The 288358-nt window shown below is 38.4% G+C and overlaps 3 protein-coding genes across 4 annotated transcripts; 1 reads left to right on the forward strand and 2 right to left on the reverse strand.

Annotated features, from left to right (window-relative positions):
- Positions 1–47304: 47304 nt before the first annotated feature.
- LOC146387652 (uncharacterized) lies at positions 47305–48826 on the forward strand. Its single transcript, XM_084929421.1, has 2 exons — positions 47305–47547; positions 48441–48826. The coding sequence occupies exons 1-2, from the start codon at positions 47414–47416 to the stop codon at positions 48697–48699; spliced, it is 393 nt and encodes a 130-aa protein (XP_084785547.1). The 5' UTR covers positions 47305–47413; the 3' UTR covers positions 48700–48826.
- A 9346-nt stretch (positions 48827–58172) lies between these two features.
- On the reverse strand, positions 58173–236217 carry cdh22 (cadherin 22). Of its 2 annotated transcripts, XM_084929423.1 has the most exons (14): positions 235973–236217; positions 192158–192281; positions 139783–140921; positions 115031–115325; positions 97638–97757; positions 94853–95020; positions 93119–93300; positions 92387–92643; positions 89995–90131; positions 82128–82249; positions 68713–68830; positions 65333–65482; positions 64958–65059; positions 58173–60062 (listed from the first exon to the last, which is right to left on the reverse strand). In XM_084929423.1, exons 3-14 carry the CDS (start codon positions 140014–140016, stop codon positions 59530–59532), a joined length of 2418 nt encoding a protein of 805 aa, XP_084785549.1. In that variant the 5' UTR covers positions 140017–140921; positions 192158–192281; positions 235973–236217; the 3' UTR covers positions 58173–59529. The 2 variants fall into 2 exon arrangements, with proteins under 2 accessions (XP_084785549.1, XP_084785551.1); XM_084929425.1 differs by lacking the exon at positions 192158–192281.
- Positions 155436–168678, reverse strand: LOC146387654 (uncharacterized). Its single transcript, XM_084929422.1, has 5 exons — positions 162426–168678; positions 161750–161853; positions 161404–161558; positions 159465–159557; positions 155436–159332 (listed from the first exon to the last, which is right to left on the reverse strand). The coding sequence occupies exons 3-5, from the start codon at positions 161419–161421 to the stop codon at positions 159018–159020; spliced, it is 426 nt and encodes a 141-aa protein (XP_084785548.1). The 5' UTR covers positions 161422–161558; positions 161750–161853; positions 162426–168678; the 3' UTR covers positions 155436–159017.
- Positions 236218–288358: the final 52141 nt, after the last annotated feature.

Below are 288358 nucleotides of genomic sequence, written 5' to 3' on the forward strand. Positions count from 1 at the left end.
GTTGTTTTGTTTTTTTATATTAAAGTGAAATTTTATAGATCCTATTTCCAACTAGTCTGATTATTCATCTCATAATGTATTATGGAAAAGTTACCTCAAATCTGTGATTAATGATCCAGTCATGTCTTGGCTGACACCATCCCCTCCCTCCTATAAGCATTACCCTTGATATAGCCGTGTGTGATACTGTGTTTTTTACTGAATATTTATGGGGCAGCATGAGGATAATTAGTCCAAACAATGGTCCAATTAGCTTCATGTTTTTATCATTTATATTTACCTACTTGCTCACAAAAGATCATTCCCGAGTTATTAGGCATTGCTGTTAAATATCGATCTGATCGATCTGGTCGATCCAGCTCTTGATATAGCTGTAAAGTTATGTCCACATAAGTCTTTTAAGAGATTACCTATACTTAGTTCCCCGTCAGCTAAAAGTGAGATTTGTGGCATGGCTAATTCCCTGTATTGCTAGGGAGAAAAACAGTCGTTGCAAATTGCACTGCATTGCCTCACATGATCAAAAGAACAAACAAAAGGACAGCTCTGTGGTGCCTGTTCCAATCTGTTCAAAACTGAACCATAATAAAACTGATCAACCCTAAAAAGCCGTTCTTTCTTCTAAAAAGTCCAACACTGACAAATCCCCCTCTGATGAGTTCATTTCACTTTGTTGTTGGTTATCATTGGCATGTCAGTAAAAGGTAATTGGATGAAGTGGATTGTAATGAATGTAACTGAACAAAACTGCTTCCTGGCATGCAGGTGACATTTTTCTAGATTAATACTATTATTACATTTGAGACACTCTGCAGTAGCAACAGCATATTAATTATTTGTTTTTCCTTGCTTGCAGAATTGGTAGCTATATTTCCAAATCATTATAAAGTACTGTATTTTAAATTTAAATATATATGTGTTTACTCCCCTCATTTATTTTTGTGTTTTTTCTCTGCTGTCAGCTGTTACACACAGTATTGTAGAGGGACAAAGCTGAAGTGAAACCTTTAGTGCTAAAAAATAAATAAAAGACAACTATCAAGACATTTTAATATATATCTTTGACTAAAGCAACATTAAACTGCAAAGGAAAACATGACTTATTTATTGTACTTGTTGTAAACAAGGCAAATGTCCAACTCTATGAGAAGTTTGTATTCAGTTTCTTATTCAAACCTACAAAAGACTGTGACACACACTGTGCTATGATGCTTGGTTACCACAGCTCAGCTATTTCTTGGACACTGTTTTCCATCTGATTCAGTGGTAAGAAGCATGTTTCTAAATCCCAACTCAGTCCACTAGTCACACTAATCAGACAAAAAACAGTAGTATTTCTTGCCTTGCTTAGGCTTTTGCCAGTTAGCAGCTGGAATGAAGATGACTGACCTGCTGAATGTCAGTAGTTATGTTTCTTCCTGTGCTCCAGTTTCCCACCTGCACCTATGTTGCTGATAATTCATTTTTATCGGGTTTGCCACAGAAGAAGAATGTGACAACAAGCATTTTTCTTTAGAAATAAATAAAGCAGTGCTTTTCACTTTTAAGAAGACAGGAGTTCGCTAATATCTTGATGTTTTTGTAACCTACATTAGTATCCTGTGTTTCTGTATCATAGTGCTGTTTGCCTATGATACAGAAAAAAACTTTGTCTCCTCAAGCTTATTCACCTATATCATATAGAAAGGTTATAGGCATTTCACTGGTACAAGTTGTGTGAGTCAAAGTTGTGTGAGTTGTGGTATATTTTAATATGCTTTTTTAAATAATGCAACTTTATTTTAAAGCATTTGGGCCTTGTTTGCCACAACTTGGAGACTAAAATGTATTTTTAGTCATTTCAGGTTTCAGTTTGGACTTTTTGGTTTTAGAAGTTACCTAGTAGCATCAACCATGAAAACTAAGACACAACCATCAATTTTAAGCACCATTTATCATTTTAGTTACCCAAAAGTAATATCTAATTATCATTATTCTGAAAACATTTTGGCTATAGACCAAAGTATTTAGAGGAAATTTTACTTAACTGTCTACCTATATATTAGGGCTAAAGATCATGTGATGTGACCACTGTGCCAGAATGAATTACTACCACATGTTACAGAAATACACCAAAACTAATGAGCCATGGTTGTTCTTCACACTGACCATGTTCAGTAAACACCCAGCTGTAGCCATTGCTTCTGCCACTGCTGGAGAGGAGGGCTAGATTATAATTTGCCATTTAAATACTGTGGGAAGAAGGAGGAAGTCCTAATTGCTTTGTGAGATTACTCTTCTGAAGCAGACCAGAAGAAGACAGATCGCTGGGCTGATAGGGACCAAAGGTGTAATGACAGGTGCTGTTGACTGAGTTAGGCAAGTTCCCCCTTCCATTCACATTATCAGCCCATCAAGATAGGAAAGCAATTTCCCAGCCTTTCATTTCATAAGCTATGCATATCAATGCCCCATTAATCAAATGATAAAATTCCCCAAATCCTTCCCTGAAACCTATCCTTCTTCTGTCCTATTAGGTACTGTATGCTATCAAGAGTATCTTAAGTAACTAACCTCTACTGGACTAAACTGATAATGTATATGTAACATGATTTAGCTTAATTGATAAAAATCAAATTGGGAGGTTTTTTTTTCCTTGATAAATTACTTCTTGATGTGGTAATGAATATAATTTTCTTCATCTTCATTTCACATGTCAGTGAATACTGATTTGGTTTGATCTGCATATGTATGTTTAGTAACAAAAGCTTGAGTAATCTGTAATTTTCAGCTCATTTTGAATGATCAATTACTTAAAAGTGCACAGTGAAGAAGCACAAAATGAAGACTGACAGATTATAAAATCACAATTTTTTAAAAAAAAACTTCATTGACCATATAAAAAATAGCTGAAAGAGGAGAAAAGGTGTTCTAGCTGAAAGAGAAAATGGAATGGTGTCCCTGGTTTATTTCACGGCTGGATAGTATGACAGATAACTAGTGAGTGGTATGATTGATTGCCACTTTGTTAAACAAAGCAATTAGGTAGGCGAGTTGAGGAGTTGCTGTTGTGGAACACAGAGTGACTTAAATAAAAGCATCAACTAGAAAGACCTAAAACAGACACTAATTAATATGGATGAACTTAAGATTTTCACACAGTTTAATATGAATATAAAAATCATACATAATATATTCATATAGTATTTGTTAATATTAAAAGATTTTCAGATGTTTCAACATTTCTAGAAAGTAAGGAAAGATTTTTTCTTTCTTTAGTAATTATGCGTTTATAGCAAAGAATATATATTTATGGAACAAAAGAATCCATTTATTTTACCTTCAGTGCCTCCTTATTTTCAACATTGTGCATTTTTGAGTGCCCTCTGTAATTTTCACTCTTTTCAACTTAAGAAATAGAAATGATGCCAAATAATTGGACCATGGCACACGAGGGGTACACAAAAGAAAGAAAGTGAAAGAAAGCTTATAGAAGATTGGTGAGCATCAACAGTAAGAAAGCGATAAGTGGTTTTTCTGAAGAGTACAAACATCACATTGTTTTATTGTTTCAACAACAAACACCGAAGTGGCCCGAGCGAGCCGCTGGCTCCAGGCCCCGATGAGCAGCCACCAAGGAGTGAGCCAGTGTGTACCTGGGCGCCCATCCCCGGACACAAAGAACCACCAACGCACCGATGTCTGAGGGCGTCTGCCACCGGCAGGGGAAGTGGTGGGGGAGATAGGCCTCCATACCTTAGAGGGCCTGAGATGTCCCCAGAGAGGTGGCGTCTGATACCCAACCTGACATATAGACACAGACATACAGGCACACACAGATACAAACATCCATTCCCACCCTCATGCTCTCATATGCAATTACTCAACACTCAACCAACGTGGAGACAGACATAGAGAGACACTGTACACACAATCACACTCCCCAGCTCTACCCAGAGGCAGTCCTGAAGGAGCTCCTCAAGCTATCTCCAAGGGAGATATTACTAACAGAGGCGTGATTCTACCAAATTTGAAACATTGTATTACTTATAGCTTGAAATTCTGTCTATTGCTTGTATTGATATAATTATAAATAGAATCAGTGACAAAGGTTAACAGTGGAAGAGTTTAATTTCAACTTAGAACAAGTGTGATTTACTGCTGACAATGGAAACCAACCTCTCACTGCAGGTGGGAAGAACCTCCCAACTTTGAGAGTACACAAATTTTGTGGACTTTGACAATGTCCTTTGGTACAAGAACTTCTCCAAGTCCTCATTGGGCAAACTCACATACCCTTGCACAACCTCGAGAAGATAACGAGATGCTCCAGTGTTGAGTGACCAGGATGAAAACCTAGATTCAAGGTTGGTGTCATGGCTGTGTGTGGGCAGGCTGGAAAAAGGACCCAATATGCAGACTCATGGTCGCAGAATTTAAACTCAAAGTCCACTGCTTTATTGCAGGCATAAGTCAAGAAACTGAACAAAACTAGGAGGGCTGGAGACTGAACTGGAAACAAAAACACACAGGCCAGAATGAGGGTATGATGCGATGCTGAACCAAAGAAAACACAGACAATAAATACCAGAGGAAAACGAGGGAATGAGGACCAGATGAGGAACACAGCTCATACAAATTAACAGGCAGATGAAAACTAGAAATATTGACATAAGACACAGACTTTCAAAATAAAACAGGAAATCCATAGACCAAAACTCAAAGGCACTGAACTAAACTTATGTTAAACACTAGAAATAACAAATTATAAAAACAATGCACAAAACACTGGGTCACTGACCCAGGACTGTGACGGTGGGCTAATGGAATTCTCCTCTCCAGCAAACTGGTAATAGACCTTCATGGAGAAGCTGAGGAGTGTGATTCCCCTAAAGATGGAGGACACCCCCCATTCCCTTCATGAAAAGGGGGACCACCACAGTCTTCCAGTCCAGATGTATGGTCTTCAACTTGCTGTACATGCATGTCAACCAGGACATCCCTATCACATTAAATAACTTGTTTAATCTATTTTTCTTTTTCTATTTTTTTTAAATTGCAGGGTTATTGTTGTTTGTCTATGGTCCGTGGTCCAGCAAAAGAGCCATTTAAAAAAAAAAATCCTATTTAAGCCTTAAAATGAAGGTGAAGCATCCTTTTAAATTAGCCTATTAACATCATGAACTGGTGTATTAAAAATTATGACAAATTATCATGCTGCAATAGGTTACTTTAAAATATCATTTTCATTACATTAATATCTCTAGTTTTTTTGTTTTTGTGGGTTTACAGAAGTTAAAAAAGAGGGTGGGGGGGATTTGTCATTTAATTACAATTACCAACAAAATCAAGCAACTGTGAAGTGTTTGATTAAAATTTTTTAATATACGCCAGTTTAAGTACATTTTGTCTAAAATTAAACACTGGCAGTAAACTGTCACACAAATCTGTTTTTACTCTGTTAATTCTCTGCTTTTCTCATTGACTTTCTTTAAATACATTTGGGCTCCATAGCACGGAAGATTCAGAACTAACCATTTATGTGATTACATTTATACTGGTTATCGCTACTGAGGTTCAGCAAAATTAAGAGAATAATGCACCGGGTAATAGATGTGAACAATGATGCACAAATTAAAACTTGTATAGGCTATAAGCCACAGATAGAGTGAGATCAGCAACTCATAGGATTTTCTTTTTTTTGTTTTGTTTTTTAAATCAATGCTTGTGAAAAACATGCTTTGCTCCATAACTGACACCTTCAGTTTTACCATGAAATATTAAGTGCAAAGGCAGTTTGGTTTGTGATCCATGTCTGTTTTAAAAGTGTATTACTGTCCAATTCCAAGAAAGACTTATCTTCCATAAAGCGCACCATCATCTATTTTAATTGTCACTGATGATTAAACTAATTAACAAAATTGAATAGCTTCAAGAGAGTTTGTTTTTTTTTTTAACTGTGGGAAGTTTTAAGCAGATTAAGTCTTCACTTTACACTCCAGACCAACTTACAGAGAAAAGGAGAGTACTACTCTATTAGACATGTGATAGGGTAACTGTTAGAACCTCCACGTTTGTCCCCTGACATTACTTAGAAGCAGAGCACAACCCTAGATAGACCTTGTTAGCTCCCGCTGCCTGGAAGTATTGATTTGATTTTACCTCTGGGGCCCTACCCCTCGACTGAACACAACTTGGTGGAGAAAGCAACCAGCTACCCTAATGCTGAAGGAGCCCTTGTAGTAAGTGATGTAGAAATTGCGTAATGGAGACTTTAATGAAGGCTCCCAGTTGGGTTCTAAGGCTAACGTTACTTAATTAAACAGACAGTGTTAGAGTGTCCACTGAGACAAATGAAATGCAGGCAGATAAAAATGACACTGAAAGAGCTTCATAGGAAGGTGATTTGGTTGGATTTTGACAGATCTTTTTAAGGTGTGGCTATTAAGATTGCACTTCAGTATAACTTTGCCATGTTGTATTCCATTCTGTTGGCAATACACGACAGGAAGCATCGTTTTTGAGAACAAATTTGATGCAGAAATAGTTTGGATTTTTTGGAAATCCCCATGTCCTTCTCAGTCACACATACATTTTTTTCTTTCTTTTTTTAATAGTATGTACCAGACAGGTAAGTGTTGTTTATAGTTTATAGTTGTAATTGGTCTTTTATATTGACTTTTGTGAAGTTGTGGGAGGCAGAGATTACAGGCTTAGCAAGGTCTCAAACCTTTCCAGGAGGGCAGGGATTATGTAGCAAAGATTCTGTCTTGTCTGAAATTTAAAAAAAAAACACACACACATCCTTTCGTCCTATTTTTACATCAGCAGGATAGACTTGGCTGACTTTTTAGAACAGCTTTGCTTTATTTAATGAATGCACGTACCACTGAGTGCATGAAATGTGAAAATTCCTTTTGAAAACATAACTCAAGTGTCAAAATAAATTGCAATGTGTCAAAAAATATTTTTACCTCAAGAGTATGTATTAAATATAAATATATATAAATATGACCGATATGTCAAATTTTTATAGTACACCACTATCTTATTTGAGCTTCTGTTTTGTGCAACAGTACGCACGTTTCGTTTTAAATCATTATTCATTTGCAAACAAATAATACACATATAACTGTGTACAAAGTACAGACGTCCTCAGTTTAATGTATTGCATTATTATTTTTAGACATATTTAACACTTTTAAAACATTATAGAGATTTGATTTTTTGGAAAGGCTTTTCCTACTATATGGCCTTTCCAAGCCAGTGCAACAAAGGGTGAACCACTGACTAAAATGTAGGACCCAAGGGAAGTTGTTGTTGTTGTATTCACATAAAATAACCTTGGGCCTACTGATAAACAGGTTAAGCTACCACCGGGAAATGTTGCTGTGAAATTTTTTGGAATGCTTTGGATCAGATATTGTTAAGTAGCTATGCAAGTAGTACTCTGTAAATATTTGGCAATACTGGAATGACAAATTTAGTGAGCCTTATTTCTTTTTTGTCTGTCAACTCAAACTCCAGCTTTTTAAGTTTGTTTTTTTTCCTGTGTGTTTCTACTGCTACATTGCTAATCTCCTTTGACCTATGAAAGCCAGTGGACTACAATAGGAGGAGAAGTGATAGTTGTATTATTCCCAAACGTTTGTGAAGTTTCCACAGAAGGTGCTTCTTCATCCCTAAATGGTACAATAGACTTCAATTGGTAATCAGGTGAAAATTAATGGTACACTAGACATAATGAAAGACCCCTCAGCCACCAGGAGAGCACCGCTTTTAAACCTGGTTTCATTTTTTCCCATGTCATCAGAAATGTAATGTTAAGGACAATAAATCATCTTCTTAAAAAATTCAACTCCTCCCAAGAAGGTATAGTTCGAAATGTACTAAGTTGCCATTTTCACAACTGCTGGCAGACCCACCAAACAATCACCAAACTGAAGATCTTCAGAAATTTGCCATTTAGTGGTGAAGAAAAATCGGCTAAGCCTCAAATTAAGCTACATCCCCCAGGCTAATCCGCCATTATACAATCCCCTTTAACTTTAGACTACCCTGAGGAGAGTGAAAGAGGGGGAACTGGGATGATATGGTAAAAATTTCTAGAATTTGAACTTAATCAGTTTAATTATGTCACCATCATGTCATCTGTGCAGGTCAGACATTAATGCTTCAGTGATCTCATCTGTGGACTATAAAGCTACAAAACAATATAATACTCAGTGCTGCACATTTCAACACAAACTATGTCAGTGCACAAATCACTTAGATTCCCCCAAATAATATGCTCTGGGGGGGAAAATACACTGCTCTGAGAAATCCAGTCATTTTCAATAAAAAATGAGAACATAGTAAGGGCTAGTCACTTTAAATCAAAATATGAAACTCATTAAATGTAGTTGCTTATAGTTTTGCAGAGCCAAGTGAGGGGAGCAAATGTCAAGAAGAGATTCATGTTAAAAAGAAAGCCTTTTGTATAATATATCTCTAACATAACCTTCTACTGCTCACCACCCACAGCCTGAAGCCCAAAGCAAGTGATTCAGACTTGGCTATTTCATCAGTCACCATGTCCAAAAGCAACATTGTAAGGGGGCCCACACTGTCACAGGAAATATTGTGTGAAAGGAGAACAGAAGGAGAGGGCAGGAATACCATTGTGCCCTTAATGCATTTCTTTGATAAGAAGAAAAAAAAAAGTATACAAGAGAAGAAGGGGAAAAAAACCTCCACAATCGCATCTTTGTCCCTGTAGGAAATGCTTAAAAAATATAAAAAAGAGAAGGAAAATAAGTTGAAAAAGGGTGACTAGGAAGAAAATGCATAACCCAGGGTCACAGACAGAAGACAAAGGTTTGTCCTCAAAGTCATTAATTGCCTGTGTGAAAGGCTGCAGCCTTCAAACACACACCTCCCTTTCTTTCTCTACTTATCTCTCTTGTTCTCACCCCTACTTCCCTGATCACAGTTAGCCAAAGGTTTAGCTGGAATCTAAAACCATTACAGCTGTGCAGCCTTAGTGAGTAGCCAGACTAAAGAGAAGTGACAACACTGTCTCAGGGGAAGGTTGACAACAAAGGACAAACGGAGTTAGAGAGCCCAGTGGAAAAAAAGGGAGGGAAAGAGGAGAGCAAGAAAGCAGATGGAATATAATAAAAGGAAAAATAAATAAATATATATATATATATATATATATATATATATATATATATATATATATATATATATATTTATTTATTTATTTACAGTCATTTATACATAGACCTTGAGTGAGAAATGAGTACATTATCACATTTTTGGAAGAGTATTGGAGGCTAATCTTTTATAATCCCCAGATTCATAAATATACACATTTAAGGTCAATACTTTTTAGATTAAAACTCAAAAAGTCACAAACAGTGAATCCTTTAAAAGACCGGTATCCAGGAATAAAAAGTGGTAAATCAGTAATTCAGTTCAGTTCAATCCATAAATACTTAAAGGCTTAGAGAGTAATTAAATTAATAAATTTGACTTGAACATTTAGATTTGATGCCATTGTGACACAGTTGTTTTAAGGAGAAATGCATATGCAGTACTAGAAAACTCTTGACGTAGTCTAGACACTAATGGTAGGGGTGAAGAGGGGAAGTGCAATGCTTAAAGATGCTGATGGATATTATTTGGGGCAGGACTTATGATGTGCTTAGTGGAAGAACTGATGGATGCTGATTCAGGGAAAATCTAGAGGTGAATAAAGGTTACATTAATCTCACAGTGAAAGTGACAATAAATAGCAGCAGATAAAGCAACTGACTTAAATTTTGATGTAATCGTGGAATGAATGACAAAGTCTAAATTTTTTAACTGAGTCACACCAGAGATAGGGAAAAGGCAAAATTGTGAAAATATAAATAAAATAAATTTACCAGAGGAAAATAAATAAATAAGTAATATGTCTACTATCAGTCTTGGTAGCCGGGGATCAGTCTGCCAGGGTCTCCACTCCAGGCCGCCGCCCGGCATACAATGAACCCGGCCCCTACGGCGCCTCCTGTGGGTGGTGGGCCTGCAGGAGGATGGGCCCAAGTCCCCTTTTTGAGCTGTGCCCAGCCGGGCCCCATGGACCAAGGCCCGGCCACCAGACGCTCGCCCTCAGGCACCCTGCCCGGGCCCGGCTCCAGGGCGGAGCCCCAGTAACCCTATCCCGTGCAGGATGAACTGTTCCCCCGATGGTTTTCTCATAAGGGTACTCTGAATTGCTCTTTGTCTGGTCCCTCACCCAGGACCAATTTGCCATGGGAGACCCTACCAGGGGCCAGAAGCCCCCGGACAACGTAGCCCCTGGGACACACACACACCTCCACCATAAGGTAGTGATTCGGGGGGTGGGTGGGGACAAGTTCCTGCCCCAAGTGGAAGAGTTTAAGTATCTCATGGGTCTTGTTCACGGGTGACAGGAGAAGGGAACTTGATAGGGGATTGACAGATGGATTGGTGCTGCGGCTGCAGTGATGCGGACGCTGTACCAGTCCGTCATGGTGAAGAGAGGGCTGAGCGTAAAAGCAAAGCTCTCACTTTTTATCTCTCGGCTGGCCTGGGAAACGCCTTGGTGTTCGCCGGACAAGCTGGAGGAGGTGGCTGGAGAGCGGAAGATAAGCGGAAGAAGATGGATGGATGGATGGATGGATGGATGTCTTCTATCAAAGAAGAGTTTATGATATCCCCTTTTTAGTTCTGATTTATTTGAGCTAAGGTTTCAATATAAAAATGTTTTATTTTTCTCTGAACCAGTAATAATTGCCTTAAATACATGTCATGTTGGGTGTGTTCAAAACTGGAAGAGCTTGATTACTTGCTGGAATACTTACAGAATGTACAACTCAGGATTCATATTATGGTATATGCTACTGCTACTACTGACAGTAATAATAATGATAATAATAATAGCAATAATACTGAAATATTAGTGCATTTTCTAATTGTTTTTTGCATGCAACATTACAGGCATTCAACACCCTGCTTTAAAAGCTAAATGCCCAAATGAGTAGTAAGTTAGAGTAGTTATTAGGTCACAATAAAACAAGCACACAACAATTTTTTTTAGCTGATGGGGTATTGTCATCACCCTGCTGAGCGGGCAGCAGTTGGCTTGGACACCCAAAGTTCTACATGGATACCATAGGTGAACTTACTAAAAAACCCTCAAGAGCAGTGCTCTTGGAATATGATTGGGCTTAGTTTAGTGGTTTGGAAAACTAGGCCCAAGATTCTGTTAATGTTAGAGGTTGGAGTAAACTTTAAGAGCTATTTGTACTAATGTTGCTTTGCTTTTAGCAGGACCAAAGCAAAAGCAGAATAAATAACAAATAAAAAAATGATAAATATACTTGAATTATACACATAATAATTAACCCTGAGCTTATTCTGATTTTGTTCTGATCTTCTAGAGGAAAGAGATTAGAGAGAATGAGAGCACCTTGGTCGCTGACAAGCTTACTTCTTCCGTTTAGGCATAACCCAATAGAATAGAAACCAAGTTCAGTAGGAAACAATGAAAATTCAAATCCTTTTGAATTTATACTGTATGTGATAACTCAAGAACAGAGGGAAGTAGGAGTTTCAAATGTATACCACTTGTTGTGTATCCACTAAAACTCTCCAATGAGCTCGAATCTCGGTGACCTAACCCTCAAAGTCAAAGTCAGAGGTCAAGTTTTCTGATCTTGTGAATGTGATAGCCTGAGAAGGAAGTCACCTAGGATTTTAGGTTTTGAAATTGATACCACTGGTGCTTCAACTAAAACTCTTGGATGAGTTCGAATCTCACTGACATTGACCTCAAGATCAGGGGTCAGAGGTCAAGTTTTCTGAAAATCTTGTGAATGTGTGAACTAGAACAAGTTGACGTAGGATTTTCAAATTGATACCACAGGTGTATCTACTAGGACGCTGAGGGGTACCACTGGCCGCTGTCAGTATTTTTTTATTTACTATCTCTAGTTACTCTCTGAATAAATAGTAACTTATTCTTAACAAGCCCTCCGTTATACCTTAGCTATTCCTACAACTCTCCTCTTCTAGACAGAGATCTCAGATGTTGTTCCTGGAATCTGCCACTTGCTCCAGTCACTGGGTCACTGCCTGAAGAATCCCTAATACCATAGGGATCACTGCTGGTTTCACCTTGCACATCTTCTTTAGCTCTTCTCTCAGCCCTTGGTATTTCTTGAGCTTCTGGTATTCCTTCTTACTGATCTTACTATCACTTGATATTGCTACATCTCTGATTGTCCACCGCTATTATGTTGGTTAGCCATCACCAGTCAGTTTGTCTGTGTCTAGAAGTCCAAGAGTATCTTAGTTTGGTCATTCTCAATCACCTTTGGGGGCAAATAGCATTTTGACCATATGACTTTCAGGCCACAGACGTTTTTATATACTATGCCAGTCAATTTGTTATGGTGTTCTCTCTGGTGTACACTATATTATCGATAGTATTTACTCATTTTCACATGCATATGAACGTGAGTGACATCCCATTCCTCTTGGTTTAATATGATGTTGTTGGCCCACCCTTGGCAGCTGTAACAGCTCCAACTCTGTCTTCTGGGAAGACTTTCCACAAGGTTTAGGAGTGTGTTTTATATCTATCTGTTTATATATATACACGTGTGTGAGAATTGTACTTGTACTGCTAACACTTCCACAGTTAGCGTAGCTCTGTTGGGCACTATAGCAAGAATTCATGCTGATATCTTCTTAGGACCAACAGCATAGCTCATCCAAAATAAAGCCCATCAACAATGCAAGATTGTTTTCTCATCAGTTATGAGGCATTGACACATTTACAGATAAAGCTGTACTCATTGTCCAATACACATATTCTGTCTACCAAATGCATTGCCATTAGGACTTGTATCATAGTCTATGAAGGACAGAACTCTGACAAAAACTTGTAATTTTAGTATGTACATGTATGTTCTGCTAAATTTTCACAACCTTGCAATGTGAGCAGTAATCGCTAGAAAGATTAATGTAGCCCACAAAAAGATATATAGTTTAGGATGGAGGACTTGAATCCTATCAATCACTCTTGAAAGCTGCATGAAGGAGGAAGAGGTGTGAGACTGGCAGACGGTTAACCATGAAATTCAGTTTCACTGACGTTTAGTAGGTTGCAATTTTCCAAAGGGATTGGTTTCAATCTTTTTGCACTTACGTGTCATACAGTATTTTTACTGTGTGTGCACATGTGCACGGCAAGAAAGAGGGCACAGAGTTTTTTCTAGTAATGCAAGTTTACAGTAGAAGTATTAATCGGGCACTGACATGGGCTCGAAGTAAGATCAATTTTTACAAAAATTACATTTTCTGTAATTTAAATCTGATTGCATCATACATGACATGACCAAAGTCACATAAAAATAGTTTCACATGTGAAGTTGACCAGTTTATGATTCTTAAAAGAAAACTTTTACCCATCTTGCCCAAAGCAGATTAAACTTCTGCACAACTACTGAGAGACAGAAATAAACTGTAGGTACTTATATACCTATCCAGCCAATGAGGCAACTGTCTCACTGGTCCCCAGCAGTATGTTGTCTTATTAACTTGTGAAAATCTTTAACATGATACTTGCTTTAACCTCTTTGATTCCTAATTAGGATATGTTTGTTAAAGCATCTTAATGATCTGACAACCTGCACTTAATTAAAGACCTTTTTGACTTTGCCAAGCAGTCAGGACAATTCCTGGTGAAATATGCTCATTTGCTTGATGCATTTATATGGATTTTTGTGGATGTTGACTGTCACCGCTCATTGTGTTCTAGTTCGTCAGACCAGTCAGTGGTCATACAGAAGGGTTACAGTCAATCACGATGTGCAAGTTAACAGGAAATTAAAACAAGGTGAAGGAATGTAAACTACCACGACAGGAGTGTATGCAGTCAGTTATGGAGATGGAGAGAGACAGGAAAAAAAGAGGGAAGCAGAAGGAGCGATGATGGCAATACTGTTCTCTCGCCCAATTGTGAATTCCCTGCAGCATGAATTAACATTTTATATTCAGAGCAGAATGTGATTCGCTCTGGCTCTGCTGAGGGCTCACTGGACTCTCATAAACTTGGCAAGGTCTGTAGGCTTCAACTTGGGCATTTATAATTAGCCATCCACATCCACATAATGCCTATGGGAGATCATGTAATAATAATAATAATAATAATAATAATACAGTACATATACATGCATCCATACATAAATAAATACAACATAGACATGCCAATACGTGGAAGTTATATTATTCAAATATTATAAGATGAGGTCATGTTATTCAGAATGATTTTGATGTAGGTGTTTATAGTGCAATTTCTGTTAACATGACTGTGTTTTGTTATTACAGTACTTGTTCTAACACCTACTTACTAATGCATATGCAACATATAAATATATATCACCTAAAATAAAATGTAACCAGTAAGTGTTTTCATAGAGCTAATTAGCTTAGTCAAATTTGTATTTTTTTAGGCTATACTAGAATAAAACTTATAATTTAAACACAGTTGAAAAGTCATTTCTTGTGTTTCATTTCTTTTGGTTTTTAAATTCATATTGTGGTTCAATTCCTCTCATTTCATACTGAAGGAAACCACATTTATAGAGAGACTGCCTTTTATACGTGTTTCTAGACTTCAGTGCCTTCCTCTGTTTGTTGAAGTGAATAAAGTTGAGTTTGCAAAGGTTTTATTCTGTTGTGGGCCAAAGAGCACTTAGAGCAGAAAGATACAGAAGCGATGAAAAGGTGGTCACCCTGATAACATCCTTGCAGGGAAGGACTTAATGACATACTCAGTACCTCAAACAATGTCGTTAGGGACAAACAAGTCCTGCATCATTGATGGGGAAGATAATTGTTGCCTAATTTGCATAAGAAATGTTGTCAACCCAATTGGGGTCTTGAGCAAATAAGCATGTACATAATACCACTGATGCGTAATTAAAGGTGAAGAGTTACTGATAATTAACCAATGACCTTCATAAATGTCAATCAAAATGTTATCTTCTGATCAGAGGCCACTGAAGTGAGTGGGAACAGAGCAATGACTGGAAAGGCATCTAACACTCTCCCTGTTCTTTCTAACTATCTTTAAACTATTCCCATATTTAATGATTTGTATTATAATTTCTGAGCAAGGAAATATATCAGGGTCTTTTCAGGGTCCAGTGACTTTTGAGTAATGGATTTATAATTTATAATGAGTAGAAATGGCAACCTTTGGAATGCATATTTTTGTGTCAACACAAAGTAATGCAATTGCCATCCATTATCGCCCCATTAGGTCTTGGGGTTTAAGAGTAAACACAAGTTTGATCAAATTACCCGTAAAAAAAGATCCCCCCTCCAGGTTTTAACTCTGTTCAATTTCATGAACTCACCTTAATTGATTCAGGACTGCCTCTCTCCAGCTGGCGTCAATCCATCACCAGCGTTGCCTGGGTGGAATGCAATACAGCCACCAGTTAAGCAGACTGCATACCTGCTCCTGTTTGCTCTCTTCCACTCTCCTCCCTTTGTCATTTCCTGTTTGAAAGACAGATTATATTGGCCCCCTCTCAACACACAAAGCCCACAAGTCTCAGCCATACCACGATAAGCTGTAAATGAACTCAAATGCTGCATCAACCTAAGACCAAACTGGCGATGGGTGTGAGCATGATACCGTTCTCCTATTCTGTCTTTTTTTTTTTTTTTTCCTCAGCCGTGGGCGAGTTGCTAGATTTACCGTTTTAATAAAACTACCATAACTCTTGCTCTTCTGTATTCACCAGTCACATATTTATGGTATCATGAATTATTCAACCAAACATTGTGTCAGTAAGGCTGGAGTTATGCGAACATCATCTCCCATCAGCAAAGATTTATCAGGGTGATGAAAAATGTTCACACCAAGTTTTGCCACTTGGATAAACTGTTAAACAGAGATCAGAAAGCTCCTTTTGCGTATTGCTGCACATATTACGGTAGACTCAGGCATCAGTCATGGCTACAGATTTTCCCTCCTCAGCAACCAGAGACAGTTATGGGTCTTTGATTACAACAAATGTCTGTAGTAGATATTTTCACAATACCTCTCTTCAAAAGCCAAATGTACACTGCTTCTCATTATACCAAAGAGGCCACTTAAATCAAAGCAAGTCAGGTAGAATAGAACTTTTTCTGATTAAGTTATTTTCTAGATACTAGGCATCCATTTAAAAAGGCATACCTCTATATAAAGGGAAATTGCAGAGCAATATGTGTTGTCTCTGTTATAGTAAAATCCCAGGCATGTAGATTTTTTTCTGAAATGAAGACAAGTGAGGGATCAGTGTGTTTATTTTAAACACAGACAAAAAATGTGAAAATTGTTAATGTATTGTTGTACAGGTGGATGAGAAATCAAAGGAAAATCAAGATAAAATTAATTAGTTATATCTCAAGCCCATTTCTGCACCGAACAACTTCATTGTCCCCTGGTACACTATGCTGGCCTTTTTGTATATATGTATATTTTTATATATATGCAATAATAAAAATGTTATAGCAAGATGTTTCCTCAACATGTGTAACAAAATCAGCTGAAAGTCACCTCAGCTTTGATCTCTGGAACTTGAGAATATTCTGTAAAACAAATGAGAAGTGTGTAGAGCACTGTCTGACATGCGGTCCAAGAGCTTCCAAAGATTTTTAATTGGGCTGAGATCTGGTGAGTGTAAAGGACATAGCATTTATTTTATTTTCATAACAAATCAACCATTCAGTGACCCCTAGCACCACTCCCTGAAATTCAAATTCAAATTATTTATCCGAAAATAAAGGTGATTACCTCTTTTTGCTAGGCCTCTCCATTTTAATAAGTATTTAGAAGTAAATACTTATGATGGCTTGAGATTTATTTTTTCTTCTTTTTAGTCCCCTCCTGATCCTTTTCTTTAATTAGAAATTATAATTTTTTAAGGTAAGAGACCATATGAAACACTCATGATTCAACTCATTTAGTTTCCCTACCCAGTTTAATAGCTGTGCTCTACTGTAGGATGGTGCTTAGTGCTGTCTCTTGACCTGTATACTGAGCATTTACCCCATTTTGGCTGTTTGTACACCACTTCAGCTGCTGAATGCTGAAGTGGCGTGGTTTTGAGAGATTTGCTCGGGTACTGAAAGCACTTACTGCTTGTCTCATGACAGCCTGTAGAAACTGTGCCCACATGGCTGTTTTTGTATTTTTCCAAACGTCTTTGTGTTTTATGATTTTTAAAATAACTCTAGAGTTATAAATTTGACTTACTGAAAAGACAAGTAGGTTGAAAGTGACTAAACTCTTACATTGTTTTTCTTGTTTTGGATACGCTTTGTAATTTTAGTATTTTACAAATTAGGGGTGTTTTTTTTGTTTTTATTACTTATAATTATCACACTGATGGATGATGAGGGAAATTCTCTATTTCATAAAGTACTGCCATGAATATAAACAAGTGGTGTGTTGCAGATAACACTATATGAACTGTGCACGATGTTTCGAATCTCCTCTTAAGTTGTTTGACATACAGATAATCTGTAGCTACATGACCAACAGTATGACCAGACAGCTGACGGATCACCATTCACCCTGTGTACCATTTCAGCCTCATCTTTCTTGGCTGTGGCATTTCCTCCAAGCTTTTGCTCCTAACCCACTCTATCATAATGCTAGACATGTCAATCAGAGTTCTGAGACAGAACACTCATCTCCCGAGGAGATTATGTTTCATCAGAGGATGGAGGAACTTGCAAATCCCCCTTTCTTTTCACTGCTCCTATTTAGGGCTTGAGGAGTAGCCTATCTCCTCCTGTGTGATTAAAGTGGAAGATTGACTGTGTTTGCGAAGCACACAGAGAGGCTCATTACAATGCACTAGCATGTTGTTGGAAATAGCTCTAGCCAGGAGCTGTAATCCAGAATGTGCTTAATGAGGGGCCACCCAGCCTCTTCATGAGCCTAAGGAGTCAGTCAGACCTGGAGAGGCACAAGACAAGGAGAGGGAGAGGGAGAAATAGCTTTCTCCACTAACATATCAATCTTCACAGTGATTGAAAAATTATAATAATAGAGCTCACGGCTGATTTTTCAGCCTCTCTGTCCTGTGCAGCTTTGCTTCTGTGAGATTTGTGTCACGTAGTTGGTCAAGGAAGCAAATTAGAAAAATTGGTGAATGCTACAGGAGCAAGCCAGATACTTCTAAACAAAGACTTTGCAGCAAAAGGCCTGATGAAATATTAAGGTGATTAAATGAAAACAAAACTAGATGCCATTCCATGTCCATGTAAAAAGCCATATAGTTTATGAGTTTGTCTGCATCATAAACACACATTTATTGCAACACTTTTAATTTAAAATAGCACTGTAGATTTGAAAGAAAAATAAGTACTTTTTTTGTGTACCTAGTAGAGATGGCATGATACCACTTTTTTATGTCCGACACCGATACCGATATCATAAATTTGGATATCTGCCAATACCGATATGAATCCGATATAGTGTGTTTTTTAATCAATAAAACTGTTTTTTTTAATATCTTTCTGCTTTTTGTATAAGTTCATACTCAAGTTTAAATAAACAACAACACTAAAGCTATTCTGTTATACCTGTATGTAAAAAAAAAACAAAAAAACACTGCACCCAAAATATGTCATAGATCAGCAACACTGATCAATCTAATAAACTTAAACCTGCTCCATCCTCCCTATTCTGGTATTTTAAAAAGTACTTAACAGAAATATTAAGCAACCGAACTAATAGGGTTGCAAACTCCCAGCAAAAGAAAATAGGGAACCAGCCTCTTCCTCATGATGCTTAATCAATGTAATCAACTTTAATTTGATGCAGGGTGAAAAAAATTCACAGAAATAAATTATTTTTCAAGAATAATTAAATAGATTCAACATCTTTCTTCAACAGAATTGCAGAATTCACAGATGGTACTTTCCCAAAGGAAAAAGTACTACAGCTTACTAGGGTATATTAGACTTAACAGTTACTATATACAGTAATGGACTTCTATATATTTTACATCAGATTAAAACTTTGGGTGTAAGATTCAGATAATTATTAAATAATTAAAAGCTAGATATTTTAAATGAGAATAAGAAAGAAAAGTATGTCTTTGTGCCCCCTTTTCCCTGTTAATGCCCTATCGGCCTCCCTGGCTAAACTTTGCTAGATCCGCCCCTGCACAGTTACCAGCCGTCAGCTGTAGAAAAAGATCCTGGTGTAGAAAGTAATATTAAATAAATTCTAACAACAGCTTATCAAGCTTAATAGTGCTGCTGTTGTTCAGCCGCTGGTTTCCTCTTTCTGGTGCAAAGTGGGCCAAAAACAAAGAAGAGAGACGGACTCGCGACAGAAAAGCCGATCAGCTGATCATTAAGCAGTTTCACGATTGAAGTAGCAGCAGGAGAGAGAGAGAGAGAGAGGCAGTCGCTCCATATATCGGTTGTTAAGCTTAACGCTGGAATGCTTTACAAACATTCAGAGATGAACTTACACACTTGCTTTACTTCTCTCTGACATAACTTCCTCAGAGATGAAATGTTTGCTAGCAGGCTACAAATACACACAGCCGGTCTATCACGTGACCACACTGCTCCGACGTGCTACGGTTATGAGCCGAGTTACGCCGTGTCGCAAGTTTTGTGAGGTGCTTTTTTGATATTTAATGGATCGGATTACATTTTTTATTTCTCTCCGATATCCGATCCAGTAATTTAGGTCAGTATCGGACCGATACCGATACGTAATATCGGATCGGTCCATCTCTAGTACCTAGCACTCATGGCTTCACTACAAACCAGATTTTTCAATCCTCCAAAATAGTCACAGCCAGAGTAAAGTAAAGCCTAAAAACAAATAACAGCTGACAAGGACTGACATTCATAAAATGAAGTTACGTGTGAATGCCAACCTAGCAATCCTAATGGGGGAAACAGCCACCATAAGGTGCCAACAGCCACCATAAGGTGCCTAATTTTTTAATTTGAATATCATTTATTTATGTTTGGGGGGCCAAAAGGCATGCGTTTAAACCTTGAGACAGTCTTTCTAACTTAATCAGCTAGTCACACTTACTTGGCTTCATAGTTTTTGTGAGTGATTCCTTTTGTGCCATGATGATGAGAGTCTCGCCCAGAATGTGTTCCAACCAATTAGGCATGCTGTATCACTAAATGGAATAATATGAATAATATGTGAGTTACATGCTAGGGCCCTCATCGTCACCAGAGTTCAACCAAGAAGAACATGCACATGACAGTTTAGACCAACTTTTTAGACAACGGTCTAGGTATTGCTGCTCCCTCATTCATAAGGGGTCACCACACACTGTTCCAAAAAATAGTAATGTTAAAGTATCTTATTGTATATTTTACAGTTTTGTACTGTCTTTCTAGAATATCATTAAATGTACATAAGTAGACTCTGATTTTACATGTCAAAGGTAAAACAACATAACATCACCGTAAATATAGTAAAACACAATTTACTTGTTTTTTAAATATATTTTTTTGTACATATGCATATTTAGATTGTTAAAATACATTCAGAAATGTATCATAATTTCACGAATATTTGTCTGTTATGTGAGAGAATGATCTGTTAAATTCAAATGTAATACTATGGAAAAATATATAAAATGATCGAAAATTAATAAGAATAATCAATAATTAAAGGAGTATTTGAATTATAATTTTGCTGACAATGTCATGTCATCTAGGTCTGATTCAATAATTCAGAGGTAACAAGTGAAAATATAATTAATAGGAATAAAAACAAAAAAAAACCATATAAAACATTGCACGGCCACGCTGTGCTAATTATATATTTTGAAAAATAAATGTAGAGGTAGGAATTGCAATTAATATAAATCTCAAAGTATTCACAACATTCCTGAACAGAAAGAGGCCTCTCAACCTGGGGTGAGGGTGTGGCCATGAAAACAATGTGACATGCCATTGGATGTTGGGACACATAATAACATGACGCTAAGCATCGGCCAATGAATGTGAACTAACAACCACAAGGTTGCGGGTATGGCTGCACTGTAGGAAAAAATCCTAATATAAAAGTATTTTACTGTGCATTTTACAGTTTTGTTCTGTTCTTCTAGAATATCATTAAAGTTACGTAAATAGACTGTGATTTCACATTTCAAATGTAAATTAACGTTACATCACTGTAATGTAATAAAACATAATTTTCATGATTATTAAATGTATCTGTCTGTACATATGCATATTTAGATTGTTAAAATACATTTACAAATGTATCATGGTTTCACAAATATCTGTCCGTTATTTGAAAGATTGAACTGTTGAATTCAAATGTAATGCTATGGAAAAGTATATAACATGATTCCTATAAGCTTGTGTTACATCACATAAGTATTATTATCATTGCTATTTAGGGCGATCGTGGCTCAAGAGTTGGCAGTTCTCCTTGTGATCAGAAGGTTGCCGGTTCGAGCCCCGGCTCGGACACTCTCGGTCATTGTGTCCGTGGTTAAGACTCTTCGCCTACTGGTGATGGCCAGAGGGACCGATGGTGCGATATGGCAGCCTCGCCTCTGTCAGTCTGTCCCAGGTCATGCAATCCATTATTATTTAAACCAACTGTTTAATCACATTAACATGTTCCTAATTTAATGTTTAGCGGCACTTGAAAAGGCGAGATCCCATGTCAAATTAGCGCAACTAATTGTATTTTCATTACTGGAAATAACCGTATTTTTATGCTGTTGTTTTACAGTCGTATTTTGGCGCCCCAGCTGCCGGAATATTACCATTTTTTGAAGATGTTTTTTTTAACAGTGCAGCAGGTAGCTCCACATTTGATTTGGCAGATTTTTTTACGCTGGATGCCCTTCCTGATGCAACCCCAAAGGGATGTGTGTCTCATCCCAGGATCAAACCAAGCAGCTTTTGTGTTTTGGGCAAATGTGTAAACCCCAACATTGTAATAAAAGTGAAATTAATTACCTATTTATCTAATTATTTGTTTACTATAACATATAAATAATTAATTAGATTGTATAAACCTGGTATTTTAGTTGGATTTATTCAGATGGTATGCCAATAATAGATCTAACTATTTAAACGATCACACCACTATATTCCAGATGGGTAGAAAAATCAATGATGATTTCACATCTTAACAAAATTAATCTGTCTTTAATTAAAGATATTTATGTCTGGATATTACTATATCAACTAATTGGAAAGTGTTTTTCCAGGATATCTGCAACTGATAAACAAGAGAAAATATGAAGATATTCCACATAGAAAGGAGTCCCAAGCATCTAATGTTATATCAAATTGTCAGTGGAACAATAGCCTGACACATAATTGAGAGCAAATGAGTTTTTCTTCCTTGTTTTCATGATACATTTCCCCACGGGGGGTCAGCACATATCTCTCTATTCCCCATTTTTGGGGGATCGTTTCAATTAATTTACTTAATATATTTTCATCCCCTTGCTTCTCTCTAGTCAAAAGGAGCTGGCTCCTTGTTGCTGGGAGACCAGTTGTATTATCAGTCATTCATCCTTGCTGCACTCTCTTGGGTCAGTATGTGACTGGAGTACCATGAGCATAGCTTGTTGTGCAGTGACATCAGCTTGTCCTTTTCAAGTCCCAAATTAGACAAACAATTACTCCCACAACAGTCTGCTAGTGGAAGTGTATTGGAGTTTATATATATATACACAGATGTTGTCATATTAAAATCAATAGTTGGGTAATTATCAACAATATCATTTAGATACTGGCATTGTTTACTGGCCTCCATTCTAGGTTATATGGGGCTGGATTTTGTAGAGAACTCAAGTGCTTCTTTCTTTTTCTTTTTTTCTTTTTTTTTTCAACTTGGAGGGTGCCATACAAGAACATCTTACCTTAGAAGTCACATGAGGGACCACATTAGTACTAAACCCTGCAACCCTAGGAAAATGCTACACTGTGACATGGTATTTGACTTAACAGCCTGGGCATGGAACCACATAACGACCCTTTAGAGCTCCTTGCTGTGAATTGCAAAGAATGATGGGACTAAGCAAAGAACAACGTCCCTTAGACCAGAGACTGATCATTTCATTGACAAGTCCAAAATACATTTCACTTCAGGACAAAACATTCATCAAAGAAAAAACAACCCAAAACAAAACAGTGATCTTTTGCCTTTCCATTTCTGTTCTATAACTCTCTCACATAGTGAAACCACCATTCCTCCCTTTCACCTCCTGCTGTCCATTTCTTAAAATTCAGAGGCTTTTATAATAATATTTTATTCCTAAAATATTATTACTTTAGTTTGTATGCTTAATCATACAGACATATGACAAATACAACTAAAACGTGTTAAAATCCCAATTCATGTGTTTAGCATAATTATTTTATTTATGGATTAATGCACATCCACATGCTTTTTCTCCCAGTGATCTGTCTAAAGAGGGGACTTGAAACTGCCACCTTGGTTGGGAGGTAAACACACATTATTTACTGTAAATGCATTTTTGAATTTCCCTCAAGGCTTTTCCTAATTAAAAAGGTGTCACAGAACTTTAAAGATTCTCTTTTGTCAGAGAAATAAAGTTTCACATCTTGTCTCTGCATCTCCAAGCAACCTTAATCAGCTCTTCACTGCCACAGGCTGCTGCTGTTACTCTCCATCTCCATCTTCTGACTTCCTCACTCTGACACAACGGCCATTTAAAAGAACAGCAAATAAACATCAGACTTTCTGGCTGAATTTAGGAACAACAATAAGGTTATTCCAATGTGTTTGCGAATTTAGCACTTTTATTACCAGCTGCTTTCACTGATGACCACAAACAATTATACTTGGATGACAAGTATCCAATTATACTCGGATATACTTTTTTTCACTGCCAAATACAATCTGGCATTTATTCTTTCTCTCACAATAATTTCATCACCGTTTTATCATATAATTGTCTGTAAGTTGGATTTTTGTCCATTTGCAGTCACCAACAATCAGATGCATATAGATTTGAAACATGTATAAACAGCAATGTTTCAAATTTTGAGAGATTCATCTGGCCTGCACACATGGTGTATTTATCTCTGTACAAACTCATGCGATGCCATGTTGTTGCCAGCTGCTATGGATTGTAGAGGCTTTAAGACAATGAGCTCAAAGGACTAATGGTCTTATTTTGCCATAATTTCTAGCATACGGTGGGGGTTTGCTTTCTGTTTATATTAGTTATGGACTACAGAAAGTGCAACAAGTAATCTAAGAATGGCCCTGTATAGTTATGCATAGTTATGTACAGATTATCAACTGTGATGTATGAAACAGTGATTCAAGTCTCTATATTTGCTACTATATTTCCACGTCATTGAACTCATTTATTGTCATTTTTACATTAAAAGTAATAATTTTTAAATGACTGATGTCTGGTGGTGGAAGCATGGAGTTGCCATGGTTACCGTTTTTCTAGTTTCACATGCAAGTAGAAAGAAAGGCTACTGGAACATTTTCGATGGCAGCTATTGTGAAACTTTTGTTGTTTAGGTACAATTCTTAAATGGGTTTTTAATGATTTCATTCTAGATCAGTCTATAAGGGCATGCCTGTGCAGTGCCCATTCAGCAGCAAATCAATGTTATAGATGTTAGTTTTCAGTGTACAAACCATACTTAGCTGAATTCCATGTTATGTTGGAATTTTAAAAGCAGATCAGTATAATACTTGAACTAAATGCAAACCATTGATATTTACTTGATCTTGATTTGTTTTTATTTTTGTTTTTTGCTTATTTGCTACTTGATCCAGGCCTTACTTAATGACAGTATCTTGTTCCCACCTAAAATAAAATTTCATAACAAAATCAGGATTTGTCAACTGCATCTGATATTTCCCAGTTCATTAATTATTTCACTTTGGGAAGCAGCTTAATGTGAAATCTTGTTTGTTGACATATTATAAAATCAGAGTAAATCTCTCAAATGTTGTGACATAAAATAACAGCTCATCAACCAAAAAACTTCTTCTCTTATGACCTCTTTAGAGACCCATTTCACTGTGTAACAGAGTGCTTTTCAGAAATTGACTGAAATTAGCTCTGCGCCACAGAACCATAAAACCACAGAGGGAGGTAGGGATCGAAGGTGAGAGAGAGTAGCTGGTGGCTGGATGCCAGGTGAAGCTCTCCTGAGAGCACCATGGGCACTGTGGCAGAGCGATCCAGCCAAAGAGCTTTGTTGTGATAAATCAGATTCACAACCCTATTTTTACTCATCTATAAATCTCACTGAAAAAAAGAAGTGAAAGCAAAGAAGCCAAGCATCCACGGAAGCTTTGAATATGCTGGAAATGAGCAGGTTACTTCTCTTTGCTGCGTTGGTTAAACACACTATAATGACCATTATTTATTTCTGCTGTCATCCTGGTCCCAGATTCTAATCTGAAGCATATCTGTCTACCAAAATGAGTAGATCATTAGGAAAGGGGCAGAGGGGAAGAAAAAAAAACATAGGGAGTGAGGGAGGAGAGACGAGAGGCAATTAGCATGCTTAGTTAATTGCTCTTATTTGCAGTTATCAGGGCAATTACAGGTCCCAGTGAATACAAATACAGCAACAGTGCTATTAAATAAAGGAGATAAATTTCTGCATTGCCCTTGTGGTAAAATATGGAGTTAGATGGATTTTATATACTAGTTGTTGCAATACAATTATTCATAAGATTTAATCTTGGATATACCTTAGCTGTCACACTGTAATGAATTCCTGCTCAGCAGCAGATGATCCATCAGGATGCCATAAAAAATCCATTTACATTATAAAGCAACAGCTTCTCCTACAGTTTGAGAACAGCAGTAAACTAGTGATGCACGACCAGTATGAAAGTGGTCAATTGCCTGCATAGACAATGATCAAATGAAATACACGCACAGTGTCAAGCCAGAAATCATAAGATTTGTTAGCAGACTTTATAACATATGTTAAAAGACCCACAAATGATTGTGGTCATCTGGGTGTGATAGGCTAGAGCGAATTTGATTTTCAGTGCTACAGTGTGAAATAGTCTGCAGTCAAAAAAACCAATAAAATCAAAAAGTGATTTTTATTATCAGCTGTTGCTCCTGTGACAAAAGAGATGCCACTGGAGGGGACAACATCAGAGTGCCACCATGCACCAAAATGCTATTTCAATACAGAAACTATACACAAGAAAGAAAAATGAAAACGATTCAGAACAACAGATTGCCGTATTATTCCTCCTTGGCATCAGTGTCAAACATGCCTGATCATCTGCATCAGCATAAACTATGAAGGTGAGATCTGAAACTTGTTATTTCACCTTGCTGACCTGCAGTCTTGTACTAAGGCTGTTATCTGTTGCATCCTTCTAAAAAGCCTTGACATGAAGGACAGATTGTTGTCTTTGGAACTGATGCCGCAGCTGCTATGATGGGTTAATACAGCATACAGTGGAATAGCCACTCCTACCTGAAAAGATCAGTCTTAACCTGACTCTCATGTTATGTATGAATCACAAGCTAGAACTTACAGTCCACAAGGCTATAAAACAAGGGTTACCTCCTTCTCTATTCAGAGATTTGCAGAGATATAGGTAAAATAGGGACAATATAGACAGTGTTGGGAAGGTTACTTTTAAAATGCATTCCACTACAGATTACAGAACACATGCCCCAAAATGTATTTTGTAACGTATTCCGTTACGTTACTCAATGAGAGTAACGTATTCTGAATACTTTGGATTACTTAATATATTATCGTGCTTTTTACAACTACATGAATGTACTATTGCTGTGTGATTTATTACTATTACTGAAGGTCCGCGGCTCCGAACCGTAGTAAAGGGACCTCTGACTAATGCGGTTCCGTGTCGGGCTACCGAAAAATAGCTTTACTTTGTTGTGTGGGTCAACTCTGCTTGCGAGAGACAGAGAGTGGCGTTGAAAGGCTGCTCCAACGGAACTTATTGTTTCGGAGGAAAACACGAACACGGTGTACAGTCGAGTTTTAATAGCTTACTTACAACTGGGCTCGTCAGGCACTCTTCTTGGCTGCAGTGGTTATTATTATATTTACATGCTTCCAGCTCCCGTTTCTGCTCGATGACAACTCTACTTTTCCACTTTCCTTTTTCTCCCTCCTCGCGCTCTCAGACACATAACGGGTATGGCAGTCCATTCTCCCTGCAGCACGGACTACACTGCCCATGAGGCTACATTCTTTAGAGCTATACCTGTAGCATTCAGCCTATTAGCTTAGCACAACAACAACAACAACAAAAAGGCGCTCTCTCACCCAGGAAACACGCAGAGAGAGAGCGTCACCCTGTAATCATGGCAACTGTAACGCTGCCGCCTGGAACAACAGAACATAGCTGTCAAACAAAACCCAAACAGTCCTCACCCGCGACAACATGAAACAGGAAAATATCCATTTATTTCAGCAAAGTAACTGTATTCTGAATACCACCTTTTTAAACAGCAACTGTAACGGAATACAGTTACTCATATTTTGTATTTTAAATACGTAACGGCGGTACATGTATTCCGTTACTCCCCAACACTGAATATACAACAGCTGAATAATCCAGAGGCAAGCCAAAAAAGTCCATTATTTTTCAGCTAAGCAAACTGTAGTATCCTGTATAAACTTTACCAAATATGGGAAGATGTTTACACATTTTAACTTGCCTTACTGAAGTACTGTACTATTCGTTATGCTGCTGCTTTTTAAAAAAAAAAAAAAAAAAAAAAAACGACTTTACATTAAATATTGATACTCGACTGAATGGCACTCTGTGAAAACAGGGTTTATTTCTGTTACTCTAAAATAACATTTTCCCTTCTGCATTGTTGTGTCTGATTGCATTCCCTGTGTCTGCAAGAGGGAAAGACAAATATTACACCGAGAATTCTGAATGAATGGATTATTATGTAAAGTCATTACTTTTAAGTTATTAAATTATTATACATTATTAAGTTATTAAATAATCCGTTGAAATTTCATAATTATTCTATGAATGCTACTAATATGTCTCCAAGTCAAGGCATACATACATACATACATAAGCACACACTGGATACATGCACTGGTCAGGGGCTTTGAAATTAATGAAATGATATGGAGAAAACTGGCTAATGTACCATGCAGTTAATGGTAATGATTGGTACTTAACCATAATTTAACCAGCCCTTCCGCTTTGACAAGCACATTATTGATTGATTGGCTCTGCTGAGTCAAAGGGGCCCACTCTGTGTGAGTCTGGGTCATTTTCCAAATGTTCACAGTTCAGTATTATATTCAAAGTACAGCCTTACGTGACAAAACACTGAGTAGAGTTAATATTTTTATTTATATCGACATGCAAGTATATGTTTTTCTAAGCTAATGATCTGTTTATCAGTTTTGCCAGTGAATGGAGAGAATCACTGCACTCACATTTGCTTCTGGTATTAATAAAAATTAATGATGTACAAACACTGATAATTAATTGTGTTGGCCATAGCTGCTTTCCTGCTCAGCTTACTCAGCAAAGTGCAAATGCTGCATGTTAGCTGTGTGTGTATAAAGACTAAGTTCCAGTCGCAAAGGTGAGTCTGATGCATTACAAGGACTAGATTACAGATTAAAAGTAACCAGAAACGTTATGGACTTTATGAATTATAAATTGAAGCCAGTTAAAATCCTTCCCTGATGACATGTAGTTTCCACAGCTTAAATAAAGTCTTAAATAACTGTACTCATTTTTGAATTTGTATTTACATTTATTATATCCATATTACACAATGGTGTAGAAAGTTCAGAAATGTTGTTGTATGTCTATGGCTCAGCTAGCTTTATCTAAAACCTTTAAGACATACTGGAATCACTGGAGTTCACTGAAGCTCTAAAGCTTCTTTTTTTTTTTTTTTTTTTTTTTGTGTCCCGTTTGGATCTTTAGCCATCAGAATTGTTGTCTTAAGGCCAAGAAAGATGCCAAGCGGATTTATTTTACCAAGTGGATCATCATGGCCTTGCCATATTGGTCCATTTGATTGACCTTTATTATAATTATGTATTTATTTTATTTTCGGTTGCTACAAACGGGACAGACGTGACTGGGGGATAGGACAGGGAGAAAGAATGAAAGAAAGAGAGGGAGAGAAAGAAAACCAAAGGGGAGAAGAGACGGTGAGAAGGGGGGGAAGAAAGGAAAAAACAAACAAACAAACAAACAAAACGCCTGGATCACCTGTATGGAGAAAAAAAACAGAAGAGAAAGCAAACAACAAAGAGCAACATAATAAAAACAGCACCATCACAATAAACTAGCTAGCAGTAGATGACAGTAGATACTAAATAATAAACGATATTGTGCAGCACGCAAGATAGACAGCGCACAATGTGCTTTGAGGCAGCAGCCAAGAAAGGTGTAGTCCGCGTCTGTGAACACCCGTGTGTACACCTGTGTGCATACCTGTGTGGATCAGCATGCTTGTATTCCAAAGGTTTCTCCATGTAACGATCTGCTAGGGAGTGTGGGGAGCCATAGCCCCGTCCACCAGGGTATGAAGCAGGTATGGAGGAGATCCAGGCCCCAGATATCCAGAGGCCCCAGAGTACAAGGACCCGAGGAGGACCACCAAAGGGGGGGGGAACCGTGCCACCCTCCTGGGAAGAGCTGAGTAGAGCCCCAAACGAGAGGTCACCCCGCAGCTACGGAGCAGAGGCCAGAGGGGGTTGCAGTGGCGTGCCCGCGGGCTCTGCCGGCAGCCAGCTGTGCCAGAGAGGACCGAGCTTCAGGCCCAGAGGCCAGAGGCCTGAGGGCATCCCACCCCCCGGAAGGAGCCCAACCGGGCCACAGGCGCCCGGCCTCGCCAATCGGCCACCAGGAGTGAGCCGGTACATGCATGAGCGCCCAGCCCCAGACGACAAGGACCACCAACACACCAACGTCTGAGGGCATCAGCCACCGGCAGGGAGTGTGGTGAGGGGAGATAGGCCTCCGTACTTTAGAGGGCCTGACATGTACCCAGAGAGGTTGAGACTAAGACCCAACCTGACATATAGACACAGACAAACAGGCACACGCGGACACAGACGTGCATTCCCACCCCCATATGCACAACCAAATACTCGGCACTCACCCAACGTGTAGACAGACACAAATAGACACTGCACAGACAGTCGCACTCCCCAAACATACTCTATATCCCAGGTCCAGGTACCCCCGCCCCCAGAGGGGCAAGCCGCACCTAGACCCAGGAGATGTAACCCTTCTCTCTGGGGTGGAGGCAAGCGGACCACCTCCTTATCTGCAGTAGCAGGGAGGCCCCGCATCCCAGACCCCAGTCTGACGGCCAGCACCTCCTCCCAGCCCCCCAGCCCTGACGGCTAACAGAACCGGGGTGAGTGAAGACCTCAAACCTCCCTACGACCGCTCATATGTAATGTTGTTGTGTGCTGTTCTAAAGTGCATTTAAAACTCAGGAGAGCATGGTACTAGCTTCCTCTCAGAGAGCAGCACGGCTCCTCCCGAAAACCCTCAGTGTCTAAATGCATTTAAAATTGAGGGTAGGGCACCAGCGCCAGAGGTGGGTTGGAGTACAACGACCATCCTCTGGATGCTGTAAAACGTGCCCACCCCCAAGGCCCTATATGTATGTGTTATGTGAGAGTGTGAGTAATGTGGATGTCTAGGTTGCAGAATAAAATTGAGGCACAGGCGGCCAGAAGGGGACAGAGGGGGAGTGCCTCCCCTGCACCCTGGTGACATACCTGCACCCCAAGCCCTGCGTGTGTGGGTGGGTGTGGTAGAGCGGGAATGGGGAGGCAGCTGAGGATGGGGAGGGAAGAAAGGGAGGGGCAAGCGGCCCCTCCCTGGGGCCAGCTCCCCCGCTGACCCCAGTAGGCACCCCCACGCTCTGGAACCCACCAGGGCAAGGAGGCCCAGGCCCATCCGGACCGGGGCCCGCAGCAGCAGCACTGCCCAGCCCCACAGAGTCCGGGGCAGCCCACCCGACTCCACCCCAGAGAAAACTGCACCCACCCCATCATCCAATCATCTCCCAAACTACACAAGACAATAGACACCCAGGTTGAGTTCATTCTCCCCCTCTCCTATATCTCTCCCCCCACCTGCAGAGTGAGCTCCTGTAGTGAGGAGACCACCTGCAAAGATGTAACAACCTCCCCACCAGTTAGAGAGCCCCCTAGTTGGGCCGATGCACCAGAGGTCCCCTGCACTGGGGCTGAGCCCCCCTGCACCCACCCGCCCACTGCTCCGGCGACACAACAGCCAGGACCCAAGCCCCCAAGGCCCAAGGTTAGCTCTAAAGCTTCTTAACATCTGTAGTGTAAATAGTGGCAGTCCTCATCCAATCATTATAGAAGTGACAGAATACCAGTCATTATTTATTGAATTAGTAAATACATGATGGCATAGATAAGATAAGATAAGATAAGATAAGATAACCTGTATTAGTCCCACATGTGGGAAATTTGTTAGGGAACTGACATAACTTTTAGTTTTATGCAGTTATGCTCTGATGTGAAATCTGTTGATTTTGGTTATCTCCAGAAATAAAAGCAGTTTTTTAAAGGTAGTTCAGCGTTAGTACACTTCAATTTTCTGTTGATTGGCAGAACGGTTATATACAGTTAATTGAGGTTTCATTGACAAGGTGCAACATTAAAATGACTGAAAGGTGGGGTCAATAACATTGATTATCTCATTAAAATAGCACATGTCAATGGGTGGGATGGGCAGCAACTGAAATGTCAGTTGTTGAAGTTGATGTAATGAAAAAAGGTGAAAAAAGGCAAACATAATATTCTGAATAATCAAGGCTAATTATTGCTAGGACTGCAGGTCTGGTCCTGGATCTTGGACCCAGAGTTTTCACTTTCTTGAGAGTTCTTTTATAGCCTTTGAGTTTTCTCTTTACTATTGTTATTCCTCCAGTTTAGTCTTTTGTTCTTGCTAATTTTTTTGGTAAATCTGATGTTTGTTAGAATTTAGTGTTATTTATAATCACCAGTACCTTTTTGTATTTTGCCAAGTGTCTGTCTCTGTTAGTGTTTGCCGGTTAGTTACTTCCTGTTTTATTTTAGTATCTTTTACATTCTTTATCTTGTATTCAGTTTTACATCCTTTAGTCCTCTATTACACGTGGAATTCATGTAGGTGGTTATTTTGCTGCATTTTTGGACTGGACTGGATTCATCTAAGTCTTAGTTATTAATCTTAGTTGTGGTGAGGTAAGAGATGCATTCTATAGTCCACTTTCTCCACATTGTGGCTTTAACACAATAGATATCTGGCATTACGGAGGCGAAGGTCATTTGGATTCTCAGCCCTGTCTTTTCCTAAGACATTATCAATTTTCCTGCCCACTTTTCCTTGACCTCAATGACATCTTGACGTGTTATTTTATATTGGGGTCAAAATGACTCTGATTGGTTTCACATAAATACAACACAAATATTGCTTTCTTGTTATTAATGAAAACTAAGTGATGTCAAATCAAAAGATGGATGTTAATTCATCTATTTTCTTCTTTAGCTGATATAATCACATTACTAATAATGCTTTGTGAAGAAATTAGCTTTGCTACCACTATGTTACCATTATCTTTGTTATTACACTAAATTATTCTTGGGGTACACAGGGACCCCAGTCTATAATACATATAATGTTAATTATGTTGGTTAGGATGAGGGTTTTAAACTCATTTGTCCACTTTTCTTCATATGTAACCAATACTTTCCTCTGTTTTCTCACAGTCTCCATCTACAGCTGTGAAGCTTTATATAATACTATACTATATAATACTATAGTCTGTGATAATGTGATACACATCTTTTTGGTTTAAAGAAAAGCCACAAATACAAATTTCATGTACAAAAATAAACAGTTCATGCACTTCTTATGCAGTCTCATGCGGTTTCTGGACGTATGCATTTCTTTTTGTTTTTGCTTTTTCTAGTAATATTCAGATTTGTTGTTCTAGGTTGATTCAATGGTAATTTTGGAGGGTAGAGTGCACTTAGTTTTTACATTTGATAGAGACACCTTAGATGCGGAAAAGTAAATTTTATCCAATAAAATGTCAAATTTACTGTAAATGTGCACTTACCCTGTTTATATTAATCACCTACAATACATATCCTCCCACAGTCGTGACATTGACGTTAGGCTTTTTAGATGTATTTGCACTGATGTCCTCATTATTTTTCAAAAAAAAAAAAAGAAATATCAGAAAGTAGAGAATGGAGGGGGATTATAAGGACACAAGAGACTGAGTAATAACCTTGCCAGTGGCATTCATTGTATGCGTATGTGTTTTGAGTGTGTGTGTGCCTGTCTGTCTCTGTATTTGTGTGTGCCTGTGTTGGGCCAACCATGGCTTGGCATGGGCAGGAACTGAGCTGAGACAGCTTGTACACACCCAGTCATCTGTGCGGCCCCATACAGACACACTTTAAAACAAACACGCATCAAAGCATGTACATTTATTTGATGGTTCCAAATGGAGAGGAGCTTCAACCTTTCTCAACATGGGGTATGAACTATTACCTTGACATCACTTAGCCAAATGTTTGATAGTGACCTCTTTGGTGACAGTAATTAAATTTGTAAAGGGTGTCGGAGGAAAAGAGGAGCAATTTAAAAGAAACAGTACACATATCAGACTCAGTGAGCATGTGTGGCCTGCATTAAATACACATCAAAGCTTTTCTTTTTTTCACAAGTAACATTTTTTTAGAAGATACAAAGTAAACTTAAAGAAACGTCATATTAAAATGTATTTCATTTCTGTGTAGCTTTCTGAAGGTGTAATTATTTCACACTTCTTGTTTGCAAAATGTTAAAGGAGTACTTTAATTATTTCCACAGCACAATTTCCAAGACTTGAAGTAAGTAGAACCAACTATACTGCTATAAATATTAAATGAGCCAGGTCACTAAAAAAAGTAATTGGCTTCTTGAACTGCCTGGTACTGCTCTACTGTCTCTGCTGAGATTTATAATGTTGACTTACTGTACAAGACAGAGAGGGTAATCACTGAGACAGTTTATCCTGAAGCTCCATCTGTCTCTCACCCTCCGACAGTGGGCAAAGAGTGGAATTGTTTTAAGGAAAAATAGGTGTCAGCCTAAATCAGCTTGGACTGCTTCAAGGATAAAAAGGCCAAAAGGAAAAAAAAAGAGTTTTAATCTATTAAAATTAGATCCAAGGAAAATCTAATACTTCATTCTAAATGCATTTTGTTGTATATCCTTTTCATCTTTTTCTAATTCATCTTCCTCTCTTGCAGTCTCCCTCACTTGCTATCTCCAGGTTTTAGCTGAAATTAAATTGATTTGCATAATGAAAGGAGATCAAATTTTGCTGTACAGAAGTAAAATAGAAATAAAAAGGACTTTCCTCTGAGGGTGGATTGGTATGAGCCACATGAGAAAGGGGGAGGTGAAAGAAAGAAACAATAAAATGCAATTATACAGCTTCAATAAACCCATAATTCTAGCACGTACAAAAATACCCAGATAGGCGGTTCACATTATTTCATTTGACAAAGCTATAAAGACTCATTCAACGCTGCAGCAAGCCTTACAACACCACAAATTGTCTAATCACTGGTTTAAAAAAAAAAAGGAATTAGAATGTCGCCAACCCTAGTGACAGGCTCCACTTTTTAGGTGTTATTACTAATTACATTTCTATTATCATGCTGATGCTTGGCAACCTTCAACAGAAAATCTCATCTAATTGTTCTTTTAGTTGTTGTATCTCTGTTCTGGGTATCATTTTTGAGATGTGGAATTGCTTTTGATTTGTTCATTTGATGCATCCTCACCCAATATTTCCCAAAGATTAAACAGAGCAGAGACGGGTGAAATGGGAAACATTCATAAATACTCCACGGGAAAGTTAGACGAAGCTTATTTAGTTTATTCAAATTTGGTCCTGTGATTTTTTGTTTTTAATAAATATTTTCTTTACGTTATAAAACAAAACATTGCTTGTGTGGTCTGCATTTCCTCTTTGCCAAATGGATTTCTAATTGATTTTCTTTATGTATCATGCTATCCTTGAGTGCTTTCTTGAGTGAAATCAGCTTTAACTTCAGTCATGACAAGGCAACATGAGAGCACCTCTAAGGACTGATATTAGGAGATTGTGCTCCAGCAGACCCTTTCTTCTATGCTGACTTTTAGCTAATAGTGTATTGGGCTCAGTCTTCATGTCTGCTTCCTCTCTATGCTGGAAATACCAGGTGAGCAGAAAGGAGGTGTAAACAATACTTTTTCTTATATAAAAAAATACTGTTCACAACAGTCTGTCTCAAAACTTACACCTTACCGCTGTAGTAAGTTTAGCACCTTTTTAATGTCAAAAGACTTTGTAGACATAAATAAATATGGTATTCAATTAATAATATACAATTTTTATATACAATTATAAAAGGAGCGGTGAAAGCTCATAACTACATATAGTCACACCTGAAAACTTTGTTTCAGATGTTAAGAAGTAAAAAAAAAAAAGTCCAAGTTCAATCCTCAGATTTGATAATCAATGAGAAATAATATATCTAAATCCTGAATGATGCACTATAAGTTAGACCTCTAAAAAGATTTCTGTTAAACTCGTTCAGCAGTAATATGAAATGGTGTGTAAATGCTGGACATTGTTGATAACATGATTAAGACACCAAAAGTAATACAGTACACGTTTTCCCAATATTTTCTTATTTCAGTTCTATATCTATGGTCCTGGTCTAGGATTTCCTAAAAAAGTATGAAGGACCTTCCCTAATGGAATATACAGTCTTTGGTGTGCCTGAGACCCTTCTGTGCCATCTCAAAAAAAAAACTATTTTGTGGGTGAGTGTTTAATCTTTTTTCTCGTCATTCCACCTGCAAGAAATTGTTAGCTACTACTATTAGGAACAGCCACATACTAGGACTACAGCTAACAGTCATCAATGAGTTCTTGTTCTCTACTCTTATTGTGGACTCAGTGACTTTTAAGTCACTTTGAGACTGCTTATTTTTTATTTAAGGCTTTGTTTATGTACTTCTGCTAACATTGATGTTCAGATATTTTTAAACTATTATGCAAATGCAAACATAAATATGACAAATTCAAATAACAGTTGGACATTTTAGAAGTTACACTTATTTGCTTTTAGCCAATTGTTACATCATGTCTAATTACAAAAGTTTAATGCCAGCTGCGCTGTTTTGTCTCCATCAAGACCTGTACATTATTTATACATAACTCCTTGTAAAACTTCAGAGAGGCTGGAATGACAAACCATGTGCATGTTTTATAGATTCACTTTTTTTCCCATTAAACCTAACTGCTTCATATTCTAATTAAAAGAAGCAGTGCAGCCACAGGAATGACTGTACTTAGATTCCATTGTCTCTTATTAATGCAAGCACATGTGATCTAATCACTGATTGAGGCTAAGACAGCCGGCTGTCTTAAGTCTATTGTTGAAATACGCTCTTCAGAAACTCAAGCTCTTTTTTACTGAAATGACCTTATAACATCTTCTGCTCATGAATAGCAATGAATCATAACAGCATTAATAATGTTTCGGTTTACAAAGTCATGGAAATGTTTTATCGAACAGCGCTTATTCACGTGAGACACAAAGTGAATCACATACCCAGTACATATCTTTTTCTTTATTGTCGCAGCATCTGTTGTGCCAAAAGCTGTTCAATGGCCACGTTTTGCATATATGTGAAAACAAAATGCTGGTGAGTGTATCAAAATTGGCAGTACAAGTCTTTTTATTATTGTTCGGTACTATTTTTCTGTTATTGTGCACTGAATGCCACTTGAAATGATTAGCCATTGTTGTTTGTTAGTTCTCGTCAGGTCAGTATAAATGTCTGTATAATCCATCAAGAGGGGCAGAATAAAAAATTATATTTTGGAGTCAAACATAAAAACTAAATCATACACCAAAAACTGGGTTCAAAACAACAAAACCAGGTGATTTACAGAGCAGTTCAACAGAAAGCAAAGGCGTCACAGACACATTTTAAGAAGCACAATAGGACAGCTCTACCCTTGCCCTTGACAAGTTTCCTACTTTGTCAACCCTGAGTTGAATTACGATCTCTATTTAGAGGACGATTGATCCGACCAGGGCAAGAAATTTTAGAGTGCAGTGGGAGAACACTTCTGCATGCAGTGATATATGCTCCATATGTGTCTTCCTACTATTACACAGAGGCTAATACAGTTTAGCTTGAGGCATGAAAGAATGTCTACATCCCTGTGGGAAAAGAAGCTCTTGCTTGAAATAACTCCCAGTAGAGAAATAAAATAGCTGGACAACCATTAATTTATCCATAATTCTTACACTTGAACACTGATGAAGGACTACATGTTCAATAAGACAACTTTTGACAGGTAGGTATAGACCTCTACAGGATGCGCCTTTGTGAAGTGGTGGTTAAATGGCTGCATGGAATAATATTAATATGCAACTTGTGGGGACTCTGCTGCATGGGGCTTGAAGGGCAAAACAAATAAAATGTTTTAAATAAAGGTTAAAGGATGATGCCTCATGGGTGGGAGTTCCTACTCAGTCACAAGAGTGTAGTAAATGTGTTGATGTCAGCTATCTCTGTAGACATGGTTGCAGAGGTTGAGTTATCACCGAACAGCACTGGATGAGCCTTAGCAATCACAAGCCAAAGACATCATCATATACAAAGATCTATGGCAGCAGAAAGCCGGTCAGAGCGGGCACACTCCGTTTTGCAGAACTATTTTTAAGTCCTTGTAGGACAGGTAGGTATCCCCGACAGAATTTGTTTCCCCTGTGCTGGGAGCACGCAGGAAGTACTGATGTTTTCATTTTGTGAAAAAGGGAAAAATTAGTATCGTTACATTACCATTCAGTTTGAGGGTTACAACAGAAAATTATATATTTATTGCTCATGTGATAGATTGATTATTTGTTGAAGTTCATAATGGAGTAAAAAGTTGTGGTTAAAAGTTACCCAATGTATTATTCAATTTATTTCAAATATGTAAATGTATAAACAAGGGTAAAAGAAGTCCCATTAAGAGACGTAATGTAACACAGGCTAAAATAGTTAAAAGAGTTCATGACTATGTTCAACCGGATAATAATCCTTAATGTGACTACAACCTGTGTAAAATTCAATCGGTGATCTACTTGTCAAGCCTGGTGAATAATCCATGTGATTTAGTGATCATGATTGATTAGTTATGCCTGCCGTTGCCGGAAGGGGGAGCTCTGGCCACGATGCCTCATTCGCAATGAAGCTGCTGAAGGAGAAGCATCGTGTCTGAGCGTGGTCATTGACTTATCCCCTTTTCAGGTAATAATTGAGCAATTCTGCTTTTGGACTTTACAAATATGTATGCTTAGTTGTACTGACCGTGTTTCCAAATGTACCAAGAGGATACTAGGAATATTTAGATGATCTGTGTTAACTGTGTTGTTAGGATAAGCTATAAGCAGCTAGCTAAGCTAAGCGCTCTGTTGGTGGCTAGCATGAAGCATTATCGTGCCAGACTGTGTATGAAACATACAGCATTGTGTGCATTTTGCATTTGATCTGGGCGAAGAACATGTTTATTTTGTGTGAAGGGACAAATGCCTATTAGTATTTTTATATGAATATTTTGTTTATTTTCTGTACATTTCAATTTAATGATCTAAGTTTGTTTATTGATTCATCAGCTGTTTTTGTGGATTCTTACATTCGATTTGGTCTGTGACTTAAAGGAAAGGAAAGAAAACAGTCTTGAGATATATTGTCTTACAACTAACAGAGACTGTACATCGTTGTTAAGATGTTTAATACTTTTGTATGTATGTTTATATTTCTGAATCATTCGCAATGAAGCTGCTGAAGGAGAAGCATCGTGTCTGAGCGTCGTCATTGACTTATCCCCTTTTCAGCCCCTTTTCAGGGTGTAACATTTTGGAGGCACCGCTGGGATGAATGTGATGAGGGCCCGCTGTCCCAGATAGACGCCCCAGTCATCATTCAACCCCTCACATCAAATACCACGGTGGGAGATACAGTGTGCTGGTTTCGACAGTTACGCAGAGGGACCTGCATGCAACCTGAGGTTAACTACTGGTGCCAGGGAAGCTGCACTGACTCTTCTGCAAAGAGGTCCTACATCACACTAATCTTTTCCACAAGCCACAGACTGAAATGGAGTCTTCAGGGCTAGAGGACCTGAAGTTAGAAGTTGCTGGTACATTGTATACAGTGACAAGAGACATTTTGATCGAAGTTTGTGATTTCCTAAATATTGCTGGTTCAAAACTTGAAAGGGTATCGGGTAAAAGTCGTTCCTCTCTCATTTCCTATATAATACAGCACTTAGAAAGAGAGGAGCTGGGTGAGCTTGAAGATGAGGGAATGTCCGAGCTACTGATTTTGAAAGACAAAATTTTTGAGTTGCAACAGGCTGCTCAGAACGGTGCATCGGGACACAAAACCTCAGATACTAACCAGACAGATGAGGTGCAGGAACAGGTTGGTGAGGCCTCAGAAGAAGAACAACTGATAAAGGAAATAGAGACGCTTCAGTTGGCCCTTGCATTCTCACGACAGAACAAGGCGAAGCAACCTAGTACAGCCAAACTGTCGATGAGTGTGGGGGACAATAGTGCTAAACAAACCCCTCCACCTTTTCTGACACTACCGTGGGGCAGAGAATTCAAAATATCAGGTCAGATTGGTGAGCCCGGCCAAAAGGATAAACTAACTTTCTCCAGCCTAGCTCATCAGATTGAACAAGGCATCAGCAAAGGAGTCCCTGAAATAGAAATAGTTGATGCAGTAATCAGGGCAATAGCACCAGGCTTACAATTGCGTAGCTACCTAGAGGGAAAAACCAACCTTACGTTGCCTACTCTGAGGAGGATTCTAAGGTCCCACTACCAAGAACGAGGTGCAACAGAACTTTACAAACAACTCACGTCAGAGGTCCAAAGCATTAAAGAAACCCCACAAACTTTCTTAATCCGTGCCCTAGACTTAAGACAGAAAATTCTGTTTGCATCGCAAGAAGCTGAATCTGGCTTAAGATATGATCCTGTGCTTGTACAGAGCATGTTCCTTCATACAGTTCTGACAGGCCTGCAAAATGATAACATTAAGAGTGACCTCCAGCCCTACCTAGGGGAAACCACAACCAGTGATGAGCTCCTCCTTGAGAAACTCAATGTTGCCTGTGCAAATGAAGCAGAGAGACAAAATAAAAAGAAGTTACTCTCCCAGCAGCTACCAACCACTGTGCATTCACTTCAGTCTGACACCCCTGCAGATAAAAAAGGGAAAAACCTAAAACCTGAATCCATCAGCAAAGCTCAGCCTGACCTACTAAATGAACTTAAAGAAATCCGTTCTGACATGGCATTATTGAAAAATCTTGGTGCTGAAGTTGCACAAATCAAAGAAATAATTCAACAGCCTAGTCCGGCACAAACACAGTATTCTGCCTCACTTGCAGCACCAGAATGTGTTCCCTTTTCTCATCTTGAGCATCTGCCACAAAACTACTGGCCTCCTGTGGGACCTGGATGGAGAGGTGATACAGCTCAGTATCAACAGAGGTTTGCACCACAACGTCAGTATCCTGCTGTAAACAGAGCACGCCTAAGGAAATGCTTTGGCTGTCAGCAAAGTGGGACTGAGTACTGCAACCATTGCTATCGATGTGGTAGCAGTGAACACTTTCTCGCAGGTTGCAGGGCGAAACTAACTAGACCAGATAAAGATCAGCCTTTAAACGGACGGTGGTTGCCCCCACGGGACAGGGAGTAACCAATAATAGTGTAACGTCCCAACAGCTTTGCTCTTACTGTGGTGTTCTGGGAAAACTCAAAAGACTCAGGTGTGCATCTTGTAAAAAAAGCACTTATTGTTCTAAGATGTGCCAAGCTGAGCACTGGCCCAGACACAGAAAACAATGCAACAAACACTCTCAGCCTCAAGTAAATCAACACATGCACCCAAAGGCAAGTGTTATTCACCCCAAAAGGGTGGACAGCCAGTCCCATCTTGTTGCTCTTGTTGGGAAACAGTGTATAGTTGACTGTTATATACAAGGCCACCAAACTCAAGCCTTATGGGATACAGGCTCCCAAGTGTGTATTGTTGATGAAAAGTGGAAAAAGAAGTATTTACCACATGAGAAATTAAGAGATGTTTCTGAGTTACTTGATGCACCTGACGATTTAAAAATCTCAGCTGCTAATGGTCAAAACATCCCTTACAAGGGTTTCATTGAAGTCACTTTTGGTCTAGCTGCTGAGGGAGCAAACCCTAAAGAACTTGTAGTCCCCATGTTAGTGATGAAAGGCGGAAGTCTTTCGCAGCCCATTCTAGGCTTTAATGTCATTGAGCAAATACTGAAAACTAGTACTATAGAGCAAATGGATGCTGAAAGAACTGAGCAGTTGCACGAGGCATTAAGAGGGGCTTTCCCTTGTCTTAAAAGAGAAAATGTCACAACCTTTATTGATTTAGTGACTGCTAACCAATCACATGATTTTGTTGTGAGAACAACAAAAGAGAAAGTCATTGTACCCAAACACACTTCTGTTCAGATTGACTGTAAGGTGCAGACCCGCCCGCTGAAGAAAGACACTACACTTCTCTTTGAGCCTGACATAAACCCTCAGTGGGCTGAAGGCCTGGAGTTTTGTGAGACACTAGTAGAACTCAGAAGGGGGGTCCCCCCCTATATTGTTCTTGACGTGCAAAATCCCACTGATCACGATATTGAGCTGTCAGGAAAAACTGTTGTGGGCACCTTAGAGCAAATTCAAGCTGTGTACCCAGCGACGGTTTTAGAGAAATCTGACCAGTGCTCCCCATTATTGGTGAATCAAGTGAATGCAGAGAGTGAGCAAATTCCTGACACCTCATGGGACCCACCAATTGACCTTACGCACCTGAGTGAATCTGAAAGGGGGGTGGTGCAAAAGATGCTCCGTGAGGAATGCTCTTCCTTTTCCAAATCAGATGATGATATTGGATGTATCGACAAGTTGAAAATGAAGATATCATTGAAGGATATGGATCCTGTAGCACGCGCTTACCTGTCGGTACCAAAGCCGCTATACAAAGAGATGAAAGAGTATCTGCACAACCTTATTGCACAAGGATGGGTCAAGAAATCCAACTCATCTTATGCCTCACCAGTTGTCTGCGTGAGAAAGAAGGACGGCAGCTTACGTCTTTGTATAGATTACAGAGAACTAAACAAAAAGACTCATCCAGACAGACAACCAATCCCTCGAGTGCAGGACATTCTCGACAGTCTTGGCGGCAACTCATGGTTTTCATTGTTAGACCAAGGCAAGGCCTACCATCAGGGCTTTATGGATGAAGGCAGCCGACCTTTAACTGCTTTTGTGACACCATGGGGCCTGTACGAATGGATAAGGATTCCATTCGGGCTGATGAATGCACCTGCAGCCTTCCAACGCTGCATGGAAGAGTGTCTGGAAGAGGTGCGAGACAACATCTGTGTACCCTACCTTGATGACACCCTAGTGTACAGTCATTCATTTGATGATCATGTCAATCATGTCAGAAAAGTGCTTCAATTACTGAGGAAGTATGGGATCAAGCTTAAACCCAGTAAATGTGAATTATTCAAACACGAGGTTCGCTATCTAGGGAGAATTGTTTCAGCCGAAGGTAGCAAAATTGATCCAGCTGACACTAATGCAGTGAGAGCCTTGAAGGACAGGAGACCAAGCAATGTGGGAGAGCTGCGAACTGTCTTGGGCTTGTTAAGTTACTATAGGCAGTACATACGGGACTTCTCCCGTATTGCGGGTCCACTGTATAGCTTGTTGAAGGGCACAACGGAAGATAACAATGTATCCCAAAACCAGACAAACACAAAACAAGTCACAAGAAAGAGTAAAGGGGTTCCATCACACAAGTCAATTGTGTGGACTGAAGAACATCAGCGCATATTGGAACGACTAATAGACTGCCTAGTTGAGCCACCAGTCCTCGGGTTCCCAGACTTTTCTAAACCATTCATCCTCCATACCGATGCCTCAGCTCAAGGCCTCGGAGCAGTTCTATACCAACAACAAGATAATAAACTCTGTGTGATTGCTTATGGCTCCCGGACATTGACTGCAGCTGAACGAAACTATCATCTTCACTCAGGAAAACTGGAGTTTCTCGCACTGAAGTGGGCCGTCACAGAGAAATTCAGAGATTATCTTTATTATGCGCCTACTTTCACTGTGTTCACTGACAATAACCCCCTCACCTACATCCTTTCAAGTGCCAAGCTAAATGCAACTGGATGTAGATGGGTGGCAGAGCTTGCAGACTTCCATTTCACCATCCGATATCGCCCAGGTAGAGAGAATGTGGATGCTGACAGTCTTTCAAGAATGCCTGTTGAGATAGAGGAAATGATGGAACAGTGTACAGAGGAAGTGGGTTCAGATTGTGTGGCAGCAATAACCCAAGTTGTGGAGACTCCAGATTTCAACTCACCAATGGTCTGCCCCATACTCACCCGTCTCCAGTGTACATCAGTGAGTGAAGAACCACACAACCAGTTTTCGGTTACAGAGATCAAACAAGCACAGCAAGATGATGAAAATATTGGCCCAATAATGCAGTGCAAAATGAGGAATGAAAAGCCGACAAGGCATGAACTTAATACACTAAGTGCCCAAAGCAAGTGTCTCCTGCGTGAATGGGAAAGACTTCATATTGATGAAGATGGTATTCTTTGCAGAAAAACCACAACCAAGAGACAGCTTGTGTTGCCTGAAAAGTACAAAGAAACTGTACTGAGAGAATTGCATGATGAGATGGGTCATCAGGGCACTGATCGAACAACATCATTGATCAGAGATCGATTCTTTTGGCCTTACATGCAACGAGACATTGAACATTATGTGACAAAGACCTGCACTTGCCTGAAACAAAAGATACCATGTAAAGAAGCGAGGGCACCACTCACCAGTATTGTTACCACACAGCCGTTTGAACTGGTGTCAATAGATTTTCTCCACTTGGACAAGTGTAAGGGTGGTTACGAGTATATTTTGGTGATTGTTGACCACTTTACTCGTTTTGCACAGGCTTATGCCACCACCTCCAAGTCTGGCAAAACGGTTGCTGATCGCATCTTTAATGACTACGCCTTGAAGTTTGGACTGCCAGCACGGATACACCATGACCAAGGTGGCGAATTTGAGAACCAGCTCTTTGCCCAGCTGAAAAAGAACTGTGGCATATTGGGATCCCGAACTACACCATACCACCCTCAAGGGAATGGACAAGTTGAACGGTTCAACCGGACGTTACTACAAATGTTGAGAACACTTACTGATAGGCAGAAGACAAGTTGGAAAGAGTCCTTGAACAAGCTTATCTACGCCTATAACTGCACAAGAAGTGAGGTAACTGGGTTTTCTCCTTTCTACCTTCTCTTTGGAAGGTCCCCAAGGTTACCTATTGATCTGCTGTTTGGTCTCACCTCTGAGACAGGGAAAGCAGACCACCGAACCTACATGGAGAAATGGACACGAGAAATGCAAGAGGCATATGACATAGCACGGGAGAATGCAAAGAAGTCAGCAGACAGGAGCAAAAAACATTATGATGGGAAAGTGAGAAGCTCTGTGTTATGCCCTGGCGATCGTGTTCTTGTCCGAAATCTGACCCCTAGAGGAGGAACGGGGAAGCTTCGTAATCACTGGGAACAGAACATCCATGTTGTCATCCGTCAAGTTGCAGAAGGCCTTCCCGTGTATGAGGTGAAACCAGAGCAAGGGAGGGGAAGGTCAAGAATCATGCACCGCAACCTGCTGCTGCCATGTGATTACTTACCCCTGGAAAGGCCACCAGAAGTATCACCGAAGCAAAAGAAAAGAAGAGTGAGGGAAAAAGACGCAGAACAGGTGAACCAGGAAGTAGAAGATGACGAGGAGGAATGGGGGTACTATTATGGGCCCGTAACACAGACTCAAGTGCCCAGTACAGAGGGGGTCACAGAGCATGGTGATGACCAGGAGAAACCAGAGGTCGGTGGTAATGGACCACTGGGCGAAGAAAGGCTCATGTCATACACAGTGGAGCCTGAGACACAGGACGAAAACAGGCCACAGGAAGAAGACCATCAGGAGGAAGATGGACAAGTAGTTGGAGAGGTAATGGATGACACACTAGCATCTCCACGCCCATGCTTGCCTGAAAGCAACAGAGAAGGGACCTATAGTTTGCCAAGGAGGGAGAGACGAGCCCCTAAGGTTTTCACTTATGATCAGCTGGGTACTCCAACATGCTACAGTACAGTGTGTACAAACGAAATGCCCTACCAGTATCAACCCATACAACACAGACACATTCAACCAATAACCATGTGACCTAATTCATTCCAAATTTGTCAGCCACTATTCATGCAAGGATACTGAACAAAGAACAGACTTAAGACTCAGTACAAAAGAGGAAACTAAGATTAAAAACAACTGGATTTTGTGACATTTTGTTAAGTTTTAGTTCATAAGAGTTGTGATGTCGGGACGACATCTAATTTTGTGGGGGAGTGTGTGATAGATTGATTATTTGTTGAAGTTCATAATGGAGTAAAAAGTTGTGGTTAAAAGTTACCCAATGTATTATTCAATTTATTTCAAATATGTAAATGTATAAACAAGGGTAAAAGAAGTCCCATTAAGAGACGTAATGTAACACAGGCTAAAATAGTTAAAAGAGTTCATGACTATGTTCAACCGGATAATAATCCTTAATGTGACTACAACCTGTGTAAAATTCAATCGGTGATCTACTTGTCAAGCCTGGTGAATAATCCATGTGATTTAGTGATCATGATTGATTAGTTATGCCTGCCGTTGCCGGAAGGGGGAGCTCTGGCCACGATGCCTCATTCGCAATGAAGCTGCTGAAGGAGAAGCATCGTGTCTGAGCGTGGTCATTGACTTATCCCCTTTTCAGGTAATAATTGAGCAATTCTGCTTTTGGACTTTACAAATATGTATGCTTAGTTGTACTGACCGTGTTTCCAAATGTACCAAGAGGATACTAGGAATATTTAGATGATCTGTGTTAACTGTGTTGTTAGGATAAGCTATAAGCATCTAGCTAAGCTAAGCGCTCTGTTGGTGGCTAGCATGAAGCATTATCGTGCCAGACTGTGTATGAAACATACAGCATTGTGTGCATTTTGCATTTGATCTGGGCGAAGAACATGTTTATTTTGTGTGAAGGGACAAATGCCTATTAGTATTTTTATATGAATATTTTGTTTATTTTCTGTACATTTCAATTTAATGATCTAAGTTTGTTTATTGATTCATCAGCTGTTTTTGTGGATTCTTACATTCGATTTGGTCTGTGACTTAAAGGAAAGGAAAGAAAACAGTCTTGAGATATATTGTCTTACAACTAACAGAGACTGTACATCGTTGTTAAGATGTTTAATACTTTTGTATGTATGTTTATATTTCTGAATCATTCGCAATGAAGCTGCTGAAGGAGAAGCATCGTGTCTGAGCGTCGTCATTGACTTATCCCCTTTTCAGCCCCTTTTCAGGGTGTAACACTCACGGGTATCAGATGGGATTATTTTAACAAACCATTAACATTTTGGCTGATAACTATTTTTATATTTTTATTCTCTTATAACTTTACTGTATAAAGAACTAAATCCTCCAAAGTTTCAGGACTAATGCGTCATAATAAGAAGTGTTTGTGAACTAAAACTCACCAATGTGGGATACTGTTTGTTCGTGATTTACACAGGGGGAACAAATTGTGGCAGGATCAGCCTGATATTATTTGTATCCCACTATAACTTCGTTGTATAAAGAGCTAACATCTCAAAAATGTGAGGAGTAGTTAGTCATTATAAGAAGTGTTTGTAAACTAAAAATCAACAATGTGGGATACTGTTTGTCCGTGATTTGGACAGTCCAGCCTGTGCTCCCAACGCAGGGGAAACAAATTCTGTTGGGGATACCTAGTTTGGCACGACACCGGAACCGCGTAAGCTAGCGAAATAATTTTTTTTGCATATGAAACCGGAGGAGTTGTACTTACATCTTACGGTGTTTTCACACCGAACGCGATGGACGCGAACAAAACGCCCCAAACGCCCCTAATTTGACACGTGCACATTCGCGTCTCAAAGCGTGTCCAAGAAAAATCCATAGCGCGTCAAAATATCATATTTTGACGCGCGTGAACCGTGGAGAGCAGAGCAGCGGCATAAAAGACGTCCTCGCTGTACCTGGGTCCATCAGGTCCTCCAGAGGCGTGAGCAGTTTGGTGAGTTTCACCATTTGCTCCAGGAGCTGCGCCTGGATGACGGCCGATTCCAGAGATATCACCGGCCAGTTTGAGGACCTGCTTTCCCTCGTCGGTCCCAGCATCGCCCGCCTAGACACCAATTACAGGCGCTCAATCCCACCTGCAGAGCGCCTGTCCATCTGCCTGAGGTTAGTAAAAGTATTTAATACGGTAGTCCTTTATTGATACCTGTGCTAATATATGCTAAACCATCCATTTATACACTGCTAACATGGATGTGCTATGCTAACAGTGAATGCTCTCGGTGTTTACTGATAGCAAACTGTGGTACGGAGACGACTGTTTATAATATTTATAGTGATACTCAGAAGCTCTCATCAAGTCCCAATTTAATTCGATTTATGCTGTTATCAGTGTTTGCAATGATAGCATGGCTGTGGTGTCACATCAATGTATGTGCTCGGTGTTTGCTGATATCAAACTGTAGCATTAGGACCACTGAGTTAACCTTTGTAGTGATACTCACTCCTTTTTATTTAGACCTGGTTTAATTCTGGGATAGTTGAATATTTGTATATAATCCCTGCAGCTGTCAGACTCTAGAACAGGGGTCACCAGCCTTTATTAAAACAGAGTTAGATAAAACTGTGAACAGTTTGGTTCATCTTTAGTTACATGGTTCTATCTTGATAAGCTATGTCTTATCACAGATTAATTTTTCAAAAATATTAATGATTTAAGCAAGGAAAGGGCTACATGTCAACATACAACTCTTTATTTCTATTAATGTCCTACTTCATTCCTACCTGATTGACATGTTTAGGAATTATGGGTGATTGGCACACTGTAGTTGTGAAAGTTGCTACCAATCAAATTATGATATGTTAAAGTTAAAACACAACTGTTTTAGATATTATCTAATATACATTTTGTAATTATCCTTATAATTACAAAATGTTTCATGTAAGATTTAAGTTTTGTGATTTAAATCTGACATCACAAAAGTATTTTGGAATTTGAATAATGTTGTCATTTTGTAACTGCAGTACACATAATACTAATTTTGAACAATTTTGTCCAGGTTCCTTGTCACCGGGGACTCCTTCAGGACCAAGCGTTCAGTTTCAGAGTCGGTGTGTCAGATCATCCCCCAGGTAGCGACGGCCATCTGGGACTGTCTAGTGGACGACTTCATGGCTGTGCCTTCACCTGGAGACTGGCGGTCCATCGCAGAGGGATTCCAGGAGCGCTGGAACTTTCCTCTGTGCTGTGCAGCTCTGGATGGGAAGCACGTCCAGACAAAGGCACCCCATATATCATATAGGAGACACACACATTGATATACACTAAATATTTATTTCATTTCTTTTTTGTGGTGCCCAAATTTATGCACCTGCTTGATTTTGTTTAAACAATTATTGCACACTTTTTTGTAAATCCAGTAAACTTCTTTTCACTTCAAGTATCACTGTGTGTGTCTCCTGTATGATATATTTAACTGACATTTTTTATTGTAACAACCAACGATTTATACAGGAAAAATAATGTCTATTAACAAGGTTGCCCAAACTTTTGCATCCCACTGTATTAGTATATTTTGTCATTAGTATAATAATAAATTCTACATGTGTCAAGTCGTGTGCCAACATTTGCTGTGTAGTAGAACTGAGACATTAGTCATTGTAAAAATTTGAAATAATATTAAAATTCTCAAACAGAAAAACATTAAACATAAATATATAAAATATAAGAATTTACAGAGAGACAGGAATAAAAAGGACCAGCTGCTCTCCAGAGCAGGAACAAGGCTGAGGAGGAAATGCTCCATTGGAGACTGGTGTGGACTCTTCAGGGACACCAGGAGGGCCAGCTCCACCGCCGACGGACCGTCCTGGGACCCGTCCCTCATCTGCCTCGGAGCCGTCCTCCCCCGTGGGCCTGTAAAACAGCACAAAACACAAAGAAATGAGAAGGCTGCTACTAGATTTTAATTTCAACATTGAAAAAAAACAAAAACAGGATATAATCAGATTGGTTGTAGATATTTAGTAAAGGTGATCACAAGGCAATCCCACCGACTAAAAAGGTATCAGTGCTTGCTGTACATATCTGTGGGTGCAGGAGCTCAGGGACTGGGGAGCCAGGAGAAGCAACAGGGGATGCTCTGCTGCAGAATCAGTTGGCTCTATCAATACAGTATTAAATGTTAACAGGTTGAATATAATAATCATAGAGTAGACAGTGGTCCCTCATTTATTGCAGCAGGGGTTCTCAGAATAACTAGCCCCTGGTCACGCACTTTATACACTGTTTTCCCCACACACATGAACATTGGTCACAGTTCTCACAATTGATTCTCAAAGTGCAAACCTTTGTAGATTGCAAAACGTAAAAGTATTATTATGCCGCGGTTTGTCTTCATCTGTCTGCCACTTTCGTGCGCCTTTTTCCCTCGCGGTGCAGGTGTCTATTTCCGAATGAGGCTCATAGTTATGGGTATTTTTGTGCTGTTTTTTCTATTGGACGTGATGGTTATTAAACCAAACATGATAAATTTGGCAAGCGCAGGAGACACGACACGGAGGAGATTTGTCAATCAGGCTGCAGAATGCAATGCTGTACGGTGCAAAAAAAAGAAAAGAAAAAGAAAATCAGCGAAAAAGCGAAGCAGTGACGGATGAACAGCGGGACCACTGTGTGCTGTTTATTAATAAACAATAAAATATATTCCTATATGACAACATGCATAAAAGCAGAACGGTATTTGTACGTCAGTGGGAAAATAGCGGTGGCTTGCTAGCTTTTGTGCGGCTTCCCCGGGTCAGCGAAAACTTTAGAGAAAACTTAAGAGAAATGAATGAACTTACCAGGTTGCCCGATCTCTTTACATATCTTCCTCCAAGCTCGGTCCTTTATATTCCTGTCTCGGTACAGAAAGCAGCTGGTGTCGAACGGCTCCGGGTTGTTTGCTACAGCGTTGATTAGCCTTCCTTCCATTGAAGAATGAAGGGCTTTGGCTGGATCTGCCCCTTTGACCTAGGTAACAGCCACGTCACCAGGCTCCTGATTGGTTGTCGCGGCGCGCTTTGACGTTGGAGTTCAGATTTTCCCAACTCGAGCGGTAGACGCGTAACGCGCGTATGCACAAAATGCCGTAATACACAAAAACTCACACGCGTGGTTTTTTTCGCGAGTCAAACGCCAGAAACGCGCTACACTGACGGGCGTTTCAGGCGTTTTGGCGTTTTCGCGACGCAAATCTGCTTCCGAATTTTCGCGGGAGCCGCAATCGCGGGTCATCGCGCCTTTCCATTGACTTTACATGTAAACCTGATGCTCTGGCCGCCTCTATCGCGTTCGGTGTGAACACACCGTTATGCCATCAGCTTGTCCTCGGTCACGGTTTCCTTCCACATATAGCTTTGCAAATATTGCATAAAAAGCGCTTGCAGGAACAAAAACATAATATTCCAGAAACATGCTTTGCCGATCCGATCAGCTGTTCGTAACACTTCCCACATTGAAACAGACATCAGCGCAAACGATGGCATGTCCGCCATTTCCTGCCCGAAATCGGAAGTGACGTCATTTTCGCGGAAAATGTAGTTTTTTACTTGTAGGCCTTAAAAGCCTATACTGGTGTTTTTATAAGTCATGTTTGACTTTATGCTTTTCTGAATAGTTGCTGGGATGCTTAGAACTCAAATTGCACTGCTTAAAATAGTTTATTTTGATGCACATGCTGTTTTCTTTGCAAATTTGCATCATAGGATTGTTTTTCGTTTTTCCTGCAGTATATAAAAATTGGTGTATCTCAAAAATAAAACTATGACGACACTCAAAATAAATTTCCTGTTGTTGTAAACTATTTTTTTTAAAGTTTTGAGGGATAAACCTCTTAAATTTCTCCAAGTAGAAATATATGTAAAAAAAAACAAAAATGATTTTCAATTTTTTTGTAGTTTATTGCACTTTTTTGCAATTTATGTAGTTACTATGGACTTAATGCATACATATTATTAAAATATGGGCTATGACAGTTGTATTGATGTATAGCAACTTGAAATGCTCCCAAAAATGGCACTACAGCATGTAAAAATATAAAGTAAGCTCTGGCGGCCTTGGTTCTATGGTAGGTCTTAAAGGGTTAAGGCACCTTTAACCTGAGTAAACTTGGTAGTTGGTTTGTCTGGGTTGCCAGAAATAAGAAAGAATGAGCATGAAATTTCTGTATTGGAGAGATATATTATTATCTGACTAAACCATCCAGTTGACACATTTTACTTAAAATCACTGGTACACTGTACATCAATAATACAGTGACACACAATCCCAATAATTTGCACACAAGCAAAATGTTGAATTTATAAGGAAAACCAATTTCTTTTTAAAGCACCTTTTTAATTTTTTACATGCTTTGTAGTATAAAACATAATAAGCTACTAGATGATAATCACAAGAATCTTAAGCTTTGATTCTGATGGAGAGTTGGTGTAGGAGTGAGGTGAAATGAAAATGTTTAAAAAGTTTAGTAGAACTGTTGCTGTTAAATTCAGTACAACAGAAATCACAATTACTGGCATAATTACTCAGTTGAAGTTAAAAAAAGGACTTGAATTACACAGTCACTATCTGGTCAAAAATGACACAAAGATTAATGACTGAGGATTTAACGGAAATAGAACTGAAAAAACTCATCAGTTATCTAGATTTAATTACATTTAAAAAGTGTCCATTGCTTTTGAAATTTGTGTTGTTTTTTGAAGCTTAAATCATGTGATGATATAAATGCACAGCAGTAGAAAAACTATACTTTTAATAATCATTGCATGTGAAGGGGGAAGATGTTACCGACAGCACCAGAAAAAGTCCCACAGCTAAGATTCCCACAAGGGCACTGAAGTTCACGGTTTAATATGCAAGCATGATATATAAATGTGACAACATGAAGCATTTCCTTACATTATTAATGCAGTTGTTTGTAACTTGAGTCAGTTTTTAGAGTACAATTTATGGAAATTCAATCAAAACTTTTGTTATTGTATTTATGTGTTTATTTAAAGACTGTTTTGCAAATTGGTTGAAAGGTGGCATGTTTAAAATAAGCATGCACAGAGATATCAAAAACTACAAATCACGAGAAGAACACAGGAACGGATAAAACCAATGACTTTGTTTTTAAAAAAGCAGAATGTTTGTCTGCATGCTTGATTTAATATATAACTGAGATGGGAGGCGATTCCTCAGAGCCATTAACCCTGAATTGAAGACGATGGGAGAAGACAAAGAAGATTACATTGGCTCTGATGTGCTTGATCCTATTCAGAAATGCATTATTTCTAAATGATAGTGAACTTGGAGTTGTATTCCATAGAGTGGAATTCATCAATTTAGGTAATCGTTAATAGTTTGTATGATAAAATCAGCTTTGTGAAATTTGCAGAAAACCTTTGAACCAGAAATGTGGTGTGGGATTAAGTATTCATTTATTGACTATAAAAAAAACCCTATTTATTCATTTGTTTTTGCTTTTTTTTGACAGATGTTTTCTCTACACTTGAGAGCATTAGCATACAGTTTTTTTTAGCACTTAAATGTTAATTTCTTGTGCTTGAAAGCTCTGAAATAATAAATCCCATAACACGTTGTATGTAAAAAGTCTGTATAGTGCCAATCTTATCTATAGTTCACAGGGAGATGTCCTCCTTTATTTAAACTGACATAACATGTGGCGGAATACTTAAATCTAATAACACACAGACAACGTCGGATCAGCTGTCTGCCAATGTACAGTGACTCACAGAGGAGTCGTCATTGACCAGTAAATCAGATCTGCACTTTGACTCACTGCTGCAAAGACAATTGGCAGGTGCAGCTTTTAATACAATCTTAATCTGCAGTATCTTTGAAAAAAAATGCCTGTTGATGACTAGCTCATTTCCTGGCCATGAAGCACAGCTGTTTCTGTTAAAGCTGTGCCATGCGTTATTGCTGTGGTCGGTCCATCACGGGCACCAATGCCAATATATACACTGTATGTATCAGTCTGATGTTAGCACGTTGTAACAAAACAACAGTATTTGAATCAAATGAATAAGAATGTGTTAGACTCATATCCTCAGTTTTGAAATCTGTTTGTCTCATCACTTAACCCATAGGCTTTCATCCAATGACACTAACAAATGAAAAGATGACTTTGCTTAGGTAAAATATACTTTAGACACATCTTACCACGTAGTGTGACTAAATGGTCAGAGTTTTGTACAGTCTTTAGGTGCCTTGAATGATCGACTGGTTGCTGGCAATGGTTGCTAGAAGCTGCTGGCTCTTGCTGGGTTGCTGCACCAAAAAGCTAGTAAGTGCTTTGGTTGCTGGCAGGTTCCCATAGCATTTCATGTTTGTCTGCAAATACTTACTAAATACAAGCCAAGCAGTAGTAAAACTGGGAAAAATGTGCTTCAAACTGGAAGTTGAGAAGTGTTTTTTGCCTCCTTCCCTACCAGGTAGTTTCCAGGGGGTTGCTGACTGATAGGCTGGCCTGGGTGATTGGGGCATCAGCAATCATCTTCAGCCTGTATGGTAGTACCCACTCACAACCACTTGGATAATACTTATTTTTTCCCTTGCGACAGGTGGTTGACAGATGGTCGTTATTCACTTTAATCACCTGACCTTACATTTTTAGACATCCAAAATGGTGACCAAATGAATGTCACAGTGGTCATGTGTTTGCATAACCTTAATAGACTCCAGTCAAAATAGACACTACAGACAACAATAAATCTTTCAAAACCATTACTTGTGAAGTGTTTTTCAGTTTAACTTTCTGTATTAACCTCTCCCTGGATTTAGTGATTTTATTCTTATTTTGCTGTTTTCAAGATGTTTTAGAAGAGCAGTGTTGTGTGGGTGGGTGTTTAACCCACTATTAATTAATGTGCAGGAAGGACAGTGACAAGGGTACATTATTGACTCATCTCCTCAACTTCCACTCTCTGTTTGTTACGAATGTTTAAAGAGCTCTAAGTGTGTGTCTGACTGAGGCCAGGGCTGGCTGAGCCACATCAATGACTGTATAAATATATGTTTTCTACAGTCAGTGAGCTACACACACATGCAGAGCAAAGAAGCCACACCAGACAGGATGAAGGAGGTCTGAAAATATTAATTTGTGCTTTTGAATGTAACGGTCCTGAAACATTTGGAAAATAATGTTGATTTTTCTGTTTCAGTGCTTTGGTCTTGCTAATGCTCCTCACTCTTGTCATTCACTCTTGTTCAACCATAGCTCCCTCTCTCGCTTTTATTTAGCCAGAAAGGAGTGGTAGTGTTTAATATGTTTACCATCTGTCACTATAATTGCTGCATATCAAACATTTCTCTGAGAAAATACCTACACATGTATGCATATCTGAAAAATAAACCTTTCTATAGCAAAAAATATATATATATTAACAAGCGCTTTCGCCTAATTCACCTGACTAACATTTTAAAACGCTTTCACATCCTTGGACGTAAAACAATGTCATTCTGTTGATAATGCCGCTCTTGCACAAGGTCTATATGCACAAGGTGTCCTTTGGCAATGGTGCACAGCCAATATTAGACACAAGATATTATTAGACATTAGGCAGAGATAACATCTTTTAAAGAGCAATAAAACCCTTATTAGAAGGTCAGAGGGGGTAGAGGGGAAGTAAGCTGGAACTTTCAGAGCCAGGAGATCACAGTTTGTGTCCCTTTTGGGAGTTTTGTGTTTTGCACTGTACCTGGTTAGTTTCAGATACTGAAAGCTGCTTAGATTTACAAAAAGATCATAGCTTAGGTTAAAATATGCCCCTTGACAACAGTAACTCTGCATGTTGTAAAAAGAAACCCACCCGTTTCATTTAAATGTGACGAGATGGGAGCAAGACACCTGTTTCCCTATTGCCATAAAGAGACCTTCTGTGTATCTGTGAGACACCAGCAGCTTTGATAAAATGGCAGAAACAGATGAAAACATGAACGACTTGATTTATATGTAGCGGGATCATGACCGCCCAAAGAAATCAAAAACAAAGGAAGGAAAAAAACAGGCAGTAGAAACCTGCTAATTCTTTGAGGGATGCATTACATCTTGCTTGTTGGAAATTTTTAGGTAATAGTTATTTTGAATTAGACCACTATTAGATCTCTAATACAATGAAAATAAATAAATCATGGAATCATTGAATAAGGCACAAATAATCACTCCAGGCTTTACTGAGCTTTACTGCCTGCTCAGGACTCGCCGCTGGCTACTGCACACATTTATTTCTTCATGAGCCAGTGCACAACCTCTGATCCTCTAGCAGGGCTGTGTTTACTTATCTAAGACTTAAAATCAAAAGAAGGGGTAACTGGGATTTTTCCCATTAGGACCTTTGTATAAGATAGTGGACTCTGCCCAAGGACCTCAGGCAATGCCAGAATCAATATTATCTTAATGTTTTTTGAAAAAGTACACATTTTTATGTGATGGTGGCAGTGTTGCCTCAAACTGAAAATGAATTATTTGAGAATACTGTGCTTTTCACTGTGGAGTCTGTGTGTTATCCACTGTCCTGCTTGGGTTTCTTCCCACAGTCCAACGGCACGCAGGTAAGCTGAAGCAGATTTATTCATGGCCCCTTTTCTATATGATTTAGACCTGTGGCAAACCAGTCCAGATTGCAGCCTGCCTCACCCCAAATGTTTGCTGTCAATGATTTTTCTCTTTCAGAACCTGAAGTACAATAGAAAATGGATGTAATTAGATTTTTTTTATTATCATTTTTTATACTCATGATGTCTTGTGTGTTTTATATGACAAAGCTTTTAATTAATTTTAATTCTGAGCTTTGAATATGCTATACAAATAAATGGGAGCCTTGTTTTTGATTCAGATTTGTACTGAATGATTTCTTTGCAGACCCAGGTAATGCGCTGTCACACAACCGTGAGAGAAAAGTCATGGTCATTATCTAATCTTTGAATGAAACGCTTCTCTGCCCATGGAAAAGGTGTCATTTTGTGAAGAAAAAGACATACAATTTTCTATCCGAGTCCAGTTTTTGTAAAGAGTGAGTGGCCATCTATCTATTATACTCATCTCATTTTATTAATTCACCTTGTCAGAGTGCTGCATTTGTAGTCTGGTTTGCTTATGCAGTGTACATGCACTGCATTTTAGCTAAATGAATTTGTTTTTACACTGCTGAAGGTGAAAGCTTTGTTTTTAATGCCTGAGAAAAAAAAACACACAAAAAAGACTAATGCTATTCAGCTATTAGGCTATGTGTGATTGATATTTTCAGCAGCGCACATTCATATTTCCCCAATGTTTAATCAATTGTCATTACCCAGCCAAGAACAAAGAGAAGAGGATATTTAATTTGCACACAGCTATCCCCCTGGAGAACTGTCAATCACCAGCCATCTATCTACATAACTAATGACTGGCCTCATGCTGCCCTTGGAGTTGGGGGGATATTCTGATTTATGGCAATGCATTCATATGTTCACATGTTCAGGTCATCACTGCAGATTGACACTTTCCTAGACGGTGACGGAAGATGAATGAAAGGCTCATTTGCATTTGCATGGATGTACAGATGCAATTGGAGGATCTCATTTCCCCTAAATATGTGCTTACTCTTCAACCTCAGCTTTTACAACATTAGTCACATGACCTCTTTGACTGCAGATTTTGGCCACCTAGACAACATTGTGGTCTACATAGTTTGTTTAAAGGACATTTACATGCAACCCTTCCTTTATGATTGTGAGTAGGGAGCTCATGCTGACCTACATTTGTATAAATCCATCCAGCGTACGACATTTGCTTGTCAGTGAGCAAATGCTGTTAGGCTAAAAGCTATGATTAATAATGAATGGCCAACCACTCCTTGGCACAGATGCACAAATAAATACAAACACTGATGCAGTATGGATCAATACAGTATAATAGAGTACAATGCATATTGATGAAGCCAGGGATGTAAGATGTGATTTAAATTGTGAAATCAATTTGAGTTTCTTCTTTAACATAACTTAATTACTGGTGCACAATTTTTAAAGACTATCCATCCATATGCTAATTACAGAATTTTTGTTGATGCTGATTGAAATAACTACAGAAAAAAAAGAGTTGCAACTATTCTGCAACTGCAACAACGTGAAGTCAAGTTGTGCTGCTAATTGTTGCATCACTGCTATACTTGTAAAATAGCATGGCAGCATATATTTTGTCATGCTGCTGTTACTTTAGTTTTGTAGAATAAAAGTCTAGATATACCTTTTTTTTGTCGAGCAGTGATGGATGAGTTATGTTTGAAACATAGTTCAATGTCACTTCTTAGCAAACTATGAGTGGATACAGTAGCGCTACTGAAAAAAAACTGACATTTCTTTGAAACCCAGTTATGTGAATCCAAGCCACTGTCTGAAGGGCCATTTTAGCAGCAGGTCAGAAAGATAAAAGCAACTTCATATACTTCAGCATCCTCTGGTGACTACGACAATTACTGTAGTTTGGCAGAAGGCAGCCAGGAGGGATACACGCTGAGAGGAGAGTCTTTGTTTGGCTGTGGCCTGTCATATGGTCTGTTTGTTTCCATCTACAACTATTCTCTGAATCTACCCCTGGTGTAAACAAAACCTAGCTCCACAATTATTCATAATTCAGCAGACATCTTCAGCAAACAAGTGGCAACAATAATTAGTAACAGAGATGCTCTATTTACTTTATCTCCGTGATCTCATTTACAAAGCAATTCACTGAGTAATTTAGTTTATTGCACCAAGCGAGATGTAGTTTTTACCAAAAAATCAAATATTTATTTAGCTTTTTTTTTTCATTTTCCATACATTTGCAAGTTAAGGTCAACACTGAAAAGGCTGTGGATACCAGGTGGATGTGACCACTTCCTTAATCACATTATCCCATAAAACTCTTTCTTTAATTAGACATAACCGTTCTTCCCTTACCCCAAAGGAAATAAAATGTCAAAAGGAAAATTAAACATCTCAGGATATGAAATAAACTGAACATATTGTACACATTCACACACAAATCTGGAATAAAGATTGGCTCCCTGTAGGACAAGGCTGGGCATCAGCCAATTCCAGGAAAACAGTCATTTTGTTTCGTCTTAAATCACTGCTGCGGTTTGTGCCTTATTGCCTTAAAAATGGCTGTGGAAAGGATAAGAAATGATTAACACACATTTTTTTTCTCAGTTTGTCACCATAAACTCCCCTCCTTTTTTTTTTTTTATAAATCACTAAAATACAGCAAAAGTGCATCAGTCTTTGCCATTCAGACTAAACTGGCAGCTGTTTTCTTCGGCAGTTCTATTATTCAGTGTGTTGCCTCTGTTCTAGTTTCCTTTGCTTTTCGTATATCTGTTTGAAGTTGGTTATCATTTTACAAAAGTGGTCATAGAAAATAAATAGAAATATTTTCCAGAATGTAATTTTATATGACCCAGATGTCATCTCTTCACTGGTATTGTGTGGACTCCCCTGCTAATGCAGTTCTTCTTTCTTCCATGTTGTGTCGTTTGATTAATGATGTCCTTTTCCCCTCACTTTTTCATTAACACTTTAGCAGAGTTCACTCTTGTAGTTACCATAGTGAGCATGGTATAAATAAATAAATAAATACATAAAAACAAATAAATACATAAATATTTCGGCATCAAATAAATACATGACACTTTACCTTGGCATGGTTTAACCCCACCCATGTAATGCTGACAGTCCGTCTTTTAACTTAAAATAAATGTTCTTCTTTCCTGAGAGAAACAAACTCTCCCTTTGCACATGGTTAAATAGCAGTTTTAGATATCGCTCATTCTCTTCCTTATTTCATATGATCACCAGAGCTTTTGAATTTAAATCTTAAAACTCTCACACATACGAAAAAACAAACAAGTGTAAAAAAAAGAAAGCAAAAAAAAAAAAAAAACCTCTCAAAGTTTTCTCAAAGGAGTTCAAAGTCTGAGACTGGGAATTTTGCTAAAGAGATAAAGAGGTGGTACTCTGACTGTAATGAGTACATAGACTGGCTCTGATCTCAGTAGCCTGCCAGAGGGTGAGAAGGGGAGAGAGATAAGTAGGAGGAAGAAGAGGGTGTTTAAAAGTGTCTCTGCTGAGAAGAAGCTGTGCTAGGACCTTTCCTCCTCAGGGTTTCCTGGTGCGTAGTAGCCTGCCAGTTGCCTGAAGCGTGGTCCCCATTCGCTGAGATAGGAGAAATCCTGTTCTGAGGTGGTGGACAGTGTATGAATGGAACTTAGCGAAAGCGCCGGTGAACTGGTGCCCTCAAAGGCGTATGTCTGGAAGGAGTCATATGGTGGCACTGACAGGTCAGCATCAGCCTGCTCCACCTTCTTTCGAATGTAGCCTTTGAAAAGGGAAAAGTCTGTTGCTGCCGCAGCAGCTGCCTCTGCGCCACTGCCACCCACTCGTTTAGCTTGTATCCACTGTGGCAGTGAGCGGATGTCTGGGCCAGAGTCACAGCTCTTGGCCTCTGGAAAGTCATAGAGGTTCCTCAGAGCACTCATGTCATATGCCTGAGTGTCCTGCTCCCCTCCACCCTCATCGTTGTACTTGATGACGTTATCCCTCATGTCCTCCTCGTCCTCTGTCATCCTCTGGCCCTTCCTGTGGCGTTTCAGGGTTAGAATCAGCAAAACAAGAACTGATGGACAGAGAGAGAGAGAGAGAACAAGAAAGTGAAAAGAGACGATATTTGTAATTCTACATTAAAATAACATATTCAATTCAATTCAGTGAATAGATTTTAAGACAAACACAAAAACACATATATCCACAAACGTTCCCACACATGAATTCTCGTGCTTTGGTAAAACACAGATAAAAAGGTTCTCATTTACAGGTTTCTCATCACACAGAGGCTTAAACATATTGCATGCAAAAAGTGAATCCCCTTGTCATTTTGTGATGAAAAAACACATAAAATGCCTACAGGTTCGGGCCCTTTTTAAAAAAAAATGTCCTATCAGTCTGTTAATCTGACTGTCAAACTGTCTCTTTCGCATCTTCAACCCATCTGGATTGTCCACTTCATCTTAAACAGTCTTTTTCAGCCATCTGCTAACTCACCGCCGGTGGCTAGGGTCCTTGCAGTCTAGTCTACCTTCCCTTCATCTGGGGTTTCTATGATGTTGCTTTTCATCTGAGTAAAATGCTTCTATTTTGCATGCTCAGGTTTCTGCAATAAATTTCGCTCGTTACGTGTTCTCTTTCTCCTTACTGAGCTAAATGTGTAAGTCGAGCATACACTGCACATGATGGATTTGCAAGTGCTTTCCATAGGAAAGTTTCTAACTACACCCATAGTAACTTTGATTTCACCTCTCGGGGCAAAGGCACCGCAGGGGAAGATAATATATTATCAAGTTTTACATTTCAAATGCATGAGCATTGATTTTTCAACATCTTGACTGCCTCGCTCAGAAATATGATTCAAAAGGCTTAATGGAGACCAATCTGTATATCAATACTCATCCAAGTCAAGTGAAAGTAAGACTTTTTGTTTCTTCAGCTAAGAAATTGAGGAGACCACTCAGAAAGAGAGATAAATGCTTAAAAGTCTTGATTAGAAAGAATTGTGATAGATCCTGTTATGGACTAATGAGATGAGAGGAAAACAAAGGCTGTATGCACAGATAAATCAATCTGGCTTTAATTTCAGCTTAGTTATTTTAATTACTGCCTTCATTTGTGATTAGACAAGTCTCACTTAGCTCAGACACCCACCCTCTAACTTCGTCATCCCTCCTCAGGGCTGCACTTTTCCCTCTGAAACTTCCACCAGATTTGTCTCAGATTTGCAACAACATTAAATGTCATTTACAGTGATGGTAAAAACTTATTAGAGCCAGTTATTAATGAATGATGCACACTGGGGAGTGTGACAAAGATAATGAACAACTCAATTTTGAGTAGTGGGATAAACAGCAATCTAGCTGCTCTTTGATCAGGTTATTAGCAAAGAAGAATGTGCAAAGGGATTTTTCTACAGTGCATAGTAAATACTCTGAAAGACAAGGATAAAAGTACTTTATTCTGATGTGCCTGTCAATACGATTGTACTAACATTCATTTATTAAAATAAAAGGAGAAAAAAAATCTACTGTAGATCAAAAACTGAACTGTATAACAGCATCAAAACAGCTTCTGACTCACTTCCTTGGTATTTTGTTATCTTAATGCACATTCATTGTTGTTGTTGTTTATTTTTGTTCATGAAAAACGATGGTCTTTCGCTTCTGAGGGCCATATTTCACAAAAACCAGATTATAAATGGCAGCACTGTCCTGATTCACAAAACACTGCCAATTGCAAATTGCTGACAAATTGGCAAGTACTACAACACTCTTGCAGGCTCAGAATTGTTTCTGTCTCTAAAATGGAAAGCTAATTATTCTACTCTCCCGTTTTACAATATAATCTCAATAAGGGAAAAGAAGTTGCCTGGCATGTTCTCTAAAATGCTTTGTTGTACCTACAGTATTTTTTCCTTTTAGAAGGCACAATAAGCAACAGCTCTAAAGGGATGCCAGTGAAGGGACATTCAGATAGATCATTAAGCAGTATACATCATGCATCTTCTGGAACAGATAGCCTAAAACAGATGCCTACAAGCCCACAGAGATAAAAAGACTATCAATTCTAATGGTGCCTGTGCTGTCCTGGATGGCACATATTGTTTGATGTCCTGAACCCAAAATACCCATTCATACATTGTGAAAATGAGCTATAGTGACGTTGTTTCAGAGTCAAAATAGATGGATGTTAGAAATAGGTGCTGTGTACAGGAAATCCATACATGTTAAAGCATGTATATTAATATGCATAAGGGCATGGAAAATGTGACGCTGAAGGTCATATGATTATATTAATAAATATTTCACCTTTCTTCCCATCTCATTTCTTTGTACGCCCTACACAACATTAGAATATAATAGTGATGGGATCTATACAACGAGTTGTTGCTGTTCCTGGTAATTGTTTTTCAATTGCTATAAATGCCCTAAAATTCATTTGTAAAGTGAAACACCCAGTGGGTTCATTGCCTACAGAGCTGTGACACAGACTAAAAAGCTTTGCTGATCTTGAATTGGATTTTATTCATCATCTCTGACTGATATGTACAGTTGTTCTCTTCTTACATTGTTTGCTGGGCTCCACTGGGATACGGTGTCTGTAGCCATTGTGTTTATTCTTCTCCTGTATGAATTGGGTAAATTAATTGCCAGGCAGCTGAAGAAAGAGTCACGGTTTGTGGTAAACTGTGGCACACACAGCCATGCATACTAACCAAGCACTAAGACAGTTACTCTAAATTCACACTAATGTGAAGAATAATAGGAGGTAGGAAACTATGAACTCCTAGGTGCAGAACAGCCTCCCTTCAGTAAACTGTGTTAAAGAGTATGTGCTATTATGTGGCATTCTGAAGCGAAGATGATCTGATAGCCTCACTTTTCAGAAACCCTCCTAATGGAATTTACCTTTTAGGTATACAGATGCTTGAATTGAAAGCCACTGAAAACATATTTAACTAGGAGATTAGCACGTCTAAATTTCAATTCAACACCACGTACAGAGTTTACTCTTGCAGGAAGCATATGTACCTGCGCATAGCTGTCTCTTATACATACAAAGCTGGTCCCTATGTGTACAGATGTTGCGATAAGCGTTCCTGACAAGACGGTTAATTTACCCTTGGGCTGCGCTCGTTGCCCCCATGCGGGAGTTCATCACAAGCAGATGTGAGGTAATTGGAATAGATGCATGCAGATGCTGCAACGCAGTGAAATGGATTCATCACATCAGGCCTATAAATGAACTGATGGAGGGATTGTTTGTTCGTAAGGTAATTAGGCAGAAATTTGTTTTCATTTTTCTCATCACCCAACAATTGATATAATAGAGGTTGCCCAGTCTCTGGAGAGAGTGCTAGCTTGTTGGTTAGGCAGTCAGAGTGTATATCTGCATATGTGGGAGAGAGAAGATGATGTGCACACAATAACGTTGAATAGAGAGAATGAATTACATTGCAGTTACTAGGAGTGGAGTTATTAATTTAGGTTTGTAATTTGTATAGGTGTATAGCATGTTATATGGTATAGTATGAAAAAGGAAAAGAGGAAAGTGTGCAGCTGAAGTGATACGATTCCTGTCACATGTCCCACTCTAGTGTTGTTATTCACACTACATGATAGTTGTGAAAACAGTGTTTATCCCCCTGATCCTAACCCCTGCAGTCCTGAGATTTGACTGTCCACATGATGACTAGCAGAATGTAGGCGCTTTAACCTAGCATGTCCTTCAGCTTTTTATATGAGGCACATTTACAGGCAAGAGAATGGCACGGATTACTTACACCATCGGAATAAAGAAAAAAAACTGCATACTGCTTGTTTTTGTTCACTAAGCCACCCATTAAATAAAATATTTTGTGCAGTCTATTTTCATGCACAGAATCGAGATTTTTAGTAGTTTAAAGGCCATACCCAGGTTTTTCAGGGGGGATGCAATGTTGCTCAGTACCATAACCATAATACCAGAGAAACGTTTTTATAGCCAGCAGAGGTTGCCTTAGATTTGTACACAACATTTTGTTGAGGCTTTTAAAGCCATGATGAATAAATGATGCTCTGCTTTTGAAGTTCACTGCAGTAGATGTCTCAGTTAATGGAGACAGAGTTTTAACAACTCTCATTAGAAAAGCTCTTAAAAGAAATAGTTAGTGATGTTATTCACAGTTGAGTCTGCATAGTGTCACATCATCCATCACTCAATTCCTGTGCAATGTAAAGTGTGTCGAGGAACGAGCGAGGGAAACAAAACACTGTGACAGCGCTGTGGTCTCATGCTGTCACTGTGGAGTGGAGCACTAACATGTACAGAAGGGGAAAGTGGGAAGGAAACTCATGAAAATTTAAAAAATGGCAATATCAAACATCTCTTAGGGGGTTAGCATATGCATTTATGTGTGCTAGGAGGTGCACATGTGTATGTGACTCTCTATAAAAATCCAATAATTTCTGGAAAGCCTCTATTCCAAGTGCTGAGGCTGCTCTTTTACATGTTTGCTTTCTCAAGACGACTTCCACTTCACTCCCATTCATTCCATCACAGTCTGTGTTCCAGGGATCAAAGTAGCTTGATATCATTTACAAAACTAGATGTCATCTGTGCCTCTTTCTTCTAGTGAAAGCAGCAACAAAATGTGTTTTTAATCTGTTTTAATGTCTCTCATTTAAGTTTTTAACAAATATGCATTTTCAGTTTAATTACATATGGATTAAATATAAAACTGGCCAGTCCAATAAAAGGTAACATGACTGTAGGAATTAATGACAAACAGGGACTGAGCTTGAATTGATGTCTTTAGGCCCAGCTGTCAACTAGTTGATCCCACTGTGATTCCACTGAATCTCAAAGTAAACATCCCAAACTAAGCATTATGGCAAAAAAGCAAACTAATGAATCCATACAACAATTCAACATACAGCAATACATTCATCGTCCATGCATTTATAAGAACATTCACTTGCTTACCTATTAGTATAAGCATGCACACCAGTAATGCTATAAGTGCCCCAGGACTGAGAGCTGCACTCATTACATAGGCTGTGGCATTGCAGGACTGGATGGCTCCATCTGCATTATAAAACATAAAAGGAGCATTTACTTTGCAAATTCAACACAAGCAGTTTGTCAAAGCCTCATCTTGTAAAGAAAATGTCTTTTATCATGTATATATTATGATTTTAAGAGTGTGAAATCTCTGTAGAGGACCATTTTAATGCAAATTTATGCCCTTGTGTTATTTTGTTGTTTGGCATGTAGATGACCTTTTAGCACTCCCGCTTCTGCAGAAGGTGACAGTGATGATAATGTTAGTAATGGTGCAGCTCATACAGCAGCACTCACCTGTGTCACAGCCGCAAACACGAATGGTCAGGGTGCCTGTGGAGCTGAGGGAGGGAGGCCCACTGTCAACCACTAGAATAGGCAGGAAGTACACGTTCTGCTCATGGCGGTTAAAGCCTGACCGCTGAGTCCGGATGCCAGCTGTGTTGTCTGGGTCAGATATGGGTTGGGATCAGAGAGAAGGTAAAGCACAGAAACACATATTAGTGACTTTATGATAAATAATACCATCTATGTCTCCTTGATAGTGTCTAGCTTTTACTAGCCTTCCGTAAATTTCATGGAACTCAAATCAGTAAGTTTATTATCATTGTTGTGGTTTTTTGTCTACTCTGTACTTACATCTGCACTGATAAAAGCAGTAAAAGAACTACTTGTAGAAGTGTTGTTCACTCAAACTTAAATAAATAATTATAGTTTTCAAGACTTGAAAGTTGACAATAATTCCAAGTAGTAGAAGTAACTCAAGTAGAATAAATAATTTTAGTCGGTGCACAGTCCAAGGTTTCCAGACAAAGAATGTCAAGTTTAACCTGAGGTTAAACTTTTATGGGAAAATAAACTGCTTTTATGCCATTAACATTTATCATGTATCTTCTTTTTCAAAAGCAAACAACAAGAGGAGAGGAAATCACTGTGAAAGGCACTGTGTGAAATTAAACTTTACTTGTGTATGTACGAGCTCTCTGCCAGAGACAAAGATAAATGTAACTCAGAATACAGGATGAGGCTTTGACAAATAGAGTCAGAGTGGCTTCGTGGGTATACTTGCATAGAGGATAGCAAGTAATTCATCTCTTCAAACGTATATCACTGTTATTCGTGTTGTCTTGGAGCTCCTCTGACACATGTAGAACAATTTTCATATTACCGTTTAAGTACGGGAAGCCTACACCTCTATTTGTCCTTTTGACTTTAACACAGCATTCCATTCCACTGCAGCACTGAAAAGATTCTCCCTACATCCGCTACAGTCTGTATCCAACAGTAACAATGTAATTGATCACTTAATTTGTCAGTCCAAATGAACACAACAGTCTGAGACTGTATGCCTCTGAAAACTTTAAAACACCCCCACACCACGTATCGTTTAATTTCTGTATCCGGAAGGATAATTAGATTAGGATTCAGTTTTCAATTCTTTTTTTCCCTTATGGTATTATTTATAACAAAATGTGTATTTTTATTTTCCTTTTAAATTTGTCTTATGTATCTTTTTAGCATGCCACGGGGCATTTCACCCATAACATGAAGGCAGTTTGTCATGTAACAGCAAATTATATTTGTTGAGATAAGGTTTTGCTTTACAGACGACCAGCAACAACTTCAAAGAGTTTACCAACATGAAAAAAATGCCTTTTCATCATTGTGTGTCAAGACTTGGAGACAGAACGCAATGTGACGCCATGATAAGGAAAAGAAGTGACAGATTGAAAGTCACAAGCTGACAAATGTGTCCATGAAAAAAAGGCAGTGCCAAAAAGAGGGGTAGAAGAATCAAATGTCTGAGTGGTATTTTGTTTGCCTCACATCAAAATATATACATGTTCTGAGGTGTTGTTTGTGGGCTTGTAGGCTACATATATATATATTTATATATGAAAGTTGTGTATTTTTTCCAGGGAAATGGGGTGAAATTGTAACATTACATCTAAGAATATATGTATTGTGATTATTTACCAGTCTCCATAATCACCTACATAGAAGGCAGACATTGTAAGCAGACACTGATAACCTTTATGATTTTCCAATGTGTGTGTAAGTGTGCATTTTTTTGTGAAAAGGCAGAAAAACACTTGTGGTATACTTCTGCTGTCCCCAGTGTCTGTATCTTTATTATTGTGTTATATTTGTTGGATTCACATGTAAGTGAGCGGAACTGCAGCAGACCTTGCTGCCTCCTTTACAGTGACATTTCTGTGGCTCCGGCTGCTCCCCTGACATTTTCCTGGTGTCAGATCAATCTTGATTTAGCCAGTTGTCACATTCACTTAGGTACACATATCTAAACGACGGATCTGCAAGTGCATTTGCAAAAACACAGACAGGCATGGAGAAGCTCATCTTCCTGACAAAGCAAAGTCATCACTGGGGAACACTGATTTTAATGTTTCTTTACATTTTGCAGGTAGGTATAAATTTTATGTTCAACACAATGTTTGAAAAAAAAAAAAAAAAGTCATCATTTGAGGAATAGAGAAAAAATCCACTGTTAAAGTGCTCAAATGTGAAAGATATTGCAAAGCTTAAACATTTATATAAAAGGCTTTGAAAAAAATATAGTCACGGTACAACTCTGCAGTTTATGAGATATACCATAAAACCATAAAAATACTTTTTTAAAATGGAGAGAATCATCCACATACTGGCATGCAATATTTTCTAATGATATTTTTCCCAACTAACAGGAGCGTAACAGCTGGTGTTTATCCAAAAAATAATAATAGAAATATCTCCCTTTTATGAGACAAAGGTCTAATCACACAAAAAATACACAATTTTCCCTACACCGTAAAAAACATCTCAAACAACTTGTCTTCTGGCAGTTAACTTTATCGGTTATTTTATGTTAAAAACATCAACCATCTGGCACTGGATTAAAATAATGCAGAAACTGTAATTATGGATTTAAATTTATATTTTCACAAAGATTTTTGAGCAACAGTCTTTCAAGTAAACATTGTCTTAAGGTGTATTTTTAAAAATGGATTTCACCAAATTTCTATATAGTTCTTGCAGGGTCTATGTATGCAAGTGTCCTGCTGCCTGTCCTGCCTTAGGTGCAAGACTACTTAAAACCAGAACTCGAGTGCCAGAGAGCCTTTTTGGTTTGTAGCTAGAGAGCTGTGTGTGGTGGTTGCTTAGTCCTGCTCTGTGAAGAGGAGTGTCTGTTTTGGTGATTCAGCCTTTTTGATTTACTTTATAATTCAGTGACAAAACTCGGGTTTAGTGTTTCCTGTCTTTAAAAGGCGATAGTGGCTTGTCTGTCTCTTTCAATTTATTTAGTAAAAAAATTAATACAAACTTTTAAGTTAGCAATTGTGCCTCCTTGTCTCCTTTTTTTCAACCTGGATACTTTTTTGTTACTTTCCCTCATCACTTGGACCTTATAGGGGTCAATTATTAATAATATAATATTATTAATATTATCACTTCATTATGGTGATAAGTATCAGTTCATTATAGATATGTCGCACCTGTGCACATCCAAATCCTTAAACTCACTCATAACAAATATAACACCTGGTCATAGACTGGACTCCTGCTTTTACTGTCATTACCTAAAAATTCAATAATGCTGATAATCTTATCAGCATAGCTGCACAAATACTGACTGCTTATTCACACATAACTTTAATTTGGAATCTTTGCCCTCTTACCTTTCAAATCCAACAGGGAGAAGTATCGATTGCTGGAGGCTTCAGGGGCAAGATTGAAGTAGAAACGATGTCCAGTCTGTGGCTCGTCCCTATCCACCACACTGATGGTGTGAATTAACTTAGGAAAGCAAAGAAGAAAAAGTGAAATAAAGTAACAAGAAAGAAGGCACAGACGTTAAGACTTTTCTATGCATTTCAAATAAATGTATATATAAAAACACTTTGCATTTCAAATATTTCTTTTATAAACGAGAAACTGATGTGGAACGAGTGTACTTGGATGCAGCAGACTAAGAAAGCGTCCTATATAACAGATAACAGAGTAGTTTAAAGGGACTACAGTTGCAAAGAGATTGAAAAAAATCCTTTCTAGAAAGTTGACACAGCAAAATAATAAAAAAAAAAGTCTTAATGGTAGAAATGCAAAACTGCCATAAAATATCTCACTAAAAAGAGAAAAGAACTAAGAACAGAAAAAAAGAGTCAGAGTCAGAGACACTCTCTGATGTTGCCGTATTTGTGCTAAGAAGGAGTAAAGTCAAAATGGAAATGTGTAGGAGAACAGAAAGAAAGACAGACTAGGTGGGGGTGTAGTTCTCGTATCTAATGCAATAATAGTGATCCACATTCAAAGACAAAAATCAACTGTGATCCAATTTTGAGAACTCTGTGTGGATACAATAAGGTGAGATAGGATTCACTGTGAGCTGAACAGACATCAAACAGCCCCTGGAGATCCTTTCACCTTAACATGGGGCTCTCAGTGACAATTCATCTTCCTCTCATCCTATTACTCCACAGCCAGCATGAAACCACAAGCTGATAAATGATATTTTCACATCACATCCATCGGCTCTGTTTCTATGTTTCCTCTGCCAGTACACAACCTCTAAGACCATGTCATTACTATTTTGATTATCTTCATCTTTGTTTATTACAGAACAATCACTGGGTTTAGGTAAATAAAATAAACCAAAAAAGCTACAGACAAAACAGTACCTCTTCAAATTTGTTTGTTCAAAATAAATATCAAAATGATCTACATGACATGGATGTTACGATGGCACTAGATGAAAAATATTTGTGATGCATGTGTGATATAACTTAACTTATTTATTCACCCTTCTTTTTATATTAATGCATGTTATCTTAGCCATGTCTTCCAGCTGCCATTAACTAAATGATGTAAATATTTTCATAATAACTGATTTCATACAACCCACACTTAGTCAGATGAGTCACAGTTTGAACCACACTTATCTTAAAAAGTTTTTTTAAATCTCTTGAATCTCTCCTTTCTCTATTATGCCCATCCATGTAATTTCTGCACTTTAATATTAAATGAATATTAAAATTAATTGCACCTTCCTCGGTCTCTTGTTGGGACTGCTGTCCCTCCAGCAGTTCTCAATGGCCACTAAACTTTGTCCAACAAGGTGCATCCATTGGCAGATGCAAAGTATGCCTGATTACCAGTCCAACCCTATCACTACATCACAACAAAGGTTGCTTGAAGTTAAAGATCACACAATAATACAGAGAAATCCACAACAACCAGATGAGACCCTGTGAGCAAGCACTTGGTGACAGGGGGAAGAAAAAACTCCCTTTTAACAGGAAGAAGAAGGAAAAAATGAACATTTAACATTTGTGAGTATGTGGATGATTATATAAGCCTCATCACATCTTAATTGTTTGATTTGCAATCAACTTCAGTGGTTCTAATAAAATTACAAAAACAAACAAACAAAAAACTGTCACTGTCCAAATACTCATTTTTTTCAGTCGTCATCAGCAGCATTATTCTGATTGCAAACACAGTCACCTTCCCTCTGACCTAATCTACATTCTTTAAAGATTTAGTACTTATGCTCGACACTCTGCACTTAGTTGCAAAACACCGCATTATATGACAGAGATAAAGTGTCTAGGCAGAAAATCATTGCATAAAACAAATGATTAAAAATATACATATAAAGTGTAAATGGTTGAGAAAGGAATGTGGAACAGGCAATATCTCCCGAAGTCCACCACTGTTATAATTTTTGTAGAACCTTGTAAAAAGACCAGCAAATTCATTTTAGCCTTTATAGTGGGGTTATTTTTTGTAATATTGTTTTTGGTGTTAAGGCAGACAAGTTTTATCTTGTACTAGGTGACGGGTACATGTACACACACACACACACACACACACACACACACACACACACACACACACACAGTTCAAAATCAGTAGAGACACACACGACAAACAACCTCCAGAACTCTTAAGTGAGGCATTTTTCAGAATGATTAAAGCAGGTGTTCGACAGTTGTAATTCCTTTGTCTGGTTTCAGAAAAGCACGCAGGATCAGATAAGATCAAGAGAAATGTATCAAGCCATTACTCAGCTGTTATAGTCTCTTCTTTTAGATGCAGGATACAGGTGCAGAAAAATGTTAAAGAGTTTTTTTTTATTGAACTAAACCCTTCTGTCTTTTCTCTTCACCCGTATGCCTCTTTGGCCTGTTCTCACTGTTTGTCACGGTGATTACCTTTTTCTCTAATTGCTTGTCCTTTACATTTATCTTTTACAAAGTGTCTCCCTTTCATCCTTTTACAAAAATGTGTCCTTCATTCATCATCCGTAAATTGATTATTCAAACAATATTATTGTAGATGTAATCCATGTGGTTCACATATAAAGTCATCTGCTTCATTGTGTGATTTTAAGCTCAATTTGCCCGTCTGTGAGACAGCCTCATTTATGGCACTGCACAGAACTCTTTGAGCCTGAGTGATGGTTATGCATTACTGTGACTAAGCTACTGCTGAGCACACTTCCGGGTCACAATTGTGCCTTCACAATAAACAGCGTCTCAGGATTGACGTTGCATCACAAACACAGAACAGGCTTAGTCATACTAACAGCTCAGGGAGGCTGTTTTGGAAAATATGCCTTACTTTGTAATTACAAAATGCTACAGCATGATTTCAGACTAAATCACTGCTTCTTCCTCAGTGTGGTGCAAAATCTCCACTCACAAATTATAGAAACACATGGACTATGAAATAGTGGCTGTACTCATAAATGTGATTAAAAAAATGAAAGCATATTATGAGATGACTCAAATCCCACATTTTATATTCAACATTTTTTACACATGAGCCAGTGTCAAGAGAATCATATCAGGATATCGTCTGCAGTTCGCCTTTCTCACGTCCACCACACACCGTGAGCCTCTCCATATCAGATACGGTCACACTACTCGAAATACAGTTTGGTTGAGCAATGTGAGTGCTTGGTTACGGTCTGCAGTGCCCAGATAAAACTCCCAGAACAATTTACCTTTACTGTTTTTAACTCAGACACAATCAGACATAACACAGACTTTCTAGGGCACTGGCAAGTCTGTTTAATGTGAGATCATACTGAGTCACATGCAGCTTTGCAAGTTAATGTCAAGAAGCATTAAGAGCGGCATTACATGTGTGTGGTAGCTTAGACATGTAGAATGAGGTTCTATGCCCACAGGGCATGCTTTTTTTCTCAGTGTTATTGTATTGTCTTTTTGTTACAATATAAAGCGCCTTGAGCCGACTTAGCGCTTTATAAACAAAATTGAATTGAAAATTGAAAAATTTTTTGCACAGTATCAGAGGATACAAATCTTCTGTAGCTGTATTTGGTGAAAAAACACTAAAGTACACAGTGTTTTGTATTGTCAGTTTGAAAATAGAACAATTTTGGATATAGTTCAGCATGACAGCACTCATCAGTGTCACTTCTTTCTCCCTAACCAATCAAAACCAAGAAGAGGTGGGACCTACAATATCAATACTGTCCAGAGTGCCAGAAGAAGAAACTGATTCTAGCTGTCACTGACAAACTAGTAATTTACAATCTAACATCGAAGACCTAGCAACAATAAGTGCTTCAGAGAAGCGCTCTGAAAATGGGGTCATTCGTGGATCTAGAGTTAAGAAAAAAAGAAACAAACAAAAAACCCCTTAAGCTATAATGCCAGGATCCAACCTTATACATACTCTAAATGTAAATGATGTTTAATGTAATCCCAAGATATTTTGATATCTTCTTTTCCACAATGATGTGGAAAAATGAGCAATGCCATCTCATTTGCTTTCTTGATTGGAGCACCGTGACTAAAGTTTCCTACACCCTTTGAATGTCACACATTGCTAGTGTTGGTACAAACATCCATGCATGTTGTCTCCATCAGAGTTATATGACTGCTTTAATCATGAATTGCAAATTATTTCATGAAAATACTGTAAACCATGGCTCAAATGTTTGCACTGCTGTTTTAAATCTTTGATTTCTTCTATAATCACACTTCGATTCGTTTAATATGAGAATTTAAAGAAGAGCAAAGGCCAAGCAAAATTCAAAAAGGGACAAACATCCCCTTTTTTAAAGATATTTGTATTTCACAGAGTATTTTGACCGGCAATAAACATCTTTATGCGTGTGTGTCTTCTCACACAATAACATAGACACAATGACATAGAGCAAAAACTACCAGACATACACAGTGATCTATGAAAAATACAGTTCAGTGTTGTATGCCAAAACGGGATGATAGTTTCTTCTCATCATTCTCTGAAGCACTGTCAACTTTATTTCTCTCTGAAGGTAAAAGAATAATGAGCAAAGAGAAGACACTATAAGCAATAACTTTATAATCAACCGGGGGATGAATCTACTCCTCTATTTGAAGAATATGAACAACAGTGAAGATGTAGTAAATGAGCCATGATCTGCTTTCTGTGACTGTGCCCTCAGTAGGGGGGACTCTCTTGCAGCATCGCAGGGTGAGTGGAAACTAAGTGCCAAGGGAGAGAGTGTAAAGTGAGGGAGAGAAATGAGAGAGGAGTGTGTGGGAGTTTATCGAGCAGCTAGTGAAGCTCCCTCAAGCACAATCACCTAATTAGATTTCTATCTAGCAGTCCCCTTTCCTGACCCCCTTAAATCTCTTGCATCTCTGGAAAACTACAGGGGGAGACTTCCCAAAAGTACACCCCATCTACACTATAGGTGTCTGAAAGGTGAAGGTTGTGAGGCAGAGGAGGCTTTCTCATTCACAGTATAAATCAGCCATTTCATGATGGCAGTGGGGAGGGTAATGAAAAAAATAAATAAATAAACATTAAACTACTTAAAATGTGTAGTGCTGGGTTCATCTCTGAAGCCTGGAATTCACTGCAAGCATCAGCGGTGCGTTTTCAAATGCATCCATTATTCTGAGTGGTGAAAAGCATTCTCCTGTTGCCCAGCGTAGAATTAAACTGACTCAATGCATTGTGCAAAACTTAAGTCACATTGCATGGCCAGACTAGACTGTCAAAAGATACATGCGAAAAATAAAAAGTAATATTAACTGGCACCATAGAAAAATCGTGAACTGGTTCTTGTAGAAAACCGGTACCCAGCATCCAATTTTTTGAAATTGCTAGTCTGCTTGTTTATCCATCCGATTTCAGGTTGTGTGCCAGAGGAGGGAAATGGCATTGCAGTATACAGTGTGGATATGGACATAACTTTTATTTTTATTGCACAACACCACGATGGTAAAGTGGAGGAATTAATTTTTCTTGGTGTAATTAACATATTGCATTACTTTTAGGGAAACGCATTCAGTGTAATGTGTGTAATAATTACTTTTTCTGAGTAGAGATCCGAACACTGATCACAACAAACATGCAACAACATTGTATTAATGAAATGTCTTTTGTATGCAGCTTAGCAATGGTGGTCATTCTCAAAGTGAATCAATGAGGAATCGAATCAGTAAGTGATATCAATAATAGAATCAGAATTACTAAATTCTTATCCATTCCCATTCCTTGTTCACAGTACTCAAATGGACTCCACAGTCACCAGATCTCAATCCAGTAGAGCACCTTAGATGGGAAATGTGCATCATGGATATTCGCTGACAAATCTACTGCAACTGTGTAATGCTATCATGTCAAAGTCTAAGGAATGTTTCCAGCATCTTGCTAAAAATTAAGGCAGTTCTGAAGGCACAAAGCCCGATCTGTTACTAGCAAGGTGTGCCCTAATATAAGGGGGTTTAAAATATATTCACTTACCAGGTCTTGAGGTAAAAATCTGAATTGCCCTCAAAAGAAAAACTATAGTACTGACTGTCTGCCTTTTTTGAGTGTCTGATTTAAATGGTTTAACTCAATCATTATGACATTATGCTGACAAGTGTCCTCCTGTGTTCCTGCAAATAAAAGCTAAGCTCTCCAGAAAAATTACAGAAATTAAGTATGTTCATTTTATTCATTTAGCTACAAAAAAAGCTAATTTAACATTTTAGATGCAGTGACAAATATCATTTGACATCCAGACTTTCTGCCTGAAGAAAAGAAAGTTGTACTGAATGCACAAAGACCTTGATGCTGTAAACACTGACAAGGTTAATTTGGGGAAAAAAAGGAAACTGTGAATATTCAGTCTGTCAAGTCTGCTGGTTCATCTGATTCAACATTCACATTTGAAAGACAAAAGGAAGAGGCATTTGGTAAGTAGAATAGATGATTCATTCAGTCTCCTACTCGTGAAGCACTGGCAAAACTATGAGTCTGTCTGTATTTTCCTGTGATTTTTTTCTCATCTCTGCTGGTTTACGCCTTGTTTTACCAATTTCTCCTTTAAATCTGATGTGTGCTTGCATGTTTTTGTCTTAGTCCTTTATGCATATCCATAAGGTGAGTGAACAATGTGCTCATATGTGTGCTATGTGAGTGCAGGCTTAGCATTTAGCTATTTCAAACTGAGTCCTCGAGGGTTAGAGGTTGGCAATATTTTGGCCAAACCGAGGTGATCTGTCGCATTGACCCACTCAGCCAACTGTAAGACAGCATGCCAGAGCTGACAGGGCTCTGTTACCCCAGGCCACACTTAGTATTTGGCTTTCCAACCAGCCTTTTTTCTGCACACATTGCACTATATGATATCTGTCTCTTTGCATTTAATCAGATAAATACCACGAGGTGGGTGAGGGATGGCGCATGAACACAGTCATGTGCCATTTAGAGAGGTGCTGAACGCTGGGGAAAATTGCCAAATCAGGACACGGACCAGGAATAGCAAATGTTAAATGTAAATTAAATCCTGTAAAATCTTAATAAAATTAAGTTACGTATGTATTATTTTGTGTGATTCATGGCCCGAATGGCAATTGTAGTAAAAACGGATCACATCATAAGACCATTAAGACTCATTCATAATTTGGGTGTTGAATAGTGATCTGTACGCTACTAAATTGGCTTTGTTTATTTGCTATGATAATTTAACCTTTATATTTTATAGATTTGCATGGTTCTGTTATGCAAGTCTGTTTAACTCAGACTTTGAAAGCCTGTGACAGTTAAAAACAGTTTTACAATTTTTTTAATGTTTTCATTTGAATTCTGTAGACATTGTGCTTGCGCTGTAACTATGTAAAGACAATCTTTTGTCACATATTTTAGAGGCAAACAGTACCCCTTTTTTAAACTTGCTTGCTGTGAACAATATTAAGTGTTGTTTTTCTCAGGGTTAGGGAATATATTACCTCAAAAAAAAAATCTAATTTTTGTGTCTACATACAGTATGTGTGTCTCTGGTGAACAGCAGCAGTCTGAGAGAGTTTGAGGATGTAGGCAGAAAATTGCCAGCACTTCCTTCGTTAAATTTCTCTTAAGAGTCATTCTGAGACATGAACTCACTTTCAGTTAAATCCTAAATGCAAAGATGTGGGAACAAAATCATAATTAGAGGGTGTCATTAATCAACACTATAATTTAAAGAGAAAGGCAGTTTTTAAATCTCTAAATGACATCAGGATCTTTTACTATAGGAAATTCATTGAATTTCGCAATGTTTAACAAATAGTCACTGAGGGCTCATCAGTGTCCTGCATTGTTTGCATTTTATTGTATTATGTTTCCTCTGTCTACACTCATTGTGATTGTGGACTTTAATTCCTTATTTTGTCTTTTAGATGCATTCATATTTGAATAAACAATAAAACAGTGAAGGACACCTTAACAGCACCATTGAATTTATGTCAAACTAAGTACAATGTGTTTTGAAGCAACATTACGTGCTTATTTCTTTCTTACATCTTATTGTACATTACTGATAGCAGTGTGCCGACTTTTCCTCGTCAGGCAACATTTTCCCTTTTTAAAAATGTATACTCCACTAAAAAAGACTCTACACAACTATATTTACTGTGGAGATGTACCTGGAACTGATCCTCTGGAAACGGATTAAGGATGCATTTCTTTTTGGCAAGGTTGTGCACATGTGTTCTACATGATAGAACCGTAAATCCAACCTGTATTTTGTATGTGGTTGTTTTCCCTATATTTCTCTTTAATTCAGGCTTATGGAAAGTTTTTTTCTCTCTTTTAATCTCTGAACATCAACCTGCATAAGAAGGATGCAAAGGAAGGCTCTGTAAATGAAAGGTGAGAAGCGTTGTGTCACGGCCCTGGCGTGAACTGTCTCCAAGCAAAAGCTGCTTTGCCACTTTCACCCATTTTTTATTCCCTTCAAGCACACCGCACCCCACCACACACACACACACACACACACGCACGCACGCACACACTCACACACACACACACACACACACACAAATATGTTGTATTGCCAACTCTTAAATAGGATCAAACCCAACCGCAGTTAAAAGGCTTAGGTAAATCTGATTTTCTCTGTGGTTCCACCAAAAGCTAGACCTGAGCCAAGGAGCTGACACTCTGTGAACGAGACTGGGTGATAACAGAGCACACAACAGGAGACAATGAAACGCTCTTCATTAGCGCAGTAAACCGGGGGTTGATCTGACACATTAAGAGTGTGACAGTGCAGCCTGTGTACAGCATGTGTGTGGGTGTGTGTATGCATGCCTTTATTTTTCTTAGCATGTGTCTGTGCAGGGACAGGCAACCATAGTGGTATAATTCAAGGTAAACAGAGCAAATACTGTACATTTCATTGATAATAGGATTGATTGATGGCACAAGACCTGCTATCAATCACTCGATATAAAGTTTGCCACGCATGTGGGTTTAGCTGATTTGAAAAGACAACTTGAAACTGATAGAAAACTCCTCTGTGAAAAGTTTCAAATCTTGAGCCAAACTATTTGATGTTGATTTAGTTTCACGACAACAGGTGTTATGTGGGCTCTAATGAATTCTCCCTGTGAAGTGATGCTTTAAAAAACACAAACAAACAGTGTAGACACTGAACAAAACAACAGTAACCTGATCTAACCTCAGATTACCACTAAAAGACTCCAGATGAAGTGGATGAAGTGCACATTATCTGAATCTAGACGTTTATACATTAGGCAAAAGATGACACCACGACTGTGTTTGACATCTCTGTTTTCCATGAGAAAGTAATAAATGTTTAATTACTTCTCTTTCTGAAAGCTGCTGGCCTGTCCAAGTTTCTAAATTGATTAACAACATTCTCGGGAGCTGGAACAAAATCGAATTGCATTTTACACATCTGTCAAGTCATGCTTATACCTCTAGGCTCCTCCTTTGGCAGCTTATTTTGCTGAATAAATAAGTGCATCTTGGGAAGCAGCAGACATCAAAGTATTTCAAGCACATTAGGCAACAACACTTTGCTTCAATAGAACCCTACAATTTGGATTCTGTTTATTTATTTATTTTTTTGTCAAAATTACAGCAACTGTTGCTTTGGGGTTCTAGGGTTTAGTTGTGTTCCCTCTGTTTGGTGTCTTCCCTGCTTGTGTATCCCCTTAGTGTAGTAGGTCTCCGTGTTTAGTCCGCGTCTCTGAGTCTGTGTTAAGTTTGTGTGTTGTTTTAATAAAACGTGTATGTTTTATTGTGAAGGTCTGCGTCTTATGTGAGTGTTTTCAGTTTGCCTCCCTGCTCTCGTCATGTTAATCACTTCCAGCTGTGTCCCCTACCTGTGTGTAATCTCCCTGTGTTTCTCTGAGTGTATTTAAGTCGTGTCTTCTGTCTTAGTAGTTGCTGGTTCGTCTGTGTTGTTCCCCTCCATCTTCCTGTGTATCTCCCTCCGTTGTCTCTCCGTGTCTCCCTACATCTCTGGGTTTGGTTTTAGGTTTGTTTTGTTAGTTGTTCCAGTGTAAGTTTATTCTCACCTCGCCGTTTCTGTTTGTTTTTCATCCTCCTTACTAAATAAAGTTCACTCTCGTCACAAGCTGCATCTTGGGTCCTAATCTACAACTTCACACGTCAGCCACGTCGGACGTAACATAAGTAATTTAATGACACTTTGCAAAGCCATCCAGCAGCTGAATTGGACACGTTAACAGGTTGGTTGTGGACCAACTGTCTGTGTCTCCTTGACACTTCTGATCTAAAATGTGAAATGTCTGGACCCAACTTAATAATAAAAAACAATAACAAATAAACAAATTAAAAAAGCACTCATCTGTGAAAAAATACTTTAAATTTGAACTCGTATCATAAAACATCCAAAAACAAAATTGTTTGACCACTTGCTCTATGTTTTAATATGTAGGGACTCACAGTGTCTAGATGGAACCATTTTTATATTATCCATGGAAATTACAAAGGGGGTCAAATTGTTTCCTGCACGTCTCCCATTGGTTACCCTTGAGCATGAATGTGAGGCTGAAAATGCTTTAAACAATTAATTTCAATCCTTACAGCCTACTCAACGTCCCATAACAAAATTTAAAGAGACTCTGTAGAGAAAATACAAAAAATGAAAACGGAAGAAAAGGAACAGATGTTCCTGCCATTTGCCAACCTCACAGGATGATAGTAAAAATAAATAAATAAAATGTAATAAGAGATGGATGGATAGACAGCACAGTCTTGTGCATGTACTTTTAGTTTGTAATTACAATGTGAAATATTTCACTGCCTTTCTCTCTAATGAGAACATTAAAAAACCTTTTCTTTTACAATGCTGGGAGCCAGCAATGATCTTTTTAGCTGGAAGACTAATCATCTCTATGTGATTAGGAGCTGAAGGTTAATGTGGGCTCTCACAGATGGGAGACGGAGTGAGGTGGGAGTGAGGGAGATCAGACCAGACAACGTTCTAGAAAGGCACAGACTGGTGGTACTGCAGAGGCACAGGGGGGCTATAAGTGGTTAAGAGTCTGTGGATCAAGGGGAGGAGAGGCCTGAGCCTCATTACACATGTAAATGCAGCTTCCAGCATGGAGGCCCCACTTTAAAGCCTTGCTGTTTTAATTATTCCTTTGCTCTGCACACGATAATTGGTTCTAACTCAGCTCGGGGCCTGTTAGCTATGTAAGGTGAATATAACACCCTAATGACTTTGTCCATTTTTAATGGTAATCAGTGGAAAGACCTGGCCTTCTATTGGATTGGAAATAGCCACATCAGTGCCTTTGTCTTGATTTTCGCACAGACTCCCACTGTTTGATTGTTGGGTATTAATGTTTTATCGCAGGGCTTATATGTTTTCCATTTAGAAAATGAATGAATGAATGAATGGGTGAACTGACTGAAATTCTTTGAATTAAATTTTATTTAAACGGTGCCGTTTTAGCCCTGATTGGATTATAAGATGCTATTAAATCAAATATCAGAAACCACTTTCTTTCCCACAATGAAACAACTTTCAACAGACAGATCACGTCTTAATTAAATAAGAAGAAAAGAAACACCTGAAAAAGGCATAACTGAAGCATATCAGAATTATGGGCAAACAAGGTTTTGTCATGAAGGAAAGACGTACGTCTCTCTCATGAAGAGCCTGTTAAGTGACATTTAAAAGAAAAGACTTCTTGGCAGGCAGAACAATATGACTGAATCAATCCAATCAAATACATTTCTGGGATAGATATCCAGTATCAAAATCTGTAATTATTTTATAAAAATGTTTTAATTTATAGCAAATAAATAAATAAATAAATAAATACTTTGGAAAGCAATTTACTTTCTGACACAGGACCCGTGGGGGAATTTGTGCCTTTGCCCTAGAGCTGAGTCTAAAGTTGCCTTTGGTGTTAAGTGTCAAACAGATCATAGTGTGGAGCTGTGCAAAAATATGGAAATAATCAGGAATTACAAGACAATAAATAGAATAAATAGGCTGGTTTGTAATCTAGGTACAAAAACATTTTAATGCACACACACACACACACACACACACACACACACACACACACACACACACACACACACACACACACACAGAGCAGGAATGCATCTCACATAGACTTTGAGATGCATTCCTGCTAAGACCACGAGGGCTGTTCCACTGTCAAGTGCACGAGGGCAGTTTTTTAAAAACAATTTAATCACACTTTTGATAGGTCCAGTTTCTTCAGACTTTACCTCAGAGACTTACTCCCTGTTCTTCATATTGCCCACTGCACCACAGGGTTATCAGTAGAAAAGTGAAAGCAATAATACTAAGCAAAAACAATACTAAACAAAAAAATACAGAAGTCACTACCAAATGATACATTACATGGAATCAGAGGAATGCAAAAACCATTACCATCATTTATCAAACATTTGTTTGAATATTTGTGTAACGTTTCAATTTTGGTGACCATTTTTCATTCTATCTGCCGCTTCCAAAGACACTGTATACTCTTCATACATAATATTCAATATTGTGAATCATTACAATATATCCAAAATGGATGTTTCACATCCATGATCCTTTATGCTGCATGTGTCCCCTGACATCATTTATGATGTAAACTAACCAAAAGTGTGAAATAGAAAAAGCTTCTAATTTACAAATATGCCTGAAAGCAAGCTGACATTTGTGACTAAGTAATTTAGTCTAAATCAAACAAAACCACAGAATTAAATATGCTGGTATCATAATCAAATCTTCATAGATTTTGAGCCAAATACTTCCTCTACCTAAAAATACTTTGTCTTTGGTTACTTAGTGGAGTGAATGAGGACTAATAACTAAACACAACCCCCTCTAAAAAAGTTAAAAAAAAAAAATAATTAAAAACAGAAATGTCATGTATTTTTGGGTGTAACAACGGACCTAACTTCTCATTCAGTATTGTGACCATTCATGTCAAAAATGACTGTCAAAAGTGCCTTAAGTAGGTTGTGTGCTGTTTTGCAGTAATATTGATGTTTCAGATTAAAGAAACACAGATAATATTACATTGTGGCAATTTTGTTTCTATTCGGATGTTAATAAAATATGTGTGTGCTGTGGCACAGTGTTTTGGTACAGAGTTTTCAAAGGTCCTCACCTTTAACTTGTTATAGTGAAAACTACTTGACTAGCACTCTTTAGCTTCTTGCTCAACAAAGAACAATAGTATTTTTTAAGGGATTTTTTTTTTACATCAAAAATACAAAGATTACATTTCTGAGATCACAGTCTAAATGAAATTATTTGAGTCTGTGTTTTATGAAGAAAACATACCTGACCTGGCTTGGCATCTTCGCATATTGAGGCTTCATATGGTGTGGCCAGTTCAGGTGGATTGTCATTCACATCAAGTATCCGAATGCTCACTGATGTTTGGGATGCCATTGTGTGGTTATCTACAAAAGAATGATACAGAAAATAAAAGTTGTGTAAAGAGCTGTGGCAGAAATGTGCATTTGCATTATATTATCTCACTATAACTATAGTGTTTGGGGGAAGCCGACAACTGGCAGTGAAACGACAGGTTCTTAGACTGCTCCGACTGTATGTGTCTTTTTTTCCACAGGCATTTTTCTTTGCTTTATTTACCACATGAAAGAGATAAGGTAAAGTTTTAGTTTAACCAGAATATTCATAACGGCCCGGGTTGCACACATGTAACTGAAACCTAAAATTCAGGCTTATGTGTAACTACAGGGAATTTGTGTTGTGCCAATATGCTACTAAACACATAACAGTGTGTAGTATTCGGTGCTCCCTTCTGGATATTGACAGAGGACTGCAGCTGCTGCTAAAATCCTGCCAATGTGCTGATTTTTCCATAAGAGACTGGTGTTGATTTCCAAGAATCCATAGACAAAACACTTAATGCACCCTTGTTAGCCTTTAGCAGACAAGACAAAGACACATCTCCCAGTAGGAACCAGAAAGTAGTTTAGTAGCTATGTGCTGAAGGGTTTTGTTAACTTAAAATACATCCACTACCTGAAAAAACACTTTTGTATGCCAGTGAGTGACATAAAAATGGCTAGATGCTAGTTTTGTCTCTAGGTACTCACTATCTGATAATGAAGTAAAAGAGACACATCTCAGCAAATGAGAACTACAAAATTGCAAATGTAGTACTATCATTTTCTTTCTTAAGCCAGTGTCAGCTAGATACATCCAGAAATATAACACCACAACACATTCTCAAGACATTTTTCTTAATGGGCAAAAATATAAATGTGGGAGTTGAGAAGATTATATAATTAGTACAATCAAAACCCACTTCAAATTAGCTTGACTTCTCCTTGAATCTTAATTCCCATTCTTAATCATATGATAATGTCTGATGGAGTTTCCATTTTCTCATAAAACACTGTTTGCAGTACAGAAGGGAGCCTTAGGCCTCCCGTGTGCATGTGTGTGTGTGTGTATGAGAGCTTGAGTTAGTGGAAAAAAGAAAGAAAAGGAAAAGAAGAATGGTGTGTGTGTGTGTGTGTGTGTGTTGGGAGAATGGGTGGGGCGGGGGGTGCCCGGTTGCTGCAAGTGTTAGTCTGGATATGGTAGGTTAATTGTAGCGCACACTTGATGAATAAATCAGTATACACAGCTGTCACCACCTAGTTTATGCATCTGAGTGGCACCCTACAGAAAATGTAACAACATGCAGCTACTGACAATTACCCAGTGGTTGAATATACACATAAATCAGTTCCAAGTGTTCCACTGAATGAATTTAAATTGTTGTAATTATGTAAATCTGGAAGATAGTTAAGCACAATAAAGTGAACTCACTCATACAAATAAGTGCCTAGTAATTATTAATCCTTATACATAGTACGTAACAACCAAATTAACACAGTCAAGTGATCAAGATGAGAGCTTGCAGTTTTTTAATTGAATATTAGTGCTACTAACTATTTCTAATAGATAAATGCGGTCAAAATACAGAAGTTAAAGTTTTAGTGCAACCAATGATAAATATTTTCAAAAACCAAAATGGACCTGGAAACTGGACTGTAGTCCTTAAAAAGATGCCTACCTTCCTTAACATCCACGGTTTTATAGACTGTCATTATCTTCTCTTTTTTTAGGATGTGGTTTCATTGCAAGACATTAAGTCCTTAACACAGGCATGTCTGTAAATGTGTGTGCTTAAAATAAAAACTCTCCACCACTCTGTGGGGATTGGTTGTCCCACCACAACTTCACACTTGTTTTTTTTTTTTTTGCCCCAAGGTTATTATAGGGATAAACTGACACTTGAGGTTAAACTATGGGTAAACTTAAAGCTCTGTGTTTTCTTCTTCATGTCTGTGGGCAACCAGATGATGGAAAATTCCAGAGCTTACAAACACAATTATTGGGCCACACTCCAAGTAAAAGAAAAATGACAAGACAGATTTACTAAAGACAGCAAAGCAAACTAATGGTCATCAGACTATAGCAGATAAATTCTCCTGCTCTCTCTCACCACATAGTTCTGTCTAACAGTTGCACAGCAGCTAATGAGAATGCTGGTCTCAACTAATAGCATAATCCTCACATCAATGCAGGGTTTTAATTGACTGCTTTTTGCCAGAGCAGCAAGAGCATGAATGCAAAAAGAGCTCCACCAGTCCTAGATATCTCTTTTTCCTCTTCTAATTTCATCTTCACATTATTCTGTTGTCCCCGCTGTGCCAGAATGAAAACCAGCAATCACCAGATGTTACACATTTTACATTTCAATTCCCAGAACTGAAAAGAGATGAAATAATGTGAGAAAGCGCCTACCACCACAGACTCTCTTCATGGGGACAAAAAAATAAATAAAAAATAAAAAAAACAAAAAAGCGTATTCAGTGAGACAGGTTCATTCATGTGGACCAAGTGGTGCTGTTCTAAATCTGTCTTCAGCTAGTGTAGAAGAATAAAAAAGGATCTCAACAGATTATTGGCATGCTCTGCATCTGTGCTGCACATACCAGCTGTCGAGAATCTTACAGAAAGACTGTCTCTAAGGTGCTGAATTATACTGACATAACTTCAGGGAAGACAGATACAGTATGTGAGTGCTTGCTTGTCTCCTCACATGTGTGGATGGCTGCATGTGTGTAGGTGTGTGTCAGGACTGTTACAATGCTCGGGACCAAATGGTTTATTGTCTATGCTGGAGGAGACAGTTTGGTTTAAAATGTCACTTTTGTCAGGAGAGATAAATAAGGATACAAATGTACTCAGGAGCGTGTGCTTTTCGTCTCATTTCTGAGCCGGAGGCCTGTCCATACTGTCTGCAAAGATTTACAGTATTACAGTTTGTTTCTTTTCTCTTGTTGCATAGCTCCAATTTTACACTGACAACCCAGGCTATCAGAAATCTCTTCAGTATATCTTGATTTTGTGTGACTGAGAATTGCTAGTTATGAACAATCGCTTTTAAGCAAAAAAATTGAATGGGCCCTGAACATTGTCAATTACTTAAAACTTGTTACATTTTATCGGGGATGCTTAATAACCTTTTACATCTTTTCAAGAAGAACATTTTAAGAAGTCTCAAAGATGTGCTGGTTTTATATGCTTCTCCATTATTGTCCCGAAAGAACTGAAGAGGGTAAAAAATACAGGGAAAGTCTGTGGGAAAAAGTTTTTTGTCTTGATCTGTAAACACTTTCCCGTTGAGCTTATGGGCTCCCGTCTATCTTTTAATAGAAGATTACCTGTTATATGAAAGTCCACGCTCATTGGCTAATGACATGTCAATCACAAGTCACTAGCCAATGAGTTTTTGAATTCACAGTCAGACCTGCTTCCTCATCATGTCCATTTTTTTGCAACCATGATAACAATGGCACAACAGTTCTTCTCAAGGTTTCAAAGCAGGACATTAGAAACCAGCGGATGACATCACAGTAGCTAAGTCCATCTTCCATGAGGTGGTGAGCTGTACCAAGCTTAGCACAATCCAAAACATCAGAACATGCTTATTCGTGAATATTTAAAGCATCCTATTTACAGTTATTTTCCTTATGGAAGACTGTTGCAGTGTAATAATGTGATTACATTTATTGTCAGTGCTGAAAAGTGTGAACACTTTACATAGAAAGTTGACAATCCTTTCATACTTTGCTCTTTAGATTCATCTTACCTTCGCATTTTCTAACTTTGACTAAAAAGAGATACTGATCTCTCTTCAGCATCTTCCAACAAACGTGTGATTCATTTGGATTTGCAGAGAATAATGTTCTAACACCATAAAAAAATCAAAGATTGTGTGTTTTGTTTGCCAGACAGCAAGTGAGAAAAGTTATGCTGTAGAAAATGTTTCTTCTCTGCAACGGTGCAAGAGATAAAGACTTTCAGTTACTTCAGTATCTTTTTGCCCTCAGGGTGATGTTCTTTTTTCCCACCTACCTGTCTGGGGAAAAAAGCAGTTTTGCAAGGTGATATCATACTTGCTATCAGTTCTCGAAAATTATATGTCACTCTAACTTAACCTGATACGTTTCTGCGGAGAAGATTGTCAGGAAGTACGAGTACTGTGGCTAGTGACAGTACATTAAATGTTGTTCCTGTACTCGGGAGGTTCTGCGTTTTCTGGAGGGGAGACAAGCAGTGCATAGATGAGAGGCTGTATCTTTTTTTTCCAGTGATAGTGTCTGCAGGAGATGTTGCACCTTTTAATTGGGTGATTTCAAAGACATACTATGTGTGCATGTTTGTATTTGAAACTAAAACATCTTTACTCAGGCACATATGGAGTAATTGACATTTAGGTATTTTTCAGTTTTGCAACAGAGGTTAATCCTGGGGCATTTACGCCAAGCATTGTCAGGAAGCAGTTGTCACTTGTCCGATACTGATACACGGGCAGTACAACAGTTCAAAGGTCAGTAATGAACTGGGATAATTAAGGGTTGTGCCACAAAATTTCCAGTTTTAACAATGTCCTCAGACACACTGACCTTGTGGCTGTCTAGCTTTAATGAGCAGAAGGGCCTAAATAAAAAAGCGAACAAAATCATTATGGAGAAAATGAAGTCCCTTCTTAAAATACTTTAGCTCATAGCTTCACAAGTATATGCCTCTCACCCCCCCCCCCCATTTCCATCTCTCTTGTGGCCTTTCTGTGTCTACTTATTCTATCTCTTTCTGTCTGCTTTCTGTATGTGTACAGCTCTCAGGACTCCATGAACGGGTGATAAAGAAACATAGTGGATGGGAATTTTGATGGCATTGACCACTGACTCTGTCTGTGTGGATGTTTCCACCAATGGCAATGAGAGAGGCTTTATCTTTCAAGTGCAGGCATGTGTTTATGTCTGATATTGAAAGGTGTACGGTTGCTTTAAATGTTCAATTAACATTAAAACGTGTTTATGAGATAATGCCAAGCACAAAGAGGCAGACCACAAAAGGCTCCAAATTGCTCTGGGAGGACTCAGAAAGGCTAATTTTGTCTTAATGTTTGTGGTGGAAGAGACTGCTTACTATTCAGATTGGGCAGTATTGATTATTGGGGTAATCACAGTCTAGGGCAGACCTTCCCAAAGTGTGGGGCCCTTGCATTGCAGGGGGGGCGCAGTATGAAAAGGGGGGGGGGGGGGGGGGGGGACAAAACGCTTGGCCACTGCTAGCATGGGGTGCCCACAGAAACACAAAGCAGGAGGTGAAGCATAGCTGAATATGTTTCCAAACCAACTTATGGTGAAGCATATCTTCCCTTTGGTTTCACCTGCACAAGTGCCAAGGTAGGTCTCCCCTGCAGAATTGGTTTTCCCTGTGTCGGGAGCAGCGCTGGGCTCTTCAAATCACGGACTAACAGTGTCCCACAGTTGTTTGTGTTTTTAAACCCATTTTGCACAGAGAGGCATTTTTTGAAAAATGCATTGATAGCAATGTTGAATATTATTACACATGGAAAAAAAAAACAACTACAGTAAAATAATTACACCGTGATGCCTCTGCCTTTCTAAATGGAGGGACAGTAACTGCATGTGTATATGTAAGCATGTAAAACCTGAGGATAGTAAGATTAACAGTAACAGTATATATGCATTCGTCTCTATCTGCCATTCTGCATTTCATGTCATGTAAACGTGGCACACAGCGTGACGTGAAAAAAGGCACATACCTTTGACGTTGCGTGAGGAACTCTGTATTCCTCGTCCACACGTAAATGGAAAATCTCAGTTTTCAGTGATAGGAAACACCGTTTACGTGTGGACGAAACAGCTGCGTTTTCAAAAATACCCATGTAGGTGTGGACGTAGCCTAAAAGAGTTAGTAGTTTATTTTATTACTACCTGTAATTTATTGCAGATTACTTGTATTTGCTTAATTGTTTACTAAATGTTTGAGGTGTGAAAGAAACCGCAATGGAGCAAAATATGGGTGTGTGTGGTTGGAGGATGTGTGCGTGCGTGTGCGCGTGCGAGAAGGGGGGGGCGCGAACATTTTTCTTGTAAAACAAAGGGGGGCCTAGCAAAAAAAGATTGGGAACCACTGGTCTAGGGGAATATGATTGAGGAACAAATATGAAGACATTTTAAAATCAGCTTTGTTTTTGGTATTGTTTTTTTTCCGCTTCTATGTGTAGTGCTGGATACCAGTTATATGCAGAATGCAATCTCCCCTGCTTTCACTGCAACCCTCAAATCACTTCATCTGTAAAAGATTGAAAAAGTGAGGAACACCAGGCTTCCTCCTTTTTCAAGTTTGCTCCTAATGGTATAGTAATAACTTCCCCAGCTTCCTCAAGTTATTACATTCTTCATTTTCTTTGCTGTGACAAAAGAACCCAATGAGATGAAAAAAATGTAAGCTCTTCATTCATTTTCAGCAATGTATTCATCAACTCATCGACAAGCAAGAAAGCGATGACTATATTTTTCTCCTGGAAGAAAAACGAGAGTAGTGCATAGCTGCCTTTGATCTGCGACCAACAGTTTTTCTTGTTATGGTCAAAGAAAATAAACGATATATTCTGTCACTGTGTTCAAATGTAAAAAAGTAGAAGAAAGTGTGTCAAAACAGTAAAGTCTAGAAAGAAATGATTGAAAATAGTATTACTCTCAAAGAGAAAGTCTTTAAAGCTTATGAGATCTATCGCAAATTGTAAAATGTGTACAAATAAACCAAATCTTAAAAAGATGCCATAAAAGTTCTGCTCATATTACTGCTGTTTCTAGGTTAAACCACGAGTTATACTCATATTAAAAGACATAAAAGCCATTCAGTCATATACCAAAGAAGTAGTAATGGATGTGGCAGTATGTGTCACACAAATTATGGCCAGTAACACACACACACACAAATATATATATATATATATATATATATATATATATATATATATATATATATATATATATATATATGTATGTATACGTATGTGTGTATGACATTTCTGCCAAACAAAACTGGATTTTTTTCCCAAGTTTTTGTACAATATGGATGAAGGTGTCAACACAATTTTACTTCTGTTTGAGTGTACTCTTGCCATACACTTTTTTTCAAAGCTAAAAGCCACAACAGACAGCAGCTGAAAATGTGCCAAAATCTTTGGTGACTAATGATCACATTGGTTTGAGGTTGTCTGTCACCCCTTATAACCCCTGCTGGGAGTCAGCAAATGCTAGAAAGCCAATTTAACTTGTACAATCATTGGCAGGCACTGGGTGTAAACAAAGCTAGCCAATCATTTTGCTTTTTTGTTTTAAAAATTCGGCTGTAAATTGCTCAAACACATGTACATTTAGTTAATTTTAGTTGAAATGTCAGGCAAATTACATCTTTAATCTTTAAACAGTACAATCCAGTTTAAGGACACAACTTTTTCTTTCTTTGTTTTTTGGTAACTCGTTTGTAATCTGACTTCACCATTAGCTGATACTTTTCTAAAACTATTTTTTTGCTTCATTAGAAAGCACACAGCTGCTTTCACAAGTAACTTTGAAATATTCAAACATTAGGTTTTCTAATGTCACACATTAGGATAAACAAGTCAAAATAAACCAGTAAAATAACTCATTTTGTTGCTGATTGAAACTATAGAGTGTTCTCATAAACTGTCAGAAAGGTTGGCAAATTAGAATATTTGATGATAAAAAATATTACACTAGTATTAGGTTGTACAGAGTGTTAAACTCAGAGTTTGAAAGGGCTAGCAATGTACCTGCTTCTACAGCCTTCACAGTGATATTGTGCCAGCCTGCAGTCTCTCTGTCCAAAATCTTTCCCAGCGTGATGGCACCAGAGTCAGGATCAATATGAAAGATCATCTCCTGGTCTGTAGTCCGATCGATGGAGAACCTATTACAACAAACAATAAAATTAGGATGTAAATGTTAAAGTCAATACAAAAATGGATGAATAATTACAATGAATGATTTATTTATTCATTTCATTTTTTTAAGTAACTTAATTATGTTGTGTCTTTAAGATTGTCTTAAAGGCTAAAAAAAGACATCTGTAGATAACATTTTGCAGTAGTTATACATGGTTATGACAAGCGTTGAAACATTTTTTGAAAGCATTTACACGAGACTTGCCACAAGCTCTGTGACCCTAATAGAGCTATGCCCCTTCACTATATTTCCTTATATATTGACTCGTTCTTTTCTTATGCAGAGAAAAAAAAATGCATTAAATTTTCATTGTGCACTCTAGAAAAAAAACACAAATTCATCTTTCCTTCTTTGGGGTATGCGCCGCTCTCAAAAGACTGGTGAGTCAACAAAAATCTGCTGAAATATTTGATTGATTGATTGGTAATTTATTTCAACATGTGAACAATATACAAGTACATTTAGAAAAGAAAATAAGAAAGAAAAAAAAATACTATACAAATTACATACAAAAAAAAAAAACGTTCTGATTAATTTACATGTTGAAAGGGAGTGGGAAGAAGTAAACACTTAACATTTTGTTATTCTTAGTTCTTTTCTACACACACACACCATTCTTACTCAAGTCTACATAAACCACCTCCTGATAGCCTATTTGTCAAGGAAACCAGCCAGCAATACCTAGTAACATGGTTACATGTTACAGAAAGCATAGAAATTAATATAAGCAGGTTTTGATTTTACATGTTTTCAAAAAAACAAAACAAAACAAACAATGATAAATATTAGAATGTTCTGTTTATATTTCACTCATGCCATGTAATGTCACTAAAAACTAATTGTGATCATTCAGTATTAGAGCATTAACATATTTTTACTGTTTAAAAAGCTACGTTTTTAAAATACTGTGCTAACATGATATACTATTGCACAAAGAAACATAATACCTACAATATAGGTTCTGTATATATAGGTGTCATCATGTGCATAGCTCTGTTAAATCTTAGTGTAACTTAAGCATTAGATTTACAACGGAGAGTCTCCCAGTGCAGTCTCTCCCACCATGACAATCAAACCTCCTTTGCTTGGAACACAATGCAACTGCAATTTACAACAATCCAATCACTCCTGCTTCCCACACAGTTTTGAATAGTATTGGCCGTTATTACTTAATGTTGTAATTTGTCACTGTGTCACAAAATTTAGGTGCTTTTCACACTTCTAAGTAGTTTCACACAAAACTACAGTGTGAATTTTATGGATATGGTTTGTATACAGATATATGTTGTAGAATATATGTATGCATATATGCAGTGAAAGCATAAAGTACTATAATTTCCTTTTAAATTATACATAAGCACATGAACATAGCTACTGTCCACTGCCAGCTGCCACTTGTTTTCACCAAGTCAAAATAAATGTCTGTTCTACAAAACCTTTCTTGCCAATCAGTTCCACAGAGCGTGCATTTGATCATTTCCTGTGTATAATTATACATAGTTGATAGAGGATATGCTATCAGAGGACATGAGCTTGGTAACTCTATTCAGTAGGTAATTCCTCGCTAACATCTCCCATCTCCCTTTGTCTCAATAACTTACTCGCTTAGTGAAGACACATGCATAAACACAAAACCTACTTTTATATGTTCATAGACACACATATAATTCTGACTGCCGGCTGCCAAGACATTGGTGAATGACAGCGCTGCCATTGTGTTTTACTTTATTACACCTAGAACTCTGAGCCTCATGCATTTTTAATCAAGGTAATTTGCACAGGCCCTGTGTGTGTCGCCATATACTCTGCCAGTGAGACTATCTTAGACCTTATCTACATTCCCTTCTCACATTGCAATTGCTCCTCTGAGGATATATAAACCAAAGACCTTCAAACACAAGATTACTAGATTATATTGTTTTATCACACATGTTGATCTGAGAGAAAAATGTTCTGTACACTGTCATCAATTGTTAACGTAACAATGCCGTTTGGATTTTCATCTTCAAGAGAAATTGTTAAGGAAATTGTCTTTAAGCCCACCAGCTACATGTGTATCACCTAGTGAACTACAGTTTTTTAAAAGTCATTTTTTCTTTGAATAAATTTTTCAACTTCAAAAGTGTCTTCAGTGGTAAAAACGGTTGATGCAGAATGCTGTGATTAAGTGTGTTTTAGGTCTACGATAATATAGCACTACCTTTATTGATCTTGCCATACCTGACAGGTTTATTCTTCACATCTGGATCCCTTGCAGTAACAATTCCAACTAGGGCTCCTACTTTGGCGTCCTCCTGGACTTCCATGATAGTGCCATCGGCTGGGTAAAAGATGGGTGGCTCATCTGTGTCCGACACGCTCACCAGGACAATGGTCTGGTCACGGAAAGAGCCCAGGTCCACAAAACGAGGGTCCACATGCTTATTAACCGCCTCCACAACAACATTGTGTGTCCGTTTGTTCTCAAAGTCCAGCGGCTAGCATAAAAAGCAGAAAGACAAAGAAAGATTACAAAAGTACAGGTTTGCACAGACTGTTGATGTTCACAGATCCAGTGCTGTTTGAGAATATATCTTTGAAAAGGCTTAGTGAATTCCAGAGCAGTAATATACCCATAGCACAGGCTAACTGTTAAGTTATTGTCACTTCATATTAACATATTACGTTATCATGTTATTGAGATTCCAGCGAACCAAAGTATTGTTGCTAGCCGGATGTCTTCTTGTTGATTTTACCATTATGCACATGTTACAAAAGGATTTTTTCATTCATGAGAAACACTTTTATTATTTATTTCAAAGGAAAAAATAAATGTAGCAAATGTGGGAAATATACTCACTTTTTCCTTGACATAAAAGCATTTTCTTTAATTTTTTAATAGGACTGTATTTAAAAGTTTGTTTGTATGAACAATTGTATCACAAGAAATGTATTCTTAACATTTAAATCTACCTTCTTGATGGAGACAACAGCTTCCTGTGTCTCCATATCTGTAGTGACTTTGAAGAGCTCCCCTCCATCTGTGATCAGATAGCTCATGTCTGTGTTCTCTCCCATGTCTGCATCTGTGGCAATGACGCGTCCAACTGGTGTCCCGACAGCAGCCCCCTCTGACACGGAAAACTGGTACATTTCTGGTAAATAAAGTATGTGGCCCAAGGGTAGAAAATATAGAGGCAGTTAAACCAAGATCCAGATTTTTGGTGTACAAAACAACACAAAAGAAAGATGAGATCCAAAAGTAACACAGAAAAGAGAAAAACACTAGTGGAGGAAAGATAGGGAAAGATAGATGGATAGCCATAGGTAGAAAAGGGCTGAGAGAAGAAAATCGCTGAAGAGATGGACAGGAAATAGACAGAGAAAAGTGGGAAGAGGAAGTAGATGAGATATCAATAAAGATAAAGTAAAGCACTGTTAAAGAAGGGAAGAAATGGCTAACAGGGGTTAGAGTGCCAATGAGTTATGAGTTATAAAGGAAAGGACTGAAAAAGGTAGACTTCATGCACTTATTAGTGAGCATTCACATACATTAACATTATTATTCTCACATTTCCTATGAAAGCATAGCGCTATATTAACAGTTCCACTAGCCCTAGCCCTCTACCTATTAGAATTCACCCTAGTGTTACATCATATCATTTGACCAATATCATGTAATCTGCAATTTAAACCATCTTTAACTAAGAATAAAAACTTGTCGCCATACTCACATTGTCAGCTGTAACTCTAAAGACTAGACCAAAATGAATGAGATCTATCACAGATTATTGTAAAATACTGCAAGAATAAAATAAACAAAAAAATAAACGAAAAAGTTATTCGCCAAAATATATGTGTCACATATCTCATATACACATCATATCTCATCCTCCTTATTTATGAAGCTGCATTCAGATTCTATTTCTTCACTATATTGTAGAGTCGAGGAACTTTAATCCTACAGGGTTTATCCCTCTGACTGGGTAAATATGATTTACTGAGATGAAAAAAAAGATTTATACAGGAATAAGAAAAAGGTGTGTGGAGACATATCAAATACAATCAAACAGACTGTCAGATGCTGCACCTGTAGCTTTTACAAAAGTAATACTGTTGTGGGTTACAGCATTAGTTTAACTCCAAAGAAGCAGAATGAAGAAAGAGCTAAAAAAAAAAAAAAAAAGACAAGAAGGGAATGCACTACTTTACTCAGACATGCAATCATATGTCAGTTAGGACTGTTACAATATACCAATTTTTTGCACATTGGTACATTTATTTTAAAGAACAATGTATGCTATATGGACATTTTGGTTTGCTTTAAAGAAGACTATTACTCAACTGAATTAAATGTGTTTTTGTGTTTAAGAGAGAGAAAATATTTTTAGCCACATTAAACTTTACTTTTTAAATATATTTTAAATTGAGCATCAAAGACATTCAGCTGAAAAAGAACCCATCCATAACATTACAATGTACAGTCTATCAGTATATAGAGCTATTTTTAATGTATGGCAGGATGCAGGCCGTTCTACTGCATATTTTTAGTGGCTTTTAGGTTGTATACAATTTTCTTGTATGTTGTTGTAATTTGTGCCTTGGCTTTCATTTTCTTCACCCACATTACCAGTCATTAGCTTCTCTCTATCTCTGTCTCATTATCTTTTTTTTTCTAAAGTGGGAGAATGCACAGGATACACTCACTCTGTGGAAAGCGTGGTGGGTTGTCATTAACGTCCGTGATCACTATGGTCACTGTGGTGGAGCCAGAGAGACCACCCATTTGTCCTGCCATGTCTGTTGCCTTGACGACCAACTCGTAACGATCCTGTGTCTCACGATCCAAATCTGCCACTGCTGTCATGATGATTCCTAATGATTGAGAGATAGAAGTGAGTTTAAGGGAGAGTGGCAGAAAGAGGAAGAGTAGTTAGCAAGCGACACCATTGGAAGTGTTGCATTAGTGGTTAGCTCTTGTGCATTAAACCAATTATATTTCCTCTCAGTCTGAGGATCAACTTGTGATAAGTACTGCATTATGGAGGCAAAAGTACAATGCGTTCCATTTCTCTTCTACCAACAGAATGGATGGGAGAGACCATGTTGTACTGGTGATTCTTCACATACACCATTTTATGGCTTAGCTGTATTAAGATGAATAATATATAGAGGGACAATGAAGGCATGACACAGCTTCCCTGAACTGCACAGTTTCCAGTGCTTGGGAAACCATGTTTTGTAGCAGTAACAGCAGAAGTATTACATAAGTTAAAATTGCAAATTCTGGCTTACACCAGAAGAAAAACAACAAAGAAGTGACAAATATTTGTTTATAATTCATAACAAAAAAAGCCTAACCAGTGTTTATTAAATGGCTATTTTAGACAACAGCTAATAGTGACTGTGTGAATTTAATAATACGGTGTGAAAGACCCTGTTGAATAAATATGTATATATATATATATATATATATATATATATATATATATATATGTAACGAACACATGGTCTGTTTAAAAAGAGACACTCTCCTTATTGGCCCAGCATTAGCCATATCAGTAGCTCTCTGCTTTACTCTGCAGCAGTAATATAATTCCACGTTACCCCTTGGGATTTTTCGCATCAGAATCTATAGATATATTTCTCGGTCTTGGTGTGCTGTCTCACTCCCAAAGGTTTGCATTGTGTTGGGTATACAACTCACAGATTCCAGTCACATTTAGCCTTGGGCCCTGTTCTATGAGTAACCAAAATACAGTACATGCAGCAATAGAGTTAGGGCTGGAGACAGATGACATGCTCCTCTTTTATCCAACAAAGCCAGAGGGGATGCATCTAAATTAGGGCTGTCGAAAGTAAAGCCACAATCTCTAACAAGTATACAGCAGTGCTGCTCCAACTTCATGGTATAGAAACTATATATGCAGATGAATCTGCATGGTCTTTATTTATCAAAGATGTAAAAAAAACTCTATGCACTTCATACTCCAGAGCGTATCACCCCCCCCCAAGACTAAACACTGTAACTGGATGACCGGAATGTGCACACCAACTGTGAAATGGAGCTTCAGTGATTCGTTGCATTAACATAATAAATAAACAAACAAATAAATAAATAATATAATCAAGTCTCCCCACTTCATGGATTCTAAAAAAAGATGACTTATACCTGTCACCTCTTCATTCCTTCTGCTACTTTGTGGCTTTAAAAACTGATGATGCACACATAGTGCTGTTTTCACATTTTTACCACAGGTGCCATTGCACTCTACTTATTCACTTTTGGCAGTTGCATTCATAGACAGCACCTGTGTTGCTTTTATTTCCTTTTTATTTTGAGCCTTGAAAATAAAGAAGCCCCGTTTGAGAGAGTACAGATATAAGCTTGAATGACATCTAGAAGCACAAAGGCATACTCAGTGCCCAATGGCACTCTACATTTCACTTCATGTTGTGTTTAATTGATAGTTATGAACCATATGCATAATTAAGTAAAAACTTTTTTTTTCAGTATTGTTACAATTTAGTTAGCAGAAAATCTTATTTCATCATTTTCATAACTTATTGGGATTTATATTGCAGTTTTGGCTGATGTATACCATCGCAAGTTTACTGTTGTTATTGATGCTTGTTGGTAAAATTTAATAGCATAGAAAGATATAGAATTCTTAATGGGTGAGAAAATTTAGATATTTATTTTTTATAATATAATGATCCACTGTGCTTGTAAAGGGGAGATTAAATAGTATGGTTTAAACATTTTAAAACAGCTAAAAGGACAGTACTCGGATAATCAAAAAACATCTTCAAGCAATTTCAGCTTTGCCAAAGCAACAGGAAAAAAAACAGTGGCTTGTTATTGAGTTTGTTGTCAAGGTGAGTGAGAGTGATATTAATGAGGTAGATTTCACAGCTGTTTTGTCTCCTCTTTATTTTGACCTTCTCGACTCGCACCTATTAGGTTAGCCTGTTTGCCTACAAGATAGGGAGAGAGGTAGGTGGAATAGGGGTCATGAGGCAGAAGCTGGAATGAACCACCTAGTCTCCTGACTAGTCCCACCAAGGCAGAGCCATTTATCATCCAGGTGCCTGGGCTGACCAAATCAAATTGGTGGAGACCAAAAAGGAATCATTAAAACCTTAGTGCTTTTCCCTGGAGAGGAAATCCCTCCCAACAGGCTTTTTCCTGCAGTCCTGAAAGATTGTGGGGTAGGCCATACTGTTTCTATAGGCTCTACACCAGTAAGATCCTCCTTACTTAAATCTATATCCTATACACACACACACACACTTCTATGTATGTGTGTGTGTGTATATATATATATATATATATATATACATATATGTACATGTGTGTGTTTTGACATATTATAATTGATTTGGACATTATGGTCTCTTCAGATTTCCTAAAATATTGATGAAAGAAAATGGAGAAAGAAAAAAAGGGAAAAAAATGAAGGTTAATTGAGTGTTGTATGTGTCCTCTTACCTTTGTTTTTATCAACAGTGAAAAACTTTTCTCCATCCAGTACACTGTACACCACTCTGGCACTGCTGCCATATGTTGGGTCATCAGCATCAGATGCAGTAACCTTCATGACAGACGTCCCTTTTGAAAATAAAAAGCAGTTAAAGGAAAGAAATCAAACTTTTAAGGTTATATTACAATCCTAAAATGCAAATTTGAGCCTGACTCAAGGATGTCAGTGTTTTTTTTTATGAAACTGCTGCCTGTTCTGTCTTTGTGAGGACAAAATTAACAGCCTTAAATGATAATTAATGTAAGGGGTTTGTTATTATTTTGGCCAGTATGTTGTAGAACCACAGTAAAAAATACAAAATTTAGGACTGACAGACAAAGCAATCTGACAGCAATCTATGCTCTCAAAAGACAACACCAAACATTCATTAAGGAATGAGGAATAATAAATATATTTTTTATTTCTCATTAGGAATATACATTCAGAGGTATGTCAGTATTCTTATAATCATCTTTGTCTTCAGGTCTCAAACATGCCAACAGTACCACAAAATGTAACACATAAATATTTTCTAAAATTAAAAATAACAATGTAAGTAGGCTTAGTTTATGTGTGTTTGGGTGTCTTTTGATTAATGTTTACCCTGAGTGTGCCTGCTGGCAAACTCTTCTGAAAACTACACACCTTCAAGGGCTTTTTTCTATTTGCATTTGAGCTACCAATATACATGCTAATTGATGAAATAGTCATGTGGAGCTTAGGACATACAACTGCAACCACAACAACAATATTGATGATATTGTAATCAGAGCTGTTTGTTTGGTTTTAATCTGGGGGTTTAATGATTTTTTTTCCCAGGAGCCCAGCATGAGTAGAGGTCTCTTTTTTTCCTCTTGTACTTTCCCATTGTAGTGTACATTTCAGTGTTTTTTCTGTAACGCTACCGATCTCCGACCTGTATCCCCATGTGATGTCTGTGCTGTGTGTGTAAGGTCGGCGGGCGGGGGGGGCAACCTGCAGGGCAACTTGCACGTGGCGAATAAAGCCTTGATTGACTATGTGCACGTTAGCATATGCTACTTCCGGTGCGGAAACTCCTGTGGGGAGCTTTGTTTCCGGTGTCCTATTCGCGCCCTGTTTACGGTCCAAAACAAGTTAAGCAAATGAATGAATCAAGCGGCGATTTACATTTCTATAGATGTCTTGGGCATTTACCCAATATATCTGTAAATGATGTTCATTGACTTGTCGATATTTTTTCCCCGCGCCGAGAAAAGGGATTCAAATGTTATATTTCTCAGCTGTCCCTCGTGTTATGTTCTAAAAATAACCAGCGATAGGTGAAATCAAGTAGCCAATTTTATTTTTTGACGGTGCAAAATGTTTCGTGGACATCATGGACATACAGTACTGCACTTCAGAGTCACACTGCTAGCGATCGATGCAGCGATTCTGTACTGTACAGGAGAGACGGCATGGAGGAGATCGTCTGCAGCGATCAGGAGCAGGACACAATGTGATGTAAAAAAAAGCATGCAAACTTGCACTAAAAAATCCGCGAAACAGCGAGGTGAAAGGTGAACCGCGTTATAGCGAGGGACCGCTGTAATTTTGAAGGTAAGTCACAACATACCCTTCGTAAATACTAATGTATAGAAACCATTACCAGCAATCATTCATTTTTTGTGTGGCTTTTTTTCACGGTTTGTTAACATGCTGTGTAGGTGTGTACTTGACTAGCTGATATCGACATAACGGGGAAACATCCGGTTTTACTATTCTTCACCTGTAGTTTGAATGCTGAACATTTGCCTGTTTAAATCATAAGACCAGTCACTATACAGAGATGTGCTTCTGAATGTGGATGATGTGTGTTCTGCATGCAGTAATGCAGTTCTGCTTGTGTTGAGTGATGTAAACAACTGATCGATCTAAACTCTTTAAACGTCAAAATTGATCATTAGATTTTTTATGACACAACAGTGGTGAGTGTTCCCACCTTCTGCTCTTTGTAACTTAACGCGATCTTTCCGTTTTCGATGTTTGGACATGATTTTGGAGTATATCTTCGCAGTAGCGATTGACCGCAAAGTAAAGCTACCGGAAATGTACAACCCCACATCCGGTCTCAAACCAGGAAGTTAGCATTTTCTCGTGCACAGGGTCAATACATTGATTGAAATAATACTGGGGGCTGTGACTGACCCAAAGTGGGAGGAGGCAACTGCAATTTAATGTCTAAATTGCACTTTAATGACATTACACGATGTGTCGCACAGAAAGAGCAGTGGAGCAATTTCATTGTAGCTCTTCACACGCATAGTATCTGGTTTTTGCAGTCTTGCAATCTTGTTTCAGCTTCTTCATTTCTCACAATATGACTTTTTTTTCTATGTTGATGCCTGGGTAATATGTTGAGAGGAAATGTGAGGAAAAATTCCACTTTGATGAGTCAACATTGTATTTTATTGCCACTATTTCGTGGATGTAATAAAGCCTAAGTTGCGCTCCATGTTTTGTTACATTTTTAGAACTAACTACTGAATTACTACCTCTACACTGGAGTTATTTCTAATTCCAGTAACACTGGGGGTATAGTAGCTTGTTTGATTTTTTAAGGACCTTGTTATGAAAAAGTTAGGAACATATTTAAGGTTATCCTACCATTTTCTTAACCACTTGGGTCCTAGTCACAAAAGCCTATAGACATCTGAGGCTGGTTTACACTGCACTTTTTCAAGTTTGAGTACCACTTAGTAAGTAGGTAGTGAGTGTTTGTAGACATGCCAGTTATCTTTTGTGAAAACTATGGAAAACCATTTGAATTTGCTAGCAATCAAAGCAATCACAAGCAGGCTTTTAATGAAGTAGCCTTTTTGTGACTGCCAGCAACCACTCACCAACCAGATGGGGAATACACACTTTTCTCTAGCAACCAGATGTTATCAACCAGTCTGTGTGGCTGATGCTGAAGCAGTTAAGAAAATGGATGGGAAACCTTAACTGTGTTCCCAACTGTTAATGCCTGAGCTTCTATCCAATTTGGTGTAACAGGGTGCTGGGGGTGCAAGGTGCCATAGAGTGTTTGAAGGGCTAACTCAGACAAAAAAACGAAACATTCATACCTACAGCCAGTTTAGAGCGTGTACGTCATTGGATTGTGCTGAGAAGCCAGGGAATGTGGAGGGAAGCCCACGGAGGCACAGGGGAACATGCAAATTCCACAACGAAAGGCCCCAGCTGGATTTGAGCCCAGAACTTTCTTGCTGTGATTCGACAGTGCACCAGACTGCACCGCCGTTAATGTAGTTAAGGTTGTGAGCACAGCAATTCATCAGTGTGGGAGACTTAAAAGCATGTGTGTGTGAGTACCTGCAAACACCTGTGTCTGTGTTCATGCATACTTGTCTGCGATTATTTTTGGAAGAGGGGAGTTAATGCATTCAGATATTACAGCACCCACTAGCTGTTTCACCTCCATGCCCATAATTTTCCAAACAAATTTTTTGATGTTTCAAATTATCTTTTCACAACACCAAGGCTCAAAGTTGTTATTCATACAGAGGTTGCACACACAGATGAAAGGGAACATGAAGCTGTAGAATCAACATTGTATCATCAAAGCCTGTTAGAAGCTAAAGTAATCTACAACAAACAATTACATATGATTATGAGGCACTTAGACAGAGAATACAAAGAATAAAGTCATTTCCACATGAAATGTTAAATTTGGAATTTGTGGAGCAATGGTGTTTAAGTCATTATTTTCCACTGGGTGTAGTATACTTGTCAACAGTGTGCACAAACAAGCCTCTGGCAGCACAAACGCAGACGTAGCTCCACATTTAGTAGCACATTTTAGTTTAAAATCCACCTAAAGCCTACACAACTTTAGGCATCCTAATTTTTAGGTTAGGAAACAGCTGCATACTTGTCTCTAGGATGGGAGTACATTTTTTTTCTCTGTCTAAAAATATATTCACTTCCAGGCAAATGGAAGATAAAAAGAGATTCCTAGGCACCACAGGTCCTCATGGACAAGGAGTCAGTCTTTGTCTCCATCCCTCTGGAGAATGCTTTAGGTAATTACTGACAGCTGGTGTTGTCCACTAAAGGTCACCACTGTAGCCTTTCTCAGAGCCCTGTCATGCTACTGTCCAGCTACATAATGACCGTATGCTAATGATGCTAATGAGCGGGAAGTGTCAGAGCACTGTTTGTTTCCTGTCATCCAATAGAACTCCTAAGGGGAGAAGCAGGAGGGAGAGGCCAGATTACCATTAAAGCCACCCAGCCATTAAATCAGATGGCTCGGATCACTATTCTATCACTGTCACCTATGGTACTCCTGCCAGCTTGCATGCAAAACTACAGCTATCATATGAGGCATCACCCTCTCCTCTGCAAATGTAGTGAAACAAAGCTATTGCGTAGCCACTATGAAATATTTTAAGAAACAACTGGTGTAAGACAGGAATAAACAAGGACATTCAAATATGTGCAATGCCACAGAATCATGAATTCTGGTACTGTCAACATCCTTGTGAGGATATTAGTGAAATCCTGATATATTGCAGCTTCCAGTGAATTCAGTGTACTGCATATCAGCTAGGTTTGAATGAATTTTTAAATTCGTATTCTGAGTTGTATCATCCAGTTATTACCTGTCCCATATATGCAAAATAAGCACCAGTCTCAGAAGATCAAGATATGCTCTGTTCCAGTTGGGGGATGAGTGAGATACCATTCTTATCACATTAAAACATAAGACTTCACAGAGGCTAGGCATTTTCATTACTGGCAACAGGCAGGGGTTTGTTAATTTTTCCTACCTGGTTGGCTCCACTGCTGAAACTCCAACAAAACCATTTTTTTGTCCATAGGATTATTCCCTTATCTTAATATTCCCCAGGTAACAATCAGTTTGATGCTCAGCTGTTTCTGGATACTGCCTGGCAGCAACATCAGATGGTTTGGAAGAACTATATAAATGCAAATGCTTCTTTACTGTGTTTATATTAAAAAGAGAAGTGAAGCAGCAGGTTTGGCACTTGAGTTCTTGTTAAAGTTCTGACTTGCTTCAGTGTTTTCAGCGGGATGTCATTACCTACAGTATGTTGTCGTCATTGGTGACACTTAAGCAGATCTGAATGTTGATATACTTGTATGGAGTCAATAAAAATAATGAAATGTAATGCACATAACAATAACGGGAGAAGTATAGTATGTCTAATGGAGAAAGGTCACAATATTCAATGTCTAACGCCTTCTTCTGCCAATAAAGACATTATTAAATAAACTGCCAAAATATACAGGTCCATATATTTTTTGCAAAAAATTGTTTTTGTTTTTGCTGTGTTCAAAAAAATCTACCTCAAATTTTTAATATCTCTATACAATGTTACTAATGGTGATTCCAACTGGTTGAATGAAATGAAGTATTTTCCCAGTTTAAATAGCATCTTAGCATTTAAATACAAAACATTTAACTAGCACTGTTAAATTATGCTATATTCTTATACCATGGTATAGAAAATTTGGCTTTTACCCATTTCACCCTCATCACTGTCTGGTGTTATTATAAATAAAACAGCACTAACAGAGTTGATCAAGATTTCAGTGCCTACACTAAATAAATATGTAGGGCTACTTTTTTTCTCCCCTGCCTCCGAGTGATGCTGAAAAACCACTTCACACATTCATTACTTCTAACCTGGATGATTGAAATTCATTATTGTCAGGTTGTTCTAAAAGTTCCTGAAAAAGCCACCATTTAATCTAAAAGGCTGCAATGAGGCTACTAACGGGGACAAGAAAGAGAGATCATATGTTTTGAAATCCATCCTAAAAATCAGGCCACATCATGTCTTAAAGACATCATAGTACCATATTAAGCTAATAGAGCACTTCTCTCTCAGGCTGCAGGATTACACCAGTCAGCAATAAAATTATGACCAGCAGCCTAATATTGTATTGGTTCCCCTTTTGCTTTCAAAACAGACCTGACCCATCAAGACATGGACTCTACTAGACCCCTGACCCGTGCTGTGGTATGTGGTATGTACCAAGATGTTAGCAACAGATCCTTTAATCCTATAGGTTGCCAGGTGAAGCCTCACTGGCAACACCTCAAACTCATTGTTGTTATCCTCAAACCATTCCTCAACCTGAACCACTTTTCCTTTGTGGCAAAGTGCATTATCGTGCTGAAAGAGACCACAGCCATCAAGGAATACTGTTTCCATGAGAGGGTGTACATGTTCTGTAAAGCTTAGGTAGATAGTACATATCGAAGTAAAATCCACACGGATGGCAGGACTCCAGGCTTCCTAGCATAACATTGCCCAAAGTATCACAGTGCCTCTGCTGGCCTGCCTTCTTCCAATAATGTATGTTGATGCCAGGTGTTGTACAGATAAGCTACACAGACAGACCCAGATATGCATGTAATGTAAATAAACAAAAATTATTCATTAGACTAGGCTACCTTCTTCCACCATAGAAGAAACTGCTGGTGTGAATAGTAGAGTAGAAAAGTGATATATAACAACCTGTCCATTTACCATCTTATGGTCCAGTTCTGATGCTCACGTGACCATTGTTGGTGTTTTCAGCAGCAGACAGGGATCATCATGTCCACCCTAACTGGTCTGCGGACATGCAGCCCCATGGAACCACTGTTCGATCCACTGAACTACTTTTTGATACATACTGACCCTGCAGTCCCCTCACAAGACCTGCATTTTTGAAGATTCTCTGACCCAGTTGTCTATCCATCACATTGCTTGCCTATTTTTCCTGCTTGTACCACATCAACTTTGAGGACAAAATGTCCACTTGCTCCCTAATATATCCCACCCACTAACAGTACCATGATGAAGAGATAATTAGTCTTGTTCACTTGTGGTCATAACGTTCTGTCTGATTGGTGTACTTGTGGTTCCTAGAGGTTCTAAAAGTAGAATTGGAGCCAGAGGGTTCAGTTATCAGGCCTCTCTTCTGTGGAACTAGGTCCCAGTCTGGATTCGGGAGAGACACCCTCACTTTCTCTTGTCTCGAGGGTTCTGTCCTTTTCATTTCTTGTCTCTTTTCCCTCAACCCCAGTAGGTTTCTTCCTATGGAAAAATTCCGACCACTGAAAAATGCTTGCTTGCAGGGAGTCTCTTGATTGTTGGGGTTTTCTCCTGAGTACTGTAGATGAGATCACTATTTTTGTGATTTGCTACTATATAAATAAACCAGAATTCAACTAAAAAATAAGCTAAAATAACTGAAGTAACCTGAATTTGATTCAGCTGAACTGAACTGTAAGGACTAATTTGGTTATGGCTTAGCAAATTGTAAAGTTGCTGTTTTAATAATGTCCACATTCAACAATGTTTAACTATGATTTGCACTATGACTTGCCTGACCATGGAGAACTAGACAGGGCTACAACATTTCACTGCTGAGCAGCTAATGAGGATATAGCTTTGTTATTCATTTAAGCCTCTAGCAGAATGGGTAAGCAATTAGAGTTGGATGGCAGCCATTTATTACAAATTATTTCCCATCTTTATTCAAAAGTTAATAAATCTCTAATTCTATTGTTGTCTTTTTTAAAGTACTTAATGCCCCACAGGGTAGTAGGGATTAATAGCTAAGTCTATTAAGTTAACTGTTACAATATTTACTGTAACTAGTATTTTAGGAATGCATCCTCTCTATTTAAAAGGCCTTGAAAGGCTTCTGATGAAAAAAAAAAAGATTCAATCTGTATTGTAAATATTACTTTAGCGGTGAAAATTATTCATCATATATAATGTAAATAATATTCAGAGGAAAACTAACCCCCGACCGTGTGTTACTATCGACGAGGATTGTGGCACAGAGAATACAGTGGAGGGTGGGTGACGATAGCTATATTGTTAGATTTATGCATTAGTTTGGTTTAATGGTATCAACACAGCCTGTCGGAATTGCTTCCCACACCATTTCAGCACTCTGGGAGAGATGGTTCAATTACTGTGAGGGAAGTTGGCGAAGTGAGCCACGTGTGAGACACCAGACTGACAGCTATTTAAGAAGGGGCCTCATAAAAGAGATTTGTGCCTATCTCAGCTGGTGCTGTACTGGTGCGAGCTTCGGCGGAGTGGTCTAACGGCTGCAGCACTGAGCCTCTTTTCCACTCCTACCCACCTTAATCTGCAGGACTGAGTGCTCCCTGCCCGCATTATGGATCATTTAGTAAAGCCATAAAAGCTGAGGTGTTTTCACATGAAAAGTTATTTCTTCACTACTTCTACTGTGATTCATTCCTCTCTCATCCACATAAATGCCCTAGGAGAGAGGTAGGGAGAGAGTGAGGCAGAGAATGAAGTATAAGGGGAAGAAAAATCTGCCATGTCATAAAAACCAATGACCTGCTTACATTGATCCTCTTCAAGATCTCAACAAGGATTTAGGGATATTTTTCATCTCTTTTGACAGAGATTGTAAATCTAGTCTTTGTTAGACCTTGAACTTGTCTTTCATATTTTACGGGATCATATAATTATTTGTTTCCTGGACAAAACTGTAAGCCATTTTGATCTTAACCTCTCAATAGTTTCCAGCTTTTGTACTGAATTTTAAACAATTAAATAAATAAATATTTTAAAAAAAAAGAAAATAAACAATCAAACACAAAATGGCAACTTTGGATCTTACATTAAAAAAATACAAAAATACAGTGCTGACTAGCCTTCCCTTTAAAAGTGGAAAAAGAAAAGAAAATCCTTCAAAGGTATCAAACTGAAGTTAGGGATAATTCAGATACTTCCTGTATCCAAACTGAGTGGTGGGGTACATCCTAGTTAAGCAAATGGATGGACAGGTGTATCAGCATTAACACTTTCCTTGCACAAACTCAGTTCATTTAGGGAAACTAAAGACAGTTTTCAAGTAACTTTGCTTGATTTTATTTCTAATGAAAAAGTAACACGCTAGTCAATTTCACACTATGATGCCTCATAACATACTGAAACACACACTGTTGCCCTCCTCCCCCCACTCCCCCACTCCTGGCTTTACGCATTGCTTTATACAAATAATCACTCACACACACAACCACACACACACACACACTTAGATCAGCCAAAATCAATTGTTTCAAACACTGTGGTTAAGCGCATAATGTTGGATGTTACGAGTCATATACATAAAGGTGGCTGACAGATGATATTGATTGTAAGTTGCTCCTGCCTTATCTCATTGCTCTTGTGAAACTGGTGCTCTAAATGTCTCATCTACTGTTAGCATGACAGGCTCGGGAGTCCCTAATGGTAACTGCAGTAATTTGCAGCCTTCTGCACAGCCACTAGGGTGATTATTACTCTAATCCTCTTGTGTACTTGCATTACATACAAAGGGAGCAAAAGGAGTGGGAAATGTATCTCTAACACCCACTTTGCTGGTATTAAATTGAAACAGAGAGACTAAGGTCAAAAGATCAAGAAGAGAAAGAAAAAAAAAGAAAGACGAGAGGCAGAAGCTGTTGTCTTCCTCACAGAGATACTCCTACCTGCTTTATTTTGTTGTGTCATCACTTTTTTATATTATACCATAATCTTTATAAACCATTTTACTAAAACAACACTCAGTGTCACAGAAGAGTTTAAAAATGTATGTCAACCGAAATATAGAACTTTATTAACAAGTTTTTTCAGTTTTACTGTTTTATTATGTCCGGTGCTATTCTTTCCTTTATCCACTACAAATACTCTTTAAATGTCAGTCGCTCTCTTCATTGTGTACAGTCTAGAATAAGTGATCTATTTTTTGAAGTTGAGGTAGAGACCTTCAAGAAAGGGCCCAAAAAGTACATCTCAAAATGCTTTTTTTTCTTTCTCTACTTCTGACTTTAAATCAGTGTCAGTTTCTATATCTAAATTCAGGCATCTATTAAACAGTGTCTGACAGTAACAAATATGCCAATACAGATATATCACAGCATATTCTTTACTATGTAACAGTGATAATGTCCTCTATCTTTGCATGTTTTCATACTTGAAATCAAAACAGCTTCTTTTAAAGTAAAAACAGGTCACAAGAATAAAATATTCCAACAACAGCAACTGTTATATCAAAAATATATAAACATAAAATACAAAGGCCTTTAATAATTACACAGACAACATACTGTGAAGTGTGGAAATATTTACCAAAGCCTCAGATGATGGCAGTTTAAACTGCATAGCAGTGTCTTAAAGAAAATCTTTGTTGGCTAATGGAGTTTGTAGTTTGTCCATTTGTCCATATAAAGGCCCTTCCTTTATATTTTATCTTTAAAAGATACGATCAATTGGGGGTTAAGCAATTGATATGCTAATTTAAACTGAGGCTACGGTTGTTTGTATTTGGCACTGCATCAGTTTGGGTAATTAGAGGAAAAGATGAGGGCATTGGTCACTATCTCTGCTATTAGACTGTTATTTGCCTGCATGTTGTTCTTTTGACACTGCAACATGTCAGTCAGGGCTAGAAGGTTAGAAGCTACAACGATGATGTCATGTTGCGCCACATCTGTGCCACCCAGAGATACTGAGTTCCTCTCTAATGGAACCACATCAATCACAGGATTAGCTCTGTGGTAACTTTTCACCCTGTAGTGATTTCACTACTAAGATCTGACCCTCCTCGCCACGTTTCCAACTGACCTTTGTGTGGAAGGGAAAGATGACTATCTCAGTGGCTAAATGGTTTCGCCCCAAACAAACGGTGCTTCTTTGTTAGTCAGTTCACATAAAGACAGAAAGAAAAGGAGTGTTGGATGTCTTAGTATGCATGTTGTAACACGATGTAATACTGATTTCAAATTGGAAAAGGCCTGTCTTTATTACTTCAATATTAGCTGGGCGTGTGAAGCATAAGTATTAGCTTGGGGTGCCACAGCTAATAATGTCTCTGCAGTATATGTACTAGATCTAAAAGCTCAATCTATCAACTGCATAAGTGTAGAAGATACAAAACTATACAGCTATGTAGTATTGTCAAAGAGTTGCACCATATTAGTTTAACACTACTTAAGCCTCCATGTCTGTAAAACTTTTCAGTCTTAGCTCAAAGCTATGTACATAAATATTTAAACACTCTCAATGGCTGGGGAATGCAAAGAAAAAAGAGATGGATCCAATCCGGCTATTGATGAGGCTTCACAAAACACAAACATTAGCCGATCACACCATCATATGTAAACCACCTTCATAAGCATCATATTAAACTTGATGTATAAAGGTAAATTCCCAGTCCAAAATCCTATTATAACATTGATTACCAGAAGACAAACAATGCCTAAAGCAACACAAGTATTTTCCCACTTCTAACTTTCCAGACTGACACTGAGCCTCACTATGTGGGTTTTGCAATATTAATAACACCATTTCCGAGGTAGTTCTCACCTGTCTCAATAAGTTCTTATGTTTTTGTCTCGCTAGCTAGGATTGAAATTAAAATGTAGAAGAAAAACAAGACAAAAGAAAAAAACTTTAACAATAGATTCAACTGGCACCAAATAAAGAATAGAATAAAATAAAATAAAATAAATGAAAAATGGAAAAAAATATTATCATTACAAAAGTAAGTAATAATTTTCAAAAGACTATTGCTATGACAACAACATTACAAACATTGCAATGTTATATATTCTTTAGGCCAGAGTTCCCCAAAGTGGGGGGCGTAGAGCCATTGCAGGGGGGGTGCCACGGTATGAATAAAAAAAAAGAAAAAAGAAAAAAAAAAGAGCGCTTGGACACTGCTAGCATAATGGACAGGTTTTTGACGGGGCTCCCACACAAACGCAAAGCAGAAGATGAAGCATCACCAAATATGTTTCCAAACCAACTTCATTCCAAGCCAAATACTAGAAAATATGATGAAGCATATCTTGCCTTTGGCTTCACCTGCACAAGTGCTAAGGTAGGACTCTGCGACAGAATTAGTTTCCCCTGCATTGGGAGCACGCATTGGGCTGTCCAAATCACGGACAAACAGTATCCCACAGTTGTTTATGTTTCTGAACCCATTTTGTACAGAGAGGCATTATTTGAAAAATGTATTGATAGCAGTGTTGAATATTATTACACAGGAAAAAAAACAATAACACGTAAAATAATTACACCGTGATGCTTTTGCCTTTCTAAATGGAGGGACAGTAACTGCGTGTGTATATGTAAGTGTGTAAAACCTGCAGATAGTAAGATTAGCAGTATTTTGTCTATATCCGCCATTGTAGAAATTCATCTCATGTAAACAATAACGTGGCGCACAGCATCACATGAAAAAAGGTACATACCCTTGACGTCTCGTGACGAACTCAGTATTCCTCGTCCACACGTAAACGCAAAAACTACGTTTTCACAAAATCTCACAAAAAAACGCCGTTTGCGTGTGGATTATTATTATTATTGCACGCAGTCAGGCTAGCTAGTTCTAATCAATTCCCATGATTGTGCTAGGCTGAGGAACTTGACAAATAGCTCTAGTTTAACTCTGATCTTTCCTTAAAGCCATGCTGGATTGTCTTTCTAGCCAGATGCTACAGCTATAGGTCCAACCAACCTCTTTTGCAAAACCAAGTCCTAACCAACAGGGCATGAGAGTGGAGCCTCAGCAGAAAGTTACAGACAGTTTCTTTTCTGCTCTTCAGCAGTTGTTTGTATATTGCAGGTCTGCACTTTGGTGGCTAAGGGCGAGAGCACTTGTAAACTAGATGGACAGTACTCACCTCCAATCAAAGGTGACATCACCAGACAGCTGGTGTTCCATTTCAAGAATCCTCCTTCTCTGCCTCTTCTGTCTCTAGAAGACTGGATAAACCTATGCAGGCGGGACAAACTCACCTTTCTCAGGAGTAATTTCCTGGATTCTGCCTGCAGGGTAGAGTCCTGGAAATTAGCTTAAAGATTTAGCTTTCAGATTTATTGGGCCCTGTTTCCATGTTCTCCACGTTCCTGTTTCCAAGATGTCTGTCTCCATCTCTGCCTCCCAAAGTGTATGAAGATTCACTTAACATCCTTTGTATCAAGAGCCAAGGCTACTGAAGTCAGTGCATTGGTTCCCTCCTCCAGAATCAAAAAGGGGGCTGCCAGTGTCTGGAACTAGCCCTGAGGAACCACTCAGTAAAATTATGGACGTCTTTCTCATCTAAGACTTTAACTGATGTTATTGTTACAGCATGTAATAGTTATGCCATAACATGTTCTAAGAGTCCTCAAAAAACAAAGTCAAATGGAATCAACAAAGAGTTTTGTGAAAAAGAATCAACTCAAATCTCACATTTTTAGTTTACGACAAGATTTCACATCTTAAGTCTTGAGCAAGATCAGTGTCAATTATTTTGGTATTTTTGTAATATTTGTAACATTTTTCTTCAACCTTTATGATATGCTTTAGAAAACAACAAATCATAATACAAAATGATTTAAGGTTATATTTACCTCTTGATTAGTATCTTAACCTACTATTTTATTTTAAGTACACTCACTAAAAGTTGCTGGTACTTTTAGGAAGGCGCAGGGCTTTTTGCCAAAGATATAATGCATATAATTTTATAATGGAAGGATAGGTACTTAAAATGGACAGACCCGTACCTCCAATATTACCTTGCAAATGGACGTGAGGCAACATTAGCTTTTAACATTGCAGTTGATTTACATTTATTATAGCTCCACTTTGATTCAGAAAATACAGTGGAGGGTGAGCTATAAAGAGAATGATGACCTGTAAGTTTGTAAGTGAGAAGCCATTAATCAAACTGACCTATAATGTTTAGTTTTAATTTCAAAATACAATAAGTTCTTTGTCTGCTTTGGACTTAAAGAACTTAGAAAAAAGAAAAAAGTTATTTTTATGTACACTGTGAATATTACAGATCTGCATTACTGTAGGTGTGACAGTACGCAACTTTTCTACAAAACTGAGCTCAGATGAATGCAGCCCCAAACCAACTCTGCCACATATTCTGCAGTTAGACAGAGTTAATGGTGGTGAACAATCACTGCTAAATGATTTGAGAAATGCAGAATTTTAATATTATTTAATGCGACTCATTCTTGCGCATTTGTAAGGCAGAAAACAAAAAACAAAAAGACAAATGGAAGTTTGACTGTCCTCAACTTGCTAGTAATGCATGCAGCATGAAAAAACTAGACAGGTGGGATGCGACTAGTCGAACAAGCAACTACTCGAACACGTAACTACTCGAACATGGAGACTAGATTTCTAGTTGCAGCCCAGGGTCTTCTTGCTGTGTGGTACTGTTCCATTATTGTGGCAAAAATAATGGAATCAGTAAACATGTAAATAGAAAATGCATCGATATTATGGCAGTTAATATAATTACGAACCAAGAAGCATAGTTAGCTCAAGTACTCTTACTAGTTGTGCTGATTCAAATTGATCTTTCACAGTTTATCATCATGAATTGGAGCACACCTGTAGGTTTCCATGCTCCCTTTTCTGTTCCATCATAAACGTATGCATGATTCTATGAACAACATTCAATCGTCCGTACGCAACAAATCTGATTTAAGACAGCAATTTCATTAGACACACATTTTCCACAGGACAACGCAGAGCTCAGACCTTCATGCTTCATCATCAGCTTCAGTACTTCTAATTATTGCAGTTCTCCTTAACAAACACTGCTCACTGGGTGAAAAAGGGTTATTTTTAAGAAAGAAAATGCTGAGCATACTAAGTATATTAAGGATAGACAGATAGGCAACCAAATAGGATGCCCTAACAAAAGGGGCGAGGCGAGCATAGAGAGGCTTTAAGACTATGACAAAGACGAGTGCCGGGAGACATGACAGGGGTAAAGATGAATATGCCTCTGGCAGTTGAGTCCTGATTACTTTCTTACTGTTATGGCCTCACGTGTTCCAAGGCAATTTGGCTATATGGCTGAGCATAAAACAGCACAGTGAGCATATCACTGGTGTGGTTAATGCTTGCAACCTGCTTCCATCACAGCATATCAGAAGAGCTGTGTCCAAATTATTTGAAAGTGATGATTCTACTGAGGTTTTGTGCATGTACAATGGTTTTTTTTTCACAAAGAAAAAGACAAATCAAATTTACAGTAGATGTCAGCACATGTTGAACATGCTCATAGGGCATGACGACAAAATTCCTCTGGGAATTCATTAAACCAGCGGTCCCCAACCTTTTTTGCGCCACGGACCGGTTTATGCCCGACATTTTCACGGACCGGCTTTAAGGTGTCGCGGATAAATACAACAAAATAAAACTAGTACCGTTACCGAAAAAAAAGAAGATTTATTCATAACACGTGAAAAGACCCAGGAAACCCGAGTTAACGATAAAAACGATAACAAAATAATGCTGAAAACCGATAAAAACCCTGAAAACCATACATTTCACACCTGAGCCTCAACTCTCGCGGCCCGGTACCAAACGACTCACGGACCGGTACCGGTCCGAGGCCCGGGGGTTGGGGACCGCTGCATTAAACAACAGTAACAGTGCAGCAACAAAATAAGAGGATACCTATAAATTCTGAATGATTTTGAGACACATTAACAAACAAAATAAAAACTCAGCGTTTATAAGACAGGTCTTTTTTTTTTTCCTGGAAAGGCTAACGTCAATATTTTGTAAATCCCTCAATGTTAGTACCTTCTCAAACCTATTTTCTATATTGCTCTGCCCCACTGTCTTTTGCTCCCAAAACAAAAACAGGCCACAAAAAGCAATAAAAATAGCAGAAAACCAGTTTGTGTCATAAAGAAACATTTTCCTAAAACAGCTGGACACTGTAGGTTTTACCAGATTCTACTCAAACCGGTGTAAGATGTTGTTAGGAACTATTTTAAAATGCGGATTAGTAAATTTGTTGATCCAGTGGAAAGTAGGGTTCTACAGAATTATCCAAAATAAAAAGCACTGAAACTATTATAAGATATATCAATATAGCAAATGTTATACTTTTATAATACATTTATAAAAGTATATGTCCAAACTAAGTGACATTACCGTTGTTAAAACATGGAAATGTGCAGTAAAGGTGATGAGCTGGGAAATGATGAGTGCCAGTCAAACAGGTCAAAAGAAAAGACACATGGATGAACCATGAGAATGCCTGATTTAGTGGTGAATGTTATGTCATTAGTGGTAGCACACCATGAGAATATGAACTGTCTATTTATTTCTTATATAATCTAAGTGAGACGTGGCAGGGTCAAATAAGGGACAGAGGTAGAAGAGTTATGATCATTAAGATTACATAAACTATTATTAACCAAGCATGGCTTTTAAGGCTGCATCTCACTCTTTCTTGAGGACAGCTCCCCTGTGCTCCCCAGGGTTTTGCATCATTTTCTGAAATTGTGTTTATTCCTTTTCTCTTTATCATGCTCCTGTTTTTGCTAACTTTCACTTTCCTTTCTCTCACCAACTCACACACGCATGCATACACACGCCATTCAGTTTTAGAGAGCAATGTAGGCAGAAATGCCCATGCTTTGGATCATGCTGAGGAAGCAGGAATTAATTCCAATCAGGCTTGAACAGGAAAGAGCCATTCCATTTTGCACCACTCCTGGAGTCACTCAAACAAGAAGCACCCCTGCCTCTACTGCATATGCATAAACACACACACACAAACACACGGACGCATATACCCGTATCGCACAAACCCTTTGGAGCAAATATGGTGATATTGCTTAGCAGCTAAACAGAATTTTGTCTATTAAATATCAACTGTCTTTGACATTAATACCACGCTAATGAAGCCCTTGACACCCTCATTCATCTGTCTTTTCTATTTTGCAAATAGTTTGAAGCAGCCATGGATTGCTGCTAATATACTCGGTCACAATAAAAACATGTTAGGATTTAAAGTATTGTAGTGTCATTTTTACTGACAGTGTACTCTCTCCATTAACCGCACTCCTGGAGCACCGTTCCTATGTTGCTCTTTCCCTCTTGTTCTTCCTTTTATCATTTGCCTCAAACATCAGTGTTAGAACACAGCTTATCTGGGAGTAATGCAATTTGTTTGCCTCTACTTTCTTTATATGCCTGCACTGTTTCTTTCATTTTCTACTTCCTACTATCGAGAGTAAATTCAGTGACTCCAAATCCATTTTCATTTAACATAGCTATCTTACATGTCTGCTTTTTCATATATCCATCTCTCTTGTGGAGGAGAATTTTAACATATTGCTCTTCCTGGCACTTTACGCCTTCCCTTGAGCCCATAAAAAAAGCTCACACACCCTACTTATGTATCATGAAAATAGCTGCAGTAAAACTTGCAATTCCGTACATTACAGGCACCCTTGGGCTTTGCTATGTACAGAGCCTCAAACAGTGATCCAAATGGTTCCTGTCTGACTGCGCTAGACATTTTCCAGCTTACCTATGGGTGACAACTCTGCCACGCTGCCAATATAGGGTCCTTCCAAGAACTTGGGTTCACTGTCATTGATGTCCTGGACCTTGATGACAAACTCTGACTCTGGCTCAAGGGGATCATTAGAGAGCCGGTCCCGGGCCTGAGCCCTAAGAGTGTAAAAAGCCTTTTCCTCTCGGTCTAGTCTCTCTGTGGCATGTATGTCTCCTGTAAGCTCATCAATGATGAAGATGGATCCAGCTCCTTCTCCAGAGATAGTATATTTGATGTTGCCCTCACCATCATCAGAGTCTGTATGGATCTGTAAAAAAAAACAGAGCGGTTTTGAGAATGATGACTTCAATAAAACACACACACGCATTCCATCTTTTACGACTATGCAATGTGGTACGTACCGTAAAATTTCTAAAAAATGTTTTTGATGATGGTAAATGGCCTGTATTTGTATAGCGCTTAACTAGTCCCTAAGGACCCCAAAGCGCTTTACACAACCAGTCATCCATCCATTCACACACTGGTGATGGTAGCCACAGCCACCCTGGGGCGCACTGACAGAGGCGAGGCTGCCGGACACTGGCGCCACCGGGCCCTCTGACCACCACCAGTAGGCAACGGGTGAAGTGTCTTGCCCAAGGACACAACGACCGAGACTGTCCAAGCCGGGGCTCGAACCGGCAACCTTCCGATTACAAGGCGAACTCCCAACTATTGAGCCACAATTGACAATAATTCATTGAATCAATGTTTATTTTGTTTTCTCCATAACAACTAGTTATATTATCAAAAGTATAGTTTTCTATTAAGGTTCTATTAAGGTTTGGGCACTAATAGTCATTGTTAGTACCCAAACCTGAATGCTTTGGGTACCATTCAGTGTTAGCTGAATGCTTATAAAAGTCATAATTTGTTTAAAAGACAAAAACTGATTAACTTTTTAATATGTAAATATTACATATATTTATATATTAAAAACTCTGAGTTGAAAAGAAATCCACTTTAATGTAAAGAACTTGCTACTGCTGTTGTTTTCCTTTTATTAGCTATTACTTTACGAGTGTTGTATTAATTTATTCAGATTGCAATCAAGTACTGTTTTGTTGGAGTGCATTTGAACGCAGGCTAATTCAAACCTTTCTACTTTAACTGAACATTTTGATACAGACAACAAAGCTATCTGTGAACCTCAGGCAAAATCTGCTCACCCCGTCCTAGCAGTCTGACGATCGGGGACAACCAAATCAAATTGCAAAACTGTCCTTGAACCACGACAGGGATTACAGTCCTGTTTAACCACTTGTTATCACATGGCTGACACACCACACTCGATGACACCTCAAAGTATTAGAAACTGTTGAAAGTTTAGAAAAAATATCTGAAGTGATCCTTGTCCAAGTTGAGATTATTCTGTCACATATTTGCCAGGTATCTTATTTTTATGATTTTGTTTTAACTGCTGAGAAAAAGGTTAAAAATGGACAACCCCCAAATGATATTTGGTCATCAACCATGACCATAAGAAATATGTGTATTTTATTCATCCATTGACTTTTCTTCTCTTAGGGTGGTAAATCCAATTCAAGTCCTTCTAACTACTCCCTGCAGACTAGCCATCATCAGTGTGGTGAAAAAAAAAAAGACACCAGAGTTCCTGTGATGATTTACACCTTTTCTGCACATTGTGCCCTTCACAGGATGTGACGCCCAAATTAGGAGATCAAAGTCATTCAAAGACTCTTAAATGTAGAGACATGGAGGTGCTGTGGCTGAAAAGTGAACTTAAAAGAGCCCTTATAAATCAGAGCTATAGTTTCCCCTAATGTGATTAGAAGACATTCCAGGGGTAGCAATAAGAGATGCATTGGTCCCCCATCCTAAACTCCCCTTTGGCTCTTTAGTGAACATTAGACCTGCTTGCTCCTGCTCCCTCTCCCTCTCACTCACCTTCTATCTAAAATTATAATTCAGAGCTGTCTATGCAGTGTAACTGTGGTTCAATCTACTCAACAGACCAGAGGAGAGGGGAAATCTCCCTGGCCTCCCTGGTTAATTTTTTATAAAGGCTTAATTAAATACAGGCCTCTATCACCCTTGCAGGGATTTTCATTAAGTATTTGTCGTAAAACCGAGGAATAATGCAAGCCTGTGCCTTGATATTGCTTCCATCATCCATTTTCTCCTTCTTTTTTATCTGTCTGTTTTTGCCTTTTCTCCCCATTCTGAATCTTCCTGAAGACAAATACACGGACAGTCAGTGGAAATATACTGCTGGATACTTTGGCGGTATCAATATTTCAGTTATAATAAAAAAGAAAAAAAAGGAAAATAAAAGTTTCATTGGTCCAGACTGTGAAAGTTATCCAATAAAAGTGAGCACACGCTTCCACCACTTGATATGTTTCCTCCAGACTCAACCTCCTCCTGAATTTCTAAATGAGAATCTCAGGAGGGAAACGCATGTGTGAAGTGTTGCCATCTTGTGTTCATTCAGTTCCACAAATGTTGGCACAACAAGTCCTGCAATTGAAAAAAATAATCTTTTTTTTTTTTTGCTTTCCCTCTACCATCTAAAAAACAAACAAATCATGAAAGCATTTTTATAATGACCTATGTCAGAAATCCTGAAACCACAGAGCAGTGTTTCCTCTTTATAAAATGTGACAAATAGGAAAAAAAATGGTAAGAAGGTAACATGGCAACAGCACACTCTCCATCTCTTGACTAAATGGATCTCTCTTAGCTCCCTTAACTCTTAACCCCTTTCTTGGCTGTCACTTGGGAACTCAAAGCTTCAGCTCCCTCCACAGATTTTGTATAGGACTGAGTTCTGCAGACTGGCCAGGCCACTCCATGACCTTAAAACTTCTTCGTTGCACTTCTTCTTTTACCTCTCTTCCGTTGCCTGGCAGTATGCTTTGGGTCATTCTATTCTAGAAGACCAACTTTCATTGTTTTGTCTTAGGGAAGGAGATTCTCCTCCAAGATTTTACATTGCCCCATCCCCTAACCCCTCAATGCAGTGAAGTTGTCCGGTAGGCTCATTTTAAATGTTTCCACCTTGGTGGTTGAATGTGGTGATGATCTTCTGTGGGTCATACTTAGCGTTTTTCTTTCTTTAAATACACAAGGTCAAACTGATGGCAAAGAGCTTGATTTTGGCTTCATCTGACCACAACACTTTCTCCAAAATATCTTCTGAATCATTTAGATGCTCACTGGCAAACTTAAGACCGGCCTGTATATGTGCCTTCTTGAGCAGGGAGGAACTTGTGGGCGCTGCAAGATTTCAATCCGTCACCGATGGTGGTCTACTGATCGCTAAAAAGCTGTTTTTTTGGTCTAATCCACGACCTTTCTCATGATTGTCCTCACCCCATAAGTAAAGAGCTTGCATGGAGCTCCAGACTGAGGGTGACTGATGATCATTTTATATTTCTCCTATTTCCGAATTATCAAACCAACATTTGACACCTTATCACCAAGCTTCTGGTTAATGAACTTGTAACTCACTGCAGCGAGTTACAGCCTACACAAGGCTGCAGTGAGCCTTGTGTAGGCTGTAACACAAGCCTACACAGTCCCTGACTGCTTTGTCCCAGTCAGGGACAAAACATCAGGGACACTTTTTGTCCCTGATGTCCTTTGACAGCTCTCTGGTCCATAGTATTGCAGAAGTTGGAATGAAAAAAAAACAAACAAAAAAACAAGATTTATTTATTTATTGACTTTAACCTGTGTGGTGCATGGTTGATATTTTGTCTTTTTATACTAAAATTAAACTATCATAAATTTCATTTCTTTGCAAGTGAGGGAACTTACAAATTCAGCAGATGATCAAATAATTATTTCCCTCACTGTACCTGGGATTGTTAAGTACATTAGCTTAGAATGTTTCTTACAACAGGAGTTTGAAATGTCTACAAGTGGCTAATATCAGAGTACATTATTTTACATGTGGACACACTCTCAGAGTCTAGAATTAAAATCCAGTTTAAAATCAAACTTAGGCTTTACATTCTCTCAGTGTTCACTTCAGTTTAAATTCTCTGTCTGGTTAAGTTTAGGTAAAAATATTGCTTGGTTTGGTTTAGGTTTACTATGTCAAAAAGATTTTTAAAAGCATAATTTTTCTACATCAATTTGGTGCAGAGACTTATTTACATCACCAAGGTTGCTTAACCTCCTAAGACCCGAACTCTTCCACGGCATGCATTTTTAATTTCTCTTTGATATTTGGGCATATTGGGGCCAGATGAATGTAAAAACAAAGAATTATTGGATTTTTATTTATACCTGATTTTTGTTTCTAAGAAAAATAAGAGCCACATATGAGGACATTTGTTTAAAATTTCGATAGATCAGTGGCAGTATAATGTCCTCGTAAGTGGATATCAGGCCCTCATGTGGGCACACACACGCACACACACACACACACACACACACACACACACACACACACACACACACACACAGACACACACATACATGGATCATCATTCTGGAGGAATGATGCAATTTCTCTCCCCTCAGGCTGGCTATACCCATCCTTCTGTCAGTCTATCCTCACTGGAGTGATTCAAGTTGGCAGCTTGAAAAACACACACACAGACACACACACATGCACTACGCTTAGCTAAGTTGTTCTCTGCAAACTAAAGGTCAGAGTCAGGATGTCACTCACAAAAAATAACCGGGGGTGCAAAAGTGCACAACAAATTTCCAAGAAGAAGATGGGAAAGACACACATGCTGTACACCTGCTGAGCATGACATTATAGATGTTTTTTCCTAAAATCTTTAAACGATATTCCTGACACTTTTGGGGGGAAATAGATTCTCCACATTTGGACAAGGTGTGCTATTTCTTTTATTGGCTAGGTCACTGGTATAGACATTATCAAAAAATACTAATACACACCAAGAAAAACAACATATATTTCAAATCAGTACTAAAGGAACTCTACTCTATGATGTCATTGCTTCACTGTAGAAAGCTAATTATAAAACTTTGTAGCTTCCTTGTAGATTTTCACTAGTCCATACTAGCATATGGAAATCACACCGGTAGTCTAATTCCCTTCAATTAGTTAATATAAAGCTGATGAAGCTATGAGCATTTTGGACATACTGAGGACATAGCACAACAGAGAAGACTTTTATGCAGTGGAAAATGTAGGGTTTGTATTTTTTATTTTTTTTATTTTCCATGGGCAGTGCACTTCTTTTCCACATTTCAATTCAATTGAATTCAGTTTTATTTAAATAGCACCAAATCACAACAACTGTTGCCTCAAGGTACTTTATATTGTAAGGAAAAGACCGTGCAATAATCAGACATCTCTATAAACTAGCATGTGGGGACAGTGAGAAGAAAAAACTAAATTTTAACAGAAAGAAACCTCCATCAAAACCATGCTCAGGGAGGGACAGCCATCTGCCATGGCCAGTTGGGGTGAGGGGAGGATGACAGGACAAAAGACATACTGTGGAAGAGAGCAAGAAATTAATAATAACTAATGATTAAATTAATGATTGGTGCATAAACATGAGTGAATGAAAAAACATGAGCGAAGAAGACACTCATCATCGGAAGCCCCCATAACTAAGTGGGGACTCAGGATCACCTGATACAGCCATAACAATATGGTTTTTCAAAAAGGAATTAAGCTAATCTTAAAAGTAGAAAAGGTTACTCTCTCCTGAATCCAACCTGGGAGCTCGTTCCACAAAAGAGAGGCGCCTCTAAGCTAAACGCTCTCCCATTCTACTGGAAGAATGGAACCACAAGTAAGCCTGCAGTGTAGAGCAAAGTGCTCTATTGGGGCAATATGAGGTCTTCAAGACATGATCGGTCTGATTATTCAATTAATCAGGAAATTTACAGCCGTCAAATGTGGGATTGGAGGGTTTTTTTTTATTAATAACCCTTTGTTCATGTCAAAATATTAGGTTCCTTTAAAAAATGTAAAAGAAGGATTATTGGTCATTACACAATGACCAAATTTCCAAAGTAAATATAATGTAGGGATATAAACTACAATACCAATTATCTGAACCCTTTCTATAAACTTACTAAAAAATATATCATCCTATCACTGCAGCTAAACAGTATTAATTTGGTTTCTGGCTTTATGCTAAACTTGATGCTAGCAAGAGTCAGCCATGCTTTAGGGTTTACAGTGGAGGCCTGTGGGTTGACTAAGAGGACAGTGAGGTTGTTGATGTCTTGTCAGACTCACCTTTAGGTCATAACAAAGTGTCTAGCTGTCACTATAGGCTAACCTACTGAAGGGGATGACATATGACTCACATGCAGTGACTGAAAGTTTCCTTCACATTTAGTCAGCTATTTTAAGTTTTTATGAGGTTGGAGGGGCATCTGGTGTACAAATCTACCAGATCAAACATGTGAAGCTGGGGACTTCCGGATGGTGGGGAAGCTGGTTGCAGCATAATCTTCCAGCTCCCGGGCGGTCTGGTTACCCCTTGAAAACTGACATGTTATAACACAACTAAGAATATTCATAGTAGTATGCCAGGGGGTAACAAGAGAAAGACAAGAGGAATTCGGCAAGAAAGTGCGGAGGAAGGAGTTTTTTCACCAAAAGAAGTTGACGGTGGTAGCAAGCTAAAGCTACTCGGAGCTATGGAGGCAATTGAAGCTAACATTCTTGCTGAGCTTAAAAAAGTCCAGGATAATTTAAAAAGTGAAATAGCGGAAAAGACTGGACTTGTGAAAACAGAAATGTCGGAGTTTAGGAAAGAAGTGGGGCAACAGTTGTCACGGACATGAAAGAGGTAACAAGCAGGATCGAGGAGGTCGAACAGAGAGTAACCGGGGTGGAGGAGGTCACAGTCAACCTTAAAGACGTGCCATACTCTCCAGTTACAAGAAGACCTCCAGACACGTCTGTCCGACCTGGAAGCCCAGTCTCGCAGGAATAACATACGTGTTCATGGGATACCAGAGGGTGAAGAAGGGGACAACATGCTCGAATTCATGGAGAATTTTATAAAGAAGGAACTGTCCCTCCCCGACACCAATCTGGGCATACAGCGGTGCCACCGCTCACTCGGCCCCAAGCCACCTCCGGGCTCCAACCCCAGGTCCGTCGTGATTCATTTTTTGGAATACAAGACCAAGGACTTGGTGCTCCGGTCTGCGTGGACCAAAAAAGAAATACTGCTGAAGGGGAGACGTGTGTATTTCGACCAAGACTATCCTAGTGACATTTTAGCAAAACGCAAAGCATACAACACGATCAGGAGGATTTTAAAAGAGAAAGGGCTCCGCTTCCAAACACTGTATCCGTCGAGACTGCGCGTGTTTTATGAAAACGGGCCCGTGATTTACAACAACGCGCAAGACGCATCCGACGACCTGGAGAAGAGGAAGTTGATGGGAAAGAGCGAGCGGGGCGCCGCGGCGGATCCGGGAGGAACGGATGAATTACATCCAGGAAAAGCTCCAGAGATTCAAGTGCATGGATAGTAACACCTAAAAAAAAATTTCCGCACTTAAGACTGCAGTTTTCCTGTGTAAAATAAGAGTGATAGGTTTGACCGCAGTTTGGGATGCTACCAGCTTTCTCCAAGAGCGCTGCTATGATGAGCAGAGATCACCAAGCAGCACTACGAGGGGCTCTCTGGGACTTTAGGGACTCTCCTCTTTGTTTTGAAGTTGGACGTACACTTCATAATTGGAAGTCATATATGTTATTTGTTCAGGTACGTTGTTCCTTTGTTCTGCAGACCCCCGTTTTCTTTTCAGAGCACCTAGAGATTTACAGGTATTGTGTATTTTTCTTTTGCTGATGGAGATCAGACAACAATATAAGGTAATTACAGTTAATGTTAATGGTTTACATAACCCCATTAAAAGAAACAAAGCTCTTGCTAAAATGAAGCGAGAAAAACAAGATATAATTTTCTGGCAAGAAACACATCTTTCTGCCATCGAGCACAAAAAATTGTGTAAAATGGGGTTTAAAAATGTGTATTATTCCTCGCATATAAAAAACCATTCTAGAGGAGTGGCCATCTTATTGTCTGACAAAGTACATTTCCAACTTTCCTCACAAATCAGAGATAAGGAGGGGCGTTATATACTGGTTAAAGGGTACATAGATCCAAAGGAAGTTACATTGTTTAACGTGTACAGACCACCAGGGACTGATATACATTTAATCAGGACCCTTTCTGAATTAATTGCAACAGAAACATCGGGCATATTAATATGCGGTGGAGATTGGAATATTCACTTGAATCCATTTCTGGACATGTCCAGCAAAACTAAATTGTTACAACCAGAAGCAGTATATGTTAAAAGAATGCTTAAGGAATTGGGGTTGGTTGACGTGTGGAGGGATGCACACTCACTGGAAAAGAAATATACCTTTTTTTCACATTCCCACCATATGTATTCAAGACTGGACTATTTTTTTTATGTCACACTTTGATAAGCATAGAATTATAAATTGTGATATAGGGGTGAGAGATATTTCGGACCATGCAGGGGTGTACATGACACTCCATTTGGATTCAGATCGCAAAGAGACTTTATGGAGGCTTAATACTAGTCTACTAAATGATGTAGAATTCGAAAAGTTTGTAAAAGAAGAATTTAAGGAATACATGGACTACAATAACAATGGTGATGTTTCTCCTAGTATTTTATGGGATGCAGCGAAGGCAGTTCTTAGAGGGAAGCTAATTTTGTGGTCCTCATACAAAAAAAAGGAAAAAGAGAAGTATCTAAAAGACCTTACTACGAGACTGAAACACCTAGAATCAGAACATATGAAAAGTAACAATGATGACACGTTATCACAAATTAAAGAAACACAACAGATATTAAATAGATTATATGATGACCAAATAGAGAAAAGGGCTAAATTCATTAAGCAGAATTATTATGAAAATGGTCCCAAATCTAAGAGACTCCTTGCTTGGAGGATACGGAAACAGCAGGCTAACAGATTTATTCAGAAAATTAAAAACCCAGCAAATGATAAGATATGTCATGACATGAAAAGCATAAAAGAATCTTTTCTGACCTATTATACCCAACTGTACGCAGAACCACACAGGATAGATGTGCCCTCTGTTAATGTATTTCGTTCTTCACTTGATTTACCATCGATAGGAACAGAACAAAATAAAAGATTAACACAAACAATAACTGCGGAGGAGATTAACAAGGCCATTTCAAAATTGAAAGGTAATAAGATGGCCGGTGAGGATGGCTACCCGGCAGAGTGGTATAAACATTTCAGAGATCTAGTAACCCCTTTGCTGAGGGATTGCTTTAACCATGCGCTTACAGGGGGTGAGATACCACCATCCTGGAAACGAGCAGTTATTTCAGTAATTCCCAAACCGGGTAAAAATAGAACAGAATGTGGTTCCTATAGACCCGTATCAGTCTTGAATATCTACTATAGGATATTTGCAACAATATTAGCTAAACGGTTGGAATTTATAACTTCAGAACTAACGGATACAGATCAAACAGGTTTTGTTCAAAATAGGCAAACTCATGATAATGTGAGGCGGGCTCTCCATCTAATAAATAAAATGAAAAATATCGAATCAGTAGCTGTTAGTCTTGATGCTGAAAAGGCGTTTGACTCTGTCTGCTGGAATTATCTTTATTTGAGAGATTCGGTTTTAACAGCCAAATCATCAGATGCTTACAGTCTCTATATAACTCACCCACTGCCAGGATTAAAATTAATGGTGATTTAACAGATACACTACAACTAGAGAGAGGCTGCTGTCAGGGATGCCCTCTCAGTCCCACTATCTTTGCGCTATTCATTGAGCCCCTGGCGCAAGCTATCAGGGAATCATTAGAGGTGTACTAATTAACAATATAATGTATATTATTTTCTGGTCAGCAGCTCACTGCTGAGTAACATTACAGACACTGAGATTCATCCTATAGCTGTCAGCGATCATGCTCCTGTATCTTTAACACTAATACAGATGAATAATACTACACCAAGAAAAAACTGGAGATTTAATACATCACTGCTCAAAGACGAAGAGTTTATCAAATACTTTAAAAAAGAATGGACTCTATATTTAGGCTTTAATGACATTCCTGGAACATCAGCATCTGTCCTCTGGGAAGCAGGGAAAGCCGTGATGAGAGGTAAAATAATCTCTTTCTCATCACATAAGAAGAAAGAAGAAAACAAAAAAATTCAGGAACTAGAGAAAAACATCAAATCCTTAGAAAAAGCCTATGTGTCACACCAAGATCAAGAAATATTAAACAAAATACGCAAGACAAAACTAGAATTAAATGAAATTATTAATAAAAAGACTAAATTCTTAGTACAAAGACTTCACCTGCAAAATTATGAACACGGTAACAAATCCGGACAATTTCTTGCTAACCAGTTAAAAATCAATAAAGAAAAAACAACTATATGTGCTGTTAAAGATTTATCTGGGAATACAATATATGATCCTAAAAAAATAAATAACATTTTTAGGGATTTCTATGAAACTTTATATACACCACAAATAAACCCATCTAAAAACAAAATTGATCAATTTCTCGACAACATAACTCTTCCAAAATTATTAGACACCCAAGCAATGGCACTGGATTCGCCACTGACGCCAGGTGAACTCCAGGAAGCTCTGATAAGTATGCCCAATAATAAGGCTCCAGGTCCAGATGGTTTTCCAACAGATTTTTACAAAGAATTCTGGACAATTCTGGCACCAGTTTTTTCACAGGATGTTGCAGGAAATCAAAGAAAATGGTAGACTACCACCAAATATGAACTCTGCAAATATCAGTCTCTTACAAAAACCAGGCAAAGACCCTGTATATCCCTCAAGCTATCGTCCAATATCCCTTATTAATGTAGACCTTAAAATAATCTGCAAAGCTCTCTCAAAGAGATTAGAGAAAATAACCCCCCTTTTAATTCATCCTGAACAAACTGGTTTTATAAAAGGTAGGCACTCATCAACAAATACACGTAGATTACTTAATTTAATAGACTACTCATGCAGTAAAAACACTGAAACCATAATATTTTCTTTAGATGCAGAAAAAGCATTTGACAGAGTTAACTGGAAATTTCTATTTGCAACTTGACATAAATTTGGTTTCGGACCCTGTTTCATAAACTGGTTAAAAATATTATATAACTCCCCAACAGCTTGTGTCAGAACAAATGACCAAACATCCTCCCGCTTCTCTCTTCTGAGGGGCACCAGACAGGGATGCCCACTCTCCCCTTCACTGTTTGCAATTTTTATTGAGCCATTAGCAGCAGCAATTAGACAGGCTACAACAATTAAGGGCATAAAATGTAAGAATATAGAACATAAAATCAGCCTTTATGCAGATGATGTGTTACTTTTTCTCCAAAACTCACAAACCAATATCTCTGGGGTAATTGCATTGATAAATTCCTTCTCAAGTGTCTCAGATTATTCACTTAACCGGTCGAAATCAACAGTTCTTCCGATTAATTGCTCCTTCCATAATTCTTCTCCTTCCCCACTGCAATGTGGAAATATAAAATATTTAGGTATTAATGTCTCTCCTAAACTTTCAGAATTAACTAAATTAAACCACATCCCACTTTTAAAGACAGTAGAAGGCGACCTGGCTAGATGGAAATCTTTACCCATATCACTCATGGGAAGGGTCGCCGCTATAAAAATGATGATCTTGCCAAAAATAAACTATTTATTTTCAATGATCCCAAATAAGCCATCACAAGATTGGTTCAGATCTCTAGACTCGTACATTTCTAAATTCCTTTGGAAAGATAAACCCCCACGTATCAGCTTAAAAACACTACAAAGGACCAAGGATAAAGGAGGATTAGATCTGCCTAACTTTAATCACTATTTTTTAGCCAACAGGCTTCAGTTCATCTCTAGATGGTTTAAACACACCTTCTTAGATGAACCTTGGATAGATGTAGAACAGGCACTATGTAATAACCTAGAAATTTCAGACCTACCATTTATCAGCTCAAACATCAAACGACATGAATGCTTTAAAAGCATCAATATTAGCTCTTCTCTGACAGCATGGTGGGAGTTTCTAAAAATGACAGAGTCTTCATTAATCCCATGCAAACGTACACCTATCTGGAACAACCCGGACATATTACAAAACAATAATATGATAAACTTTTCAGATTGGAGTTGCAAAGGAATTAAATACTTGGAACATATATTGGAAGGAACAGACTTTATTTCGTTTGACAGACTAGTTATACAATATGGGATCAACAAGAAACGATTTTTGGAATATCAACAAATTAAATCCATAGTAAAAAAGAAATTTAATCCCAGTGAAGCTGAATTACAAACACCACCAAGTGTGGTACAATTTCTTAGTCTAAAACCCCCCAAATTATTGTCTAAAATATACAGAACACTTTCTAAAATAGATGAATCAATATCCCTTCCTATTGCAAAATGGGAAGCAGATTTATCAATCAACTTAGACCCAAACCTTTGGTCTCAGATATGCTTAAAAACCTTTCAATGGATCAGAAATCCCAGTTTGCAATTAATACAATACAAAATATTACACAGAGTGCACTATACTGGTCATAGGATGTTCAAGATGGGCTATACGCCTTCCAACAACTGCTCACACTGCACAGCAAATACACCGGACAATTACATCCACGCTCTTTGGTTCTGTCCACCAGTTCAGAAATTTTGGCGTGAGATATGTGAAGACTTATCAAAGTGTCTGAAATGTAACATTCCAGCCTCCCCTTTAGTATGCTTGCTGGGCAACTTGGATGAGGTCACTGCAGAAATAAACACAGCCCACGTTGTTTTTACGGCCCTATGCATTGCCAAGAAAATGGTCCTCATTAACTGGAAAAATAAAAATAATCTTAATTCTAACCAATATAAAAACCATCTAATAGATCACATTAGTCTTGATACAACCTCTGCCATCACATTTGATCAATCCCTTTGGGCTCCTTTGATCGGCTTCATTACCTAGTGGGGGTGGGGGGTCATGGTTTGGTCCTGCCTTCGCTATTGTGGTTGATGTGGGGGTAGGGACGACCTTAGGGCGTCTGGGGAGTCCCTAGGGACGTTTCCCTGGAGGGCCTAACCTGGGGGCTGTGGCCATGACCTGGTTAGAAGCTCTGGGGCTCTTGGATGGTGTTTTCCTTGTGGCTGCGTACAGCGGAGATGGGGGAGGGTCTGTGCTGGCGGACGCTGGTTACTGGCCTGGTAGCCTGGCTGCCCCTGGGAGGGTCCGGGACGGGCGTGGAGGCTTGGGGGTGCTCCGCCCCCCGGTCTGGGGTGCTGGCCGGCCCTTGGGGGCTTGGGTCCTGGCTGTTGTGTCGCCGGAGCAGTGGGCGGGTGGGTGCAGGGGGGCTCAGCCCCAGTGCAGGGGACCTCTGGTGCATCGGCCCAACTAGGGGGCTCTCTAACTGGTGGGGAGGTTGTTACATCTTTGCAGGTGGTCTCCTCACTACAGGAGCTCACTCTGCAGGTGGGGAGAGAGATATAGGAGAGGGGGAGAATGAACTCAACCTGGGTGTCTATTGTCTTGTGTAGTTTGGGAGATGATTGGATGATGGGGTGGGTGCAGTTTTCTCTGGGGTGGAGTCGGGTGGGCTGCCCCGGACTCTGTGGGGCTGGGCAGTGCTGCTGCTGCGGGCCCCGGTCCGGATGGGCCTGGGCCTCCTTACCCTGGTGGGTTCCAGAGCGTGGGGGTGCCTACTGGGGTCAGCGGGGGAGCTGGCCCCAGGGAGGGGCCGCTTGCCCCTCCCTTTCTTCCCTCCCCATCCTCAGCTGCCTCCCTATTCCCGCTCTACCACACCCACCCACACACGCAGGGCTTGGGGTGCAGGTATGTCACCAGGGTGCAGGGGAGGCACTCCCCCTCTGTCCCCTTCTGGCCGCCTGTGCCTCAATTTTATTCTGCAACCTAGACATCCACATTACTCACACTCTCACATAACACATACATATAGGGCCTTGGGGGTGGGCACGTTTTACAGCATCCAGAGGATGGTCGTTGTACTCCAACCCACCTCTGGCGCTGGTGCCCTACCCTCAATTTTAAATGCATTTAGACACTGAGGGTTTTCGGGAGGAGCCGTGCTGCTCTCTGAGAGGAAGCTAGTACCATGCTCTCCTGAGTTTTAAATGCACTTTAGAACAGCACACAACAACATTACATATGAGCGGGCGTAGGGAGGTTTGAGGTCTTCACTCACCCCGGTTCTGTTAGCCGTCAGGGCTGGGGGGCTGGGAGGAGGTGCTGGCCGTCAGACTGGGGTCTGGGATGCGGGGCCTCCCTGCTACTGCAGATAAGGAGGTGGTCCGCTTGCCTCCACCCCAGAGAGAAGGGTTACATCTCCTGGGTCTAGGTGCGGCTTGCCCCTCTGGGGGCGGGGGTACCTGGACCTGGGATATAGAGTATGTTTGGGGAGTGCGACTGTCTGTGCAGTGTCTATTTGTGTCTGTCTACACGTTGGGTGAGTGCCGAGTATTTGGTTGTGCATGTGGGGGTGGGAATGCACATCTGTGTCCGCGTGTGCCTGTTTGTCTGTGTCTATATGTCAGGTTGGGTCTTAGACTCAACCTCTCTGGGTACATCTCAGGCCCTCTAAAGTACGGAGGCCTATCTCCCCTCACCACACTCCCTGCCGGTGGCTGATGCCCTTAGACGTTGGTGTGTTGGTGGTCCTTGTCATCTGGGGCTGGGCGCTCATGCATGTACCGGCTCACTCCTGGTGGCCGATTGGCGGGGCCGGGCGCCTGCGGCCCGGCTGGGCTCCTTCCGGGGGGTGGGATGCCCTCAGGCCTCTGGCCTCTGGGCCTGAAGCTCGGTCCTCTCTGGCACAGCTGGCTGCCGGCGGAGCCCGCGGGCACGCCACTGCAACCCCCTCTGGCCTCTGCTCCGTAGCTGCGGGGTGACCTCTCGTTTGGGGCTCTACTCAGCTCTTCCCAGGAGGGTGGCACGGTTCCCCCCCCTTTGGTGGTCCTCCTCGGGTCCTTGTACTCTGGGGCCTCTGGATATCTGGGGCCTGGATCTCCTCCATACCTGCTTCATACCCTGGTGGACGGGGCTATGGCTCCCCACACTCCCTAGCAGATCGTTACATGGAGAAACCTTTGGAATACAAGCATGCTGATCCACACAGGTATGCACACAGGTGTACACACGGGTGTTCACAGACGCGGACTACACCTTTCTTGGCTGCTGCCTCAAAGCACATTGTGCGCTGTCTATCTTGCGTGCTGCACAATATCGTTTATTATTTAGTATCTACTGTTATCTACTGCTAGCTAGTTTATTGTGATGGTGCTGTTTTTATTATGTTGCTCTTTGTTGTTTGCTTTCTCTTCTGTTTTTTTTCTCCATACAGGTGATCCAGGCGTTTTGTTTGTTTGTTTGTTTGTTTATTTTTTCCTTTCTTCCCCCCCTTCTCACCGTCTCTTCTCCCCTTTGGTTTTCTTTCTCTCCCTCTCTTTCTTTCATTCTTTCTCCCTGTCCTATCCCCCAGTCACGTCTGTCCCGTTTGTAGCAACTGAAAATAAAATAAATACATAATTATAATAAAGGTCAATCAAATGGACCAATATGGCAAGGCCATGATGATCCACTTGGTAAAATAAATCCGCTTGGCATCTTTCTTGGCCTTAAGACAACAATTCTGATGGCTAAAGATCCAAACGGGACACAAAAAAACCAAAAAAAACCCAAAAAAAAAAACAATATAATGTATAAAGTTGGTCTGTATGCTGACGATGTTCTCATAACGCTAACTAACCCGGAAATCAGTCCGCCTAATCTTTTTTCATTATTGAAAAAATTTGGCATATATTCCGGATATAAATTAAATTTACAGAAAACTCAGATTCTCTTATATAATTACCGCCCATCACAAGACATTCAAAAGATTAACTTTAGCCAAGTTTAACTGGAGTAACACCTCTATAAAATATCTAGGAATCCATATACCCACAGATCTATCCGACCTCTACGAATGTAATTATGTCCCACTGACATCAGAAATTAAGGCAGACCTACAGCGCTGGTATTTATTGCCAATGAATATGCATAATCAGATAGATATAATAAAAATGAATCTTTTGCCAAAGCTTCTCTATTTGTTCCAGGCACTGCCTATACACCTACCCTCCAAGCAATTTAACGATTGGAATAGGATGATCTCTAATTTTATTTGGGCCAAACAAAAACCAAGAATAAAATTTCAGACGTTACAACTGCAAATGGACAAAGGTGGACTCGCTCTGCCGTGTCTTGAGGACTATTATAGGGCTGCACAGTTACGAGTGATGATTGGGTGGTGTGATCCATTGTGTGAGGCTAAATGGAAGGAGATAGATCAATCCTACTGTGAGACCCCGCTTCAATCACTGCTTGGAGATCAACCACTCATTAAAAGACATATAGATGCAGACCTGCTCCCGGCACTAATGAAAGTGCCCATAGAAATATGGCATAGGATACTCAAATATGAGAAAACTGAAAAAAGTGCCCGGACGTTACGATGGCCTGCTTACGATTCGGATTTTGCACCTGCAAACATGGATAAGAGATTTATACAGTGGTCACATAAGGGTATAACAGGCTACTGGAAGATTACAGATAAAAATGTACTAAAAGACTACCAGCAACTCCAGAGAAGTTTTTACTTGGAAAGACAGGATTTCTTTAGATACCTCCAGCTGAGGCACCATTACGACAGAAACATAAAATTCCTAGAAGAGGAGGACACGGGCTTGGTTAAAATCTTCCTTGACTCTTGTAAGGGGAATGCACCAAAGAAACAGATATCCAGATTATACAAATGTTTACAAACATGTAGGAATAATGACACGTATATCAAAGCTAGATGGGAAAAAGAGGCTGAAATAATAATACATGACGACAACTGGTTCAATATATGTAAGGCTGTGGTAATGACCTCGAGCTCAGGTCTATGGAGGGAATTTGCATGGAAAAACAGTGCGTTTTTTTGTCACGCCTAATGCTAAGAGTAAACAAAGTAAAGACCCCGACAAGGCTCAGTGTTGGAGGAACTGTGGAGGTGTACCTGCAGGACATTTTCATATTTTTTGGGAATGTGCTAAGATTGTCCGCTATTGGCTAGTAGTGATCAAAGAAGTCAATACCATGATGGGCTTGAACTTGGCCCCTGATTTCACTGTGTTTTATCTATGTGATTTGCCACAAGGACTTAGGAATTCAGACAAATATATTTTATTGATATTATTGGCTAGTGCAAAGAAAGCCATAACTTGCAAATGGCTAAACGTTGATCCACCGTCATTCTTGGACTGGATAGGCATTATCAAGGAAATTTACACAATGGAGAGACTGACTTTTTCACTAAGACTGGCTACCGATGAATTTGAGAAATACTGGAAAAAATGGGACCTTTACTTAAATGGAAACATATTATAATTTCTGGTACCATGTTTCATTGCTGTAATTCACCACAGGACTGTCAATAAAAATAAAGTGTAAAAAAAAACCTACACGCTGTGGCGACCCCTTTTATTTCTTCTTCTTTTGGTTGGCCCCTTTAAGAGTCACAGCAGATCATCTGCTTCAATCTCCTATCCCTAACATCTTCATCTGTCAAGCCAACCTTTTGCATGTCCTCCTTCACTACATCCATAAATCTTCTGTGTGGCCTTCTTCTTTTCTTTCTGAGTGACAGCTGCGTACTCAAGATCCTTTGTCTACTATCCCTCACCTCCAAACCATCTCAGCCTTGTTTCTCTAATTTCATCTCCAAAATGGTCAACCTATAGCTGTTCCTGGCTGTAGCTCAGGAGGTAGAGCACATCATCTAACAATAGGAAGGTTAAAGGTTTGGCTGTACCAGTCTGCATGCCAAATATCCTTGGGGAAGATACTAACCCTAATCTCTCTGATGCATCCATCGAAGTATAAATGTATGTGAATGTTAGATAGAAAGCACTTCAGCATAGAAAAAAGTGTTTGTATGAGTGGGTGAATGTGGCATGTTAAAAAGTGCCTTGAGTGCTTGAGGAGAGTAGAAAAGCGCTATATAAGAATCAGTCAATTTACCATTTCCTCTGATATATACGTTCCTAATCTTGTCTCTCCTGGTCACTCCCAATGAAAATCTTCAACTCTTCTGACTTCAACTTGGTCTTCTGTCTTTTTGTCAGTGTCACTGTCTCCAAACCATATTTTAAGCACAAGCTCACACTAAACGAATGTGTTCAGTAGCAAAATAGAATAGAATAGACATGGAGTAGCATTTTCATTACAGTGAAGATAGAAAAATGTGAGATGCACTGAAGCTTTAGTTTATTGAAGATTTCAAAGACGAAGCAAATTGTCTAATATTTAAGTCTGTGTAATCTGGACTAGGCATGCCACATTTCACTACAGCTTGTAAAGCTTCTGATCTTAAAAGCTTCAAAGTGTTAAGAAGGTGACAAGGTATCAGAGACAGTCTAGGTGGGGATAGCTATGGGGAAGGAAGGATACATACCAAGGACAGAACCTGCGATGAGAATGGATAGAAAATAGTAGCACAGTGGACTAGGAAAAAGGAAGAAAAAAGTCGCAGAAAGAAGTTAAAATGTAAAAGTGATGTTCTGAATTACAGTTACAGAGGCAAACCTACAGACGCTTAGACAGAGAGCGAGAATGAATATCTAGACATCAAAGAGAAAACATTGTCATGATGTGTTAATGTAATTTAGGACCTTTCGATCAATGTTCACATTTTGGATGGAGAAGACAGATGGTTTGAAAGAGATGTGAAAGAAGCCATCTTTGTCCATTGCGAACGACCATCTATTAACAGAGGGGGTGGCTAAAAACACCAACTGTCTACCACCTATAATCTAGTTTTGAGATCCCTTCCCAGGCGCCTTAACGCCAACTTACATCTTGCGTGATTTGATCTCAATAGTCACATACTAGAGTGTGGCAAGGTTTTACCCGAAACCTCTCCTGATAATGACCCACACCCTTTTTCACACCTTAGCTCATGTGATGTGGCACATGGTCAATAGTGCGTCAATGGTCCTTTTAAGGGGCAACTCCCATAGGGCTTAAATACCTGGGACTCTCCACCAATTGCTCTTAGAACTGAAGAAGCTTCTTGGATGAGAGGTGAAACATCTTTTAGAAACTTAAGGAAGTCCAGACATTTTTCTTTCCAAGTGCCTTAGATTACTGTGACCTGGATGACTGAGAACCTACACAGACAATTTAGGACCTTATTTAAAAATAAATAAATAAACCAGATAAGTGACATAAACCTGGTATGTATATATGCATGTGTCCAAGAGAAAGGTTACAGCAAAAGAGAAGAAATATAATCAGCTGCCTCTGCAATGACTTTCTTATCTCATAGATGGATTTCAAAGACCATTGAGTTGTAATCTCTCTAAATGCAAGGTAAGGCAGTGGTAAAGCTGACACTAGTGAGGGGATTGTTCAGTAGTAAAAGAAAATCATCTACTGAAATAAAATAAACAAATACATGAATTAAAATGATTTTTTTATATCGTTCAAGAATGTTTCGATAACATGTAAAGCTCAAACAAACTCACTTAAAAAACCCAGTGTTTTATTCAAACACATTTCTGATCATTACAAAATATCAGAAAACAGATAAATCAAAAAAAAGAAAAAGCCTCTTTTGATTTTTACCATTTAAATGGATTTTACTTTATGTCCAACAAACCTGCTGCAACCAAAATCAGACACAGAATTTGATACACCATAAATCAAATTGATAATATTCAGAAAGACAAATGATGTATGAGAAAAATATTTATTTTTAAAAAGTCAATTTGTTTCATTGGGGTTAAGAATTAAAACGGGATAAGAAGCACCTTGGAGTGTGACATGGACTGTAACAACCACTTTATCACTTTTGCTGAGACAGTATGCAAAAACTCATCTCAGATATAGACACAAAGTTCAGAGAAAATTGAAAAGACATAAAGACAACACTGAAACTGTACGCATTACTATAGTGAGCATAAAATGTGTGCACACGCTGCAGAAATTGTCCACCTCGTACACATTCACCCTCACAATGCATTTACTTCTGACAGCATTTGTCAACATAGAAGAGAAAAAAACTACCAAGAAAAACCCAGAGTAGATGAAGAATGTATCATTTCCCCTGTCTACTTCCTTTAACAACAGCCATTTAGGATTACCTGTGCTGTGCAGCAATTCTCTTTGCCCAAGTTCCCTTCCTTTTATCACTGCACAGAGCTTTGAAAAAGAGCTAGGAAAATGCATGTGTTTTAGATCATTAAAGTACACAACTGGTATTTATCTAAATACACAGATAAAATCTTCCAGATCAAATGCATGTAAGTGACCATCTTACTAGAAAAGTGACTTCACTGGCAGTAACCACAGTGTGGAAAAAAATAAAATTTGTCAACTTTGCTATGTCGGGGCAAAGCAAGATGCACAATTATACAAAGCAGAGGGCCAATGCTTGGCTCTAATCCTTCATAGCTTAAATTATAGTTTTGATACCAAAAATCCAGCAGGGGTATTTTGTGTTTGAGCATGTATTAACACTCACACAATCACATCCACACTTACGCACGCCATAAATAGCACTGGCCGCTGCCCTTGTGACATGAAATGCAATAACTTGATAATTTTATTAATAAAATCATCTCTTTTCTCCCTCCTGCTGCATCATTCCCTCAAGCTCTTCCCTTAAGCTCCTTTATATCAGCTCACTGTCTTCCCTGGCACCCTGTCCTTTTAATGAATCACCAGTCAGTGTATGAAGGCTCTTGTTTTCCAGTCTCCCTTTGAAGCCTTCCTCTCACTTCCTTCCTTTTCTCATATGTCACTCAGCTTTATTCTGTCTCTTGCTCTACCAGCAGACAGACAGTGCTGCCTGTTGCATTGTTTGGATTGTATTGGTTTTTCCAGCAGGAATTTGTCACATTCACAATTGCAGAAAAATACTGATCAAAGGATAATTATTCTGTAAGACCAGGCTCTGGTACAAAGAACATCTCCATTCATTTGTAAGAAAAGAGAGATCAATATATGCAGATGCAATATTAGCTGGTCAATTGCCATGTCTAACTGATTAGAAACAAGGGGATTTCATGATTGATGCATGTGACTCATCACCGTGTCTCATTCTGTCTGCTTTAATGTTCTGTCTTTTCATATCACGTCCTACGTAAAGCAATCGAATCATACGTGGTGTCCACTCTCATCAAGTCACTGAGGATCATATGAGCAACAGCTGATGAATGGGATGTGAATGAGACGAAATGAAAAAAAAAGTGAAAATATTAATAAATGCACACTTGATACTGACATGATAACAAACTGATTTCATTTGACATATACCCATTAACTATGATTACATTACAAAATGGCATTCACTGATCACATTTCTGGTGTCAAGACATTGTCCTCAACATCAAAAGGAAGGGCATTGCTGAGGCTGTCATCACTAAGTACAGAGGCTTTGTTAACAAACACCAAAGACAGAAAAAAAAACCACAGAATTTTTATGGCTTCATTTATGATTTAACAAATTGGCTAAAAATGTATTAAGGAGTATTAAAGAACAATATTAAAGTGTCTTCAAAGTTGTCTTTAACTACACTGTACACTGTTATTTTTGGTATAGTTGCTCATTACAATTAAATATAAAATGACTTTTTAATATACTTTTTTGCATAACGTGAGAATTTGTACATGTTGTAGGCAAACTGTAGCAGACAGGCTAGTGTTTGACAAGTGAGTGTCTTTGTGCACTTTAACATTTTCCCAAGGTGATCAGACAGTGCTAGCCCTGGAGCAGGAACTTTTTAGTGAACAGAAAATAAGACAAAAACATCAGATTTAGATGTCTTGAAGACAGGTGGGTAAGATAGTTCCTTGCTTTTTTTTTTTTGCTTTTGTGGTTTGTTTTTTTAGTTTAATAAGGACTTTAGTCAGCTTTAAAAAAGTGATACAAATTAGTAATTCAGTATCAACTAAATCCTTTGTAATTGTTTTGATTATGACTTATAACTAAGTAAGTGTAATTGAGTAATCTATGACTTTTTTTCCATTCACTTGGTACACTGTGAGGAAAAGAAAAATATTGTAGTTTGAGACTTTCTGAGCAAAATTGGCTTTGAAGACTAATCTCTGAAAGCTTTTTATGTGGAGCATGAGATCGAAGTACTCAATTTTAAGCCAGTGGACTACGGTTTTCAGAGAGACTGGCTCAAGAACTGAAAGAAGTCTGGAAGCCACAGTGACTCTTACATTGCACAGGAGCCAAAAAGCTCCTGACAGCTCAAAGTATTTATGTTCTTTAAAAATGGCGCCTTCCCTTCTAGTAGCATGAGTCATGTGGGAGGTATATGCCTACATTAAGTCAACACTAAAGAAAATATTTCCTACATTATATAGGAAAATCCATACGCGTCTGTCCAGCACTTTTGTTTTGAATAGTCACAGTGTTTGCATTACAGAAAAGCTGAAATTATTGTTTAGAGTTTATCCAGAGGTAGTTCTTAGCAGAAAACCACTTGGATTTAATTTCTTGCTCCTCATTCAAAATGTCAGGGTCTTGATCTCAAGAACTCGGTAATTTTATGCAGGTTAAAAAGAAGACACGTAAATGCAACTACAATGAAATTACTGTTGATTGGATGCAAGGTTTTAGTGCTAGTGTCTGTTTAGTAATTCAGTGGCTTCAAGTGATGCATTTTGGCAACAATTCTGGCCACTTTGCATCTTTGTCTTACAAAGCAAATGCCAAAGAGCAGAGGGAAGCATTTGTGGTTACTGATTAGAAGAGGTGCATAATTAGACCGTTCAAAAATGCTTTTAATGTAGTTGAGCTTTGACTTTGACCAAATCGCACTTTTATCCTGAACTAAAATCATTTTCTCTTTTATGTAAACTGAATAAATATGCAGATTTTTATCAGGAGTTGACAGTTAATGCAAACACATAGATGCCTAAACAGTATATTTAATTTAAATCTACAAATGTCATTTGTGTGTACTTTTTTCTGTATGTACAATTGTGTGTAAAGGTTCGTGCAGAATAGGGATGCTTGCAGGAACTGTCAGCTGATTTCCGAGCCCAATGAAAATGCTTCTCTTGAATTCTTATGGTAACACTCAACGATCATGGTCTACTTAAAGTAACTGAGTAAGGATCTGACAGTGATTCCAGCTATTGCCTTTCTGGTGGCTGTGTGAGCTGAAGGAGATACATTTGATTATTTTGGTTTCACAAATATTACAGCAAAATAGTCTACAGTATACTCTAGATTGAACATGTATTATTCCATAAAATATGTATACCTTTTGACGGCTTTAGTAGAGTATAGTATTCTAAAGGAGACATGCTGGTGTCACATAAATTATCATGTAAAATAACGTAGGTGAGTAACTGTGTGTTAAGCTCCTCAAACAGCAGATTCATATATAAGTGCATGTCTGCCCTTGAAAGCCTGTTTTTTTTTTGCTGTATATCTATGTTTGGCCACTTTATTTACCCTGTTTCACAAGGACAACAGCAGCATTTGCTTAAAGGAACTGATCTGAATTGCTCATTAAAAAGTCTTATGTGATTGGGAGAGGTTCTTAGAAATAATGCTTTCATCCTGATAACGTAAGGCATCTGGAGTATTTTCACAACAAATTGGGAATTTGTCCCTCAAAAAGTGTATACTGCAAAGGAAGTTGGCAAGTATTTTTTTTGTCTTGACAAAATCTTGAAACCTTACTTAGAGAAACAGGTGTCAGAGGTTATCGACTTTCTTTGTTAAGTCAGACTTTCGGCATCACTTTCTATGCACACTCACAAAAGGGAGGATTTGATGCATCATTTGACTCTTCTTCAGCACTAAAAGTTACGAGTGTCACCAACTCCAGACACTCGTAACATTATCATAAGAATTGGTGATAAAGTTCACTAAAGAGTATAAAAAAGATAACAGTAAAATGCAGCACTGGTGATCCAAAGATAAGAGAATATTCTTGCAGAAGATCTTTAATTTTTTCCTAACATATCAGCTGCTGCATGTTCATCTCTATAGTTTAAATATTTAAATTATTTAAATGTTAATCAGTGTGTTCAGGTCTGACATTCTCTCACAGCCTAATAAAAGAGATCAGTTTAGTTTGGGAAAAGTCCAATACATAATACATTTTATTTGTTCTTAGAAATAGAACTTATCTGTTTTTTTATTTTTCTGAGTTCTATTAGCTGCAATTCCAGCGAGACAGTAGTTTTAGCCCTTTACAAAGTTTCTTACTGCTGTAACTTTACAGCTGTAACTTTCATTCAGTTAGGTATGGTTGCATATGTAATACATCTTCCTTAAGCAGATAATCTATATTACACTTACAGCTTATTTTAAATTAAAAAGAAACCATGACAATTTTGTGCTCGCTTGAATAGGTTGCATATAGCATATGTTACCATGGTGATTTAGCCAGGTAAAATGAGAGCTACCTTTATGAAACTCTGACTTTAATCTCAACATAGCTTGCCAACATATTAATCTCCCTCCACAGAACATCACTAAAGCTTTCCTGAACATTATCCAGAGTATTATACTTTATTTTACCTGAAATGTTTTACCCATATCTTAACTGCATGCTGAGACATTCTTTTCTTTTTCTTTTCACTACCAACAGTTCAAGGAATTGACACCTGTTCACAAGGTTTTTCATATATTTATGTAATGAGTCACAATGTCTTACCTTTCCTACATATAGAGGCTCTGTTCCCGTATACTCCTCCACGACAAAGAACTGGTTCCACACCCATCCTCTCTTTACACGTTCAAGTGATGAGGGTCCTTGCTCTTGCTCTCTTTCTCCTGAAGTTGTTGTGCCACTAGTCCTTGAGGCTTCACACCAGGTAAAAATATTGCAGCTAAGTAGAGTTAGTGCTGCCAGTAGTGTCCAAACTCCTGATGTCCATGAAGGAGCCATTTTGATTAAAAAAAAAAAAGAAAAACAATCCTTCCTGTGTCTACATGTAATTTAAAAGATTCATGCAAACAAGAGAAGGTTTTCTGTTGTAGTTTTATTTGAAATAAAACTCCAAAAGGACACGCTTAAAGGTCTTTGTGAAAGAACTTGAAAGTTAATCCATGGGATCAGAAATCAATCTGAAGTTATCTGCCAAACACAGGGCAGGTCAGAGAGCATATAGGAGTGGTACCACCTGCAGAGTAACTGTTTGCACTGTGACATTGTCAGTAATTCTGATTCTTCGTAGTGTTTACTCCAACTTATAGGGTCCTTTTTATTGTTTGTTTTTCTTAATATGTTGTTTATGTGACCGAAAGTAGCTGGACAAATTGACTTTGGAAAATGTTATTCAAGGTTTTTGAAAGCAACAAAAACAGGCTTTCCTAGACAGGCTCACTGATCACTGAAGGAATTAGGGGGGCCAAGCATAGAATGACATTGAAAAGCATGCCTATGAAGACTGAGAGTGATAGCTTCCATCCATTTTTGACTTCGTATCGATTACTGCTTGCAGTGCTTCCATTTTCACTTCTAGCCATGTCACCTCCAGTAGCTGGTGTGTGTTTCAGGTGGTTTGATACTAAGCTGCCAAAAAATGACTTGATTAAACTTTGCTGAAGAGAAAACTCTTCAGTAGTTCAGCTCCTAGAAAAGTCACAGCTGGCTTTACCTTCTGAAGCAGAAACCTTGAACTGACGAAAGGCCAAAGGATTTTACTGTTGGTGATAATGTTTGGTCTCTGACAGCTTTGCCCTTCAAAACAATCCATTGGTTTGGAAAGTTCATTCTTCAAAAGGTCCTACAGTGTTTTTTCAGCCATTATGACAGCTCCATCGTGGATTGAAGGCAGGAAAAGAGGGAACCTGTAAAACAGAAAAGACACTGTTGTCATGGCCTCAGTATGGAAATAGTTTCTATTTGATAGATTTAAGGATTGACTAACCAGCAAAATGATTATTATTAATATTATTATTATTTTAGTTGTATTTTTTTTTCCTTACTTGACCTGTTGTGGGTTATTGGTGTCAATTTTTCATAGCTCTTTACAATCAATATTAAATCAATGTACAAATAAACAATAAATAAAGAACAAATCCTATAGCACCGCTTTTTTGTTTAATTTATCTTTGTTTAACTCTGTGTTTTTGAACTACAAAACCCATAAGTGTTTTGGTTTTGTTAGGATTATCTGCAACGAACATTTTTCTATTAGTAATTCTTGTGTTCAGCAAGAATTCCAACAATTTGCTGGAGAATGGTGAAAACGGGATAGAAAGACAGGAAACCAGACATGTGAAAAATAGGAAGTAAAATAGGAAGGAAAGAGAGAGAGAGTAAGAAAAAGAGAGAGGGGGAGTGAGATAAAGGGAACGCAAGCAAGAAAGGTCACTGTTCATCACACAGCAAACCCAAAGCATCTGTCTGCCTTTCATCCAACTGATGGAGCGGACCTAACCACAGCCAGCTGATTAATTGCATGAGGGAACACTAATTGGATAAAAGTATTAATCAATTAATTCTATCCAATGAGGCAACACCCCCTAATACTTCAGACAAACATTGGAGAGTAGGAGGGGGTAACAGACATGGTCCTTGGCTGCTGTGAAACATGCACAGAGGCTGACAGAAAGGCAGAGTTGACAGAGCAGAGACAGAGAGGGTAAAAGCAGGGTTCTAAAGGAGACAGAAAGGAAGACACGAAGAAATTAAAGGGCTGAGAATATAAGAGGAAATGAAAGAGAGTGTGTTGTGTGGCTGTGGGTGTGATTTATGGCCTCTTTGAAACATTCAGAACAAAAGGACCAAAAGGAAAAGAAACAATAACATTTACTATGTCTCTGGCCTTACAACTTTAAGAAAGAAGATTGCAACACCAGCCGAAGAAAAGCTCCTAAGGCCAGCAGGTGGTTTAACCTATTTCTGCTGGCTTAGAAGGAATTTCTAATCGTGCTCTCCTGCTGCCCGGTAGCAAGCTTGGAGCATCCGGAAATAATTCCTTCTCAGACTGTTGGTCAAGGAAATGTCCGTGGTATTGGAAACCAACTGCTCCGGGGGTGTCCAATCTCCGGGGGAAACAGCTCAGGAGTAACTTAAACAGCTCAGATCTCTTTATTAACTTCAGCACAGTGAGTGTTAATAGAAAAACTGCACATTGATTTCAAAATATACAGTTTTGAAAATGTACAAACATTATCACTATTACAGTTGTGTGATGCAGGGATTGGTGTGCTACTCTAGGGTAAGTAATCATATAGCAAATTTTATTTTATGACTAAATGTTCAAGTATTGCACATTAACATTAAGGATTTTGAAAGCAGCAAATTTCCACAGGTTTACAATGAAGTGAGAAACTAAATGATTTTGTCTTTTGGCATGCAAAACTGATGATCAGGTCGCATGTTTATCTATATCTATAAATTCTATGGCAGTCTATGGAGAGGCTAAACTGGCAACAGGCAAGTATTTTTCTTATTTAACTTTTGGTTGTAACATTCTGAAAGATTAAGGCTTGATTGCTCAACCAAAACAGAATGATGATAGCACATTCATTTTCCTCAGTAGCTACTGGTAACCTTCCCCAGGTAGCTGAAACAGCAGAGTTTAACAACTCTGTGCCAGATGGTTTGTTAAACAGATCCATCTGGGAGACGTCCTTGGAAACTTTTTTAGGAAAGGGCAGGCACGTTTGGAAGCCATCAGCCAGCCAGTGATTCTTTCTATGTTTGGAAGGAATGAGAAACCCTGTTCATCAGTGAACAAACCACATATCAATTGCTGCCCAGAAGATGCTCTACATGCATTCACTCAATGTGGAGCAAATCTAGCTAGAATTTTTTCCTCAACTTTATTAAGAACCAGAACAGGGCTACACATTAGCCTAAGGTAGCTGGATGTATTGGATCTGAAAAATTAAAGGACCCTTCTGTTCCATCATATAATCGCACATGATTTAGCAGACCACCCATGTCTTTTAAAAACATGTTCATGTTTGTTACTCTGACTGTTTTTTTTTGGGGGGGATACTAAATTTTGTGCTGTTGTTTATCCAGCAATGGATCCTATTACCATCTTATTCATAAACTGATTGGCAATGTCAATGATAAGCTTACCAACAGCTCACAGAGGCAGGAAATGAATGCTAGGGCCATTTGAATGGCAAAAATCATAAACAGGGTTATTACTATCAACATTGAGATTAGAATTATTCAACACAAATACACACCGACTGGAAACATCATGTATTGCAATTGTTATAACTAGTCTGGTATCTTACCACCAAATCATTTCTAAGCAACTGAACTCATCTCAGTTTTTTTTTTTTTGCTCATCAAGTGTTTTCAGTACATCAATCTAAACAAAACCCACCAGTCTCTGTCAAGTGGTGACTTTGGTTAGAACTGTTAGGCAGAAGTGGCGGTACACTGCTGTAAAGGAAAGGGGGTGTACTGGAATTACAATTTCAGATCAAGTGTGTAAATCGTTATGAAGTAGAATTCAGCACAATCATTTTTGTCTGGTTTTCAGAACTGTTAGACGTCAAAATGACAGCTGAAAATAAATTTTATTAAATATGCGCAGAATACAAGTCTTTCAGCACTATGCATAACACTGAACTCCGGTGAGATAATTTAGCAGTCAGGGACAACTTTGTTTCTCATCACAAATACACAACCCTGGACCTTTTAGTATGTTAGAACAACACCAACGGTGCACAGTGTGCCTTGGCACTACACACACGGCTGCCTGCATCCACTAACAGTGGGAGTGTGGTTGTTGGCAGCGATAGGCCTATTTTCCAGCATTCTTTTCAGATGGAGCTTTGCTCAGACAGCAGTGATACAGAATGTGATCAAGCTTTTCTGGGTCTGCCATGTATCCCTCTCTAAAATCCACCACTTGTTCCTGAAGATAATGACCATTCCCTGCTGCCTGGCACAGGGGATGACAGAGCTTTTTTTCTCCACTGTAGCCAGGCCACACCCACAGTTCTGATAAAGAGCAAGTTCCAACTTCATGCCTTCATACTACTGGACCATGTTACCTGTCTGTCTGGTGTTTTGTTTTTTGTTTTTTTCCGCAAGATATGCAAAAAACCCTGAGGTTAGCAAATTCATGTATAAAAACAATGTCCTGCTTATCCACCATGACCTCAGGTCCAAGGTCTGGCGAGGCAAAAGTGAATCTTTACTCAACCAATAAACTTGCTGTTAAATGCAGTTTAGCATCATCTAAAAACACACTGTACTGATGAAGAAAAAGGCACTATGATGAGTATAGACCTAAGTTAAGTGTACTGTTTATTTTGCAGTTTACCTCGCTGTTTATCTTACCCGAGGATTGAACTTCTGGCAAGAAGTATAAATTGTTGTGCACTAGCTGGGCTCTTATTTAATTTTCACAGTGGCACCTGTAGCGACACACCAGCAGCAAATGTAGTGTCTCTAGGGCTTTTAACGTAGTCCTATTTTCTATCTGAACACTAAAAATAACCAAATACCAAATCCAAGAAGATATGTGTTACTCAAGAAGCACATACTTGACACTGACTATTGTTCATTATTTTTGCAAATTATGTCTAAATAATTACTTTTATTCATTCATTTGTTCAATTCACGTCTCAGAGGAGACAGTTTTAAGAGACAGACTTAAAACTAAGACCCTGAAAAGACAGCCTAAAGACAGTTTTTTGTTGTTTTACAATGTAATGGATTACTACAATAAGAGTATATTTTTCAGTAATGTAACATTACATTACAGTTGTTTCTTGTGTTACAATGATTCTTCATTTTTCATTTGTCTGCATTCCAGATAGAAAGCAAAAAATATCAATATCGATGTCATTTCCTGTGTGGGAGGAGGAAAAGGGTGGAGTGAAGCACAGCTGTTCAGAATTGGCGATATGGAAATTACTTTTATTTTTATTGCACAAAAGGACAAGAGTACATAAAGTGAAGCTGCGTCCAAGACAGAAACAACTGCATTATGCTGCTAACAGAACTTCGGCTCTCTGCATTCATCCGCACAGACAACATGTTAATGCACAGCTAGCCAAGAAAGAAAGTTGAGAGTTTGCTGACCCCAACCCAGCAGCCAGAGCCTGATCTTCAACAGGTAACAAAATAATAGATGAATAAATATATAAGGAAGTGTAACCAGATAAAAGATGAATAATTACTGCCAGGCTCAGGATGGGATTTTCAGCCTGAGCAGAGCAGGTCAGAGTGGGTAGTGTGTCTGGAAAACCAGACGGGTTGCTGGCTGTGCAAAGCAGTGGGGGAGCTGTAGCTGAATGAAGTATCCAGAGTGTGGAGAACTAATCTGAGCAAATAAAGAGCGAGCAGAATAAAGAGCAGAACAGCCTCATCATTTTCAGGCCTGAGCAGGAGAGGTGAAATTGTGAAGAGCTGCAAACTGACGTGGAGCAGAATAATTATTCTGTTATAAAAATTATTCAAATGTGTTTATTACATTTTTATCGCCACCTGTGATGTCAATGGTAAAATCAGCTGTTCAGTCTGTTTCACAGTGAGCACTCTATCCATAGTCTTCGGTCACTAACCTGGCAGGCAAACCGACCATGTACTCATGCTTTCCAGCATACTTTTATTATCACGGTTGCTGCTACACACAAACAGCTGCAGCTTTGCACCCTGCAGCCACACACGCTGACAACAATAACACTGACAGGACCCAGTACGGACTCTTTAATGCAGGTGCGGCGTGATTGCTGATGCCGCTCAGGTGTGTCCACCTCGCTGCAGCTGTGCCACCGACCACGCCCCGCCACACAGGGATTGGTGATATTTGGCCTGTAAGGCAGGGTTAGGACAGGTGTTCACATGTTGGTGCCATATTCTCTACCTTTCTGGCAGCTGTCAATAAATGCTGGTTACTACATCCGATAGTACAGCAAAGGATGGCTGAAGAGCATTGGACCGCAGGTGGGTGTCACATGAAAACTATAAATACTTTATAGTCTTTATTTAAGCGCAGCTAATGCTGTTCTTCTGTAATAATTACATTTTTGGATGTGTTAGCTGTTATGTGTTTTTACCTTTGTTTATTAATCTATTTTAATGAGTATTTTAAAATTACCATCTGTAATGAAATGATCTAAATCACTGATAAAATAATAAAACTGCTAAGAATTAAACCTAAATATGGCTTTTGTCAAAAGGTACTTAAAAGGAGAAACATTACATTATTAAATTAACAACTTCTTTAAGAAATTATGTCTTTGCCATTACTGCTGTAGGATTCAGAGCATCGTCTAGGATTCACCTATAATAAGTTCAAATGTTTATCATAAATATATTTTGTGATGAAAGGAAATGTATGCCTTTTATTACTGTGTGTGTGTGTGTGTGTGTGTGTGTGTGTGTGTGTGTGTGTGTGTGTGTGTGTGTGTGTATATTTAGAGCGAGAGAGAGAGCGAAAGGGAGGCAGAACTCTTCTTAAGTCTTTCACTTGACTTAAATTTATCAAATATATTTCTTTTCAAGTTTCCAATTAGATATTTTACAGCTGTGGAGTGATAACTTCAAAGTAATAAAAACACACTGTTTATTCCTCTTTGCCTCAAAGGCAAACATCATTGGGAAGATAGAATTAATTTCTTTCTGCCTATCTGCTTTCCCTGTTCCCTTACAGTAGATGATTTAACAGTAGGACAGGCGGTTTGAATTTGATTAATTAGAGAGCATTTGTATCAAATATTTTCTGTGTGCACCAATGGCCCAGAAGTCGCTTTGCAAACTGAAACATTTGCTGAGCACCAACTGCTTGGCATCCAAAAAATAAAATGTACACTCCTCCATGAAAATCCGTCTCCTTCTGTTCTGCTTGTGCACTTAGGGAATTCCATTAAGTGTGTACACATTTACTTATACTTGGGTCTAAAAGTGGGTAACTGTAATGAGCTGTGGAGAAAAACAGAGAGAGAGAGAGAGAGAGATTTATGTTAGTGTGTTCTGATTTCACTAAAACTTGGCCATCACTACAAAGGAGTCACAAGCCTTAGCTAGCAGAGGCAAATTAGTGGCATGTCAATTATCACCCCTTTGTTTTGTAACAGTGGGCAGTAAACCTTGTTGAAAAAAATAAAAAAATAATGATTAATGATTAAAAAAATATATATGTTTGAAGTACCGATCCTTCCCTGTTCATTTCTCTTTGCCCTATCTCTTTCCGCTCCCTCCTCTACTCATTCTCTAGTCCAAAGCTATTGGCAAGCACTGTGCAGCCATTCGTGACCTATTAGAGTGCTGGATTGATTCTAGAGCATGGCTGCAGCCTTTCATCAGTGGGCATGCCCAGAGCAAGCCCTTTGACAGCTGGCAGCGAGCAGACGACAGCCAGGCAAGACTGATCACTGCAAACTGATAGGCATGGGGCCAATGACCAGCAGACAGGCCTCTCTGTCTCTGACACTCTCTCACATACAGATGTGGCCATTCACAGACATGAAAGGGCACAATACATCTATATCTGCGTGTGTGTTGATATGCATTTGTTCTGGGACACAGCATGGCCATGCCGTCTTAAATCAGTGGCCTATTGCCCTTTTCAAAGGAAAATAAGCATTAATATTACTTAGGCTGTTGTTACTATTATTAGAGTGCTTATCAAGCCTTCTTGTTGTGAGCAATGATGTCACTGTCATAGTGTTACATAACATAATGTATTTTGTTCTTTATAATTATGTAGGAGATTTACCCGGCAATTATGTTGTGGCGTAAACCGCCACTTAGTAGTTTGCCGGAAACTAATATATATTAAATGACTACTGAGGACGTAATTGGCCCACAATATATACTTAATCAGAGTAGATTCCATCTGACGGTGCCCATGTTTCTATGGTCATTGTGTTTTAATTGCTATCCTATTCTTGTTTATTGTCATCTTTTATAGATGTATGGACATTTTCTTTGTTTACATACAGGTTTATTACTCATTTTATCACATTACACTGGATGTCTTGAAGGTCACAGCTGCTTAACACATCTAATCGGCTGTTTATTGTATTTAGGTGTAATAGGTTATATGGTGACCATGACTGGGTAAGGTTAAACACAGCATTTCCAAGTAACCACATAGTGTTATGGAAACAGTTACACTTCTCCTTAATTTTTATTTTTTATTTTGTATTACATTTGTTGTTGTTCTGCCAGTGACTGGTGTCCTTAATAAAATCTGAATGGAACGAAACATTTAAGAAAGCCAAAAATCCTAAAGTCAAAGAGATCTAAATTACCCATGTATTAATTAATTAATGACAACTGATAAAGCTCACCTGTTGAAATGTGTGTGAGAAAATGACACTGACAAGCCAGCAAACTGGTCAGTGTTTTGTTTGACATTGTCTTCAAAACAAGTTTTGCCCAGTTTTTTTTTTTTTCACACTGTGATAAGCTTGTTATCTTTGCCTCTCTATTCTGCCATTAGCCCTCTCTTCTCTCTATCATGCCTCCCCTGACCAATCAGATTAGACGCCACTTCAGAGAGTTGTGTGGAGTGCATATATGAGTGCTGTGAACCACTGAACGAAAAATACTGGCAGCTTCTTTTTTCCTTTTAACTTGGGTTGGAAAAGATGAATCATTCACTGCAGAGATTTGTACCATTTGTCAGTGCCTTCAGTATGAAGCAGATCGAGCTTGATCATTTTAAGGCAGTGACAATTACTGCAAACACAGACTCCATAGCTACAACAAAAGCTAGCAAAGCAGGTAGCTGACAACCTCTCATCAGACACCCTAATGTACTGACAGGATAGATGAGTAGAAGCCCTACCGACATCATTAAGATCTCCCGTGTTACTGACACAGATTTATAAAGAAACAGTCAGTGTTTGGAGGCCTTAATGTCTTTCTTTGTATATTTAAAGTACTCTGAACTGCTTTTGCTTTAAAAAAAAAAGTGTTATACAAATACATGTTGTTGCCCTCCATATCTGTTAAAATACAGCAGGAAAATAGACTCATGTATATTATACTGTATCTTATCAGAGCGCTGTCCCTGATATTGTGCAGGTTTTTCATGTTTAGGATCCCAGAGAACCTTTTCACATTTTCTCTTTAAATGACCATACCTTTAAACAAATATCTCAAAAAAGCTATATCGCACAAATGTTGGTGATTATCTCATATTTTTTTTTATTGTAACACCTGATTTAAAAGTCTCTGTAATTCCAAAATTGTCAGCTTTGCATTGGGTTCAATTATATTTCTCTACATGTTCCCCCATTAATATTTCTTTTCTCCCCCTATCCCTTATCATCTGCTGTACAGTGCAAAAATCTTGAGCCATCCCTTATTTGTAGGGATGGGTTAGGTAGGTTTAGAGATGTATTGAAACATACATAAAAATACTAAGGCAAAAGTAGAGTTTGTATAATTCTACAGGGTTTGAAATCCAATATTTTTATTGACTTTATTGTACAACACAACCTGAACTCATTGAGACGTTGCTAGTCAAAAACTATTGACTATTGAATAATAGAAATAGAAATAAAAAGTAATAATAATAATAAATCATTCCTGGACTGAAAATGAGTGACAAAATACTCAATGATGAAAGAGAAAATGTGAAAGCCCTTAAACATTTACAAGGCAGTCTGGCTCCTTGCAAGCAAGATATAAAGAAATGAAGGGTGGTTCAAGGTTTTTGCACTGTACCCACTGACCAGATTTCTGTTATAATAGTTTAACACTATTGTGAGTCTTGCCTCAGTTTTTTGTGGGGGGTTTTGGGCTAATTAAGTTTAAGATTGTGATAAACCTTGAAGTGGTGGTGGTGGTAAACTTTACAGCTGCACCTTATGCAAACAAAACAGTCACTAACAGCAGACCAGGAATTGTCCAAGAATTCAGTCAAGTCAAGTCTATAATGATAGCCTTGAACTACATTTTGAAGAATGCAGAAATCTGAAGAAGTGAAACAAAGTTCTCCCTACAACTGAACTTGCACATAAGTGAAAAATGTCATGCATTAATTTATGATTCATGTTTTTACAGGCATTGGTGTGTGATGTAACTGGTCAAAAATGCAGTGTTTTCCTCCCATGCTGGCCTCTTTTTTCCCCTTTTTTTCCTTCTGGGAAGCTTGTATAACAAAACCTAAATGCAGGCAAAGACATAGACACTCACTCGCCCAGACACATATGCATAAGCACAAAGCAAGGACACTTTTCACACAAATGTGCATAGAAATAATATGCAAACCTTGGTATTTTATTTTGTTAATGTATTCCAGCTTGTACACCACAATAAACTTTCTAACCCATCCTATCATTTGTTCCCTTCCTCACTTTTCCTTAACTGCTTTTTTAATATATCAAAGCCGTCTTTTCTTTACTTTGCCTTTTTGTCTCTGTTTCTGTAACACACTGACATTGCTGCCTGCTAACACTTTTTTCTCTTTGTAACTTGTTTTGTTGTCTTTTCTTTTGGCTTCAACTCACACTTTGTTTAGACGTTATACCTTTTCTTGATGTCTTCCTGTTTCTGTCCGTTCTGCATTGCCTTAAATGCATGTTCCCATAATAGTTTTCTAAATGATCACTGTTTATTGAACACGTGGACATTGTGTTTTATTAGTCATCAGTTATTTTTTAAACATATATGCAGGCAAATATTTCTGTCTTCACCCACACACTAACAAAATCTGACAAGTCAGTTGAACCTAGTATCATTAGAGAATATCGCTGCATCTCTCTCTAATAACAGCTTCTCATTTCAGGGGCCATGGTGACAAAAACAGCACAAGTGATTACAATCTGACGGAAGGAGTTTATATTTGGAAGTTAATAGCCTGAGGTTAACACATGGCCACATTTATTCCCTTTGGGCCCCCTCACTCGCCGCAGTATATCTGTGCATCAGATTGATGTGTGCGCTGGTTTTGCATTTACACAAAACCATTCCTATGCACACACATACATGCACACACACAAGCATGCACAGTTTAATACACACAGACTCTGTAGATAGCAGGCATAGAGGGCTCCAACTTCCATTGCCAGAATCTCCCCATCAGATGGATGAAAGCTGCCATCAAAGCCAGGCCCAGGAGGAGTTCAGACAGTCTGCTTATTCGAGTGAACCCAACACCAGAGTCCAATCCCCTCTGCCATGCTTATTAAATAGCCTATTTTGTCATTTCCAATCCCAATTTGTCACAGTCACTTGGCTCAGCAGCCCTGTGTCATGTCACAGAGGGGTGAAAAAAAGAAGCAGAGGCACAACAGAAAACATGTCTGTTTCTGTAAATTGTTTATGTTACAATGGTAAAGTTTTAATGGGCTGTTTGCTATGAGACAAACTAGAACAAATAGCAGTTGCCTTTGGACGACAGAAACACGGGCACTGGAAGTTGTTAAATTATCAGAAATGGGAAGAAATGATGAGCATGTATGATATAATAAAATGCATTGCACTGTGCATTTTTTGCTTAGCTTAGCTTAGCTGGCATATTGATTTTTTTGATTAAGTCCAAATACAAACTTATCATGTAGCCATATGTGTACTTGTTCTAACATGAAATAACATCCTGTCCAAAGTGCAATCCTACACTGTTTTTACACAAGTCGATAAAATTGTTCAGTGAAATGTGTCCACAGCTTTAAAGCACAATGGCTCTCATGTCATAATTGCCCAAACATTAAATCCAAATCAACACATAATCCGCTATTCAAACCACCTCTGCACAAACATCTAACACATTTCATCCATCTGAATTAATCAATCTCACTGTAGCCTAACAAGGATTCGAGTCCTGTCTGTTTGGCTGCCAAACATACGATACTCCAGCAGCATGCTAGTTGGACCTTGCTATTGTTTGGGTCTCTCTCTCCCAGACTGGACTCTATATTCTGGATCCAAAACCCCATGTTGTATTGGCAAGTCAATGATATGCAGTCGAGCGTGACTGGGGAGAACAAAATCTGCATTGACACAGGGAACTGTCTAGAGAATGGGTGCTGCTTTGAATTAGGCTGCTGTGTTTGCTTATGGCTTATAATGAGAGGTGACATATTGTCAGTGCCTTGCTAAAGCTGGTCTTCTAATTACACTAATTGCTGCTTTTCCACCCCCATCCCTCGCTCCCTCCCTTTCCTATTCAAATCACTGCCCCTCCTCCCTTGCTCCCTTTCTCCCATGCCAATACTGTTGCTACTCTTCAAAACTAAAAAGCTTCCACCCACATACCAAGATGAGCCTGCACCCACTCTCTTGTCTTTCTCACTGTCCTCACAGCCATTAGTTTTCCCTAAATTTCTTTTTCAAGAACTAACCGTGTTCCATTAAAATTTCCATCTTTCTGCTTCTATCTGTCTTTGCCTTTCTGCCTCTCTTTCTCTCTTTTCTCCCCACAGGAGTAGTCTTTTTGTCCATACATGCCACAGTGTCCACTACTACTGCAAAAGCCCCCGTGCCTGGGCTGCCAGCTGCACAATTACTAAATCGTTCATCTCACGGGTGGCTGGCGCTCAGTATCCTTAGCTTTGGCTGGTAGAAAGAGAGAGGGAGGGATAAAGAGAAACTGAGAGAGAGGTAGACTGGACTAAGACTCTGGGCCAGCTTTCTCCTCTCAGGCTCTGTGTGTGTTTCTACTTACACATGTGTGCACACATGTGTGCAAAGGAAATATTATGTTAGTGTGTGTGCTCATGCATATACAGAGGTGCATGTGTGCATCTCAGTGAAAGACAGATGATGGCCAAGGTAGCTGACAGCTGTCAGTGCACATGGGCCTTGCATGGTAGAAGAGCACTGGTGTCTGTCAGCACGCTGCTCTGACTCTGTCCTTAGCACCAAGCAGGCTATACTAGGACCCTCTACATGCAACAACAGACCAGTGCTGCCTTTGAGAGCTGCTTCTAGCCAATGCAGACACAAAAGTAAGCAAGTGGATGGGCTGCCATAACACCAAGTGGTTGACTATCTTAGAGAACTAGTATGACAAGTTTCTTTGCTCTTTTTATGAAAAGATGTTTCATGGCTCAGGAGTGTTTAGAGTTCAAAGCAATTTAATTAATGCCTTGTGACCTTAGGTTCACTTGGCACTGAGTCCTTACAAATTGTCACACTACTCCATGAAAAGCGCTGTCCTGTGGAATCATCAGAATCAGAATAAGAATCAGAATACTTTATTAATCCCTGGGGGAAATTATTTTTTGTTACAGTGCTCCATTATAAACCAACATTAAGACAAGACAGACAATACGCTAACTAAGAATAGTACAATATATACATATATATACATACATAAGTCACTCATAAATAAATAGCTGGAAAAGAAACGTGTAGTTGTAGCAGTAACCAGTGTGTTAAGTGGATGCGTTGTACAGAGAGATGGCCACAGGCAGGAAAGATTTCCTGTGTCGTTCAGTGGTGCTTTTCGGTAATCTCAGTCTCTCACTGAACGTGCTCCTGTGACTGACCAGCATGTCATGGAGTGGGTGGGAGGTGTTATCCAACATTGTCTTTATCTTGGACAGCATCCGCCTCTCCGACACCACCTTGAGGGAGTCCAGCTCCATCCCCACAACATTACTGGCCTTACGGATTAGTTTATTAAGTCTGTTGGCATCTGCGACCCTCAGCCTGCTCCCCCAGCATACAACAGCATAGAGGATCGCACTGGCCACAACAGACTCATAGAAAATCCTGAGCATTTTCTGGCAGATGTTGAAGGACCTCAGTCACCTCAAAAAATAGAGACGACTCTGGCCCTTCCTGTAAAGTGCTGTGGTGTTTTTAGCCCAGTCCAGTTTATTGTCAATGTGTACTCCAAGGTATTTATAGTCCTCCACAATGTCAACACTGACCCCCTGGATTGAAACAGGGGTCAAGTGTTTCCTGGTCTTCCTGAAGTCCACGATCAGTTCCTTGGTCTTTGCCACGTTGAGCTGCAGATGATTCTGCTCACACCACGTGACAAAGGAGTCGACCACAGCCCGGTACTCTGTCTCATCATCCCTGCTGATGCATCCAACCACCACAGAGTCATCAGAAAACTTCTGAAGATGGCAGGTCTCTGTGCAGTGGCTGAAGTCTGTGGTGTAGAGGGTGAAGAGGAAGGGGGAGAGGACAGTCCCCTGTGGTGCCCCTGTGTTGCTGATCACCTTGTCAGACACACACTGTGGGAGACGTACATATTGTGGTCTTCCTGTCAGGTAATCAACAATCCAGGACACCAGAGAAGCATCCACCTGCATCGCTGCTAACTTATCACCCAGGAGGGTCGGCCTGATGGTATTGAAAGCACTAGAAAAGTCAAAAAACATGACCCTCACAGTGCTCGCCGGCTGGTCCAGATGGGTGTAGACACGATTGAGCAGGTAGATGATGGCGTCCTCAGTTCCAAGACGAATCCGTTACGGTGTTTAAAATACAGACTCCAACCATTTCAAACCATGCATTTCAGGAATGCACACTTATGTGTTTGGTTATTTTTATGGCATTCCTACCTTCCTGTCTAACAGAATTCATTGCATTTTTGACCTGCACAAGATACTGAACATTTAAATATATTAATAGAAATACATCTCCCTTAACAGGAGTATCTAGTAGAGTACAGATTACTGCATTGTTACTGTGCTCTATACTATAAAAAGAGAGGAGAAGATAGAAGACTACCTCATAGCTCAGATGCACAGATATCTGAGGAATATGGAAGAACTCTTTACAAAACAACCCACTAATATCAAAGGTGCCTTGCACAGAGAGTTTGAACACAAAGAGATGAATAGCAAGATTAAAAGATGTTGACAATTTTAAATTGGCTGAAGCTAAAGACTGGCTGCTTAAGCTAAACTTTCAAACAATACTAAGATAGCTTCCGTCTGGAATGGAGGAGAGAAAGTAGAAAGGATATATGAAAAGAACAACCTGAGAGAGCAGATCAAATACTGTAAGTATGTAAGAACTGAAATATACACCTTGGGAATGAGGCTCAGGGTACCTGAGATACAAAATGACTTACTCGAGAAAGCAAAACACAACAAGAGAAAAGAGAGAACTGGATGAGAGAGCTTTGAGAGAGCACCACAAATGAAGCTTTCCATACTCAAAACAGCATGCGTGAGTTTGTTTCTTTAAACGAAACTCATCTCCTGGGATAAAATGTCAGTGAATGTGTAGAATGTGGTCTAACAGGAAATGCAATATCAAAGCAGCTGAGAGTATCAAGAGGTGAGAGTTGTTAGTAAGGTCTAATTCATTAAAGAAAATACAGCAAAGTAGATTCGGAAAATAATGAAACTGTAAGAGATACTGTACCTTCCTTAAACACCCATATGGGATGTATATGGATACATTAAAGTGCTCAAACTTTTAGCAAAACTCAAGAGAAATTAAATAGTTTGGTGAGTTTGGCTGATTGTCCTTTAACTCTGATGATCCCAGTGTGGATAACCCAGCAAATACTGGAATAAGAAGTTGTTTTATGTGGTCAAACTAACACAATGCTGTACATTTTTCTTTCTGTGGTTTAAGTTTATGATGAAACTGGGGTGTAATTTAATGATCATCAGCGATATGTTCTAAAAGTAATCAAACTATAAATAATTCTGTTCCAAAAACTTTAAAGTGATTCCCACAGAGATAAATAAACATTAAAGTAACAGGAAATAACTTTTGCTGGGAAAGTTATGAATATACAGTGCTCTGTATGTTTTTTGAAGAGCTAGCATGAAAAACACTAGACTCGAAAACTATAGCTAGCAAAAACTCTTTAACTAGAGACTTTGGTAGTGAAGGGATCTATAAAGTAAGGCACACGGAAGACAGGCAAACTACTAACAATAAGGCCCCAGCTAAACTGCAGGTTCAAACGCAGAACCTTCGACGTGAGCCGACAGTGTTAAGCACTACACTATTGTATTGCCTTCGGATGTAAATCCCCAAAAGATGATCGCAACCTGCTGTCAAACAGTCAGGGCATTATCTTATTGGACACTTTATATAAATAAAAAAATGTGTATAAATAAATTTATGCAGTTTAACAGTAGTTAGAAACAGTGTGAAATATAACGAGTCCATGTTTTCACATCCTGTTATTCATGTTCATGGAATATGGTTTCAAATAGTTTCTGGGACTCCAGAATTATATGGGATTACCATCTTACATTTTATCCCTGATGTAGAACCAGCATGTTGAGATTGTAGAATAAGCTGTTGGGATTAACATCCAATAGACTGCAAGGGGGGGAGTAAAATAGATGAATAAAATAAAACTAAAAAGAAAGATTTCACTTAGGTTTGTCTGTTGGGGTTGACTGCAACTCAAACACAAAATTTAACAGAACAAAGTGGATATGTAAAAAAATTATGTCTGACAAGCCAGTGTGGAAATGAATAACTTTAAACTTCAAGTTCAGGTTAAATGTACTGTAATGTAAGTATTAGTATGTTACAATCCATCTATATCTAGCACTTATCCGTCTGGGATATCAGGGTAGAAGTTCAATATTCATCTTATTTTGGAGGTATTATGGAGGGTTTTTTTAAGCTAACCAGGAGACAAAATCTTTTCAGCATGTCGTGGTCTTTATTATGGATATTCTGATGTTGGAAATAAAAAAAACTCATCTAGGAGGCAACGAAGACACCTAAGTTGCCCAAACCACCATAATAGTTTGTTTTCAATGGAGATGAGGCAGTGGCTTCACAATAAGGCTATCTCAATTGAATAAACTCCAGACCGTGTATCTATGAGTGACCGCAGACACCCTTTAGAGAGAGCCCATTTCTATTGTATTGTATCTTAGTCTTTCAGTCACTATCACAGTTTGTGGACATGGGTGATTATAGTATTGTAGACTGACATCCACAGTTCTTTCCTCACTACAGTAATAATGACAGGCACTGCATTGATCTATGTGTCTCCCGGTTTTGTCTCCACATCTAAACAGGAAAATGAATAAAATCAGGGGTTAAAGTTGGATTCGGCATGTTTACGAAACCCAGGATGATCTGTAATAGTGAAGTGTGGGGAAAAGAATCGCTCAGAAATAAGTTTCATTCATTCCTGTTTGTTTTACAAGTAGATTTTGGTTACAGGCTGTGATCAGCTGTCTTTTGTTGCTTGTACTCTAAATTTCATTGCTTTCAGTGGATTTTGCCAAATAATTCAACACGATACAAGCAGATCTTACATGCACTATCATGTCTAATTTCAGATTAAATGTTTCAGATCATCAAACAAATTTTTATATCAAACCCAGATAACTGGAGTAAATGTGTGAATGTGTGTAGCTGTAGATCGAAAGCACTTACAGCAAGCATAGAAAAAAGTTTGTGTATGATTGGGTGTGAATGAAGCATGCTGTATATATACTGGTTTGAGTGCACAGGTAGAGAAGAAAAGAACCAGTCTGTTTACCATGAAATCAGATTGAGATGCTTTGCTGTGACATTAAACAGGCTGTTCATGCTCATAAACTCTTTTCTTTCTCTGCTTTCCTGTCTTCCTTACATTTTTCTCCATTTGCGAGTGAGTTATCTCGGAACTTGGGAGACCAGCTGGTGGACTTTAGGAAGAGGAATGTTTCTCCTTTCTTGTCTGATATAGGATTCTAGCTGCTCTATAGTCCTGGGTCTTCTTTGTCATTTTTATCATTTTTATTTCATGGTTCTCCAAATGTTTTCAGTTATTGAAAGGTCTAGACTGCAGGTAGGTCAGTTAGATATTAAGACTCTTCCACTACAAAGCCATGGTGTTGTAACAGATACAGTATGCAGTTTACTGTTATCTTGCAGAAATATGCAAGGTGTTCCCTGAAAAAGACAAATCTGAATGGGAGCATAGATTGCTCTAAAACCTCTATATACCTTCCAGTACTAATGAGGCCTGTCCAGAGTGTATCTGAGCCACCTGAAAACTAACAAAACAAGAAAAACATAAAACTGAAGTGAGGAAGTGAGGATGTTAAGTGTCACTGCTCAATGTCTCACAGAAATAAGTATCCTAAAGATCCTGCTGAGATACCACTGACCAGTACACAGGCATGAACTAGTGGATAAAAATGATCTCATCCATCATCAGCAGCTCAGAATTCAGGCGAAAAAAAGACACATATGAAGCTTCTCCATTAGCTTCATATATACTTCGGGCTATTATTGCAACACAATGTTTTAGAGCTTACCTTTGTACACTCTAAGAAATAAAATGTTGTATTTACTCCACCCAGTTATGTCAACCGGTTCCACACAACTGGGTTAGTGAAATATAAAATGTATGATACATTTAATTTGAACAACAAATTTTAAGTAAATCTGATAAATCTACTCACCCAAAACACGCTCTACTGAAACTATAGGATTAAATCACTTTAACAGAATTGCAACTTACTCTATTTAAGTTTGTAAATTAAAAAAAAATCGAACACAAGTTTATTCAGTTAACCTAACTTTAATAACACTTTGTGTAAAACTTGTTGAAGCATACTTTGAGCTGTTCAAATGCTTCTAGATCTTTTTTCCTAAACAATCTTTACATATATGCATACATATGTACATTTACATATGTGCATTTTAAGTGCAGGAAGACAAGATACAGAATGTCACGTTAAACTGAAATGATTAAAACTGGAAATTGTTGTGATTCCAACATTTTTAACATTAACATGACTTAATTTAAACTTGATTGGGCTACAATGAAAAGCCCACAATACAGCCCTGCAAACAGCAGGTAGAAATTACTTTAGTGTCATTTTTGTCCATATTTAGAAAAATAACCTTTGCTTCAAAACTTAAACTGAAGTCCAAAGTTAGGAGCAGTCTTTTTCAGTGTAGTTGGATGTTGGTAAAGGTTCAAGAACAAAGTACGCAGAAAAGTGAAAAGCCTTGCAGAAGTTCTTGTGGCAATTCAAACTGAACAGTTTATGAAGTGCAAGGAGAAGGGTTCGAGAACCTTAAAGTTCAGTGTTCTCTATAGTTCACTGCAGGCTGTTTCACTCAAGCAGTTTGTTTTTCAGAACCTGCACCTTCATGGATAGGTTGTTCCCATCCAACTCCATCAGCACCTTCTGAAGAAATTCAAATGTGTATTTCAGGTGCTTTGGGTAGCTCAGATTTAGACTGTAGATTAGTCCAAGCAGGAGGCCACAACCCTTTGCCACATCACTAAGAGCTTGCAGCACAGTGCATCCTTCTATGATGACACCAATGTCCTCAGGTGTATCTGCAGAGTTTGCTCCTTCATGTCTGACAACATAGACTCCCAAAGTCAGCTGCTCCGTTTCTCTGCTTGCTCCAAGATCCACATCCTTAAAATAAAAATAAAAGAAAAAGACAAGTTAATTGCATACATATACATATGGACAAGTAAGTCCACCTTCCATTTCCAATCCCAAATTAAAAAAAGGAAAATAACTGATCGTTTTCCTTTTTTAACTTACCAAGAATTCCTTGAACAGGTCATCTGGCTTTTTATTTAAGTAGACACAGACAGCTTTCAGAATGCATTCCCGTCGAACATCAACGCTGGGATTCTGGTGGAGATAAGAACTCAATATGAGAGAAGTTTCCTATTTTGGTTCCTTTCAACCTCTTTATAAAACAAAGTCAAAAATATTAACACATAATCCAGATAAATGATTAAGCAATGTTTCATAACTCACATCAGTGACGTGCAGTGAGGTTCATGATTGGTAAGGCACTGACTCCTCTGAGTCAGATAAACAAATATATGAACTCAAAAATCGAAGCTTTTCAATTTTGACATTATGTGAAAGCTTTCATTTTTGCTTTAATCAATTCTAGATTGTGCAACAATATATTTAATAATTGTGACCCTAAAAATATTAAAATTAAATAGAAGATTAGAACGGGACAATATGGACTTAAAATCCTATCATGACATTTTGTGGTATTTTTTGCGATAACAATAAGTCTGTGAAGGTTCTCAGTCATCCAGGTTTTTTTATTTATTAATCCTTTATTTATCCAGGTAAAAAATCTCATTGAGATTAAAAATCTCATTTCCAAGAGAGACCTGGCATCATGGCAACAAAAGTCACATACCACATAGGTATATAACATTTAAAACAAATACAATAGTATTTGTAGGTCATCGTAGTCTAAGGCGCTTAGAAAGAAAAGTGAAGCTTCTTCAGTGAAGAAGCTTCTCGGATGAGACATGAAATGTCTTCAAGCAACTTAAAGAAGTCCAGACGCTTTTCTTTCCAAGCTTCTTAACAATAAGAGTTACAATAAAAGATCATAATAGTATTTTTGCCTATAAATCTATCAATGCAGCCTCACAAATACAAATACTGCAAATTAAACTTAGCAAATGTGCTATTTAGACAAACCAGCAGTTATTTATCTTGTTGAATTGATGATAAGTTTGACATTAATGGAAGTAATAGTCTCAACTAAATCATCATATATTTTTTTAGAGGTTTGAAAGCAGTCTATCATTTTAATCACATAGGACGTGTGTTATCACAATATTGATAAGCGATGCAATAAGTGCCCAGCCCTACAGAAGATGCATTAAAATTTATTTAGGTTTGGTGTGTCTCATTTTTTGTGTGTAGTAAATAAATTGGTCAAATGACCTGGAAACAATTATAGAAAAATCATTCATTTTACATCAATTTATTAATTTATAAATAGGAGATGCATTGAAATAAAATTGGTGCGTCTCATTGCTTAGGACTGATTTGGTGTCAATTTGTCCTTTGTGAAATTTACTGATGTTCCCTAAGTGCGCTGCTTTATCCACTGTGTCAATGGCGCTCTCAGTGTAATGTGATTACACTGTGAATCCATATACGTGTACCTCTTATACATGTTGCCTTTAGGGTTCAGCACTGCCCTCCATCAGCCTCACTCCATGAATTTTTGCAGCACATTTATGACCAATAACATTAAACATGTAACACACATTCGTCAAATAAATGAGGTAGTCTGCATCAAGTCTTACATGCGTAATCAAACATGTACGTTGGCGATTTAGAGAAACAGCAGTGGGATTGCGCATGTGTGTGTCCGCGGTAAGAGACAGCATCATCATTGCCTCCTCTCAGCGTTTTACCTTGTATTTGAACAGAAAATCCGTAATGACAGCAATTTTGACCATAAAAATATTGAAATCACACAGAAAGCAAATTTAAAATCTAGTGTACAAATTGAATTTCTCTTTTGTTAGTATTTTACTTCTCATTAAGGTGCCTCACTTGACTGCATGTCACTGATTCACATGTATCTACAAAATATTCAAATATACACATATTCAGTTGAAAAAAAAAAATCTGATTAATGACAGACACAGAAGTTGAAGAAGCATTCAAATAATTTCAGAGCTCAATCAAGGTCAACTAAAATACATACCCCATCCATGGCTGCCATGATTAAGTTGATATTGCGTTTAGCTGTTCCCCCTTCTTTTTGAACACTCTAAGAAGGTGGTCAGCGTAGTGGTCCAGCTTGGCCATGAAAGTCGACAACAAAGGGAGCATTGTGATGCGGGCGAACTCTGCAACAACCTGAAACATATTAAAAATTACAACTAGAGAGTATTTTCTATTAATTTTATTAGAGGCCACATGCAAGAATGTTACCACTTTCAGTCAAACATTTTGTATCTTTTAAAATTAACAATTTACAGTACTTTGTTCTTCTTCAAATACAAGTTCTTATGAAAATGACTTGCAATAACAAAGTTAGTAAGAATTACCTCAGTCTCTGAAAACAGGGCAGGCCATCTGTTTTTGACCTCTGCAATGAATGGCATGTCTTTGATGATTTCCTGTCTTCGGTAGCGATGATAGCCAATGGAAACTGATACAAGGCGTTAAATGCATTATATATAACAGTATTACACATTATTCTGCACTTCAATGACAACAGATGAACGCATGTCTTATACTTTACAAATCAAACTGTTAATCGCTTAAATCCCTGCGTTTGACACTAAACCAGAAATCAACATGGAGTCGAATTCAAACAATGTAGCAACTTAATTGAGGCACATTTCTAAAATACACTATACATTCATTTCATTCTTCAAACTACAGGATCGCTGGCGCTCCCGGTGGTCATTACTGATGTCAGGGAGCAGGTGCGGTAGATGTTGGGAGTAATTTTAACACTGTAGGTCTTAGTAGGTAAGTCTCACCTTAACAGGAATCGCAAAAGATTTTGGAAAAAATCCACCGAAGCAGGTTCAACAATATTTGTTAAATGTCTTCATACTTCTAACATGTGAGAGAGGTATACAAGCTAGAGTGTTAAAAAATTTACCAGGCATCATTTGTTTAAAAAAAAAATGCAAAAGTATTCCCGAAAGTGTCAGATGTTTATCAGTTAGTATACATTAATCAAATTTGTCATCCTTAAATTGTTGTACTTACCAAATAATCCTCAGATGGCGATGGATTCTATCCAGGATACTAAGCATATGCAAGTCTCAGTTGAAAATGGCGGATGATCAAACTTCCACACTGCACATGTGCAAACTCAGAAGTATGGCGAGCCTATTAGGACAATCCTCTTTAAAATAAAGTGCTCTTCATTTTAAATGAACTTTTTACGTTGGATTTAATTTACTGCATTTTGTTGTATTGAAATCTTATGTTGTTAATTAAATTCAAAACAACATACTTGTGTTTAAAGTTAAAAATCAATTGGTGGCATTAGTTTTAACATAAAACATTTACACAATGCTACCAACATCAGTGTGTCATTTCTTAGAGTGTATGTATGTAGTACATCAGAGAATAAATGAAACCTTTATCAAAAAAAGGCCCATATAACTAATACAAATAATTACTATATCACTTCATGAGCTAAGTAACACTACTGAAAAACCCTGTCATTAAACACAGATGTTGTTAAAACTTGAGTTTGCAAAGAAAAGAAAGAATACATTCTCTGTGATTAAGAGGAAATTAACTGCCAGGTTTTTATCAGCATACATTCAGCATTTGCGCTAAATGACATATTCAAGTTTGTGTTCAGCATATGAAATATAATTGCTGCCATCCAGATGATGCATTCTTGAGAAAATGCCTTGCTCACTTCAGTAAAACAATGTAAGACTGCCTTTTATATATATTCCATCAGCATTTGCAGCAAAGGAGCAGAATGTCAAAATCTTCTCAGTGTCATGTTTTCTTTTTGCAGACACAGTTGATCAAACTTGACATCAATCTACAACGAAAGCATGGATCCATTCTACATTTTAGCAAATGCTCAGGCTGCTACTAGTAGTGTAACAGTATGGGGTGTATTTTCTTGGCATGCTACAGCCTACCTGAGAATTGTGGCTGACTAGGTCCATCCCTTTATGATCACATTACATAATGTGCCATGCTCAAAAGCCCAGATCATTTCAAACTGGCTTCTTGAACAGAAACTCATAGCTGAAGGTATGCCACCACCGATTAGAGCATTTCCGAAGGCAAAAAGGGGTTTAACCAATGTGTACCTAATAAAGTGGCCATGTGCATATGCGTGACTGTGTTTATGCATGCTGTTACAGTAATATTGAATTTTCTATTCAGCATTTCAGTTAAATTACCTGATAAAAACTGTAAATCCTTGTGTTACATTTTGTTTTTATTCATGCTTTAGACAGCGCCCCAAATATATTTTCTAAACATAAAAAAAAGGGAAAACAAATCTGTAACTATCCCATGGATATTTATTAAGAAGAGGTCTCACGGCGTGAAATCACGGGCAAAACCTCAAACGTGCAAACATGTTTTTCCATATTTAATATTTCTTCATTTGCAAAGTCTGTTGCTAATGTTGTTTTCGTTTATGGAAGAAAAAAAAATCTTTCTTTGGAGTAATCTCTTAATCCGTCTCATAATTTCTGTTTATCCCTCACTTTTTTGTCTCCTGTGTATGTATCTGTAAGTATGAGTGTGTTTGCTTTGCGTGTGTGTGTTTACTCTCCCTCACTTTGATCACACTTCAGCTGCTTTGTTTATAATCATGTTACATACAATCTCTAATCCTTTAATATATTCAGAGGAGTACACATTTCGCAAGGACTTCAGAGGCAATAACATGTTTATTTTACTTTCTTCTTTATCACTTGGTAAATCGAAGCAATATGTTGTGACAACAGCCAATTTTAAACCTCAAATCGAGAAGTAAATATGTACAAAGTAAAAAACAAGGCACGCACTGTAGTGTACACAGCTTCCTCTCCTCTGTGTACTGAGGCTCCTTCAGCCAGGAAAAATATAAAAACATAGTCAACAGTGCCAAAAATAAATTTGCAAAAGTCAGCAAGTTGCAATCGATTATTGATCATAGTTAATTCAACTGATTAAAATATTCCCCAAAACAAAAAGAAACAAAGAAACAAACAAAAATCCCTTGTCTAATAAAGATAAAAGAAAAATGTTTTCTTACCAACCTAATGCTGGGCCATAACATACACTTATTTTTCTTCTCAGTGTAGCTCATTTTTCAGCTTGAATGCTTTAACTAGGTTGTCATACATCTTAACCACATGCCTGCTGTGTGGTTACTCAGCTATAAACAACTAAATATGCATGTTTCCTTCCAGTGTTTATATGTGGCTGTGGTTTTGAAAGTGTGTGTGAAGACCTCCTCAAAGGGATTTCTGTTTATATCCCTTGTGGTTCCTGGTGAAAAAGTTGCAAGAAAGTACATAAATAAAAAAAATAAAAAAAACTGAATTTAAAAAATAAGTTGTTATGGACCCCATGTGTTTGTTTGTTATGCACATATAAAAACTCCCAGTACATATATGCCCCCACAATATCATAAGTTCACAGCTGACGCATGCAGTTGATGCGAGATGACATCTTAGTTGTTGCGTTTGGAGCGCACAATAGGAAATGACATTCCCTGTTTTCACATTAAGGGAAATGAACATGTTATTTGCAGAAAGGTCAAGCCTCCAAGCCCGAGGACAGGTTGTATAACTGCAGTAATTATTATGTAGCTGCTCAGGAATTAGAGGAAACGTCATGTCAAATGTCAACATCCAGGACACAGGCTGTTTGAATCCTTATCTGTGGGTGTTCAAATGTCAGTGTTGAGGAAGTCAGTTGGGGGGGGAAAGTAATTCATTAAATATGATTACTTAATTGAGTTTCTCACATTATTATTCAATTCCTAAAAGTCATACCATTCTGCACTTGTCATTCATGTCATATTCAAAATTTGTCTGAAATATTGTAGATGGGAAAATGATATACATTTTATAGTGCTTAGCAGGGTTTAAGTCACACGTATCAATATCCCTCCCATGGTGAAGTATCTGTTTCACAATGATGCTTTTTATTTATTTTTTTGACACTGTTTACTGGATTTTGGCTTTCAGCTTCAATCTCAGGGTGTTAAGAGCAAAACAAGACAACTCAGTTCTTCCCAGAAATGGAGCGATTACGGCCGTGGATGCACTTTCAAGCACGTTGAAGCAGCTGAGTGTTCGTTAAACCAGTGAATCTGGATGCAATTGTTTGCATCCTAAGGAGATGCAGCCTAAGCTGTTTTGGAGAGCTGGAAGCAATGAATATAGAGCATGCAAAAATCAGCCAACAGCAACTGATTTCACATAATAGCCACTTCACAAGACACACCTCCTCCTCATCTCAGTGAGAGCCTTTTCCAAAATCAATAGTTGGCTGAACATTCACTTCTTCATAGTTACATACACACACAATCCTCTCAGCAGTGTACAAACATACACACCAGTACTAGAACATACTAACACCACCATCTTTATCTGTTCTGAATTTTTTAACTTTTTTTGCAGCCTGATGAATATTTCAAGTGGCTACCGATTCCCCATAGTCCTCTAGGGACATGAGATCAATCAAAGTGTGTAAGATCAAGCACGGAGGCACACAGGAAGAAACCTGCTTGTTATCCTCCCAGTTATAGATAAACAGAGCAAATGTTCCTAGATAAATACATAGATCACACCCCAAAACTGAACTCTGCTGGTAAGGGCTGTTACAACACCCATTTGTTTTCTGCAGCAAACCTCCCCTGGGTTAAGGGAACCAACGTTGACACTTTATGGGGCAAGAAGTCAAATAAAACAAATTGCCTCAGCTTCAGATACAAGAGAATTTGCTCTCCGTGCCCAAAAGCAAAACAAATGGGATAGTGGGAAGATGGTTCCTCTTCTTTTAGGTTTATAGTACACATCTTCTCACTGTAAATGACTGTGCACTGCAGACAGCATTTATATCAGTCATACACATGTTTAAAAACAATTAATAAAAGAATGTATTATGATTATGAATTTAATGGCAAAGAAGTTGGTGGGCTTAAAAATCGTCATACCCGCCTACAAAAGAGCGTTGTGTCAGAATTGAAACTAAAAGCTGAAATGAAGCGAAGAATTAAGCAGAACGACTGGAAAAAGTGGAGGCAGAAAAGAGAAAGAAAGGCTTGAATATTGTAAACAAATGGAGCATTCATGTATAAATTGACTGTAAGTTCTGCTTTTTTTTCCTTGTTTATTTTCAAAATATTTCATTCACTTTAAATGTATAGTTTATTCGATTTCTTCACCACAAATTTAATATCACAGCCCACTGGTTTAGTTCACACCCCAGAAATAATAGAACAGAAAATCTAAGTAGCATTCAAATTAAGTGATTATGTCTTTTACTTGTCAGTTTATTGCCATTAAATAATGATGCAACTGCTCAATCTTGTCAGTGGGAAGCCTTTGTTTTCATGAGAGGATTAACAATGTCTTAATTTCACTAGAAACAAATACAAAAGCGTCAGGCTTTGATGTGCAGAGTATTATTTTTGGATGGATATCAGGAATAAATACTCAACTAGACATTTATACACTCTCAAGCACAACATGTGACTCTGCTCTATTCCTTAGAAGTTTTTTGTCCCAGAACACTTTCTGTTTCAGTGGTCTGTAAATCAGCCTAAAATCCAATTTTTACCACCCTGCCCATGTCTACACTACTAACAAAGTAATTCTGCTGTCTAGGCATATTCTCTTGCTCTGACTCTATGACTGACAGGCTCATTACCCTATCCCCATTATGGTATTGACTAATCAATCTATTCATTGTATTCTTCTCGTGGCAGAAAAGGCCATCTTTTGCATAAAAATTATTGGGGCATTGCAGGAAGCATTCCAAGGAGAGAGGGGTGAGTGGATGAGTGTTAGGGTTCAATTTACAGCTGAGCACAGTAGCAGCGTCTACTGGCAAATTGATCAATATCAATGTCAAGATGAGTTGTGTTTCATTTTTCTTCTTTTTCCAATCCAAAGTGTCAGTTAAGCACATGGCCACGAGAACCCTAATGGTGGTGCTGAAAAGACTATGGTGTTGTTATATAGGGAAAAAATATATATATAAATCAATTTTTAAGAAATCACACAAGACCTTTACACAATTTTTCTCCTCAAGCACCTGGCCAGAGAACAGCAATTGAACTGCAGGACCAAAACAGAGAAGTTCACCAAGAAAATGACAGCCGCCCACGTGGGCCGCAGTGCCCTAGACTCCACTGGGAGGCAAATCGCACCTTTGAAGTCTGCTCACTCACTCCCTGCTGAGGTTGTTGCACGGCTATCAACACACTATTGGGAGAGTGAGTTCCCAGCATTATGATCACTATCATTAGGATAGCATTGAAGTTATTGTTACCATCATAAAAAGAATAATGTCCATCAGAAGTCAATCAGAATCACGGCATGTGTCCAGAAGTGGACCGGCAGGAGGACGGTAGTTGTGTTAGTGGGAGGGTAGGATTAAATTGAACAAAGTTCAGTTCTTGGACTTTGTCAGCATGTAAAATAACTATATTTCACTGGTCTGTGCAATGGGAGTAGATGCATATTGAACATTGCTCTATAAATTGCTATCCTACAACTAAGCATTATGTAGCTAGATTAAGATGTGAAAATATTTTAACGCAATGCATAAACTGTCAGATGTATTTTTACTATAATGATATGTATATGGGTCTGTTCCCCAACTCCTCCTAGGCATGCTAATCAATCTGGAAGAAACTATCACTATCATCATCTTTAGAGCTGTTGGGAGTTCTTTTTATAGCGCTTCTTCCTTACAAATTATATATATTATGTTTAGTTTTTGATGTCAAAATGAACTGTGCTACTATGTGCACATTCCCATGCATCTGTGAATTTGTTTTCTCTCACAAATTATATATAAAGAGCATGTGACCCAAAGTGAACAGCGATGCTACGTTTATGTTATGTGTACATTGTAAATCAATTTTGATCAACAATTTTAGTGCTACAGAAAAGTAACACTAATAGTGCTTGTAACTGATTACTTTGTCTTATACAACAAATATGTAGTATACCAAGCAGAAGAATATGTTTATTTTATTATTCATCTGTCTGGCAGTTATTAAAAGCTGTTTTTCCCATCTTACTACCCATATGGAAAAGATATATATATGTATAAATCTTATAAAGTTTGTATCTGTCTTGTGCGAAACTTGTATGAAAAGCATACAAGAGTGAAAACAGATATAAGATGCCTTGAAAAATTATATAAATGAAACTTGTATGTTTTGGATACTTACTAAAACAATATATGAAAGTAATGAGAAAGTGGCCACTTTCATGAGTAAATCATATAAGCCTTATATGATTCACTATATGAAGTAGGCTACATCTTATGCAAGTCTTTTATAAGTTTTTTCTATTTCTTTTCCATATGGGTATATGCAGTGATATAATGAAAATCAAAAGAACAACAAAGTAAACTAGCATGCAGTACATGTCTTATATGTCAAATTAAGTGAGTACCTGCTGTAGGGCTGATGAAAACTGACCTATGCTATAGATATTAAACGTTATTTATATACTGTAGCACCTTTCAAGACAAAGATATAAAGTGTTTCAAAGACAAGCCAGGAAACAAGCAGCGATGAAATTTTTTAAACGATAAATGTGAAATAATATCAGGTAGGCGTACACTGCCAGCACAGGGTGATTAAAAGCAGGGAATAAAGAAAATGAAATTTAAAACAGGTAAATTAAAAGCAAATCTAAAATAAAAAATAAGGCTAGGAAGAGACGATAAAACAATTATAAAGGACAACATTGAAATAACCCAAAATGGAGGCACAGAAAAGGTCTGCTTACAAAACCATGTCTTAAGAGGGTTTTAAAAGATGAAAAGGAGCTTGCAAGTCTTATTCCCCTCAGGGAGTTTGCTCCAAAGAGTGGATGCCCTGACAGAAAGAGCCTGATCACCAATGATTATGGGTTGGCTAGTAGAGAGCCGGCCAAAAACTCAACAAATCAATTCTAAAAGTAATAGGTAACCAATGAAGAGATGCTAAAATTACAGTGATGCATTTTCTTTTTTAGCAAGTCTGGTTGTATAATAAACAAACTGTAATAAATTGCAATCATCTAACCTAGAGGAAATAAAAGCATGCATGGCTGTTTCTAGAATTCTTTTGGATAAAATTGAGCCTATCTTACTAAGTCTCCTAAGTTGCATATATCAAGATTGGATGACTAAGTTGACGTGCTTAGTGGTTCAAAAGTCACACTAAAAATATTATAATACTGGCTCAACTTTATAGACAAGGACCTCAGATGTGTTATTGTGAGTGGGTTAGATGCATCAGGGCCACTAGTCAGTTAGTTTGGTTTTATCCATATTCAGCTGCAGGAAGTCCATCATTTAATATCTCGGATACAAATATCCAATGCAATGAGTTTAAGGATGTCACTGGGGTCAAAACAGATGTGCAGTTGCATGGTATGTGCTTAGAATTGACAGAGAATAAATGATCCAATAAAAAATAATGAAATGGGAAAGATATTACCTTTGGGATATAATAATATGCCCAGGGTCTCACCTGACAATTAATTGCTTTGATTGCCCAACCACACATCACAGCATTGTCTCTCTACAACGCTCCCCTTTCAAATGTCAGATCCACTCTAAAATTGCTAATTAAACAAACAATAACCAAAGTGATTTCTACAAAATTGTACATACTTAAAGAATTTATTAATAACATGTAATGAAATGTAAAAATGTGTATTTTGACTCATTATCAACTAGTTAAATAAGATGCATACCCATTAAAAAGACAGCAATACAAATTCATGACTGTATATTAAGACTTCTCGTCTAACCGGATGCATCTAGAGAATTAAAACATGGAAAAATCCTGGACCACTATGTTTGTTTCCCAATGATTACAATGTAAATGACCTCTATTGAAACCACATCTAATAAAAGCCAGGTGAAGAAATTGTGTTTTTTCTTCTCAGACCCTCTGGTTTCACATCTATTGATCAGTTTTTGATTAGAAAGGATAAAAAATAGGTATAGTTTACCGGAAGCCCACACACACGGACCAGTACCTCCTCTTTGACTCCCATCACCCTTTGGAACACAAACTTGGAGTAATTAGGACCCTACACCACCGGGCAGAACATGTTCCCTCTAAGCCTGAAGGAAAAAAGAAGGAACACACACATGTAAAGGAAGCACTCAAAACGTGCGGCTATCCTAAATGGGCGTTCTTAAAGTCAGCAAAGAGGCACAGAAAAGAAGACCAGACACCAACGAGGGAGGATAAGAAGGACAGACGCAACAACATTGTCATCCCCTATGTAGCCGGTGTATCAGAAAAACTTAGGAGAGTTTTCTCCAAGCATGACATCCCGGTGCATTTCAGACCCAGCAACACGCTCAGACAAAAACTGGTTCACCCGAAAGACAAAACGCCAAAACACAGACTTAACAATGTGGTGTATGCTGTACAGTGCAGCGAGGAATGCCCAGACCTCTACATTGGAGAGACCAAACAGCCACTTCACAAGCGCATGGCACAACACAGAAGAGCCACCTCCACAGGACAAGACTCAGCAGTCCATCTGCATCTTAAGGATAAAGGACACTCTTTCGAGGATGCCAATGTTCACATTTTGGACAGAGAGGACAGATGGTTTGAAAGAGGAGTGAAAGAAGCCATCTATGTCCACTGTGAGCGACCATCTTTGAACAGAGGCGGGGGTTTACGACACCAACTCTCTGCCATCTATAATCCAGTTTTGAGATCCCTTCCCAGACGCCTTAACGCCCACTCACATCCTGGGCCATCTGACCTCAGGAATTTGCATGATAAGGTGGGGCCAGGTTTCACAATGAACACACCCGAAACTCTGGCTGATTGGGACCCACACCCAGTTTCACACCTTGGCTCAGGCGATTAGAAGATCATCAGGGGGTCCTTTTGTCCCTCTGTGGGGGGATACTCCCACTAGGTTTATATCTGGGACTCTCCACCATTTGACCTTAGAACTGAAGAAGCTTCTCGGATGAGAGGTGAAACGTCTTCAAGTAAACTTAAAGAAGTCCAGACGCTTTTCTTTGCAAGCTCCTTTGACTACGATGACCTGGATGACTGAGAACCTTCACAGACATAAAAAATAGGTATAGTTTTACCCAGCATTGTCAGGAAACGGCGTGAAAAATTGGTCCCTGGGAACCACTTAGTAAGAGTACATTTACAAACAGTTTTCAAGACTTCTTGCTGTGATCTCCACCAGAGTGAAATTTCCTATACTGTGCACGGGCAATTGAGCACACCTGCAAGCCTCTGTACCCAGTACTAAATATGCATAGTGGTACATTTTTAATAATTTGAGTTTAACATTTTAGATTTGTATGTGGGCTTCCTGACGTTGATTAAGGAGATGATTACGGAGTAAAAGCTGTGCAGCAATCTATATTTGGTACATGTAGTTTGTCTTAATAGAACAAACTGATTTTAGCTTGAGTGTTTAAGATGAACATGTTTTAGCAGGAAGCAGCCAAATGCATCAGTTGTATTTTTCACCTCATGTCTTTAAATTTGCAGACAATGCAAAAAACCAAAAAACAGCCAACAGTGGATAAGAGAGAGGAACCGAGGGGGGAAAAGCAGTGACAAATAAACTCTGAGACAGACGCAAGTCTTAGCGCTACAAACGGTTAAAATGATTGAACTGAAAAAGTTTAGCCTATTGCTATACTCCCACATCAAGGAGAGGACAATTATGGTGTGCATCTGTGTCAGCTTTCAAACTCCACTTCCTTTCATTTTTCTTAATTAGCAGGCAAATATTCTCTCCTCTTCTGCTTCATTAACTACTTTGTTGAGCGTTGAGTGATGTCAAAGAGATGATGGAGGGACAGAGCAGTGAAGCAAGAGGGGGAAAATGATATCACCAAGAGCCCTTGTCTTTTAGTCTGAGATTAGGTCCCTTAAGAAGGCCTTCTGAGTGCCAACAGCCTCTATAACTCAACCAACAACTCTGACAACCAAATGACTATAGATAATGGTTTTGATGGGTGACCCACTCCTGTCTGGCAAAGTTAAAGAGATGTTCGGGTATTATGAATTTTAGCGGGTTATCTCTCCGTAACAGGCACCTCTTCTATTGTGGGATAAATGTCCTTATACTAGTACTTAGCCATTGTTTTGGATAAGAAATGTAAAAATCACAATCAAAACTTAATAAAAGACAAATGCAGAGGCAACACTCACACTCAAGTCTTAATATTCAAAACGTCTATTGTGTCCCATTAGGATACAAAAGATATGGTCAGTAATCAACCAGACTTATAAACACATGCATCAGGAAGGAAAATAACTCTTTTAGTTCATCAGTGTGACTCGTCTAAAAATACAAAGCTTTATCTTTTCAGAAAACCCACGGGGATTTTGACTATTTTCTCCAATTTAGAAAAATCTTGTTAAGTCTGCCGCCCCTGGAATCTGTTCACTTATGCCTGCCTCTCTTTCCCCCTCTCTTCCTCACTGTCTTTGTAACTTTCTTTGTCTGTCTCTTCTCTGTCTTTTCTCTCTCTTTCTCTCTCTCCAGTGCCTTCCCAAACGGTGCAGCAAAATTGTTATTCCCAAGTCATTATCTTATTTGTGCGTCTCCACTCAGCTGTAAATCCTCTAGGTATTCCTCTCTATTCTCTATTAACTCAACTGCAGTCAAGCTTCAGCTGCCAATCACAAAACATTGCTGAGGGAGAAAAGAAGAACAGAGACAAAGACAAGAAAAGAGAGACCAAGACACGAGGATGCAGAAATGTGGTCAAGAAATACCAGAGAAAGAGAGAGAGAAAGAATTAATCACAGCAGTTGCAAGAAAAAAAGACAGAAATGAAGGACAATTTAAAGAGATGAGAGATTCTTTTAGCAATATTATGTGCTACATTTGCTGAAAAAGGAGTGAAGTAAACTTGGAGTGAAGTAAACAGGGATTCAAGTTTACCGGTTGCAGAGGAAACAAGTGTTTTGCTTTCCATATTTCTGTAGTAAAGTTAAGAGTCAGCGTTGAAAATGCAAGGAATAGTTTATACTAATTGGAGCCTGAGTAAAGAGAAGCATTAGAGCACTTGTGGAAAGGATGGAGATTTCAACACTGTGACCACTTGGGGCCTTAGTTGCAAACGCCAGAGAAGTGAGATATACAGCTTTCCAGCTTTGTTTTTAAATAGACTTGGTCTCAAACTTTACATGTGTGCGTGACATGAATTGTTTAAAGTTATTAAGTTAGTTCAGTATTAAAAGATAACCCAATTAAACCTCTGTGTTAAATTTAACTGTATTCACATTTTGACATGCTGCATTCAAATACAATACTGATAGACTGAGTGAGATTATGCATTCACCTTATTTGCTACACATTGACTCTGTTACCCTACCTCCATGTATGTCTCAACTCCTTAGAACTATATTTTCTAAATAAATGATACAATTTAATTGTTTTTTGTTTGTTTGTTTTTTGGGAGATTTCTTCATTTATTTGTGATGACTCTCTGAGCATGTCATGACAGTTTTATTGATTTGATATTTACTTCTTATAAACTGTTGATTTGATGTCAATGGTAACAGCATGTCAGTATTTAAACCCTTGAAATGCACTAATATGCAGTTGAAAAAAAATCTGCATGTGAAAGAAAAACTAAAACACAAACAATTCAGCTTTTACTGTATGTTGAGATGAGTGAACTCGCTAAACCACCAAGACAACATTTCTGCTGGCTTCTCAGAAGTGTTGCAAAAGCCAAACTCTGAGAATCTCTGCCTCACTGCCAACAGGATTACTAAATTTAGGCAACCGATTAGCACTGTTGAGAGCAGAGGATTTTGAAAACTAATGACCTACATAGGAGCAGAGTAGTCTTCTTTTCAAAATTTCTCACCGTATCATTTAAGACTATACTCTTGCTATATCGTTTTAGTTTTGGATGAGGTAATCAATAACAAGACACGTGTATTCCACTGCACTTCAAATCTGCGAAGGTGTTTTTGGTTATGTGGCTTTGTAGCCGGTATAAATTTGACTACATTTGCATTCCACACATTAAATAGCATATGCCCCATTGTAATGTGTGCTATGGTTAGATAAACAATGCAGCCTGCTAAACATCTTTTCACCTTTGGATGCCTGCATATGAATGGAATATATGTGTGATAACAGTACTAACAGTTGGTACATGAATTATAATGTTGCCTTAATTATGGTTACAAAATATGCTGTGTAATGCTAATGTTTTTTTTTTCGGTATATACATATATAACAAAAATCACAAATATTAAATATTAATATTAAAGTGATTAAAAATCAGATGCTTGCACTAAATTGGAGTGCTTTTGACTACACAACAGATTCAGGCTCTGTCTGCTGGCAAATGCTTGCCTGAAAATGCAGTTGGACACCCTGGATGGACACATGAGCAGGACTGTAATGATGACGATTACACTGAAGATGATGAGAGCAAAGGCAAACCGAGGCTCAGAACAGAACAGAACAGAACAGAAATGGAAGGATCTGCAGAAATAGATGGTAGGAAAAAAACAAAAAACAAAGGGAGAGCTATGCTATCAAACAAAAAGCTTGTGTTAGATGATGGTCAGAAAAAACAATGGCAGCCACAGAGGCAAGTGCATGTAGAAAAAAAACACAAGAGCAACTTGTGTTGTTGAGCAACACAATCTCTTACAAAATCAAAAGGTTTCCAGAGTTGTGCCTGTGTGTGTGGCTATGCATGTCAACAAGTAGTAAGCAGACCATTTGTCAGCTTTTTGCAGTATACCAGACCAGTGCGTGACAACATAAAGCAATGGAAAAAATAAATAAATAAACAAACAGAAACATGCATGACATAAAGAGATTTTAAAGTTAATCACAATCGGAGTCAGAATACTTTAATAATCCCTAAGGAAATTATGTAGAGGAGGTGGATTGGTGGGTCCCCGTGCCCCCCTCTCCTCCTGTGGTGCGTGCAGGCCCGTGTGGGTAATTAACTAACAAAAAAGAAACAGAAAATACATTGTTCCTACCTGTTAAAATGTAAGTCCGAGATTACACAGAAACATCTATGTATGTGCATGTGTGTCTTTAAAACCATTTTAAGACAAGAACAAAAAATAAGACCATTACTACCTGTGTCTTTTGCACAACTCAGAGCTAATTTTGGATTTTGGATGAATATGTGTGGACACTTCCAAGAATTTTATGTTTAGTTTTCTTTGTATTGACGATTATGAAGAATTTTTAAAAATGTACAGAATAAGAAGGAAGCAAAAATACTCCAAACCATACAGGTAGATATACACGTAGGAATGCGAGTCACGTAGTTGAGCTCAAATATTGGCCAATAATAAAGCCAAGCCTAGCTCATAGACATGTTGGCTGGATGTGGATGTATGTGAGTCTTTGTTCCTTTAATTTTACCCATTGAAAATAGCAGGCACTAAGGACTAAAATACAACACGATGCATCCTTAACACGTACGTACAGTTACACACATTTCCTCTCCCACTGTCAGGTGTGACACGGTGAGTCGAGTCCGTACTGCTTTCCTCAAGTGTGGTGCTGGTACTTGTTTGCTCTCTTCTTCCATCTAAGATTGGTAAACACAACTGCTGTCTGTGCTCTGCATGGGAATCAGCTGGGGAGCCTTCTCAGCCCTGTCTGCTTGGATTAATCTTTAACAGGTCAAGGTCAGACACATTACAACAATGCCAGCCCGGTAATAAGCATGTCTGAAGATTTCGCAAGCTCTAATTTAATTCATGAAATGTTATGTGAAGCAGTTGAGGGACAGAAAAGGGAGAGAGATAGGGTGAGAGGCAAAGAGGGAGAGAACAGGAGGAAAAGACAAGAGGTGAAACAACTCAGTAGCTGAATTAATGGCGGGCTGCTGCAGGACCTTGTCATTGCACCACTAACAGTTTTCCTCTCTAACCTTCTCTGTGCATCTGAATGTGGCAATCAACTTCATTGGGGAATTAACAAGAGCATTAGAGTGTAGGACACAAGCAATCAGTATCTTCAAAGTTTGCCGTGCTGCCTTGCCAAAATGAAGCATTACCACTCATAAGATCCTACTTCACATAAAAACACATTTCACAGACACCCAAGATGCATACAGTGGGAGCAAAGCTTTAGAACAAAATATTTCTAAACAGAGCATAATGTTGATTTAACATAAGGAGACAACACCATGCATTTGCTGTTGGTCTTATGGGATTTCTCCTTCATCTTGTTTCTTATTGTTCCCATGAATGGTAATAGCCCCATATATCCTGGAAGGCTGAGGTTGTTAGTAGAGATTGCTGCTGGAAATTGAAAATCTCTTGTCAAGTTTCAAGACTTTTTGGGCGGATGAGGAATGAGAGGCTATAACAGCCTGATAAGTGAAAAGAAATTGGTTTTGAATCAAAAATAAATTACAACCCTGTTTCCTAAAAAGGAGAGATGATGCTGTGTAAAATGTAAAAAAATAATAATAATAATTTGCAGATCATGTAAAACATATATATTGTTAACAGTGCAATTATTACTATTATTATTGTTATTATAATATCCAATGGTTTCTGTCTCTGACTTCCTGTATTCCTCATGCCCATGTCAGCATGACATAGTGTTAATGAAAAAAAGACTCTTGGTGTATTTTACCTGTGTTTTTGGGGCTTAACTCTAAACACGGTGTGCAAGGGCTTAGTGAAAAGTTACAGGACTGAGCCAAAGCTTTGGCACCACACTCACAGATTTCCCAGTCCCTATTATGCACTTGTTCTCATAACATAGTATCAACTATACAGTTACATTAAGCGTATGCTTTTCCTCTGTTAATTTCAAAACAATAAGGAGTAAATTTCTTTCTAAAAATCTTAATAAATTATATTTGAAATATTCTCATCACAAAATGTTGCTTTCTGAAAACATTAACAAACACATTAGACCAACAGACCAAAACTGACACTGTGCCTCTTTAATAAACAAACAGTACCTGTATAATGCTGACATAGACCTTTAGCATATCTGTTCCTTTGTGGATAAGCAGTTTGGGAAAAAATAAAATAAAAACAAAGGAAAAGAATAATATTTATGTATGTAAAATGCAAAGCCCTTACCCATCATATATGGTGCATGGTATATTAAAAAATTTTGTGTATATAAATAAAAAAGGCTAAAAACGATTACTCACTGCTTGTGAGATTTGGCACTCATATAGCACAGCAAAAACAGACAGTAACCTGCAATTAATTTGCCCCTTCTGAAAACCAGTGTTAGTGAATGCCACATGTTAGGTATATCACTATATAAATGCATGAAAAAATTAAGAAAAGAAAAAAATATATTAACAAGATCTACAGATTCCTTTGCCATCTGAGTTATTTTGAGATGGACTGAGACAAAATGACAAAATGGTCTGACAGATTACAATTTTTATCACAGTTTTATGACTTTGCATGTTTGAATTCTATGAATTCTATGATGTTTTGTGGATGCTATGCTGAATGATTTATACAGTTTTTAAACCAACATATGGTGCCACACAGCTCGGGAAAAGTCTGTTTTATTCAACTAAGACAATACCAAACCGCACGCTGCACACATAGCAGAAGCATGGCTCCACAGTAGAATACCCATGAACCATCACCCAGTGAAAAGATTTGGCACATTTTGAAACAGCACTAAGCACTTTTTTGATATTTTAAAAGATGAGGCACACAGTTGTAAACATGTTCCCATCTGAACTTTTTTTCAAAAAGTGGTATTAGTATCAAATTTTTAAAGGCATATTTTTTTTCTCCAAAAATGATAAAATATGCTGTTTTCAACACCTGTGATATCTTCAATTAAATACCGTATTTACCGCACTATAAGGCGCACGTAAAATCCTTAAATCTTCACAAAAATCGACAGTGCGCCTTATAATCTGGTGCGCCTACGGTTACCGTTGCCAGGAGCCTCGCGGAGTAATACGTACTGTGCTTCAACACAACATTACCGTGTTGTGTGTGTATAACGACTCCAAAATGGCACCCGCGAAGAGACACGCTTACGAAGCGGATTTTAAACTTCGAGCAATTAGTTATGCAGAAGACAATGGAAATAGAGCAGCTGCGAGACAATTCGGCATTAATGAGTGCATGGTGCGCAAGTGGAGGAAGCAAGAAGGAGACCTAAAATAAGTAAAGAAGACCAAAAGGAGTTTCCGAGGGAACGAGGCGCGATGGCCGCAGTTAGAGGACAAAATTGAACAGTGGGTTATTGAACAGAGAACAGCAGGTAGAAGTGTCTCTACAGTCTCTATTCCACTCATGGCAACAGCGGTAGCACGTGACATGCAGATCAACGACTTTCGAGGGGGACCTTCTTGGTGCTTCCGTTTTATGAAAAGGCATAATCTCTCAATCCGCACAAGAACTACTGTCTCACAGCAACTGTCAAACGATTACAAAGAAAAGTTGGCCATTTTCCGCACCTACTGCCACTGAAAAGAAGATCCAGCCAGAACACATCACTAACATGGACGAGGTCCCCCTCACCTTTGACATCCCCGTGAACCGTACTGTCGAGAAAACGGGGACCAGTACGGTATCTATACGCACCACAGGGAACGAGAAGTCATCCTTCACTGTAGTTCTGGGCTGCCAAGCTAATGGCCAGAAACTACCACCCATGGTCATTTTCAAGAGGAAGACTTTGCCAAAAGAAAAGTTTCCGGCCGGCGTCATCGTCAAGGCTAACTCAAAGGGCTGGATGAACGAAGAGAAAATGAGCGAGTGGCTGAGGGAAGTTTATGTCAAGAGACCGGATGGCTTTTTCCACAAATCTCCGTCTCTTTTGATCTACGACTCCATGCGCGCCCATCTCACCGAGGCTGTCAAAACCCAAGTGAAGCAAACTAATTCGGAGCTTGCCGTCATTCCGGGTGGATTAACCAAAGAACTCCAACCACTAGATATTGGTGTCAACAGGTCGTTCAAAGTTAAATTACGAGCTGCGTGGGAGCATTGGATGACAGAAGGCGAACACACATTCACCAAGACAGGGAGGCAACGCCGAGCGAGTTACGCCACTATCTGCCAATGGATTGTGGATGCTTGGGCTAAGGTATCAGTCTCAAGTGTCGTCCGAGCTTTCACGAAGGCTGGAATAATCACTGAACAGCTAAGTAACAGCAATGAGACTGATTCAGATAATGATGAGAGGGATCTGGGCATGCTTGATGCCGAAACTGCCCAGCTGTTTAACTCAGACACTGAAGGTGAAGAGTTTGATGGATTTGTGGAAGTTGAATGAACTGGAAATGTAAGTGTATTGTTCAATATTTGATGTTTAACAGCTTAACAATGTTAATAGTTACTGTGAATGAGTTGGTTAAATTTTAACTCATCCGATTGTTTTATTCTGCTGAATGCACTTTAAACGCCTTTTAATCCGGCGTGAGAGGGATCCGGGCATGCTTGATGCCGAAATTGCCCAGCTGTTTACCGTAACTCAGACACGGAAGTTGAAGAGTTTGATGGAATTGTGGAAGTTGAATGTACTGGAAAAAGTAAGTGTATTTTTCAATATTTAATGTGTTACAGCTTAACAGTGTTAAGAGTTACTGTGAATGAGCTTAATAAAGGTCGAGTTATCTTTTGTTTGTCTTAATGCGCCTTATAATATGATGCGCCTTATGTATGAAAACAGAGCCAGTCTTCAACAGTGTGCCTTATAATCTGGTGAGCCTTATAGTGCGGTAAATACGGTAGTGATTTTCATTTTGGTGCATCTTACAATATCCCAAATTTATGGGAAACAGAGTTGTAGCCTTATATAAAAAAGACTTCTCAGCCTGCACAGCTGAGAAAAATAGAATGATTTTTCACTTCCAAGTTGGAGACAGAAAGGCCCTGAAGGTGTTCAGGTAGTAGTGTGTGCGTGGGTTGACTTTCCTGTCCAATGCTGTGAGTAAATGGCTGCTTCTGACCTCAGCCTTGCTCTACATAGTGATGAGTGATAGAAAACTATACGGTAAGTGCATAGATGTGAAACCCATCACATACATCTCACACATAAAAATATTTATGTCACATTAATATGAAAGTCTATTTAATCTGTTTGATCACTTACTCCTGCCTACAAAATTCTGCGAAAATCCTTATTTTCTGCTTTAGCTGATAGTGTGACCACTATGCCTTAAAGATAATATCACCTATTTTTTTGGCTATTTCCACAACTGTACTGTGAAAACTTTAGGTACTAACAGTAAACCAGTGGTTCTCAAACATTTGCATCATTCCCCACATGGCAGGAAGAAATATTTTCACGCCCCACCTAAACAAAACAATGACAGAAAAGCCTAGCTGCAACTTTGTTTAGATAATAAACTCATTCACAATAATTCCTTCGGTAATTTTTGTTCTAAACTAAAAACTTTCATTTCAAATAACTATTTGTAACTTTTGTCACTAGACTGCTTCGTCAGCCTGCAGCACTTCTTCAAAAAAGCAACAAGTTAAACAGAATGCGAACACTGACAAACATGGAAACATAAAGTTCAGTCTTCGTCTTATAAAAAAAGAAATCCAAAAACTTGTGAACAGAGATTAAAAATATATAATTTAGTGAGAGTTTAATACTTTTCACTCTTAGTGGCTGCAGTGAGTCTGTTTTTGACTGCAGAGCAGTGGCGGGGCGTGGTCTGTGGCACGGCTGCAGGGGAGGCGGACGTACCTGAGAGACATCATGCCTCGCCGGCTTAAAACAGAAATAACTGGGTCCTGTTCTTGTTTTTGATGTGTGTAGGGTGTAGTCGAAAACCTGCAGCCGCGTGTCTTGCAGCTGTCAACTGCCAGGTAACTTGCACCCCACCTGTCAGAACTCTGTGTCCCACCTGTGGAGCGCGCCACACACTTTGAGAACCACTACAGTAAATTATCAATTAAGTAAAACCAAATCAAAGCATACTTGGGTTTGATCATGCTTTGCTGTTGATAGCACCAATTCTTTTAGATCCTGGGTGTCCAAACTCCAGCCTGCGGGCCAAGTAATTTTATAAATAGAATAGAATATGGCCCGCACTTCAACTTTTGCTTGAGTGTATTGCACTTCTTAGTTTTAACACCAGGGGGAGCTGCTGTTGATCAAGGCAGTTGCTCCACCAAAAAGGACAATCACAGAAGAAATTTACCCCCAAGTTACTAAACATGGCAGAACCAAAGAAGCGAAAGGTAGAAAGTGAGTGCAGAAAATTTCAGACACGGTGGGAGAGTGAATATTTCTTCAAAGAATTCAAGGGGAAGTGTGTCTATTTGATCTGCACCGAAACTGTGGCAATTATGAAAGAGTATAATGTACGACGTCATTATGAAACCAAACATCAGGCCTATGCATCCGACACTGGTGCTGAGCAAGAGCAGAAATTAAAGCAAAGGGTAGCTATCCTGCAGGGTCAGCAACAGTATTTTTTTCGTGCTCAAATTGTCCAGGAAAAGGTTACAATAGCCAGCTATGAGGTCGCCCAACTCATCGCAAGACATGGCAAGCCTTTTTCAGATGGAGACCTCATAAAACACGGCCTCATTAAAGTCACCGAAATAATGTGCCCGGAAAAAGTGCAGGACTTCAACAACGTCAGCATGTCCAGAAATCCAGTTGTGCGACGCATTGAAGACTCGTCAGCCAACATTAAACTGTAACTGTCTGATAAAGCTGTGCTTTTGATTTTTACTAAATCGCATGCGATGAGAGCACTGATGCCACAGACACCGCACAGCTGCTAATTTTTTTGCGGGGAGTGGACGAGAGCACGAGCGCTTTAGGTGAGTAAAAAATATATTCCACAGTACCTGTGTGTTAATGTGCAGGAGGTACACATGCTTCAAATATCAATAATGCGCATCAATTCTGTCACTACCCTGCCTTTGCGCACCACTTTCTTATATGTGTTTTTCTTGTTAACACACAACGTACAGTGCAGAGCGCACGCACACGCAAAGTCAGCTGATCTCACCTGATGCAGATCTGCTCCATGATCAAGTGACATTTGTCCGGATTTTTGCCACGAGTGGCGTCGGATCAGCACTGCAGCTGGATGGCCCGATTTACATACCCAGCGCAGCTGATACTCACCAGAATAATTTAGTTAAATTATATGGACTCCTGTTATTAAGTCCAGTTCAGTCTGTTAATGTTGATAACCGTTTCAAACGGACGTTAACAGATGTTTTGCTAAGCCTAATAACTTAAACAACAAGCTTGAAATGTACCCGTCCCATTTTCCCCTTTATTGTTTTTTCTCTGTGCTGTAAATCTTCTGTCTAAGAAGAAATCTGAGGCTGTTGTTCTGAGAATGAGCTACCAAAGCTTTTTCTGAATAAATCAATAAAGATCCATTTATGGAAAGCTGAGGTGAAGGCAGTTTTGTCTTTAATTATATTCAACAATATAACACATTTGACCACTTTTAAGTGATTTTTCTAACTTTAATACACTAAAGTTAAGGTTATATACCTAATTTCTAGTAAGTGGCCCAGCCCCTCCTATATTTTTATGTATGTGGCCCTCAGTGAAAAAAGTTTGGACACCCCTGTTTTAGATGTTGCAATTAAGGCATTGTGGGGCCATAACATCTGTTCCAGATGAAATTTGGGACCAATTACATGCTTCACAGACAACAAAAGAAGATTTTTTTTTTAAATCTCAACTTAAACAAAACCTTTATAAAAACACTTATTGGGCTTGGAATGATCAGTGGTCAGTGTTTTTATGTTTATGGATGAGTGCATGTCTATATTGGTCAGTGAAGGTCAGTGTTTCTTTTTTCTTTTTCTGTGAACTGTGTAAAATGACACTGAGTATCTGCAACTTCAATGCTTGCCTTCAACAATTTCATGTCCTAAATAATTTACGGGACACTAAAAATATAAAAGCAGCTAACTAAAAACAAAACAAACAAAAAAGAGAGAAATACAGAAATAAGCCATGAACCGATCCATATCAGTTATGTGTCTGACCACAGTGTGTAGTGCTCTGGTAGGGGCCAGCTCATAGTTTGATTTTAAAGCCCCATGAACACTCGTACTGTGTATTTATCATAGCACAATAGAAAGTTATGACCCTAAAAAAAAAAAATAAAAATAACATACAAATAAATAAATAAATAACTACACATACATGCACACACACAAGCCTGCACAGTCAATCATGTATATATTCCTCTTCGTGCTCATACACAGAGAACACAGCTGCGGGACTGAGGTAACATAAAAGAAAACAAATAGTCACAGCTGCTAGCCATTTAATGACCCCCTGTTACTATGACAGTAATAGCCCTCCAAGCAGCGTTGGGGTATTATGGCTAGTAGTCACACAATACACTCAGCAGAAAAATTTTCTACTACCAGTCTCTGACACTACGTGAGGAATGTTTGCATTATTAAAAAGGTTTAAAAGATAAAATGGATTTATCTTTTCATATGCTAAATTGGATGCTGAATACCCTCTGCTCAAGAAGTTGCTTTGTATTTCATCATATAGGATCAGAGTACATATTTATCAAGCATCCACAATCACTCCTAGGAACTACACAGAAGTTCAAATTAGGACTCATACAAATATGATTTATGTTATTATTGGGAAGCTGCCCACAATCATTTTAGCATGAATAAAACTGTTCATTGAAGAATTAGTGATCCCACTCAAGTCAGAGTCTAGATCACTGAAGGGCTAACCAGTGATAGCAACTTGATTTAAGTGATCACTAGGTGCAAGATAAGCGAAGATCATTTTAATTGATTAAATTACATTAAAATGTGTTTTTTTTCCAGAGACAGAGCTCATGTGTGCCATATGATGTGAATATGGCATGAGAATTGCAAAATTAGACTCATAAAGAGAGTACATAGCGATTGAAACAAAGATAATGAAAGGCATTTATCTTACAAAGTAGCCCTTTTCAACAAATCTGTGCTGGATGAAATTTAGAATAACAGCCTCTAAACTTAATGTTAGCAAATGCAAAGTATATCTGTAAAATTAGTTAAAGTTAAAATTCTCAAACACAAGAGGTTTAAAAGCCTCACAACTACAAGCTTTTTTCTCAAAACATGGCAAAGCTATATTTTTAACTACTAAAATGGGTGGGTTTTTTTCATGCAAAGAAATTGATCCTTTTACATAAATCCATTTTGAGAGTGCATTCAGTACTTACACCTTGTGAAAACTGAGTAATAGCTTGGCACATCTTTCTTATGACACGGAACAGGTGTTATGAAGCTACTTGATAGGTACGGTAATTGCTGCCAGCCCAAAGACTTCAAGACGCCAGCCTTGATTCTTTAGGAAGTGTAGAGATAAATAAGCTCCTTTAATGAGAATCTAAGTCACGCTGAGCATCTACACTCTTGGATAAGCAACACAACTCATCCCCTGCAGGGATTACACAATGTAGTTCTTCAGCTGAACATCACCTTCATTCAGCTACAGAAACGTCTGCAGTGTGCTGTTATATGGTTGTTTTGGGTGTATGCCACACCATCAGTAATGACTTAAGTGTAATCTGATTGCTCTAAACAGATGATCTAATGACTCAGTGTGTTTAGTGTCCTGGCTTGTGTGTACTTGAAAGCCTTTATTTAGAACGGCTCAACTTCAGAAAATGCAAGAATGAAAAGTTCATACCGTGTTACTGCTCATTATAAGAGACGAAAGAATACTGCAATTAAATGTTTCCACCTTTCGTGGTTTGTCACTCTCTTTGAATTTGTTTCTTAGTTAATATAAGCTAACAGAAAAATCATTTGAATTAAATGGCCATCAATTTTCAGAAGGTTCACACAGACATTCAGCTGAGATAGAGGAGATTTTGCTGGCACATAATATGGCTCAGTGAGCAGAGCCATAAAACAGTTGACTGCCTGATGATAACCGACAACTACAAATCAGAGATATACACAAGATTGGACAAACCCCAGAAAGATGGATGCCATAATACATAAACACACAAATATACACACACACACATCACATGTTGAGTCAATATGCTCGTTCTCCGGATTCTTTAGACACTTAACTCCTGCCATTTATACAGGTTAATTGAAGGCATTTCCTCCTAATTTGAAAACAAAGGAATAGTTGAATGACACAAGCGGCACTTGATAAAAGACAAAGAAAGGCCTGGGCAGAGAAAGGGAGCAGGGAAAATCCAGAGGCATTGGCTGAGTGATCGTTTGTGTCTCATCCTTTACCCCAATGGCACAGAGCTCAATCAAATTCTCTTCATTCTTGACCATGCATTAGCTTAGCAAGCAGAGACCTTCTTTCACTCCCTCAATTAAATTTCCACCCACACATAATTAACGACTGTTTTGTCCACAGATCAATAATGTGCCAGTTCATTAAAAGTCCCTTTGCTCCCTTAAAGATCCCTTTGCTTAGTTCACTATGGCATCTGAGAAAGGGGTAGCACCTAACAAGTTTTCTATTGCAGCTTCATGTCTCTGGATTTTTTTCCCTTTTCTTTTTTCTTCAACTAGTGCAGAGTAAAGAAGAAAGCCAAACTCACAAGAAATGAGGGAAGCTTCCGAAATAAAGAACAATGACTTAGGGAAACTTTGAATGCCCAACTCATAGTAGCAGTCATAGTCTGACTCTTTGTCTCAGTTACTATATGTTAAGTTCAAAACAAAAGAGAAACAACATGTACTGTAAGACAAACAAGTACTACATGTACTAACTATACATTCCTGCCCTGGTATTAACTGTAATGTCCACGTCAGTTCCACAACTATCACCACTTTCTGTGATGCACAAACAAAAACCTGTCTTGTACTTTTTAAAAGATAAAAGATCAATAAAGATTCAACATGGAGCATGCCAACCACCTGCCATAGCTAACACACAGAATTATTACACCAGAGGTTCTTTCAACCTCAAGGTTGCACACGTACACACACGTACACACACACACACACAGATTCACATTCACAAACACTTTCCCAGTGTAATGATCAGACTGCACTATGTTGTTGCCTCTTGCCTCTCCCATCTGCTACGGAACCACAACATCTCAAGCGATAACAGAGTTTGAACGCACAGCAGTCCCAAACTGGGTATGTTTTTATTGTTTTTATAGGATTACACAGTATCTTTGAATTACAGTACGAAATGTCTTTGCACCAGCTAGAAGAAGTTCAAGTAAGCTCAGCTGTAACAATTTTACTTGTGTAGTCCTGTTTTGTGGCCATTCCTTTGTAAGTTTTTCAAAGTTTAATCTCAACTTTGTTTAAATTCAACTTTACTTGACTTTACTGTTCATACTGGACTTCATACAAGGCTGACAGCAAATCAAATCCAATATCTTAGGTAGTCTTCATAAAGGACATGACAGAAGGAACATGTTTTTAGGCTGTGCAGGTCAGTCTTTGTAACAATACAGGCCAATTAATACATGTACTGTCATGCTGTAGGCCTTTAAAGAATAGATTTGAAATTTGTGAAATTTTCTAAGATATTGTGTAAAATAATAGCACTACTCACTTGCTGATTTATTGATACTTGAAAATTGGCCTGCAGGTTGCAATTTATATACGTTGGTTCAGTTGAAGTAGGCATCCCCCTTGGGATTGTGTCAGGAAGGACATATCATGTAAAACTCTGCCATATCAAGCATCCAGGGCTGCCAATTATTATTATTCAGACTATTTCAGTGTCTAACATTTTTATCATCCCTTGAAACTGAAGACAGCTTTTTTTGTATCACACCTTAAATAATAATGTCTCATGTTACAGCCTTATTCCAAAATGGGATCAATTGATTTCTCACCTCAAAATTCCATGACCAATATGCATATATCATGGATATAAGTATTCACAGCCCTTGTTCAGTACTTGGTTGAAGCTCTTGGCAGCAGTTACAACCTCAAGCCATTTTGAGTATGATGCTGCAAACTTGGTACAAATATTTATTGACAGTTTCTTCTTTGGAGAACCTCTCAAGCTCAATCAAGTTGGGCCTGGTGGTTCCATTCTTCTTCCATTTACAGATAATGGAGGCCATTGTGATTTATTGTGACCTTCATTGCTGCAGAAATTTTTCTGTACCATTCTCCTGATCTGTGCCTTGATACAATCCTGTCTCAGAGATCTACAGACAATTCCTGGACTTCATTGCTTGGTTTGTGCACTGACATCCACTGTCAACTATGATACCATATATAGACAGGTGTGTGCCCTTCCAAATCATGTTCAATTAGGTGAATTTACCGGAGGTGGACTCCAGCCAAGTTGTCGAGAAAAATCTGACAAATGATCAGTGGAAACAGGATGCACCTGTGCTCAACTTTGAGTGTCATGTCAGGCTGTGAATACGTGTGTAAAATGTTATATACACATTTATAACATTTTATATTTATATTTTTAAATACATTCTTTGAATTAATATATACACATTTATACAAGCAAACCCTAAAGTCATTATTGGGTGTTGTGTGCAGAATATTGTGTGTGGTGAAGAATAACTTTGAATAATGTTTAGTAATATTTGAGGTTAATATATACTGAGTTGACAATACGGCCTTTTTAAATTTTAAATTTCTATGTTATAATCTTAATTAATTAGTTTATATTTTTTGAATAGACTCTTATTTTTATGCATAAAAAGACACATTTTAGAGACAAAATCAGCCAAAATAGTAGTCCTGAAGATGTAATCTGAAGAGGGATGACTCAGTTATTACTCTTTTTAGTTTGTTTCTTTGTTTTATTTAGTTTTATAGCAAAATGGGAAAATCTAAAGTTAGATACACAATAAAAAGTAGCCATGTGTTGTTGTAACATTATTACATAATCTAACAAGAGGCAGGAAAACAGCTGATAACAGAACAGCAGAAATGAAAAATGCAAGGAAATAAACTGACAACCATTTTTCATGAAGCACTCTATCCCAAATATTCCCTTCATCTGTTTGTATGTGAGGACCCAATTTTTCAGAGCCAATTTAGAACTATTCCACCCATGGTCACTCTTGCTGCAGATGAATTCCCTTGTGTAACATCTGGCAGTCTCTAGGCACCGTGCATCCCTATTTACTCCCTTTCTCATAAGCTAGTGTAAAATTGGCCCTTTGAATCTTCACCACAGTTGATTCCTCATTCAGTGAGGCAGTCGTTCCCAGTGCGTAGTCAAATTCTTTCTTTATTTTGTGTAATATGCTAAACACTGCCACGTAAGTTCTCTCTGTCTGTTTCTTTAGACGGATGAATGTGGCAGAACAGCTCTGAATTCCCTTGCTCCCAGTGCTATGATGTGTGCCAGTCTCCTGGATTATGAGACATATAGAGGTATGTGAGTACACAAGCTAGAGCAAATGAACTCAGAGAGACTAGCACACTATCATATGCAAACAGTTACAGATAGTCTACAAAGTGTATGCATAAATACTGTGATGGGAAAAACCAATATAGACATGCACTCATCCATAAACATAAAAATTCACACATTGTTAAATCTTGCATATTACAAATTTTAGTGCAGTAAGAGAGTTTACATTTTGGAAATGCCTAAAAACCCCAACTTAGATATGCAGAAGTAAGAGTTATATTTTCATTTTAAGAAGTTAATCCAAATCTTTAGTTGTTAAACCGCAGGGGCTGGAGGAACACTCTAAAGAGCACTTCCCTTTCCCATTATATAATAGGGGCAAAGCAAAACTGTTTCTTAAGATTAAATGTAAATTTGAATTGCTGTTAAACATTAATAGCTGACTAATTAAAATAGAAATGTGGACCAACATATAAACGGAATCACTGCAGCATGAATAATGCTGCTTTAAAATGATAAAAAAAAAGTCAGATCTTTTGTGTTTTGACCTTGTTTTCTTGCAATAATGAACATGGACATAAAATAAGCGTAAAACAGACGTGGAAAAGAGGGAGGGCTCCAGTACAGCCTCTTAGACCACATTGTGTTGTGCTGATGGCTGCCATCTGTCCTGTGAAACTAGACCACAAAGGTCACTTTCATTTTGACAACTTATTGTCAAAGTATAGGTTTGTGTATGTGTGTGTGAAGGTCTTTGTGTTGCTGAAAGTACCAGTTTCTCTGTGTGTGCAGTAAGTCTTTTTTTCATCAGTGCTGAGGGATTTAAAGCTAGTAATGCCTTATCCTGGCTTGGTACCAGTGACATATTTATCACTAGTCTACCTCTTTGAACTGAAGATGCTCTGGGGTGTCAAGAAAAAAAGACAATAATTCATATGTAACATCCTCTTTTTGTATGTCTTGTGATACATCTTTGAAGAACTTGCTGTTGTTGTATTTTGATAAACCTTGTATGAACACATGAAACACATTTTCCTTCCACAGTGCTGGATTCATGCCAAATATCTTGTGGAAATGATTGATACTGCTAATGCTTGTCCACTGGAGCCAGGAAAGTCCATTAGCATTAACACTGGAACGAGAGAGGAGCCTCTCTGCCTCTGTCCAATCATGAAAATGATTAACCATGAGCATTTAAATTTTAACAATGAATCAACAATTAATATTTAATATTTTGTTTTCTCTGTACAAAACCCAAAGTGTCAAAAACAAGCTGATCCACTGTGGGCACGGTAGCCTCATTAATGTGAAGGGACCAGGAAATGAACATGCTCAGACAAGAAAATGACTTGGAAAGTGTCAGGGACCACTGGATTTGGAGACATTAAAAATTTTCTTTGAACTATGTCCTCATGTAGAAGCACATTATTCTCCGGGGCAATATTACAACCCTGTAGCTCAATGTTATGGTCACCAGTTATAATAATATCACGGTTGTTTGTAAGAAGTCATGTATTTTCTGTCATTTTGGTCTGATAGATTGATCTAAGTACATGTGTTATATAAGACTTAGACACCATTTTTATGGACTAGAAAGAGTGATGAACTGGAATGACATGGAATTTAAAAAAGCTTTGTTTTTCCACTCATTTAGAAACCAGCTGCTGAATTCAATCAAAACTGACCCAGAATTCAAAAGTGAACTGAATTAAGCTACAGATTATGTTTTCAGTTTTGTCAACAGTATAATCTTTAATCTGTGCTTGCATTTAACAGACATTGTGCCAAGACTGTGAGCTCAGGGACTAGATGTGTCCCGAATACACCTTGAAAGTCAAAGTTACTTTTACAACAACATCTTGTGTATACAAACTTGTACGTTTTAATAAAAGAACCAGATATTGTGCTCTGAAGACGTTTTTGTCCCGTTACTGCTTTCTTATTTTTTAATATTTGTGTCAGATCATCTATTTTCTCACAAGTCTTGGTGATCATCAAGATGATGATGCACACATTTTTTTTCGTGTGAAGATTATGTTATCAGTATATGATGTGTTAATTAGCAGCTAAGCGAACCCATTTCCTCGTTTCAGGGATTTTAAATTAGAATTATATCAATTATTGTCTTTTACCAAACTCTTGCCACAAAATCAGTGAGCCTATTGAGTAAAATGTCTCTAACAAAGATTAAGAACTCTTTACTGGAAGAGCAGTTTTCACTAAGCAGTCTGTATTTCCTGTTACAAAAGGCCAATTGATACTAATGACTTATCCCTTTTAAAAAGAAATCACATTAATTGCCGGTATTTCCCATCACCCTTAAACCTCACCAAAATTCATTGAGCCTATCAGTTAACCCCTTATATACCAACTCATTTACTAACCTAAATGGCAAACTTGGATTGGAATATTAATATGAGTGTTTTTGTTGCGATAACTGCTGTGCTAAATGCTTACACAGGTACAATATAGTATCATATAATAATACTAATAGGATGACATGGCTTCTGAAAGCCAGAACAACTTTTCATGTTACAGTAGCACTGTTACACTGTAGCTGGAAACAGAAAAAAAATAATTAAAAAAGGAGAGATTCATTTTTTTTACAGAAAAAAGATCACAGACTCAAAGCACTTTATTAGGTATGCATAGTATTTTTAGTGCCTCAGTAAAATGCATGTGATATCACCATAACAAGTCAATTTTAACTTGGAGAACATGGTTCACAATAAGACTGGAATAAATTCCTGCAGGACATCTGCAGGCTATTTTCAATTCCTAAGGGATAGCTATGGGCTGTGTAACACTGCACACACTAATGCACAGACGCAGAAACACACACACAGGCGCACACACACACACAACAGCAGCAAAACATCACCCCCGGATGTATCAGATTATACCATGCAGTACATTCAATTGCATCTGATGGCAGATGGTGTAAACAAAATCAAACACATGTAATCTTGAGGATTGGATCCTTCAGTGAGTTATTAACCCTGATATTCAAAAACCTGACTAAGGACTAGACATATTAAGGCAAGGAGCAGCATGTGAGGCATCTGAGCTGAGTCATATCTTTTTTAAACTGCTTATTTAGTTGGGTTTTTTTCAATATTATTATAATCACATGTTTGTTACACTAAATGCAATGAAACTGTTGTACATACAAATATGATATGACATGTGATATGAAATAATCTTTTTTTTTTTTTTGTTGAGATTAAGCTTACCTACAGTGGTGATATAGTTTGATACTTTAGAGTGGTGTATAGGCCACTGGTGTACAGTAAGCATCTTCATTTTATTGTCTTAAAAAGATGTGCAAGATTACCAGGTCAATGCAAGCATTAAAGCAGATAATAGGTAGGCAAATTAAACAGATTGCTGGTCAGTTTGCTAATGGTTGTCTAAACACTTTTTAAAATTACTAAAATGGAGAAACTAAGCTGACCTTATTACCTCATTGCCCATGGCATATGTAAATAACAGACTCACCATCCCTCAGCCAGATGACCTTGCTGACACTTTGAGCGAATGATGGCTCTCAGGTCCTTCAGGTTGTCTTTATTATGCCATCTAACATTAGTCTCTCTCAAACACCGTGTCTCCTCTTCGACTTCTGAAAAATAAAACATACCCTAGAGTGAATATCTTTGTTTGTTCCAATTTAAATAAATTAATCCCCCAGTTAGATTTTTAATGGGGGTGTTAGGGGCAGGTGGGATGGTGGAAACGAGGAGAAAAGAGAGGGAGGCAATTTGCTAATGGAACAGAGAAAAATGGTGTATGGGCCCAGGATGAAAAAGGAGGAGAAAAAAGAGATGAGAAAAAAAAAAACCTTGGTCTGTCAGGAGAGTAAAAGACTGAGCTATAGAGCAGGCGCTAAAGTGGTTTTAAAAAAGATCATTAACTGCCATCTTCATCTCAGGTGCAAGGTTAGAGAGTGAGGGATACTTCAAGAAACATAGGAGAGTGGAAGAGTAAAGTCTACGAACTTCATTTAATTACCTGCTTTAGATCTGCAATGCCCCCCCAAGCCCATCCCTACACACACACATGCATACCCTCATACCCCCACATCCTCTCACCCCGATGCAGCCATTGCACAGTCCTGTCCTACACAACGACTGAGTCTGCCACTCTTACCTTGAGGGTAAGATGCAGTGGACCCTTGAGACTGTGACACAGGTATTTAACTATTAATTACTGTGCAACTGGAGTCTACAAACTTTGTCCTGATACCCAGTTGCCCTGTAACTGCATGTTTAGATTAGAAGCCACAGACTCAGTCAGCAACATGACACTCCAGGATTTAGGCCTCTTAATTTGGTAGAACAGTATTTACAATTTATCAGGTTGCACTTCAATGGAAATCACAAGGACTTGGTTAGATGTTCGTTTGATTGAAGCATGACAGATATTCTTTGGTGTGCCTTATGGCTATATACTATAAAGGGCTCCAAAAAACTATGCAGAATATTTATGAAATAATCTTTGGTGAGTGAATGTTCCCAGATATTACTCGTGTGTGAGACATTTTTATCCAGCTCTTGAAGTTGAAGAGAGCCTTTTTGTGCCACAGCTTAAATAGTATATAGTGTCAGTATCATTTTTTAATTCACAATGGAACCTAAATCTCTTTTAATCACTGCAAATGGCAGAGTAGCCAGATAAGGCTGACACAATATGAAAAGGGGAATCAGTTGTATCCAAAATCAGCCTGGAGAAGAATGCTAACCTTGAATAATGTTCAATTACTTTTGAGGCTACTACATGCTGAATCAACAATACCGCCTTAGTATTTTAAACCATTAGATTAAAAGGCTATCTGATTAGATTAGATGTTTTGTAAGGACTGTGATATTTCATGCATAAGAGGACACATTTACATACAAGCTCCAAAGACTCTGTGCGCATGTACCACAGAGCAGCGACCCGGTACCACTTGTGTTTACACCGTCGTTAAAGACTATTGTAGGATATATCACATGCTTGGTTAACCATATCATTCTAATAGACTGCTAAGAATAGGGGTATTTTGATCAAGTGGATAAGAGGCCCTTGCGGATAGAAAGAAAGCAGCAAATACCTACAGAAATTTGACTCTAAACAAAGTAATGCTGTGATCAAGTGAATGTGAACTCAAGGAAAAAAAAGTTGAAGCAAAAGTGAATGGCATGACATTGATTTTCTACCATGATCATTTATCTATTCACCACAAACAAAGTATAGAAAACAAAATGAATCTTCTGGAGACTGCAGCTAAACAGTTGCACTGGGCCTTGTTGAGATCCTGAAGCTTATCGTGATCAAAAGCCGTTGATGCAAAATCCTCACTGGGCTTGAGATTGTTACATTGTTTTTTATTTGTTTGTTATTATCATTCTGTCCATCCACTCCTTTTCCCCTCTAATTGCCTCTGTGAAGGGACTTTTATCATTTTAGATATCATTGTTATAGTCCCCTGACTTGAAAAAATACATAAGTCAGTGAATATGGGTATGCATCTTAATTAGTTGTTTAGAATGGTGATGAGACGTTTTACTTTTTAACCATTTCACTGTTTCATTGTGTGCTGAAAAAGAATCTAAACCATTTTTCACATTATGAGAAAGGAAATAGGAGGAATACCCCAAAATAAAATAATCGTTACATCTTCTAATCATCACACCATGCCCTCTTTTGTATAGTCGCATAGACTCCCCGAGAGCACAGAACGCGGTCCTCTGAGAAGCAGCTATACTGCTTTTTCACCTACCAGTGTGTATATTTTCTGCTGCATGCTGTGGCTCTGGGGGTGTTTTACACTGATTCCCGGGAGGCAGGAGTCTATTTATACAGGATCTTAAAACAGGATAGTCATACACCTCCCACCTCCCAGCTCCACCAGCTTTAGGTGACACACAGCCACATGATAGCCCAATCTAATCTTTTAATCGCTCTGGTAACTTCATGTCTCAGGGTGAGTTGGAGCAAGCTAACGGTGGGGATGGAAAATCGTCTGCAGAGATATGATATGATCCTTGAACACGTAACAAAAAAACCACACACACAAACTCCCATGCACACTTATACACACTGTCCCGCTCCACCCCATCCCCAGAGTACTATGGCGAAGCCTCATGTATCTGTGGGTATTAACAGATCAGCACAGAGCTGTAGCCACCCTGCTTTAAAGTCTTTTCTTGAGGTAGTGCTTCAGAAGCCTGCTGCAGAGGAGGATAAACGCACAGCAATCCCCCAGGCCCAGCGCCTCCTCAGCTCCCTCTTTGCTGCCCCCCACCTTCTCCTCCATTCCTCACTTATCCTCACTTTCCTTCCATCCCTTATTATTTGTCTCCCTCTTCTTTTCCTCAGCATCTCATTCTTTCTGTAACACTCCTTCTCCCCACCTTCCCTTTGGCCTTTCATAGTATTCTACTTTTCATGTCTACTTATCGTCATCCTCTCCCATTTTGTGTCCATCACTTTCTCGAGCCTTTGCCCCCACGTTGTTTTCTTTCTGCTTCAGACCTCAGTAACAAACAAGGCTTATTATTATTGCCATAAAGTAGCATCTCAATCTGAGAAGACACAGAGACACTGCAGAAAGTGAGGATGACAAGGGGGAGAATATGCAGTGAAACTAAAGTTAATGAACATGAAAAAATGCAGTGTAACCTCTGTCATAAGAACAAGCCCCAGTCACACATTTCTAGAGACCAGTTGGCTACCCCCTGGCCAGGTGTAATTGGTCACAAAGAGGCATAGAGAACTGCACTGAAAACCTCTTTGTGAATGTTCTGGTTGCTAACAAATTTCCACAGTTGCAATTTGCATGGAAGATGCTGCTTTGTCCACAAACACTCACTAACTACAGAGTACTACTGAAACTATGAAAAAGAGACTGTTTACACAAAGTAAAAACAACCTGTGGGGTCCTAGGGGGTTGCCAACCAGTCTCTAGACCTGAGTGATTGTGGCCTTAGGTTAATTATGCGGTAAGGTGAATCTGAAAAACTAAAGAAAAAAAAAGATTACAAAACAAACTTCTCTGGAGTGGGGGTTGCAACCACATAGAATAAATAATAGATGACAATATTTTCTGAATGTTGTCAGAAGTTATTTTTTCAGGACCAAAACTCCAAACACTAGCACTACCTGACAGCCAACTTAAGCACTGAGGAAAATCGAGGTTGTAGAAGTGAGCTCAAGATAACAGTCCTGAAAATAGCAAAAAAATAACAGTTTAACTATTAGTCAAAAAGTATTTTTGTGGGGCTACATGGCATTTAAATAGATTTTTATCATCTACAATTCTGCCATATTACGAACTCTTTGGTCTTGTTGTTGTTGTTGTTTTCTCTGGTGATATGTAATATCCATGTTCACTCTGTGAGTTCTCTTCCTCTACCCAACAGAGTGACTGATTGGACAGCACAAATTATCTGTGTACAAATATAACATTTACTGTGACTTGTAAACTTGTAAACCAATGTAATGAGAGACATATCACATTTTTGTGTAATGGTTGACTTAATGGTGATCAAATTCTTTTTTTTTTTTTTTTTTTTTACATATATCTGTATGTTTGCTGTCAATGAGTCCCTGGGGACATCCTAGAGATTCTGCAATCCAAAAACACTGAGAGACTAATGTGGTCAATATATTGCATTGACATCCTGCCAAGACACAGAGGCAGAATGAGTTCATTACATTTGGTTTAAAAAAGGAAAAAAAAAACAAGACTCTAGAGCAAATTGCATTTCTTTTGGGGGAAAAGTAAAAGCTACACTATATTCATCAATCCTTGTCAGGGTGTTATTAATTAAAAGCAAAAACTAAAAAAATAAAAGGAAAGAATAAGAAAAAAAAAAACTTTAAATGATGCTTGAAATGTGCTTGAAATAATTTTGTAAGTGAGAAAGGAGTTAAAAAAGCTAAAAACTGCTGCAAATATAATCCTTGTTAAAGACTAGACAGAGAGAGGCGTGTAAATAAAGTGACAGAGAGACATGTAGACAAATACTTTGCCATTCAAACACACAGAATGATAGATGAACATGAAGGCAGACTGACAGGCAGACCAGGGAAGGCTAAGTAGGCTGAATCCAAATTAAGCTGATCAGTGCTCACTGTGAGTTAATCTAGTTATGTGGATAAAGGACTTCCCTATGGCTAAAAACACAGCAAGTTATGAGTCAGAGTGTGTGTGTGTGTGTATCTGTGCGGGTGTGTGTTTGTTTGTGTATCTGTCTGTGTGTGTAGATGTGGGAAAATAAATCACGTGCATCTGTCTGTTTCCCAGTGAGCAGTGTTGGAACCTCGAAAGCTTTCTAAATAGCTAACAGTTGCAACCTGTGTTTTGCACTCTACTTACATTTTCAAAGAGAATCAAACTTTAGGCAGTGACTCAAAAAGTTATAGTGACAGAGATGTTAGGCCAAGACAATGATAATGACAGACAGCATGTCAAACCTGAGATTCACACTGCAAAGTGTGCTTCTGTTAGGGGGTGTAAGAGACGTTTGCTATACTGTAGTGTGTAGTGTACTGTGACTAGGAAAATGCAGTTTTTTAGGGCATATTACTAAATTAATCTACACTGTCAGTTTTAAAATCTCAGAAGCATATGTCAGAACATTCCCTCTCATGTGTATAACACTTGGAAGTGCAGTTAGAACGCAAACTAAATCTCCAAATCAATCAGACACCTTTACTTCTTCTCCCCCCCCCATTTAGCAGTCTTCACTAAAAGACATCAAGGGTAAATGACTGTAGTGTTTCTTTGGAACTACCAAAAATATAGTAATAGTAAAGCATTTTCTGAAGTTAGAAAAAAGATGAATACAAATTCAATCAGCTCTGTGTACACTGCCTGCATATCAAAGAGAATGAGGAAAGGGGAGGGGTTGAACTAGAAGGCCAGGAGATATAAGTTTGAAATAGGCGTCAACTTCAAACAAATCCTGATATTCATAAAATACTTTCAAAACAGTACTGAGCTAAGGCATGCGTGCAATGAAAAGGCATTATTTACAACTGAGGAATAAAAGAATATGAGAGCTCTAAAGTGACTCAAAAAGACAGGACGAGAAGGGCCAATTTCCCTTTGACTTTCTCAGTTAAGGATTCCCTGTGCCGAGCAGAGAAGTAAAACATGGACCCAGAAACATGACAGTATCCGGTGGAAATGAGAGAATATGCCTTAAAGATAACATGATGAAGGAAAGGAGAGGGTTCTTTCAGCTGCTCTGGAATATTCTTATCTGTGTGTGGAGCCAGACTGAAGTAAAGCACTGTTAAATTGGTCTAATACAGTGAGGCTGAAGACTGAAAATGTTTGGGGCTGATATTTAAGAGTCATAGATGAAGTATGTCTCAAAACAGAGGTGCACCTACAGTAAACATAAGATATGTTTTGATATATTTTTTAAAAATTGAAACAAAGATCATAATCACTAATGGTATAAAATATATTTTAAAAAAGAGACATTTAAATGTGGCATTACAATCTCAGTAACCCTAGCTTTTACTGTACCGCTGCAAATCCAAGAATCCCACTGAGGCCAACAGAGCTGCAGCCATGTTCCCAAATCCAAATCACCTTGATTTTTCAGTCTTTCCGTACTTCAGGGTGACCAGATCAAACTAATTGTAATACTGGCAAATGTATGCAACTAACTACTTCTTATCCTCCTCTGGATCACAGGGACAACATCCCAAGTAGAGCTGCCTAGACTGCCTACTCCCCCTCCAACACCTCCACTTCTTTCTGGGTGATACACTGTTGTTTCCAATCCTACCCAGAGATGTATCTCTTGAGTTTGTCTCCGCATAAGCTTTCTCCCTGTGTCTCTTTTCTATTGAGTGCCCTTAGGTCACCCTATCTTCAGGGGTAAAACTGAGAAACTGTGCATCCTTCGAAGGATACGCATTTTTCTCCATTTGCATTTACAATATTATTCTTTCACTCCATACCCACAGCTCACGGCCATGTGTAAAGCTAGGAGCATAAATTGACAAGAACGCTGTTAGCTTTGTCTGTAGGCTCAGATTTCGCTTCACAACAACGCTACTACTACAGTGTCCCGATCCACCTGTCAATCTTCCTCTCCATTTTTTCCCCACTTGAGAACAAGACTCCAAGGTATTTGAACTCACTTGAGGCAAATCACTTCTTACATGGAGCACCTATTTACTTGTGTTGTTTAGAAAATTATACTTCTATCCTCAGCTAAAATATCTCAGTCACAGATTTTGGTCAAAGTGTAGATGTACTGATGTGCTACAATTTTTCACTAGTGGAAAAACAAAAACACTGTGGTTAGCACTGTCACCTTACAACAAGAAGATGTGGAGTTTTCATGTTCCTCCCATGTCTGTGTTGTGTCTTTCTGAGTACTCAAGCTTGCGTGGATGAATGGATAGTTGGATCGATGGATGGATGAATCCATAGATCGATGTGTTTACATGTGTTTTGGGATTATTCAGGTCCTACAATGCAGACTCACCAGTCAGGTGAATCATACACAACGTGTTGTCAATACTACCAAATGTCAATTTGTTGGGGTGGATGTCCTCTGTTCAAGCATAATGTGCTGGCCAAAAACAGACTAGCCTGGGAAAAGCAGGTGCATTGTTTCTTAAGAAAACAACAGGAGTCCTTCCTGTGCGCGCCAACATCGTGTCCCAGAAACTGCCTTTTCTCTCAAACCTGCTCTGCAGATGTTTAATCAGAGTTCCAATGATGAATTATCTCCATAGAAGAAACAATTAATTTTGTCGTTTGGTCAAAATAATATCAGGTAATTAAAAAGAGTTAATTTAATTAGTTTCACTGCTTTCTTTTTTGAATTTGACCCCACTCATGCCTCTCTTTTTTCCCAAAAAAGACACACCTCAAACATGTGTGTGCAATCTTACAAGTATCCCCATGTTTTTGGTAAAGAAGATCTCGTTAAAATGTTTCATGTTGAAGATGACTCTGAAAATGGCAGCCAAGAGGAGAGACCCTATCAGGTACTGGAGGCTCCACTATATAACTTGAATTTTAACAACTTAATTTAAAGCTTAATAAGAGTTAATCCTTTTTTATGATATTTATTTGATATATGCACAGGATATGAAATGTGTGACCTTTGTACTTTTTAATTAATATTATTATTTCATTTTACGCCTTTGTGTCACCCTTTTTTTCTGGATAGACAGTTGTCAGCAGGTAAGTGTCATGAAAAATTTAACTCTCAAAATGGACACAAATAATCTTACTGTGTCATGTGTCTATTTCTATTCCTATATTAGGCAATTATACTATAGTATATTGAACTCTATATGCTATGCTATTGGATGTCCATTTGTAGAAAGCACTATCTATTTTCTCTTGGGAACTAGTTACAGGACCTGCTGTTGTTGTAATTCAACAACAGCAACAACCATTTACCAAAATAACTGCATTTGTTAAATCAGTGCAAGTTGTGACTAGAAAATTAATTAGAATATCAAGGTATAACTGGGTGCCTCACTCAGGACATATTAATTTAGCTTTTTTTCTGATTTACATACGTCTTTAATCATCACCCTCCTTCCTTTGTTATGTTAGGAAATTTTATCGAATTTTGCCTCAATGAACGGCCTACATTTCCAGCCAAAGCTTCATAATAACAGCTCTTCTCATTCAAACAGAATCTCACATTCAATGAACAACAACGTGTACAAGAAACTAAGTAGATGTGATGAGCTATTATTGGGAAAGCTGACCTTTAAAACACTTACTGTGCATTTTTTAAGAATAAATATTGACAAAGATTCCACTTTTTCCAAGGCTCCTTAACTACACTTTCACCCATAATAACTACACACATTTTGAAGATGAGAAATTGGCATTGGTGAATATAATTGTCTAAGTTAAACAATAAGTAATACGAAGCACAGCACCACATACATACAAAGCAGAGCTGCAACATGGAAATAAGCAGCGGCATTAAGACTCAGATTAACATTTAGATTAATCTCTCCAAAAGAGAAGGGTTTGGTCTTCAGCATTGTCACTAAAAACCACTGTGATCTACAGTATGTGAAGCTTTTAGACAGATATGAGCCTAAAAGACAGTTCAAAGTGATGCTTTTATGAGTCCAGTGGTATTTGGGGAAATTACTGTCAGTGTAACAGCCAAATCTTAACAGCACTTCTTGATGTCATCTATTCTTTTTGGTGCAGGGCTTTAAAATAAAATTTAAAAATGTAGCTAACTATGAGATACTTGCATGGTATGCAATTTTATTCATCATAGAGCTACAGCACTGAGTAAAAGTCGTCTACATCTGGACCTTCACTATTCGCTGTTTTAAAAAAGAGAATAGGCAGAAAAGGAATGCCAAAATCTAAAAGAACGAGACTAAAAATCCGAGACAAAAGATCTTATGGGGGGATGAATCCAAATTCAAGATATTTAATACAAACTCTTGTCAGAAAGTATGGAGCAGGTCACCAGAGAGGTCCAACAATGAATTCCTAGACCTCTCTGTTGAATACACTTGAGGTTTTGTCAAAATTTGGGGCTGTCTGCAGTGTTGAGGAACTATGAATGCAGAAAAGTACCAGCAGATTTTGCTCCACCATCCAGTACCATTTGGCAATGGCTTCATGCAGTAAAAGTATACCTGGATAGAAACGTAGTGGAACACTATTAGTCATGGATTGGCCTCCCCAGAGCCTAGATCTCAACATTAATGATGCAGTGTAGGATGATCTTGACAGAGACTAGAACAAAAGACAGCCAACATCCAAAGAAGAACTTGTTGTTGGGATCAAAAAGCCTGGAGAACTATTCTTGAGGACTACTTTTTACAAGAGAGCTTGTCTAAGAGAGTTCAGGCTGTGTTCAAGAATAGAGGTCGTTATTCCAAATATTGACTTTCAAGCACATTAGTGTTTTTGCCTTACAAATAACTTAGAAACGACCTTTCTGTTTGTTTAACAATAAATAATTGAACCTTTCCCAGTTTCCTTGCAAAATATAAAGAGAAGTGTGTTGACTTAAGAATTTTTTTTTCCAGTATTATAAATTGCAAAGAAATAAATAAACAAGAGATAACGCTAAATTTAATTTTGAGAGAAACACAACACCCCCCCCCCCTTTTTTTTTTTTTTCATTTCTGAATGTGTTGTTTTAACTTTTTAGGCCTGTTTACGTTAGTGTCTCCCACAGTCACATTTGCTCTAAACACCTTATCTCTAATTCACACCAGTGTACAGCTCCAATACAGATAGACCCAGATGATGCTTTAGATATAGAGGCACAGTTTCTAGCTGTGATATCACTACAGCAGCGCAAAACAAATAAGGTTGTTCACTGAAACTTGTGCAGATTATACATTAGAACAATACACATTAAAGCTCTATTAAAGCTGAACTGATTAAACCAGAATTGTAGTAATCATAACTTTGATGGCTGTTCCCTAATATTACATCTTATGTAAATGTAACATCCCTTAGATGTTACATTTGAAAAAATATGACTCTAATATTGTATAGGTGTTTGATACTCTACTTCTTATATATGTGTAACAAATTTTTAGTTAGACACTTTAAATCTTAGAGTGTATGTTTGTCTTAGCTCAAATGGGCACACATTGCAAGCTCTTTAACACAGAAGAAAAGTTTAGTTTTTTCAGAATATATTATTAGCAAACATGCTCATGAAGGCCAGCTTCCTTGGTGAAGGGCAAGTCATACAGAGTGTTTAGCCCTGATGAGAAAACAACCATGGATCACTTCAGTGGCTGATGGTCTGGAAAAAAATTACATCCTGAAAGCTTCTGTGAATGGCTGTCGAACAGAAGATGTGTCAAAAATGCGCTTTCAGTGTGATTGTCTAAAGGCTTCCTGTCTTTGCCTCTCTCGATCTGTCTTTGCCTCTCTCCTTCTGTCTTTGTCTCTCTGTTTGTGTAGCTGTCTATCTTCCTCAGTCTTACGAAAACTAAAAAGATTTTTTGAAAGAATAGCCTGCTTCCCTGCACTTTACAAAAGTGGTGGAATGACAATGGGGCTGTTAAAACCGCTTGGATCTCCTAATGTGTATCCTATCTATATTATTGATTTCCAATTCTGGTAGCAACTCTCATAGACCTGTGAAAGAGTCTCTACTTCACCCAGTGGTCAGTAAAGTTAGTTTATATAGATACACGGTCCAACACAAGGCACACACACACACATCATACAGGCATGTTATAGCACCATGTTCAAAAGCAGCAGTGACCAAAGTCCAAACTTCAAACTCTGCTCACATCAAGCCCTGCCAGCCTGAGAGGACAGGAGCTTTCAGACAGCACAGCAAGCATCTTGTCTCTAAGCCTGTCTGCTTGGCCTCTTTTCTCTTTTCTACTTCACTTATTTCCCCATGGCAGACAGAAGCTCTGACCTTGTGTAATGTCCTGACTGGCCACTCAGACAAATCTTCCCACTTAATGAGAGAGTGTCACTTGTTAGCCAGCACCATTAGCTCCAGCTCCTGTCTCTAAATCTACCTGAGAGAGTATGTTGCCCCCAGTGAATACAGTAGTACAGTCACAATGGAAAAATAACCCAAATTCAAATGTTTTTGCTAAATGGAAACAGTTACATTGCACATTTTCTAAACGTTCGTTCCATGTAGTTTTGAGTTATTGTCACTTAGTGTGCTTTTCCATGTGGAAAAGCATGCCAGGAGCCTCATACCCTTTTCCGTGGACAAAGTAATTTAGTTTTTATTTTTATGTCACTCTGAAGACATTGTAATATGATCTGAAGTTTAAACAGACTGACCACAAAAACACTGGTGAAAGAACATAATGTCACCAGTCAAATCTGCTTGTGGTGTGACATGAAAGATTGCATCTAATACGTATGATGTTGTTAACTGCTGTAAGCTTGAACTTGGCAATGATGGGGAGTAAGAACCTTTTTCTAATGGAAAGAAACTTCTAACACAATTGACCTCGCGGTGGGGCAGCAATTTGCAATGATCAGTTGGAGGTTAAGAGCATAGAGAGACCACAAAGAAGTGATGGCATACAAACACATGAGGAGTAAAATCAGTACGAGTGTAGAGGAGAAATGCCCAGAAGGAGCAGAAGGACTTTAAGCTGAATTCTGGATTTCAGCCAATCTGCAGCCAATTTGAAAATGATTTGGTTATGAAGCTGTTATGATCAGAAAGGCACACAGTGTTCACTCCACATACACATCTCTCCATAAATGGATATTGAACTAAAAAAAAGTGAAAGGTTCTGGGTTTAAATTCTCCTGTGTGGAGTTTGCACGTTCTCCCTGTGCCTCCATGTTCATATCTCTCCAGCTATTCTGGCTTACTCCCAAAATCCAAAGACAGGTTATTTCAAATTAGCTGTAGGTGAGCACTGATGGTTTTCTGTCTCTCTGTCACCCCAAATTGGATAAACTGTTGAGAAAATGGATGTTTATCTCATTTATTTGTGCCTATGTGCAAATTAAGCTTGGGTTAAAACATGCCCTATCACACCGCTAACCGTTTGCATTGCAGAATTATGTGTTGAGAATGACAGTCCTGAGAGAGAAAGTGCACCATAACCTGGTGCATCACAAAATGCCTCCAAAGGATGGCTTGTGTGTAAGTGAGATAAGCAAGAGTCTTGCATTTGTTATGCATTGGGAATGGAGAAATTGGTGAACATATCTAATTTTGGAGAACACTGCTTGCTTTAAAATGAAAATGCTTTAAATATCACTGCTTACATTTGTAATTATTCTGTTACCTTGTTAATACTGACAGAAATAGAAGCTGGAAAAGATTTTTGTGAGAATACAGAGCATACCGAGCAAAGGTCTGACCAATCACACCCTGACAACATCAGAGAGTTACTTGGCTTGTCAGACAGTACTTCAACGTGAAAGTGTCAACTCTCTGAGAAAAGCTCCATAATATTAAAACACATCTCACCTGAGTCATGAGGCTTTTATCTTTCCAATGTGAAGTGGACAGACCTGGGAGTCCTTCTTTTAAACCTCAACCTAAAATTCTCCAGCCTTTCAAAGAAAAGAAAAGAAAAAAAAAACACTGCTCTGAATGACCATTCATCGACCCGTCCAAATGGAACCATTGTTCAGAAGGAAAACTCCAGGGATGGCTGCGTCTCCTGTGGGCGCCACATTATGAAGAAGATGATAGATGTATTTTAAGAGGTCTTTCAGACTTTCCTGGCTGTTCGAACATATTCTAACAGAGTGGTAGCCATTAGTGCACAGTCAAAACTGGAGAATCTATAAAACAAGGGCGTCAAATATGTTCGATGAGCAGTGCCCATTCAGGCTCTACAGACACAAATCACTGTCAGCAACATGCTCAGAGTGCACACTGGCACACAATAGACAAGCTGCAAGCAGTCTGAATCACAAGGTCTCCTGCTGGAGGATTGTGCGAGAAAATCTGTTATCATTAAACAAGAAAATAATACATATATATAGGATCAGTAGTCAGAGGATTGCAGTAATTCTCAGGGACATTTTGAGGAAAGTCAGTCTTTAAATCAACTTATTAGGGTATATTAGTAAACCATGAATAAACTATTCTCCACCAAAGCACAATCGAATAGTTTTTGTAACATGTGTGACAGACACTTTTGCCTTGAGGCTTTTTCTGATGAGATTTTGGCGAATAGTACCTGAAACAACTATAGAGCCAAATGCATCTCTCAAATCCTCTGTCAGGTCTTGTCAAGATTTTTTTTCCCCCATTTCTTGAGAACAGGACTTTCAGGTACTGATCATTTGCTGAATATACCTTTTTAGGCCTGTTTCTTCTTCTTTTTTCCACCACTTTTCACATTTTTTTAATGGACACTGCACACATTGCTCTGACATGCCAAGTCTCTGGTTGATCCAAAACCATCTCCAAAGATGGTAAGATGATAAGCTCTTAAAAATCATCTTGTTAGTGCAAAAATACTATTTTATACTTGTTAAACGGTGTCATCTCTGGCATTCTTCACAGATTCAACGAACAAAACAAGAATAAATTATGTATTTTTGCAACACAAAAACAAACACTGACACTGACAAAGTGCCTAAAGATAAAATTCAAAATTTTCTGTCATCTGTGACACAACACTGGCTCATCCCTTGAGTTAGGTGCCTTTTTGTGCTTCAATGATTTATATATGAGTGGGGAAAAAAGTATTTGTTTGAAAATCGTCAGGTACAAGGTACAAGCACTAGACAATGTTATGGAATGGCTGTGTGCAGGCAGGAAAAGGACCCAAAGTGCAGACTCCGGAGACAAACGTGAACTTAAACAGCTTTAATGCTAAACTCAAAAGGATAACAAAACTTAGAATACAAAATACACTTACGCAGACAGAACACACAACAAGATAAGGGTAGATCGCAACACGGACACAGAAAAACACAGGGCTAAAATACACAGATGGAGCAATCAGGGAATGGGTAACAGGAGGGAAACACAGCTGGGGCAAATCAGGCCTAACGAGACAAAGGAAGCAAAACCAGACGCATTTACATGAGACACGGACTTTCAAAGTAAAACAGGAAACACAGAGACGCGAACTTGACAAGGGGATACAGCTGACAGGGGAGACAGAGCAACTAGAGAACACAGAGACATAAACCATAAGACAGAACTCTAACAAAGAAACAAAAAGACTAGAAATGATAAATAATACAATAAACTCAAACCTCTGGGTCAACGACCCAGGCATCCTAACAGACAAGAGGCAGACAAGAGGTATTTTCGAATTACAATGTCTTACTGGTTGGAGGAGGTAGTTTAGTGTGATGGCGAGACAAAGTTACAGAGTCCTTCAAAAAAAATATACAACTTTTTTGTCTAACTACTCTTTCTGTCGAGATTTCTACTGATAATAACTGTATTGCTATCAGTGTTGGTCAAGTTACTTGAAAAAAGTAATCAGTAACCAATTACTGATTACTTCCCCAAAGAAGTAATCCCGTTACTTTACTGATTACTTATTTTCAAAAGTAATTAATTACTTAGTTACTTTTTAAAAACACGATTTACAACCTGAATAGGTGATAATAGATCTTTCAGCCCAATTCTACTTTTTCTGCATAATCCATCATACAAAATGTAATCAAATGGAAAAGTCTCGTTTTATTAGTTTTAATCTTTTAACTTTATGCATCAAGCAAAAATTTAATTATATGCAACATTCTCTGACTGGAAGAAATTTGTTTAATATCTAAACCTATTTTCTGCACATTCCAGCACATAAAATAAAATATTTTTTTGTGTTTACACTCACTCTTTCAAATAGATGCAAGTAAAACACAGCAGAAAATAAATAAAATCAAAGACTCAGCGGTCCTGTTGCTCTATTTTCACCTGTAAAGCAGGAGTAGGGTAGGCGGAGGTTTACCCTGGTGCAGCTGTGCCGCAGCGGTCACTGTAAGAATCCGCGAGTTGCTCTCTGAGAGTTTCCCATCACGTGGTAGCTACTCGGTGCTTGCTTGGAAGTTTAGGGGGGTTTTTTCACTGTAAAAAGAAGTTTTCTTCCCACGCACAACGGACACTAATGTTTTTGTCACTTTTTATGGAATCAAACTCAAAGTAAGGTCAGTACTTCCACGCTTTAAACGCTGCACGCTCATATTCTCTCCCGTACTTGATATATTATCCATTGTTGATCTGCACACAGCTGTTGTCACCAACATGAGACATTCTTGCAAAAAAAAAATCACGGTTTTAGTAACGCAGTAACGCAGCGTTCCTATGGGAAAGTAACGGTAATCTAATTACCGTTTTTGCAATAGTAATCCCTTACTTTACTCGTTACTTGAAAAAAGTAATCGGATTACGTAACGCGTTACTGCCCATCTCTGAATTGCTATATACGGAATTTGAATGTATTTTCTATGATTATTAGTCATTGTTTTTATATTGTTGTACTACATGACTGTAAAAAGTGCTCTATGCTTATATATATTTTACACAACCCTTTATGCTCACATATTTACTCTACACTGTCTGCAATGACACTGTGTTAAAAAGGAAAGGCTTAAAAACTTCCACCAGTCCCTAATGCACTAGCTTGCACTGCACACTGCCATTTTTTTCATGTCAAAGCTACTGCAATTTTGAAGTGAAGTGTAGGAGCTAATAGAGAAGCCACTTTAAAAAAAAAGACAAAAAGACAGCACTGATGGAAGGACTAACAACAAGCGAAGATCACCCATCCGCTGTTTTTTGGGGTTTTTTTTGAGGTAGCGGGTGGGGTGGGTTGTTGGGGGGTCTGTGTAGTGCAACACTGAAAAATTGCTATGTCCCCTGAGAGGTGACCTGCTTATGTAGTGTGCTCCCCCTTTAACCTAGCTTTAAGCCATTCTCACCTGTCAGATCATTGCCTGGGTGTGTATATGAGTTTGCAGTTGTGTGGTTTTGTAGAAGTTCACATGTACGAGTCCTTATGTGTTTGTGTGTTCATGTTGGATTTTATTTTTCCTTTCTTTCTTTTTTGTTTAAGAAGAAAAACAATTTTCCTCAACCCCTGTCAACACCCCAAAGCCATCCAAATAAAGCTCAAATTTTTATCATCCAATCCTGCTCACTTTCTCTCACACACACCAGTGATTTGAACATTTATGTCTATGGTGACTGCATTAATGAGTAAGGCAATATTAGCCACTCATTTAGATATACGCAGTATGCATGACAATGTGTTCTATATAGTCACAATGCGCTTTAGAAGATGCGTTCATGTTCGTATACCCAGACCAATATTATTTAGAGAGGGAAGCTCTCAAACATTCAGTCAGGTGCTGCAAGCATCTCCTCATCCACCTTTACACTTTTGTTCTGCAGCATTAGCCGACTGTAATCATGACTGAGACAGATACTGACAAAGGTGAGACTCGTACTACATTTCAGATAGCAGTAGGAGAGTCAATATTGATGAGATGTCCAGGAATAATACAGTGGTGTTTAGTAAGCAGGTACACAGGACAGAAGTCATGGACAAGTAAATATTAATGAATAACATACCTGAGCATTATGGCGAGAATGTAATGAGAATGCAGTCTCTGTTGCAGCAGCCATTGAGAGTGGCACAAAATGTCAGTGGAAGGGTTAGAAAAACTTGATGACACAAAAATTTGAGGTATTAATAAAAGTCTAGTTTTGCACAGTTCATTGCAAGTCATTCATTACAGTTCTTGTTATAGTTAGGATATTACACTATGTAGAGTAAAACTAATTCATTAAATGTGCAAAAATGTATTTTCCAAGGGAAAAAAAGTTGTTTGAGTTGGTTCAAATGTTGAAAATGGACAATGCACATATTTAGACCCAGAAATGTTCCATCTTTAGTGTCAAAATCTCATTTGCTGAAAGTAAATGCAAACCTTCCTAACGTGCGCACTACTATTTTTGATGTCAGTAAACTTGAGATGATATTAAACTGAATACAGCAGAATGTAAAAAAACAAATAAATAAAATAGTACTTGTGAGAAAGCTTTTGTTTCCTAGGTTTGCTTGCAGAAAAAAGAATATAAGCTTTAAGAAATCTAAGAACTTTCATTAAAAGAGAGGTTACTTGATACTTTAAAAAAAAACTACAAACACAATAACATTTTAAAATGGCAAACTAACAAACATGTTTCAAAATTACAAATGGGGTCAGCGTTTTGCTTTGCCAATTTCTTATTTTAAAAGCTAATTAACTAAATGCATTCATACCATTCCCTTGAATGTGTCATGCATTTGGAAACTGTTTTTATAAATCATTTTGATCATTATTTTTGTTCATAGGCTGGAACTAAATATGTATTTTTTTCACCTGGAGTCTTTAATGTGTTTGCCACTTGAAAATACCAGAGGAAAACATGATGAAGGTCATACAGTTGTAAAAACACTCCATGTCTTTAGACACAAGTATGCTGCAGCCTTTTGTGGTCATTTGTCAAGAGCAATTATGGAGAATAATGTCAAACAGCAAAAACACTCATAGGTATATGCACATCAGCCACACGAGAATTCTGCATTTTTTAAATATATATTTTAAAGAACTTACAGCTTATGCAAATATACATGCATGTACATTGACACACATCCTTGGGTGTGCATACGCTCACACACACATGACAGACACAAAGTGTGCGTGCGCATATTTAATTCCATAGTGTATTTGAAGGAATAAACCACGTCTTTATTGTCAATCTGCCACTGTAAGCTGGCTCATCATGTCATTTGGTGATTAGGCCTTTGTGGACCAGATGTTTCAGTAGCAAAGGGCTATAGGCATTAATCCAGGAAACATAACCCACTCCCCGCCCTCCCGCATTTTACCTCACCTTGGCGTGCCTTGCCAGTTGAAGCCCAAGTTCCTCCTGCTTCTTGCTTTTCAGGCTTGGCCAAGACAGTGTTTAGAAAACAGTGTGTAGTAGTGTTGTTATCCCCGCATAGCGCCTTGCGGGTCTGAAGATGCGTAATTTTCTCACAACAAGGGTTCCCATGATAGCTCTCTGCTTTGAGTAGCTATTAATGCCCTTTCTTGCTCAGTGGTTTGTCAAATGCATTAATCTGAGGCTTGGCAATGGATGGAAAGAAGCATGGGAGTGACGATAGAAAGCATAGAGAGCAGAGGAGAAGAGAGGAGGGGGAAAAAAGACAGCATATTTTTCTGTGTTTTTTAGGACTAACAACCTTTGACCAAAGCAGAGATTTGAGGAGTTGGACACCATCACTGAAATTTTGATGCCTCATTCGGTCTGTCAACAAAGCAAAATGACTTTTAAAATGATTCCCAACCCCTTACATGTCAGATAATTTCTTACTCATTAAAGCAATTTGTCATCTGCTTTGTAAACATATCCAATCAAACATTACCTGCATCTGTTTAAGAAAGACCTACAGTCCTTTCACTTTTAATTTATACACTGTTCAGTCTTACAATGTGTTGTCCTCAAACTTGAGTTTTGCACTTGTGCCTTCATACCTTCACAGAACATTTTAACACATATTAATGGTATTTTTCTCAAAATGTTAAAGCGCCAACGTGATAGAGGTGCGTCACTGCATATTCATTAGAAGACACACAGCTAATGCAGTGACAAGCTCAAAGTGACACTGAAGATTTGATGAAGTATTGACTGCCTCTGGCTATCTTCCCAAAAAATGCTCCAAAAAAATGCATGCCAAAGAGCTTAGACACTTCAAAGTCCTTGCTTGCAATGTCAGCTCATGCAAAAACAAATTGATGATTATCTAATAAGTAAATTTTGAAAATTTAACTGAAATTAAAAATGTTTGTAGGATCAAAGAAAGCGTGAGCACGTTACAGAGGGGTTTTCATTGAGAACAGAGAGGAACTTGCCCATGGGATGTGTCGAGTGAGGGAGATAAACGGCAACCAAACAGCTCAACATCTCTGTGGGTAATTACAAAGGACTTCAGGGTCTCTTTGTCTGTAGGAAATTAGTTATGTGTCATGTACAAACACTGTAAAGCAGTCTCTGGATTCATTAGCTCCCATATCTACATAGAGAATAAATAAAAGAATATTAATGTAGCTGTGCCATGACTTTGCGCTTCCATTGATTTTATACAATTACTCAAGAAAAACCAGACAAGCACAAACAAGGCAGTAATGACCTGTTACATTGGGGCAGAAGTTATCAAGGGAAAATTTATCTCAAGTGCTGGTAAGGTATCTTTTTTTCTTACTTTATTTTTTGTTTATTTATTTATTTGCAGCTCAGGAACATCGCAGAATGTGAATTAATTGAAAGAAGAAGACTCTTACATTTTACAGGTTTTTTGTTTGTCATTTTGAAGAAGCCAGTAAAACCTTTTGGTACACATGAATATGATGCAGATTTAGGTTTTTGTTTTTTTGTTTGTTTTTTACTATTGTGCACAAGCTTGTTTGATAAGACATACAGTATGTTCAAAGAATAACTTTGCGAGAAAAATCAGTTCTGTTATCATCATAGCAGCAGTGAAGGTTTTCTTAAGCTTTCTGTGATTTTTAACTCATTCAAATGCTGGTGTAGGCAAGGCAATCAGTCCCTTGTTGGGTGTTTAGCGCTTGGCTTCAATTCAGTGTCACCTTCTGGCTCATAGGCTGAATGGAGCCTTACTACTAACACTCCTGCATAGCAATGACACACAGAGGACACTAGTGAGGTCTTGCTGATTTCTCATTCACTCTGAAGACTGGTGAAGCTTCGGCTTTGTTATTCCATACTATGACTGCACTCTTATACACATTATACACATTCCCAGCATCTCTTTCCTACAATGTAGTGTTTTTGTATTTTTTGATAGAGCACAACACCCCCCCCCCCCAAAAAAAAAAATCATATCAAAGTTAAAGTGGCCAGAAAAAAAAGGAAGAAAGAGAGAAAGAAATCATGAGAGGCTGATTTTGAAGCTACTCTGGTGACATCTTTCAAGAAAGAGCCAGTGGAGAACAGGAGCTATTCCCTCATTTCCCCTTAACCCCTCCCTCTTATCCTTTCTGATCTGATCGTAACAATCGCCCCCTCCTACTCCCCATCACCCCACCTTTACCTGGGCCTCACATTTCCCAAGAGGCATTAAACTCACTGGCCCTGTTTGATTTAGGCAGGTCGGGTGTCAGTGTTCGCTACAAGCCCATGGTGAACCATGAATAATGGATCTGCCATGGGTCTGAGTACTCCTGGGACTCCCAGCTGCCCCCTTCCTTCACTCCTGCTGTGACTGGAATAGTCAATGTCCCATTAACAACCAATGATTCATAAAGGTTCCCACTGCCAGCACACAAGAAACAGGAAATGTGCAAGAGAGATTGTTAATGGGAGAAGTCTGTTACACAAAAAGGAAAATACTTATTAACTTTAAAGCCACTGGACATATGGTTTCATTGAAGGAAGGGTAGGCAGTATCAGTGTTTTTTCTCTCTCATGGAAAACATCTGGGTACTGGGCTTCAAAGAATAACCAACAGAAAACCCAACAGTTGGTGTGCTAATTTCCAAAGTAGGTTTTTAAGTTTTTTGATGTAGAATTCTTATGATGTGATTGAAGTAATGAAAAAAGCAGTTGTGTGAATGATTCCAGGACTTCCTGTGTTATCCAGGTCATACAACTCAAAGTACCCCTGTTGAGCTTCCAAAGTCCCTGTAGCTTGTTCACATAATCTTTTGTTGATCCTATTCTACAAAGTATTGTGGTGTTACTGAACAAAAGATTGTTTGAGTTGTATGATTTATGTTGAAGGGCAGTTTGATCTGCACAAAGGCAAGACTGATCACATGCTGTAAAGACAGCACTACTGATGCCTCAGGTATTTTTGTACACGCTTGTATACACTTTTCCCCATCCCTCAGAGGTGAAATCCTGGTAAAAACTACAGTAGTTCTTCCATGAGACATGTATTTGAAAGAAATTAAAATAGTTCTTGCTTTACTTGCTAGTTTTGCATGTTAGTGTGCATGCAGCTGCGTGTAAAGCAGCTCTCATTAGTCTTGTTACTACTTCTCACTTTACAATAAAATGAAAATAGGGCTGTAGCTTATGGTGCTATAGCATGTATCATGAGGATGCCTGTGGTTGTAGCCTTGCATAGTTCCTCAATGTATTCCAGGAATACTGACAAACTGTCAATAAATGCACCACTTATAGTAGACTGACGTCTTACACCAGTACTTTCAGTGAACTCTAAATTCCGATATAGATTATGTTCATAATCAACACAAAGAATGCCATTATGGACAGCCTGGGTTATTACAGTGGTTTGAAACTATCTTCTGCAAATCTGTTGCAACTAAACTAGCCTGCTATACCAGGAGACATTTACTCCTCCTTTTCCATCAGTCTTCCTTTTCTTACTGTCTGCCACCTCCTACTCTTAAATGTTGAATCATGACCAGAACGAACCAGGAGACAGTTTTTTTCTACCATACTGTTGCTGATAAGTTCCCTTTTCCCATAGCTGCAAAACCTAAGAAACAGAAATATAGTTATCTGATTTCCAGACAGTTGTGATGAATTTAACTACCTGATGTAGTGAGCATTGAGCAGTTGGAGGCTGTTTCAGTATTTGACACTTGTTTGCCCCAGTTAACTTTTTGGACATGCAAGGCACAGAAAAGCACAATGTATCAACAGGGATCATGCATCACATGTATACAGTGACAAATATATTTGCAAACAGGCCACAGAGCATGCCTGAAGTCTACATCATTACTAATACAAGACGACCCCAAGGAACTCTGTAACTCCAGCTTGCTAGGAATGGCAAATGTATTTAAAGGGCTATGACAGGTAAATATTCAGTTTTTTAGATTGACAAATTTGTCATACTGGACACCGAAACTTTCAGAAATAATCTGAATTCACATTCAGTTAGTTACAGAGATATAGAAATCGTCACACAAAGTGCAAATACAAATAATGCTGCATAAGTATGTAGGATGCAGGTATGAGGGCAAAGACTAGCTGGAACTGTGCTTCTCAAATAATATGCAACACTAGTACAAAGGAAGAGTATGGGGAATACAATGAAAACAGTGCTGCTTCACTTTTGTACTTTGGGCTTGGGCACTTTAAATAAAATTGTGCTGCCCTCACGACACGTGGCCATGTGAAGCTAGACAGCCAGCGAACAAAATAGACGAGCTCTCCACACAAGGCTTGCTTTTCTTGATTTTACTGAAGATCTTTTTAAGCCTTTCCTCTCTCAAGGCTTCTCTTTGCTATTGCTTATTTGTAACTGAAACATACAGAAAGTGAAAATAAATTGCTAGCTAATACACATCTTAATGAGAAACTTAATGATTAGCCTAGCTTAACACGTGCGTTACATTAGCATCACAATTCACTCCATGTAAACACATATAAAGGTTGTTTCAGAACACATTAATACTCACAAAGACGAACGTTTCCCAAGGTACAAGCGTGTAGGGCACTTTTAGCGTGTACATGAACTTATTCACTGTTTTAATACTTCCGAAGCACTTTTCACAGCATCGACGGAGAAAATACGTCAAAGATAGGTTAACGATCAGAGCGCTCCCTCGCTCCCATTCCCAAGGCCGCTTGCGACTAAGACGTCTCACTCTGAGCAAATTTCGAACCCACACATTTTAACTGTTTTTAGCATGAATCACATAATATTTCTTAACTTTGAATTTATTTATCACCTTGCTTACGTAACTTAATCAGACTATGCACTAACTACTGACTTTTGACCAAAAGGCATAACAAAAATGCTCTTTTAAGTCCAGCTGCAGGAAGTCAGGTCTGAACAACAATGTTCCTTTGTTGTTCATATTTCCCAATTGTAATTGCCATTGTGAAGCTGATACAGTGCACAACACTGAAAAGAAGCCACCAACATCAGTTAACATGTAAAACTACACCTACAAAGCACAATAAAGCTAGCACAATATGAAAAAATCAGTCAGCGAGTTAGCTGTACTTTTGGAGACACTAAACAAGAAGGAACAAATTTGTAACACACGTTCATGTCTTTTCCTAATAAACAACTCACAGATATAATATGCTTCGTGTCCAAATTGAACCTAAACTTGTAAATTTCTGTAAATCTATAAACAGATTCAAATCATCAGCTGCTGGTTTTGCTGTTTATTTATAAATTTTCCTGATTGGGAAAAAGAAGAGGAGGCTTTTTAATTCTGACTTCTGAAGTGAAATGAATGGAAAATGATACTTCTTGGACTAACAGAAGGCTTGACTAAAACTAAGGACAAACTGTGATGTAACAATGCAGCTACTGAATCTCTGGAGGACAACTGGTGTAGACTCTTTATAGGAGTGTGAAGGAAAAATGGGACAGAAGGTTAAAAAATTGATACAGAAAGGAAAAAGCAAACTATTTAAACAAAAGGTGAAGGGATAAATGCAAACCTTACCCTACATTTTCTGCATCTTCCTAATTGGCTCCATGAACAAACTCACTCACTTAAAAAGTGGAGCAGCGTGAACTACAACCTGTCATGTGAAATGAAGGCTACACAATTTCTTTTTTAGTGGCAAATGTCCTTATCAATACAAGCTAAAGCAGTTCCAAGCGTAATTGTCCTGTTTATCAGTTCTATTACAGGTCTTCTAGAGGCATCAAGCTAGGGCAATAAATAAACCCAGGTACTGTAGAGTTACAGCGCAATACCCTGGCTCACTTGATAGATCTCTAATAAACATCACATCCTTCACAAAAAAGAATTATGCTATCTATTTCAATGTATTCTAGAGTGCAACGTCTCCCATACCAAAGCAATTACCAGGAGTGCCTGAATCACATTTTTTTGTTATAAATGACAAGCCTTCACCTTTGCTTGCCAATGAAAAAATGGCATAAATGATTAAAAGAAACGTGATTCAGATAGCAAATGAGCAATGAGAAATGAAATGTTTAGGTAATCTTCTTCATTGACAATTCATTAAATATTTGAAATTCTGTGTCTCTCTGATATTATTGTGTAATGGGAAACCAACGCTGCAGAATTCAAATAAAGCAGTAAAGGATAATTAATGTAAATACACCAAGAGATTCTTATTTACTATTTAGATCAGCTTTTCATTGCCTCATATTCATCACAGTGGTAAACTGTGATGATATTTCGAGCTGGAGTTATGGATCCAACAAAAAGTTTTTTGCAACAATTATCTAGCACATAAAGGAGGGCAACTTTCTGGTTTATTTCTTAATTTAATATTTCTTGGAAACAATAAGTTGAAAAGTGAATGCACTGTAATTGTCTCCAATATGTAGTTGTTTTTCTTTTGCCTGTGACTATACTTTGAGCAGGTGAAGAAAGGGGACTTCACTGGTACATCTGTGTTCACTTTGAGCAGGAAGCTCATATTTCCAGGCATACAATGGTAGTATCTGTGGTATATATCCAAAGCAAGACCATGTAAAACATACAGTTGCTTCAGTTCCCCCATCAGCAGCAATATCTGCTGCTATCACCAGCAGGCCTAATGATCACAACACCATTTAGCTCAAAAAACACACAAATACATATAGTGTTGCAAAATTCCAAATCAGTCAGCTCTCTCAAAACTCTTTCTTTCTCTCCCCATGTAGCACCATGAAATATAAAAGGTACTTTTAGCTGCTGCGCTATTTCCCAAGGGGTCATCATAACAGATGCACAGATTTTAGACGGGATGCCCTTCCTGATGTGACCCTCCCATTTATCCAGGTTTGGGACCAGCATTGAGAATATACCAGCTTGTGATGCCCTGAGGCTGAGCTTGTATTTCCTTTAGGAATCAAACAGGGGATCTTTTGTATGTAAGGTAAACGAGTTAGGAAATACAACACAGAGCCACTAGCCACTCATCCATTTTCTTCCACTTACCCAGGTCTTGGTTGTGGGGGCAGCACTATAAGCAGAAACTCCCAGACCCCCCTGTCCCATGTGAAACAATGCTACTGACTGAATTAAGATTTTTTTGGCTCCCTATTCCTCATGTTATTTATTTACAGTACATGGGTCAGACAATTGTTATGGTAATTTTAGTTGTGTTACATTTTTATTATGTTGTTTTATATTGTTATATTTTACAATCTAGCAATAACATAGTTAACATATTTTATTATAAAATGCTATTATAAAAAGCTGCAGTCTGTTATGCATATAATGCCATTGTGAAGCTGGTACGATGCACAGCACTGAAAAGAAGCCACCAACATAAGTTAACATATAAAACTAAACTTACAAACCATAATAATCCTAGCAACAACATCAAAAACAAAGTCTACGTGGCCATAAATTAGCTAACTTTTGGAGACACGAAACAAGTAGGAACACATCAACACAGAACAAAAATGGAACAGAAGGCAAAGCAAACTATTTAACCCTTTAAGACCTACCATAGAACCAAGTCCGCCAGAGCTTATATTATATTTTTACATGTTGTAGTGCCGTTTTTGGGAGCATTTCAAGTTGCTATACATCAATACAACCATTATAGCCCAACTTTTAATTAAGTAATTACAAAAATTGAAAAAAGGTGCAATAAACTACAAAAAAATTGAAATTCATTTTTGTTTTTTTAACATATATTTCTAGTTAGAGAAATTTAAAAGGCTTATCCCTCAAAACTGTAAACTGTTGCACAAAATAGTTTCCCACCACAGGAAATTAATTTTAAGTGTCTTCATAGTTTTATTTTTGAAATACACCAATTTTTATATACTGCAGGAAAAACGAAAATAAATCTTACAATGCAAATTTGCAAAAAAGCAGCATATGCATCAAAATAAACAATTTCCAGCAGTGCAATATGAGTCCTAAGCATCCCAGAAACGACACAGAAAGTCATAAAGTCAAACATAACTTTTAAAAACTCCAGTATAGGCTCATAAGGCCCTGATGGTAAAAAACTACATTTCCGCAAATGACGTCACTTCCGGTTTCGGGCAGGTCATTGCGGACATGCGATAGTTCGCGCTGATGGAGAAGGAAGTGTTACAAACAGCTGATCGGATCGGCAAAGCGTGTTACTGGAATATTATGTTTTTGTTGCTGCAAGTGCTTTTTATGCAATTTTTGAAAAGCTATATGTGGAAGGAAACTGTGACCTAGGACAAGCTGATGGCATAAGATGTAAGTACAACTTCTCCGGTTTCATATGCAACAAAAATTATTGCGCTAGCTTACGTGGTTGCAGTTCTACCGGGATTTAAAAATAGTTACGCAAAACGGAGCGTGCCCGCTCCGACCGGCTTTAAAGGGTTAAACAGATAAAGGAATAGATGCTAACCTCACCCTACTTTTTCTTTATCTTCCTAATTGGCTCAGTGAACAAACTCACGCTTTAAAATTTACAAGTCTCTTAAATCTGCAGTAAATCAAATACTTAATTACCTGAATGTCAAAATTGCCAAAAGACTTTCTTTCTGTGCCTGTGCTTTCTGATCTTTATAGCATTATTACCTTGTGCTGGTATATTTCTCAAAATATACTGCTACTGAGTTCAGGTGAGCATTCAGTTTCTTGCGACTTTAGAATAGGCAGCACTGAAGCTGACATTAACACAAGAATTTTTTAAACTGTTTGTGTGGCTGTGAAACCAAATATCACCTTCTACAACCTTCTGGAGTTATACAAAGTTATTTTTTCCCTTTTTTAAAAGTTTATTTTACAGTGTGGCAGGGTGTAGCAGCGGAGGCATTCACCTCCCTCCAACGCTGACGCTTATCTGGAAGAAGACAAACATCACCCTCATCTGTACCGCACACTGGTATTGCCCATTCTTCTCTATGGAGCCAAGACCTGGATCATCCTCAAGCACGACCTCAACAACGTTGAGTTCTTCCAAATGTGCTGTTTGTGTCAGATTCGGACCGTGACCGTCTCGGCAACAGTGCGATACGTAGTCAATGTCACCAGCAGCGCTCAATGGAAGAGCTGTTCTAGAAGCAACGACTGCAATGGTTTGACCATGTCTGCCGCATAAGCAACCAGCACCTGTAGCAGTGCCACTCCCACTGGAGAAAGCGTGACACGCCCCAGGAGACTTGATTCAAGCAAACTGAGGACGATCTTAAACAACAATATCTAACCCTCAAGCAAGCAAAGGTCAAGGCTACAGATCGCAAGGCCTGGAAGTGCATCGCTGACGGAAACCTACCACACCCACAAGGACGTATTGGCTTTGTGGATGACCTCCCCCTGCTGACTGCCAGCTAGAGACAAAAGATATCCGAGTGCTAAGGATTTAAAATCTATGATAATATAGAGGTTAACCCTTTGAGTTTGAGGCAGTGTGTCCCCAATGTTGTTGTAACTAAAAACTAAAATAAAACTAAAATATTTGGGGGGATTCAGAGATTTGGTGGTCTTTAAGAGTGATTATTCAACAGAAAACATTTATCTGTCATCTGCGAGTTCTTCTGGCATATATTCATATGAACTCCATTCATATAAACAAATTCAGTTATAAGTAAAATAATCACTCAGACAGAAACAGAATGTCTCTTTTATTTCTCAGAATCATCTGAGTGCTGCAGCTAGTTGAATAGTACAGAGGGAAACAGAGATGTTCCTTTCTGAGTGAAGTGCTTTTGGGAGAGACAATTCTTTAGAAAAAGGTTAGGCTATGAATAGTTACTTTTTTGTTCAGAAGTTGGCAACAATGTGAAAAACTGATCACATATGACTGAGAGTGATTTAAGCAGTTCAAGCTAACAGGGTAGTCAAAGTCAAATTTACTTTGACTTTGCCACATGTCATCTCTTTTTATGCAACATTCCCCGGTGATTAATACAAAAACAGGGTTGTCTTTCATGTGTTACTGTTTAGGCTCAATTCAGTTTGAGCAGTGACTTGAAATAGTAACACCCAGCAAATCCGTTAAACCAAACCAAAAGTTGTTTTGATAATTTAAGGAGTAGAAAGTAAAGATGTTTGTTTAAAAATTATCAAAAAAATACTCATGTAAAGTAGAGTAAAACATTCAGAGGACTCATCAGTGGCAGGTAAAGTCATCTGCATCACAATGAAATGAGAGTAAATGTTTTGTTTTCTTTCAACGTTGTCTAACGGAGCATTTAAATTGAGAAAAAAAACAGGGCAAGAATTATCTACAGATGAACATGTAAAGGTTTATTCATTTATATATTATTACAGATGTGGAGTGTGCCATCATGTAATTGGTTGTTAACTTTTTAGTTAGCCATTTTTAACACTGTCTTCTCCCTGCACACCATGACACCAAGACAAATTCCTCTGTATAAACCTGCCAATAAACATGATTCTGATTCCTATTCCGACGACCACATGGGGGCTTTTTGTATATCCTTTGACAGTGCACCGGAGAAGGAAAGGAGCTTTGGCCTCATGAAAAGAAGAGCATAAAAACCATGCACACATTGAGGGAATATAACTCCACTTCAGCCTCAAAGCCTTCAACAGGTGATATGCCCGATGGTCTAAGGAGCCCTAGCCACCAAAGCTCTGTCTTCTGCAGAATATACTTTTCATATTACAAAGACACAGGGGAAAAAAAAGGGGGACAAAACACTGGAACATGACACAAAAGTTTGTAAGTCATAACCACATCATATAAATAATAAATAAATAAATAAATGTCTTGTAAATATTGCTTGTTTTACATTTCTGGCTATTTTAGTATCTCTCTACACTAACAAAAAAAAATTATGTACCAAAATGCTGAGCAATTAATTTGATCACATGTAAATTTTCCTTGTAATTTTTAAAATAATTTAATGTAAAGCTGTTAAATATAATGGAATCTGGTCAAATAAAATTTAATTGACTGGTATACATTCAGTGTATGCCAAGCATATTTTCCTAAATGACTAATTACTTGAATAAATACATTTACATAAATTTTAAAATATTCTTGAACAGTTCAAACACTAAATGTTAGATGTTTACCATTTTCCAAAACTTCAATCGTTGGGCCCCAGTTTTTACTAACACACCTGTTCAGATGTTGTGATGTTTCATAAGAGAAATAAACAATATTTGAGCTATTTTTCAGCTCTTTTTTTCATTTATTCAAATGGTATTTTGTTACTTTTATTTACCATTTTATTACTTAAGTAAAATTATAGCAACATGAAATTTGATGTTTAGAGGTTAGATGTTTTTTGTTTTTGTTTGAAAAAAGGTCTTTGAAGGTTGAAATTTTGTTAACCTTGCAGGAATTCTGTAATTATGTTTACGTTGTCAGAACTCTTGTTGTGTTACTGGTTACCGCCACTACACAACTGAATCTGCCAAGGCCAGCGATTTCTGTTGAAACAAAAGAAAAAATATTGCAGAGGATGAGCCTATTTTTACATTCAAACTGTTGCAATAAATTAGACGGAACAAAGAAAGTAGCTTAGAAACTGGACAAAGTGACTGAAGAGAGAGGAGATCATGAAGTAAAAAGGACCATGGTGGCGATTAATATGATTTGCCAGAAAATCCAGGTTTCCCTGGTTTCCCAATCATAGCTTAGCTTTGAGCCAAAGCCATCCTGCGAACTGGGACGGCTTCACAATCCTCTAGCTCAGAAGTATTGTTATGTCTCTTGGGTATTATCTTTCAAAGCCCATTATACTGCAGAAACAAAAAGGAGACGACACAGGCCCAGAATTGTAGTAACTCTAGTGTGCACGCATACATACACAATACGCAGCCACATGCTCATACAGTAGTTTAATCTTGCAGAGATATGTATTATCAGTATAAATCCCAGCATGGCCCCAGATATGCAGGCATGCAGCTGTGCACCATTAGAAGCAGATGTGACATATTCATATCTTAAATTCTCCAAGACAGATAATGTAAGTATAGTAAATTAAACACTGTGTAAATATAAAATCAACCAAACATTAAATCACACCATATAACCCACTGAAGCCTATTATTTCTTGACGATATTCAGTGAATTAGGCAAGTACAGTCAAACAGTGCTCTCAGAGGTATATGCAGCTGTGCATTCATAGATAATCATAATATTCCAATATTTCTGTGCAAACTTTTATTTGAGTTTGCACTCGCAGTACAAATGCATGTTGTGCACATATTAACAGATTGCACTGCTGTTGTGTAATAAAGATTTAAAAGCTGTAGTTGCAGGCACTACTGTGATAAGATTGTGTCACTCACTTCTTAAATTTCTAGCCACCCACCATCCAGCATATCCACCACCATAGCATAACCTCTTTATATATATTAACACCAGAGGTTTGTAGATAAGTCATGTTTTAAATCACCTTATGTAAATATAGCTGAAGTAATATTTACTGTATATAGACTACTGAAGACTACTGAAACTGTGTTGTTCCGCTAAAGGAGTACATCCCTGCTCAAAATGACATGGTTGCTGTTTAATACCATTTCAAATCGCACTGCCATGAATCCTCATCTAAAAGCTCAACTTATCCATGTTTTAGAGGCTAGTCAACACTTTGGTGCAAAAGGAGCCGAAGCTCACTGGAGAGAGAACTTTCCATACCGTGCTGGCATATCTGCTTTGTAGCCTTACTAACTTTTCTGTCTGGGTTGTGAGAGATTTAGTGTTTTTGTACGTTTGCAGATCTGTCAAGCTGTATACGTCATTTATGATCCATTTATTGTCTGTTTGTTGTCTTCATTTCAAATTTTTTTATACCTTATAATAATGGGAGAACTGATATATTTATGCATACAGTTTATTTGACTATGAACTTGACACTGACATAGACATCAATGTTACCCTATCACTCCTCATTTATTTTTAAGTCAAGAATACAGTATTTTCAATTGTGTCTTGTGCCTTTAAACTGTCCTTAATTGAACTTGTATATTTTTACTTTCTTTTGTCTCAAAGTCTCAAAGCCACCATTAATGGTGAGATCACAGATATAGTGAGAACCACACAAGGCCAGACCAAAAAAAAAGCATTATTCAGGGGTGTTTTCATTTTTTCCATCTTAAATGTTATCTCAAATATTTACTTTTTACCTACTGGTGAAGTAGGTAAGACATTCAAAGGATTTTACATATAAATAAAATGCAAAATAAAATGGTTTCTAATTTAATAAATAATACAAATTCTCTCTTAAGATTCCGAGTTGCACACCAATAACCAGTATTTGGCATGCAAAATGTGTGAGGCTTAAAGAACGGAGTAATATCATCTTTACTATGATGATTGCAGCATACATATATTTATATATGTCTGTATATATGTCCTTATTTGGTAGGCCAATCTGATTCGAACTTTGCATGAATATTGTCACACATACAGTTATGAAAATGATCATTTTAATAATAATTATGAAAATATATTGTTTAAAGATTTCTTATGAATCCCTTTTCTTTGTATATATATATCTATCTATATATAGAGATATAGATATATCTCTCTATATATATAAAATATAAGTTCCACATCCAATATATTTTATCAGTGTTTGTAAACAGTCACCAACTGGCTGGCTGTCCAGTGAAATATAGTACAATTCAACAGTGTTTCAATGTTTATTATGAATCATCCAATTAACAAGAGAGTACTCTACTAAAAAAATACTATTAAAATATTTTTTTGTTTCAATTCAAATAAGATTTCCATTAAAAAAATTTAGCTTTTGAAAAAGTCTTTAAAAATAACATTAACATTAACATAAAGTGCTTTTTTTAAAGCAGATAATATTTTTTATGTTTATGACAGAAGTAAAATAAATACACTTCATGTTCTGTCATAAATATTACTGGGCACCAATTTCTAATTGCAGCAAATGGGTTAACTAAGAAACTAAAGAGAGTTATATTTAGGCTTAACAATTTCATAATGATGGTATTGAAATTTGGTTTAGGAATTACTTCGTGAATAGGTTAATTATGTTTTACATCAAATGCGGTTACCTGTTATGGAATTTTGAGGTGTCTAAGCTGAAAAGAACTGGAAATCCTGCTATGGTTAAAATGAAGATAAAAATATGGACCACGTTCTTGCACTAGGCCTTAAATTGGACAAAACCCTAATATGTCATCACTATGACTCAACATGGCACCTCAGTGTTCATTAAGCAGACAAATGATAGTCTGGGCATTGCAGAGGTGAGGATCTTGAAAATGTTGCAGGTTGTTGCAAGAGATAAAAAGGACCAAGAGAAAGAAACAGCAATATTTTCCATCCATCCATCCATCCATGTTTTTTCTAAGGAGGCTTTGCCTTTCTAGGTTTATGGTCTTGGAGCATTCCCGAGAAAGCCTCAGGTTAGAAGATGAAGAACACTTACGGATAAAGAAAATTAACACCTGGATATCTTTGAACTGTGAGAAGACAGTGGAGCATGTACTCACATATGCACACATAGGTTTCTTAATGTCTCAATTCTCCACATTAAAAACTAGGCAGGTTTCTTGTAACACTCGTGTCATAACTGCAGAAATCATTTTAATTAAAAATTCTAGTAGTGTAAACAGTTGGAAAAGAACCTCAAAAGAATTATGAAACATGCCAGTGATAAGACTGAGTAATAGTGTACAAGTATTCATGATAGTATGCATGCATTATATTAGACAAAAAATAGAGACAGACAATTATGGAACAAGAAGAGAAATGTTTTGTGTGATGTTGTGGGCAGAATTTCTAAATATATGAAGTGAGCATTTCACCTCATTGGTCTTAAACAAGGAAAGTCCAAACTGAGACTTTTCCATATATCTAATGGGCAGTTACCTGAACAGAAAATTTAACAGGAGTTTGTTAACATTTCAGTCTAATAGTGTTTTACTTTACTTTTCTAACATAAATGTAGATTTCACAGAAGAGAATTGGAGCACATAAAACTACTGAATAAGTGAAATTTTATTCATATTTCGTTTCTTTTTGTCCACTTGCAAGGGAGCCTTGAGAATTTTGTCAACGTTTCATGACTTCCTAACAATGCTGCTTTTTTATACCCACTTGATTACATATTTCTGGGTTATTATTGAATTTTGTTACATTGCAAGGTGCTGCAGGGATTATGCCTTTCCTATTGAAAGGAAAGAATGAGTTAAACTCAGGCACTATTAGCTATTTGTCTGGCATGTTGAGCTGAAGGCTTTGCTGTCCAGCACAGACAGCTCAATTGATGAATTCCTTTTTTTTTTCTTTTTTTTCCAGTCCCGTTTGGCTCTTTTGCCATCAGAATTATTGTCTAAAGGCGAAGAAAGATGCCCAACAGATTTACTTTACCAAATGGAACATCCCAGCCTTGCCGTATTGGTCTATTTGATTCACCTTTTATTGTTTATTTTATTTTCACTTGCTAAATACGGGACAGATTTGACTGGGGAAAAGAAAGGAGAGAAAGAAAGAGAGAAAGAAAAACAGCGGGGAAGAGGGACGGGGATAAAGGGCAAAAAACAAACAAAATAAGCAGACAAAAAATACATATATCAATCACCTGGATCACCTGTTGAGAAAGAAAAAAGAGAAAACAAGCAGAAGAAAAAAAAAGAGCAACATAATAAACAACATCACGATGATCTATGGGAATATCACAGTAAATGCTAAACATTATTGTGCAGCACGTAAGATCGACAGCGCACAGTGTGCTTTGAGGTAGGAGCCAAAAAGGGTGTAGTTTGTGTGTGTGAGCACCCGTGTGTAGACCTGTGAGCATGAGCGCACTTGTAATTAAAAGGTTCCTTCATGTAATGATCTGCTAGAGGGTGTGGGGAGCCACAGCCCCGTCCACCAGGGCATGAAGCAGGTATGGAGGAGATCAAAACTCCAGACATCCAGAGGCGCCCAGAACACAAGAGACCAAGGAAGACCAACAGAGGGGCAGCCGCGCCACTATCCCAGAAAGAGCTGAGGAGAGTCCCAGATGAGGGGTCACTCAGCAGCCGCGGAGCATAAGCCAGGGGGGGTTGCAGTGACGTGCCCGGGAGCTCCGCCGGCAGCCAGCTGTGCCAGAGTGACCGAGCCCCAGGCCGAGAGGCCGAGGGCACCCCACCCGCGAAGTGGCCCGAGCGAGCCCCAGGCTCCAGGCCCCGACAAGCAGCCACCAAGGAGTGAGCCGGTGTGTACCTGGACGACACAAAGAACCACCAACGCACCGATGTCTGAGGGCATCTGCCACTGGCAGGAGAGGTGGTGGGGGGAGATAGGCCTCCATACCTTGGAGGGCCTGAGATGTCCCTTGAGAGGTGGCGTCTGATACCCGACCTGACATATAGACACAGACATCCATTCCCACCCTCATGCTCTCATATGCAATTACTCAACACTCACCCAATGTGGAGACAGACATAAAGATACACTGTACATACAATCACACTCCCCAAGCGTACTCTATACCAGTGGTCCCCAACCTTTTTTGCGCCACGGACCGGTTTATGCCCGACAATATTTTCTTTAAGGTGTCGCAGATAAATACAACAAAATAAAACTAGTACCGGTACCGAAAAAAAGAAGATTTATTCATAACACACGTGAAAAGACCCAGGAAAACCGAGTTAACGATAAAAACGATAACAAAAAACACTGAAAACCGATAAAAACCCTTAAAACCATACATTTTACACCTGAGCCTCAACTCTCGCGGCCCGGTACCAAACGACTCACGGACCGGTACCGGTCCGAGGCCCGGGGGTTGGGGACCGCTGCTCTATACCCCAGGTCTAGGTACCCTTGCCCCTGGAGGGGGAAACTGCACCCAGACCCAGGTAGTGTTACCCTTTTCCCTGGGGTGGAGAGAAGCAGACTGCCCCGACTCGGCAGCAGCAGGGAGGCCCCACATTCCAGACCCCAATCGGATGGCCAACTCCTCCTCCCAGCCCCCCCGCTCCAACAGGCTGCAGAGAACGGGGGTGTATGAAGACTCCAAACCTCCCTCCGCCCGCTCATATGTAGTGTTGATGCATGTGTGTTCTAAGGTGCATTTAAAACCCAGGAGGGCATGGAGCTACCTGCCAGAGAGCAGCAGGTAAGCGCATAGCCCCTCCTGATAGCCCTCAATGTCTACATGTATTTAAAATTGAGAGGTGGGCAACGACGCCAGGGGTGAATTCCTGATCAAAATCTGCTATGCAGGGTGATTACTCAAGCAGATTGAGCTCGATAATGTTGGTACCATCACAAAGCTCAAGTATAGTATACCGATGGCCATGGAGACATTCTTCCAAGTAATTCTCTCTGAATTATATTTCTTTGAACCTACATTAAAAACTGCTGAAACTGGTTGGCCACTGCATGCTAAAGTTTCCAATAACAAGAAAAGGGAAGAAACTATTGAACTTTTCAGCACGAAGGCTGTATGATAACTGTACACATATTTGTGTGCATGCAGGTGTGTGAGTGTATGTATTTGTATGTATTCTTTTTCTTTTGCGTGTGTGTAAACACGCTTTTCCCAGCAAAAGCTTATACCATTAGTAATAATGTAGAACAATCCACATGAATATGTTATCAATGCATAATTCAGCAAACACATGAAAACTTAAAAATGTGTGTTCTTTTTGTGTTTGTTTGGAAGTACTTTTATGTGGCAGTAAGATGAAAAGTATTGTTATGTGATCAACTCTATACAGTCATACCTGAATATTTAATGACCCCTTTACTACAGAGAAAAACATCATTGCATCATCAAAGTTGTAATTTTGATCATGTGATATTTTTTTAAAGGGATCATTTTATCAAGCCTGAAATTCATTCCAACAGCTCAGTATCACTTTAACTGCAATTATTTAAGGATGTCTTTCCCATTATACCTCTATGAAGTGCCAACAGTGTCACACTGGAAAACAACTTAGTTCCACTCCCAAGGAGTCCCTAAAAGGGCTGTATTAAGAGTTATTACTTTGCCCGGAGGAAGTGATATCCATGCTGGCTGCAAACACATTTCTTAAAGCTGCCACTTACCACACACCTGGTATTCTCTGTCAGTCCAGATACAGAGTAACCCTTATTGATTATAATAGTGCACAATTTATTGTTTTTTTCTGCATTCTGAGCTCTTTCCCTGTTTGCAAAGCTCATAAAGATTCTGTAGTTTTGTTTGGTCTTTCATGTGACAAATACCTATATGACAATGGAGCCTAGATACATAAATCCAGAAATACTAAAAACACTAATTGTTTTCATACACATTATTATTATTAACTTTTTCAGTTTGCAGCACACTTTTTCAAGTTTCCCTACAACTCAGTGGTTAGGGAGCGTTTGCAGACAAGTCAGCCTTGTCCGTGCAAACCAAGCGGGATTTGGTGCGGCACACACTTTGTGACTTCACTTAGTGACAGCTAGCAACCTCCAAAAAACATTTTTTTCCAACTGGAGATTGCCAAGGAGTTCAACAACTAATCTTTAGACCTGTTTAAAAAAATGATGCAACAAAAGTAATCTCTGCTGCCAGGTCACACTTGAAAAAAGATTTTTTTTATCTCAATTGAAATAATTACATTTATAAAAACAAAGAAAAGAAAATATTAGGGTTGTGCATTTAGCTCTATGTGATAACAAACAACAGTGTGCCAGAACCATTTATCAGTCACAAGTTTGCAGTCCTGCCAGAAAGAAATCAGAATGAGAACAAAGTAAGAGTGTGAGAAAGGCAAAGACAAAGAGAACTACCCAAAGCCTGTATTAGCCACTCACTGAAGCCAACTGTCTGTTGCTAGGCTGCATTACCAGACAGTAAATGAAAAGCTTTGGAGGGTAATTTCGACAAATATACAAATTCAGCATTGATGTTTGCTCATTCATCCATTGTCTTATCCGCTTATTCCTACTCAGGGTCAGAAGGTGCTGGAGTCTGTCCCAGCATAGACAGCACAGAAGGCCGGAAAATACCCTTGACAGGCTGCCAGTTCACAAATGAACTGACATGGACACGCACTCATTTGTACTCACAATCACATCTAGGGACAATCTGTAGTCTTATAATAAACTAACATCCATACAATTTAACTATGACAGGTAAACGTGGCAACTGGATAAAACTCCTTCTTGTTCCCAGGCAGCAAGCTAATGACTGAATAAGAGTCATTCAAACATTCACACAAAGAAACACTGAATTCTGCCTATTAGTCATAACATAACATTAATAAACTGATTCTTAGTCACAAAGGGGAACAAACTGATACACATCTTTGCCACTTTAGTTTCTAAAAATTGTTCTGCTTTTAACTTATTCAGCCAAGTCGACCAATTATCGTATGTGTATCTTAATAATGATGCATTACATGGTCTATTTTGGAAGTCATGTAAGTAAGAGGTCGTTCCTGTTAATGGCTGTACTTGACTCAATCTGTAAGCCTTTAAAAGTGACAGCTTATCATAGATCTCATTTCAGGGACACTAATCAATGAGCATCTACAGTCCTCAAAAAATGTCACTTTATACTGACAGTAGATATTTGGAACTACGGACAAAAAGTACACAAAAAAGCACAGATTTCCCTGTTAAACGGAATCAAATTTGTGTTTACTGGCATTAGTTTTACATGCTGAACAGAGCATAAAATAAGCTATGATTGAGAGATGACTGTTTACTTATTAAAATGACCCCAGTGCTCTTCTCACACTGGGTTATGAGAAGAGCAAACAAACCAATATGATAATAACTTGCTCCTCTTCGCATCACCTCTAATCCTTTGTTCATTTTAATCTCTAACATATGAAAAAAAAAAACCTTATATATGTGCGCACTCGCGTGTGGATGTTTGCATGTGATTCACTGAAGTTATGTATCTCGAAAGATATCAAGCATTTCAGCCACAAAATGCGGATGACTTTTCCTACCTTGGCAGCCTTCATCCTTCCAAAGTCGACACTGATTCAGAAATACACCACTGTAAGCTCTGCCAATGGGGTTATGCCAGACTCAGAGGAAGAGTCTCTGTGAACCGTGACATCCAGGTGAAGAACTGCCTGTTTACAAAGCAGTTGTTCTTCCTACTCCAGTGCAAGAGGCACAAACACAGGCCAGGCAGACCAGCTATGAACACAGATTGAGTAAGTCTGGATCCCATCACCAGAGATGAAATCCTGGCTCTAGGAAATCATACACATTTAGGTAGAAAAAAACAGAGGAACAAACAAAAGCACAGTGGAAGAACTGACTGTGTGAAACGTTTCTTCAACTATCACGAGTGTACTGTGTGTCAAGTGCAATATGCTCATTATTGCATTGAGCATAACCTATCACTATGGATATTTTCAAAAGGGGTGACTGTAGCTCAGACGCTAGAGCAGGTCATTTGTTAACTGGAAAGTTGGTGGTTCAATCCCTGTCTGTTCCAGTCTGCGTGCCAAAATATCCTTAGGCAAGATGCTGAACCTCAAATTGCTCTCTGATTTGTCCATTGGAATGAATTTTAGATAAAAAGGTCCTTGTATGAATGAGGCATGTTGTATTGAGTGCTCAATTACAACAGAGAAGCGCTATATAAGAATCTGCCCATTTGCCAGCAGTAGTGCATAGAAGCTGTTTTTTTCTGAAGCACACAAAAAGCAAATTTTATAAAACTCCAAACATATATAACATAATCTATTCTTCCACCACTAGTAGTAGTAGTAGCAATGGTACTAATAGCAAAAAACGTTATCTATGAAAATTGCCTTTGTATTTCCAAATGTTTTTAGACTTTACCTATATCAATTTTATCAGATACTGAATATTGTTAGTATCCATTTGCTCCTCTTCTTACTACTCTCTCTCTTTTTTAAGTAAGTTTGGGGATTACAGTATTGTGAGTGTTGTATTTCTTGTACTTGTTGGCACAATGATGCAGTGGTTTGTACTATCACCGAGCTCAAACTTGCCAGCCAGCCAAGGCCATTCTGTGTGGCATTTGCATGCTCTCCCTGTGCCTGTGTGGGTTGTCTCTGGGTACTCTGGCTCTGTCCCACAGTTCAAAGATAAGCTTGTTAGGTCAACTGGTGATTCTAAATTGGCTGTGAGCATGAATACTTGCCCTGCGGTAGACTGGTGACTTGTCCAGGATATAACCTGCTTCATCCAAAACTTATCAGTGAAGAGCATTGCTTGTATAATTCTTGTATATAATTCTTACATATTTTTTTTTTCTTGCATCATATCACCAATTTTCAAAGTAAATATATTTCTAAAGATGCTTGACATGAAATTCTCACCAACCATCCAAACTGCACGTGCAAAGAAAACAAACCATAGATGTCTATAAATTATGTTATGTGTACTAATGAGAAATGAGACGGGGGAAAAACACTGAACACGCTTACTGACATTTATTTAGTTCTTTGCTCAAAGGCCTTTGTTGGTGATGACAGCTTTAAGATGCCCCCTGTATGGAGAAACTAGTCACATGCATTGCTCAGGTGTGATTTTTACCCTTACTTATTGTACTTACAAAGATATATAGATAATTATATAGATAGATGGAATTATATAGATATAGATACACACACACAGAGAGATAAACATTTAAGTTAAAACATTATAAAAATTTATAGCAATGCATTTTAACTTATTTTCCAATATAAAGCAATAAAAGCATCCATCTGATACAACAGATGAACATAAAAACTGCTCGGCATTTGTTTGTGTTTACATGCTAATGTTTGGTCTGTCTAACTGTGCAAAACTAGCAGAATTTATCAGTAACAATAGGGGCATGACTTCCACGTGCATGTTTATACTGTTTTTGGAACACAAAATTAGCATCTGTTTAAATAAAAACAGATGATCAAATAATAATTAAAACTTAGAATTAGACAATCACGGCAAGGAAAATAAACATTATTTGCAAATGAGTTAGACTGGAATACTAAATCATTCTTATGGCTCTTAGCTAAACATGAGGCATTTAGCTTTTTGATAGAAAAAGCAGTTATTTTAGCCTCACAACAACATATCATTTTCACATGTTTACAGTTTAAAAAATGGGGACATAATTTATTACTAACTAGTAATGATTTTGAGTCCCTTTTGTTTTTGCTAATCCTGGCTTGCTGCGTTCCGATGCGTCCACTCTTTACGCTAATCCAAACTATGCTAAGCTAAGTATATGGCCCAGTGACTGTAGATTTATATTTAGAGTATATAGATATGGGAGCAGTATCAATCTTCTCATCCAACTCTTATACAAGAGTTACTTGTTATACAAAAACAAGCTTATGCAGAAATTTTATACTTTTTCTTTTAGCTTGAAGGACACAAAATAAGGCATGATGATGACAGCATAAACTGCACTGTTGAATCATTGTTGACTAGCTTGCTGCAAAACAGCCTCAACAGTGACCAAATAAAACGGTATGAGTGACTTGTTTCATCACAAGTAAAAGCAGCTGAGTTTCCTGAGTAAAAGCCACAGTATTCGAAAATTGCTGGATCAAAGTATTGCCTGTAACGCTCTTCTTGAAATCAGTTGCAAACAGCGCTGGAAAATCAACCATGGAGCCGGTCCATGGCCTTAAGCTCTCTGTCTCCTTCTACCTAGTGAGTCCATCACAGAGCTCAAGCAGTAATACGGTTGATGCAGTCCCTGCCCGGAGGGGGTAATGAAGTGACTAAGGGCTGACCGTTCCTGACCGCCAACAAGACAGCAGGTGTGAGCAGTGAGGAGTGTGAATATGTGTGTTATAGTGTATATGGGTGTGTTTGTGTATGAGTCTGTGTGTATTAGAGGGTATTAGATAGAGAGAGAGACAGAGATTGTGTATATGTTTTTTTCACTATGAACTAGGTTCCTAATCATAAGTCTGAATCAATTAGTTGGTCTAATCGGTACTTTTTCTGTCAGGCATGAAGAGAAAAGAAAAAACAACAAACTCACGTTTACGCTCGTCTATATCATCTTTAGTGCCACATCACTGCCATCTATCAGCCTCTTTTGCTCCCCTTTTCTCTTTCTAGTTCCAGCACTCTTTCATTTCCCTCCCTCTCTTCTCGTATCTATCCAAGCCATCTCTCCTTTAACACTACATTTATGCGCCGGCTTGGTAAACGGTAATCAATGTCTCACAATGGTGGACTGCTTCATCGAAACGATTTTTCAGGGGAGCTGTGTGTTTGTTCACGTGCGTGTTTGTGTATGTGACAAAGGGTGAGATAAAAAGCAAGACATAGACTGAAGAAAGGAGAGACAGAGAAACTGAGCCATTGCTTGATGCACACACATCAGGCTTTTTATGTAAGTAAGCTTATATTTTGTGCATCTATGACTGTTTGTGTTAAAAACACATGTGAAAATTTCACACTGGATTTGGCACTGACTCCAGAAGCTCACTGTAATGCATTCACTTTTGGTACATAAATCACAATCAGCCTATCCTGCCATCTGGGTTACTGCTACATGGCCCTTGTAATGTACATGCTGGTTAGACCACCAGCTGAATAAATGAGGAGTCTACGAAAGCAGATATGTGTCTCTAATGGACAGTAGAATAGCAAATAAATTCCTTGAAGAAAATGTTTGGTATTCTCTCTCTCTCTCTGTGTGTGTGTGTGTGTGTGTGTGTGTGTGTGTGTGTGTGTGGTTGGGAGGAAGGTGGGGGGGTGCACGTATTCCTGCATATCAGATCCTCTTAAAATTGTTTAAACAACCTTATACAAAACAAAATCACAAAGCCCACAGTCACTGCATGCATAAGATAGGTTCAGTTGATAAAGCAATAATTTCACAATTACAAATAAATAATTAAAGCACACAAACACACACACAACCTCCAGATGCTGCAGCAAGTGGAAAATTTATTCCAACATGGCAGAAAACTAGTAAGCCCCCTGATTAATGTTTAAAGTAATGACTGAATAGTTAACTGTTTAATAAATCTCCCTGAACTTCCGCTGATCTCTACTCCAACCGACTGCCATCCTATAATGTAACCTCTGAAATCAATTTTTCACACACAGGGTCAATAAAGGTCGCAGCCCTCACCTAGAGGTCCTGTCTCTTTGACAGATTCCTGTACAGATCAGCATCTAATTGGAAAATTAAAGTAATCGATTGGCTATTGTAACGACAGGCATTTCTCTCACTTTCTCAAACACCAATTAGCTGTGGATAAATGGTAAACTGAGGCCTGTCTGAAGTCTCACAAATACACACACTCCCCATGTACATGAACGGACGTACGTATACGTGAAGGCACATTTCCAAACACACTGATACATACAGTCAAGAATGTAGACACCCTTAAGGAGTAAACTTATGCAATTCTAACCTTAGCCAAGGTCACAGAGTAATATCCTAGCTTAAAGTGTACTGTAACCCCACGGTCACAAATCATATTCAGCAATATGAGGCACACACACACACACTTGTCCTCCAGTTGGGAACAGGTTGTATTTCATCCAGATACCAAGATGAAGGGTCTGCCTTCCTACAAAACAAATATTAAGCTGGCATGGAAGGAATCTGATCAATCTTGTAGTTGTGAAGTACTTACAGTATAATACGTCCAAAATTGTGGGAAGCAGAAAACACTAGATTGAGCTAACATTTGCCTGTCTCTTCAGGGACTGTTTCATGAGAATAACAAATGTCAAATAATATTTAAGCAAATCTAAATGCCATGTGGACAAATATTTTGGAAGGCTGAGCAAAATAAATCAATTTAAAAGAAGGCAACAAAGCACAGCGAAAGGTTGAGAGGGAGAGGAGCAGAATTCTCAGTCAGTAACTGCTGAGATGTGCATGTTGCAGGAAATTTGGATCTTGTCCAGCAGAATGTGTTAAACAAACGAGATAGAAATTGCGGCTGATGCTAATTTGATTTGTGAATATCTATTAGAGCCACATGAAGACTGAAAGTTATTAAAATATCAAATATAAATGAGTAAACCCAAAGTAATTGGTGGTAATAGGAAAAAAGAAAATGAAAGGAAGGATACAAAAAAGGGACAATGTTACATTTGCAAGAATGAGACTTTTGTTTAATGAGACTAAAATATTTTAGTCTACATTTTAGTGAATGTTCATCCTAACATTACTAAGATAAGAGCTGTGGTTTGTTTGTTTGTTTATTTATTTAGTTAGTTAGATGTTAGAATGCTTTTAAGTCAGCATCCATTCAACAGCATGGCTTTAGTGCACAGTGGCACGCATCCAACTTCCCCAGATGCATCCTGTTGGCGCATCAAGTGGCTGCAGTCCTCGGAAACCCATCTCAGTGTGCAGGAGGTGCGTGCAGTCGTTTTGCCCCCCTCCCCACCTCTAGGTTATTTCATTTTGTTAGGCTTTGTGTTGTTGCTTCAAGGCTGATGTGCATATACACAGTTAGACTGTCTATTCCTATGACTACTACAGTCAGTTGCGGTTTGTACCATTAAAAAATAGAATTTTCCACAACCATTCACCACGGAATCTATGCACACAGTATAGTCCACTACTGCTCCCCAATTTCACCGTGAAGATGTTGCTACAAATCCATGCGACGAAATTGTGAAGGTGCAGTTTTGTCCCAGAGTGAGTGACCAATTTCGGGCACAGTTTTCGGATCTACCGTAACCTTGCAATCGTTAAGAGTAGTCTGATTACTATTAAAATCACTGCATGTGATCGAAATCGCGACTGTGTCCTGCGCAGCGCTTATTACCAAGTGCTTGACAAATGTTAAATGTGTGATAAGTGTCAACAAGTTAGCTGGCGATGTTCAACCTTCAATTAAATACATTTATTATTAAAAAATGCAAAAGCTCTAATTTCCTCTATCAATACATGCGCACGCACACAAACACAGTATTATAAGAACAAAAATCCACAGTACATTTCTGCAGTTCCCTCGTATTTGCTCCTACAGTTAAAAGGCAAAGGGCATTTTCAAAATCCAACAGAAATGTATGTTACAAGAGCGTGCCAGCGCACGGTGAACTTTCTCATTAAATTAAAACAAAGTCCTACCTTTGTTATCGCGTGGCGAGAACAAATGCCTTTGCCTTGACAAGTTGCAGAGGGACACGGTAACGGTTATTCAGCTTGGCGCTTCTCCTGCAATCAAAGGTAAACGATTCCTTGTCAGATGAAAATCAGAGGGACAGACGCTCCGCTCGCCCTGTCTGCCACCGCGCTGCGCGTCTGGAGTCTCTGTTCCGATGAGCGCAGAGAGAGCAAAGGCAAAGCCGCTCTCGGAACGGCGCGGTATGGAAAGCCCCTGGTGGTGATGAAGGGAACCTACCAATGAAGCGGACGAGAGAAACGGAAAGAGAGAGAGAGACAGGAGACGAGAGAAAGAATTGGGGACCGACGGGGGTCACTGGAAGATAAAGTAAACAAGGCGTGCTCGTTTGACCTCTATATTCATGTAAACATATTGAATGTCATAAAGACGGAGACTGTCTGCCCAAAAAAGAACACCACAAAATGGTATGAGCACTGCACATTGTGCATCATTACTACCATTACAATTCCAGTCCACAGACATAAGACAGTTGCATGGGTTTGCTTGTAAGTTCCAGCAATGAGTGCTGAAGCAAAAACTAAAGTCGTGACTTTCAAACTAAAGGCTTTTGCTGTGTGGGAAAAGTTTTTGCAGCCTGCTGTGTGGTTTATTATCAAAATTTGCCATGTTGTTCTGCATTCCTCAAGCCCATAATGCACCTTTATTCCTTGGTGGGAAGTTTAGAAAAGAGCAGATTGTGATTTTGCGTGTGGGGAGTGAGACAAATGGAAACATCATAGTTTTCAGCTTCAGTAGGCCTAGAGAAACACAGTACTATTTTTATGACCAGCATGAGTGGTAGAAAACAACAACAAAAGGAAATGAAGAATTGCTTGAGAACAATGGACTGTGTTACATTATCTCGAGGTGGTATTCAGATACATTTTCTTTGGGTATTTGAGAAGGTGAAAATGTCAAGTATGCCCGCTCCCTTGAAATGGTTCACCTGTTAATCAGAGTGTGTGTGTGTGTGTGTGTGCCAGTGAAATATGCAGTAAGGGACAAGAATGAGACACAGGGAGAGCACATGAGACAAAAAGGGAGAGGTGGAGGGATGGCTGGGGGTGGGGGGTACAGGTGCAGATTACCTACCATCACAACAAGCTGGCATCTCTCTGAGGTGCAGTGAGTAAGGTTAGGAAGGTTAGGGAGCTGATGTACCAACAAGGGTTTTAAAAGCTAGTGTGCAGAAGCTGTTCTCTGAGAGGTGCTAAATAAAGGAAGGTAGATTCAGAGAGCAAGAGAGAGGAGGGGGTTGCTGGAGTCAGAGTGGGGGCAGAGAGAAAAAGAGATAGAAAGGTTACATTCATTGTGACTCAGGATTTTATGATAACCAAGTGGAGAATTGTTTTGACTCATATGAGTTTTTAAATGCTTTAGGAAGTAGGGTGTAATCATTGCCAACAAGCAGTCCTGTGAAACTGCAGTCTGTCATTTTTGGCCATGGTACATAGTACTGATCCACTTGATTTTTTAGAAGTTTATTCATTGACACAACCAAATGTTTGGTGATGATGTTCATGGCATTTTGGCACTTTCGTAGCTATCATATATGGTACCAACTGTCATTTGCTGGACTGACTGCAGTTCACGAGGAAGTGCTGGTCATTTGGAGGCATTTGGAGTGAGAGTATCTGCATGAACATTAGAGGTGCTGTATGCATATAATAGGTGCTCTATGCTTGTATGCATGTGTTTGCATACATTCAAAAAGTGCTCTATAAATGCTTGTCCATTAACCACTTAATCTGACGTGATTTGCTATTTCCTTAAAAGTTTTGTTTAATCAGTGTTTATCCCTTATAATCTTTTATAAGCCTTTACACAGCGCTTCATTATACTTGCTGTCCCTGGTCATTTTACATAGCCAGCTCTTGGGGTGGAAGTGCTGACTAAGGACAGGTCTCTTGAATATTACATTTTTCCTCAGCAGCGAGGTGTTGAAACACTGCCCATGCCTATCGCTCAAGCCCATAATGGGAACCGGAGACCAGCAGCTACAAACATAAATATCGGTAGATATAGTACTGTAAGACACCACCAGCAGCCAATCAATACATGGCAGTGAAGGGGTTGGCGGGGAATAAGAAAAAAGCAATGAGAAGGAGGAGGTTAATGGGTATCTAGGTAAAAGGTCCATAGAAGATAACATTAGTGTTACCCCGATATTCCACCAGAACTTGACTATGAAACATTGATAAATGACTCAAAGAAAAGCACTAAGTTCACCCTTCCCCACTCATAAGTATTTTAACCATCTGTTTGCAGCATTCTAATTGTGCTTCCAGTTCCTTTTGCACTGTCATAAAACCAATAGTCATTTCTCCCAATAGAAAGAGACTCAGATGCATTGATGTTCCTAATTTATGTATGCAAAGAAAAAAAAAACCTTTCTCTACATTGTTAATAAAGTGAGTGTTTCATGTACAGCACAGAGGAGCTACTTGCCATATCATCAGTATGTGCTCTAATATGGAGCAGGCTCAGTGTAAGCTGCTGCCAAATCGGCATCATGGACTCCATCTGAATTCCTTAAGAAGGCTAAAGGAAAGATATTATTTTTCTGCCCGACTAACTGACTGTAAGAGATGGCTGTTTTAAAGCTGAACCCAAATGAGCAGAATGGATAGCTCACTGTTTTCAAATATCATGCTGTGAAAAACTGTGTAAGGCCCCACAAATACTAACTGTGCTCCCCATGTGTGATCAGTCTCAGTCAAGCAAGCAATACAAGCTAGTTAAAGCTAATTTGATCATTTCTAAAACAACAATAGCGCACAGATGTCGTCCAAGGAAGAATGTGAGCTACTGTGCATACTGTACTGAAGAAGGAACAAAGAAAGCAAGAAAGAAGCAGGAACTGGAACTGTTTTTAATGGTGGTGTGAAGCCAAATGAAAGTAGCAATCTGTTAGCTGTTTCATGCTATAGTGAGTGTAGCTTTGTTTGACTACTGCACATACTTGCAATGTTTCAAGACTTTTCAGGTCAGTGTAATCATTCTTTACGGCTGGAAGCAGCTGCATTCATGTAGTACTGCAGTGCATGAATGCAGCAACTTCTTCTTTGGGAAATAGTTGCTTCAGAGGTGATTCCAAAACAGTTCCATGGACAGCTCCTCATTATCTAATGGACGACTGCAGGAGACCAGCTTCAAAAGCTGATCCCAAATCAGGGGAGGGAAAGGAATGGAAAGGAACTTTTTAAATAAGACTATAGGAGAGAACTGCTTCAAAGTGGATCTCATATTAAGCCCCATGGACAATTCATGATTTTCAAATGGAAAACTGTAGGAGAGAGCAGCTTTAAATCTGATCCCAAGTCGGCACAGTGGACAATTCCTCTTTCTATTCAAACATAAGACTTTGGTTAAAAACTGCTTCAAAATCATTTGGATTATTACTTAATTTTTTAAACAGTAGACTGCAGGGGAGAACTGCTTCAAAGAAGACCCCATATCAGCCCCATGGACAACTTGTCATTTTCAAATGGAGTATAGAGAAAGCAGCTTTTAAACCCAATCCCAAATCAGCACCATGGACAACTCCTCATTTCAGAGCAGCTGACTGTAGGAGAGACTTGCTTTAAAGTGGATCCATATCTGCTCAATGGACAATTCCTCATTTCCAAACAGAGGAATATGGGAGTGTTGCTGTAAAATTAATCCCATATCGGCACCTTGGGCAAGTCCCTTTTTTTGAAAAGGCCTACTATGTGGATAAAAGCTGCTTTAAAGCTGATCCCATATCAGCATCATGGACTACATAATTCATACAGCCTCCCTCAACCAAACAGAATTTTTCTCTCTCTCTTATAATGGTATAGGAAGCATAGAGTTGTAACAAACGGTAGTGACTTTTTTTATTCTCCATGGTGTGTTCCCTCTGGGTGGCCACAGTAGCCTACTTGATAAAGAAGGTAAGAAGCGATGTTTAAAAATTGAAAACATATATTTCAAATTCTCTTTATTGAAAAGTGACTCTAAGAAGATGTTTAAATTAAAATATTCGTTTGTAAGCCAGGTAAAGTATCTTTAAAGAACAGATTCAGGTTAAAAATTTGAAAGCCCTTAGCGATCCAAGATCAGATCATGAATGTGGTTAGCTATTCTTATAATTCAATTTATACAAAACTTTCATCAGTAAAAGGTGCGCAAAAAGAGTTGCACAAGTAAAGGCACAGCCAGTAGCAGAAGAACAGATGCAAGGAAAGACATATAAAGTAGACGGTGGCTAGAGGGTAGGCTTCAACAAGCAGACACAGTGTTTTAAAAAAGTCTAACGCATAAAGAAATAGAAATGTAATAAAATTGCATCTGAAGAACAAAAGCACCAAGGACTATGAAGATGTTTTTAACCAAACTTTAAACAAAGCTTGCCAACTTTTAGAAATAAGCAATATTGTTTTCTTACAGCACAACATAACACACCAACTCCATCACTTTTTTTTTAATTTAATAAAGATTTGTCTGTGCTGTGTGTCAAATTAGGGCGGTTTTGACTCATTGAAGGTTCTCTAGCCATTGCAGGGCCATTTCAATTCAATTTAATTCAATCCAATAAACTTTATTTATCCCTGCAGGCAAGTTTTCATGCTGGATAAAAATACATTAAAACAACACACTTGCAATGAATATAAAGAGTCACCAAACTCACAGAACACTCGGCTTAACAAAAAGGAGCTCTAACTGTTTACATACATACCCCAAGATTACCAAAATATTAATTTTAGGGTACATACAGTACATATGTTAATAAGAGATTCTAATGTGGATACGTTAGGGGAGGTTTTGTCACACACAAGCAACAAAGACAATGTAACACTGGGAGGTAAAATAAAAGGGTGGGTGCTATTCTCAAACATTAGCAAATTCCTGAGGTCTCATAAGAAATTAAACCACAGAAGCTCATACAATGTGGATTAAAAGCAACCTGGAACCTGCTCTGCATCTCCTCTCTAGCTACGCTCTATGAGATTCTATCAGATCTATCTATAGTTGAACTAGAACATTTTCTTTGCGATGTTGAAGTGAGCTACAGGCCCTAGGTTAAAATCAGCACACCTGCCAAACATATTCTTCTCAGTTTTGAGAAGATCAGAGAAAAGCAACTGGAGGCCCAAATCAATAGTGCATCATCTGTCTTTTACTATGTGAATTTCAAGCCAGTACCTTCCACTTGCATTTGCTCACTACAAAGAATTAAAGCATGGTGGCTCAATGTAAGGAACGGGTTGGCAGGTGTTGCCACTGTTTTTTATATTGATATTTATTACGTTGCATGAAAGAGGCAGCTCTTCTTAAGGCAGCGCTTCACTTCATATATTCTTCTATTTGACTTTAGACGGGGATGCTTTCTGAATGCTTATGTGGACTGATGTTAGTTGTCTTTACATGTACCATTCACCCTCTTTCTCAATGGTGTCAGAATATCAAGCTTTCAAATAAACCATACACTCTATTAATAATGTTATATCAGTAAAGAAAAGCTTTATTGTTTAGTATCTATGACTCATTTATATTTTCAAGTTTTACAACTGTATGCTATATATAATTACAAGGCAGCAAGAACCCATGCGTTTCTGGTCATCTGCCACTTGAGCATACCCAGAACACCTCCATGGGAAACCTCCCGTTTAGTTCCTTTCCATGCACAGAGACAGTTGCTGTACTCTCTCTTCAGATGCCTGAGCTCCTCACCTTAGCTCGAAGCCTGAACTCAGCTACCCTATGGAGGAAGCTTATCTAGGCCGCTTGTATTCACAACCTTTCCCTTTTGGCGATTACCCAAATTTCTGGGTTGGAACATAGACTGGTAAACTGAAAGCTTTATATTTCAGCTCACCTCTCTCTCTTCACCACAACACACGGTTACAACGCATTACTGCTGATCCTGCACCAATCTGCGAGTTCAACTCACGGTACAGATTCCCATTACTGATTAATAAGATCTCAAGATACTGTTTCCCCCAATCCAGAGGGAGCATTCCACCATTCTCCAGCAGAGAATGGTGGAATGGTGGAGAATGGATGTGCTGACTCTTATCCAAGCCCTTTCACACTTGGCTGCAAACTGCTCCTGTGCATGCTGAAGGTCACACTCTGATAAAGCCAACAGAACCACATCACCTGCAAAAAGCAGAGATGTCATTTGGAGGTTCCCAAAGCGGACATCTTCTTCACCATGGTTATGCCTTGAAATCCTGTCCATGAAAATCAAAAAACAGGACTGATGACAGGGAACCCTGGTGGAGTCCAGCACACATTGAAAAAGTGTTTGTATTTGTGCTGAGGACTCAGACACAGATATCACTTTGGTTTATAAGAACCTGATGAAAACAGTTATGAGCCATATATCTTTGAACATGGTTTGTTATAACCAGTTCACCACAAGCACAAAGTCCAATAACAAAACACCACTGTGGTTTAGATCAGGCAGCCAGTTTCTCACATGAGCATTGAAGTTGGAACCCCTTCCAAGACCCCATCTAAAGACTCAAAGAACTGCTGTTTTGTTTCATATTCACAGACAACAGTCAGAATCTTACCCCATGTGACTCAAATTGACAAGAAGCGACTCTCTCGCTCAACATAATTCTGATGCTTAGTGGGGGATCCCCACCAAGCAAGTATCCCCATACTTACTTGGTGCCTCTCACTATGGGCTACTCCAGCCCTTCTCCAGGAATCCAAAATCCTTGCTCTGCTTGAAGTAGGTCTACCTACTAGATATAACCCAGTTATATCGAGTGGATAGCGCTCATCTTGCACTAGCTCTGGTTCCTTCCCCACCAGTGAGGCGAGGTGACCAGTGAGTTATTCTTTAGGAAAATTGTCAAAGCCAACTGTGTTAGGTTGCTTAACACAATTGGGAAGTTGTGTTCATCAGCTGATGGTTACCTGTACAGCACTTTGTGTAGTTTGCACAGAAATGCATGTGCATCTCCACAAAGCTGTACAGTTTTGGCCCTTCTTGCTAAACAGGACTTCATGTGATTACAGTGGGGGCATGCATGTGTGGGAACTTTACTGTGACTTACCTTGGAAAAAACATACTTATTTAAGATTATAAAGTAAAAATAAAAAAAGTTTTAAAAGTTTATTTAAAGAATATTATCAAAATGTCATTGTGTGAATAAGAAGCAATTTTATTAAATTTAGCAGTTCATAAATGTTGTGGGTATATCATATGTGCATTTTTGTTAAAGATAAGATTGGGGTCAAGGTTTTAATTAATGAGTTTGATATAATCTGCAATAAATATAGAGACGTGCTGACAATCTGCCAATGCTAAAGTGCTTTTACAAGACAACTGAATGAACAGAGCTAAATGCATATAAGAACGTAAATACAATAAAAGACATACAATGTAGAATAAATAAAAAATTATAAAAAGAAAAATAATTTTACTCAGAGTATTTGCAGAGTATTTTATAAAGCTATGTGTGGATAAATATCTGCGTATATTTATTCAAAAATGTGAAGATTCTTTAGAAAAATCACACCTGAACCAGGGTAAATGTAATGGCACTGTGACTTCACAGATGCTGACATGCTTGTGGCAGCGGGCACTTGATTAGTACTTTATAAATAAAACTTGGCAAAAACATAGTTTACCTATAAATAATATAACTCATTGAAATATTTCATATAACGTAATGCTGTCCCAGGATTTTTCTCAGAGTACAGGTAACCCTGCTTATCTTGCACATTTGACAGACATCTGAATTATATTAACTCATATCTGTGTGTTCATCTTCTGCAGTATGTGGCTAGAAAAGACTTTCAGATATCACTGAGGTTCCTGTAGCCCAAAGCTAAATCACAGTCCCACAGAAGATGTTGTAAAGTACTGTGGCTTGATAATCTTTCCTGATCTGATCCTATCTTCTTGCAGGCAATGGAATCTCCTTCAAAGAAAGCTTGCCAGTTGAAACAATCTGCAGATTTTTTGCAGCTCTTTACATCCATTCTTTCACTAAACAACACTGAAGCGAAAATTCACAGTTTGAAGCTTTGAAGCTCAGTAAAAACAAATGAGAAAATCTGGGCGAAAATAAATGAGACACCATAGTTAACAGGGATATAAATAGAGATGTATGATTCTCAGACTTAGAACTGTTTCAGATTTAATGTTAGCTTGCCACAGTTTTTGGAACAGCAACCAGACTGACTCAATGCTAAGCAGTCCAAGAAACCTAAAAATAGTCTTTCATATTTACCACATTAATCTTTCCCTATGCCCCTCAGAGACATTATATTTGGGGTAAAATCCAGTTATTTTCCCAAAGAGAGTTTCTTTAGTCATATAATATTACCAAGGCATTGTATTACATTGTGTATGTGTGTGTGAAGGGGAAGGCTTGTTCGTAACGCAGAGGCAATTTATTGCATACCAGTCTATTTCACTGAGATCTTAAGAATGTATGAGGAGAAAATATCAGCATTTTGTGTTCATAATGCAATTTTACTGCAGAGCCACAGCTCACAAATGGAGAAAGCGCAATATTCTGCAGCACCCTTCCACTGAGCTTGTGTATACAGTTAGGTTTATATATATTGGAGATATATATATGCAATAAGTTGTGAATTGTAGTTGCTACTAGTTTTAAAATTCTGCTGTCCTTTGTTTGAACATGACAATTTCTCAGTAAGCTAGAGGGTTCCTTGCAAATTTGTGAAGACATCATTCAGTTGCAATGACTCAAGGCTGTAAGGCTAAGTTTGAAAGGTGTTCATGTATTAATCCATGAATAACGGTGCTGTTAAGCATACCGAACAGAGCACAAGTCAAGGCTTGTCAAGCACATCAGCTTAACCTGAGATGCCATGAAGTGAGTTCAAGTCTGATTTTCCTTTTCAGAAAGTTTCATCTGAAAAAAAAGAAGAAAATGAAAGTATCACTGAAATGGTCTCACTTTTGAATATATAAGGCATGCCATGTAAGACACATTGTAGTAAATATGGTATACTTATTTGTGTCATTTTACAGCTTTGCTATTGTGACATGCTCTTCAGTCTTGGTATAGTATTGTACTTGTACTAGTCCAGTGCTTGTTGTCGCAACCATTTTAGCATAAGCAAAAGTTGTTGACCCAGTTAGTGGAGTTTCTCCGCTGTTTAGACAAACTGGACCACACTAAAATATACAGTTTCATGATTTCATTATTTCATGTAGGCATGGATGGCTCTGCATGGATGCCATCACCTGACTGCACTTTTTCCTTCCTAAAGAATAATAAAATACAAATAAAGAGGTTATGATTTATATTTATCATCAAAATATTTATGATTAGTTACAATGAACATTTGTGGAAATATATTTTGGGACTAATCCTTTAGGCAAAAGTGGCAATAAAAACATTATAAAGACATATTAACCCTTTAAAACCGGTCAGAGCGGCACGCTCTGTTTTGCGCAACTACTTTTAAATCCCAGTAGCACTGCAACCACATAAGCTATTGCAATAATTTTTTTTGCATATGAAACCGGAGAAGTTGTACTTACATCTTATGCCATCAGCTTGTCCTAGGTCACAGTTTCCTTCCACATATAGCTTTGCAAAAATTGCATAAAAAGCACTTGCAGCAACAAAAACATAATATTCCAGAAACACGCTTTGCCGATCCGATCAGCTGTTCATAACACTTCCTACTTGGAATAGTCAGCGCGAACTATCGCATGTCCGCCATTACGTGCCCGAAACCGGAAGTGACGGCATTTTTCGCGGAAATGTAGTTTATTACCATCAGGGCCTTATGAGCCTATACTGGTGTTTTTAAAAGTTATGTTTGACTTTATGACTTTCTGTGTCGTTTCTGGGATGCTTAGGACTCATATTGCACTGCTGGAAATAGTTTATTTTGATGCATTTGCTGCTTTTTTTTTTTATAATATTTATTTTCGTTTTTCCTGCAGTATATAAAAATTGGTGTATTTCAAAAATAAAACTATGAAGACACTCAAAATAAATTTCCTGTGGTGGGAAACTATTTTGTGCAACTTTTTTGTATTTAAAGTTTTGAGGGATAAGCCTCTTAAATTTCTCTAACTAGAAATATATGTTAAAAAACAAAAACGATTTTCAATTTTTTTGTATTTTATTGCACTTTTTTGCAATTTATGTAATTACTATGCACTTAATGCAGACATATTATTAAAATTTAGGCTGTAATGGTTGTATTGATGTATAGCAACTTGAAATGCTCCCAAAACTGGCACTACAACATGTAAAAATATAATATAAGCTCTGGCAGACTTGGTTCTATGGTAGGTCTTAAAGGGTTAATACACATGAACTGTGTGTTATTGTTAAGTTTTACTTGAAGTAAAATAATTTATTCTGCAGAAAAATGTTTCCCATCACTAATATTGCTGGAATTCTTTTTAACATTGAGCATATCTTAAATACTTTATATTCCGTCTAACTACCAGTAATGCATTTTAGTATGTAAAATCATACTTTTGTAGCTGATGTCATGTCAGGACTACATATCTATAAAAAAAAAGCTTTCAGTGAGCTCATAAACACATTCCTACATTTTAAATAAAAAAAGTATATTAAATTACAGGGAGTGCAGAATTATTAGGCAAGTTGTATTTTTGAGGAATAATTTTATTATTGAACAACAACCATGTTCTCAATGAACCCAAAAAACTCATTAATATCAAAGCTGAATGTTTTTGGAAGTAGTTTTTAGTTTGTTTTAAGTTTTAGCAATTTTAGGGGGATATCTGTGTGTGCAGGTGACTATTACTGTGCATAATTATTAGGCAACTTAACAAAAAACAAATATGTACCCATTTCAATTATTTATTTTTACCAGTGAAACCAATATAACATCTCCACAGTCACAAATATACATTTCTGACATTCAAAAACAAAACAAAAACAAATCAGCGACCAATATAGCCACCTTTCTTTGCAAGGACACTCAAAAGCCTGCCATCCATGAATTCTGTCAGTGTTTTGATCTGTTCACCATCAACATTGCGTGCAGCAGCAACCACAGCCTCCCAGACACTGTTCAGAGAGGTGTACTGTTTTCCCTCCTTGTAAATCTCACATTTGATGATGGACCACAGGTTCTCAATGGGGTTCAGATCAGGTGAACAAGGAGGCCATGTCATTAGTTTTTCTTCTTTTATACCCTTTCTTGCCAGCCACGCTGTGGAGTACTTGGACGCGTGTGATGGAGCATTGTCCTGCATGAAAATCACGTTTTTCTTGAAGGATGCAGACTTCTTCCTGTACCACTGCTTGAAGAAGGTGTCTTCCAGAAACTGGCAGTAGGACTGGGAGTTGAGCTTGACTCCATCCTCAACCCGAAAAGGCCCCACAAGCTCATCTTTGATGATACCAGCCCAAACCAGTGCTCCACCTCCACCTTGCTGGCGTCTGAGTCGGACTGGAGCTCTCTGCCCTTTACCAATCCAGCCACGGGCCCATCCATCTGGCCCATCAAGACTCACTCTCATGTCATCAGTCCATAAAACCTTAGAAAAATCAGTCTTGAGATATTTCTTGGCCCAGTCTTGACGTTTCAGCTTGTGTGTCTTGTTCAGTGGTGGTCGTCTTTCAGCCTTTCTTACCTCGGCCATGTCTCTGAGTATTGCACACCTTGTGCTTTTGGGCACTCCAGTGATGTTGCAGCTCTGAAATATGGCCAAACTGGTGGCAAGTGGCATCTTGGCAGCTGCACGCTTGACTTTTCTCAGTTCATGGGCAGTTATTTTGCGCCTTGGTTTTTCCACACGCTTCTTGCGACCCTGTTGACTATTTTGAATGAAACGCTTGATTGTTCGATGATCACGCTTCAGAAGCTTTGCAATTTTGAGACTGCTGCATCCCTCTGCAAGATATCTCACTATTTTTGACTTTTCTGAGCCTGTCAAGTCCTTCTTTTGACCCATTTTGCCAAAGGAAAGGACGTTGCCTAATAATTATGCACACCTGATATAGGGTGTTGATGTCATTAGACCACACCCCTTCTCATTACAGAGATGCACATCACCTAATATGCTTAATTGGTAGTAGGCTTTCGAGCCTATACAGCTTGGAGTAAGACAACATGCATGAAGAGGATGATGTGGACAAAATACTCATTTGCCTAATAATTCTGCACTCCCTGTATAGTAATACATTTTAAAAATACATCTAAATTAAATAACTTGAGCAGTGTTTGACACAACTAACTATTAAAATTAAGGTGGTGTGTTGGCAAAAAAAACTGATTCATTCAGAAGACTGATTTGTCAGAGATGATCGTCTGAAAATTCTGGATTAAATAACCTGTGTTATTAAACTAGACATGGTAGCAGTTCACGTCCTTTATAAACCCTCAAAAATGTTCTTGCTGATGTGCTAAAGGAGTGATTATGTGAAGTTTCTTCACACTTACACAATCATTTCTTAAAGTCATACATGTTGGCTAAGGTGCAATTAGAAAAAGAGAACTTCGGTGTAAAAACTGTTATGGTAATAAATCCCATAATTTACTCACTAACGTTATCTGCATATATATAGTAATGCATGTATCACAGCTGATCTTAAAGCAGTGCTTGTCTGGCAGCTTGTGCGACATGCTAATTTCCTGTCAGTCACCCATGGGTCATTCCATGTTAAGTCTACATGGGCAAACTTCAGCTGTCTCCCATTTGCATAAAAAGTTTATGATACAAAGTTTGAACATATATAATTATTTCTGCTTTTAGCGTGATATATGAAATACTTTTCATATTTTTGGTCCGTCTGCCCTCTTTCAGGCCATCTGTTTTGCACATTGAAATCAGAGGCAGTGTTTGAACATGAATATCTCAAAAATCATTAAAGATAAAAGCCTGAAATGTTCACTGACTTTTCTTACCACCAAAACGAATCACGATCTGTAATTTGTAACAGATACATGACTGAGTACTGGTTGGCTGAAATATGAAAAAAATGACAAAAAAACCCCCAAACATTCAAGCTATCCTGTAAAGTCCCATATTTGTGCGTGTACTAATAAAAATTTCATATTGCTAAAGAAAACTAGTTGCAGTTTCTAAATATTATATAATTTATTTTTAAAAAAAGCTAAATAAAACATGTAGAAATCTTCATAGCATGAAATTCTTAGTCACAAAAAGGAAAAATAATAATGGATTGCATTTATATAGCGCTTTTCTAGGCACCCAAAGCGCTTTACAATTCCACTATTCATTCACTCTCAGGTTCACACACTAGTGGAGGCAAGCTACAGTTGTAGCCACAGCTGCCCTGGGGCAGCAGAAGCGAGGCTGCCATATCGCGCCATCGGCCCTTCTGGCCAACACCAGTAGGCGGTAGGGTAAAGTGTCTTGCCCAAGGACACAACAACCAGGACATAGAGAGCAGGGGGATCGAACCGGCAACCTTCCGGTTAGAGATGAGCTTCCCGATCCCCTGAGCCACGGTCGCCCCAAACGCTGTCATTCATTCGACGTCCATGGAACTATGACAAATCACATTACAGAAATAAAACTATCATTAAGTAGTATAATCTGAATAGAACACAATTATTGAGTTTTCAGATAATACCTTAAAAATAAACAAAAGAAAATTATTTTTGTTAAATATGTACATATTTAACAAAAATAGTTTTCAGATAATACCTTAAAAATAAACAAAAGAAAATTATTTTTGTTAAATATGTACATATTTTTCCATTTTTGAGAACTACTCTACCATTTGGAGACCTACTATGCCTTTAATAATGTTTCTTTGCAACAGATTGAAGACCCTAATAACAGCACAAATTTTCCTCAATCGATTTAAAATTCTATCCTAGGACACTAATTCCAGACTCCTGGAACAATAAATAGAAACACAGTGATGCCTACTGTAGCGCTTCAACGCTTTGACACAAATATCATATGATAACAATATCAGGTTCTTGAAATGTCTCCCATTTGACTTGCTAACTTCACCTCAGAGGTGGCTTTGGGTGGTCTTTTTGTGCTATTCCTCTCTTTGTTGGTTATTTGAAAAAGCTGGCCCTTCTCCATCTTTCCAGCACTCTTGCTACTGCACTAAACTAACTTCCCTTTACATCCATCACAGCAGATTACATCAATCAAGCCATGTCATCTAATCCCTTTGCCAATCTCCCTGAGTCTTTTGACCTGGGATAAAGTCGACTTTATCAGTCTTCTTTCACTGAGTACTACTCTGTGTAGGTATTTTAAAAGGCCTCTTTCTTTTTCTTTTTTTGACTACAACTTAATTAATATCTATTTCATATTATTCTCTATTACCTCTTATCAGTATTGTTGCCAAGAAGATGTATTTTTATTTTTATCATTTTGCAAAACAATAAGTATGCTTGGTGCATCAGGCATACTTATTAACAGAAGTATGCCCTATGTCAATAACATAAAATTTAGATATTTAAAAATGTTGCATAACTGTAAAATGTGATTATGACAGTATCTTGAATTAAAGATAATTCTGGCATCATTAAGTAGTTGTTGTAGTTCATGTGCATTAAAATTCATATATACAGTCATATGTTTATACTATATATATATATACATATAAACATATACGAGTCAAGAGATTCATGTTGTCTTGACGGCTTGTGTCTGATGACGCAAGCATGTGAAGTGAAAGAGGCAGCTGACCTTAAGCTTTCACTTTGTTGGTTTCTTAAATCAAATAAAAAACAAAGTGCTTCAGTCTAGTCTGTGCCTGTCATGAGTGTGGGTTAGTGTGCTGATCAACCAGAGACTACAAAGGCGAAAGAGCACCATAAGTGTCAGAATTAAAGGGTTTTTTTTGTTTGTTTGTTTTAAAGTTGGTGTTCTTCCAAAATTTATGTGTGACAGATAAGTCTAGCACATCAGGACTTATCCAGCAACAGATCAGACACTGATGAACCTAAAGTAATTCTCTGTCTTTTCTTTAAAGATATATTAATGCTTTCAGTGTCATTTTCCACCTACAGTACATTAAAAAATGAGGCCACCTAAAAATCCACACATTTCAAGTAACAGGGAATATAAATATTTATAGTAATGACCTCTAACGTGTTTGAACATGTAAGATTTTTATTTTAAATATACTGCTAAATAAATACAGAAAGATGTGTTTATTATGAATGAAAAGCTTTACTTTTGTATTATGTGAAATATATGACTTGAGAGTAACAGTTAAATGGCTCTAGCTTTAATCTACTGTAAGAAAACAACAAGAACAAAAGCTCTTTTCTAACCACTATGGTCAAAGAAAGAACTGAAGGTTCTCAGTGTTACAGCTGTGGAGCTGTTTGATTTGACACAAGGTCACGGGGAGATTTGATTGACATGCATGACTACTGCCTTTGCCACAGAGGAGACTGCCTTGGCAGCACCTCCTCCTTTACGCACCTCAGATGGTGATCAGTCATTCACAAGTTTGCTGCCACGCGTCAGCCTGACATGAGTAGGCAACCTGACAGATTGACCAGAGGAGCGAAAGATGGAGAGATTTTCTTTTGAATGTATTTTACTGACTATATATATATGTGTGTGTGTGTGTGTGTGTGTGTGTGTGTGTGTGTGTGTGTGTATACAATAAATATAAACATACAAATATTTTTGCAAAGATTTTCAACCACTGAGACTTTATGGGGTGTTAAGGCCCTTAAGCCACTAGCCACCTCCTATCTCTACCAGTGAAATGTGGCATAAAAAAGTCATTATACAAACTGAGCCATTACCTCTTTTTTTCCAAGGGTATAGAACATTTGCATGAAATCACATATATGAGAGAGAAAATGATGGCAAGGCAGTTTTCACATTTCACTTCCAACAAGTCATGCTTCAGTATGGCAATTACAGACGTGGTTCACCTCTATTGGCTTAGTCATAAACTCTAATTCTCACATAGTAGTGATTAATTTGAATTTCTGGAGCTTTAAAGGAAGCTTGGCTCCATAACATATTAAATTTTTAAAGGGGGTAAGAAAAGAAAATCAACATCAAAAATTGCAAAAATTCATACTGACTGCTACCACTGGACATTTTCTTTCTAATAATCAGTGTGAAATTTGTAAATTAAGCCTGCAAAAAACCAAAACTCAACAATAACAACCTTATACCATCATATGGCATATTACACCTTGTGAACTGATGACAATGCTGCAGTTTGTTTAATATGCAAAATAGTTCAGGCTGACCTATTGAAGTTGCTTGTGGTGCTAGTACAAGCCTGTCCATAAATGTGACATGTTTTAACATTAATGTTAATGGTTTTGATTGAGAGTCTGCTGACTGTGGAGGATCTTTGGTGGATCAATACAGACTGCACATATGTAAATGTAGTCATTAAATCTTTCTGCTGTTATGTGGGTGGCCTCATGAAGTATGCAATAGCCAGTGAAATATATTAGAAACAAATAATTCCCATTAGTGAAAAAAAGATTGGTTTTGGATGTAGAGAAGGTGTCCTTCTTTGATCGAGACTTAAAAAATATTTTTGCATGTCTCTGCAGAGGTGATTAAGTGAAGTTAAGCATATGACAACATCTGCCACGGTTGAATGCAAATTTACTGTTGTCTCACTCACACTACCCACAGTATCAGCAAGAGTATGGCAATGCATTCTTATTAAGTCCTCATCTGTATGATGGAAATAGGGACACAACACATGAGCACATTTAATCAGAAAGCCCTGTAGTATTCTTCGAGCCTAAACATTACTTACCCACGCTGCTTGCATAGTCAATTCTCTTCTTGTTAATACATTTGACCTCAGGTACAATGCTTTCTACTCTGTGTTTCGTAGTCTGATAGTCAGGGTTTGAAGTTAGACAAAGAGAGGACACCTGCAGAAGTGGCAATGTTGCAGCACTATACAATGCACCATGTCTAACCTCAATTATTTATCTAATTGATAGGATGAGACCTATTAGATATATTTTTTCAGCTTCATTTGAACATCATCATAAAGAGTCAAGTGGTTTTAGTATCAGTGACTTTGTTTCCATTTTTTTTAGCGTGTCAAAAAGTATCATTTTTAAAATCATACAGTCAACACACACTGCATGCACTACTCAATTTTAGAATATGTGCATAAATCTAGGTATGTAAGAAAAAAATAGGAAAAGTAAATCAAAAGTAAAGCACTGTTGACAGTTGATACTGTTCTAAGTAGAGGGATAGAATTTCCAAACAAAACACAAATAACAAAATCCGTTTAACTGTGTGATTAATGAAAATTGTGATTAAACAGCAGTGTATGTCTCCTCTTTGGAAACTGCGGTGAAAGACGAAGGTGTATGTTAAATATGAATCTGTTTTTGGTTTGTTTGTTTGTTTTTAAACAGATACTTTGCACTTTCTTCATGCTCTTTTTATTTATTTTAAATCCATGACTCTATCTGCTCATCAGCCCTCCAAGAAGGGCTATTCACATACAAAGACAAGACAGAGACATTAATCTTGACAAAGAAAAAAAATGATTTTACAGCACACATGCATGCATTCCAAAAATTACCCACTAAATATACAGTGTTCTGAAATTGACATAACTAGCTGAACTGTATCTTTTTAATAGTAAATTCTGAATATACAAAATCTTGAAGTCAAATTTGTACTTGTATATTTGGATTTTTCCCCATCCTCTGGTAAAATGCATACATATCAGACTTCTAAGAGAATTTATGTTAGCAAATTTCCCCTTATTTAAATGCCAAGTGAACGTATGATTAAAAAAACAACCAGCCATCAGCAAAGCAGACAGATTTCTGCACACATGTTGAAACGGCTGGCAAAAGTGATGAAAATTCAACATTTACGTAATGTGCCTTGGTGGTTATTAATTCCCTTTAGCCAGTCTCATATTTTTCAAGAAAATTAATTCTGCTGACTGATTTGCTTTTGTAATAACCTAATAGTATGCCACTACCATGCTCACTCGCCTGGAACTGATAGGGAGAAGAAAATATCGATTGAGAGGTCCTCACCATGTGGCTACAGATTTAATGGAAAGATTCCAATTTGTTCTCATTTTTTTTATTCATACTAATTTCTCTATAATAAGAATTATAAAAAACAGAATAAAATAATGATAAAAAAAAAAACCATCACAAGGAGATCTGAAAGACAGATCGAGACAAAGCGAGGCATAAAGCCTCCTAATAAGTCACACTAATGCCAGAGAGTACAAAGCTAAGAGTAACACAGTGTTTTATCATCAAAAGAGCTTTTTGTTGAAATAATGGTGCTCTTGTGAGGGTTTGATCCGAGGAAAAGTGCAATGAAACAATGTTGGCCTTTTCAGGTGAGCTATGTGTATGACATTTCTCTCATCTGCTCTCTGTAGGCTGCATGCTCAAAATGTGATGTCCATAGATTTTCAGCAGAAGTGACATTACACTATATTTTACTCAGTTTGTGAGATGGGGAGGACATCTTAAAAACATGCACTTTCAGGTTTGTCTTTTATGCACGCCCACATATTTTGCTCCAGTCTCAACTCAGCTATTGTCTGTCCTGTGACTAAACTAAAGCTACAAGATTTAAAGAAAGATTAATTATTTAAAGATACTTTTTGATTTTTTCTAAGAGTTTTAATAGTGTATAATATGGTAACTCTCTGCTCCATTGGTTTTAGATATTTTTTCTTTGGCCAAAAGAAGTACAGTAATGGTCAGAGATAGAGCTACTAGAAAGGTAAAGGGCAGGAATTGTTGTATAATACAGAAAGATTTCTTGTGCACTGTATCTGTTGCTGGGCTTTTTTATTTTTTTGCAGGTCATGGTTCTTGGACATAAAGTAGGCACTCGACACCAGCTTTGCTTTGTAAGCATTTTTGCAATTCAGCACCAACATCCGTTACATGCTGTAAAAACACTGACATAGAGGAAAATGTGTCACAGGAGGTTTTAAGCTTGTATTTAGACAACGTGTGAGGTGAACTGAACAGAAAAGCACCATTTGCAAAAAGTAGGTGTTGATAGATTGTAAGCGCTTCCTACAACATGCTGTCTCTATTTAAAGTTGAACTTATTATTATGAACATTGGGTCAATGAACTATTTGTAATCTGAGCTTGGCCTCTCACATTACATCAACATAATCAGTCTCACATCAACCCCACCAGCATTTGATTTTGACATTCTCACTTCAAACAATATCAGTAAAAGCCAGTAAAAATGACAAAAAGCAGCTCTACAAAAACACCACTTTTCTCTTTGTTTTAACTGAATTAGCGAAACACATATTTTGGCACTGGTGCTTAGGGATGGGTATTGATAAGATTTTCACGATTCCGATTCCATTTTCGATTCTGTTTAACGATTCGATTCTTTATCGATTCTCTTATCGATTCTTTTTTAAAAAAGGAGAACACTAAGGTCGAACAGCTTAGAACTTTGTTTTATATTGTAGTGGGTCAGGGCTGTTCGGGGTTCTGTTTGTACAGTTATGTTTTGTTTATGTTGCCATAGTGACAGGTGACGCCCTCTCGCTGCGACGGTGTGTCCTTCCGGGGTCAGAGGGCGCCCTGTGTTGTTGTTGTTGTTGCCGCGCTGAGCAGTTAGCTAGCGGCAGTGTTTTCGGCGAATGTGAATAAACGGCTGTGCTCCCTGGCTAGCTGAGGGGAAGCAAGACCAAACGATACCTCCGTCTCCTCCTTGTCTGAGCTCGCCACAATATCTTCTCTTCGAACAAGATAGAAATTTAGGAGTAACATGGCCTTACAAACCCGACAGTGAGATCTTAAGAGATCCAGCCTATGGCTCTTCAATGGGGCGCCACAGGGTCCCCAGGAAAAAAAATTGTAAATGTAAAATAATAAAATAAATATTCTTCTGTAGCAATAACAAAGTATAACATAAATTATTCAGTAGCAATTACACAAGAATATCCAGTAATGTCCCTGCCTACAATTAAACACATTCACTTACCGAAAATCGGGGGCATCTGCTGTGGCAAATAGGTGCAAGCCTTTTACCACAAACTTAGTCACTGCTCGGTGACATTCGTCTATCCTGGCCTGAAAGGAGACGCTACCTGTAGACTGCAGCGAGAACTGCCAGCATCTGAGCCAGACTGTCTGTTTCTCTCATCATGGTCACCTAAATGCACACTAATGACAGGTTTTGTGATAAGGCAGATCGCGCTAACATAGTATGCACTGTTGTTGATTATTTACCTGCCGCATTAACGGGAGAGGACGTGCAAACGTTACCGCTGCTGCTGGGTTGAGATTCACGAGTCCGGAGCGGAATTAAAAACACGACATTCATTTAAGGTTATCGCGTGTCTTTTGCATATTCGTAGTGTTTCCTCCCTTAAATGAAATATCTACTTTGCAAGTAGCCCCGTTGTCATCCGTTCTCGTAAAGTATAACCAAACTTTTGAGTGTTTGAGCCGCTTAGGTACCATGTTTCCTGCCAGGTAAATGACGCTCCGCAACGTGGTAACGTCATTCGGGACGACTGGAATCGATAAGGGAATCGTTTGCAAAAATGGCAAACAATTCCAAGGAATTGAAACAGTGGGAACCGGTTCTCAACAAGAACCGGGTTTCGATACCCATCCCTACTGGTGCTCAAAGTTGTACTCTACTCGGTCTCACTGGACAAAACTCAGACACTTGCTCTAAAGTCTTGCTCTAAAGATCCGCATGTGTGCAATGTGTGATTAATTTTCTCCATTTTGTCAAAAGGCATTCCACTTATACTTTCTTTGAGGGAACCAATTCAAAGGGAGCCAAATTTAGACAACAGCGCTGTTGGATCAAGGACATTGTGTGTGACCAAAAAAAACCTTTAAATGCTCTGTAAAGAAATGTCGCCCCATAGAGACAAAGTGCAGTTCAAACCTTCAATAAAAAACTGTTTGGTCTTATCGGACATATTCTCACTATCCAGCCTCCTAGTAAGTCATGGTGTTGGATTTTTCTTCTCTCATATCTTAACTGATGCACATAACAGGTTCTGCTGATGAAGATGAAGATCAAGAGCTTAAAGGCAATAATGGCCAAATTAGCTTTTCATTACTAGAATTTCACAATGTTTTGAACACAATGTTTCCTTTAAGTGCCTCATTTTTCATTCACTGGCTGACCAAAAGTATATCTGCAAAAGACTACCAGTCATAGCAGGAGATATAGAGATACTTCAGTTCAACTGTATTTACAGTGCTGTGAAAAAATAATTTGTACCCTTCTCGAGTTCATATTTTTTTAGAATATTTTTCAGACTTACAGGTTTTAGTTCACAAATCAAAGATAACCCAAGGAAATATAAAATGCAGTTTTTGAATCACAATTAATTTATTAAGCAAAACGGAACCTAAACCTGCCAGGACCTATGTGAAAAAGTAATAACAGGTCATTGAATTGCCCGTAATCAACCACATTTTTTGGAAAACTTGAGTTCAGTTTCAATAGCCACACCAAGGCCTGGGTATTGCCAGACCTGTTGAATAAAGAAATCACACAAATAGAAACTGTCTGACAAAGTGAATTAGGCTGAAAGATCTCAAAAAGCAACCATCATGCTGCAATCTAAAGAAGAGTAATGCAAAAATAAACTCATTGATATCTACCAGTCTGAAAAGGTTTACAGAGCCATTTCTAAGGTTTTGAGAGTCTAGTAGGCTACAGTGAGTACAGAAAACTTGTAAGAGTGGTGAACCTTCCTAGGAATGGCCAGTCCACCAAAATTACCCCAAAAGCACAGTGATGGCTCATCCATCACACAAGAACTCAGAGCACCTTAACGAAGGCAAGTGCAGACCTCAGTTAAGGTCAGCATTCATGATTCAACAATAAGAAAGAGACTGAGCAAAAAGCTGAATTTTCTGAGAGATTTGTGTCCTCTACCATAAAACATCTGCCATAAAACTAACAGCATTTTATAAAAAGAACATCATGCCAAGAGGCAAGCATGTCGGTGGTAGTGTGATGGTCTGGTATTGCTTTGCTGGTTCAAAGTCTGGATGGCATGCCGTTCAGGGAATTGACTGAATTCTGCTCTCTACCACAAAGTCCTGAAAGAGAATATCTGGCCGTTCATGACCTGAAGCTCAAGCTCACTTATTATGCAGCAGGACATTTACCTGAAAGACACCAGCAACACCACCTTTGTATGATTCACGGAAAAACAAAATTAAGGTTTTGGAATGGCCCAGTGAAAGTCTGGACTTAAATCTGATTGAGATGCTTTGGCATGACCTTAAACAGGCCATTCACACTTGAAAACCCCACCATGTAGCTGAATGTAAACAGCCCTGCATGGAAGAGTGAGCTAAAATTTTCCCACACCTATGTGAAAGTCTCATTTCCAGTTATCACAAACCTTGCTGCCAAGAGTGGGACAACCACTTATTAAAATAACACCCCAACCCCCCCAAACCCCAAAACAAAACAAAAAGACAAAAAGAACTCAGGAAAGGACCGAATGTTTTTTCGTTGCACTGTATATAGCACTAGCTCACACCAAGACCTTACTTCAGCTACCCTCCCCCTTGGAATGTCAAATGGACATATCAGCTGTCTTTATTGTATCTCCAGCACTCCAGCTGCCGAACGTGGTTTTACCCTTCACGGATCTCAGACTTTGAAATAGGAGAGCCTTTTAAGTGCTGCCCCTCCAAGTTTAATGCCTATGGTGTGTTTACAACTAAAACACTCACCTTCACCCTATAATCAGAGATGGTTTCTGTGTAGATCACCAAAAAGTTTCTCCAGTAATGCAACAGCAAAACTGTTTTTTTATTTGGAGGTTAGATCAAAGTTTTATATAAACAATATGTTAATGTTAAGTACTTTTTAAATATTCCAGATATGGAAACTGGTTAACATTCTATTTATTAATCATTTATTTTACTTATTTTTTAAATTTATTCTGTAAAAATAAAATAAAAAACTCCAGAATTTTAGTTTCATGCACATTAACATGATCAACAAAAATAATTTGAACACTGTTAGCTTTGGGAGCTGCGCAGCTGATGTTTTTTTTTTTTTAAGATTTCAGCAGTTAGTTAGTATCTAGAGGGTAGATTTACAAGTCGCTCCTTTGATTTAGTGTTTGAGTTATTTCTAAGGCCCCAGTCTTGTGCATGTATGATACACACTGATGTGCACACAAACACACCCTTGACATTATCAAGCTAAGCAGAGAATATGTTTACTCCCCACTTGCTCCCCAAGCTCAAATATTTAGACTGAAATTCTCAGACTCTTTGCTTTGAATTGAGTTAATTGGTTGGTGTATGAATTGAAATTTTACAGGCATGAGACTGCTATATAGCACCGTGAAGCTCAGAGGAGGATTGTATGCGCTTATAAATGTGCAGTTTTGGTGTAGGAGGGTACACGTGTCCAACTTTATTAGTATTCTATCAGTACAACCATATGAAAGCGTTGTCTCACCCTTTTCAAGTCCCACCACCCTTCCCGCCTTCTGCCCACCATCCCATCTCCACCTCTGTACTACTGCTCAGTTGCGCTCTTCCTTTTCAATGCAAGGGTCCTGAGTATGCCCTGTGGGCAGCTATTAATAAGGAACGTTGTGGTGAGTCTTATTAAAGCTTAATAACATTCAAGCACCTGTCTGGATGCCAATACAAGTTGGGCTCAAGCCAATCATCAACACAGAGAATCTCTAATCTACAGTTTGAAAAAAAAGGTCCCCTGCCAGAGGTGATCCCTCTGTGATCTTCCATCTCCAGAACTGCAGTAAAACTGGCAGTTTTGAAGTCATTAGTGTTTATTTGGGTTACCAAATGCAAGCTGTTGTCAAGATTAGTTTTCACATTTTCCTCACTATCTGAAGCACAGATTAAGAACTGAAAACAGATTCGCTATGCCACCCATATCATAAAGAATTTGTAAATTAATTTAATGGGATCTTGGAATTTTATGGCAGCCATCCGACCCAAAAGCAAAGAAATGAACAGATGACAACCATTGTAAGAAAGCCACAAGACACAGCTGGTGAGACCTTATTGCAGAGCAGGGAGTCACTGTGTTTACTTCAGGAAGTGCTTGACCATATATTACTCATGTTTAAGCTCTTCTTAAAGCCACAAACCTCAGGTGACTTTGGTTTTACCCCCTTTTTTTTTAAACTCAGTGATATATGCCCAAAATCAGAGTGTAGACTATGACCTATTAGCGGTGATGAATGGCCACAAAGCCCACTGTCTCCCCCTGTTCGCCACCACTGAGGTGTGCTTTTCAGTTATTTTCAAATTGCATACTACAAAAAAGGGGAAACCTAACATCAGAGTTTTTACAGGAAATAGAAAGAATATTAAGAATTCCTAAAACCTATAATGGTTTATAGATACTGTTACCGTGGCTTTTACTTTTTCTCAAACCACTACTTTAAATATGACCCTATATTTATATTGTCTGTGTTAGTATGTTGTTTAAAAACTATATCTCTATAAAGCTTATCCACTGTAGTTTTACTAAATGTAGAGAATGTTAATAAAAAGTAATTTCACATGGTTAGCAATTAAGGCCAGCAAGGTTAGTTTGGATTTCTTAGGAGCTTACAAATGAAAAAAAAAAAACAACTTCTTCTTTTAAGGTAATTAACTAAAATATGCATTACCAGTCAAGTCTACCTATGTCGTCTGAATGGTTTATAATGCATTCAGACCACAGACATATTCTGCCACTTAACCATTTATTGCAAAATTAATAGCACTTTAAAAGTAATTGTTTGGAGCCACTGATGTGAGACTTTTACAATGTTTGGAATGCTTGTCGCAGAACTACTAAAAATAAATGCCTGTAGAGCAGTTTGTGTTTTGCAGTGACATAAATCTTTCCATACTTTAAAGTTGTCAGCCGGCTGATTTGTTAATTGTCTGGATGTGGCTGACAGGGCAACCTTGTGAGCCCTGTTAAAGTAACTGCAATAGTCATATATCTCCAGTGAAGATGCTAATTCTGGCACCTGACACTGTTCTCTGATCTGTCTGACGGATTTTAATGTTTTACACAGATACACGTATAAATAAATCCTCGGTATAATACTGCAAAGTTGGTGTTCCACATTTTCACAGTGCAGAGTTGGCTGTATATTACATGTCTTCTGTATTAGTTTACCTGTAGAGATGGATCAAACTTGATAAGTATCAGATTTATTTATTTCTTACTTTAAGTCTTGTATGGTATTATTCTGGCTGCAAGGTTCAAAGCTATTCAGATATTTTCTGAGGTTTTATGCTCACTGTTGGTTTACTGAGGGCGTTCTGATCAAAGAGCCTTTCCGTACAAAGAAAGACTTTTCTTACACAAGAACACCTTTCTTTCAGACTCAGTGGAAGAGTATAGTCTGCTTCAAATGCCAGATGGTCAAAAATATTGTCCCTGTCAAGGTTCTTTGCATATGGGAGATTCATTCCAGGTCTCCACACCACAGCGGGAGTGAAGAGACCTCGGGTAACTCGTTGCATGCCCAGAGATAGATGAACCAGAATAAAAGCTGTCATGTGGGATATTTCCTCCAGAGGTTGTTTTTCAGGTGGTCAGGTGCATTTTCAAAAGCCTCAGAATGTTTAGGCTTACCCAGGCCAATCCAGGGTATAACACTCAGATTAGCTCACAGTGAGGAGTAAAGTTGTGTAGACCTGCAGTCTGGATTCTCAGTTCACAGGGATGTCTCTAAAAGATCAGTGGAGGCTTTTGGGAATTTCAGGAGGGGATCCTTTCCAACTCAAGTTGTGCTCACACTGTGTGCATGTGTCTGCTGGCTTGAGGAGCTGCAGAACACAAGTAAATGCTTAAAACAAGAATTTAACATCTCTTACAAAAATGATGTTATATGTTTGATAATTTGTGAAGTTTAATAGGAAGATCACCATAAATTATGGCATTCATTATGCTGACTGTAAAATTTGTGTCACTGAATTTCATTAATTTTTAACACTTCATGTTAAATATTATAATTATTCCTATTTTATGGAATGACCTTTGATTCATGGAGTGAAAAATCAGATTAGAATTAGAATCAGGTTAGATTTTTCTTCTTTTTTTGTGCAGTATCTTAGCATAATTAATTAAACCATGCAAAATTTAACCTCTACTAGTAATTTTAAAATCAGTATAACCAATCTCATTGTTTAATGTTATCTTCCTATTACAGTTTTTCTCCATTGGTTTGGCTCATTTCTTGAAACAGAAATTACATTCTCAAAATAACATGGACAAACCCCCAAACCTCTTGGCAAATGTTCACAACAGAATGGCATTTCTCATTCATTTTATCAAATGGCAAATGCCTTAGTACATGTCTCAATTGTCTCAGTGCATCTTTGCAAATGATTAAGTACAAGTAGACTACAGTTATACAGTTAGCCCACATTTAGCACATTTTCCAAATGAATAGATCTTGTAGATCTAAACTGATTAGTTGATTCTCAGTCTAATGATCATTCTCTCCAAAACATGTCAGCATGATTTCATTGTATAAGTACTCACGTGCACAATTGTCTGTTCAATTGTCAAAATTGGTCAAGAACATAATACCATGAATACCATATATGAATTTCTTTGAATATTTGATAAATTGACGACAGTCATTGACAGTCAGGTGAAACTAGACTAATGAAGGGGGAGTGTGACACACAGGTGTGTTCCATGATTGTGTGCTGCCAAACACAGATATATAGAGCTTGACCAGAGCCAGTCCGATCTCTGAACATGGATAGACAAGGCCAAGCAAACGGACAAGGGGAAGTTCTTCCTCAAGGAAGAGGAGGAAGAAGAAGAAGAAGAGGAGGACTGAGAATGCGTGGTGGAGGAATAGGGGGAAGAGGCCGCAAATAATGCCATCACATTGAGACAGATCCGTGATGCCATCCTTCAGGACAATCATATATTCCAGAATATAAACATAATAAGCATCTCCACAATAGACCGGGTTTTGAAGAAGCATCAGATGACAATGAAACAAATCTACAGGGTACCATTTGAGAGGAACTCTGACAGAGTGAAGGAGCTGCGCTACCAGTATATAAATGTAAGTCAGTTACTGGTTGTCTCTCATTATAACCTTACCTGTAATCACAGTAAGCAGTAGTTCACTTATTTGGTTTCAATACCTCCTTTACCTGATTTCAGAATCAGTATTTGCTTCGTCTGACTTCAACAATTTCAACAGAAAACTGCAGTTTACTGTATGATACAATTCTCATTATAATCCTTATTTTATTGTCTCCCAATCAAATCTATCTAATATTGTAGGTTTTACTGTAACATCTCAGTAAGTCATCAGTATTTCCCACTCCCCTTTCTATCAAATACCCCTGCAGTATACTTCCTCATAGGCCTATCACTAGTTTAGAACCACTGGAGTAGTGGCCTGTAGTATATTGAACCTGTGGGGGAGAACATGTAATTGTCTAACTGTAGTATATGACTCTTCTGTATGACTGATTTTATGTTCTTTACTCTACTTTAGAGAATAATGGCATTGGAAGGACATGAGACCCCTCACATCCTGGTGTTCGTGGATAAAGCTGGCTTCAACCTGGCCAAGGGCCGAAGACGTGGCCGTATTATTATTGGCCACCGGGCCACAGTGGATGTCCCAGGTCAGCGAGGGGGCAATATAACTATGTGTGCTGCCATTTCTGAGAATGGTGTGGCCACTCACATCCCCAGTCTTGGCCCATACAACACACACAAGCTCCTCATCTTCTTGGATCGCCTTTATACCGATTTTATCCCTGAAAATGAGAGAGGTCTCATAGGGCCTCACCTACCCATTTATGTAATTGTGTGGGACAATGTCAATTTCCACCATAGCCCACTCATTAGGGGCTGGTTTGCAACGCATCCAAGGATGGTCATGGGGTTCCTACCACCTTACTCTCCTTTCCTCAATCCGATAGAGGAGTTTTTCTCTGCTTGGAGGTGGAGAGTGTATGAGAATCATGCTCAGGATCAGCCGTCCCTGCTCCATGCTATGGACGCAGCGTGTGACGACATTACAGGAGATCAATGCAGGGGATGGTTGCGGCATCACGCCGTTTCTTCCCTCGTTGCATCGCAAGAGAAAGTATCCACTGTGATGTGGACGAGAATCTGTGGCCAGACGGACAACAGCGTGTAAATAATCAGGAGGGTGAAGACAGTGGACAAGAGCGGGAGAATGAGTACAGCGACCACTGAATAAGTCCTTGTTTTTTGATTTTGTGTTCATACAATTTACTACTGTAATGTACATTTTCTTTTTACATATGTATAAAACTTTCTTTGCGTGTGAATAACAAATGGTTATAATTTCCTTGGTAGTGTGAGTGCAATCTGTGATGTCAAACCTTGGAGGCTACTCTTTTCTGTTGTATATTGTTGGTCCTCTGCCATAGTGACAAAACATCTAAACATTTTGCATGGCAGTACTCACATAATGCCAAAGGGACGATGCATTTTGGGGGCACTGACTATTCAGATTAGAAAGAAATGTAGTTTTGACACATGAGTGAACTGTTTTAGGGGAGATATGAGCTTTTGCAGGTGGACCATGTTGTTGTGATCAACCATCCAGGTTTATTTTGACAAAAGCACCAAGAATGATGAGAATGTCCGATCTATGTCGAGAAATGAGCCAAAGCTATTGAGAAGGATCTTTGCCATTTTGGAGACACTGACTGTTTAAATGAGAAAGGGATTTAGATTGAAGCCCGAGTGAACAGTTTTGGAAGAGATATGAGCTTTTGCAGGTGAGCTATAGTGTTGTGCTAAACTGTAAGAGTGTTTTGCCAAATGATCTTAGAGTTTTGAGAATGTAATTTCTGTTTCAAGAAATGAGCCAAACCAATAGAGAAAAACTGTAAAGCTAGTCACAGAAAAAAACTAATATTTGGCATTTGGTTGAATGTGGTTCTAAAACTGACGTGCTTGACAACAGTGACAAAAGAAACAAATTTATATATGAATTAAATTACCCTCTCTTTTTTCTTTTATCAAACCCTGACTGATTTCATTAACCTATATTTTACATCACACATGTACAAGACTTTTGCACAGTGCTGTACATATGATGAAATTGCTTTGTCCTCTTTATTATGTCACTTCAATCCACATATGAAGCAGTTGTTCATCTATCTAGAGATTAGGTGAGGTAATCTTAGTAGGACCTAACCTAACCTCTGTTATTGTGAGTGTAAGTGTGATGAACATGTGCACAGAGATGGCAACGTTCATATGTGTGGGTTGCAACAGTGTGCTGTACTATCATGTTTCATCTACAATAAAAGAAAGGAAAAAGGTTTCTCTGTTGGATCTGGTGTCAATACAAACTTAGAAGGCATTTTGGCTTGGGCACTGACAATGATACATCCTTGACCTTTCTGTTTCTCAGATAAAATGAATGGCTTCTGAGTCCTATACAGACATAATAAAAAGAAAGTGCAAGAAAGTACAAAGCAAAAATATCTATCCCATTTATAAAACTTTATTGCGTTACGTGAGATTACTGAACGGAGGACAAAATGCAGAGGTGGGCACAAAATGAAACTTGCCAGTATTATTTTGATGAGTTTCATTCTAAATATCTTATAGATCTCTTTTATGAAATTAGATTTACAACTCAATACAAAAACATTTTAGGTGAGCTTTCAATTTATTTTGAAAACAGCAGTGAGGATCGTATCCGTTTTTCCTTTACAGTAATTTGAAGAAGCAAGCTATACTAGTGAATATTTTATCACTATACATTTGCAAAAAATAAACACTCATGCCTATTGCTGTGAAATGTATTACATGACTATTGGCCTTATTTCGGCATCATAATAATAGCAGTGAGTATCGCCGGAAATTCTCAGGATAATCTCTCATTACTTGGGAATTGGATTTTGCCCTTTCTTAATGCAACTTAAATTTTGATTTACAAAGTCTCAATAAATATTTGAGACTTTGTATGACTTTTAGTGATTAATTTTCTAATCAAAGGCTTCCATAAAACATAGATAATCTCATACAATCAATCTCATTTTATATATTTATTTCAGAAACGGAAAAAAAATTGGCATCCTTTGACATAATCAACCAATCTGACTATACCTCAAATGTCTTAGATTGAAAAAAAAAAAACTGTTCTAACTCATTAAAGATATTTTTCCATGCATGAATTTAGAAATATCATGATTCCATGTGGAAATAAATTGTATTTCACTGAGTCATTCAAAGCTATTCCACACATTATCTCTTCTTGTCAATTTGTGGACAAAATTTACAGAATAAACCAACCCTTTGCTTTACATGACTTATATTCTGTTATTGTATATGTTGCTTATAAAGAAATTAATTTTATAACTCAGTGTGTCATAGTGTTACAACAGCTTCTGGCTGAATTCCATTCCTCATCAACAACCAAAGAGAGCCACGTAACCAAGGTGTATTATGTGAGAATATTTTCTACTCTATCCTGTGTATAAATCAGTCACCACCAGTGAATAATCTACTGCCAGTAGGTGAAGGGATACATGAATCTCTTGCTGAATAAAAATATGAAGCACTGGAAATGTAGCCATAAGTAAACTGGAGAGACATTTTCTTCCTGTGGTGTTTTGGGGTATGGTGCAGTGATAGACACGCAGATAGGCCGGTAGTGGCCTGTAGGTTGGTGAAGACAGAAAGAACAGAATTTAGTAAATAAGTTTATGTTTTCTTTGAAAATATTTGCCATATTAAGTGAATATTGGCAAAAATGTGCAAAAAATATTTTACAAAAGAGCCTACCTAAAAAGCAACCAGAGCACAGTACTGACACAGCAGTTCTCTACATCCCTTTTGTTTATGGGTGTGATAAACTACCAGTTTGACATGCTCACTGACAAGATGGAGGACTATATTATAAAAATGTTCACATTGCAAACTATAGATAGATAGATAGATAGATAGATAGATAGATAGATAGATAGATAGATAGATAGATAGATAGATAGATAGATAGATAGATATTAAAAAGCTTGCCTCTGCATGAGTCTTAAGATCACTGCCACATTAAAAAATAATGTCAGTATGTTGCAGATATAAACTGACTTCTAGACATCTAGTTGATAGTTAAGAAGTGAAATGACCTTATGCCCTGCATCCTGCACACCCATGACATGAGCCATAAAGTAAGTCAGTATCAACCATCTGATTGACCAGAGGCCACACCACAGTCTTAGGTATTTAAATTCACCAGACATCAGACAGTTGACTGATGAAGTAGCCTATGGCTTTCTACAGGACCTATGAATAATTTATTGCAGTCCATGTTTAATAGGCTCCATTATATAAGAGGAGGGGGGCTATTTGGATTATATTTCATTCTAACAGAACAGACCAGTGTAGGCTGGACTATTGTGACTAGTCTACATACAGTATAGTATTAGTATACCGTACTCTGAAGCATATCTACCATACTGAAGCATATCATGATTTCTCACATACTGTCAAGTGTTTCCTTGGAAACCTCTGTCAGAGTTATTGCAAGTGATTATATTTTTCTCTTCTTTCAACACACAAACCTGTCACTGAAAAACTCACTGAACCCATTTGTAATTACAGACAATTATTTTAATGCTTTAATACTGGACAGTGAACAGGAAAAGCCCTGAAGCTTTTTAATGGATTCTCTTCTGGTGTAAGTTGTATTGTTCTGTGCTTATAACCTTCTAGCCTACAAGACCTCAATGAATGTTTTTTCCTACAAAATGACAAGCACCGGTTCTGTTCAGCAGCCTCTTACGTTATTCAATCTTAGAAGACTACACGGCATACACGATAACATGATATAATTTTTGACACATCCAGCCTGTATGCCCTGATGTACAAATCAACAAAGACAATACTATTGTATACAATGGAAACATTTAAAATTCAATGTGAAAAAAGTTGTTGGAATAGTCAAATATATATATTATAAAACATAGTTTAGTATGAGTAACTGTTCAATATCAGGATAGTAAAACTGAAATAAAAGAAAGACATTTTTTTTCACAAAGGATAATATATTGAAAAAGAAATTGGACATCGGCCAAGGTTTAACCCAAGTCTAACTTGTTTATTTATATTTTTTGACTACCGAAAACTGGCAAAGAATTGTAGTACTTGTAGAAAAAGTAACTGTAGAAAGTGATGCACAAATTCACGCTTTTTTTTTTTTTTTTTTTTTAATTTTAGTTATTTTGTTCTAAGACAGCAATGCTTTCCAAGAACCGGAGGGAATACTTAAGCACTTGTATTTTCAACAGCTTACTGATGACAAATTCTACAAACTGTATAAACAATTTCATATATATATATATATATATATATACATATATATATATATATATATATATATATATATATATATATATATATAACAAGAACATGTTTTTTATTTAGTATTTGGTATTATAACAACATATGTTACATGAATAGGTATTCTGAAATAAATCATCTGTGGAAGAACATGCTGCAAATATTGGTAGAACACTTACAAACCTGAAAGCAGTCCAAGGCAGTTCATGCTGACAATGCTGGCAGGCACCCTGCCAGCTCTGGACATCTGGGCATAAATCATTACACAATCTGAATATGTAAGACTGAGTGTGCTCCCTAGCTGGATGGAATGTGCTATCTTAAACAGAGTCCAGTTTTGTCCTCGTGTTCTTCTTCAGTACTGTCTTAAAGCTCAGCCCTACAGCAGAGCCAAAAAATTTTTCTCCCTTCTTCTTTGTTTTTTTTTCCTCCCACCTGCCTGTACCACTTTTGGTGACAGCTCCCTAGTATATTTCTCTACAACTACAGTGCTGTTCACCGATAATTCACAGAACACATTGCTGCATTAGGTAAAAATGTGGGCCTTAGAACACTAGACTGTTGTAACTATGTACTCACAATAGGCTTGTCTGGTTCTTTGCTGATGTGCAATTCAAGATACTTATAAAGGGTTTAATCTCTCTCTTTGCTTCCATTCTTTGGTCTGACAACACGGGAGCTATTCAAGGGATAGCGATAGTCCAAAGTTAATTATAAAGTGACAAAAACAATCAAGTGAACAGGGAGGTGGTGAGATGAGGCTACCGTGGATTGTCCTAGAGTATGGCTTATGAGGCAACTTTAAATGCACAAAAGGTTGGCATTTGGTGGGAGAGTATTATTTTTAATACTCTCCATCCTGCTTATATACTCTAATTAAGGTTCATTAATTAGATTATTACATTGTCTTGCATTTATATTATTGTTTTTGGGGATTTGAAAAGCAAACAAATCAATATTATCAATAACAATATTATCTGAGCAATCTAAAATGCACTGGAAGTGACTCAGAGACTGGCCAAATTTAAATATGGTTTGGTTTTTGATACTTACTTATGAGGTCTGGGAGCTTTGTGGTCATACTTGTGCATGTGTGTCAATGCAACAAAGTACAACTCAAAGAGCAGAAATATCAATATGCTTTACCCTGGTTCTAGTCTTCATTTCCACTTTGGCATGCTACAGGTCTTGTTAACATGATGTCATCATCAAAGGTCTACATGGATCTGGTATTTAATTTATGTGATATCGTCACTTTGGTGTTGATCCTAAAGCATCAAATTAGTGTTGCCCCAGTACCCTCATTGTAACTTTTCAATATCATTGTTCTAATGCTGTTGCTTTCCAAGTTGACCTCAAATACCAAAGTCTGCTCCTCCTGTAGTTGAACAAAGTATAGAAGAGTGGAAATCAGAGTAACCAGTGTTCTGCAACAACACTATAGAAATGATCCAAGAATCAACCTGCATTATAGTCTACTGTATAAGGTGCTTTTAGGTAGACATCCAATCCCTGCTACTGTGTAAAGTTAGTGACTGTGGGAAGGAACCCTATGTGAAGTATGCATGGAAGAATCACTGCTGCAAAAGGGACTAGGATAAAAGCAAACCCTAAAAAAATAAATAATAAAACCAAGTGTGGGGTAGTATAGGACCAGCAGTTGCAATCTTAAGAGAGAAGTATTAATATTTACTACTATAGATTGTTGGTGCACTGACCTGTCTGTTGGCTGGTGTACATTATAGTCCGTAAGCTAAGTAACTTAGCAATCAGCTAAACTTTCATTGGGTAGAATGATGTGTACATTGGCTTGATGATAAGATCTTTCAGCAAGCAATTGGAAGTCTGTATGAAGACATCTGCACCTTTAGGAGAAACAGATGAGGTTATATTGCTTTAACCTAGGCTTTGCCTCAGTTTGTCTTTTACAGAGAAGCCCTATCAGTAACTTTAAGCATGCCTGACTAAACAGTAGGGAAGCTATTAGCAGGGAAATATCCAAACCTAATTATTTATGAAGACGATTATGCTGCTAAAAGCATTGCATGTGTATACATCAGATGACAGGTCAGACAGCTCTGAGAAGGAAAATGCAGATAATAAAAAATGTGCAGAAACACGGTTTTAAAGAAGAGTAAGAGCCAATGAGGCCACGCTGCTGTCTAATGCAAAACTATCGGTGTTATATCTAGGTCTCAATTATTCAACAACAAATCGGCTTCCCCCTCTGAGAAGAGAGCAGATATTGGACTCTACATTACCTTTCGACAGGGGAATAGTGGAACTGCAGTACATTCCACCTGAGAGGCTGTTCTGGGACCAGGCACCGGCTGTGCCCCTAATGACATCATCCATTTCTTGGGGCCTCCTGGAACACAATTATGGTGATTTACAATTTATTCACATCTGTTGTTGCAATGAATTCTTTTGTACTTCGTTCAGCTGTTCAAACCTATGTGATCTACTTCCCTGGTCTGGTAGCACTGCAAATAGCCAGGAATGGCTCATGAAAGACCATATTAAAATTGTGTTTGGTGCAGCTGAACATTCATCTAATCACACACAGAACCACCGGTGTTGACCCAACCCCCCCCCCATCTGTACTGTACATTTAGTAGGTGCTCTCTATTGGACAAATGTCATTATTACTTTACTGAAACACACCACACATCTGTCACTGTAAATGAGCTACTACTGTACGAGAGTTATTGTGGACTAAAAAATTCAATTAAATATATAGAGTCAGACAGATGTCACATGAGTCATCTTCCCATCACAACAACAAATGAAATGACCCTCTACAATATGATAGTGGATGATCTTTCAATTGTTGTAATTATTTTGGCAATATGAATAGGTTGAGCTAACCATGTTAGTGGACAATCAAACTCTAATTCAGACAAAACTACTTGACTAAACTCTGTTCAAGACAGTTTTGTGCAGGACAGAGGACCTAAATGCAGGACACCAGACACTACACAGAGAAATGGCAGTAGTTTATTCACATATTTAAACAATTGGAAATAGATTTATGTCAGCTATGTGTACTATTTGTGATACTGGAAAAATGTTTGTGAAGGTTCTCAGTCATCCAGGTCATCGTAGTCAAATGAGCTTGCAGAGAAAAGTGTCTGGACTTCTTTAAGTTGCTTGAAGACGTTTCACCTCTCATCCGAAAAGCTTCTTCAGTTCTATGGGTCAAATGGTGGGGAGTCCCAGATTTAAACCTAGTGGGAGTATCCTCCCACAGAGGGACAAAAGGACCCCCTGATGATCCTCTAATTGTCTGAGCCAAGGTGTGAAACTGGGTGTGGGTCCCAATCAGCCAGGGTTTCGGGTGAGCTCATTGTGAAACCTGGCCCCACCTTATCATGTGAATTCCTCAGGTTAGATGGCCCAAGATGTGAGTGGGCGTTCAGGCGTCTGGGAAGGGAACTCAAAACTGGATTATAGATGGCAGACAGTTGGTGTCGTAAACCACCGCCTCTGTTCAAAGATGGTCGCTCACAGTGGACATAGATGGCTTCTTTCACTCCTCTTTCAAGGAGTGAAAGAAAACATGGAAACCTGGAAAACATGTTTATGTTTTCCAGGATACTGGAAAACATAAACATGAAACGTATTTTTTCCATGTGTGTCGTGCCCTATAGATTGACATCAAATGTCACTAAGTTGTTTACACCTCAGTTCAAATGACATATTGCTTTCCACTCTTATCAACAAAAAAGATTTTTAAAAAAATCTTTTTTTTTCAGTAAATTATACAATAAGATCTTTCAGATTCTCTTGATCATGTGATTTAGTAAATGTTATACCTCTTATGTTAAACATCGGTAACACTGCTTGAAAGTCATGCTTTAACCTGACACCTGTGTCCCAGAACAGAAAGACATTAATCTATGCAAAACAAGAAACACCTGACTGACTATAGCAAACTTTACTTAAATTTAAATTGAAGCCAGATGGCCAATTTCCTGAGACTCCTCTCCTGTAGGCAATTTCAATATACTGCATCGCACATCATATTATATGAAGTCTGGCTACAGTAGGGATTATTTATACCATGTTATTGCCAGCTGGTAAACTACCCTTGGCTGACCTTTGCTATACGAATGACACACCTCATGAACATGCTTAATAGATGAAACATGGCTATATTCTCATTCCTCACACACATAGTACTTAAGTCAGAGTATGCACATACACACACAGCACAGATGCTGCAAACATAATCTCGTCCATCCTCACTATCTCTTATATGTTACACTAGTGTGAGTGATGAGCACAAGGAGAGCCTGACTATGACTGGTGCAGAACCAATTTAAATTTTCAGAATGCCAGGAAGGGCTTTATGGAGGGAGGCAGGGATTCTGGCTTTCCAAGCAAAAAGGAGGTTTATCAATGAACACAGAATGTATCAAAGGATGAACAACATATAGTGGACCTGATATCTTGGGCTTAAACTGATTTCTTAAGCAGACATGATGACTGTGCATTTAATGACTACACAACACTGTTGAGAAGAACAAGGACTGAATAGTGGGGGAAGAAGAAAGGGCAGAGAAATGGAGGGCTCATTTCTTTGTCTCTAGAGACACTCTCCAAAGACATGAGATGTGACACACACTTGTGATGACTACTCCCACATAGATAAGTTATTATTAGAAGAGTAGTGGGTGATTGCACTGAGAAATCGCTTATTGTACCATTCATGAGAAAGATGGTAAGAATGGAATATAAAAAATATATATTTGAATTCAATCATTTTATCGTTTTTACAAACAGCACCAAATAGACTGCTGAGATTCTGACTCATTTTTGCAAGCAGTTTCACTTCAAACAAGAATTACTGGTAAAGAATCACTGAGATGCAAATTTTGGTTTAGGAAAAAAAGTGCAGAGATGATGTGACTGTTCTCATATTTAGCAGATGCCTTGGCGCAATTTGATTTTCATTTAATAGAAAATGTAAACTAATTGAACCCATCACACACATGCCATTAAAAAAGTTCCCATGCATATGTTTATCCTACATACCAGGGCATGCAAGTTTGTGTGTGTGTGTGTGAGTGTTTGTATTTTAGAGTATTTGTATTTTTTTTCTACATGTGTCACACTGAATCGAGTTTGTGTGAAGCTCCTGGCTGCACACTTCAAAGGGCAGCACTGGTGAGTATCAGCGGGAAAGGGACTCTAGTCCCAAAGAGACCATGTAGAGAAATAAAAGAGCCTGCCACTTTTCCAAAGCCAGCCAGCATAACAGAGGTTGTCCTTCCTATGTTCACTCTCTCCCACTAACCTCTTCTGCCATCCTTCCTACAAGTTACAGCTTCAGGTCCAAACTGAAGCTTGTAGATCTTGAAATTTACCCTGCTGCTACTGCAAAGTTGTGTGCAATAAACATTAGACCACATTAGAGCATTCGTGGCTGAAATAATTAAAAGTGCATTCAGCATCAATGCACATTGGAGTGTCTGCCCCGTACGGGTCATACAAGGATTTAAAAGTGTCACACAAGACAGGCTTGAGTTTAAAACCTTTTCAAATCATTTTTACAAGTGCAAAAATTCTTAAAAGAGAGGGGGTTTTTTTGCCAAGAGTTAAATTTGAAGATTGCAAATGCATTATATTAATGCAGCATAGCAAAACAGGTAGAAACAGGTAGAAACATTGAAGCTTGTTGTTGGACAAAACTCAATTGTAAAAGCAAAAATTTCAAGGTTTTACTAGAGGTTATGTGACAGACTGTTTTGAGGTCCTAAATGATGATGTTTGTGGTGTTATGTCAGGAGGACGAGGCTTTCAGTAACAGGTGGATCCTTCAGGAATTTCTTGCACCCAGCCAAGATGAGGCCCAAACTGTATCCCCCAAACAGCCGTTTACTTCATTTTTTCTAAGGATTATGAAAAACAATAAATAACATGTTGAGTGAGCTTTAGAGGATTACAGATACAGAATAGCATTTTTGCCCTTTTTAAGCCTTGTGCTAAATAATTCCATCAGCAGCTGTGTCTGCCGGGAATGTCAGTGGTATGATGGATCTGATCGAACAGGTGAATGAGGCAGAGTGCTTTGACAATAAACCGGCAGCTTTTCATTAATAGAGTTGTTGTGTTTGACAGGCAAGTCTGATAAACATGTATGGTATCAATAGGAGAGAGGACTAGGGGGGCAACTTTGGAGAGCATCACATTTTGATTTCCTGCACACATTCAATCTTGATTGAGCACATGAGAAGCAAGCATCTGGAAGGACACATTGACAGGATGTGTTGTTGTTAATGGACAGCAGGTTTTGCTGGGGGTAAACCAATGCAGGATATTTGTTTTAACTACCAGGCCAGAAGCAGCTCTGATAGATAAGTGGTGTTCCTTAGACAAGAGGATGGTAGATGTCAAAACAGCAGACTTTCTCTCAGCCTTGGAGTGGTTCAGCTCTCCAGCCATTACCATAGTGAAGCAATAACCCTCTCCACACTTGTCAAAATGATTGCTGCTTTAATGCTATCAAGAATAATAGTTTTAGTCCATCACTGTATGAAATCCTGCTGAAATGTTTATGTTAGCAAGGATGCACAGAGCTGAACATTTTACAGTGTGCCACGTTTGACATCAGTAAGAATTTCCATTTTGCCAATGTGTGAAATCAAAGCACGATCAAACCAATTATTGTGCTGATGAATTTCATTTGATGTGAAAATCTAATTGAATGCTCTCATCAAAATGGCAGTCCACTCTGATTGGCACACTATTAGCACAACCTCGTGCCCCCAATATTTCTCGACATGCGATTGTTGGATTTTCTAGGGAGTCATTGAAATGCACTAGCATGGCTCTCCAGGAGGTATTTCATTTGCTGAGGTAAATCATTTCTTTCCTTTAATGTCTGTGGAATAGACTGAGTAGTGCCTTTGATCATTTCCACTGTGAACATGGCAAAAATAGCTGGTGTAAATGAGCTGAAATGAACTTCTGAAACATCAACTTTTAGCCATTAAAATACCCAACACTTTATTGACAATGGTTATGATTATTTCTAATGGTAAGAAAAAAAGAAAAGGAAAAATCGTTGGTCCATTGGATAATTTAAAATGAATAAAATGCCCCAGACTGTGTTACAGAATATTTTGGTAGCTTGATTTTTTCTTTTCTTTTTCTTCCCTTTTTTCATTTTATTTATTTATTTCCTTACAATAACACAGTCCATATATATATATATATAATCTCATAAAGCACTGCATCTGTATTCCTCCCATTTCTGTGGTTTCCACTAATAAAAGAAGGCAACAGGCAAATTATGAGCCAGAGAGAAACTATCTCTGTCAAGCAGGTACAATTAGTATTGATAACATATGGACAATCTACCTGCAACAATGGAGCTGCCATTACACATAATGTTCTCTGCCTGTCTTTGGCCTGGCAGATACAAGTCTGGGGGGGGGGGGGGAGTGGGACAGTGTGATCTGGTGAATAACAGATAAAAGCCTAGGCAATCATGGGAGGCCCACAACATTAAAACCTTTTATAGATTTCTCCATGCTGCCATTTTCTGATGAGAGGGACATTTTCAATGGCTTGTGATTGCTACTGTCAGAGGATCATGGCTTGCTGGTAGATGGAGGGTTTGAGGGCCATTGCTGATGAAAAAAAAGACCTCCGTTTTGATCATCACCTCACTTCTACTTGATATTCATTGTACCTGCTTTGGTCTGTGTCTCTTGTGTTTTTGTATCTGCGTGTGGACTAATAGACGTGAGGCACTCAAACCTTTTAACATCCAAACTGTGGGTCGAAACAATAAATAATTTCAGAAAAATCAGATGAGAATGTTGATTTGCTGCACCAAACACTGAGGCAGAGTATCATCAGTCATGCACTGTTTAAGGATGTAGTACTCAGCATAAAGATTATACACACAATTCAGTGTTATTGAGGTAGACATAATAGTAGACGTTTTTTTCATTCAAATTTGTCACTCAGTAGTTGAGTAGTTATTGTCCGACCCTGTTTCTAGGCAGTGTAATTTAACTTGGATTCAAGCTTAAAATGGAATATCACAGTTAAACATGTTTTTGATCAGTAAACTAAATTGTCTCACCTTACAGTAATTCCAGAGCTGCTGTCAGAAATAGAGTTCTTTCAAAATGTATAAAAGTGAACATTTCATTGGTTGAAATTGGCTCATATTGTTTTAAATCATTCTGAAACTTGCAGCTGCCGTTTGGATATTCATTAAAATAAAAAAATATATATATATAAAAAATAGGTCAGCTCTCTCTTGCATTGCCTCAGCTTCAATACCCCAGGCTTTGGGCATTATATGGCTGTAGCCAATGGCTATAACTCATATGGCTCAAGACGACCATGGTTGTCCAACACACTACAGTCAACTTCAGAGGATTCTGGAGGGGAAAAGTCGTCCACCTCAAAAGAACCCTTTGTGACTCTTTGTAGCTCTCCATTTCTTTCTGGCCTGGGGATGCCGCTAAACAACTCCTGCCTCACATATCCGTGTCCTCTCTCTCAAACTCTGACATATGTTTGAGCCTTTTACAAAATTTAGTGGGTGGACTGTGTTTAGCTCAGAGCTGTAGGTGAAGTTACACATTAATATACATGCAATTTGAGCAGTGGTTGAATTACACAGATGCTTCCCGTGGGTTCTGTTTTATGCACAAAAGTGTCTAATCAGTTAAAGCGTTTAAGTGCTGGCGTTGAATAAGACTTCAATCTGCTTCCTCAGTAAAAAAGGAAAAATAAAAATTAATAATTTTTATGAAGACTATCTCCGCAAATTCATAGTTAGCTTAAATTAAACAATTAAAATCAAAAATACAATTTCAGTTTTCAGAACTACAAAAAGCATTGTAGCCTTTCTTCATTTTTTATGAAAGCTGAGGATGAAGCAACCTTGGTTTGAATAAACTTTATTGAAATATTCAATAGACAAAGGAAGAAAGCACTTGTTGTCTCATCCAAAGTGAACTCCACAGTCAGCTGGTTGATTCTTGCAGTGAGAGCAGAGAGTCACTGGTGCATGCAACTAAACACTGAGCCATAAAATGAAGCTCAGCCTCCAACTCCAATCCAGTCAGAAGATCTTAGAAACATTTCACATCACAGCATGTGCAAGCTGCACCTCTGCTTTACCCTGCCACATCTGACGCATAATCTAGATACAATATCTACGTTTCATAGATGCCCGTGTATGTCATTTCAGTTCCCCTCGAGTAAATTTAATTCAGTTATATTTATGCTATAGCTGCAATTCAAAACAGCTGCCTCGGGGTGTTTTACATTGTAGGGTAAAGACCCACTGGTTTCTGAAGTCCTTTTTTGGAACCTTGAGTTGAGCATTTCCATCTTGATTGCAAGAAACCGGGTGTGATGAGGAAGGACAGGTCTGATTGTAAGGCCTGATCCTTGCTTACTCAAGATTATGCATTGACAACTCTTTAACTAATGTGCATTTTCTTTCATGCACAGATAATCCTCCATTTGGTAACATGAATAGACGATTAATTAATTTTTTTTCTTCAGTTCAGCAGAAAAATGTTTACAGATGTCAAGATAGAGTGCCGTCTTCTTGCAGTCAAAGCTATTTCCATAGACAGAATGCAGGTCTGTAAACAGATTTTTTGGTTGGGGTTTAATTATTGCTGACCCAGATGCTACATCTATGTTTGTGTATGGGGACCTATAGTACACCTACTCTCTTTGACCTATTTGATGTGTATTATATACTATAGGCTATATATATGATGGGGCTTGATCAGTCAAGATGTGAGAAGGATTTTAAATTCAATTCTGAATTTAAGAGGGAGCCAGTGAAGAAAGGCTAATATGAGAGAAAGATGATCTCCCCTTCTAGCTCTTGTAAGTTCTTTCCTCCTCTTTCTAACTCCCCCCACCCCCCTCTCCGCCTCTCCCCCTTGCTTTTCAAGGAGCTTTTAGAACGGCCTGGTAATAACAAATTATAATAGTCCAGCCTAAACGTAACAAATGCATGAACTAGTTTTTCAGCATCACTCTGAGACAGGATGCTTCTAATTTTGGCAATAATGTGCAAATGAAAAAGGCACTCTGAGATATTTGTCTAATGAGTGCGTTTAAGGACATATCTGAAAAATCAAATGGGGCTCCAAGGTTCCACACAGCAAGACATGTGCTCTTGCTTTCTTATGTTTGCTCTGTATATACTTTTCAAGGGTAGAAATGTATTAGAACAGAGACATATAGCAAAATAAAAATGACAGCAGAATCTCTTTTGGACTAGTGGTTACGGCTTATTGTAATTTGTTTTCACCAGGTGCACTTGAGTAGGCAACTCAACACTGACCATTTGTGACATTTGTGAATCCAAAATGAAAGAAACTCCTCACACAGTATTTGCACACAAGCTTAGGAATTAAAACCTTAAACAACCCGTTATCATTAATAGTAAGACGAACACATCCACCTGCACATGTCCACATCAATCTTGTTAGATGAAATACTGGCATAAGACAAGTCAGCTGCTCTGACCCTTGTGTAATTCTGAGCAAACATTTGAAATGACAGATACATACAGATGTCGTGTATCCCTCATATTTATTTTTTGCAGCATCCACTAATGGTTGTTTGTTAGTATTTAAAACATTTTTGCTTGTTAAAAAAAAAACAGAGGAAAAGTTTTTCAGTAAAACTTTAGGTTCAGTTTAAGGAGCTTGGAAAGAAAAGCGTCTGGACTTGTTTAAGTTTTGTTTAAGCAACTTAAACAAGTCCAGACACTTTTCTTTCCAAGATCCTTGGACTACGATGACCTGGATGACTGAGAACCTTCACAGACATTTAGGTTCAGTTAACAATTATGGCATTTAATTTTCAGAAAATTTTGAGAAAAAAACTGACTGAAAGCTGAGTTTGCCATAACTTTGAAATCATTGTGTCACAGTTTGCACTGGCAGACTGTGTGAAGGAAGGAAGAGGTCCCAAATGCAGACACTTGGAACAAAACTATAATTTAACAAAAAGTGAGCCGTTTATTTGTGGCTGGTAAAACGTACAAAACAAAAGGCAGATGCACAATGAGCCGAAACTAACTAGAACTAAACTGGGAAAAACTAAATGCTAAACACAAGACACAAAGAAAAAAACCTGAACACAAGAAAACCTGGAAACATGGAGGCATGGAGACATGACAAGAACTCAGCAGACACTTGACACTGAAGAAAGGACGCTGGAGGACTTAAATACACAGAAGGGTAATGATGAAAGTGGAAACACATACATAGCTGACACACATGAACATGACACCACAGGGAAAGCAAAACTAAACACACTGAATGTGGAAACATGAGACTGTCAAAATAAAACAGGAAACATAATGAGACGAAGAATGTGACAACAGGAGGTTGACAATAAGACATGGAAAATGCAGACATGAAACACATAACAGACTGGGGAGACGGAATGATACAGGAGGGGAACATGAAACAGACAAAGGGAAATGTGGCACAGACATGACTGAAAATCATGCATAGAGCACAAGAGATTTACACAGGAAGCAGAAAACGACACATAAACAAGGGAGCATGGATGAAACTTTAACTAAACAAAACCTAACTAAGACATACTAATTAATAACAGACACAGCACCCTGACACACTGTGGTATGAACTTTTTTGTCCAATAAAGATGCATTTTGTGTGACTTGAAATAGACATTAAAGTAAAACGTATGTGTTGTTTATGCTTGGTTTCATGTATATACCTTCTATGAACTACCGTACGCACTGTGTACAGCACCAAAATCCAATGCAATCCAGAGAAACAGATCAAAAAAAAAATCCTTTCCACTGTGAAGTTCCTTTTTTTTTTTTTGTCGGAACCATATCAAAGCAGTGTTGATTCAACTTTCTGAGGTATTTTCAAGCCTACAGGTTGTGGTGCTTTTGTACTGAACTACTTTAGAATAGAAGTGTGTTCTTTTGTTTTACCTGTGTTTAGCACTATACAGTATACAGTATGATTAACCTGTTTCTGGAAGAGTTTCTGAAAAACAACATTAAAGAAAATGCTAACATCACCTATGTCAGGTTTACCATGTATACTCCATTGGGTCTGAGAATCCCTCTTACGGTTTGGTTTGCAAGATCAAAGGTCCTGCTCTCCACTCCACTTGGAATTCACAGTCACACTGTGTGAGCAGCATTGACTGAACACTTGCAACAAGAAGCAGATTTCTATGTTTAGTTCTGTCTCATTCTGTTATCCAAGAAAATAAAGTATTTTATCCTGTTTGCATCCAGAGAGCATGCATGCTATCTGCATATTACCACTTTGTGTACTTCACCTGCATTACTGCAGAGACAAGTGGAATGTTGATTAATTTGGATTTGGGTTTTTATGAAAGAAAAACTGACTGACTGGAGCTCTGACAGTCCACACAACAAGGAGAATATGAAATCTACCACAGTCTTTAATCAAATACCAGCTTTCATTTCAAAAAGCAATAACCATTTTAGGGGTGAAAAAATCACAGCTCTGCTTCAGTAATTATTATTTTTAAAAGATAATTCACTGAATAACTTTAAAATCAAAAGTCTTAAAATGATCCGTTTAATTTAATGTCCAGAAAAAAATGTCACAGCCAGTGTTATTGTTTTGATATAGTATATATTTCATTCTGAATCATCAATGTTTCATGACTATCAAGTAATTTATCAGTTGTGCTTGCTTGATTCTCTAATAAAGCCTGCCGCTAAATTTTATTTATTCCAATTCACTGTCTATTTTGTGTGCTCAACTGAGTGGAACAGTGGGGAAAATAGTCTGTTTAAATGCATATAGACAGATTTCCTTCAATTCTTTCAATTTCTGAATGTCATTCAGTGTTTCATAACAGACAGCAGAACTACAGGGAGTGCAGAATTATTAGGCAAGTTGTATTTTTGAGGAATAATTTTATTATTGAACAACAACCATGTTCTCAATGAACCCAAAAAACTCATTAATATCAAAGCTGAATGTTTTTGGAAGTAGTTTTTAGTTTGTTTTTAGTTTTAGCTATTTTAGGGGGATATCTGTGTGTGCAGGTGACTATTACTGTGCATAATTATTAGGCAACTTAACAAAAAACAAATATATACCCATTTCAATTATTTATTTTTACCAGTGAAACCAATATAACATCTCCACATTCACAAATATACATTTCTGACATTCAAAAACAAAACAAAAACAAATCAGAGACCAATATAGCCACCTTTCTTTGCAAGGACACTCAAAAGCCTGCCATCCATGGATTCTGTCAGTGTTTTGATCTGTTCACCATCAACATTGCGTGCAGCAGCAACCACAGCCTCCCAGACACTGTTCAGAGAGGTGTACTGTTTTCCCTCCTTGTAAATCTCACATTTGATGATGGACCACAGGTTCTCAATGGGGTTCAGATCAGGTGAACAAGGAGGCCATGTCATTAGTTTTTCTTCTTTTATACCCTTTCTTGCCAGCCACGCTGTGGAGTACTTGGACGCGTGTGATGGAGCATTGTCCTGCATGAAAATCATGTTTTTCTTGAAGGATGCAGACTTCTTCCTGTACCACTGCTTGAAGAAGGTGTCTTCCAGAAACTGGCAGCAGGACTGGGAGTTGAGCTTGACTCCATCCTCAACCCGAAAAGGCCCCACAAGCTCATCTTTGATGATACCAGCCCAAACCAGTACTCCACCTCCACCTTGCTGGCGTCTGAGTCGGACTGGAGCTCTCTGCCCTTTACCAATCCAGCCACGGGCCCATCCATCTGGCCCATCAAGACTCACTCTCATTTCATCAGTCCATAAAACCTTAGAAAAACCAGTCTTGAGATATTTCTTGGCCCAGTCTTGACGTTTCAGCTTGTGTGTCTTGTTCAGTGGTGGTCGTCTTTCAGCCTTTCTTACCTTGGCCATGTCTCTGAGTATTGCACACCTTGTGCTTTTGGGCACTCCAGTGATGTTGCAGCTCTGAAATATGGCCAAACTGGTGGCAAGTGGCATCTTGGCAGCTGCACGCTTGACTTTTCTCAGTTCATGGGCAGTTATTTTGCGCCTTGGTTTTTCCATACGCTTCTTGCGACCCTGTTGACTATTTTGAATGAAACGCTTGATTGTTCGATGATCACGCTTCAGAAGCTTTGCAATTTTGAGACTGCTGCATCCCTCTGCAAGATATCTCACTATTTTTGACTTTTCTGAGCCTGTCAAGTCCTTCTTTTGACCCATTTTGCCAAAGGAAAGGACGTTGCCTAATAATTATGCACACCTGATATAGGGTGTTGATGTCATTAGACCACACCCCTTCTCATTACAGAGATGCACATCACCTAATATGCTTAATTGGTAGTAGGCTTTCGAGCCTATACAGCTTGGAGTAAGACAACATGCATGAAGAGGATGATGTGGACAAAATACTCATTTGCCTAATAATTCTGCACTCCCTGTATATCACTCCATCATGTGCTAAACACTTCTCCATCCCTTTAAGCTTTAGGCCAACAGGTTATACAGGAAGTGGACAGTGTGAAAGATACCACACTGTACAAAAAAAGCCTTAATAAAAACCTACCCTCAACCTTCCCTGCAAGCACTTACTCTATTTTCCCCCTACATTCTTTCATCTTCTCTTCAGCAACTCCCCCATCTTCACTTCACATTATGCCAACACCACTGGGGCTGTAATTCCATATGATTTCCCAGAATGTATAATCCCCTTCTTCCTAGGTGACATTCTGGAGCAGCAAGCCAAGAGTGCCAAAAGGAAAAAGAAGCTGTAATCCAACACAGTTTCATGAAAACCTCTGATCTGACACTTCATAATCACAAGGGGCTCTTGTTATCGTTGTAACAAGGTGCCACAACAGAGTCCCCTGTTCCCTAGTAACTTTCTTCCCCAATGCCTAGTTGGCCTTTATCAGAGCCTATGAGGTCTATAGAGTAGCTGATGCTGTTTACGCTCACATCCACTGTAAAAGTGCAAAGGTCAGAAGATCCCCAGAGCCAAGTTCCTCTTATCACATGCTCCCTAGAGAAGACGAACTGGAAATAGGACCAAGATGTAAAGTAGTCCCTACTAGCACAATGAGAAATTATACTTTGAGAATGCTGCAATTCTGTCATATTCCACATTCTCTAATCAGCTGAAATCCTGTAAACATAAGCTTTGTGGCTTTGCCTTTTATGCTGTTTTTGGTACAGTTTAAGCTATAGTAGTGGGAAATCATTATGTGATCCCCTGTTGAATTTCTACGTTTTTTCACTGTACAAACAAATGAACAGTATGTTTATTCATTGTAATGGAGGGAAACAGAATATGAACCAAAAATCCAGGAAAAAAACACATTTCATAAACCTTTAAATTGATATGCATTTCACTGAGTGATGTAAGTATTTAATCCTCAAGCAAAACGTAACTTTGGACATGGTGAAGAAACCCTGGCTGGCAAGCACAGTAGTAATGTTTCTTGTAGGCAGCCACCAGGTTGGCCACCACACATCTCGGGACAGATTTTGGCTGACTCCACTTTACACTCTTCTTTAGATTTGGCTGCTGCTTGGCAAACTGGGGCTTGAGCTCCCACCATAGATTTTCTATTGGATTAAGGTCTGGAGATGGGCCATTCCAGGACTTTAATATCCTTCTTTTTTTAGCCACTCCCTTCTTGCCTTGGATCTGCTTTATGTTTTGGGTCATTTTCATGATGGAAAACACATGACTCATCGTCAATGTTCTCAAGTTGTTCTGTAGTCTTCCTCCAAACACAGCACCATGAGTTGACACCAAGTAGCTCAAATTTGGTTTTTCAGCAGAGTACAATGTTTTCTCCCAAGCCTTCTCTGAATAAGATATTTCGATGTTCACTGGCAAAAGATTGTAAATGTGCCTTCTTGAGCAGAGGGACTTTACAGGTGCCGAAAGATTTCAATCCACTACCAGTGGTGTTCTTGGTGACTGCAGACTCAACTGCCTTCAGATCATTAACAAGCTCCTCCAGCGTAGTTTGGACTGATCCACCACCTTTCTCACGATCTTGCATGGAGCTCCAGACCGAGGACAATTGATGCATGTTCAGTTCAGTTCAATTCAATTTAGCTCAATTCTCACAGCAAGGCACTTTATATTGTAAGATAAAGGCCTTACAATAATATAAAGACAACAGAGAAAACTCAATCAGATGATTGATCCGTCATTTCAGAATAATCACAACAACAATTTTTAACCTCTCATCAAGCTTCTTGGTCATGGTCTTGTGCAGGACTACCATCTTGTCCCTGACATCCTTTTAGAGCTTTTTGATCTTGCCGATGGTTGCAGAGACGTTGAAATAGCAGAAATTGATTCTGTGGTTACGTATGCTTTATACACATAAATTGAGATTAGGAGTATCTGTCATTGACTGACTGATTACATTACTGATTACTGCAATCTGTGTGGCACACATGGAAATTCATTTTTAACTTCTATGTAATGTGTTTTTTTGAGGATTTTTGGTTGATATTTTGTTTCTCGCCATCAAAATTAAACTACTATAAAAATGAGAGATTTTTAATTTCTTTGTAAGTGAGCAAAATTAGGAATTCAGCAGGAGATCAAACAATTATTTCCCCCATTGTAATAATATTTTTGAGGGCTCTGCTGGATAATGATAAAAATCACAATAGTAACTAATACAAGAAATGTTGATATTCACTGTGTGCATGTAAATATGGAGATTGCATGAGCTTTTTACATTATCCAGCTGTCTAACTGTAAAGTAATTTACACCGGTTGTTTTAAAAGCTGGAAAAAAATAGCCCCATGCACTCTTTTTCACAAGCAGATAAATGGTATTAGTTTCTGTTCTTTTGTTTGCATTTTGTCTTAACAAAAGTTCACAACCTTGGAAGACAAGAGTAAACAAAACAACATAACTGTCATCAAAGCCCTTTTCATAATCCTCTGTGCTCACACTGGGGACTTTATTGGAGCAGTGTCTTGCAACATCTGGCACCAGCTTAACCTTCCCCCTCAGCACCCACAAGCCCAGGGGCACACAGCATTTCATACACGCACACACATACATACACAGGCATACCTCTAGGGTGCGATGCACACTGACTACAAAGTGGTTTTACACTGTCACTTTGTGCTGTGCCATGTAGTGTGTGTGCCTGTACATCTGCTGATGGTACTCTGTCTATGTAGTGATGCCAGTAGTCACACAACAGGCCGTCAAAGGCAGTGCTGTGTGCAGGCCTGATAGTCCAGCAGCATCACATCCCTAACGTTCTCCTGTTCACTTCAGTCCAGGAAGCAGAACACAGCCGCTGCTGCACCAGTACCCACTGGCAGCAGCTCCTGAGAGATCACATAGCCAGGAGTTCAAGGGTGAAAAAATGGCTAACGCTTCAGTTGAACATCCTTTGTCAACATTTCCTTTTGACACTCTGCCACTGTGACCGCTGGCAATGGTAACTGCAATATTTATTTTGTATTTCCTTTCCACTTTTTCCAGATGACTTTTTCTATGTGTCAAGCCATATAGACTGAGACACTTCTGCTTGCTTGCTTGTTGTGTTTCAAAGTTTTATGTTGTACTTTTTCATCCAGTTTATGCCACCATCAAATTTCTGCACCTGAACATTCCCAGTGACAAGTCCACCAAAAATCGAAAGGCCGCCCTAAAAAATGCCTTGGGCAGTGAAAAAAATACATCTAAAAATCCCAGAGTCCCTTCGCTGACCTTCTATTCATTCTTAGAAACAGCAGAAATTGATAACTGTAACTGTAAGAGAAAGGGTTACATTTGAACATAATATTCCAGAAAACATTAATATTCCACCGAGGTCTGCATTGCTTTTTGTGCAATGTTTTAAATAGCTATAATTCCCGTGCACAGTGGAGACCAGCAGCGGAGGGTGGGGAATGACATAATTGGTTGTTTTATGCAGCTCACCCTCTGCTCCTTCTCACTGCTGGCACATCTATTTCATCCTGTGGTGCTTTTAAATAATCAATACACCCCACAGTCTGATGCATTTAATATACCTTAAATAGTAAATGACACATAGGACTTGTTTGAGAGTTTGGACATGTAGGGGAACAGGGGAAAGGAAACATTAGCTCACTTTCAAGGCTCTGAACACACAAAGGCAAATTAGAATCATTTGGTTGAACAATTAAAAATTTCTGCTAAGGGGCAGATACTGAAATTCTGAGATGATAATAAGAAAGAAAGAAAAAACACTGAATGATAATCAGTGAAGCATCCCATTTCAGTGCTATGAGGAGATTTGTTCTTATTTTCAAAGATACTGGCATTCAAAATGCTCACCGAAGCGGTAACCAGGTGAATCGTCACCTTAGGCTGCTGCTTACATATCTTGTGAAGTAATCATCAGGTCTCAGCGGGATATTTTGCTCCCCTTGACCCCCTGTGCATTACACACAACACCAGTAGCTTTGCCATGTTAGGGAAATGGAACAACTGCTCAAGAAAGACATTTAAGTTTTCTGTTGCTTTATAGCTTGTGAAAAATGAAACTAAAATAACATAAATGGGGAAAAAAAGAATATCAATTATGACAATCTGTGAATGTGAGATGAGCAAGAATACATGTTTTGTCACTTTAAAATCTGCTTCATCTGCATCCTATAAAATGTCCTCAAACTACCTTTGGCTTTACCTTTGTGAAAGCTTTTGTGTAAAAAGCCCCACATTTTTCAGTCTTTCGTTTCTGCGAGACTATTCTAAATGCATAAGATATTCATTAAGGTTATGAATTTCTCAGAATGATAGGTACCTTCCACGTTACATGTCTTTTTTCACTGTCTTAAAAGAGAGAGAAAATCTATGTTATTTTATTAATAGTGTATTTGCAATTTCCTTTAAAAGTAAAAGCCTGTAGATTTTCCCCCGTTAGGCAATTGTTTCAATACTTCATGTTGACTGGTGGGTGTAGAGTAATGTGTCCTACATTGAGTAATGTCACACCCAAACTACATTCAAACACACTTCTGTTCCCAGTTATTTTTCAAACTGTGGCTTAAACACCTTTCATCTGTCCCAACCTGATGAAGTTTAATCGCCCCAACTTGAGCACAGCATGACAGAGTCAACGGATACAAATGTCTCAGTTTAGCATGGCCACTGTTACTCACTGGGAGATTTCTTCCATACAAATTAACCTTACAAAGCTTCATTTGACTCTTGTCTCTCTCTCTCTCTCTCTCTCTCTCTCTCTCTCTATCAATCTGTGTCTGTGTCAGTCTGTTCTCCTGCTTGGTAATACATTATCTGGAGGACCAACTGAAGATTCGTATGCAGCAAACAGCTGATATTAGCCTTTTGCTTAAGATCTCCAGATGGATGAACAATTTTTCCCAGACCACTGCTGATAAATGAAGAGGTGATCTTTGACAATGTGAGTGACAATTGGAGATGGTGGGAAGGCAGAACTCCCTTTGAACAGGAAGCGATATCTCACAGAGCCACGCTCAGGGAGGAGCTGCAATCTGCTGTGACATGTTTGGCAGGGGGATGGAGTGCATAGAGAAACTAAGGAAGAGAGCAGTCAAACGTTAATGGTATGCAGTAGTGGCATAAAAACACATGAGGCAAGACTAGAGGGGAGTGGAGATGAAAAGCTCAGTGCAACGTGGGAAGTCTCCCAGCAGCCTGTATAAGCAAAACTGTATCAGGGATCATTCAGGGTCACCTGATCCACAAGCACATCTTAGCTCGGATGACTAACATGACACAAGTTCTCTGTCTATTTTTTATTATTATTTTTGTTTGGGTTTTTTTCTCCTCTAGCTGTGTTTTTCTGCCTTTGTTTCTCTCCCCTGTGCCTCTTGGCCACAAACCACACATCTGCAACAGATAAACTTTTTCCTTCAGTCAGACTGACCCATGCTAGTACCCTTGAATACAGTGAACTTATGATTCAATCAAACAAAAGAGCAAACGGAGGCTGACAAAACTCTGCACAACAGCCTGCCAACTGGCTCCGGGAGGGTGGATGGATTGGTGGTGGTGGGGAGAGCAGGGTTGAGTGTGGAGAGCAGGAGCAGTTTGGGGATTCCCTT

This window comes from Perissodus microlepis, chromosome 5 (assembly GCF_051167445.1).
Source record: "Perissodus microlepis isolate ML-2025 ecotype Zambia chromosome 5, ASM5116744v1, whole genome shotgun sequence".
NCBI classification, from domain to species: Eukaryota; Metazoa; Chordata; class Actinopteri; order Cichliformes; family Cichlidae; genus Perissodus; species Perissodus microlepis.

What these genes read in the sequence shown, in the direction of transcription:
- LOC146387652 (XM_084929421.1), top strand. Translation starts at nt 47,414, where the DNA reads ATGACGGCCGATTCCAGAGATATCACCGGCCAGTTTGAGGACCTGCTT. An exon ending in CGCCTGTCCATCTGCCTGAG is followed by an intron (nt 47,548 to 48,440) that starts GTTAGTAAAAGT and finishes AATTTTGTCCAG; the next exon opens with GTTCCTTGTCACCGGGGACT.
- cdh22 (XM_084929425.1), bottom strand. Translation starts at nt 140,016, where the DNA reads ATGGCTCCTTCATGGACATCAGGAGTTTGGACACTACTGGCAGCACTA. An exon ending in CACTGTTGATAAAAACAAAG is followed by an intron (nt 95,021 to 97,637) that starts GTAAGAGGACAC and finishes CTCAATCATTAG; the next exon opens with GAATCATCATGACAGCAGTG. An exon ending in TGTGAAGGCTGTAGAAGCAG is followed by an intron (nt 82,250 to 89,994) that starts GTACATTGCTAG and finishes ATTCTTTTGTAG; the next exon opens with ATAACCACACAATGGCATCC.
- LOC146387654 (XM_084929422.1), bottom strand. An exon ending in ACCTGTTCAAGGAATTCTTG is followed by an intron (nt 159,333 to 159,464) that starts GTAAGTTAAAAA and finishes TTTTATTTTAAG; the next exon opens with GATGTGGATCTTGGAGCAAG.